The sequence below is a fragment of the Puma concolor genome, chromosome B2 (genome assembly GCF_028749965.1).
Source record: "Puma concolor isolate L17-30 chromosome B2, mPumCon1.1.hap2, whole genome shotgun sequence".
NCBI lineage: Eukaryota > Metazoa > Chordata > Mammalia > Carnivora > Felidae > Puma > Puma concolor.
This window is the reverse complement of record NC_141671.1, coordinates 102725341-103013698: the sequence shown is the minus strand read 5'-3', so window position 1 is coordinate 103013698 and position 288358 is coordinate 102725341. Positions and strand designations below refer to the sequence as shown.

Below are 288358 nucleotides of genomic sequence, written 5' to 3'. Positions count from 1 at the left end.
TTTCAGATTTTCAAATGATTTCTTTTTTCTTTTTTCTGTTTCTTATCTTTTTTCTCTTTTTCATTTCTTTTCTTTTTTCTTAAGTACAGAAAACGAAAAAATTCATATTTATTTTTAATTTTCTTTAAAAACATTTTTCTTTAATTTTTTCTACTATATTCTTTACTTTTGTGTATATTTTTTCAAACTCTATTTTACCCTCATTGTCTCATTTTAGTCTACTTCAATGTATTCATTTTTTCAAATTCTCAAATGATTTGCTTTTTATTTTCTCCCCACCTTTTTTTTCTCTAATCTGTCGAATCACTTTCAACACCCAGATCAAAACACACCTAGGATCTAGTATCATCTAGTCGATGATGTAACACATCTAGAATAGTATCATCTATTCGATTTGTGTGTGTGTGTGTGTGAGTTTTTAATTTTTAATTTAATATTTTATTTAATATTAATTTTTTTAATTTCAATTTTTCTACATCATTAATTCCTTTTCTCCCTTCAAAATGACAAAACGAAGGAATTCACCCCAAAAGAAAGAGCACGAAGAAACGACAGCCAGGGATTTAACCAACACAGATACAAGCAAGATGTCTGAACCACAATTTAGAATCACAATAATAAGAATACTAGCTGGAGTCAAAAATAGATTAGAATCCCTTTCTGCAGAGGTAAAAGAAGTAAAAAATAGCCAGAATGAAAATAAAAATGCTATAACTGAGCTGCATTCACGGATGGATACATCAGCGGCAAGGATGGATGAGGCAGAACAGAGAATCAGCGATATAGAAGACACACTTATTGAGAATAACGAAGCAGAAAAAAAAGAGGGAGATTAAGGCAAAAGAGCACAATTGAAGAATTAGAGAAATCAGTGCTTCATTAAAAAGGAACAACATCAGAATCATAGGGGTCCCAGAAGAGGAAGAGAGAGAAATAGGGATAGAAGGGTTATGTGAGTAAATCATAGCAGAAAACTTTCCTAACCTGAGGAAAGACACAGACATCAAAATCCAGGAAGCACAGAGCACCCTCATTAGATTCAACAAAAACTGACCATAAGCAAGGCATATCATAGTCGAATTCACAAAACACTCAGGCAAGGAGAGAATCATGAAAGCACCAAGGGAAAAAAAAAGTCCCTAATATACAAGGGAACAGATCAGGTTTGCAGCAGACCTATCCACAGAAACTTGGCAGGCCAGAAAGGAGTGGCAGGATATATTCAGTGTGCTGAATCTGAAAAATATGCAGCCAAGAATTCTTTATCCAGCAAGGCTGTCATTCAAAATATAAGGAGAGATATAAAGGTTCCCAGACAAACAAAAATTAAAGGAGTTTGTGACCACTAAACCAGACCTGCAAGAAATTTTAAGGGGGACTTTCTGAGGGGAGAAAAAGATGAAAATATATATATATATATATATATATATATATATATATATATATACCAAAAGCAACAAAAGATTAGAAAGAACTAGAAACTCCAACTCTACAAGCATCATAATGGCAATAAATTCATGTCTTTCAGTACTCACTCTAAATGTCAATGGACTCAGTGCTCCAATCAAAAGACATAGGGTAACAGAATGGATAAGAAAACAAGACCCATCTTTATGCTGTTTACAAGAGACCCACTTTAGACCTAAAGACACCTTCAGATTTAAAATAAGGGGATGGGGAACCATCTATCATGCTAATAGTCAACAAAATAAAGCCAGACTAGCCATACTTATATCAGACAATCTAGACTTTAAAATAAAGACTGTATCAAGCGATGCAGAAGGGCATTATATCATAATCAAGGGGTCTGTATACCAAGAAGACTTAACAATTGTAAACATTTATGCACCAAATGTGGCAGAAAACAAATATATAAATCAATTAGTCACAAACATAAAGAAACTCATCCATAGTAATACCATAATAGTAGGAGACTTCAACACCCACTCACAGAAATGGACAGATCATCTAATCAAAAAATCAACAAGGAAACAATGGCTTTGAAGGACACACTGGACCAGATGGATGGACTTAACAGATATATTCAGAACATTTCATCCTAAAGCAGCAGAATATACATTCTTCTCCAGTGGACATGGAACATTCTCCAGAATAGACCATATACTGGGACACAAATCAGCCCTAAGTAAGTACAAAAAGATCAAGATCATACCATGCATATTTTCAGACAACAATGCTATGAAACTCAAAATCAACCACAAGAAAAAATTTGGAAAGGTAACAAATACTTGGAGACTGAAGAACATCCTACTAAAGAATGAATGGGCTACCAAGCAGTTAAAGAGGAAATTAACAAGTATATGGAAGTCAATGAAAATGATAACACCACAACCCAAAACCCCTGGGGCGCAGCAAAGGCGGTCATAAGAGGAAAGTATATAGCAATCCAGGCCTTCCTAAAGAAGGAAAAAAGATCTCAGATACACAACCTAACCTTACACATTAAAGAGCTAGAAATAACAGCAAATAAAACCCAAAACCAGCAGAAGACAGGAAATAATAAAGATTAGAACAGATATTAATGCTATCGAAACCAAAAAAAAAAACAGTAGAACAGATCAATGAAACCAGAAGCTAGTTCTTTGAAAGAATTAACAAAATTGATAAACCGCTAGCCAGTTTGATCAAGACGGAAAAGGAAAGGACCCAAATAAGTAAAATCAAGAATGAAAGCGGAGAGATCACAACCAACACAACAGAAATAAACACAATAATAAGAGAATATTATGAGGAGTTATATGCCAATAAAATGGGTAATCTGGAAGAAATGCACAGATTCCTAGAAACATATACACTACCAAAACTGAAACAGGAAGAAATAGAAAATTTGAACAGACCCATAACCAGTAAGGAAATAGAATAAATAATCAAAAATCTGCCAAAAAACAAGAGTCCAGGGCCAGATGGCTTTCCAGGGGAATTCTACCAAGCATTTAAGGAAGAGTTAACACCTATTCTCTTGAAACTCTTCCAAAACATAGAAATGGAAGGAAAACTTCCAAACTCTTTCTATGAAGCCAACATTACCTTGATTCCAAAACCAGACAGAGACCCCACTAAAAAGGAGAACTATAGACCAATTTCCCTGATGAACATGGATGCAAAAATCCTCGATAAGATATTAGCCAACTGGATCCAACAATACATTAAAAAAATTATTCACCACGACCAAGTGGGATTTATAGCCAGGATGCAGGGCTTGTTCAATATCTGTAAAACAACAAACATGATTCATCACATCAATAAAAGAAAGGACAAGAACTATATGATCCTCTCAATAGATGCAGAGAAAGCATTTGACAAAATACAGCATCCTTTCTTGATAAAATCCCTCAAGAAAGTAGTGATAGAAGGAGCATACCTCGAGGTCATAAAAGCCATATGTGAACTACCCAAGGGTAATATCATCCTCAATGGGGAAAAACTGAGAACTTTCCCCCTAAGGTCAGGAACAAGACAAGGATGTCCACTCTCGCCACTGTTATTCAACATAGTATTGGAAGTCTTAGCCTCTGCAATCAGACAACACAAAGAAATAAAAGGCATCCAAATCGGCCAGGAGAAGGTCAAACTTTCACTCTTTGCAGATGACATGGTACTCTATATGGAAAACCCAAAAGATTCCACAAAAAAACTGCTAGAATTGATTCATGAATTCAGCAAAGTTGCAGGATATAAAATCAATGCACAGAAATTGGTTTCATTCCTACACACCAACAATGAAGTGACACAAAGAAAAATCAAAGAATCAAGCCCATTTACAGTTGCACCAAAAACCATAAAATACCTAGGAATAAATCCAACCAAAGAGGTGAAAAATCTATACACTGAAAACTATAGAAAGCTTATGAAAGAAATTGAAGAAGACACAAAAAAATGGAAAAAGATTCCATGCTCCTGGACAGGAAGAATAAATATTGTTAAAATGTCGATAATTACCCCAAAGCAATTTACATATGCAATGCAATTCCTATCAAAGTAACACCAGCATTCTTCACAGAGCTAGAACAAACAATCCTAAAATTTGTATGGAACCAGAAAAGACCCTGAATAGCCAAAGCAATCTTAAAAAAGAAAACCAAAGCAGGAGGCATCACAATCCCAGACTTCAAGCTATACTACAAAGCTGTAATCATCAAGACAGTATGGTACTGGCACAAGACCAGACACTCAGATCAATGGAACAGAATAGAAAACCCAGAAATGGACCCACAAACATATGGCCAACTAATCTTTGACAAAGCAGGAAAGAATATCCAATGGAATAAAGACAGTCTCTTCAGCAAGTGGTGCTGGGAAAACTGGACAGGGACATGCAGAAGAATGAACCTGGACCACTTTCTTACACCATACACAAAAATAAACTCAAAATGGATGAAAGACCTCAATGTAAGACAGGAAGCCATCAAAATTCTCAAGGAGAAATCAGGCAAAAACCTCTTTGATCTTGCCTGCAGCAACTTCTTGTTCTCAACACGTCTCTGGAGGCAAGGGAAACAAAAGCAAAAATGAACTACTGGGTCCTCATCAAAATAAAAAGCTTCTGCACAGCAAAGGAAATAATCAGCAAAACTAAAAGGCAACTGACAGAATGGGAGAAGATATTTGCAAAGGACATATCAGATAAAGGGTTAGTATCCGAAATCTGTAAAGAACTTACCAAACTCCACACCCAGAAAACAAATAATCCAGTGAAGAAATGAGCGAAAGACATGAATAGATAACTTCTCCAAGGAAGACATCCAGATGGCCAACCGACACATGAAAAAATGCTCAACATCACTCATCATCAGAGAAATACAAATCACAACCACAATGAGATACCACCTTACACCTGTCAGAATGGCTAACATTAACAACTCAGGCAACAACAAATGTTGGTGGGATGCGGAGAAAGAGGATCTCTTTTGCATTGTTGGTGGGAATGCAAGCTGGTGCAGCCACTCTGGAAAACAGTATGGAGGTTCCTCAAAAAACTAAAAATAGAACTACCCTACGACCCAGCAATTGCACTACTAGGCATTTATCCAAGGGATACAGGTGGTCTGTTTCAAAGGGACACATGCACCCCCATGTTTATAGCAGCACTATCAGCAATAGCCAAAGTATGGAAAGAGCCCAAATGTCCATCGATGGATGAATGGATAAAGAAGATGTGGTATGTATATACAATGGAGTATTACTCGGCAATCAAAAAGAATGAAATCTTGCCATTTGCAACTATGTGGATGCAACTGGAGGGTATTATGTTAAGTGAAATTAGTCAGAGAAAGACAAAAATCATATGACTTCACTCATATTAGGACTTTAAGAGACAAAACAGATGAACATAAGGGAAGGGAAACAAAAATAATATAAAAATAGGGAGGGGGACAAAACACAAGAGACTCATAAATGTGGAGAACAAACTGAGGGTTACTGGAGGGGTTGTAGGAGGGGGGATGGGCTAAATGGATAAGGGGCATTAAGGAATCTACTCCTGAAATCATTGTTTCACTGTATGCTAACTAATTTGGATGTAAATTTTAAAAAATAAAAAATAAAATTAAAAAAATAAGTAAAATTTAAAAAATAAAAATAAAAATACATAATTAAATGCTAATGGTTAAAATAAAAAAAAAAAAAAACATGTTACATACCAAAACAACAACAACAAAAAATATTCTCCAGTTCCATCCACATTGCTACAAACGGCCAGATTTCATTCTTTCTCATTGTCAAGTAGTATTCATTATATATATAAACCACATCTTCTTTATCCATTTGTCAGTTGATGGGCATTTAGGCTCTTTCCATAATTTGGCTATTGTGGAAAGTGCTGCTATAAACATTGGGGTACAAGTGCCCCTATGCATCAGCACTCCTGTATCCCTTGGGTAAATTCCTATCAGTGCTATTGCTGGGTCATACGGTAGATCTATTTTTAATTTTTTGAGGAACCTTTACACTCTTTCCAGAGTGGCTGCACCAGTTTGCATTCCCACCAACAGTGCAAGAGGGTTCCCATTTCTCCACATCCTTGCCAGCATCTACAGTCTACTGATTTATTTTAGCCACTCTGACCGGCGTGAGGTGGTATCTCAGCGTGGTTTTGATTTGTATTTCCCTGATAAGGAGCAACGTTGAGCATCTTTTCATGTACCTATTGGCCATCTGGATGTCTTCTTTAGAGAAGTGTCTATTCATGTCTTCTGCCCATTTCTTCACTGGATTATTTGTTGTTCAGGTGTGGAGTTTGGTGAGTTCTTTATAGATTTTGGATACTAGCCCTTTATCCAATATGTCATTTGCAAATATCTTTTCCCATTCCGTACGTTGCCTTTTAGTTGACTTTTAGTTTTGTTGGTTGTTTCCTTTGCAGTGCAGAAGCTTTTTATCTTGATGACGTCCCAATAGTTCACTTTCGCTTTTAATTCCCTTGCCTTTTGGAGATGTGTCGAGTAAGAAATTGCTGTGGCTGAGGTCAGAGAGGTTTTTCCCTGCTTTCTCCTCTAGGGTTTTGATGGTTTCCTATCTCACCTTCAGGCCCTTCACCCATTTTGAGTTTATTTTTGTGAATTGTGTAAGAAAGTAGTCTACTTTCATTCTTCTGCATGTTGCTGTCCAGTTCTCCCAGCACCATTTGTTAAAGAGACTGTCTTTTTTCCACTGGATATTCTTCCCTGCTTTGTCAAAGATTAGTTAGCCATACATTTATGGGTTCAATTCTGGAGTCTCTATTCTAGAGAATTTCTGAAATTTTGAAGTAGAGGAAATTATACCAGTAGTGGACAGTTCTGACTATTCTACACTGTTTTTATTTTTTATTTTATTTTAAAAATATTTTTAGAGAGAGAGCATGAGTGGAGGAGAACGGAGAGAGAGAGTGGGGAAGTATAGATATTTTAATTAAAACAACCTCTCACATGTAACGTGTGATTCTTATATTTTTAAACAACCAGAGTGTAAAAGTTACTGAGTGGCAGAAAAACTGATGGAAGATTTCATTTGAAAGACATCAGTAACAAGCTCTAGGACACTGTATGTGCTAAGCCAAAATGATGCCAATATCCCTGTTTGATTTATGCAATTTTATTAAACCAGATTGTCAAAAAGCATTTTACTGACTTATTTGATGGCTAGCTATCATATTTCAAAGTGATTCTAATTCCAGATTGGACATTTCACTACCACAATATCCAAAATATATATTGAGGTCTATTATGCTAAAGGTATCTTTCATTCCAACATTTTTGACTCTGCTCCTATTCAGGTCGTCAATACTGCAAGAGAGTTTTCTTATTGAAAGTGAAAGTCAATAAAGGGCTGTCAGAGTTTTGTTCTTAAACTGAGGTATCGATCTTGTCATAAGCTGGTTATTGCAGGGTGAAAAAAGGTTTGAAAATGACAATAGAAAAATGTGTTCCTTTTGCCTCTAATAGTTACACTTTAAGTTGATATGTATAAAGAACATAGTATGACATACGTTTTGAACTAAGAGAAAATTTTGCTCCAAAACTGAACGTTAGTTTGTGGTGAGTACCTAAGATACTATCTTGCCACACCATCTCTTACTTTTCCAAGGGTGTGTCGCTGTCCCCACAACTACTCCATCCAAATGGCTTCCTTGGGAGATGACATTCTTACCTGATCTCATCCAAGCAAGGCTCCAGTCGATTGGCTCAGATGTGGATATTTCATTCAAGCTGGGCCAACTGAAGCTCTTCTGGGGAATTTTTTTGGACTGATACTGAAAAAGTAGATCAGTCTTCAGTGAAAAATATAATATCAAAAACTCATGAGCTCATGGCTTGTATTCAACTCTCTGTGGAGCAAACAAAAATGATAATGGGGACATGCAGAATGTCCGAGATGTGAGAGGTTATGCTTCTGGGAGTATTCAAATCCCTGGTCACAGATGCTTGGGAGAGAGAACTAGCTGCTTCTCTGAGGCTTGGTTGCTCAGTTCTTCCATGTATTCTGGGAGGTGATTTTGAATTTGATTATGGTCATTTTTAACCCAGAGGGCCTCATTCCCACAAGGGTGGGAACCAAAATTTTTAAATGGCTGAATCCCTCTAAGGTAGTAGTGAGTATCATTTTGAAAGTCAGGGCTTTGGAATCCAGCAATTGAATATGTACACTTTTATTAACATGTATACTTTGAAGATGGTAAAGCAGTTGGTTAAACTATTACCTCTTGGATTCAGACCAAGGAATCACTAAGACCTGAGCCTAGAGAGGTTGGTAGGAAAATGCAATAATACCTATCATTGGATGTCGGCTTTTTCTTTTAGCATTCATAAAAGTGTGACACAGAGAGACAAGCTGACTTATCTGAAAGTGGACAGGGAACAAAAGGACAAGTGATGTAGCTTTTTCAAAGAAAGACTGCTCTCCGTGGACTCAGTAATCCGAGGCCTCTGAATACCAGATAAGAATACAGTTTGATGATTTGCCACAAACTCTATCTTTCCCTCATGTAGTGAATTGAATATGAGCTAGTGGTTCCCAGCAATTGGAATGGGCATATTCCAGAGGATCCAGAGTTATTAGCAAAACCTGATTCCTTGACACTTCCAATGTATCTACTATAAGAAAAAGATGATAAAGCTTCTCACTAAAAAATGCATTTGTGTTCTAGTTAAACATGGAAAATTAACCCTAGGCTCCTTTTTTCCTTGAACCCCACTTAAGGGGGGTTAGCTAAAGGGGATAAAATGATATAACCCCAAAGGCAAGAGGGATGGGAGGCAGAGCAATGGCAGAAAAAAGGTTTTAATAAAATTTTTGAGGATGGAAAGTGGATGGAGTAGCAGTAACTATTCTCAGTAAGTAACTGAGAACTGACTGATAATCTGTGCCCTTATGGAGAGAGAGCATACCAATAGGAAATGAGTCAACACACCCCAGAGCACCCACAAAAGCTCGCAGTTGGGTGAGATACCAGGTAAGCGTTAGGTGTGAAACTGAACACAGGTGGATTTTCTGATAGTCTAAACAGGGAGTAGCTGGACTTCCCAGCTCTCTTTCCTAATCAAACACAACAAGCAACTACCCCTTCAGTAATCTCCCAAAATAAATTGCAAGATTTATCGGAAGCCTAAGCAACGAGGGTCTAGACTTAAGGATGCCTAAGTATGGCCAAGCGTAAGATTGAAAAGGGGATTAATGAGAGCATACACATGGAACTGTTGGGTTCAAAGACCTTCTGTTGTGACCAGAATTCTTCTCTGGATAAACTAAACACCAGCAAAAAAAAAGGCAGCCACATAGTAAATTTTGGCACCTTCCAACAAAAAAGCAGTTTTAATATCTGGGAAGCTTACCGTGAGCTCCATGGGTCAAGTAGCCTAATGCACACATACACAACTTGCAACCACCTTTTTAGTGAGTCACTCTTTATGAACAAAGAGCCAAGTATCATGGGACATTTGAGAAAATCTTCAAGTATGTAAGATGAACATCAAATTAACAAAGAGAACTCAGAGAAAGTAAAGACAACAAAAACCAGGGAAAAAACTTTAACCATGTAACTGAAAACCTCAAACAGATAATGAGCACGGCCAATGCTTATGGAAGCTCTTGCTATGGGTCAAGCTTTGTTCTAAGCACTTTAAGTGTATTGAATCAGTGAATAAATACAACCATCCTTTGATGAAGTTTTATCCCACTTTACAGATGAGAGAATTTAGTAATTAGTCCAAGTTTACACAACCAGTAAATGGCAGAGCTGAGATTTGAGTGTAAATGGTCTGGCCACAGGTCAATCTCTTAACCATGTACTACAACACAATAAATTTTTTCTTCCATGCCAACAAAGTCAGTTATATCCATCTGAGAATAAAAGAAGCTCTTCAAAATGAAATATGATAATCATAATAAAGAATACAATAGAAGATTTAATAATTTCAAGAAATCTTCTGGAAAGTTGAATAAAAAAATTAATGTAAAGGTAGTAAAATCAGGGGCACCTGGGTGGCACAGATGGTGAAGTGTCCAGCTCTTGGTTTCAGCACAGGTCATGAGCTCATGGTTTAGTTCATGATTCGGTTCGTGAAATTGAGCCTCACGTCAGGCTCTGTGCTGACAGTGTGGAGCCTACTTGGGATTCTCTCTCTCCCTCCCTCTCTCTCTGCCCCCCCCCCAACCTCTCTTTCTCAAAATAAATAGTCATAAAATCAGCAGTTAAGTACATGTGATCCAGTACATGACTAATAGGAATTCCAAAAAGAGAGAATGGAAAGAATGCAAGCAAGGAAATTATCAAAAGTGATGATGATGATGATGATGATGATAACAATAATATCAGAGAATTTCCCAAAACTGATGGACAGAAGTTCCCACATGGAAAAATGTTCACGTGAGTGACAACCACACATAATTTAGAAAACACGAAGACACATCGTCATGATATTTCAGGATACCACAACAAGTGAGAAGATCCTAAAAGCATGGAGAGGCAAAAAAGAAGGCCGCATGCAGAAGAATGGGGATCCAAATAGCATCAGACCTTTTAAGAGCAACAATGGATACTAAAAGAGAGTCAAAGAATACCTTTCAGGTTCCAAGTGAAAATTATTTTCAACCTAGAATTCTATATAAGATCGAATTACCAATCATGAGCCAGGGTAGGATAAAAACATTTCAGATATCAGAGAACTCAAAAAATATACCTCCCATTCATTTTAGGAAAGTTACCAGTACATGTGTCCTAAGAAAACAAGGAAGTCCACTGAGAAGGAGCAACGTCATAGAATTAGGACACCCAACCAACACCCAACACAGAGACCTGGTAAAGAAAAGTTCGAAAATGAGAAACTGCATGCCAGGTGCAGAAACCATTTTGTTCAGATCAGAGCTGAGAGAGTGTACCAGGAACAAATGAATGAATGAATGAATGAATAAAGGAATTCATAGATGTTCAAGTGTTTTGAGCATATTACTAAAACAATACAGTAAAATGTTCTAGGATTTGCTAAAGAATTCATGTTCAGTACATACAGAGTTTAGAAAATAGAAAATTATTATTAAAATGTATATCAGAAATATAGTTAACTACTGGGCTCATCAGTAAACATGTTTATATATTGAGAAAAATGTAACAGTAAATGTTAAGTTAACCCAAGTTTGAGTTTTGACCCTATTGGTTGGGTAGAGACAGAAAGAGAAGCCCTTGTTAAAGAATTAATGGTTCAGAGAAAGACAAATCTCATAAGACTTCACTCATATGAGGACTTTAAGACACAGAACAGATGAACACAAGGGAAGGGAAGCAAAAATAATATAAAAACAGGGAGGGGGACAAAAACATAAGAGACTCTTAAATATGGAGAACAGAGAGTTACGGGAGGGGCTGTGGGAGGGGCGATGGGCTAAATGAGTAAGGGGCATCAAGGAATCTACCCCGGAAATCATTGTTGCACTATATGCTAACTAACTTGGATGTAAATTTAAAAAAAGAAAAAAAAAAGAAAAAAAAGAAAGCATTTGCACACAAAAAAAGAATTAATGGTTCAACTACCAAAACATCATGTTATAAATAAAGTCTAAATTTAAGAGTGAGCAACATAACTAATATTTGTAAAGATACAAACGTAAATTCCAGGAGAAACAGCTAAGAGTTGAAAGTAGCTCTAGAAGTGAGACTGAAGCTGGGGAGAGATGGGGAAGGGAAAGTTTAATGTGAGCTTTTTGGTAATTCTTCAATTTAAAAACTATGTGATATTACTTTGACAAGGCTAAACATTAAATTTTGTGAGTTGCGCTCAACTGAGTGGCAACATTCCAGGGGCACCCCATCTCCCCACTAGAGCCCCTGATCTCCCTCCCATGTTCTATGAATGGCAGAGCCCACAAGTTCAATTTTAAGAAACGGAAATTCTAAATTCAGAATCCAGACTCAAAGTGCTTGACTGGACATAATTTCTAGCCTTATTAATTATGCAACGCCCCAAAATTAAGTTAACAAGAGATCCACTAGAATATTAAGTTGTAATTGCCAAAAGGGGGAAACAATAACGAGTAAATGTGATTATTCAACCCCAGCAACGTCCAGCTGTATGGAGCCTGACCAATGGGAAGGGGCTGTCAAGGCAACACAGACTGAACAGAATTGCCTCTCATGTCCTTCACAGCAACACTGAGGATACTAGAAAAAGAATTCATGTTGATAAGTGGACCCTAGAGAGACCAAGAGACTGACCAAGGGCTCAAGTGATGCCCCTGAGATTCTCAGGTTCTGTAATGTATTCCATGGTCTTCAAATTATTTTACATTCTCAGAATTTTGGAAAACTATGGAGCCCTCACATATTGGCATTTAATAGCTTCCATTATAAATGTAAATTGTTGCAGTTAATATAATGCTTGGCATATTGTAAATATTGACACTTTAAAATAAAAAGACATCTTCTAATATTTTTCATCATAAATTTAAATGGTTGGAAATAATGTAATACTTGGCGTATTGCAAGTATTGATATTTTGATATTTTAAAAAATAAAATTATTATATCACTCTTCTAAATTAATCCAACGGACTGTAAAAACCATGGGATTTACATCTATTATCATCCATTTAAAAATAATACAAGAATATGTTCATCTTAAACAGCTGGAAATTTTATATTCCTTTTTTCCTTGAACTCATATTTATAATCTACTTTCTCACATAATTTTTTACTACCACAATATATTTTATGCTTTAATATTTTTCTTAATCACACATATTTTTCTGCAATAAAATTTTGTGCCTAGATTACAATATTTTAAAATTTAATATAATTATAACATTTGAAGCATTAAAATAAAATGAAATGAAATTATCATTAGCGCCCAATGGATGAAAAGAGTCTAATTGCACTATAATTCCAATGAACAATTATTAAACATAAAAATAACTTTAATGCATCTGTGTACTTATTGCTAGAATGAAATGGGTGATTCCAATTATCAGCCAGGACTGAGAACCAGTTGTCTGTGGGAGAATCTAAGAAGCCAACCTCCAGCTGTTAACAAATGTCCTGCCCAGCTGCAGCCATCTTCTCGAACTTTCATTGTTAAGATGCACATTCTGACTTGACTAAGCAAGTCTGGGCCCTAAGTTTCCATGGGCCCAACAAGCTTTCAGATGATGCTGATACCACAGGTCCAGGGGCTACACTTTGAGTAGCAAAAAGCTGGAGCTGTGGTTCTTTTTTGTTCGTTTAAGTTTTATTTTATTTTTTTAGAGAAAGAGAGCATGAGCAGGGGAGGGGCAGAGAAAGGGGAGCAGAGGATCCAAAGCAGGCTCCACACTGACAGGGGTGAGCCCAATCCGGGGTTTGAACCCACCAACCTGGAGATCATGACCTGAACAGAAGTCGGAGGCTCAACCAACTGAGCCACCCAGGCGCCCCTGGAGCAGTGGTTCTTAACCTCAGCTGCACTTTGGAATCACTTGGGCAGATATAAAGCATCCCACCCACATCCAGCCATTCTGAGGTAATTGGTCTGGACTGTGGCCTGGGTGTTGGAATCGTCTAAAATTCCTCAGGTAATGTTAATGTGCAAACTGTGAAAACCACTGAGATTGAGGATGAGAGAAACCATTCTAACCCGCCTTTCCACCAACATTGCTTAATCACATTGAGCACAAAATATCAAGACTTTTAAAAATAGGAGGCCTGATTCTGGGATAAAGTGGACAAGAAAGAAAGCGGCATCGGCCCTTCATTCCCTTTTCTTGCTCATCCCCGGCGGAGGGCAGATCATCCTATGGTCTAGGAATTCTCGCCATTGGAAAAAAGAAGCTAACGCGAAATGTGGTATTAATATTTCCTCCCAGGCTTCCTTCGACGGAGCCCATGCCCTGGAAGGCCTGCTACTCTAAGGGGAAACAGTATAAATCTCAGGGTATCATCTGAACAAATTGTCTGTTGTAGGCTGGTTTCATGAGTGTGTAACCAGTGCTGGCACTCAGAATACCATACTGAGAAGGGCCCTGCATTTGGTTTAATGCTCTGCTGTCACCATCTTTAAATTCTTAAAAATACTGCCTTCGAACTTCTGTTTTGTAAGTGAAGTCTGATAGGACGATGGAGCGTGAGCAGAGAAGACCGCGTCGTCTGCACATCAACCGTTTCTTGCAGCCCTTTTCACATACAGCATTCTCACTGCCCCATGAGTGAAAAATTCCGGTGGACCCACAATGGTGAGAGTCCAGCGAGACTCAAAAAATACAGGAGATGCATGTTATATTATGTCTGAATAAGTGGAGGCACAGACAGTCCCAAAACGCCACAGTGTGCATTCTATCAAGCAAAAGGCAATGGTGGTCTGAGAAACATTCAAGACTAATCATATTCTTAGTATTTGCATTACTCCCTCTAGTAACTAAACACTTACACTAAAAATGATGACACTAAAGGAAAGGGGAAAGAGAGAGTAAACTATATTTTGCATATATCAAGAAGTGAAGTAAAAACAGTCAAATCAGTTTCATGCAGCTTTTCAGGTCTTCCAGTAAGAACGAAATACGTGTACATGAACAAAATACAAATTATATAATTTCAGTGATTCTGCATACAAGCTGAGTGCTGTTACATTTATGTTTAGACTCTAAAGATGAATAAAATTCACACTAATAATTTAACATTGTACCTTTTTTGTTTTACTTTCAAAAACATTAAATAGCAAACTGAAAACCCCATGACAATTTGGGAGAGACTATGGAATATAGAGAAAAGCTTTCTATTTTAGTACGTTTAATGACACCTTCTTCCTGCTTTTTGAACAACGGACCCCACTTTTTTATTTTGCATGGGGCCACACAAATTTCACAGACAGCCCTGGTCGTAGGTTAAGGACAGCTTTGGTCCTTGTGACCAAGACTCCCTCCTGTGCAACCAGCCACGCCTGCCTCCCCTCGATATTCCACCAGCTAAGGTCCTTAGAGCTGGCATGGGGGTTACTTCTCCTTGGCATATTTACTCTTCCAAGAAGTAATGGTTTAATTATCAAAAGCCCAGTTCTTTATCTTAGAGAAACAGAGATTAAGTTCTACTTTAGTGCTAGAATTAAAAATATTTCAGTGGCTCAGTTACGCTGATCGATACAAAATTATCTTTATGTGCTCAAAACAGAAAGTCCTAAATCAAAATGTACTCAATATTCAAACCCAAACATTCATTTTCACTCTTATTTTGCTTTTACTTAAAATAAAAAATTATTTTGAAACTTCTCAGGGCTGCTGTTAATAGGGAAGTAGATAGAGCATTAGCAGAAATAGCAAAGGTTATTTTTGCTACTAAATAAGAATTTTTCAAAAACATGAGTTCATGCACATGTTTTCCATTTAACACTTATGGCTGTCACTATTCCCTTCCCCCTTTTTGGAATGAAAACAAAAAAGTACTCAATCTGACCAACCTGAATTTTCTTTTTTTTTCTAATAAAATAGATATAAATTATTTTCTTCAAATTTCTTTACATGTTTTTCTGCATTTTCCTATAAAATGTTACAGCAAATAATGAACATATATTAATTTATGCTTACATGTTTAAGGTTTTAAATGTAATATCTCTAATATACTCAACATATTAGCAACAGATTCGGGAAAATTTTAATGCCATTATCACCCAAGGTTCAGTTTCTTTCATAGGATTTGATAATATGAAAGCATATTAGAAAGAAATATTCATGGTATGAATATTAACATTAGCTACTTAAACTTACAGAATGATTGGAGATACAATCCATTCCACGTAACCATACCACCATTATTCAAATTAAACAGCATTAAATCTTTTTCTGAATTGTGCAACTAGGTTTGGCTCATTGGATATCCATATGGAAAATAAGATGTATGTTTCTCAAACCATAAAAAAAAAATCAGTTTGAGGTAGATTGCAGATCTAACTGTAAAAGTTAAAACAATAAAACTTAGAAGAAAACATAGGGGAAGGTCTTCATGACCTTGGATTAGGTAAAAATTTCCAAATAGCGTTAATAACAAAGAAAAGATTATAAATTAGACTATAGCAAAACGGAGGCTTTTGTTCATCAAAAGACACTAGTAAGAAAGTAAAAAAGCAGCCCATAGAATGGAAGATATTTGTAATACATTTACCCAATATATCAAATATATAAAGAAGTGTAAATCAATAAGAAAAAAGACAAGTCAAATCAAAAATGGAGGAAATGACTTAAACACTTAAAGCGGACAGCTTGATTAAACATCATGATTATTTCACTTAGCATAATAAGCCATACAGAGAAAGACAGATACCATATGGTTTCACTCTTATGTGGATCCTGAGAAACTTAACAGAAACCCATGGGGGAGGGGAAGGAAAAAAAAAAAAGAGGTTAGAGTGGGAGAGCGCCAAAGCATAAGAGACTCTTAAAAACTGAGAACAAACTGAGGGTTGATGGGGGGTGGGAGGGGGGGGAGGGGGGGTGATGGGTATTGAGGAGGGCACCTTTTGGGATGAGCACTGGGTGTTGTATGGAAACCAATTTGACAATAAACTTCATATATTGAAAAAAAATAAAAATAGAAAAAATAAACTTCATGATTAAACAAATTAAAAGCAAGTGTAATATCACTATGTACCCTCAAAGAAAATATCTAATGTTGGCAAGGATGTAGAGCAACCAAAACTCTCTTACACTGATAGCAGGAGTATAACTTGATACAAACATCTTGGAAAATTATCTGGTAGTATCAAATGTATAAAATATGCCTATTTTAAGATCCTATATACACAAAAGAGACATATATATATATTCACCAAAAAAAAAAAAAAAAAAAACACACAAAAAGAACATCCATAGCAACACTTTTCCTAACAACCAAAAATTGGGGATTACCCAAGTGTCCATCAAGAATGGAATGAAAAATAAATCATGGTCTATTCATATAATGGAACACTATTTAGTTATAGTCTTTATTAATAATATTCAGAAAAAAACACAACCACATACGACAATATAGAAAAATCTCAAATACAATTCCAAGTGAGGAAAGCCAGATACAAAAGAGCAAATACTGATTTCATTTATATCAAGTTCTTGATTGTTTCCTATCTGGATGTTAGTTTACATGAATGAGTTCATTTTGGAAAAAAAGTCATCAAACTTTGCATGTGTATGAGGCTCAACTTAACATTAAAAAAAAAATCTCTGTCATGTGTAGAAAGTCTATATTCTTAGCAGAATATTATAACACTTTGCTGAGTTGTATGACATCATCTCTAACAGAAAAGTTGAGTGTGTGTGTGTGTGTGTACCTCAGTGTATGTTTGAGTAGGGAGTTGCCTTTCTATGGGCCTCAGCATGACCAGAAAAGAGCCATTGTGCTCAGCAATGCTAATTCAGCTGAATCACATATTTAAAATATTTTAACCACTTTCCTGGTATCTGAAGAGTTGGAAGCCTAATTGTGTTGAGTATAAACTTTTTTTTTTTTTTTTTTTTTACTTTGTGTCACCTGTTCTTGACCGAAATTGAGTTAAACTGCAAATAAGAATTGGAAAGCCATTTTAGGATATGAGTTTATAAAAATCAAATACATTTTTTAAAGTTGATACAATTTTTAAATCTAGAAAACTTAACCTTTGTTTTTTCACATCCAAGAGTCTTAGCTATGACTTGGCTATTTCCTGTCCACAGGAGCAAAGCAATTAAGCTACTGTTCATTTTTCGCTGAGATATTCAAACCATTAGTCACCTCCATTCTACAAGCTTTCCTAAACCTTTCCCTAAAGTAAGTAAAACTAAGTTGTGAACCCTGATTATCACTAAGTTTCTGGAGCTTTCTGAAAAGCAAGAGAATCCTCTGAACCCCTAGCTTCCACTCCATACTCTCATGGGAATGCTGCCTTGAGTGCCTTGAGTTGAGTGTTTGACCCTGGCTGAGTGCAGCAACATGGGCTGTGGAGCAACGTGCCCTTGCCATTGGTCAGTGCAGGTGAACGACTGGCAAAAGAGAGAGAGAGAGACGTAGGGGGTGAGAAATTTGGCTCTGAGGAAAGCAGAGGCCCCTGAGGAAATAAGATTTAATGGTAGACCCGGGACCAGAGCTTAGCTGTGGCTTCTAATGTCTGAGCTGTCTTGATCTAGTTATCTAAACTATATGAGCTATACCATTTCCTTACCAGCATATTGGTGATAATAATACCCACTGCAGCATAACTATAAACCAAGTTGACAAACCATCTGGACTTGAATAGATGTTCCATAATTAGCGCCTGTTATTTATCCATTAAACTGCAAGCTCTTTAAGGTGGCGATCATGCATTGTTCAATTTTGTCTTCAATGACCAGCCAAGTCCTTGGCAACAGGAAGTGCTCAATACATAGTTGTTAAATAATTAAGTTAACGAATTAAATAATTACTTGGAAATATAGATTAATGGCTGAAAAATGTTCCACTTTGTATATAACTTGGTTTGTTTTGAAATACTAGGTGAACCTGTCCTATTTTCCTGGAATTCTATGCAGAGCACACAGATGAAAACCAAGGTATCCACATTCTCAGTTCAGAGAATCATCTGTCCAGAGACCAATGGCCATCCTATGGAGCTTTCTGAGAAAGACGATTCAGGAGAGCTACTTGGCACAAACTTTGTTTATGAATGAAACATATATATCTTCCTAACCCATCCATCCTCCAACACTACATGAAGACACTCAAAAAGCTTAGATCAAACTAATGGCAAACACACACACACACACACACACACACACTTCAGGGAATTCCATATTCATTCATTGCTCTTTAACCTAACTACAGATTTGAAAGACTATAAGAAACACTAGTACTCACTGCCCATTACCAACCTCATATTTTCAAAGGAAAAATGATAGCCATCAAGAATGCCAGAGATCAAATCGGGTGTCTCAGTCAGTAGGCCGAATGAGCCTTACACTGTGTTCCTCTGCTCACAGTTCAAAAGCAGACACTTTCAGGGAATCAGTGCATTCTTCCACACTGGGGTATAAATCCCTGGAATCACAGAGCCAGTCACGTTCGGACTGGAAACTGAATTTCTGAAGGCAGTTTCAAAGGGTCGATTTATTTATTGACTAACAAGTGGTAGGTGCTGGGAATACAGCTCTGAACAAAAGGAAAGCTCTTCCTTCCTGGAGCTTACAATCTCAAGGAAGAGTAAATAATAAATGTCACTTCGGCAAATTTTAAGTGCCATCAAGGAAAACAAAGCAAGGAAGGGGAGGTGACAAGGAGGGACGTTTGTTGTTGGCAGGTTGTCCCGGAAGACGCCTGAGCAAGGGCGTGAGGGTGGTTTGAAGGATGAAAGAGAAATGTAGGGAAGGGGCACCCCAGCACACAGAAGGGCAGGGAGGGCAGTCCCGCGTGAGGACACAGAGTGGGTTTGAGGGCTCCCACCCTGGCTCCCGCACGTGCCCTTGCAGAAGCTGCGCGTCTCAGTCCTTTCAGAGTTTCATAACAGGAGTGAGACATATTTCAGTCACCTTTGCTGCACCTCCCAGCAGCCTCACACCCACACACACTCCACAATTGAAAATGACCATTGCCCTGGGGCACCTGGGTGGCTCAGTCGATTAGGCGTCTGACTTCAGCTCAGGCCATGAGATCATGGCTCGTGAGTTCGAGCCCCGCGTCGGGCTCTGTGCTGATGGCTCAGAGCCTGGAGCCTGCTCCGGATTCTGTGTCTCCCTCTCTCTCTGCCCCTCCCCCACTCGCGCTCGCTCTCTCTTTCTCTCTCTCTCTCTCCCCAAAAAATAAATAAATAAACATTAAGAAAATGACCATGGCCTAATTTTTTTTTTTAATTTTTTTTTTCAACTAATTTTTCTCAGTGAACTCATTTACACATAGTCGCAAGCACCCACGTTACCTGCCTAAACTCAGATGGGCTTTCTCTGAGTGATAATCCCTGGGCTACTTGCTTCAGTCGCTCGGGGTTCTTATTTAAGATGTTACAGTCTCATCTTCTCCATCTCCCCATAGAATTACTGGTCAGAACCCCTGGAGTGTGTGTGTTGCCTTGTAATATTTGCACACACTAAGTCTAAGAATCACGAGGCTATACCTGCATGTCTGCATTCCTAATTTAGCATTCCAGCGACCATATTCAACTTCTCAGTAATATTCAAATTCACTTTCCCCTCCCCCCAAAAAACCCTATTTACATAAAAAGCAACAAATCAGTATGGAAATATCCAAAGAGAAACAAAATGCATGATTTACTTAAAAATTATGATTAAAAAGGGTCAATTTTTTTTTTAATCCCATTTGGGACTTTATCAACATTTTTAGCCACTCCTCAGTGTGTGTTTCTCCCTCTCAACCTAGGAGAGGATTTGAGGTGACTTTTTGTTTGTTTGTTTGTTTGTTTGTTTGTTTGTTTTGAAAGAGAGAAAGCACGCGTATGAGCACGAGAGGTACAGAGAGAGAGGGAGAGAGAGAGAATCCCAAGCAGGCTCCTCATTGTCAGTGCAGAGGCTGATGCAGGGCTCAGGCTCACAAACCATGAGATAATGACCTGAGCCAAAACCAACCAACTGAGCCATTCAGGCACCCCTTGAACCAACTTTTAATATAGATGAACAAGGTCTCCACTTCTTTCTATGTCTCTGGGGCTGCTAAGGAGCTTCTAAGAAGCTTTGATTACAAAGAAACTCAGGCTTTCTCATTGCCAAACAATATGCCATTTGCAGCAACATGGATAGAACTGGAGGGTATTATGCTAAGTGAAATAAGTCAGTCAGAGAAAGAGAGATATCATATGTTCTCACTCATGTGTGGATCTTGAGAAACTTATCGGAAGACCATGAGGGAAGGGAAGGGGAAAAAATCGTTACAGAGTGGGAGGGAGGCAGACCACAAGAGACTCTTAAATACAGAGAACAAATTGAGGGTGGGGGCGGGTGGTGGGAGAGAGGAGAAAATGGGTGATGGGCACTGAGGAGGGCACTTGTTGGGATGAGCTCTGGGTGTTGTATGTTAACCAATTTGACAATAAACTATATTGAAAATAAATAAATAAATAAATAAATAAATAAATAAATATGCAATTGTAACAAAAGAAGGAAGGAAGGAAGGAAGGAAGGAAAGAAAGAAAGAAAGAAAGAAAGAAAGAAAGAAAGAAAGAAAGAAAAGAAAGAAAAGAAAAGAAAGAAAAGAAAAAGAAAGGAAAAAAAGAAAAGAAAGAAAAGAAAGAAAAAAGAGAAAGGAAAAAAGAAAAGAAAGAGAAAGAAGGGAAAAAAAAGAAAAGAAAGAGAAAGAAAAGAAGAGAAAAGAAAAGAAAGGAAAGAAAGAAACTCAGGCTGGGGCGCCTGGGTGGCTCAGTCAGTTAAGTGACCGACTTCGGCGGCTCAGGTCATGATCTCAGAGTTCGTGAGTTCTAGCCCCGTGTCGGGCTCTGTGCTGACAGCTCAGAGCCTGGAACCTGCTTCAGAATCTGTGTCTCCTTCTCTCTCTGCCCCTCCCCTGCTCACACTCTGTCTCTCTCTCTCTCAAAAATAAACATTAAAAAAAATTAAAAAAAAAAAAAAAAAAAAGCAGCAGCTCAGGCTATCTCAATTCCTGGCATGCCACCCCTTCGGCACCTGACATTGCCTGTGCATACCCAGCAAAACCATAGAAAATCACCATAGAAAATCACTCTCAGACTAATGTTCCTTTAAAAATTATTACCTCTGATTTACATAAAGAACTTGGTAGTTTAGAAATACTGTCTAATTATAATATGTTTCATCTTAGAGCATAGAACTCTGTTTAATCTTGCATTTTTCTTTAAAAGCAAACCAGGGGCGCCTGGGTGGCGCAGTCGGTTGAGCGTCCGACTTCAGCCAGGTCACGATCTCGCGGTCCGTGAGTTCGAGCCCCGCGTCGGGCTCTGGGCTGATGGCTCGGAGCCTGGAGCCTGTTTCCGATTCTGTGTCTCCCTCTCTCTCTGCCCCTCCCCCGTTCATGCTCTGTCTCTCTCTGTCCCAAAAATAAATAAACGTTGAAAAAAAAAAAATAAAAAAAAAATAAATAAATAAAAGCAAACCAAATAAATTACAAATTGTACGTAGTTAAAATTTTTCCTACTAAACCGAATTCACACAGACCTTGGTTTAGAGGCTTGGAGTAAGTACGCATGTGTTTCGCGATTTCAAAAATAACAGAATTGCTTGCAGGTCAGTCAGAAATTTTATACAAGCATGAAGAAAAAAACGCCCCTCCTAATGTCAAAACATAATTGAATTTAAATGAAGCACTTTATTTTTTAAATGTTTTTATCTTATTTTTGAGAGAAAGAGAGAGAGAGAGGAAGCCAGTGTGAGCAGGGGAGGGGCAGAGAGAGAGGGGAACAAAAGATCTGAAGCGGGCTCCATACTGACAGCAGAGAGCCAGATGCGGGGCTCAAACTCACAACCTGCAAGATCCCAACCTGAGCTGAAGTTGCAGGCTCAACCAACTGAGCCACCCAGGCACCCCTAAATGAAGCAATTCAATTGTGTGTGTTGGTATTATTTCTAACAACTGATACTATTTTGGTGCCTTTGGAACACTTTTTTTTCCACTCAAGTAATTTTAATTAATACACATATACCACTTCTATCTGAAAAAAAAATGAAATTTGACACATGCACATTTTCAAGAGAAAAAGCATCAAAAATTCTTTTAAAGAAAGGAACCCATTTCTGATAGTGCTCTTTTTGTGCACATTTAGCCACACTGTCACTCTTATCTATTGGTCATACCTCCTATTACATTGCATGGAAATATTCTTTCATTCCACAGTACTCCAGAAGTTAATTGAGATTGGATCAATAGTGACAGAATCATAGTATTAAATAAAGAATTTCCGGCTTGTTTTTCAAAACCTGAGCAGTTCTCTATGCATCAAGTGATTTTAGTCTAATGAAAATTAGAATTTTTCTAACTTCGCAATCTGCTTTTCATTGTTATATTTCTTTCTTTTTAATGTTTATTTATTTTGAGAGAGAGACAGAGAGAGAGTGTGTGTGTGTGAGTGCAAGCAGGGGAGGGGCAGAGACAGAGGGAGAGAGAGAATCCCAAGCAGGCTCCCTGCTGTCAGCACAGAGCCCGATGTGAGCTTCAAACCCAGGAAACTCAAGGACCTGACCTGAGCGGAAACCAAGAATTGGATGCTCAACCAACTGAGCCACCCAGGCGCCCTCATTGTTATATTTCCATACTATGATATCAGACACCCCGACTCTCTTTTCTGTGAGGAGTGTCTCCCGAACTTTCTCCACTTCCCTAACATTTTACAAAGGACAGTAGAGTGAAGCTAAAAACAAGCACTGCACCACACCCTGTGCACACACACACACACACACACACACACACACCTTTACCAGCCATTGTCCTTTTCCAGTCCTATGTTTAACCTTTCAGATTCTTTGTGTTACCACAAAGGAGCAATCGCTAACCTACAGATTAAAGGGTGCCAAAAGTGAGTAATGTCACCACCCCTGAACTGACCCGATCCCAGCAGTCTGTTTTATACAAGTCTATACCAGTGCTTAAAATGCCCACTAGAGGGTGCACTATTTCTTTCTAACTTTTTGAGGGTGACCCAAATTAATAATTAATGGCAATCTATTCCAACCCTCTTAATCCACCCAAATATTCCACCTAAATAAAGCACTCAACTTCAGGGATATCAAAAGCCAAACAAAACAGAAGAGTCACATTTAATGGGTCGAGTGGCCAACTTGAAGTAGCAAGAACTACCTACCTTAGTCTAACGGCAGGATAATTTCTTAAGCCAACAATTCTTAACCTCAGGATGAACGCAGTGGGCACTACTGTATGCACTATGATCTATCTGTGCTGCCTACGTACCCACACACACACATACACAGTCCACACGTCCCGCAAGGTTCTCAAGGAAAAGATTAAGGAGTGAGATGAATCTCAGATCAGTAACCAGACAGGATAGATATAAGGGCAACAGCCCTGTTTGACCACAGAGCTCAGCACTTTTAATAGCAACCCTTGTCTCTCTGCTGCTATGTGTCAGAGCAAAGCAGTTTTTTCCGTTGTTTCATGAGTTTGTTAACTCAAAAGCAGGCTTACTTGTCAATGATGAGTCAATAGGGTAAGCTCTTAACTGTGTGTCCTGTGATTTAGACAGACAACATGGTCACCAGGAGTCAGGCATTAACATCAGGAGATCAGTGAGCCTAGTGCTCCGTAGGACCTTCCGTAAGAAGGGCTGGGGAGGGGCAAACTTCTCATCTCCACTGCCGAGATTATTGATATTATTAAGGAAATACAAATGGCCTTCTTTTCTCAATAGCAATTATAATGTAATGCTCACAATATCATTCATTCAGTATATTATCTCTTCTTCAACCTTGATTCATGTGTTTCATGCAATTGTCTTTCCACAGAGTGTGTCAGTGAGCACACACCGCGTCATCTGTTGTTTTAAATATTATTACGAGGGGCGCCTGGGTGGCTCAGTCGGTTAAGCCTCCGACTTCAGCCAGGTCACGATTTCGCGGTCCGTGAGTTTGAGCCCCACGTCGGGCTCTGGGCTGATGGCTCAGCACCTGGAGCCTGTTTCTGATTCTGTGTCTCCCTCTCTCTCTGCCCCTCCCCCATTCATGCTCTGTCTCTCTCTGTCCCAAAAATAAATAAACGTTAAAAAAAATTTTTTTTAAATAAATATTATTACGAAACTAAAATTCCTGTAAAAGCTCACAGTATTTAACTTTATGATAGTAATGGACTTTTGTTGGTCACCACCTGTTCACTGCTAGGGCTAGCCAATTTTCTTCTCTTGATACTACTCCAGAAACCTCTAAAGTTACCATTATTACCCATCAACTAAGATGTTCCAGACCGCTCTTATGCTCCCTGCCCTAAGTTTAGCAGTAGCTACACTCAACAGAGACATAGTTCATTTCAGAGAAAGATACTACAAAGTCCTGGAATCTGGCTCCTAGTCTGCATTCTATATTATTCATACCATCCCTTACATTATCCATACCACCATAAACCATCTAATGTTAGAAGCTGCGAAAGTGATTTCAGTAACATAAGAGTGGACTTTCAAAATCAGTTCTTCAGCTATATGGGTGAACTAACTGGCATTCATCAGGATTGTTACAACAGTGGGTATTTACTGCAATGCATGTTGATCTCCAGTGGGGGTACTCTCCTGGTGGTAGTGGAGTGAATTAAAATATAAAAACTAGTTCTCTAATATGGTAGAAACCCATAATGTGTCCAAACCTACACATAACAAAATACGGGTCCATTTCTGATTGATTTTTCCTGCATTACTGAGTAAAGTATGGAAAATTTTGTTAACACTCCTTGGCCAAGTGTCCCTTGACTCTCTCAGTCCCAGTTAAGAAAGAAGGGATATAATAAAAATGAAGTTCATTCATTTCACTGTTCTTACTAGTACTATGGTTTGGGATGTAATATCTAGTAGGTACTAGTCACCAATGTGTAGAAAAGTCCTGGGTTTCCTTTGACTTTGACTTTGTCCTAAATAGGACATGTTATTGTAGCTGTCTTAATTTTTTCTACCTATTGCATATCAGTTATGGGTGTAGTCATTAAATGTTTGTTATTTCAACCATAGGTTGCAGACAAAATCTTTATAAAGAATATCTTTTTTAAATTAAGCTTTTGAGTCCATTTCTGTTCCTTCCTACCAAAAGGTCTTAATTGTTAAAGGTGGTCTCAAGTCACTGGCTATTCTGGAATGGAACATCCTTAGCATTTTAATTAAAAAAGGTCACAATTGGAAAAGCTACTATTTTCTGACAAAAGTCTACAGGAGTCAGAATTCATTGGCACGTTTGTAGCAGAGTAAATTGAAAACTTTAATCAGGGACTGAAAGTGTGACCATTCCCAAACGGTAGAAAAGTCAAAGGTGAGAAGATATTCACCTCAGCTGCGCTCTTCATCGGGCTCTTAACTGAATTATTAATGATGGGAGAAGATACTACACTCATAAAAGTTTCCTTATGGGCTTTATTTAGAATCATTTCTCTATCTGGATCTTCTGAGGGATCCTGCCTAGGGTGAGTATCGACTCCAGGGCATGTAAAATCTTCTGAGCTGCTTTGTCTTTTGGGATTCTTAGCCCAAGTAGTTTATCAGCAAAGCAACCGCTTTTAGGATAGTTTATCTCACCCTGTTGGGTCTTTGAACCTGGCTCAAGCCCATAAAGTGTCTGCTCCTGAGGCCCCCTGCCCCCGCCACCTGGAAAAAATTCTGTAGAGCAGATGCCTTAATACAGATGCTGTATTGGAGATGGGCATCTCCATCTCCATTATAACAATCTCCATAATGCTATATCTCCATTATAACAATCTCCATAATGCTATATCTCCATTATAACAATATAAATGGGTAGTTCTGACTGCTGAAAGACAGCAGGGTGAGGTAAGTGGTGGGAGATTGGTCCACATCTACCCTCCTAGCACCCACTAAGCCAGACCTTAGGTTGTCAAATCTACCTAAGTCTCAAGAGAAACTGGGTTTTTATAAGTATGTTTATTGTAGAGATGTCAGATGAGCAGAATGGGACTGATCTTGCCGTCAGCTCAGGACACGTGATCTTCATTTGTTCTTTATTTTATTTGGAGTTTTATTCCCTTCATCCTATATAACCCAATGTCTCTCTCCCTCCATAGACTCCCAACCTCAAGTATTTAATAGTTGTACTTTCAAAGCAATATTTCTATCGGTTCTTATTTATATGTGTATTTGTGATAATGTCTTTAAAATATGGGGGCGCCTGGGTGGCGCAGTCGGTTGGGCGTCCGACTTCAGCCAGGTCACGATCTCGTGGTCCGTGAGTTCGAGCCCCGCGTCAGGCTCTGGGCTGATGGCTCAGAGCCTGGAGCCTGTTTCCGATTCTGTGTCTCCCTCTCTCTCTGCCCCTCCCCTGTTCATGCTCTGTCTCTCTCTGTCCCAAAAATAAATAAACGTTGAAAAAAAAAATTTTTTTAAATATGGATATTACTGTTTGTATATGTTTAATTTACATAAATAGTGTGGGAGCATAAAAATTACATTTTAAAGATCTATCCATGTCTACTTAGTTCATTCCCTGTGATTGCTGTAGAGTCTACATTTAACCTAATTATTCCCTGGTTCTTTGCTATCGCAAATAATGCTGTAATAAACATATTCGTAAATACCTCCTGGCACATCCTTGTGAGAATCTCTCTGTTGTTAATGGTCTATGTAGAAATTACTTAATTCCACTGAGTATTGCTTTATTGCCTTCCAAAGCGACCATAGCAGTCTACATCCCCACCAGCAGGGCATGAGGTTCCCACGTCTCCATACCCCACCAGCGTTTGATGTCCAACTTTATAAATTTTTGCTCTTCTAGAACCAATATCTCAGATTTTAATTTGTATTTCATTGATTATTGTAAGGTTGAACATCTCATTTCTGTATTTCTTAATCATTAGAATACCTCTTAATAACCTTTCTATTTTTCTATTGTTTCTTTTTCTTATTAGTCAGAATTTGTTTGTTATTCTAGATATTAATTCTCTCTTGGTCCAAAATACTCTATCATTCTTCTCCCAGACTATCACTTAGCCCTAAATTTTGTCTGTGATATCCTTTACTGTCCTTCATTAAGCACTGGCTGAAAACTGAAGTGCACACTTTCTCAGAAGCCACTGCAGCTGGGAATGTCCAGATAACAATTTTGATATAATAAATTATATTCACCTTTTCCTTTATACTTTATGTCTCAAAGGATTTATTTTAAAATAATTCTACATCCCAGGGCACCTGGGTGGCTCAGTCAGTTGAGCGTCCGACTTGAGTCAGGTCATGATCTCACAGCTCGTGAGTTCGAGACCCATGTCATTCTCTGTGCTGACAGCTCAGAGTCTGGAGCCTGCTTCGGATTCTGTGTCTCCCTCTCTCTCTGCCCCTAACCCACTCGCATTCTGTCTCTGTCTCTCTCAAAAATAAACAAACATTAAAAAAAATTTTTTTTTAATATTTCTACACCCCAATCACAAAGAAGCCTTCTCAGATTTTCTTCAACTAGCTTTACAGCTTTGCCTTCCATGCTTAATTTTGTAGTCTATCCATTGAAACAACTTAATTTTTGGACCTATTCTATATTCTACCTCTTCCACATTCTGTCCAGTTTTCCCAACATTATTTATTTAATAATTCATCTGTTTTCCAAAGATCAAATACCAAGTTTACTTATGTGTCTGTTGTAATTTCTACTCTTCTGAATAATGTCTTAATATCAAGTAAGATTTTTTGCCCCCTTACTATTCCTCATTTTCTAAAATAACATAGCTAATTATAGGTCTTTATTCATCTATATAAATTTGAGAATCAGCCTGTAGAGATGCACACACAAAATAAATTCCCTGAATATTTAAAATATTAAATTGTGTCATCTATGAATGTGACTTAGCTCTAAATTTTTTCAGGTTTCTCTTATATGCTTTACTCATAAAGGTATGATTCATTTAAGTTAATTCCCAGATATGTTATAGATTTTGTTACTGCAAATATTGAGATTAATACTCAAAAGGTCTCAAAACTACTTCTTCTCTTGTCTTTCCTATAAAGACTAGAAGCTAAAATACTTAATTTTCAGAACAGTGCAAAAAGGAGGCTCTACCCAGTTCTGTCCAAAGAGAGAAAAATCCCTGTAAATGGCTGTCTTTCTGAACCACCTTCCCAAAAAGCAAACCTGATGAGAAGGCACCAAAATGATATCTATCTTAGACATCAACGTCTTTTTATTTGTAACCTTTATAATTTTATTTAATATATTTGAGCTATAGTGATATGCTTAGCACACTCCTACCACTAAGATTTCTTCACCCCGGTTTCTTCAACAAAAGAAATCTCAAGGGAAAAAGGTAGAGGGGAACTTTAGAAATGTATCAACCAATAGTGATGTTTGGACCTTATTTGGATCGCAATTCAGAGAGACTGAAAAAATAATGGAAGAAAATATGAATATTGGATATTTGATATCAGTAAGGAATTTTTAGGTGTAATAATAGTATTGCACTTATTTTAAGGGTTCTTATATTTTAAAGATGATACAGTGAAATTTTTATATATGTAATAACAGTACCTCAGATGTGTTTCAAAATAATCTTGAGGCCACATATTTGTAATTACTGAACTTGGTTGGTAGGTGCACTGGGTTCATTTTATGTATGTTTGAAACTTTACATAATAAAAAGTTTATTTAAAAAAAAGAGTGCTGGGGTACCTGGGTGGCTCAGTCGGCTGAGTGTCGGGCTTTGGCTTTGTGCTGACAGCATGGAGCCTGCTTCAGATCCTCTGTCCCCCTCACTCTCTGCACACGCTCTCCCTCAAAAAAAAAAAAAAAAGTTGAAAAAAAAGAGAGCGTTCATTTTCATGTTATTCGTATTTTCTGAATTACTTCTATTATTTCAAGGGTCATTTTTTGTTTGATAATCATGTTTCTTCTTTTCCCATAGGTTAATCCTCCTCAAAAATGCCTGGTGACCTTTGGTTGTCCGCTCATATTATTAATTAACAACTAAGCTAATAACTATATATATCTGACACGAATTTCTTCTGCTGTTGGTAGATCTGTTTATCCCAAATCTTCTTTAATTAGAAAAGAGAGCTAAAGGGTCAGTGTCCATAGATAAAGTGAGTCAACACCCAGCCTTCAAATAAAAATAAGATTAAGCCAAGGGATGCTCCCTTTAGTGTATTACTCTCCTGGGAAGAAATGCTCACCCTTTAATCCCACCCCACCCACCCCCATAGCTCCTTTGTGGATGTCTGGAATTACCGTGAGATTTACTGCTCTCCCATCTGGCCCAAAGCCTGTTGCAGGAGCCCCAGCTAGCCACTTGCTTTAAGAAGCAATTGTTGAGTTCTAACCCAGCAGGATAACAGATGACCGCAATTTGCAGCCATCAAGTGAATACGTCTTGAATTAAGGACTCTAATTTACACCCAATCTCAACTCCCACGTTCCATACTGGCTTTCTCTAAACTTGAAGCATCTCTGAAGCTCTGGATTCCCAGCTCCAATGAACATTTTTTATGTGTTTTCTAGGTTGAGGTTTTTTTGTTGTGTTTTGTTTATAAAAAAAAAAAAAAAACAACCCAGATGTTTTATCAAAATTCCAGAAATCCATATAACATATTTCCAGCTTCCCATTCTCAAAATCCTAACAAATTCGACCTCTTGATACTTCTTTCTCATCATTCCAAGAGAAGTTAACCTGTGCTCTGGGCCCATGAACTTGAACCTTTGTACACACCTGAGATAGATTTAGATGCAGCATCAAAGTAGCTGATGGGTGGGAAGTGAGAATCCTTTGATGTCATAGATATGCCCTGATGGCAGGGAAGGAAGGAAGAAGTGTGGTGAGAGGGTGTGATTACCAATGAGGCAGTGAGAACCAAGAAGAAAGAATCTCAAAATTTTCAGCACAGTGCTAAAGAAAAGCAGTGATCAGCTAGCAGCCAACCACTAGCCAATCATTTATCATCATTCCAGAGATCCGTATTTTTAAAATCAGGTCCCTTTTTGTAACACCAAAGTATAGCTCTCCAACGTCACTGATTGCACTTAACGCCACAAAGCAATAACTTTCTGTGGCATTCAGATATACAAGGCCCGAAAACTTGGGAAAGTAAGCAGTTTGCAGTGAAGGTGTTACAAGAAGGGCACTGGCGATCCGAGAAAGATCAAGTCCCCTCATGCAACGCGTTAATGTCTCTGCAAGAGAGTGTCAGAGGCAGGAAGGAGGTTCGAGGTTTTCCTGTATAGATTCTATAAGGGAGAAATGCATGATTTTGTTCGGTATTCTAGCTTTGGTCGAATGAAAGAAATCCCAAATTGAACTGGCTTAGGCAAAAAAATGGAGTTTAGAGAAAGGACATGATGGTGTCTCATGGCAGAACCCAGGAGTGAGCAAAGTCCCAAAGCGTTTGTGTAACTGAGCTAACACGAGTTCGCTGCTTGGTGAGTCACAGAATCTATACCAGGTGAGTTGTCACACAAAGGAAACTGTTTGGCAGCCAATAAGGAGATCACAGGGAATAATTTCCAAAGCTGTGACTCCCAGAGCAAAGATGAGTGGGTTCCTTTTATTTAGGGTTGGGATGAATTTTTTTTTTTAATATATTTTTTTTAACGTTTATTTATTTTTGAGACAGAGAGAGACAGAGCATGAACAGGGGAGGAGCAGAGAGAGAGGGAGACACAGAATCGGAAGCAGGCTCCAGGAAACAAGTGCGTTCCTTAATGCCCATCACCCATTTAGCCCATTCCCCCACCCATCTCCCCTCCAGCAACCCTCAGCTTGTTCTCAGTCTTTAAGAGTCTCTTATGGTTTGCCTCCCTCTCTGTTTTTATCTTATTTTTCCTACCTTTCCCCAGTGTTCATCTGTTGAGTTTCTCAAATTCCACGTATGAATGAAATCATATATTTATCTTTCTCTGACTTATTTTGCTGAGCATAATACACTCTAGTTCAATCCACATTGTTGCAAATGGCAAGATTTCATTCTTTTTTATCGCAGAGTAATATTCCATTGAATATATCTACCACATCTTTCTTTATCCATTCATCATCCAATGGACATTTGGGCTCTTTCCATAATTTGGCTATTGTTGATCGTGAGGCTGTGAACATTGGGGTGCATCTGGCCCTTTGAATCAGCATTTGTGTATCCTTTAAATTTTTTTTTTTCAACGTTTATTTATTTTTGGGACAGAGAGAGAGACAGAGCATGAACGGGGGAGGGGCAGAGAGAGAGGGAGACACAGAATCGGAAACAGGCTCCAGGCTCTGAGCCATCAGCCCAGAGCCTGACGCGGGGCTCGAACTCACGGACCGCGAGATCGTGACCTGGCTGAAGTCGGACGCTTAACCGACTGCGCCACCCAGGCGCCCCTGTGTATCCTTTAGATAAATACTGAGAGGCCTGAGAAAATTGAAACTTAAAAGCTTAAGTTACGGGAAACTGAAACCTAACCAAGCTTAACCAGCTTGTTCCACTTCTGTACAATTGCTTGGCGCACCCATGTATTCCTGATCAATCATTGTCGCCTGGCACATCCGTGTATTCCTGATCAACCATTGTTACTTGGCACATCCGTGTATTCCTGATCAATCATTGTGATACCCGTACCCCCGGTTGTGGTCTGACCTAAAGGCAGGAACCAATCGAATACTGTTAAGTGTCCAACTTTAAACACCAACCAATCGCAGCTCTGTAACTGTGGAAAATTCCTGATTTCCCCATGACTTGTTTGTACCTGTCTATAAAAGGGGTGTAAAAACCTCTCTCAGGGCCTCTTGGCGTCACCGGCAACGAGGGCGCAGAGGTCCAGGTTCGAACCTGCAATAAATGACCCTTGCTGCTTAGCTTTGACTCTGGACTCTGGTGGTTCGTTTTGGGGGTCTCTTAGACTCTGGGCGTTTCAATACCTAGTAGTGCAATTGCTGGGTCGTAGGGTAGTTCTATTTTTAACTTTTTGAGGAACTTCCACACTGTTTCCCAGAGTGGCTGTACCAGTTTGCATTCCCACCAGCAGTGCAAAAGTGTTCCCCTTTTTCCACACCCCCACCGACATCTGTTGTTTCCTGAGTTAATTTTAACCACTCCGACCAGTGTGAGGTGACATCTCATTGTAGTTTTGATTTGTATTTCCCTGATGACGAGTGATGTTGAGCATCTTTTCCTCTGTTTGTTAGACATCTGGGTGTCTTCTTTGGAAAAGTGTCTGTTCATGTTTTCTGCCCATTTCTTCCCTGGATTATTTGGTTTTGGGGTATAAAGTTTGGTAAGCTCTTTATAGACTTTGGATACTAACACTTTATCAGGTAAAGGGATGAATATTTACATAGGGGAGCCCTGTCATCAGAAGTAGAAGCAGGCATAAGGTGGCATGTGAGCTTTAAGGAAACATGCCTGTACGTACATTGTAAGTTATGTAAATGAGGCTTGAGCTCCTCCTTGGGCAGAGAGCGTAGCATCATAGTGAGGCAAAGTTAACTGTCAGTCACTCCGTGGGTCACTCCATGGTCCATCTGCGCAGGCACGAGCCAGGGGTTACGCTCAAACTGGTCCGAGTGGTCTTTGCTGCTGGAGTTCTTCATCCGGGCAGACGTTATTGCTTGAGGGGTAGTTTCAGTTTCCATCACAGATGCTACACTCAGATCTTTTGCCTGAATTGAGAGACAAGCCAGAAAGAAGAGCTTAAGAAAAAAATGCGGGACAAAGGTCGTTGGATACAAGCAGGCGAATAGTAAAGGTCAGATCTTGGGGTCCAGGTGGTGACGTTTGGGCCCCGGGGACCTGTAAGAGCCTGGGCCTGGAACGGGGAGTATTACCACCTTCCACCTCTGGCTCCCACTAAATACTGACGTGGTTTATCTCTTGTTGCCGGCCAGTCTTCTCCACACGATGAAAATCACACATGCTTTCTGTTCCAAACTTTACTATTTGCAAATTGAATCAACACCAAAGGAGGCATGGTCTGTCTCCAAAGCCTCGATCAGCAGTGTGGTCTCGAGTTTTTAAACATCTCCTTAACTCCGAAAGGGTCGCCCCTTCCCCCTAAAGGTTTCAATGTATGAAATCATATTCTCTCGAGGCAACGACAGGGTTATCTTCCCTTTCCAGTAGTTAGCTTTATTACTAGCTTGTACATCAGTGCTTCGCTGATAGATGTTTAACAACCGATTTTCAAAAAAGAAAGGAAAAAGAAAGAAAGGGTAACTGTTGTAATATTTACCAGGTTGCCAGTATAAATACTGTCACCGTGGCCCATTTAAAGCTACCAATGTGACATCACCGAAGCCACAGTTAGGAACAGATACATATAATCTGCTCTCCAGAGCCCTCACAAGCAGCACTCAGCACAGCACTGCTTATAATTTATTTATGTGACCTCTATTTAGATAACAATGTAAAATGGCAGTCAGCAGCCTCTTCTTGATCCTGATGCTTTAGAATCCAGTGGCAAATAGCTAGCATCCCTAGTGCTACGTTTAATTAAATATGAGTGGGCCTGGGGAACTCCATGTCTAGACTTAGAGGGAGTGTCACCATCAGTTAGAGATGTGGCCACGGACTAGGGGGGAGGAAATGGCCATGCCTCACCTCTGTCAGTTAAGACTATGGTCTCTGAATCCAACCGTTTGGACCCAGAGTCTATCTTTCCCTTCTCTGACGATACGCACTTATGGAGAAAGGCAACTTAATAATTACATTACTTATTTAACCTCCTTTTGCCCCAGTTTCCTAATTTAAAAAAAAAAAAAACTTTTTTTTTTTTAATTTTTTTTTGTTTTCAATGTTTATTTATTTTTGGGAGAGAGACAGAGCATGAACGGGGGAGGGGCAGAGAGAGACGGAGACACAGAATCGGAAACAGGCTCCAGGCTCCGAGCCATCAGCCCAGAGCCCGACGGGGGGGCTCGAACTCCCGGACCGCGAGATCGTGACCTGGCTGAAGTCGGACGCCTAACCGACTGCGCCACCCAGGCGCCCCCCAAAAAAATTTTTTTAATGTTTATTTATTTTGAGACAATTCGAGAGACAGAGTGCAAAAAGCGGAGGGGTAGACAGAGGGAGACACAGAATCTGAAGCAGGCTCCAGGCTCTGCTCTGTCAGCCCAGAGCCCGACACGGGGCTCGAACTCACCAACTGTGAGATCATGACCTGAGCTTAAGTCAGACGTTTAACTGGCTGAGCCCCTCAGGCACCCCTGAGTTTCCTAATTATTAAAATAGGGGTATTAGAATACGCACTTCATATGACTTTTATAAGGATTAACTAAAATAATTCATGTGATACAAAGAGTTCAGTGCCTGGCACACAATAAGGGTGCACTAAATGTTTTAGCATCATTTTATTTTATTTTATTTTATTTTTTTTTAAATTTTTTTTTTCAAACGTTTATTTATTTTTGGGACAGAGAGAGACAGAGCATGAACGGGGGAGGGGCAGAGAGAGAGGGAGACACAGAATCGGAAACAGGCTCCAGGCTCTGAGCCATCAGCCCAGAGCCTGACGCGGGGCTCGAACTCACGGACCGCGAGATTGTGACCTGGCTGAAGTCGGACGCTTAACCGACTGCGCCACCCAGGCGCCCCAGTTTTAGCATCATTTTAATTACTTGTCTTTTTCTCCTTAATGCTATGTTAACCAGAGTATTGTTTAATATGGTTCACATTACATTTTTAAATAGTCTTTCTCGTCCTTGTTTTCTAAGTTCTTTTTGAAAAATAAAGAATGGGGGCGCCTGGGTGGCTCAGTCGGTTAAGCGTCCAACTTCGGCTCGGGTCACGATCTCGCGGTCCGTGCATTCAAGCCCCGCGTCGGGCTCTGGGCTGACCGCTCAGAGCCTGGAGCCTGTTTCAGATTCTGTGTCTCCCTCTCTCTCTGACCCTCCCCCGTTCCTGCTCTCTCTGTGTCTCAAAAATAAATAAACGTAAAAAAAAAAAAAAAATTAAAAAAAAAAAAAGAAAAAGAAAGAATGGCTGTTAAATTTTATCTTTTGTCTTTTCCGTGCCTCTTGTTTGGTTTTTCTTATGGATTACAGACAGGACTTTCAACGAATTAGCGTAAGCCAATAAATACCACCTTCCGCATCTACTTCAGGTTCCCTTTCTCCATAAAGCCTGGCCTTCCTCCAGCCCGGGCACACTCCCCTGGGTAAGGCCCACTACCCCTCAGCAGATCTCCACCTGGCCGCACCCCCACTAGGCTCCTGCACAGCCCCTGGCTCTAGCCCTCCTCAGAAGCACCCTTGCAGTCAACACAAAATGCCACCTTGATCAAAGCATTCTGCCTCAACTTATGATAGAGGAAAAAATGTAAGAAAACAAACAGAAAACAAAAACTTGAGCCCTTAGAATATTACTGAAGGTGGGGGTGGGGGGGTTGTTATTTGAAACCACAATTGGCTGAAGAATCTTCTCCTTCCCCCCGGAAAAAGGAGAGACAAAGACACCTAATTTGCTCAGCATAAAATGTAAGAATTTGAGTTTCCTGCACGTTGAGCTTTCTGAATTTCCTGAAAGCTGCCCAGGAAGCAAGGCCAGCTGTCTGTCTGGACGGGCGGGGAGGCGGCTGGGGCAAAAGCAATGGCTACAGGATGGGGATCGTGATCTGGAATCAAGGTCAGCTGGAATGGTTATGAGGGTTTTACAAAACCTATCTAATATCCAGGATTTGGGTGTATGAGTCACGAGGCACATCTCATCACCCTAAAAACTGAAGACCTGCCTTGCTCGTAACATTGCGTTCAGAGTACTTTAGAGAGAGAAGTGAACGTGCCCAATAGGGTTTCTAAGTTGACTTCTTCTGGATGATCAGGGCAGGATAGAAACACAGGCTCCAAGCAGAGGAACTTGCTTGGAGTACAGTGAAGAGACCATCATCAACCAGAAAACTCAGCATCTAGGAATGTTCCCACACACTGGAGGGGAGGGCTGGCAGAAATTCTGGTCTATAGAGAGGAGCCAGTGTTCTGAAGGATTCTGTGAACAGAGGTCCAGGAGAGCCCTGGAACCCATTCCTCTCTTCTACCTCCCAGCAAAAGCCAGAGGTGAGGCAGGGACCCCCAGGACACAGGACATGTGGGTGAATATTTTGAAGTCATTAGGTATGATAGATTTAGATCATTGGAGAGGAAAAGGAGGGAGGTAGAGGTGGGAACAGTGAAGGTCACATCACTGAGAACCACTGGAGTTAGTGAGACATATGCAGACTCCACTCTACGAGACAACTGTGCCATCTGATGAGAAATACCACCTTCCTAAATTTGTCACTCAACAGGAAAATTCCATCGCTTTCTGTTATCCCAACTACTCCATAGTGCACTTAAAACTAAATCATGGGAGCCTGGGTGGCTCAGCCGGTGAAGCAACCAACTTTGGCTCAGTTCATGATCTCACGATTTGTGAGTTTGAGCCCTACAATGGGCTCTGTGCTGGCAGCTTGGAGCCTGGAGCCTGCTTCAGATTCTGTGTCTCCCTCTCTCTCTGACCCTCCCCTGCTCACACTCTATCTGTCTCGGGAAAAAAAAAAAAAAAAAAAAAAAAAGTTTAAAAAAATTGCACTGGCATGAGAGAATATGGGTGCTTGTAAAATAACCTAAACACATGGGACAAGTCACTTTAGTTTTTAAAGTGCCATACTTTGTGAAGCTCAGGTGTCATTGGTCCATCATCTCTGCCATCTTTCACAAAACAAAACAAAGCAAAACAAAACAAAACAAAAAAGAACATAAGCTCAAATGGACCTCCAGTCATTATGAGAAGCGTAAGTAAATCTGTTTTAAAAATATATGGCAATCATTGGGCAGGGTTTAGGTACTTAGTCTTCCTCGATTTGTCACATTGAGATATAACTTACTTTGAATTTAAAAAGCCTTAACGAAGGGTGCCTGGGTGGTTCAGTCGGTTAAACGTCCGACTTCAGGGGCGCCTGGGTGGCGCAGTCGGTTAAGCGTCCGACTTCAGCCAGGTCACGATCTCGCGGTCCGGGAGTTCGAGCCCCGCGTCGGGCTCTGGGCTGATGGCTCAGAGCCTGGAGCCTGTTTCCGATTCTGTGTCTCCCTCTCTCTCTCTGCCCCTCCCCCGTTCATGCTCAGTCTCTCTCTGTCCCAAAAATAAGTAATCGTTGAAAATAAAAAAAAAAAAAAAAATTTAAACGTCCGACTTCAGCTCAGGTCATGATCTCACGGTTCGTGAGTTCGAGCCCCGTGTTGGGCTCTGTGCTGACAGCTCAGAACCTAGAGCCTGTTTGGGATTCTGTGTCTCCCTCTCTCTCTGACCCTCCCGCCCATTCACATTCTCTCTCTCTCTTTTTCTCTCAAAAATAAATAAACATTTAAAAAAAAAAATCTTCGTAAGACGTATTTGTACTCTTGAGTAGAATATATGTTTGGCAAAATCTATTTGTGATTTCTAAAACCTGTATTAAATTTTTTTCTCAAGAATAATTGGACTTATTAAGTGCTATTTCTGAAGAAAAAAAATTCTAATTTTCATGCACAATAAAATGTATGAATAAGTAAATAAACTGTTTTAGTAATAACAGTAAAGAGCTTCCAGAACAGCTTGTAGTAATCAGCTTTCCAGGACTCTGGTCCATTTTAATCGGGAGCAAGAAAGATCTCTGTTCTATTCTTTTGGTTCATCATCTTGATTAAATCTTTGCTGACAGAAACAGTGGGTAGACACGCCTTTCGAATGATCTGTATAAATCAGTTCAAAATTCCTCTTCTCAAGCTGTCTGGAGTATCCGTATGTGAGCCTAGCCTAACTATTAACAAGCCAAAAGCCCCACCTCTTCTGCCTTCTTTTGAGGATCCTCCAGTCAGGCCAGGATTTAAAAATATCAACATCTTGGGGCCCCTGGATGGCTTAGTCAGTTATGCATCTGACTCTTGATCTCAGCTCAGGTTGTGATCTCATGGTTTGTGAGTTCGAGTCCCACGTCATGCTCTGAGGCAATGACATGGAGCCTGCTCGGGGTTCTGTCTCTCTCTCTCTCTCTTTCTCTCTGTCCCTCTCCCACTTATGCACCTGCAGGCACGCACTCTCTCTCTCCAAAAATAAATAAATAAACTTAGAATACATACATAAATAAATACATAAAGAAATACACACATAAATACATACATAAATAAATAAAAACATCAACATCTTTTATGGTGGTTGCCAGAGGGGAGGCGGGTGGAGGGATGGGTGAAATAGATAAAGTGATACCCGTCACTTAATTGTGATGGATACTGAGAAATGTACAGAATTGATGAATCATTATATTAACCACCTGAAACTAATATAACACTGTGTGCTAATTATACTTGCGTAAAAACTTTTTTAAAATAAAAATATCAACATCTTTTATGATAAACCTGCACCCTGTTATGCTTACAAGCCTCGCTCAGGATCCTCAGTGCCATCTAGGCTTTCTGCTCTGACAACAGTTTGGATTTTCTGAGCCTGGTACAGGGAAGCATCTTTTTTCGCTAAGAAGCTATTACCACCTTCCTGCTTTGTTTACTATTCTCAGCAACCTCTACTTGAAAAATAAAATTATTTCTTACTTGAAAGATTCAGGGCACGAGGTCAGTCTGTTTTTGGCTTTTTTGTTGTTGTTGTTGTTTTGTTTTTTGGGGTTTTTTTTTGTGGTAGTTAGCCATTCTAGCAGTTCTTTGATGGCAGTCATAGTGTCATGCATTTTGGAGTGAGAAACTCCAACGATTTCCTGGAAAAGTGTAAAGACACGTTTTGCTTAGAAACCTGATTGAGAACTTTTTTCACAAAATTGACTGATTAAGTTGATCTGCACAGCACAGGAACTCCCACTATCTGAGTCCTGGGAAAAGACCATTTAAATAAATCTCCTTAAATATTCTCAAGGGAAAAAAAGCAAGGAACAAAACAAGGTACGTGCTAAATGAACATTTAGATAAAATATGTACATAACACATATAGAATACCTCTGGAGGAATCCCTAAGCAACTGGCAACATGAGTTGTTTTAGAGGAGAATGAGGTGAATGGGGACAAGAATGCCATGAGACAGTTTCACTATGTGCCTTTTTGAATATTGCACCATGTGCATTTATTTAAAAATACATACATATATATATAACACATACACATATGTTATATATACATATATACACGAATGTACATATATACATGTTATACATATATACATGTTATACATATATATAACATACATAGCATATATGATATATATAACATATATAACATATATCATATATATAACATATACAACATATATATAACATATATCATATATATATATATATATATATATATATATATATATATATAAAACAAGTAGCAGGATGGGAAAAATATCTCTGATGGATATAAATCTGGCAGTTGGAACTTTAAAATCATTGGTCCCCCTGAAAACAAGCCACATGTTAGTGACCGTGGCAGCTCGCAGGTGCCCCACACAGGCATTGGAGTGGTATAGTGGCTGGGGCTGGGGGGCTGGAGGGGAGGAAGGCCCTGCTTGCCTAAGCACCTAACAAAATGACTGGGAAAAAAAGTGCCTGCCTGTTTTGAGGTTGGAAATTCTGATACAGAAAGCACAGGGACTCCAAATGTAGGCAAATAAATCTTGGACCAGGATAACAGGGGCTACTTGAAGTGAAACTCTCATAGAGATATTTATTGAGCAATTATGGATGAAATGCTATGTGAGATTTGCTCTTAAATAATCCAGTGGAGGGGCACTTGGGTGGCTCAGTCGGTTGGGTGTCCGACTTCGGCTCAGGTCATGATCTCACGGCTCGTGAGTTCGAGCCCCACGTTGGGCTCTGTGCTGACAGCTTGAAGCCTGGAGCCTGCTTCTGATTCTGTGTCTCCCTCTCTCCCTGCTCCTCCCCCATTCACGCTCTGTCTCTCTCAAAAATAAACATTAAAAAATTAAAAAAATAATAATAGTCCAATGGGGAGGCCTGGCATTTGTTGACAACTGTTGAAACCCAATGAGGGTACATTATACTCTTCTCTGTTTTTGTGCATGTTTGGAATTTTCTATTAAATGGGAAAGCTGAGGCACACTTTGCACATCATCTTTTAGTTTTTGAAATCGGTCGTAGAAGGGAAGGAGAAGGAAGCTGAGGGCAGGCTGTGAGCATACAAAATCCTGGAAGATTCACCAAAGTTCTAATGGCTGGAGCCAGGGAACACAAGACAAAATAAAGGGAGACTGTGGGGCTGCTATATGGGTCTCCAGAAAGGCATGTGGGGAAGGGCGTCCTCTAGAAAACACCCAAGAATCAACCCCATGTCACAGCAATGTTGGCACGCTAGAAAATGAGTCAGGAATAAGTCCAACTGCAAGGAGAACACAGAAAAACAACAGTGGCTTAACACAGAAAGCTGTTTATGTTTGCATCACACCGATGATGTCGGGGTTACGTGTTCAAGGCCAGCAGACTGTCTCTGCAGCCTTCCGAGGTCCAGGCTTCACGGGCGCTGAAACTGCCCCTTAGTCTTGTGGTCCAGGAGAGTAGCCTCTGCACTTGAAGCAAGAGGATGGAGGAAGAGCCTGAAAAGTAGGCAGAGAGGCTGGCTCTTAGGGAAGGTTCTTAGAAGCTTGTCACAAGGAAGTCTGAAACCAGGCTGCATGCGGCAGCTATATGCATATTGTAGCACCACAGAAGAATCTGTCACCTAGGAAAAATAAGCCCAGCTTTTGCCAAACTCCAAGCCAGTATTTATAGGTTGTCCAAAGACAGTAACCTCATAAGAAGCAGAAGATTATACCATTTTTTTCTTGGGCGGGGCAGGGGGAGGGGCAGGGGAGGGAGGGGCTCGGGGAACTAGCCCAGAAAGGCTTTAATGAGAGCCTTTTCCTTACCAAGGGTTCCAAAACCAAATATTAAGAACACAGACTTAGGGGGCGCCTGGGTGGCTCAGTCAGTTAAACATCTGACTTGGGCTCAGGTCATAATCTCAAGGCTCGTGAGTTCAACCCCAAGTCGGGTTCTGTGCTGGTAGCTCAGAGCCTGGAGCCTGCTTCAGATTCTGGGTCTCCCTCTCTCCCCGCCCCTTCCCCACTCATGTTCTGTCTCTCTGTCTCTCAAAAATAAAAAATAAACATTTAAAAAAATTTTTTAAAAAAAGGAACACAGACTTAGGTCACTGTAGTGAGCAGTTATTTTTACATACAGTTTTGGGTATTGTCAGGGTATTAGAATTGATGACAGCAATCTTGTGGTAAAAAATGTGGGTGGGGAAGGGTGGGGGGTATTAGGCAAGAATGTCCATAGCACTGTAGGAGTTTTGTTAATACACTAATCTAATCCTTGCTAAAACCATCAACCTCCCTCTCTTCCCTTCATTGTTCTAGGGTTGTTTGTTTGTTTAAAGGCAGGAGTTAAAATTAAACTTAAATTTAAATGGAATGAATTTTAAACGAATTAATTAATTGAAAGGTAATTCGTCGGATGATTCATTTAACACAGAGATTAAAATCAAAATGCACTGTGTCCTCTCCACCACTGGTTTCAAAGATGGTCCCCACCAACATCACTTGGAAATGTATTACAAATGCAAATTCTTGGGCTCCACCCAGACCTTCTGAACTCATCTGAGAGATTCTGGTTCACGATAAAGTTTTGGAACTGATGCTCTAGCCCAGCGATCCCCCACCCTGACGGCACGTTACAATCACCGAGAAAACTTGGGAAAGTCCTGCTGAGCCCCGTCCCCAGAGACTCTGATTTGATTGGTTTGGGATGTGTTCTCGGGCATGGAGATTTTTGAACGTCCCTCTCCAGACTGTAAGGAGAACACAGGACTGAGGACCGTGGCTCTGGCCAGCTTCGGTCGTCTGGACCTTTGTGGCCAAATAAAGCCACGCAAAGCAACTACATTCTAGGAGTTGTGGGGGACAAATATCCCTCCCAAATAAAGACTTCAAGAGTAGTCGTTTTTCCTCTGTCTCCTCATAAGCTCCCTTTGACCCCAGGTCAGGAGGACCGAGCTGCCCAGACTCCATGAGCCGAGGGAGGAGCTCCCCCAGATCCCATCTACCTTCTCTCTTGCATCTCCACAATTTTTCTAGTTCTCCTTTCCTACTTAACCTGGAGTTCGGGTCAGTTATATCAAACGAGTCAGACCCAAACAAGTCGTACCCAAGATTTCGGTGGCGGAAAGAACATTGTATACGGATATTGTGGGAGAGGCAGAGGCAGATATGAACAAGAGCAGGGGTTATGATGCCAGTATAAGTTTCTGTGGGGAGGCTCTTTTTAAAGGAACCCTGTGGGGCGCCTGGGTGGCTCAGTCGGTTAAGCGGCCGACTTTGGCTCAGGTCATGATCTCGCGGTCAGTGAGTTCAAGCCCCGCGTTGGGCTCTGTGCTGACAGCTCAGAGCCTGGAGCCTGTTTCAGATTCTGTGTCTCCCTCTCTCTCTGACCCTCCCCCGTTCATGCTCTGTCTCTGTCTCAAAAATAAATAAATGTTAAAAAAAAAAAAAATTTGAAGGAATCCTAGATGGGGACAGGATGGGTTGAGGCCTGAGAAGGCCTGAAATTTGTGGAAAGCTCTTGGAGGAGAGGTGGGAAGGGTGGTCATAATTAATACTACCCTGTTATGCTAATTAGGATTTCTAATTATAATGTATTCCCATACTGCTATTGCTTTTTGGGGCAGCCAGAGTTCTTTTCCCCAAAGTGACACCACCTCTAACCCCAGCACCTTTAAAAACTGTCTACATGCATTTGTATCCATGCTACGGTTCTCAAGAGTTGGGGGGGGGGGGTTGGCTGAGGAGTGGGAAAAGGAGGAAAGTACCTGACACAGATGGGTGAGGGGGATGGGCACACCATGATGCTTTCTTGTATGGACCCCTAAGTAATAGCAAACAATCATTTTATTACTAAGACTAGTCAAAATGCAGGGTGCCTGGGTGGCTCAGTCGGTTAAGCATCTGACTTCATCTCAGGTCATGATCTCAGGGTCCGTGAGTTTGAACCCAGTGACAGGCTCTGTGCTGCCAGCTCAGAGCCTGGAGCCTGCTTTAGATTGTGTCTCCCTCTCTCTCTGCCCCTCCCCTGCTTGTGTTTTCTCGCACGCGCGCTCACTCTCAACCTCTCTCAAGAATAAATAAATAAACATTAAAAAAAAAAAGTTGGATATGTGAAATGTTTTGCAAAGGGTGAATACTGACTGACAACAGAATGAGCTTGTGACTCATTCCCCTCAAGGTTTCCCCCGGGCCACAATATTCCGTCAGACAGGAGAAAGGAACCAGGTCAATCATTGGCCACTGGCATTTTCCCCTAATGATTGATGAAGAAAAAAATCACTCAGGTCCATCAGCTGGGATGAAGGGAACTTGGAACTTAAACCTCTGTGAGGAAGAGACAGAAAGTCCCTCAAAACAAACAGTCTTTGAGAGAACCTGAAATAGGCAAATACAATACAAGCTGTCACCTCAGGTCTTAGGGAAACTGGGGCTGCCCTTTCTTTGGCATTCTGGGACACAGGAAGGGACTAGAAGCCTAGGGCCCATCCCGGGGTTTCAACCTACAGCTCTCAACCTGTTGACCAGTTGTGAAATCAAATGTGTGTGAGCCCAGCATTTTTTTTTTTCAAAGCAAATACAATAAAAGAGAAAATTATAGTGTATCGCTCATAAGTACCGTTTCAGGAAACTTTTGTTTCCATATTACCAGGACCTGTTAAGGTGGATCAAGGTGGATGCAGACCCTGAGTCAGAGAAGGGCAAGGAGACCCCTTAATAAAATCACAGGGATCAAAAGGAAATAAGGGGGGAAAATACCAAACCTGGACTGTCCTCCCACTCTGGTGGAGTTGGTAAGAGAAGGAAGCTGACTATCCTCAGTTTCTTTGGAAATGAGGTCAAAAGCAGATTCCTGAACATGTCCCAACACAACTCTTCCAAAGCAAATGTCACCTCAGAAGTGGCTGACTCAAGTAAATTAGAAAAAAAAAAAAACCAAAAAACCACAACCCTAAAGGACCTGAATGGTTTGAAAAGGAGCCATCACGAGCACTTGAGCGTCCGGTATGAGAAACCGCCATCTGAGACAGTGCGGGTGCGGTGTTGGGGAGAGGGGCACAAGTTTCAGACCGAACAGGAGAGGACCAAACACGACCAAACAGGAAAACATCAAACGTCTCAGAGAGTTAACTGCAAAACCTCTAAAATTCTAACATTAAAAAAATGAATTCAGAAGCAACCTGGAGAACAGTTTTTGGTGAATATCTGTCTGCAGTTTAATGTAGTTGATAAGAATTCCCACAGCAACAGCAGTGGCCTGAAGTTCAGGCGTGCGGGGAGGTGTCCTTTCCTCTCAGAAGGAAGGGTTTCCCATGCACAAATGCACCCGGTGGGTGGAAGGCCAGGGGTCTACTCTTCTCAAGGGCCGAAGTTTCCCTCATTACTCATTTCCCTCATTCCCCGTTCCTTCATTACTCCAGAAGGTTCGGGATCTTAACAGCTTGACATTGTCTGAGCCTGTTGGCACCTCTGTGCCTGCCGTAAGACCGTACCCCTTTGACAACCACATGGGAGGCCAATCCTTGAAATGGGCAAAGGACAATTCCCATTAGAACAAACGTGAATCACGATTAACTGGAGACACCTCAAAGTTTTGTCTTTCAGGAAAACTTCGGCAGCTGTGTTTGGGAGAAAACAAAAATGAGAAACGTAGTTCTTTCCCAGTACTTTTGTCTCTCACTGAAACTTCATGTCAAAATATCTCATGCTGGCTGTTTCCTTCTTCTTTCCCAGACAGCTATCATTATCAGGAATTGCAGAAAAGGCATAAAATAATGAAAAAGGCATTGTCTCTACCCACAAAATATTTTATTTAACTTCCAATCTGAAATGGCCCGTTTGTATTTAGTACAAAATAAATGCACAGCATCGTCTCTGATCATCACAGCTATTTGGCTGAGAGATATAATGATCCCCACTTGAAGACTAGGAAAACTGGGGCTTCGAGTGCTTACTAACACCCCCTAAGACCCCATAGTTCTTTAGCTACGAAGTCTACAAAATGCACCCCAAAAACTATTCAGCTGCAAAGTCTACAAAATCTATTTCAAAAATCGGCACAACCTTTCTACTACACACATGGTCTCTCTCTAGGTCATTCTGCCCTTTCTCGAGTCAAAGGTCTCATTCACCTCTGAGAAATCTTCTAGGAAGTGCTGAGTTTCTCATGAGCAGAGTTTCAGGGAGGCACCACTGTCACTTTCTCTAGGCAGCTCGGGACAGAAGAATGGACGCAAAGGCTCCACACGTGAGAGATGACTGTGTGTGTAGATGAGGGCATTACCTCTCACATCAAAAAACTTGATTTCTTCCATCTCGACATCTAAAAAAATTCCTACGTGGCTAAGTTCAGGGCTCGCAGGAATTCTGGTTTCTGGGAAGGAGCTGGTATAGATGGTCCCTGCTTTCATGCTGATAAACCAGAAGCCATGCTCGGAGGAGAAACCGGCCTTTCTCTTTCTGTCGACTGATTCCTGGCAGATCCCCAGGGTCCACTCCTCCGCCTGTCCCACTTCGACCTCCCAGTAATGGCAGCCGGAGGAGAAGCATGGGGTGCCCAGGACACAGGCCAGGTGGGTGAACCTCTGGGGATCTTCCACTGGGTTGCGGCAGATCTTCCCACACCGAACATTCTTGAGGTCATCAGAGAGGATGAGGAAGGAGTGGGCGGTGCTTGTATCCAGGGTCATATCCTCCCGGAACCTCAACAACTCATTGCTTACGTGCAGACTTTTCTCCAGTAGGGCACTGTGCTGTGTGAACAGAAGTGATAGTGCTCCAATCTGCCATTCCTCCAAAGGGGGGCTGTCACTTACCCCTCGACACACGGGGCAGGTCAATTTCAGATCCCTGTGTTCTAGCATCCATCTTTGCACGCAATGAAAGCAGAAAATGTGTGCACAGGGGAGTAAAATGGGGCTTAAGAAAATTTCCAGACAAACCGGACAGGTCACCTCCTCTTGCAGACTCTGGGCCATGGTCTCTGAAGGTCACTCCTTGGCAGTGAACTGAGCTGAAGTCGCCCTTTATTAGCTTCTGAAAGCGATTGGGAGCCTTCAGTACACAATCTGCTCTTCAATAATCAGGATGTACCTAAATCCAATACAAACATTAAATAGTATAAATCTTCCTGCAGCTTATACAGGAAAGCAGCACTAAATCACCAGAGAGTCATAGTAAAAGCACTATCTGTGAGAAAAACAGGGAACCATGTATCTTTGAGAGAAGCTAGGTGATCACAAAAGAGAGACAGGACAGCGGACATTATCTTTTCAGGTGGGGCAGCTGACCTTGCGTGGAGACGCCCAGACGAAGTCTTCTCTGCTCTGACCACAGCTTCTCTGTGGGAGCTGAGTGCAATGAGACCTTTAGCAAGATCTGGGAGCCCAGCTTCTGCCTCTAATCTCTGTAGGTCACCTGCAGTTCAAGAAAAATAATTTGCATATCCAAATCCAACTATAAAAATAAAGCCAATCCGACTTAAGCGGTCACAGAAAAGTGGCTCTAAGAAGCCCTCAGTATTTCAAAGAAAACTACCATATGTAAGTAAAAAACTAGAGAAAACCACTGCAAAATGGTTGAGATACCCATTACAGAATCAATTTTAAGGATGAAGTATCATTCAGATGAAATGCTTTGAAGCACTCTTAGAAAACTCATAAGGCTTGAGTATGAATAAAAACATAACCATTGTCACGAACTTCTCTAAAATAAATGTCTGAACACAAGCCAAAAAGGTGTTCCTGACAAGGAAGATGCCCTCCAGTTACAGCATCCTCTCGCTCCTCCCAGAGCTCACCCCTCCCAGAGCTCACTCCTAGAGACACCTCCTGGGCCTTCCTGCAAAGGTTGCGTACTTTGAGTGAGGGCTTGGAACAAGTTGGGCCCCTGACCCAAAGACAGCCCCGCTTAAGGCTAGTCAGTGCCGGTGAGACAGTGTGAACGGAGGACTCTTCTTGAAAAAGGGCCTATACTGAATAATAACTAACAGAACTTCTTCCTGAGAATTCACAAACCACACGGTCAGTCGTGGCTGAAGTAACAGAATCAGAGACAAAAACATGAGCCACGCCATTGTTACCACAGAGGGACAGAGTAGGAAGGAATGGGCACTCCTGAGGCTAGCTCAGAAAAACTCGGTTGCTAGAACATCCTGGAACACGTTTCCTCATCTTCATCCAACAAATACTTACTAGGAACTTTCCATGCTCCCACCCTTCACTAGACTTTGGGGATACAGACATACGTAACGATAGACAGGACATCTGCCCACAAGGAACTTGGAGTCTTTGGAAGTCTTCCAGTTCCCGGATGGCATTCCAGTCTGATTGGGCCTGGCTGAGTGACAAGAGATATGCTCCTTCCTGAGGCACCTGGGTAGCTCAGATGGTTAAGCATCTGACTCTTGACTTCAGCTCAGGTCATGATCTCACAGGTCATGATCTCACAGCTCAGGTCATGATCTCAAGCCCCATGACGGGCTCTGCAATAACAGAGCTAACAGAACCCTGCTTGGGATTCTCTCTCTCCCTCTCTCTCTTTGCCCCTCACCCACTCATGCGTTATCACGCTCACAGACACACATACACTCTCTCTCTCTCAAAATAAATAAATAAATGTTAAAAAGAGTGGGTGGGGCGGGGGGAACAGCTGGGTGGCTCAGCCGGTTGAGCATCCGACTTCAGATCAGGTCATGGTCTCGAAGTTTGAGAGTTCGAGCCTCGTGTCAGGCTCTCTGCTAACAAACAGCTCAGAGCCTGGAGCCTGCTTCAGATTCTGTGTCTCCCTCTCTCTCTCCCCCTGCCCTGCTCATGCTCTGCCTCTCTTTGTCTCTCAAAAATAAGTAATGTTAAAAAAAATTTTAATAAAAGAAAAGAGATACACCTCTTCTTTAAATCCCCATCACACTTTCCAAAAACCTGAATTTTTTTCCTTAATGTTTAGTTTTGAGAGACAGAGCACAAGTGGGAGAGGGGCAGAGAGAGACAGAGGCACAGAATCTGAAGCAGGCTCCAGGCTCTGAGCTGTCAGCACAGAGCCAGATGCGGGGCTCAAACTCACAGGCCGTGAGATCATGACCTGAGCCAAAGTGGGACGCTTGACCAACTGAGCCACCCAGGAACCCCCCAAAACCTGACTTTTTAAGGCAAATTGAATATGGTGCTTACAATCCAGAAGAGCTTGCCCGACCCACCTTGGAATACATGCAAGAAAAAAATTAACAAAAGAAAAAAAAAATACTGCATTTGTAAAAAGTCCTTATCCGTGTTATCTATGACTCCAAACAATCAGAAACAATCTAATCATATAAAGATAATGAAATAATTCTGTTAATTATAATACAGCTATTAAAAGTAGCAATTCTTAAACTCCACATTTGAAGGAAATCCTATGGTATTTGTCTGTCTCTGACTTATTTCCCTTAGTGTAATACTCTCTAGCTCCATCCACATCACGCCATTGCAAATGGCAACAAAACAAATGAACACAGGGGTAAAACAAGAGAGGGAGGAAAACCAGGAAACAGACCCTCAGTGACAGAGAACAAACTGAGGGTTGCTGGAGGGAAGGTGGATAGGGGAATGGGTTCAACAGGCGATAGGGATTAAGGAAGGCACTTGTGATAAGTACTGAGTGTTGTATGTAAGGGACGAATCACTAAACTCTAACCTGAAACTAAAACGACACTGTGTGTTAACTAACTGGAATTTAAGTAAACATTTGGAAAAAAAAAAAAAAATCGATAAATATATTTAAGTAAAAACCCAGAAACAGCTTTAAGAAATAATGCTAGAAAATAAAAAGGAACCCTTTTAAAACACCTACATTTGTCATTGAAAACACATAAAAATACATGTATGCGGGGGGGCACCTGGCTGGCTCGGTCGGTTAAGCATCTGACTGCAACTCCGGTCATGATCTCAAGGTTTGCAGGCCAAGCCCTGAATCGGGCTCCGTGCTGATAGGGCAGAGCCTGCTTGGGATTCTCTCTCTCCCTCTCTCTCTTCCCCTCCCCGGTTTGTGCTCTCTCTCTCTCTCAAAATAAATAAATTTTAAGAATATATATATATGTATTCAAATAATAATAATAAAAAACACTTCTATGCATAAAAAAAAAACCACCTGAAGTTAATAAGTAAAAATTTAACTGACAATATTAGAGTAGAAGGTGGAAAAAGTTCCCTGACACAGGATAAGACTGACTCCAGAAGTCTAAAGATAAAAGCATTTAAAAGATAACTCGTAGCGAAAGAGAGAGAAATAGGACAGTGGAAAGCACAGAGGGAAGAGACTACTTACACTGATTTAGACAATTGCAGCCATCTCGTAGGTCCAAAGTCTACACCTCCACGTCTCCTAGCCTTAGCTTCTCTCTAAAGTGAGTTTGAGCTCAAGAGATTCTGGCCTTATATAGTTCCTATGACATAGTCTCCACCCACACGCAGGGTCATTGTCTCCACCCCAAAGATTGGATTATCTCAACCTGACCAAGTAAACTCAAGCAACCCTCCTCCGCGCGCAAGATGTTGGTCTGAAGTCACATTCAAGATTTTCCAGCGGTTATCCTCCGAGTTAAACTAACAAACCTACTGCCATGCAAATGAGATTCTCTAATTTCAGAGCTCAACTTTAAAAAACAAAATATTTTGGAGATCAAATACAGAAGCGCACTGCTGAAATCTAATGAAGTCTTGGCTAATGTAATAATTGGTGTTATCATCTCTGAAACTGTTTTGAGTGAGAACAGGCTCTAGAACAGTTTCCCTATCCTTGGACTCGGTGATTCTGCTCTTCGGGGACGGTTATCGGACAGGATGAGAGAGATAGCAACCAGGTAAGCCTGTTACCCCACCATAATTATTAGTAACATCCCTTTTACTTTCCAATCTGTCCCAGTTTAAACAATAAATTATATAGCGTTTATGTAAGAAGTAGAAGAAGCGTGCGTGGGTGGCTCAGTTTGTTGAGCGTCTGACTGTCGATTTCAGCTCAGGTCATGATCCCAGGGCTGTAGGATGCATCCCCCTCCCCCCAACCCCCATTGAGTTCTGCGCTGAGCATGGAGTCTGCTTAAGACTCTTTCTCTGGGGCGCCTGGGTGGCTCAGTCAGTTAAGCGTCCCACTTTGGCTCAGGTCATGATTTGGGGGTCCCTGGGTTCGAGCCCTGCCCCCGCCCCCCCTCCACCCCCGCCGCAAGCTCTGTGCTGACAGCTCAGAGCCTGGAGCCTGCTTAGGATTCTGTGTCTCCTTCTCTCTCTGCCCCTCCCCCACTCACAAGCTCTCTTGCTCTGTCTCTCTCTCTCTCTTTCAAAATTAAATAAATAAATAAATAAATAAATAAACATTGAAAAAGAAAAAAATATTCTCTCTCCCTCTCTCCATCTGCCCATCTCTCCTACTCACACTCTCTAAAAGAAAAACTAAAGTAGAAGAAGCAGTAAAAGTCATAATGAAGGAGAACTATGACACAATAATCAAAAAAAAAGGGAGATGAAAGGTCAATGAATTCCGGTAGTTGAGGGAAAGTAAGAATAAACCCTCTCCCTGAGATACACACATTCTGAATAACCTCCCGTTCCTCAGCGTTCCTGCTCTTGCTGCAAAGCCAATTGACCAGATTTTTCTCTCTTTTTACCCAGTTTCTGTCTCCATTTCCATGAGTTAAATATCTATAGCGGGGGTCTGACATTTTTAAAAGTGTTTCATCATAAGCTCCTTTCCACTCTTAAACGTAACTGCAAATCCCCAAAAACTTCCTGTTTATACAAATTATACTTCTCCGTGTTTACAGTATTACACATGAAAACTGCAAACATTTCTAAAGATTTATTTAACACATTTAAAATAACAAAACTATTATATGGTAACATAAATGACATGGCTTTATAGACAATAAGTAGTTTCCAAAACAACCAAAAAAATACAATTAAGGTGGAAGAGTGTCACTATTTTGCGTGTTTGAAAACCTCTATAATTCCTAATCAACAAATACGGCTGCTTTCTCACATCTGCATCTGCTTGATCTGTCGCGATACGTTGTTTTGGTTGAACCCTGTAAAGAATATTTGGCTTCCCACAGATACTTAATTGGAAAAAAGAAGTCCACTGCTTCTCAACCAATTTCATAACTCCAAGCGGCAGCTCCAAATCTTAGTTTCTTGGCCACCAAAGACCCCAACGATGAACCCAACGGTCTTTTTCGTGTGGCTTCTGTAGTCTCAGAACTAATTCATATGATGTAGCTAAATATGAAATGTTTTTCTTCTTTCTTGCCCAATCATAGAAAGGTTCTTTTCATTTTTTTCTTCTTAAACTATTCAACTGCAATAACAATGCCAAACCAGGTTTTTTTTCTATCACTAACATCTATCAGGCCCTCAGCAGACCATTTGTCACAAAAAGCATCACTGCTCACTGAGTTTATATTTTTCAGCCCGCTCTAATTGTGGCTGTTGCTGAGACTTTATCTGCTGGGAGAAATATATCTTTCCCAGAAATACTTTAATTCCCAGATTCCTCATAACTACTGTAATGCTGAATTTAGTAAGAAATGTCATTTTTCATGTTCAAGTGCTGAAAATACTTGAAGTCACTTGTGTGTAATATCTTAGCATCCTCGTGACAACAGATCAAAAATGTGTGTATTTTTTTAAGCTTTAGCGTCATTTTTAATGATCATTAGTGCTTCCGTGAGTTAAGACTAAATCACAAAATAAGCTTGTTTCCATAGCTCCCTGATTAAAAAAGAAATCGACTTTCACACTTGCTAGTTAGATAAGATACAGCCATTGATGGGGGAGCCGGGCACAGTCAGCCCGATCAGGAGTCTAAGATCCCGGCAAGGAGATGATGTATTCGTTCCAAACACCGTTTGTATTTTTCAAAAGGCAGCAGCTACAGTGGGGCGGCTTTTCACAGAGAGCTTCCTTCCGCTGGCGCTGGGCTTTCTCTGGTTTGCAGCCTCCTCTTTTCGCCAAACCTCATCCTCCCTGGCTCTTGGCTGCCTGGTCACATTAAAGTGGACCCGTCTGTCTAAATGGGAGAAGGTGGAGGGCACATCTCTGAATTAGTAATGTCGCCAGAATTTGCTAATAGAGTTCCCACACTCTCCTCTTCAAAGGGAGCCTATATTACAAACCTGGCAAACCCCATAAAGAGAATATTTGTGGCACTTTAGAGAACAGGTTTCCCCCACCATCCAAAAGTAGAAGGTTCCTATGAAAACTTCCCTAAGCTGAAATGGTGTAAAAGCGAAGCAACAATCTCCATTGATTTAGATGGACATTTTTTTGAGTGTCCCCAGACTCAACATTTAATAACCTCTTAGGCATTTTGGATACCTTAGGATACATGTTGCCAATGGATGCAGAAAATAAAACAAGAAAAAGCCCAGATGCGACCACACTGTTTCAAAGCTCTGGCAGCTGGACGCTGAGATGCTGGGTGTAATTCCTGGGTGAGGCGCTTGGTGGCGCCACTCCGCTGCCCCAGCGCGCGCTGCCTGTATAATGGTTCCTGTCAAACAAACGCTGAATGCTATCTTCACTTCCACATTTTTTTTTTTTTTTTTTTTTTGGTCAAAGTGCAAATTCTCTTTGCATTGCTTTCAGTTAGCGAAGACAGGTACTAAGGTAGGTCTTTTATAAAAGCAAAATGGTGTAACATGAACCTTCCTAAAGCGGGGGGAGACCTGCGGGCAGAATGTCCCAGTTTCGCACTAATTTTCAGAAACAGACTACAAAAAGGGACCGTTGGACTCCATAGTTATATATTTGATATGTAACCTCTACTCTCATCCTATTAATGGGCCTCTTGTTTTTTGTTCCTTTGAAGGGTTTTCATTTATTGATTTATTTATTTGCCCAAAATTGGGAGGAAAAAAAGGGAATGTTCATGTGGTTTATTCACGACGTGTGTTCCTTTCTGTATAAGAACTGGCAACAGAGGTCTTTATCTGCCGCAAATTACCTGTGAAAAGAACAAGCTCTAACTTGGGTCTCTATGTGTCAATGACCTTAGGCCACCCACCCTCAAAAAAAAAAAAAAAAAAAAAAAAAGGAGTAGCGCTTAGTGACCCCAAATGGGCCCACCCTCCCCCCAGCTCGAAGGTCCCAGATGCTGAGCAAAGGCTGGAGGGAGACAGTGTGAATGTGAGTGAGCGGTGAGTGTGCCGGAGCGCACACACACATGTGACCCTGCCCCTCGAGCTGTTGCTCTCTCGGGGTTTCCAGAGCCAACTAGAAGTGTTTTCAGATTACCCATATGTTTTCTCCTCCGGATTCGGACTGTCAAAATATTTTTGTGGAGGTGAGGAAGTCGGAGTCAAAATAAATTTCCTCTCCACCTAATTAGCTGACGCTCGATGTATTATCAAATAGAGCCTGCAGATCTCTCACAACAAGTTGTGTTTCACCCCCCACCCCCCACCCCTGTCCTGGGAGTAGAGGTACATCAAGGCGAGCTGCCTGCAGTCCTGCCTGCAGCTGCTCAGCCTCACAGAGGTCAGAGACTACCAGTCCGGCCCAGGAAACAAGGCAGCGATCCAGACTTGGTAACGCCCTCCTCCACGGGTTCATCTTCTTTGGTGGCTGTCCATCTCTTCGGAGACACGCCAAAGCCCCTACCATGGCTTCCTGGCCTCTGCCCCTCTCTCCAGCCTCATCCTCTCGAATGTCGACATACATCCTTCTTTCATTCCTTCCCTGTGCTCCTCCACAATTCAGAACAGTCGGTTCCCTCTAACTGGAACCAGCCTCATCTAGCCACCCTGACAACGCCTATTCACCCATCATTCAGACACAGCTGGGGGGTCAGTTCTAGAGGGGAGTGTGGTCAAGGCCAGTGCAGAAGCCCCTGTTATATCCTCCTGTACTACCCTCCTGCATCCTTCCTTATGCATGACCCCAGTGCTGGTTCTCCATTTGTTCATGCGGTTGCTTGACTCATCTGCGGTTCCCTCACATTGAATAAATCACACCCTCTGAGCACTTGCTTTCTGGCAGGCATTTTTCTAAGGACTTCACCTGTTTTCCAGCGTGGAATTCTTGTAGCTCTATGGAAGGCACCTGCTGTCATCATCTTAAGCTCACAGACGATGACTTTAAGACTCTATCAAGCCAAGTGCCCTCACTGTTACGAAGCCTCCCTGGTGGCCTACCTCTAGTCATCTTTCACATGAGACCGAAATCAACATCTATCCTGCTCAGATCAGTATCTTGTGATGTCTCTATTTTATGCATACAATCCAATACAATTGAAGTCCGATTAAAATAGCCACTAATTTAATTCTTTTAGCTTCTGGAACTATAAATCTGTGCTGTCTTGATCGTCATAGTAACTCATCAGATCTGATCTAGGGATTGAAAATTCTGGATCCTGTCGATATTTTCTGCCATTTGTTTGCATGTTTTTGATAGTTTATCACCTAACTAAAGAGAGAGGTGTGACACATATTTCTAAATGACCTTATTATTACTTGAGTGCCTGGGCATTAACTTTTTAGGTTTTTGTTTGTCTGTCTGTTTGTTTGTTTGTTTGTCTTCTACAATTCTATTAGTGAATTCTTTAGCATGGTATCACTGCCAAACAAGAAATGGTAATGACTAATTAACAAAGTCAGCACAGTCCTGCGAACACAACATAGGATGAATTATGCAGTCCAATCGTTCAATTCGTTATCATTTAAACACAGCACGGTGTCTTAGCAGCATGATGCCCATCGTCATGAGGTAGGTCCAAATAAACTAAGCAAGACAACTGTCCTGCTTCAGAAGAGCCAGCAACACTTTAAGCCTTGCACACAAACATCCATTGAGTATCTACTAGCTTAAGATACTCTGTTAAATACTAAGGGGATCCAAAACACAGGAATGACCCAGCTGACAATTTATATGTTACAATATAAGGAAGGGAGGTAAGACAAATATATGAGAAGGTAAGTAAGGTCGAGAAGTAAACAAGGCACTCTGTGGTGTATAATGGGCTGTTAGTCACCCATATACTTTTTTAACCACGTCTACATATAGATGACAGAGGACAACAGATTTGGTCTGTTTTTGGACATCCTCTTTTCAGAACCCTCATGCCATTTAATGTTTATTTCTTAAAATCGAAGACCTTTGAAGTTTTATTTTATTTTTTAACGTTTACTTATGTTTGAGAGACAGAACATGAGCATGGGAGGGGCAGAGAGAGGGGGAGACGCAGAATCTGAAGCAGGCTCCAGGCCTTGAGCTGCCAGCACGGAGCCCGATGCGAGGCTTGAACCCACAAACCGTGAGATCATGACCTGAGCTGAAGTCTGACACTTAACCGACTGAGCCACTCAGGCACCCCAAAATCAAAGACCTTTGAAAGCAATGCCAACTCATCTATCCTATGTGAATCAAATGGAAGTGATTCGTGTAGCTTTACTTTTCTAACCAAGCCCTCCTCTCACCCTAAAAGAATTCCAATTATTTAGGACTCTCCACAATAAAGTGTCTAACAAGTATTGTGGACTGATAGTTCGTAGTGAATTTATTGATTGACTCATGTTGTCCTACCCCAAATAACGGACTAACTATTCTACCCCATGCGCCTACTATAGCAAGACATCTAAGTGTCTCTATAAATGTGAGACATCTACAGTTCTGAAGCTCAGGAGAAGGATCTGGGCTACAGACATGGGCGTGGAAGGGATTTGTGTTACGCGGTACGTGTAAATGGTAGCTGGGGCATTGCCCACGACAGCCGTACGGTATGGGGAAGGAGGGCCTAGGGCAGAACTCCGAGAAACACCAGCATCTAGAGGAAGGGGAAGAGCAATCCCCAAAAGAGATTATTTCGGAGCCACTGAGGAAAGGGACCCCTGCAATCAGCAACATAATCCCATAATCCAAAGGCCTTCGGTGCACTGGGGCAACTCTGAGAATACCTAGCATTTCAGCCTCACTGGGCCCTGTGTGCCGGCAGAGGAAGTCAAGCCAGGAAAAGCCAAAGCTAGGTGTTCCGGGAGACTGCGGAGGTCTGAAATCTAAATGGACAAAGAGATCTGGAAAAATAAATATGATGTAGCATATTTGTCCAGGTGGGAAAGGCCAGGCAGGCCACCCACGCTGCAAGACAGAGGTCGGAGCAAAGCCCCCAGTCCCAGGACACAAATCCAGACAGAAGGAAAGGTTAGGAAAGTATGAGCATGGGTGCATGTCTACTTAAATTATTAAATCTCAGTGTAATTAAGTGCTGCACACGATTTACATATAACATTTCTCCTTTCCTCTAGGAGCTCCTATTCTAGGGAAATGTCCTTTTTAAAAATACCTGTTACTGATGTCAACTAAGGTCTCCTTTGCTAGTGTTTAATAATGAGCAGCATATTAAAAAGGGTTTCTTTGCTTATGAACGAAGTAATCACAGTTTCTAAATCTTCAACAAAACTCGATGCCTATCTCTTCCGTAATCAGAAATTTTACTTGCCTTAAGTACCTTTCGGGACTACTGAAAAATGAGCATTCTATTGGGGGGAATATGCAAAAATATATAAATGCTTTAAAAATAACCAAAGAAAACACAGTCGACGCTGACTGCTCAAATTAGGCTCCTCATGATGCTGAAAAGTCAAACCACAAAGTCCTAGTGTACTCAGCACGTACTTATGAAATGTCCAGAGGGCTTATCTATAGCTTGCCCAGAATGATCTTGTTTTAGGGATTAATAAAATATGAAGCATGGGAAGGTCAGCACATCGTATAACCAAAAGATTACACCATGCATTGAAGAAGAGTTTTGAGGTTCAGATTCTTTGCAGACTTAAATTAAAGAAGCTTAACATTCTTGGGGGTCAGAGCAGTTCAAAAGAACTGCAGTTTACTGATTCAGCAAAACCAAGTTTATGCAGAGACATCATTTCCTAGGAGGACAACCTCTTCCTCTGGCTGGGCTGGAAAAAAACAACATTCAGGTCCAGAGATGCAATCTCTTCCCAGTCATCTGCCCGGCTATGGAGGTCACAAGCTCAGGAATCTGTGTTGCACACTGCCATCTACCGCGTCTCTGTGGGAACTGCAGCCCCAGCCTTCATTATTCATGATCCTAGCCTTGATGATGGCCAGCAGGAAACCAGTCAATGGGCATCACTTTCCTTGCGCTTGTGGGAAGTTTTATGAATATTAGCAATAAATGCAAATGAGATCTGCACCCTCACGCAGTTAGATTCATCGAGATTTGTAGCATGATGATTTTAGAAGCAGTGGAGTAAAATTAGCCAAGACATTGCCTCGCTGAGGGGAAATCAGTTTATAAAATTTATAATCACTTTTCTCAGCATCACAGAGAACTTAACAACAAGCATTCTGGTGTTTTTTATAATAAATCCCAAAGCATCAACCCTTATTGAGAGGACCGAATGATGTCTACGTAAAAGAAAATATTCACGCAGGTCTTGAGTTTCTTGCTCTTCCGATGTTGCCAGGCATCAATTTTTCGAAGATCAACAAGCCTATATTTGCTCCATCCTCTCTAATTTTTCTTCTTGGTATCTAACTTCTGCTCATTTCTCTGCAAGTGAGGCCAAAAGAAAGGAAATAATGCGTAACACCGATCTGTCACTAACGGGCTTGTTACTGGAGCTTGTTAGCGATTCCGATAGGTCAGTGGGGAAAGAGATTGCGAAATTCAAATAGGATTTCATTATGGATATAGTTCGCCAGACCACGGATATTACTACACATGAATACTGGTGGGCTTCATTTTAATAGGATTTACTAAGTAATTATAGTCTGTACTTAGTACGTGATGGACGCACGACTAGTGACCTGATAACTAGTGACCCGCGGTAGGACCAGCTTTGCAAGGATTTGGCAAACGGCTGAAGGCACTGCGCATTGGCAGAGAGCTTGAAATGCCACCATTCCAAATACATTTTTTCCTGCTATAACAAGCATGGGCTTGTAAAAATTACCCTGGGGAGAATAACGTTTTAGGATGATCCTTGGAGTAGGTGAGAATTCGGCCCCGGGAAAGGAGCATCTGAAAAGAAGTAGGAATCACAGCAGCTAAATCGGGAGGAGAGCAAAGGCATTGGAAAGAGGGGACTCCTGCTATGATGATGCTCACCCTCTTGTTCCTCAGCCCAAAAGACTGAGAGGGCTCCGCTATGATTTTTTAAATTAATTATATCAAAGAAATGGCTTGTTTTGCTCTGTGCCGGGTTTTGGCAGCCAGTTTTAATTAGAGAACTTTTACAAGAAAGACCTGCTTTCGGGGCTTCCTATCTCTACAGATCTTCCAGAAATGGCCAGACCTCCCTTCGCAAGGAGAGCTGAGAGTCGCGAAGGCACTGCTGTAGCGTCGGTAAAGGAAAATACAGCAAAAATTCTGCACTTCACCTCTTCAGGCCATCCATTCCCCCTCCGGACTAATCCAACAGTGCGGGACAAACCCGCTTCTGGAGACGTAGGGGAGGCTTCGGACCTCTAACTTCGACCACCCACTGCTCTCCCTACTCAAGAGACTAAACAGTCACCAATTTTTCTCTCCCCCACAGAGAGACGGGTTAGTAGAAGAGGGAAGTTTTTCATCCTTTCTCATGCTCCAAATATGTATTTATCCCATTTTTCTGAATAGTTTCTAGGAGGAGCAAGGCCAAGCAAAATGTCATTTGGGCCCCTAATTTTAAACATCTGCCGGTATCATGCTCCTGCAAGTTCAGCCGAAACCCTCCCTTCTGCACGTGCTTGCCCCAAGCCCTCATCTCTAAAGGCCAGCCACATCTCCCCACCACCTCGGCCCTTATCCCAGGCTAAGCTACCACTTGCTCTGGCCCCAACTACCACAACAGCCTAACTGCTTGCCCTGTATCTACCCTAGCCCCCTTCCAGTCTTTCTGTTACTCAGACCCACCACTGCCTGCTCCTTGGTTACAACTCTTCAGTGGATCCCCATTGTCCCTAAGATAAAGACCAAAATCCTTACACAGGCCTACAAGGCCAGGTACTGGCCAGCGTCTGGGAACTACCTCTGCGGTCTTAACTCCCACCACCCTTTCCCTTTCCCCCCCATATACAGGGTCCTTCATCCAATTCTAGGATGGGCTAAGCCCCTCCCCCTAGCCCCTGAGCAAGTACTGATGAAATATTTTTTCTGCCTGAGGGACTCCTCCTTCCCTTCATCCCTAGTTTATTTCTCTTGTCTTTTAAACATAACTTCTGTAAAGCTTTCCCAGAACCCAGGCCTAAGTCCCATTCCTTGGATAAACTATCTCATAGAATCTTCCCCCCCCCCACCCCTTTGGAGTACTTAATATGGAATTATTACTAATACTGTTTTTATTATTGCCAAATAATCAAAATATTTGATGTGATTGCTTCTAATCTGTCTGTCCTAGTAGACCATAAGTTCCATGAGGTCAAGAGCAGTTTCTACTCACCTTTATATCCTGAGCACCTAGCCAGGGTCAGCTTTAGAGATGCCCGATCTATGCAATTGTATGGAAGACTGAGAAGGGCTTTACGCCTGACTTAATGTTCTGCTGTTGCTATATTAAAATTCTTCGTTTTTGAACACTTTTTTTTATTTTGAACTAAGACCTGCAAATTATGTGGCCTATCCTGTAGCTGGTGTAACATTTGACATACAGAGGGTAATAAATACATCTCCAATGAATAATTATACAGCGAATAATTAATACACGAATGACCCTACATCCAACAAAAGATACAGCCTCGAGAATTTCACGTGCACTAGGAAGGATCTCCAAAATATATACGTCTCTTAGTAACGTCTATCGGAAATTCTTGTAACATGCCTAAAACATTTTACTAACAGTTAGAGGAAAGCTAAAACTTCCAGCGTTACTGAGATTAAAACAAAACAAAAAAGCAAACAAAACTTAAGTTCACTCCGGGACATAGATCTGATCTTGCGATTTGCATTAAGACAAGACTTGTTGAGGAAGAATGGGAAGAATGGGAAGAATGGAAAGACTTGTTGAGGAAGAATGGTGGCCCATTCTCATACTGAAGAACCATCCTGAAGCTGGAGATGCCGAAGTCAGACCTGGTTTAACGTGGAAGCTACACTACCATCTTTCAAGCTTGGTATACCGCTCAATGCTATCATTAGGTCAACGTCAGACATTCATTTTATTAACGAATTTCTTAAGTTCATGTAGATATTGTATTCATGGAGAGTGATAGATCTGGGTTTCATTTCTAGGTGTGTCTCCCTAAAGCCAGTTATTGAACCTTTCTGAGACTCAGTTTGTTTATCTGTAAGCTAGGGGAAATAGAGCTTCATGCACAGTCCTGTGGAGAATTATAGATAATGTGTGTAAAGCACCTTTAATTGCCACTCAAGCCATTTAAATGCCTACCAAGAAGAGGCAGAAGTCACCAGTGGCATTTATAGATTCGTTGCCATTTCCTTAACGTCTTCTCAAGGAAGAAAAAGTGTATTTTTCTTGCTTTCTTTACCACTCATTCATTGTTTTGAGCACCAAGATTTACAAGCCATTTAATAGCTTTGACTTCTTGATACTTAACTGAAGCCGTCTCTATATTACACATTATTCTCTATAACAACATTACTTTAAACTCAAGTAGTTTGAAAGTGAGTTAATCTTTCCCTCTCCTGTCCAAGTAATCAGATGGACCTAAAGGTCTTTATATTCAAAAAACCATTTCAATGTTTCTTTTGTAGCGCTGGAAACAGTATGTCCATTGAATCTAGACTTTATTTCTACTTCCTAATGGGTACTGAGGTACAATCTCCTTACAAATGACTAGAGATGAGTGAAGAACTCTGTGGTCCCGGAATTGAATTGCTGACCTAGGATAGGTTGTCCTACCGGGAATTGGTAAGAAAATTATAAAACTGGACCAGACACCGAACAAGTGCAGAGTAGAGGTATAGAAGTTAATTTCTAAAATCGTGATTGTAGAGTTGAAGACTTGTTGTAGTATTCAATTTGTTACAAATGAAGAAAAGTAGTAGTAAAAAATAGAGAGAGAGGAAACAATTGAATTCCTTTTCCTTGTCCTTACCATAGGGATTTTATCCCTGGGTTCACAGAGCAATATCAGAAACATATAGAAATCAAAAGCCTCCAAACCCTGAAGCTTGTATCGATCTGATCGTGGAAGAATTTATAGGCATCCAGGTTTTCTTGGTGATCGTCACTTATCCATCCATCCATTCACTTTATGCAACAATTTTCAAGGCCCTACTATATACCACAAAGCTTGATAGGTGCTAAAGTATTAAATGAAATGTCAGGAAACTCACATTTTACGCTGGTAACCCAACTAACCATCATACAACGTGCACCACTCTTGGTGAAGGGTGGACAGCATTTGAATCATGAGGAAGAAGCCTTTAATTATGCTGGAGTAATGAAAGAAACCAGGACGAGATTTCGTTTATCATTCGCATATGCAACATATCACACTACAGCTAAGGTAAGAATAGTGTGTACGTGTATCTTCCATTCCCTGATGGTCATGTTCTCCTTTGAAGCCAGGAGGGCACATCGTACTCCTTCATCTTTCCCCTACCTTGTGCAACACGATGCCCAGCATAGCAATGCCAAATTTCCAATTGAAGTTAACTGAATTACAGAATGGATTTTGAGAAAAGAATATTGGTGCTTCAAGCACAAGTGGTGAAAGACTGAGCAATGAAGAGGTGAGTCTTTCAAAGATATTAAAGAGTTGGAGCAAAGCTTTGAAATTGTCCACCTTGCCAATGAGCTGCTGAAAATCAGTCTTTATAGACCCATGTGCTGTCAGGTACTCAAAAACAATGAGTCAGAAAAAGAATAGAATGGTCAAATTTGGGACTGAGGGTCCTTTATTTTTTAGAAAGTGAATTTTTATCGAACTACTTTTGATATTTTTTTAAAGTAAGAAGCCCCAAAGGCTTGCTTTAACAGCCGTGTTGAAAAACTCCCACATGTGAACATGCCCCGTACCCTGGGCTATTTGACCTATTAAAACAAAGATTCTCCACGAGCTCACATCATCATGGAATTTTTCTTTCAAATTTATGAATCAGGCCCTTAGTGTGAATAGACAGTGAGGGAATATCTTCATGAATAGCCTCCCTATTATCATGGTTCATGACTTTTTACAATGCAATTGTGGCACGTCATATCATAACATAATTGAGATTCTAGAAATGGAAATGAGAGGTAATTGAAGGGACAAGGTTACTCAAGAAAATGCAAATGCCATTTTATTTGCAAATTAAATTAAAAATATGATGAGATGGGTGTAGAAATTGAAAAATCAATTGAGAGAAACGAATTTGGGATCTTTCTAGAAGGGACATCTGTAAGAAAATTCTTCTGCTCTGACATACCTTTTCAGAGAGTAAAGCTCTTCCTGCTAGCTTGAATGGAGCTTGAATGGAAGCCGGAGTCAAGGCAGATCTTTAGAACACACAGGAATAGTGGAGGCTCGGCAGCCAAATGGTGAGCTTATGGACGTGCCTGGCCTTGAACAATAAGCAATAGGGAGTTTTTCCAACGTGAACTCCAAATCAATCAAGCTGTAAGTGAAATCAACTAAAATGCGAATAATCTTCCCACAAGAAGTCAAGAGTTGTATCTACTCTCATATGACTGGTGGTCTTATACCACCAGAGGCAAAGATGCTTACAGTCTTTCATCAGAAGTCCAATTTCTGAGTGCTGGAGTTTCTTTGCTGGTTTAACATTCTCTCTCTCTCCTCTCTCTCTCTCTCCTTTTCCCTCTCTCTCTCTCTCGCTCTCTCCTTCTTTATCTCTGTCTTTACTGATTAAAAAAATAATAAGTTGGAGCTATCAAGACATTTTGCCTCTAAATACTTGAGCATGTGATTCTTAAGAGTGAAGGAATTCTTTATAATCACAATATCATTATCACAAGAAAAAAAACCGAGGTGCAGGAGTCTATATTCCATTTGCTTGTCATATCTCTTAAATCTCCTTTATTCCAGAACAGCCCACCGGCACCACTTTTTTTTTTTTTTTTCCCCAGGACATTGACATTTTGTTAAGTCCATGCCACTTGGTCCATCTGGATTTGTCTAACTGTGTCCTCAGAATTAGGTTCAGGGCAAACTGAGCCATTGTGTTTAAAAGCAGACCTCAACAGTATTTACCATTCACTCTATCTTTGAACAGTGGTCTTAAAAAGAACGAAAGAATACGAGTTGACCTTTTAAAATATTTAAAGTACTAAAGATAAGAAGTAAAGAATTGTTGACCTGTTTTGGTGCCAGAGTCTTTAGATCAGGTTAGGGCAGTATATTCATGAGGTGTTTGTGAATCTTGAAATTTCCAAGCATGTTTATAAAGGATCCGTCCGGCCTTTGGAGATTTACTCAAAACCTCCCGGTTTTTCCTCCACTGAGAGATTTTTGAACTTGAGAATTTAGAAAGTGATTGTTCATTATCCAAACTCTTTGAAAAAAGAAGAAGGAGTGGGCGGCACTGTAAAGGAAGAATCTTAGTTACCGGGATAAGAGACAAAATTTATGACTTTCCCACTGATTCCTCAGCCAATTCTGCCCCTCCCCAGTCCCCACTTCTCCAGAGATTAAAACATGCTTGAATTGGAGAAGTCGTTTCCTTCCTTCTGTTCAGTGCCAGTTCTCAGAGGAAAACATCCATTTTGCTCTTTGATTCTTGTAGCCCAGAGACGGCAATGAAAGACCCGCTGCTTCCTCGAGTATAAGGATTCCATCTGGGGGGCTGCTGGGCAGGAAGGAGAGTTGCAGGGTGTATGTTCATCAAGCGTGGGTGTGAGAATGATTTCCCCCCGGGGCCAGTTCGTTGGCCTGGAGCCCAGAGTGAACCATTCATCTACCTTAAATTGCACCGGGAAGCAGAGATGGCTGGGTGGGGGGGAGTCACTCCATGGCCCTGCCACTTTCTGCCAGCTTTCACTGGGCCTCCTCCATGTGGGATGTCCTAGAAACTGAGGCAGTTTTTGGTCTCCTCCAGGGGGAGTAAAAGACGCACCTTCCAGTGGTCAGTAAACTGTAAGTGAAATCAACAAAAATGTGAATACTCTTCCCACAAAAAGTCAGGAGTTGGACCTACTCTCATAATGACTGGTGGTCTTAGATCACCAGATGCAAGGATGCTTACAGTTTTAATCAGAAGTCCAATTTCTTTTTTTTTTTTTTAAATTTTTTTTTCAACGTTTTTTATTTATTTTTGGGACAGAGAGAGACAGAGCATGAACGGGGGAGGGGCAGAGAGAGAGGGAGACACAGAATCGGAAACAGGCTCCAGGCTCTGAGCCATCAGCCCAGAGCCCGACGCGGGGCTCGAACTCACGGACCGCGAGATCGTGACCTGGCTGAAGTCGGACGCTTTAACCGACTGCGCCACCCAGGCGCCCCCAGAAGTCCAATTTCTAAGTGCTGAGTGGATGTTAAAGACAAAAGTGCTGTTGATACAGACATAGAACCTGTTCAGACATCTGATGCTCAAAAACGGTAGGCCCAACTTGCTTCACTTTGATCTGAGAATGTTTACTTATAACATTCAGCTCCAGGTTGTAAGAAAAAGAAACACGAAATAAAGCACATAAATAAACCTGGCTGAGCTGTTTGCAACATGCAATCAATGTCTTTAGTTTCTAATTAGGGACAGTGAGTTGAAAGTACGAGGGGTTGTTTTTGTTTCGTCTTGTGGTGGTGGTTTTCGTTGTTGTTGTTGTTGTTGCTGTTGCTGCTGCTGTTGTTGTTGTTGTCTGAAACAAGGAGAAAATTTTGGTCTGTTCACATGGAGGATTTGGCTGAGCCTAGGGTGGCCGATTGGTCTGGTTTGCCCCGGGACCGGGGAATTTCTCAGCACAAGGGATTTTCACTGCCAAAACCAGGACTGCCCCGAGCAAATCAACATAATAGGTCATCCTAGTAAGGCCAAAATGGGCATAGCCTCTAAAACATGGAACGCTTGGCCTCGTCCCATTGATGTGATGTTCCAAGATCAAAGAATCCAGAGAACCAAAATGCTTGCAATTTAGGGAATTTAAAAAATTCACTAAACAATGTCTTAACATTCTAAATGGTTAATGCACCTTCAGGAGAATCTGTAAACTTTGACCACAGATAGTGAAGTTGAGATTTCGGGCAAAAATGTGCATCAGAAATCTGAAATGTTGATATAGGTTTTTAATTTTCTAAAACAGTCAAATAAGAAATAGAACAAATACCAGGTCAGAACTAACAGATTTTTCTGTTACTCATGTATCTCAATTTTTAGGAGCATTTTAGTGGTGGTGCTTTATGATGAGCTCCACACATAGGTTTGAAATCAACCATATTTGTATTTAAGAGCCAGTAAATCTCCGGAAATTATATTAATTTATTGGAAAGAAAGGTTGAATGTACCTATTTTTTCAAAGATTTAATAATGGCTTGCTTTTATTATGAAAACAAGTTAAACAAAATTTGTTTGTGATTCCAAACAAGGCTTTCGAGATTTTTTGTGGTTTTGAATCTTCTTTTTAGTAATAACAGCTTTGTTTAAAAGAAAAAAAAGCTTCAGATAATCACGCAAACTAGACATCCAGTTATTTTATAACAGTCTTAGATGCTCAGAAATCCTGCTAAATGTTTCTTTATAAGTAAAAAATTTGAACCGGCGCTGTCACAACAAATTCGTGGTCCAAATAGTTCTTAGGATACTTACAGTTGGAAAAATCTAAAGCATGATGGAATCTGGATGAGCTGCTATTGCAGATTGGAAAGTATAATATTTTATTTGAAATGCTTCTTGATATGATTGTGTTAGCTCTTAGCAATTAAATTTTCCTTTTGAAATGAAAAATCCATACAAAGTACTTTACAGGCATTTATCTGCGTCAATCCTCATAACAATGTGAAACGTTGTTAATTAATTTCGTTGTAAAAGATGAGGAAACTGGGATACAGAGGGGTTAAGAATCTATGGAAGCACACATGGTAAGAGACGATCTAATTCAGAAACTCTCACTCTTGTACCACCAAATGCTACCTTCAGTGAACTTTTAAGTGATGAAAGATGGAGGGAAGCACAACCAGGCTGGAATGGAGAAAACCAGAAGGGCAGAGTGTTGGAGAAACCAAGGAAATACACAGAATGTTTTTAAAGAGAGGGAGTGGTCAGCTGAGCCAAGTGCCACACACAGACCCAGGAGGACCAAAAAAGGTCAGTTGTATCTTGGCCATGAGGGGCTTTTGGTGACCATAGTGAGAGAAGTTAAGGAATGGTGGGGACAAAAGCCAGATACCTGTATGAAGTAAGAAAGCAAAGTTAGGGGTTAAACCCACTCCCTTGACCATTTGAATTCTCAAAGAAGAGAGAGCCTGGATGGTAGCTGAAAAGGAAATGACCAGTTTGTTTTTCTAGGAGCCTTGGGGAAGGCAAGGCTGGAGAGGCAGGAGAGTGGGACAATGACCTAGGAATGAGATGCCATAGAGTTCCGAGGGGCCTGGGGGCAGTTGACGTAGGTCCGTGTCCTAGTGGACTTGGACTTGAGAAAGGAGTGAGGCATTCTCTGAGACCAGAAGACAGATCTTGGGAACATGCATGGGTGTCAATAGAAGGAAGCATTAGGTACTCAACTGGTGGCTGATGATGGGCTTACCTAAGACCTAAATGTCCACGGTGTCTGTGCAGCAAGGTCATCTGCTGAGACAGAAGAAGAGGGCACTAAAGGGGGTCAGAAGGACTTCGGTGAGTGTGGGGAATCTTTGAGGGACCTGGACACTCTGAACAAGTATAAGCACTGACAAGAATTTCTGAGGACCCAGCCGAGACTGGAGACCAAGTGTCTGCAGTGTCCCTGATCTGCAGGTGGTGTGGCTTTTCATCCAGACTGTTTACTCTCCTGAGCATGGGAACAGAGAAGGCAGATACACTCCGGATTCAGCTTCGTGCAGAAGCAGTGAGAGGATGCAGTAATCAAGAAGTAAGATGACTGCCAAAAAGCTATTAAGATTCTTAATTATGCCATTCAGGCCAGATACAAAATGAGGTCCCTGCACCAGTGGTTGGAGGTCCCTTCTCCCTGTTTCATATTTTCCAATGTCCCCAGTCAAGACCTAGTCAGCCAAAAGTTAAATCATATGCCCAGGATATTTCCTAGAGAGTTCAAGTATTTCACACTTTGGGAGCTTGACCTACAAACACTGCTCCTGGTGTGTAAGGAAATGAACTTTTAAATCAGAACCTTACAGAAAAACATCAGAAACCAAGAAATGTGCACTAACCCCTGCACACCCTGCAGAGAAAATGGACGGCGATGACTCTAAATTCAAAACAATATTTGTAGTGTGGTCTCCAGAAGAATTTCTCCCCCTGACTGTCACCGCTAAGAATGTATCCAATTTTGACAATCGCTCTAACATAACAAGCCCTCCCTTGGTTCACGTCAGTGGCAGAAATGTCACATGCCTTTGCCTGAAAAAAAAAAATGGGGCGCCTGGGTGGCTCAGTCGGCTAAGTGTCCAACTTAGGCTCAGAAGTGTCCAACTTCTGTGCTGACAGCTCAGAGCCTGGAGCCTGCTTCACATGCTGTGTCTCCCTCTCTCTCTCTGCCCCTCCCCTTCTCTCTCTCTCTCTCTCTCTCTCAAGTAAATAAACATTAAAAATTTTTTTTAAAAACTTAAAAGTAAGCATTTTAAAGCATTTTAGAGACATTGTTCAGGAAGTATTTGCAGGCACTGATAAATTAGATTAAGATTATAATTTGCAGGTTTGATATAACTAAAAGCAGGGATTTCTAGAGGCAGTGCATCATGGACTAAAACCCTTGCTCCAAAACTATCTGAGCAACTAAATTACTAAGTTAACCTCTCTCTATTTCTGTTTTCTTTTCTGCCAAGTAGGTAAACTAATACTATTCTACAGGATTTCTATAAAAATCATATGCCAAGTACCTAACAGAATAGGAAATGCAGGGAGTATTTAAAAGAATAGCTATTGTTATTGCTCCGAAAAAGGCTTTGCTTGAATTCTCTGTGGTCACAGAGAAAACAAACAGTGATTACTCCCCACATCAAAAGGCTTCATGGGGCTCAAGTTGGCTTCCTTTGAATCAGCAGGGAAAGCTTCATCTGTGAGCACATATTCTTTACATTTGAGCCTCAAGGACATATCTCCAAATGCTAAAGTTTAAATTAAAGATGTTTGATTTGCATCTGAACCACCAGATGGTGGCGGGGGGGCGGGGGGGCCTTTTTGAATTTGCCTTTGACCCCGCTTTGAGTCTTGGGTCTCCGGGATCTGGAATGTGAGGTGCCTCCAGACCGCCCCTGCCCCCATTAGTGCTTAGGGCTTGCCTCTTTCATAGCACCTGGCACCCTCATTGATTTTTGTCTGTCTTTCCCAATACATCATGAATGACTTGAGGGCAAAAAATTCATCTCACTCTTATTGGTATTCCCAGTGCTTAGGCAGATAACAAATATTTGTTGAGTGACCAGGTCCTGCCCCAGCCATGCCTCATGTTTCCACTCTTTGGAACACTCAGCTTAAATTCTTGATTAGCTAATGGACACTTCAGCTAATGGAACCGAGGTATCTTCACTTACATCAGAGAATGAGGCAGACGGGCGGTTGCGCTCTGTTTCTCTTCCATCCAAACATGTCCTGATTTCCAGTTTGTTCCTGGAGCTTCCCTGCTCAGAGAGAAGCAGCTTTGAATAAGAAAGGAATGATCAAAGAATTGGGCTGCTTAGCATATATCCCAGGAAAATTTAGGCATTTTTAATGGAATAAAATGGAATAAAATAAGAAAGGAATGATCAAAGAATTAGGCTGCTTAGCATATATCCCAGGAAAATTTAGGCATTTATAATGGAATAAAATAAACTATAATGGAAACTCAAATTCCTCATTATGCCAAAAGGTAAATAAGTTACTACATCAGTAGGTACGATCGGACTCAGATGTGTTAGCGGAAAATGATACAATTTCCCTACCATCCATGAGTATGTACAGTGAGGAAAGAATCAGCCTATCAGGGTCTGCTCTGCAGATCCGGGAAGGAGACACTGGCCTTATCTGTAAATAGCTGGCCAGATAATACACGATGAAAGATAAAGGTTTACTCTTTCTGGAGGAGGGAAACTAAAGAGAAAGGAATCCTCACACATCATCCTGCAGTCTGAGGTGTGAAAATGAGGAGAGAGGCAGGGGTCAACGCCTGTGAACTGAGTTTCTTTACAAATTGCCCTTTTGTGCCTTTAGGATTTAACCCTTTTCAGTGGTCTTCTGTGGACCAAGTTTCACACTTTCCAGGTGGTGGTGGATTGGAGTTGACACAGCAGACAATGGCCCCGGGGCGTGTGACGCAGCTGGGTGAGCCCAAGTAAATGCAGTGACCCAAAGTGCCACAGTGACCCAAAGTGCCGGTGGCTTCTCCTGAGGCCCCAGCACACTGCCTCATAGCAACCTGCCCAGATAGTTTCCTCCTAATCCACTCAATTCTAGCACAATCCCAATTTTGTATTTACCCTCCATTAGCTATTCTTTCAATATTATTTTTGGCCGTATAGGTCATGGACATTTCTCAGGGGATGCTCCTGAAGGCCTTCCAGAATCTCCAAGATTCTGGAATACAACAAGTAATTATTTCCCCTCCCTTTCTCTGATGAGAAGCTAAGTAGATGCTTGCACACTAACTTTAAATGCCCTCGATGGGGGCCAGTTAGGCTCACTCACTCACTAAGAAATTGCTCCAACAATCCCACCTTTGTCAAAGCCTGTGAAGTTCAAACTGACTACAAATTTCTACTTTCCGTGGTCTGAAAAGCTAACTCGTGAATAACAAAACCCTCCATGTTCAGCCTGAGAGTATCACTTCCTGAGCAATATTCACCCAAATTGGCATGGCTGTCTTTGTGGCCCATGTGTCAGGTAAATGTCACTATTTCTGCTCACCTTGTTTTCTGCATTCATTTATTGATTCATCATTCAGTAAACCACTTGCTGAGCCCTGACTATGTCAAGCCCACGGAATACAAAATTAAATAAAACGGAACTTCTTATCCTTGCAGACCATGCAATGTACTGAGAGAAGATAAATAAAAGTGTATTAAAATCTACTGAACAAATTGCTGTGGGCCAGAGTTGTTTTTTGTGATTTTTGGGAGGATGACTTGGTTTCAATTAGAAGCCTACAAACAAAATAGTTTCTAAGAGCAAAATGCTGAACATAAAATAGATCGATTCCCCAGGAACCATGGTAAATTATCTTAGAGAAATGGAAAATCGGGAAGGGCTCACCTTGATGCTATTTTCTCCTGATTGAACCAATTCCATGCGATGATAATCGATGTGGACTAACCAGGTGAGAAGCTGACCTGGAACAGGTGTTCCTGGGACTTCTTGTAGTAAAGCTAAGCTGGTGGCATTCCTTTGTGAGCTACCATACCTGAGAAAACCTTCTGATATGAGAGTTCACAAGAAATGGAGAGTCTACTTTGTCTCTAGCTTAGAGCCAAAAGCTGAGAATGCCAGTCTATTATGGCTGTGATAAAGGACAAATATAAAAATAGAACAAATGGTAATATAGACTTATACAGTGCGGTACTTTTATAATAACAGCTTTATTCAGCTATAGCTCACATACCTAGGACGCATTTCGCCCATTTGAAACTTACAATAGTTGTTAGTATAGTCACAAAGTTGTACAACTATTACACAAATCAGTTTTAGAATATTTTCATCACCCTAACGAGGAAAACCCATATCCATGAGTTGTCACTTTTCATTTGCCCCCAACCCCTCAACCATAGGCAAACACCAACCTACTTCCTGTACCTACGGATTTGTCTACTCTGGGCATTTTATCTAAGTTGAATCATACAATATGTGATTCGCTGTGACTGGCTTCTTCCACTTAGCACGCTTTCAAAGTCCGTCCAAGTAATAGCACATACCAATACTTCATTTGTTTTGATTGCCAAGTAATATTCTATTCTATGAATATACCACATTTTATTTATCTATTCATCTGCTGCTAGATATTTGAGCTGTTTCCACCTTTGGATATATTAAGAATAATGCCCATGAACATTCATGTACAGGTTTTTTTTGTGTGTGTGGACATGTACTTTTATTTCTTTGGGGTATATAACCAGAAATAAAATTGCTGAATCATGTGGCAACTGTGTTAAACGAAAAGAAACTTCCAGGCTGTTCTACCAAGAATCTGTACCATTTTACATTCCCACCAGCAATGTATGAGGATCCCTATTTCTCCACATCCTCAATAACACTTATTCTCATCTGGCTTTTTTATTATAGCTATTTTATTCATAGGTGGTATCTATGGTATTCAAAGTGGTATTTCCTTGTGGGTTTGATGACTAATGATGTTGAGCGTCTTTTCATGTAGTTATTGGCCATTTGTAGGTATTCTTTAACGAAATGTCTATTCAGATCACTTGTCCATTTTTAAAGTGAGTTATTTATCTTTGTGTACGATACTTTTATTTTTTAAAGCTTATTTATTTATTGAGAGACAGAGTGTAGGGGAGGAGCAGAGAGAGAGGGAAAGAGAGGAGGATTCCAAGCAGGCTCCACACTGCCAGGAGAGAGACCAATGCGGGTCTTGAAATCACGAACCGCGAGATCATGACCTGAGACGAAAGAGTTAGATGCTTAACCAACTGAGCCACCCAGGCACCCCTGTGTACAGTAGTTTTAAAGTTTAAAAAAATGCTTTTATGTTTATTATTTTACATCTTGTACAACAATGCTATGGGTATTATTATTATTATACAAGATAAGAGAACTGAGGCTCAGAGATGTCAACTGACTTGCCAAGGTCACGTAGCTATCAAGTAGCAAAGCCAAAACTTGAACCCAGCAGAGGCATATCCCCTGCCATAACTGTGAGCTCTGAAAAAGGAAGAAAATTTTCCTTGTATTCTATCTGGTACTGATTAGGCAGCCCACCATGTCCAAACATCATTAAATCAAATAGTACTAGAATCTCTACACTAAAGATAACTCCCAAGGGAGAGTCAAGCCAGAGCATTCAAAATAAATTGCATGGATGGCCAGACAGGAATCTTCCTTAATAAGACTTCTGTCCAAGCCTGCCATAAATACCCCTGAGAACTCAGAAGATAAAAATAAATTTCATAACAGTGATCTTGCTGTGACCATAACCGGCCTAAAATCACTCTGCTTTCTGAGATGCTGCAGATGCTCAATTTTATTCTTCTTTTCAGAATGGGAGTTCTTCAACTTTTTCATGATTGATAAGAGCTTCTAGATGTTTCCAAATGCAGTAGGTAAATCATTTTATAGGGTCAGTGGAAACCATCAGAAAAGACCCCCACAATCTACAGAATTCCAAAGCACCTTAAACAGAACACCAATCAATTACCGCTGAGGATACATGATAAGCTTTGTGTTAATTTTAAGCTAAACATAGTATGAAAGTTCAGAATTGAAAAGAAACAGCAAAAAATGAGGTTAAGTAGAAAAATGTGGACTCTGGAGCCAGACAAACTTGAGCTCACCTGAGAGGAGGCGTCTCCGTAGCTTAAACTTTAAGTGATTTATTTTATCTGAGACATGGATTCTACATTGAATTTACATTTCTTCTGTGAAATGATAGATAGATAGATAGATAGATAGATAGATAGATAGATAGATAATTTTTTAAAAGGCAAAAACAAAAAAAAACCCAAAAACACCCTATTCTATCTAGCATTATCATAATATTAAATGAATTGTGTATATAAAATGTCTGGCACATTACACTCGATAATGGTGCCTAATTTATGAGAACAGAAGAGAATATTTGTAGGATCGTTGCAATGTCAGTTCCATTTGAAATTAGTAGCTCTAAAAAAAGGAATACTTTTCCAGACCCATGTCCCAAAGGGCATTTTTTAATATAGTAGGGGGAAAAAAAGAATGTTCAAGGCAATAAGAATGCTCTTGCAACATGGCCTAAGACTTTATATTTGACAGCTAATGTATCATTGGGAAGATCTGTAACCTTGAACCAAGGATACAAACCTACAGTGTAGACACAAAGCAGTGTTTAGATGGAAATGAAATTTCCTTTTTTGTTTTTTGCCTTCTTAAACAACCCATCACTCATTCTCTCAACAAGACCGGGCACGATTTTATCAGTCATTCTCAGATTTTATTCTTTATTGGAGGAGAGATGGCAGATACACTTTATTAAAGGCATAAGTTGATATAGACATGCCTTTGAAATAATGCTATTTTCAAGATTGGTGTTAGGACGCACATGCCCCATTACATTCTGGGAAAAAAGGAAAACTTGTGCCCAGCTGATTCTCTCAGGCAAGTACAATGCCAGACGAGGTCCACCATTCTGGGTCCAACATGAAGGACTCTGGGCAGGTTAATCAGAATTTTTTACAGAACCTGTTCAAAAGAAGTTTAATATACTTTGCAACATTTCAAAGAGGAAAAAAAAATGGGACCTAAAACTAGCCATTGACGTTATTAGTGAAGTTGAGCATTATACATGTGATATTTATATTTTCTCTTCTGTGATTTGTATGTTTGTAACATTTGCCCATTTTCCTATTACAGTGTTTATCTTTCCCCATGTTATTTAAGGTTTTAATCTGAGGATATTAATTAATAGGGTTGTCAAAGACAAAGCAAAGATTTTCCAAGTTTTTTGTTTGCCTTTTCATTTGTTTTTTTAAATTATTGATGTAGACATGTCTTCCACTCTAATACAGTCAAATCTGCCTTCTCCTTCATGATCTCTTGTATTGGAACATCTCCGTTTCTTCAAACCTTATTTTACAACTATACTTAATGGCATCTAATGTGACAGAAAGGCCTAGGAGGTAAGGATGAAGAGCAGCTATTCCATTAAATAATTAGGACGTCCTTGGTCACTTTTAGAAAGAAATTTCTGTATACTTGTGAGTTTTGACCCAAGATTGCTGGAGTATAAACAGTAAATGCAGACTAATATTACAAGAGCCTTGATGTGAATGTGAATAGACACTATCAACATCTATGGATGAGAAAAATGAAGACCTGAGTTGAAGATACTGACCTTGGTCTTTTACTCTGGCAGATCTGATGCGCCTTCAGAGAGACGGTGTCTGTTCCCATGATGGCTGTGACCCTTTTTGGTGGTTAACTCTATCCTCAGAAGGAAATTCCATGACCCTATAATAGGTGGTATTTCAGGGGGAAAAAGAGAGGTTATGCATCATGATAATTGTGGTAATACTTGAGTTTAAAGCTTTGAAGCCTTTGCCCACTTTATTTCATTTTAGCTTCAAGTGTCAAAAAGGGATAGGTGGAGAAGCATCATTATTTCCATTTTACAGAAGAAGGAAATGAATTGCCCAGCGTTTAAGCAATTGATAAAGCCCAGCATGGTACCGCTCTGTGAAATACCAGACTATATTCTTATCCTCATATGCACAGATATAGTCTTGTGAGTAAGACAAGATATAAAAGGAACAATTAAGAGCACCCAAGAGAATACACACTAGCATCAGATGAAATGCCACAAAATACTCTAATGCATGGAACTCATAATAAATGCTGAACAGGTAGCTGAGAAAAGATTACATCCATGTTGCCTGATTATTCGAGAAAAAGTTGATGGAAATATGAGTGTTTCAAATGGGAGTTGGATTTGGACAAGTACATTGAAAGAAAGCATTTTCGACAGGACTGAAAAGAGACCACACTAGCGTAAGAACGGAAGACCTGGACGGAGAATGCGGGAGGCAGGAAGCCGGCCTGCTGGAATAGCCTTGTTAGGAGCAAGATATTCGGCTGGAGAGGTAAAGTCAAAATTTAAAGGGCCTAGAATATCAGGGTGAAACATTTGAAACTGAACCTTTCAGCAACAGAGAAGCACGAAAGGTATGTTCAAAGGAGAGGGAAATGGTTAAAGACGCGTTTCTTAGGAAGACTCCTGTGATAAGAACATGCAGAGCAGATAGAAGGAAACAGTGCAAGAGGCTAGAAAAAAAGAAAAGCAGAGGGGCAAACTCAGAATCACAGGTGCTGAAGAAACGTGTTCCCAAGAGTTCAGTCCCAGAGAGTGGAGATTACCTGATGCCAGTGAAGGGAGACAGGCAAGGAGATATATTTTTCTATCTTTTTTATCCGTATTTTATGTGTACACACACACACACACACACACACACACACACACACCACTGTGCTCATGCACCAGGCACCCAAAGGCCCCTTGTTGCCTGCTTCTCTTCCAGGGCCCTGGAGAGGACAGAGATGAAGCAATTAGTTCAGACTGATAACTAGGCTTGTGGAAGTGGATGAGCCTTCAGACGCAACAGAGGAAGATATTTTTAAAAACCAAAGGCCCAAAGAGGGAGATTCGAGGAGCGCTGGTAGTTAATGGATAGGAGCAATGAACAAAGGCGATTAAGGGAGCAGAGCAGAACGGTAGCTTCCTCTGACAAGTGCACAGCACCTTCTAAAGCACTAGGTGTAAAGCCTCACATGCACTGTCAAGGGTGTGAGCGGTGAAGTTAATGGAGAAAGCAGAGTTATTCTGCCGGAGAGACCCATTTGAAAGTGAAATAGAGGTCAAAACCCCACTCTAACATGGAAATTGGAAACTGCCAGATGTTCCGATGCTGTGGTATAGTTCAAAAAGGGCAGAATTGACGGATTATTAACTGTGCCAGCTGGCATCGTGGAATTTATGTTTTCTTTGTTATGTGAAATGTACAATCATAACAGAAACATTAAAAACCTGAGTAGGTTCAAGGAAGGACATAAAACAATATAAATCAAAGTTTACTGTAATAAATATAGCTAACAGCAGAGGGCTCCCTTCAACGCCTGGCAAATTCTCAAGGCAGACAAACTCAAGGGAAGGAGTTTTTTTTATTTTCTGGTAACTTCTACCAGCATTGAACATTTTCATACATATGGGGGAAAAAACCCAACTAAATAAATGAACTAAACTAAACTAAATGTATTACAAGCATAATTTTTAGAACTTCAGGTCCTAAGATTCCTCTCTTTAAAATTTTTAACTGTATTTTTTTTGCTAATGAGAAACTATCTGAAGTTATTAATGCAATAATTCAGGGCGGTCTAGTTATAAAATGCCTCGAGATAATAGAGTAACAGCAGTTACAACCCAGAATAATAAAATATTTGGTAATTATGATAATGAATCAGTCAATAGGATTTCTTTTAAAATGAATGTAAAGATTTCTAGAATAGTGATACATGCTCCACATGGGAAATAAGTAAAAATAGAAGATAAAAAACAGTAAGCTTAGCCCTCAGATATATCCTTAGTTAACATTTTAGTTTATTTTTTTTCAGTCTCTTTTGTGTATAAGTTTGTTTCCATGTTAATATATACAGTCAGATTGATGACTGTATTATGTGTAGAATTTATCATTTTCATCTTGCTTAAATAATCCACATTTTAACAAAACATTTCATAGTCCATTATAAATTCATTTGTATACATAACTCTTAATAATTATGTCATACTCAGTAATATGAGTATATGTCCTAAGAGGTACTTAACCAATATAGGTACTTAACCAAATTTAAGCACATTCCAAGTGTTCTTTTTATGTAAGTGTAATATCTTTTCACTTAAAATCATTTTTTTGTATCGTGACTTAGCTCCTCAGGCTAGTAGTTTTCAAGATAAAAAAACTTTAAGAAAAACAAGGGAGTATGAAATAAGTAGCCTAGCCAATTTACACATAACTTCTATTTAAGTGGAAATGACACTGTTAAACTACAAGACCTTGGTGTGGCAACAAAAGGACCATTTTTAACCACATTGCTGCCCTTGAAGGACAACTGATAGTGACTCATGGGAAATAGCCCACGAATAGCACAGAAAACATGTAAGGAGACACAAGTAGGGTTTGATTAATGAACATCATAAGCACACTATAGTCATATCTATATCTGTGTGTTTTTATATTGCTTTTAAATTTGTTTATACGTATTTACATTTAACTGGGGAAATGGACATAGCACATTCTGAAGTATAAATATAATTATTCTTTTACTTCATCATATTTTTGTTTTACTATTCAGAATTAATAGAAACAGCCATTATGAAAAAGAGATATCAGATTATAAAAAATAAATAAATAATAAAAATAAAGAAATGGATGCATCGGGCCATTAAAGAGAGAGAGGGAGCACGCGTGCTCTATTTAAGCCAGTTAGTACCCCTGACACCAGTGAAAAATTCTGGTGCCTGGAGCGAACAGACCAGATGCACAACACCTTCTAACACATGGTGTCTGCAGGGCTCAGCTTTTCCTTTTGCAAAATATTGTGAAGTGTGAGTGGTGCAATGGACTAAGCATAAAAATCTGCAGTCTGAGTCAGATGATGTGGGTTCAAGTTTCTCCCTGATCATTACCAGATGTGTGACTTTGGAGGAGTTAAGTAATCCTTGAAATTCACTTAGGGGTAAAAAAAAAAAAGTGATTTTTATAACCCTCTAATGCATTTCAGACTATCTACCTAATGACACAGACAGCATTTCCATAAAATGGCAATTTTGACCTATAATCCCTACATCCAAACACACAGAATAGAAACCCAAGAGGGCTATACTCTGCAACCAGGGCTCTTTAGCAAATCAGGGCCTGGAAAGAGTGGACATTAGATTAAACACAAGCTGTTTTTAAGTCAAATTGAAATCCTATTTACATTTTTCATAAGATATTTTAGAAATAAAGTATTGGAATCATTTACAAAGCATATTATTGTATGCAGTAGACTATAGTGTAGCCATATTTTCAACCAGTTATTTTTAATTTATGATGATGAAAAATATGGATAAAGTAGACTTTGTCTCAAAATGTTGTCATTTGATTTGCACACTGTCCTCAGAAAGGATAATGATTTTCCAAAGGCTAGTTTTACTGCTAGTCAGGTACAGCACTCATTTCAATACTGATGTTTTTGTTTAAATACACATGTCTGAGGACTTCCTTGGGTTCATCAAGGTACATCGTTAACTATACCATGAGTCAGCAAATTTCAACCCTTCAACTCAGGGGCCAAATCCAGCCTGCTGCCTGTTTCTGTACAGCCCTCAAACTAAGAATAATTTTTTAAATTTTTAATGGTTAGAAAAATCAAAAGAACTATAATGGTTCATCACACATAGAAATTATATGAAATTCCAAGTTTAGCATCCGTAAAATTTTGAATTTCATCAGAAAATTTGTGGAAATCTGTTTTCTCTCTTGTTACATAAGCGCTTACATAATATCCTCAAATTTGCCTCTTGGCCTACAAAGCCTAAAACATTTTGTTTACTATCTGGCTCCATACGGAAAAAGTTTGCCAAACCCTGAACCATGCCAAAACCCAAAACCATTCTTCAGTGTTCCTTGGGCTCTTTATGAATAATTAAAGACTGTGCCCCTTTCATATTAGAAGCAAATAGTCAATAGCAGTGGTTCTCCAAAATTCTGTACTTTGCAATTACCTGGGTAGCTTCAGAAAATATTGATGTTTGTGTCCCAGCCCCAGAGACTGTGGTTTAACTGGTCTGGGGTATGCCCTCAGCTTTGAAAGCTTTAAAAAAACCATGCGTAGGTGATTCTAATATGGAGTTTAGCAACAACTGATTTGGTACTTTGGCAAATTCAATCCACTCAACTTCCCTCCTGCTGATTCCCCAGCACATGGCCCATTGCAGCTGCCCTCAACCCTTCAAACTCCCAAACCTCTTGTTCCTGCTGCCCCATACTCCATTTCTTGTAGCGCAGCAGTCCCTGACCAACTCAACTGAGAAGTTCAAGGCCAATCCACTACCAAGTTTGCCTGTCTTACTTTCTGAACAGAATTCCTTCCTGAAGTTAATTCTCTTCTGTCCTGACCCTTCTACAGGGAATACACCATGGTGATTTAAAAGAGGTTGCTTGGGGTGCCTGGGTGGCTCGGCCAGCTGAGCATCCGACTTTGGCTGGGGTCATGATCTCACGGTTTGTGGGTTTGAGCCCCATGTCAGGCTCCGTGCTGACAGCAGAGCCTCCTTGGGATTCTCTCTCTGCCCCTCTCATTCCCTCTCTCTCTCTGTCTCTCAGAAATAAATAAACAAAAAAGAGAGAGCTATTGCTTGAATCAGAACTGAATTTGAGTCCCTATTCCTTTATGTATAAGCTATGCAAGCTTGAACAAATTGTTTAATCAGTTCAACTATCAGTTTTGTCATTCATAAAGTAGGATTAAGAATAAAACCTACCTCAGTACATCTGTGTGGCTCAGTCAGTTGAGTGTCCAACGTCATGATCTCGCAGGTCATGATCTCGCTGTCTGTGAGCTCCAGCCCTACGTTGTTGCGCTCTGTGCTGACAGCTCAGAGCCTGGAGCCTGCTTCAGATTCTGTCTCTCTCTCTCTCTCTCTCTGCCCCTCTCCTGCTTGTTCTCTAAAGAAATAAATGCATACATAAATAAATACATAAACAAACTTTAAAAAAATTTTTTGAAAAGAATAAAACCTACCTCATAGGGATCTTTGTGAGAATTCAATGAAATTTGCTTGCTAAAGTGTGGTCCTCAGACTAGCATCATTAGCACCACGTAAGCACTTGTTAGAAATGCCGAATTTCACACTCCACCCAGATCGTCCAAAACAGAATCTGCCTTTTAATGAGATCTGATAGCGATTTGTGTACACATTAAAGTTCGAGAATCACGGTGCTAGGAAGATTTTATTTCACTGTATGTCCAGGCTGAGTCTCTGCTCAGCCCCTCTACAGAAACACCCAATATATGTGATGTTGCTGGTGCCCTTAAGGGTGTCTTTTTTTATGTACAAAAAGAAATTTCCCTCAGGTAAAAAAAAAGAAATTGATTTGTCAGCCATGTACAAAAGAATTTGAAATTAAGAGAGACCAGGGTGGGGGCAAGGGATAGTTAAAAAGTGCGGGGTCACCTTTATACAACTTAGGAAAAGATGCTCCTGCTGAGCATTGAGCATTCATCACCTCACAGGCACACACCTGGTGAGCTGACAGAGTCCTTGTGCAATTTAGAAACACATACTCCCATGGGCTGCTGTTGTCAAGTTTTAGACCGCATGGCTCGCCAAATGCGGCAATGGCTCAACCAGTTGTCCTTGGCAACATGTGGCAATACTTTGAAGGTGAGTTTACATGAAGTCCCGAAGTAGTGTGTGGTCCACTGGAATGAAAAGAATGAAAAACGCAAGGGTGGATCCAAAAGAAAATGCCAAAATGACAGAGGGCAATGGAGAAGAGGTAGGGTGGAAAATGGACCTGGGGTTATTAAGGAAGACTTCTGGAAAGAGGTAGGATTTGACACAAATCTCAAGGATCTATGTAACTGAGATGTGAGGGGGAGGTGGAATCACATATTAAATATGTTACAAACAGTACTGGACTGTGAGAGAGACTATATTTTGAGATTGGCAGGATGAACCGTGGACAAGAAGGCAAATAGGGGTATTGAAAAGTCTAAACTCATTAGACTATAAATATGAAACCATTTTATTTTCTTCCAATAACTGTCCCCATCTATGCTAGACCGACCCCTCCACCCCTGCCACACACACACACACACACACACACACACACACACACACACATCTTAACCCTAGTCCATGGGTTTATTTGGTTAAGTCTTAATGTTACATCTAATTCATCATGTTCTTCTCCCTTCCCCCAGCCAGGGGCACGGTCTTTATCAGTTTCCCTCTTTCTCCTCTTTCCAGAACTATCTCCTCTAGAGGTGGAGCAGGGCAGAGTAAGGCTGCATACCTCCCTGCTTACCTGTGGTTCCAATGTGCTTCATGCTCTCCAGTATGCCCCCTCCAACCCACAACTCTGGGCACTGGAAGTTCCTAATTAATTTTGTCCACATCTTTGGCTGACCCCAGCTAGCATTGTCATGTCACATGCTTTTGTCCTTTACTGTGGGATTCCTCTAGAGACAGTTATCCCCAAACTCAGTCTAACTTACTTGGTCAGTTCCCAGGCTTGCAACAAGTACATGTGGAACCATCTCAGTATATCTTGGAAAGGGGTGCGTGTCAACTGGGGGAGTGATGAGAAATCTTATGACATCTCCACCTGACATTCCCCTCCCCAACATGCAAGTGCACGTACATCACCTCTATAAACGCCCTACCTACACACCTGACAGCTCAGAGGTAGTTCATCAGCTCTGCTATATAAGCAGATATTCAACCAGGGAATAAAGAGTCAGTCTGCCTTTCCTTCGCCACTCCCAAGTCTATGAACGATTCTCTTGGACCTCCTTCTCTTTCCTTCAATGGAGGAGATGAAGAGAGAAAGTGAACACTTTGTTCCTTCAAAAGACTCCTCTTCTCAGTTGTTGTTGTTGTTGTTGTTTTTAAATATCAGGAGGAGGTGAAAGACAATGGAGTAGTAACCCCAGGTCTGCTGGATAATCCTTCTCAAGCCCTGCAAAGAGATAGCAGATCTCAGTAGCTGTGGTTCCTGGGGCTTAGAATTTGGGGTACATATTCCCAGCTTTGAGTCTTTGATGGTTCTGGGACAACATGAAAAATCTCACTCAGCCCCTGATGTTGCACTGTTATAAGATAAAGAAATTAATTCTCAGAGAAGGGCAGATGTTTCCCCAATATTAAATGAGAGATGAGATTTAAATACCAACATCATACTTCTTCCACTGGTTCTTGATAAACGCAACTTACCTATCCATAACCCAAAAGCTTTTGAGCTAGAAGACTCCAGGAAAATAGGAGGGAATAGGCACATTCTGTAAGCACAGTCAGCAGTCTCTCTCAGTAGCTACGATTATGCACCTTTTACAAATTTATATGATTAATCATAGTGCTGAAGGCTGAGCCTAACTCACTCATCAGTTACAAGCATCTCAGTGTATTATGTTGGTTTAAGAATTATCGACTGTATATATTACCCCACAGATTTTGACTTGTTGAAGACTGAGGTAAATACCAAAGGGTATTAACATACCCAGCTAGTAAATGAGGAAGGGCTTCCCTTGAGAACACTGTTCCACCTACACTGAGACATTCCAATCTATAGCCATGGACAGCTATGATCAAGCCAGCTTCCCGTGCCTTCAGAAAGGTCAAGCTGGAGATCATCTTAACTAAACATTTATTTTTAAGTTAGGCCACGTCTATACAAGCAGAGAGAATATTCCCCCCTTATCTAAAGTATTTGGTTCTTCTCCAGGGAGCAAACCAAGATCATCTGCAGACATGTTTAGAGGTAGGACACTGGGCATTTACTTAAAACTTCAAGTTACTGAATATTTATGTAATCTTTTCTTTTACTGGGGATTAGAAGGTTTGCCTGTATGGAAACACTACTCTGAGAAAGCTGATGTAAGACGGCACTTAGTCAGATGAAGGCATTTTAGAGTCCATTCAAATCAAACGTTACTTCAGCAAACAAGTATTTACTGAGCACCTGCTCTCTGCTGAGCACTGTTATAGTTCATTACTCAGTACAAGTTCTCTGCGAGCCAGATATTTTCTTTCCGTTTTTTTCTAAAGGCACAATGTAGAGATATTCTGTACAGAGAGATTCAATGTAGAGAAATTCTTGACTCCTTGTCCATGCCTGTGATTGCACTGATCCGTGCTGCCTACGATCAAGATCTTTGGTGCTTTCTGGTTAGAAAGACTGCTTTTTCTTTATGGACATAACTCCCTTTGAGTTGGCAACAGCTGGGAAATCTTTGCTCACTTCACTTAATTGAGCTGTCAGCTGAGATCCCAGTCCAGATTTTTTTTAAGAAGGAAGAGAGGGGGCGCCTGGGTGGCTCAGTCGGTTAAGCGTCCGACTTCAGCTCAGGTCACGATCTCACGGTCCGTGAGTTCGAGCCCCGCGTCGGGCTCTGGGCTGATGGCTCAGAGCCTGGAGCCTGCTTCCGATTCTGTGTCTCCCTCTCTCTCTGTCCCTCCCCCATTCATGCTCTGTCTCTCTCTGTCTCAAAAATAAATAAACGTTAAAAAAAAATTTAAAAAAAAGAAGGAAGAGAGGAAGGGAGAAGGAAAGAAGAGAAGAAGGGAGCAAGAGAGGAAGGGAGGCAGACAAGATAAAGTTAATTCTAGCCCCTAAGATTGTAGTCTTCATTCATGGCTTTTTGAAGGGGAATTAACATGCCATTCTCCCAATATTCAATTTTGTGGGGAAGGCATTCCAGGGACATGTTCAAGAATTACTGTTCAAGTGTCATTATTAATTATGTCACCATCGTTCGATGATGCATCCCCCATTTATATGTGTATCTTCTTCCCCTTGATAAGAGGTGATCAGCACATGGTCGAATTAAAGAAAAAAAATAAATGTCTGAAGGCACCCTGAGTGTTTAAATGCCTGCCCACAGGACTTAAATAATCCATGACACCTGGTGAAAGGACACAAGGCCACCAAGAAAAGACTCCACAGAGGGGTGGAGCCATCCAGACACAACGTTATGGGCAGGGATAAGCTGCAGATTCATAACATTTGAAACATGAAGCAGAAACTGTAGAAGTTACTGCACCTAGAAGAGCTTTCTTATGACGTGGAATAATGGAAATTTAACTAAGTTTCTTTTACAAGTCTCTCGGTCTTATTTAATACAAAGAACCAAGCAATCCATTATCTTATTAGAAAAGATCAAAATAACAATGCAGGAAATAGAAGTGAGAAGACAGCAAGAAAGGAGAAATAGAGGTGAGAGGAAGGGAGGGGAGGGAGGAAATGTGGGGAAGAGAGAGAGAGAGAGAGAGAGAGAGAGACTAATTTCTTCCTTTAGAGCTAACCTGGGAGTATAGAGCCATGAAATAAAGCACCTGCCTCTACTTGAAAGATGGCATTGTGTTCGCACTAATGCCCCATATAAGACATCAGTTTTCAGCTAATGCCACTGAGACAGGATGAAGAGCTTCCAATAGTTTGGAAGCAGCATGCAGTCTGCCCAGTTTATTTCAGAAATAAAAAAAAGAAGGAAGTAACACAGCAAAATGTATGTTCCCCCTTGGTCCACTGAAACATCAAACTCCAGGGTGAGATTAATGTAGTATCATTCCCTCAAGCATTTTGTTTTCAAATATGTGCTTGCCGGCTTCAGGAAAACTGATACTTAGGAGAAAATGGAATCGTACATAATCCAAGCAATGGACATTGTTCTGATATCTGTGTCTGGCTTTAAAATATTTCAAGTCCAAAGACAATGGGCTTCAAAGTGACCATTAGAGGGGTACACCCATCTTCCCTCCAGTGGAACACAGGAGAAATGGGAAGGAGAGGCCAGCAGCCTGATTTGGTGGCAAGATAAAGAGAAAGCTGAGTCTGGGTTGAGAGGAAATTGCGCTCCCTTCTGACAGTGGGTCAGAAGTCTGTAGAACTCAGCTCAGATGTAGAACATATAGCGGTAAGGCAGACACTACCGGAAGTGACCTCCAGTGAGTCACAATCTATACACCCACCTCCCATTGAATGTGGGCAGAACCTGTGATTTGCTTCTCGCTGACAGAATATGGCAAAAGGGATTAGATGGCAATTCTCCTGATGATGCGACTTTGTGTGGCAAAGTGTTGGAACGTCACTCCCTGGATTAAGGAAAGATGATGGGATAGTCCCGCCCCCATCATTACATTCATTACATCATGTAAGACTCTCTTTGCAAACTGGATAGAGAGAGTTAACTTATGTTTTTGTTGGGTTTTTTTTCTTGAGGCTTCAATTTTTTTTATTCAAGTTTTACTTGAAGCGATGATAATTACAGCACTTGGGTTTTTTTTTTTTTTTTTAGTTTTTTAATGTTTATGTATTTTTGAAGGAGAGATAGAACACAAGTGGGGGAGGGACAGAGAGAGAGAGGGAGACACAGAATCTGAAGCAGGCTGCAGGCTTTGAACTGTCAGCACAGAGCCCGACACGGGGCTTGAACCCATGAGCTGCGAGATCATGGCCTGAGCTGAAGTCGGATGCTTAACCAAGTGAACCACCCAGGAGCCCCTAACTACAGCATTTGAAGGGGAGGATCTAATTCTACACAAAACGGAAGACTCTAAAATGTACCCATTAAACTGCTAAAAATAAATAAATAAATAAACTGCCATGCTGTCAAAGGTCCTTTGAGAGGGACATAAAACAAAAAACTCAAGTAGTCTCTGGGAGCTAAAAGAAGACCCTGGCTGATGACCAGCCAGGAAACAGGGACCTCAGTCTTAACAACCACCGAATTCTGAATTCTGAATTCTGCCAACAATCGCATGAGCTTGGAAGAGGACCCCAAGCTTCAGGTCAGCCCACCTGACACCTTATCTGGAAACTTATGCGACCCTGAGCAGAGGACCCAGACCCCTGACCCAGGAGTCTGAGATAATGAAGGTGTGTTGTTTTAAGCCACCAAGTTTCTGGTGATTTTTAATGCAGCAATAGAAAACTAATATAATATCAGCAAGGATCCCGCCCAGGGTGCAAAGGGACCCCCAACAACAAGAGTCTGTGGGGTGAGCATCTAAAACCAGAAGCTGATTGATGGTCGGCAGTGGTCTGCCAAAGTACAAGGTCACCGTAGAGGTATCCGACGATGATGGGAGTCTCTGAGGAACTCACAGATCGTGAGAGGAGAGGTGAACAATCTGACAGGTCTAGAGAGCTCAAAGTCCCTGAGAGCCAGGGAGAACTCCCCATTCCCTAACCCAGTGGGGTGTTAGCAAAACAGCTACCCAGAGAGGGAAAGGCCTGATTTATAGCATTTGCCAATTTCTGTGGTGTAGAGACTCTCACCATGACCGAATTCAAGCTACCAACAGTTTAACAGCTTACTCACAATTTTCCTGATCTCTAATAATCAGCTGTTGGGAACCAGTGTCTAACACAGCAGGTCTCCTGTATTTCCTCCACCCTGGAGGGAGAATCAGCCAGCCTGGGGGGAAGTGGGGAGAGCAGAAGCCTGACCTTCAACAATAGGTTCCCAGTCAGTCGGGAGGGGGTGAAGAGATTTAACCCTGAATGGCGAAGGAAGTGTTGATTCATACCAGTTAGACTGGCTCCAAAAGTTGAGACCCAACCTAAGGTAATGTTGAATTGCGCATTATACGAGGGTGAGTAAAGGTCATGGTCTGCCCAGATTGTCAAACACACACTCACACAGGTGCATGCACACACACGCACACACACGTACACACATATTACTAACAAGATAAATTAATCTTCTCTGTAGGTTTAACTATCCAAGACAGAAATAAAAGTTGCAGAGTTACCATTTTCTTTCTTCTTCTTTTTAAAACAATTTCTTAACATTCCCCTCTTTTCTCGAAATGCCTTTATAAGTGAGGGGACTCTTAAATCCCAACATTAGACACATGAATGACTAAATGACTGAGGTCAATCTCATAATGTGTTTCTCTGTTTAGAAGTGCTAGGCCATCTCAGGAAGCCCCCTGCTAAAAGGCAGCTTGTCCGGCTAGGGTGTGCACACGGGTGTACCGCTGTGAGTCATCTCAGGAGACAGAAGCCGGGGGAAAGAACCCTCAGATTTTAAAGGCAGTGAGAATTAAGCGGCTTTGCCTACCTAAATGGAACTGACAGCCAAATGGGAAGAGACAATGGGGCTAAACATGAATACTTGCTTCAGGGTAGAAAGAGGAAAGACACTTTAACCTTGGGTGGAACCAGACCTCCGGGGTCAAGGTGAATCTGTCTGCACTGTTTCCATGGGATTTCCACTCGTAAGTTCTCTGGTGAGTCATCTGAGAGCAGGTTGAGCAGTTGCCATGGGTTACCTTCCTTTTAGAACATGTTCTAAGGGAGCAAAGCCTTGCAATTTTCATCCATGTATATCAAGTTCTGGAAGGATATCACTCTGAGTTCTACATCACACATGGAGACAAGGGCTGTCCGTGGCAACTGTTCTTTGTACACATTATTAGAGCACGTACCAAACCGAATTCTTGCCTCTGTTCATTCCATTCAGGTGAGACTCTGGCAAATCAACACGGCCTAATAGAAGGAGCTCAAAAGTAATGGGTCTCTTTGACATGTTTATATCTTCATAGAACTTTTGGACTATCCTTGCTCTCATCTCCTGACCTTAATTCTCACTTGACCGAGAAAAAAAAAAAAAAAAAGAAGCAATTAGAAGAAAATTTCCACGGGCTTCTACCAAAATATCTACCCACTTTCGCTGCACTCCCAACTCTTCCGTGGGTGACATTTCCATTCTAAGTGTCAGCCCCTGTCTGCTAGATCCCATCCCTCTTGCCTAACCAAAGTTAGGTGTCAGCCCACCAATTCTGCAATTTCCTACACCCTTAATTTTTCGCTGCCTGTTGGATCATGTCTTTCAGGATTCAAACTCTGCCATGATTTGTCCCATCTTAAGAAGAAGAAAAAAAAAAACACCTGTTTTGACCCCACTTTCCCTATCAACGCTCTTCTCTTCACTCCCCCGGCAGCAAAGTGCTTGGTTGGCTGTCTCGTTTCTTTCCTCCATTCTGTTTTGAATCCACTCAATTGGGTTTTTGCCCTCACTCCGCCACTGAGACGGTTCTTGACAAAGGTATCAGCCATTTCCATGTTATTAGACCCAATGGCCAGTTCTCACTGATCACCCCACTTGCCTGTCAGCTCATCATGTGACAAGGTAGGTCACTCACTCCTTAACACAGTTTCTTTATCCTGGTTTCCAAGATGGTACACTCCCAGTGCACCACTGGTCACTCCTTCCTAGTCTTCTTGGTTACTTCTGCCACTTCTCCCTGAAGACTTAGTGTTGAAGAGTCCCAAGCTCAGTCCTTGGCCTCTTTCCTTCTTCATCTGTCCCTACTCCCTTAGGACCTCCCCATGTCCTGTGACTACCTTACCACTTGTACGCTGATGGTTCCCAAATGTAGATCCCCAAAGCAGACCACTCTTCCAAATTCTAGACTCCAACAGTCAACTGCCTCCTGCATATCTTCACTAGGATGTCTGACCTCTCAAATGTAACAGATCCCAAACTGAAGTCCTGCCTGACCTTCTCCCCAAACCTTCTCCACCTACAGCCTCCTCCCTATTTGGAGGTAGAAACTCCATGCTTCTATTCGTTCAGGCCAAAAATCTTGGAGTCATCCTTGACTCTACTTGCCCTGACATCCCCCGTACAGCCAGTCAGAAGATCATGCTGGCTTTACCCTCAGAATATGTCAAGACTCTGATCACTTCTCTCTACCTGCACTGCTTCCAGAACAGCCCAGTCCCTGTTCTTGCTCATCTGAATCACAATAATGGCTTCCTAAACAGTCTCCTGGCATCCATTATTGCCAATTAGAGTCCTTTGCCACACAACGGCCAGAGTAATTAGTCTGAAACATAAGCTCTGCTATTCCTCTGCTTATAGCCGTGTGGTTCTTAGCATTTTCCTGCAAGAGAGTTGCTTCAGGGGAAGTCACAGGGCTGGTTCTTCAGCCTAAGGGAGACTAGCTTTCTCAATTAGAGAGGAAAAGCTCCTTTTACTGGCAAAGTAAGCAGAATTTAGAGCCCCAATTTCTTGGGGCGCCTGGGTGGCTCAGTCGGTTAAGCGTCCGACTTCAGCTCAGGTCATGATCTCACACTCCATGAGTTCAAGCCCCTCATCGGGCTCTGTGCTGACAGCTCAGAGCCTGGAGCCTGCTTCAGATTCTGTGTCTCCCTCTCTCTCTGCCGCTCCCCTGCTCATGCTCTGTCGCTCTGTGTCTCAAAAATAAATAAAAACATTAAAAAAAATTTAGAGCCCCAATTTCTTTGGTTAGATCAGATCCACCTGCATGCTCCCATCCCTGATTTGTCAGGGATTTTCCTCTACCTTCCCAGTCAATGCCAGAACCTCAATATAAGAGGTTGCAAGAGGATTTGAGTTCTGTTTACTATTTCTAGATAGCATATGGACTATGTCACACATGTTTCAATATACAGTGTTTTTCTTGTCATTAATTCTTCCCTAGTTTGTAATTGGGGTTGATATACTTGTTAGAGTTTTTTGAAAGGGTGCTTTTAAATTTGTAAATGCATATATACATTTTGAAAAACAGTCTTCTTGTTAATGCCTGCTTTTTTTTTTTTTTTGCACTGTTGTGAGATAATACGTTATGTATGGGTTTCTTCTTTCTTGAATGTATTAAGATTTAATTTGTGATCTAATGCATGAACATTGTTTATAACTGTTTCCTGTGTGTTTAAAAAGCAAATGCTTTTAGAACTGGTAATACATTAATTCGGCTTCGCAAATACCCTCTAGCCTTCCATATTCTGTGTTGACTTGATCTATCAACTTCTGATGAAGGTATACATGTTAAGGTTTATACTTATAAACCTGTAAAAACAAAACAAAGCAAAAGGGAGAGAAAACCCTGTAGTGGCTCGCATCTCCCACAGAGAGAAACTATGTCCTTACGTGGCTGCAAAGCCCCCACCGCCCCTTTGCCTGTCCTTCCCCTCGTGTCTGGCTGTTCATGTTATTTGTGCCAGAAGCCTCCTTGTGGCTCCCCAGACATGGCCTTTGCTCTATTTTCTCTACTTTGAAAGTTCTTTTTCAGGATCCACTTGGCTAATTCCCTCACTTCCTTCGAATCTTTGCTCAGATCTCACCTCTTTGATGAGAGCTTCCCTGTCACCTTATTTTTTCTTTTTTTTTTCTTTTTGAGAGAGAGAAAGTACAAGCAAGGGAGGGGCAGAGAGAGAGAGAGAGAGAGAGAGAGAGAGAGAGAGACAGAGTATCTGAAGCCGGCTCCGTGCTGATGGTAGCCAGCCCTATGTGGGCTCGAACTCACAAACCATGAGAATGGTCAGGACCTGAGCTGAAGTCTGAACCTTACTGACTGAGCCACCCAGGCACCGCCCCCCTCCACCACCATCACCCTATTTAATGGACAATTGTGCCCCACCCCCAGTTACCAGTTTCAACTCCCCTCACCCTGCTCAATTTTTTTTCCCATCACATTTATATCACTCTCTAACATACTATGTGACTTCTTATTTTGTTTATTCTTTGATGTCTATCTTCCCTGACTCTTAATTAAGTCTGACTCTTAATTAAGTCTGACTCTTAATTTTGGCCCAGGTCATGATCTCACAGTTCATGAGATTAAGCCCTGCGTCGGGCGTATTCCTACAACCGTGCCTGGCACATAGTAAACCTTTGCCAACATTTGACGAATGAACGACCTATCCTTAGACTGAGGCTGCCATTTTGATCATCTTTTTGGGGAATGTTCATTGCATTCTAAGACTTTTCTCAACTCTCTGTTGGGAAAAAGAAATATCTACATTAACAATAGCTCTTGTTATGAGATAAGATCACAGTGCATCTATTTTTTCACTATTTGATTTACAAGGGTAATTTAGTTAATATAAAAGTATGCTATTATTTCTCAAAAGAATACCCCCATGGTCAGTGTCTCTTCATTATTTTTGGCTCGCTCTCCTCATTCCCTCATTGAGAATCCCCAGGAAAATGTGTGTACATATATTTTCCTTCAATTTCAAAGAGTCCAAGGAACCCCCAACACTTCTTCATGAATCTCTGGGTATTCATGGACTTCAGTGAGAGGCTTCATGCACACACACTCTCACAAAGGCATGTACATACACTTGAAATTGAATTTACATGGCCTTTCTGGATTTAATCTTGTTTCAAACCTTTTTTTTTTTTTTGAACGAGTATTTTGTTTTTAACTTTCCCCTACATCTTACCAAGTCAGTTTGGTTTTGTCGTTCTTGTTGTTGTTTGGTTACGATTGTTTCTGTTTATTGAAATAACTTTATTTTTTATATTTTTTTAATGTTTATTTATTCTTGAGAGAGAGAGAGACCGACAGAGTGCAAGTGGGGAGAGACGGAGAGAGTGGGAGACACAGAATCCAAAGCAGGCTCCAGGCTCTGAGCTGTCAGCACAGAGCCCAACACGGGGCTCGAACTCACAAACTGCAAGATCATGACCTGAGCCGAAGTCAGAGGCTTAATCGACTGAGCCACCCAGGCGCCCCTACTGAAATAACTTTAAAGTGTTTCAGTTTCACAAAAAGCTTGTAAGTATAGGACAGCCATATGAAAATCCTGCTGGAAATCTATCACGTGTGAATTTTTACTTCAAAGTAAATGGAATGCAAAATGAAGATGTGAAAATAATTCCTGGGTCCATAAATATTTTTTAAGCTTATTTATTTATTTTGAGAGAAAGAGAGCATGGGGAAGGGGCAAAGAGAGAGAATCCCAAGCAGACCCCACACTACCAGCTGGAGGCCTGATGTGGGGCTTGAACCTATGAACCATGAGATCATGACCTAAGCTGAAGTCAGATGCTTAACCAACTGAGCCACCCAGGCACCCCCTGGGTCTGTAAATATTTAATAGGCTTTTGGGCCTATGGTTGTCAAGTGGCAAATTTATAATACACTGTATTTAAAAATAAAATACACAGATTTCATGGACTTCTCTGAGTGAAAAGTTACTCAGTTTACTAATTGTATTCCTTATACTCACAATCGTGTATATCTTATTAATTAGTATATTCTTTTTTTAGCTTTTTTAATGTTTATTCGTTTTTGAGAGAGAGATGGGGGAAGCGTGTGCGTGCAAGCAGGGAAGGGCAGAGAGAAAGGGAGAGAGAGAATCCCAAGCAGGATCCATTCTGTCATCACAGAGCCCAACACGGGGCTTGATGTCACAAACTATGAGATCCTGACCTGAGCCGAAATCCAGAGTCGGGTGCTCAACCAAGTGAAGCACCCAGGTGTCCCAGTATATTCTTAATTTTAATTGTAAAAAGCAATTCTGGCTATAGCCTCTGAGCAATTGTTTACTACAAAAAATTTTAAAGTCTTTGTAGGGGCCATGTCATTGGCCGCTCTGTCCTGCAGACAAGTGGTTTTGCAACCCCTGGAATGTATGAGAATCTCCTGTGCCACTTTACAATTATGGAGCTTTCCTGGTTCAAGGACAGTCCTATTGAATCAGAATCCCCCAGGTGGAGCCCAGGCATGTAAGTTTCAAAAACTTCCAAGGAGATTTTTTTAAGACAAGCCCTGCATAAGCAGTGGGAAGCCATGTTTTTTCTTTTCCTTTTTTTTTTTTTTTTTTTTTTTTTTAGGTTTTATTTTGGATTAATATTTGATTTATACAAAAGTTATTAAGTTAGTATACAGTTCCCATATACCTCTCACCCAAGTTCCCCTAATCTTAACAGTTTCCATATCCATGGAACATTTGTCCAAACTAGGAAATTAACATTGATTCATTAAACTACAGACTTCGTTCCAATTTCACGCGCTTTTTTCCACTCATGTCCTTTTTCTGTCCCAAGGCCCAATCCAGGGTGCCACACCATATTTAATTATTGCGTCCCCTAGTCTCCTCTAATCTGTGAAAGTTTCTTAGTCTTTCTTGTTTTTTATGACTTTGACACTTTCAAGGAGCACTGGTCAGGTATTTTGCAGAACGTACCCTCCCTCAATTTTGGCTTGCCTGATATTTTCTCACGATTTGGGGAAGAATTCTTCAGAGGTGACATTCCCCATTCATCACATCATATCAGGGGACATGATGTCAAAATTGCTTATCACTAGTGATGTGTCAAGCCTACTCACATGGTTAAGGGGCTGTCTGTCAGGGTTCTCCATGAAGCAGGGACAATTTTTCCCCTTTTCTAATAAACTGTCATGTTCCTGAAATAACTTTAGAGTATTCCCGTTTCACAAGAAGCTGGCAAGTCATGACAATTCATTAGAAGAGAGTTGCTAAGTCTAGCCTGCACGGAAGGAGAGGTGGATTACGCTCCAGCCCCCGAGACGGAAGCAGCATCTACATATATTATCTGGAATCCTTCTTTAAGAAAGATCTGCCTCTTCTCCCTTATTTATTTACTCAATCAGTTATTTATATTAGGATGGAGCCAAGTTTTGTTTTGTTTTGTTTTTCAGGTCATATGCAATTCTAATGTTTTTTATTTCTCAAATTGTTTCACCTCTGGCCATTTCAAGCTCTTTCAAGTTGGCTCCTATGTCCTTTGGACATGCTTCATCTTTTTTTAACAAATGCATTTCCTTTCATTGTGGCACCACAAGTGCCCCAGGCTCACCTTGGATTTTCCCTGACCCAGGACTGAAATCAGACATTTCTCCAAGGAGACTTGGCTCTTTTTGTTGGAAAATGACATCTGGAATCCAAACTCTAGGTGCTGGGTATGCTTGCTGTTATATGACAGTTTTACTGCTTCAGGTCCTAAGGACAGAGCAGGGAGATCTATACATGTATACACACATGCCTGTAATTATTTCTTTATCTATCGATCTGTCTAAATAGTAAATTAAATGTGAGTTTGAACCGATGTTTCCAATTCCAGGCCTGCACCACAGGGCTTATTCCTGCCTTCTCCACTTGCTTATGTGTCACTTCTATCCCTGACAGTGGGAAACCTGGATCCCATTGTCTATAGTTTATTTACATGTCCACTCAGCCCTTGTGTGTTTGTGGAGTTTCAGAATTGCTAACCCATAATCCTGTGAGAAATGAATTTACCAGCCAGAGTACAGTGTTTATGTATAGTCCTTTTGTTTTTAGCCTTATAATATCTAGTAAAAACGTTATTTTCCAAAGTTACTTAAGTCAGCTCCTTTTTTACCCCATCAGTTTATTTTTCAATAATATTCTTGCCTCATGACTTAAGTCACATATGGTCAGTACAGAAAATAAGAGCAAGCAAAAAAAAAAAAAAGAAAAAACAACTCATCCCGGTACCATGACTCAGCAATAACAGAGAAGCACTACCGACATTTTGATATAGTGTGTGTGCATTTATGTGCCTTTGTGTTATTTTTACTAATACTGGGATTATTCCTCATGTTCTGCTGTATGATTTTTTTTTTCACCTAACGCTATGGATCCTTAAGGAACTATAGGTTTGTAAACAGAGGCATCTCCTGATGAGATGCATATTTGGAAAGACCATCCTGGAGCCCTAAAGAGAATGCAATGGAGGTGAAGGGAAGGAGGGAGATACCGAAATCAGAAATACTCCTGGGCAGATAGAATTATCTAGACTGACAGGGGTGCCTGGGTAGCTCAGTCGGTTAAGCAACTGACTTCATGATCTCACTGTTTGCGAGTTCAAGCCCCGCACCAGGCTCTGTGCTGAAAGCTCAGAGCCTGGAGCCTGCTTCACATTCTGTGTCTCCCTCTCTCTCTCTCTCTCTCTCTCTCTCCGCCCCTCCCTTGCTTGTGTGCTCTTTCTCTCTCTCTCTTTCTCTCACTCAAAAATGAATAAACATTTAAAAATTAAAAAAAAAGAATTACCTAGACTGAGAGATTAATATTATTATTATGTGACATATTTAAAAGAATAACAAGTGGAATAGATGAGGGTAAATGAATTTGAGAGGCATTTCAAGATAGAATTGACAAGATTTTGGTGGATGCTTGGCTACTGGAGTGAGCTAGAGGAGGAGGTGAAGAACTCTGACATTTTAAGACAAGTGGATCCATCAACAGTGATAACATTAACCCACATCCATATAGAACACAAAGCAAAGGTTGGGTTTTACAGAGAAGATGATTGTCTGATTTTTGTACATGTTGAGTTTAAGGTGCTTCGTTCTTTCAGCTGGAGCAGTTCAAGGTCAATTGCATGTTTGTGTCTGGTTGTCAGATAAGAGGATCGACCAAGAGGCAGAACTTGTAGAAAAAATTGATAGACTCCCTGCCAAGAGATTGGGTAAAATCACTCCAGGAGATCTTTAAAGCTAAAGAAAGGCGCAAAAAATACAATTGGAAATTTAGATACCACTTAAGATTCGGGCAGGGGAGGAACAATCAGTAAAAGGGGACAAAGAAGGGGGAAATGGGCCAAGAGCTAAGAAGAGAAGCAAAAGCATGTAGTGTCTAAAAAGTAAAAAGTGGAGAAAGTTCAGAAAATGACCAAGCACATCAGTGCTCCCGTCACAGAGATGAGGAGGCTTCCAAGGACTGAAAGAGGTGAGGACATTGAGGTAACACATGTCAACTCTCTTTCCAAGAATGTGAAAGTGAAAAAAAACAGAAACAGTGTAGTCTCTTAAGGAGAAGTTAGAGTCTGTGAGAGGCATTGTTTTCTCTCTTTCTCTCCTTATTTAGAATTGGAGAGACTGACAGGCCCAGGGGTTGGAGGTGAGAGGTCTCAGATAGGTCTGACTGGGCAAGTTGGGTCTCCTGCCATTTCAGTTACCTTTCTAGCCCAAAGGCTTCGTGAGGAATTATTGCAAAATAAGAAGAGTGGAAATTCGTAGTATGGGTTAGGTGAGGGCAGAGAATATTGTGAGCCTTCACGTGTTACACACAGATCATTTAAATAATCATTATCTGAAATGATGTTTGAGAGAGCTGTTTAAACATTGAAAGCAAAGTTAAAAATTCTGGCATTACATGAAGTAGACCATAATAACACAACTTTGTGCTTTTTATCCAGTATATGGTTTTTTAACTCAGTCAATCTATAATGCTCAAGTGGTTCAAGAACAATAATACAATGTGTTTCCTGAGAGTTTCAGATATCTAGTGACCTTGAGTATGCATAAAACTCCAGTTAACTGCATAATACTGTGAGAAACATCTAAGCTTCAAAAGAAAATTCTCCATTTCATTCTTCATGTAAAAGTAAATGTTTGGGGCTCCTCTAAACAAACAAGTTCAACATATATTTATGCTAGATTTTATAGAAGAATGTATTGAAAACATAAACAACACTGAACTGAAATAGGAACTGTTTATTTATCGAATGGCTCTTTTTGAAAAGTAATGATAGTGTGAGTCACAGAAGTTAACTGCTTCCTTTTGTAATACGACCTGGAATTTCTTTTGATGTGAGCAAAGATACAATTATTTACAAGTAAAATAAAAAGAATTTTTTAAATTTTTGTTAATGTTTATTTCCTTTTTAGAGAGATTACATGAGCAAGGGAGGGACGGAGAGAGAGGGAGATGGAGAATCCCAAGCAGGCTTTGACCTGTCAGCACAGAACCCAACCTGACATGGGGCTCAAACTCATGAACCGTGAGACCGCGACCTCTCAGCCCTGGGACACTCAACCGAGTGAGCATCCAGGAGCCCCCCAAAAATTTTTTTTAATTTTTAAAATTAAGATCAAGGCACTGATTTAAGTCAAACTTTGAATACAGATAGAATTCTATTCTATATTCTGTACTTACAATATGTCTACACTATATTATGCTCTATACTTATTACAATGTAAGTATGTTCTGCAGAAGAGCCTTTACGATGAGGAATGAGAAATAGACAGTGACCGACAGCACAGGCTCTGGATGCGAACTTCCCAGGCTCAAGTACAATCTTTGTTACTAACCAGCTGGAACTCTGGGGTGAGTAACTTAATATCCCCATCCTAAAAAAAAAATGGGCGAATAATAGACCTTACTGCTTAGGCTTTTTGCAAGGATTGAAGAACTTAATATAAGAAAAATATTTAAAAGAGTGCCTAATACACGTAAAGACTCAAGAAATGTTAGTTGTTCATATTATTTGCACCAGCCTCTCCATATTTGACCTTCAAGGGTTTAAATTTCTTAGTCAAACATGATATGGATTGAACCGCTGCTCAAAAAGTCACCCAGCTGGGGGCAGATCTAGGTTTTAAGCGGCCTGCAAATTGTATAATTTGGGAGGCCCTCTAAGAAACAGAGCAGAGAACTATGAAGAAGGCGTGTGGAATCCAGGCATTTGAGGAGCCCGATGCTCCCCTCCTTCCCCCTCCGCCCTCCACTGTTATGTAGGTATAGGGTGCTGCTGTCACTTGGAAACTCTCTTGGTACCCTTGCTGTAAAATACCACAAATGAAAGGATGCTTCCACAAACCAGCCACAGCGTAGTCCTGACTCCGCTGAGAGGTTCTTGGATCCCCTAGGACCCAAGGCTGAGAGAGTCACCGAATGTTTGAAGTTGGACGAGCCCAACTCGATGTTTTTGTTATTAACGCATGCTTTACGTGCAGGCGCAGAGGCCGGCTCTGTAACCACTGGGTCCTGTGATCTAGCAGGAGCTGATGAGAGCAGTGAGGCTGCCAGAAAGCAGGGCCCCAAGCGGCTGCCTGCAGTGTGTGTGTGTGTGTGTGTGTGTGTGTGTGTGTTTAGAGCTAGAGTTCTCAGACTGTGCCCTGGGAGGTCTCATGTTACCCAACGCCTGGGTGAAGTTAGCCATTACTTATTTCAAAAGAACAGAGCTGAGGAAGGAAAAGGGAGAGGATAAGAGTAAGAGAAAGAAAGCGAAAGATGTTTCCTGTCTGTCCTCTTGAAAGGCAGTGAGGCATTTTCTCTAATGGCTTCATTCTGACAGCAATGTGGAGTCTCTTATGGACTCCAGCAGCAGGCAGTGAATGGAGAGCCAGCCCGCTGGAGAGCAGGAGCATACGAAGCCATACAACCAGGGAGAGAGTTTTCGTTTTCTTTCTTCAGTTCTTCTTGCAAACCGTCCAAAACTCCTGCAGTTGTCATTATTTATTTACGCTAAGTAATCACGAATATACTAATAGAATTTTCTTTCCCTTTGTTGGGTGGGGAGGGGCAGGAAGGGGCTGTATGGAAGAAGAAAAAGAGGAAGGTTGGAATTATCTTTATAGCTCAACTGTAAAACCCCCTGTCACGTGAAGGAGGCAGTATAGCTTAGTGGTCAACGTGGCCTGACTCCGTCACCTTTTCACCGCATTCTGGATGATGGGTTCACCTTTCTTAAGCTTAGTTTCCCTATACGTGAAATAGGGAGGAAGATGATGTCTACCCGTGGGAATGCTGGGAAGACTAGAAGAGACAGCCAGACAAGCTCCTAGTAAGGCACCAACACCTACTAAGTACTCTAAAAGGCAGCTATTATTGGGGTTCCTGGGTGGCTTAGTCAGGTAAGCACCTGACTTCAGCTCAGGTCATGATCTCACAGTGAGTTCAAGCCTCACGTCAGGCTCTGTGTTGACAGCTCAGAACCTGGAGCCTGCTTCAGATTCTGTGTCTACATTTGTCTCTGCCCCTGCCCTGCTCATGCTCTATCTCTGTCTCCCTCTCTCTCTAAAAAATAAATATTTTAAAAAAAATTTTAAAGGTAGCTCATTATTATGATGACCATTATGCATGCCTTGACATTTTCATAATCCAATGTGTCAATTGCTTCACTGATCAATGGAAATATGGAAAGTAACAAGTACTAAACTCTTTTTTTCCATTTGTCAATGATGACTTATTTCTCAAATTGTAGACTTGTTCTTTTAATTTTTCAAGTCAAAAGTCACCAACTGAAGGCCCCCAGTTTGAACATTTCTATAGAATGCTGGCTAATGCTGACATTTCTTTAAGAAATACTGCCTTAGATAAAAACACAATGTTTGGAAACTTGCCACTAACATCTCATTAAAGCAGTACTATATGCTTTAGTTTCAGCCTTCCTGAGATCTCTTCTTGGAAGGACACCCGGACCTGTTGCAAGAGCAGAAAATGTGGTCCTTGGCCCTGGGGAATTTATAATTTAATAGAGAAACTGGCTGTACACAGAATCACATAAATAAATATAACAGAAGCACATAAGCAAACATTTATACAGAGCTGAGCACAGCTGCATAGGTTTACACAGGTGCTAAAAAATATATCAGGGAAAGAAAAATTAAGAAACCAGTGGTTATTACAGTGCTTGGCAGCTAGAATACAGAGCAATGTAAGTTTTGCAATTGCACAGATCTACACAGGCATGGTCTTCCTGTTTGCTAAATGGTACATTGAGACTAAGGAAGCTCAGAGATTAGTGAAGAAAGAAATAATTGCAAATTATGGGAAGAGCAGGTAAAATAGATGAGAAATGAGTGGGGTTGAATTGTTCTTGTTGTTGGCAATTGTTTGTGACTAACATTTGAACACTTCCATTGTGCCAGGAAGGGGACTTTACGTGAATCATCTCATGTAATTCTCGCAGCCACCCCAAAATACTGTGTCACTGCTCACATTTTACAGACAAGAAAATTGAAGCCCAGAGACATTAAGGGACCTGACCAAACTGTGTGTCTAAGCATCAGCAAGTGCCTACCGTGGAATTTGAACCTGGGTCTGTAGGATTCCAAACCTGCCCTCTTCAGCTACTACTCTACTTCCTTGCTGGCACAAACTGAAAAGATAAGAGAGGTAGAGGGAATCATTTTAAAAACAGACAGTGGAATGACTGTTTACTAAACCCCTTAATGCCTCAGATGCCGATCATGATGGGACCAAACTGTGCAGAAGAGGTCAAAGAGATGTGCACAGGCTAAAGGAGCCTTGGATGAGGGGAAGCCAATCAGCAAGGAAGGTCACCAATCGCACACATCCGTCTGCCTCCGAAGCATTACTGACAAACTCTTCCTTTATTACCAAGCAAGTTGCTCTTACCTGCAAACCTCCACTCCCTGACAAACACTGCTTTATCACAATACCACACAGTAGAAAGCTGACCACCCCAAATATGCATGTAGATAGCCAGACAGAGTATTGGCTATCCACTTGGTGACTTGGCCTGTTGGTAACTAAACTGGAAAGGTGTCTACTGTCCTAATAACTTCTCTACCGGGCAACTTTCTCTCACTGAGTTCCCTGGATAACAGAGGGAATCTTGAGGAAGGATGGACCTGGACTTAAGTCCAGGCCCAAACAACTCCTGGCTTTGTAGCCTTGGAGAAGCTTCGCGGGTACTCTGGGCACCATCTCTAACATACACATAATAATTCTATCCTAGGGTTATGGAGAATATTAGCTGAGGTGATACCTATGAAATACTTCGTACAATGCCTGGCCCATAAAAATGCTCAAACACATTAGCTGTTGTTTTTAAAGATACTATGAGACAGGTAATGTACTCGATAAGCTCTTCAAAGTGGTCAGAGGCATCCTTTCTCTTTGGTCCTGAAATCAACAATGTTACTCTCAGGTTGGAGCTAGAAAACTCTGCCATTTAGCGTCAGGGTAACATCAAGCACATTTTTGCGTGGGTGGCCCCCCTTCTTCATGCAGGATAAAGATCGAGTTAAGCACAGTACTTTGGGACCCCAGAAGTCAAGGCCTATAGCTGCAGTGGTCCGGGAGTGGGGAGGGGGCCACCACTGCTAAACGGAGCATTTCCTCTCATGCTATCTGTTTCCCTCTGGCTTCCTGTGCTGCTCACGCAGATACAACCACAAGCCGGGTTTGCAGTGCAGTTTAATGATGTTCCCGTTGCATAAGGTTTTGTTTGGGTGCAGTTCGGTCAAAATGAGGTGGGGGCAGGGGGGAGTGCAATCTGTTGCAGCTGTTCATCATTACCCAGATAAGCTTCAGAAGCCTCCCAATTAACCTTCGTGTGTAATAAAGCCAATCAGCACATAAAAACAAGAATTTCTCATTTACTGAAATGATATTTGGCTTGTAATTGCTGTCTGAGAATGTTGAACCAAGTAGAAAACATTAAGAAAATTGCACTCCTCCCTACAAATTTAAGCTTAGTGATTATTAAAGAGAAAAAAAAAAAAAGACTAAGAATGTCATTTGGTAGCATAAGCTGTTTTGTCCTGATTTCAAGGTAAGAATAGAAATATAGAGTATGCCTTTGGATGTGAGACTAAGACATACTTGCAACTTAAAACCTAAAATAAATGTATGGATCATATAAATACTGTAATCAGTCCTTGTGGCTTAAAAATCTAAATAACAGAAATTAATATTAAGGGTGAGAAGACTAAAATATTAATTTTGTGTCCAGTAGGCCCTCAAATGTTTATTAGAATGATTTGAGTTTAACTGCATTGAATTATTATATTGACTTGAATTAGGACAATTATGACACACTGTCACTATACTTAAGTCTCCAATCTAGGGGCGCCTGGGTGGCTCAGTCGGTTAAGCGGCCGACTTCGGCTCAGGTCATGATCTCACGGTCCATGGGTTCGAGCCCCGCGTCGGGCTCTGTGCTGAAAGCTCGGAGCCTGGAGCCTGTTTCAGATTCTGTGTCTCCCTCTCTCTGACCCTCCCCCGTTCATGCTCTGTCTCTCTCTGTCTCAAAAATAAATAAATGTTAAAAAAAAAAATTAAAAAAAAAAGTCTCCAATCTATCTAAAGAATTAAAATATAAATGCATTAAATTTTAAATAACACCACCAATGAATAACAATACGTAGCTACAATTTTTTTTTTAAATAGTAGTAGACACACAGGAAGTTGCAGGAAGTTGCAAACATGTACATAGAGTCCCATGGACCCTTTTCCCAACTTCCATGATACCGTCTTATATGCGTGTAGTACAAATATCATAACCAAGGAATTGACACTGGAACCATACTAATACCTAGACTACAGACTTTGTTCAGTTTTCATCAGTTTTTACCGGTCACCCAACTGTGTGCTTGTGTGTGCATATAGTTCTATGCAATTTAATCCCCTGTATAGCTTTTTGTAACCACCACCACAATCAAGATACAGAACCATCCCGCCATCACAAAGGGACCCCTTAAAGATATCCCTTTGTAATGACATCCAGTCCTATCCCTGGCCTCTGGCCCAATTCACCTGTTCTCAATTTCTATTGTTTTCTCATTTCAAGAAAATGTTATAGAAGTAGAATCATATAGTATGTCATCTTTTGAGATTGGCTTTTTTCACTAAGCATAACGCCCTTGCGATCCATCCAAGTCGCTGCATGTGTAAATAGTTTATTCTTTTCTATTGCTGAGTAGTAGTCCATAGTATGGACATACCTGAATGTATTTAACTATTTAATCTATTTAATTCTCCCATCAAAGGGCATTTGGATTGTTTCCAATGTGGGGCTTTTATCATTAAAATCACTATTTACATTTATATACAGGTTTTTTGTTTTTGGTTTTTTGGGTTTTTTTTTTTTTTTTTTTTTTTTTTTGGTCAACCTATGTGTCCACTTCTCTGGGGTAAATGCCCAGGAGGATAAGTACTGGGCTGTATGGTAGCTGTATCATTAGCTTTGTAAGAAATCATCATAGAGCCCAGCACCTGTATCATATTCCCACCAGCTCTGTATGAGAGATCCAAATGCTCCCCAGAATTTAGTCTTACTACTGTTTTTTATTACAGCCATTCTGGCAAATGCATAGTGATATCTCACTGTGTTTTTTTTTTTGTTTTTTTTTTTTTTGCTTTTCCTCAACACACAGCTACAATTTAAGAGATGTTACAAGACAGTTGATTGCCAAATTGTATGGACAAATTTTCTCTTCTATTTTGGTAGTTCTCAGTTTTAACTTTATATTAGAATCAGTGGGGAAGCTTTAAAACCACCCAAAGCCCAGGCCACACCTCAGGCCAATTAAATTCAAATCTCTCAGGATAGACCCAGGCATTATTGCTTATTTGTTAACATTACCCAGATAATTCTAATACACAGCCAAGGTCAAGAACCAGTGTGGAATCTGATTTCTACAGATGACAAGAATCTAATCATACTAAAAGCCCTTCTCTGACTCCCTATAACCTGTACCGTAGATAAGACTCGAGTCCATTGACACGTCCTCCAAATCTTGCTCCCTGCCCATTCTTCCAGTCTCATCAACCTCAACTTCAGCCTCACATTTTATGCTCTAGCAGTAACGAATTCTTTGTAGCCTACCACATGTATTACATTTCATGCAAAATCCCTGAGAATGTGCTTTTTTATCAAATACTCCAAGCGATCCCGATGCACAATCACGTTGAAAAGACACTACGCTGAGGCACCCGGGTGGCTCAGTCAGTTAAGCGACATACTCTTGATTATGGCACAGGTCATGATCTCACGGTGAGTGGGATCAAGCCCTGCATGGGGCTCCATGCTGACAGCAAGGAGCCTGCTTGAGATTCTCTCCCTCCCTCCCTCACTCAAAATAAATAAATTTTTAGAAAACAACCAAATAAAAGACAATATACTTCCACTAATTGCAAAGCGCTTTATTTGTTTGTCCATTCCTCTAGCCTTCATTTATTCATTCAGCCAACCAATATTAATTGAGAACTTAGTATGTGCCAGGCACTAGAGAGAATAGCTTTTGGTGCAGAGGTGGAAGGTGCGAGCAGACGGGCTAAAGTGTGACATGTGGGTAGGTGGGTGGGTGGGTGAGCACGGGACACCCCACCCAGCTATAGAGATGCTGATAAATGCAGCTCAGGACTTGCAGGATGAGGAGGAATTAGCCAGGCAGAGAGGCAAAGGAAACGATAAGAGTTTCACTAAAAGAGAAAACAGCATGTTTAAAGACCGACATCAAATGATATGGCTTGTTCAGAAAATGTAAAAACCTTTGGTATGGCTAGTGCGGGAAGAGAAAGGAGGAAAGGTAAACATCGGATACGGTCGAATGTTTTGAGTATCTTATCTTAATGTTACAAATAAAGTGGAATCAATAAATAAGAATCAATGACTCTGAATGGGTCGAGTCATTTCTCTTAAGCAAACAGTAAATTCTAATTGCAGCCTGAAGGGCTTTTGAAGATTTGGTTGGAAAGAGCCCTCACCCCATTAAACTCTATTAACAACCTTTCTATTCCGCTTCTGACCCTGCCCAGGAGTGGTTGACCTCAACTTCAGGGTCAAGAGATTTGCTTCTGACACTTATTGCAGATGCTAACTTTCATGAGAACGAAGTACTCTCTCTTAATCCAAGTGTTCATCTTGGAGGGAGGAAATGCTCCCTACATGACAGTAACACTTCACTTTTCAACTACATGTCAGCTGTGTTGCTGAGTGTCCACAGCAGATGTCATCGTGCTCCTGGAGTCAGCGGCTCCCAGAAGCTGTTCTCCCAGCAGTGTGTACGTGTGTTTGGGGGGGGGGGGGGGGTGGGCACAGGGGAAGGTGGGGATTAAAACAGGGGATCCAAACTGAAGGACGTCCTAAACCTGCCATGGCACTCCACCAGAGCCAAAAGGAGGTGGATTCTGCACTTGGGCTGCTGAAAAAGTTACCAAGCGAAAGTGGAGGGGGAGAAAAATTCAGTAAAATTTCATTTTCACAGATTTAAAAAAAAAAAAGAAGAAAGAAAAAGGCAGGTCTCATTTCACAGGGGAGCTTTTCTGTTCCAGAAGAGGTTTTAAGTTCACTTAGGGATATTTTAGTTTTATTCATGTTTTGGCAAAATGTATGAGCCACAGATCATTTCCTGAAAATAGGACAGTCACACAGTCACTGCCAACACTGGAGTCAATTTCACTTTATCAAGCAAAACGGTTTAGGCTCACAATTTGAAATACAAATTCTCCCAGATGCCATGGAGAGACTTTTCTCCTTCCTCTGGATCTCCGAGCACAATAAAACTACGGGGTCCTCTCTTGGAAGCAGCTCTTGCGAGAAGAGACCCTGGCCTGGAGGTCACCGCACTCCAACCGTATGAATCAGGACTTGTCACCGCCTTCACCGCAAAGTTTAACTAACAACTTTTCTGAACATGAGGCCATGCAGACGGGGCAGACCTTCTGAAATATTTAAGGGTATTTCAGGGGACCGCACAACAGAACATCTGAAATCGGGGTTATCTTAGAAAATCTTAGGGCATATATGTTCACTGTCCCTACCCTCAACGGACTTACAACCTAAACTGTGTCGATATGGATGAAGAAGAGGCCAAAGGAATAATAATCCTTGGACACATAGGAAACATGGATGAAAATTTATATCCTCAGCCTTTTTTTTTTTTTTTAACCACCAGCAATTTGCAAATCCTTTGAAGGCTCAGAAGTCTGTAGTGAGTAGAAGGGGTTATGAAAAAGGCCCCACTGGCCAGCTTCTCAAGCTGCTCATCTTTGCCACTTTATATAACAAAACAAAAAACAATACTCTCTTAACCAGAAGTAAGGCTAGGGAGGGTGTTTTCATGCACACACACAAATTGAGAAGGGCCAGAGCTTGACTACAACACTACAGAGCTCATATCATGCCCTTATTAAATAGCTTAAGCCAATAATCATTGCATTCATGATTGCCTTCTTTGGAGGCTAACTCTGGGAGCAGCCAGCCTTTAGAATAACAGCAACCCTGGCTATTCCCTGAGGACAACTAGGGAGGAGCAGGACCTTTTCCTCCTGCCATCAGCCCATGTTCACCCAACTTTGGCCGTTTGGTTAACTGAGCATTCAAAATAAAAATAAACGAAAAGGGAGTCTGGGTGGCTCAGTCAGTTAAGCGTCCGACTCTTGGTTTCTTCTCAGGTCACGATCTCACAGGTCATGAGATCGGGCCCCATGTCGGGCTCTGAGCTGACAGTGCAGAGCCTGCTTGGGGTTCTCTCTCTTCCTCTCTCTCTTTGCCCCTCCCGTGCTCTCTCTCTCAAAAATAAATATATAAACTTTTTAAAATTAACTAAATAGATAAAAATATCCTTCAAACTACTGCCAGCCTTGAGGCAACTGGTCTTCCCCAAACTCTTATGTGTCTCTTCTCCACCCATCTCAAAAATTAAATAGGACAGACAGAGGAGACACAAGTTTCAAACTACCTTATTCCTCCCGTCCTCACTCCCCTTCCCCCAGTCCTTGAGTCTTTGTTCTTTGCCTTAAAAGTGTCTTGGTTTTTTTCCCCTTGTTGTCTGGCAGCCAAGAATATTGAATGTGGCTTGAAGAAATAACATCATATTATGGAAACATCCTTTTATTGAGACAGCTGACAACATATGTCACTACATGTACTCATTCCGTAGATTGCTATGCCATTTTTAGGGCAGAGAGGGTTTGGATACAGCCTTTGTGCTATTTTTCAAATTTCATGTGCTGCAGAGAAAAGACAAAGCAGGCCATTTTCCATTTTTGAAAGTTTATGAGGATCAGGGAGTATTTTCTCCATCCCATGATTTCATACGACTTCAAAAACTGGCTGTTAACTCCCAACAAGATTCTGATGTGGGAAAGCCCTAATAATCGCTAAAAAGAAACAACAAAACATAGCTAATTAACAAGGATCCCCTTCGGGAAATGACATGGTAGATTTCCAGGGTCTGGCTCAGCAGAGATGGGAACAGTGATCCTCAGCAAAGGCAGCCAGGTCAGACATTTAAGCACCATTGTCTCTCTGCGAGTGTGAGCTGTCTTTCAAGCTCACATATGAAAGCCTGGCAAGATTATAAGCTGCCTCTTCCTTCCTTGCCCTTTCCTCCCATCTCTTTCATCACCCTAACCCTTCTCTTCCACAAGAACTAAGTGGCAGGATGGTGAGAGGAAATGATTTCATCTGGGTGGAGAAGAGAAAAGATAGAACTTTGGTCCCAAATCCTGTAAATCGAATGTGCCATACAGGAAAGGACAGCTGCCAAGCCACAGGCTGAGTCTGCTTAAGTGACAGCGTCTTGCTCCAGCAGCCTCCCCAAGGGATGGAGCAGGACAGGGCGGGGACATGGAAGGACTTAACCAAGAGCTGCATCTTGGTTACATGGTCATAATTCTCTTTATCCTGTAGTCCTTTCTTTTTATTTTAGCAGGAACATTTCTCTCCCTAGGTCTAGAGGACTGCTCTGACTGTCATAACTTCCACGCATAACTCTCAAAAACTGTAGAAAGAGGTAAAAAGACAACTAATCGTCTCTACTTTGGCTTGTGCAAAATGTCTATTCCTTAGATCTTTGCATAACGTGCTGACTCTCAACACATATCCAGAAGTATATTCAGAAAGTAAAATGCTTTTCAAACTTGGATTTAAGAGTCTGTTCCAAACCAGAAAAGCACCGGAAATCCCCCCGGGGGTGGGGGGTGGGGAGGGGTGGGGAGGGGGGTGGATATTGCTAGGCGTGTGTTAATTAATTTTGCTGTTGTTTATCATGTCTTTCTTTATCTCTGGCATGTTTCACAGAAGAGGTTAATGTAGAATGCATTGAAATGGAATGGGTTTCAGGGTTATAATCACACCCAGAATGGACGTTGGTAGGCTTCCAATGTACAGTAGAGAAAATGGAGTCCACCTCTGGGCCCATCGAGCCAGTCTTCTGGGGAGCACAGCTGTGGGAATAGTTGTGAACTTACTACTTTAAATACCAGTTTTGTTTGTGTGTGCCGGTCAGTCTTTTTTGGATGGAGCTCTTTGAATATGTACATATATCTATGTCTTCATAAAAAGAGGACATTTGAATTACTTTAATTTTTGATGACCCGGGTCTTTATTAAAAAGTTCACCATCTGACCCACTTCCTTCCCTATGTTAGCTCATTTCCTTTCTAACTCTTTCTCAAGAATGAAGGCCCTTGTTAAACTGACACATCCAATCATAGACATTGAGTTGGTTGCCATGCACTAGGAGGCAGTCATTGTATGTTAACAGGCCACCACTCACTTGTACCTCTTATGAACTTTCTAGAGACCTGACCAAATGTATTTGCTCTCTTTGATATCTTTTGTCCATGCACCTATTAAGAGGGTGCATTAAAATCTACTCGCTGGGCTCTCCATATTCTACCCTACTGGATTTTATCATTAAACCTTCGTGGTAAGTTACGGGTATGTGCTATTATTATTTTCATTTTACTGATGGAAAATTCAGTCTCAAAGAATGTCAGTAGCATGCACAAGGTAAGTAGAGGGCCAGCATGTAAAAGAATGCACTCTTCCTCTAGCCCTTGCTCTTGACCTCTGAATTATACAGCATTTTATCTTAGCCCTGACTGTTTGACACTCCGCAAGACCTCTGATAATCTTGCCAAGAGTCTCATGCCCAGTGCTCCCAAAGTGAAGAGTCCTTCTACAGGCCATGGACAGATGTATTCTGAGCAGGTGCAGGAAGAAGGCCATTATCACCCACTCAGTTTTGTACTTTGTCAGGGGTGCTGAAGCAGTCATGCTCAAGTACTTGTTTTTTAAATTTCCTCATGAAAATGATCATTCAGTTCTGCAATAGCCATTCTTCCTGAGGTCAAGGTGCACATCTGTGAAGCCAACACAGGGACCAGTGTCTGAGAAAGGCTCCCTACCCTTCCCTTCCCACTGTCTCCATCAAGGCACACTGATCAACTCCCGGAGACCTCACCTGCGAGTTTACCAATGTCTTCCCTGACCCTCCATTGACCCTCAAGTACACAGAATTAGATTCATTGTAATCCTGTTTCATGACATAGTCTCATCATTCATAAATGCATGTCCTGGCTTTATTTACTGAATTATCTATTTGATTATTTTAAATAATTTAATAAGCACCTATGAAACTACCCCCCCAAAAGCTAGAACTTTGAAAATAACCTACATGGATCCATATGGCTCCTCCTCATCCCCTTAGCCATCCCCCTTAAAGTAGCATCATCTAGAACCCAGTGTTGACCATTCCCTTGCTTTCCTTTTTAAATAGTTTTATTACATCTATACACATTCTAAAATGTATATTTTACTTTTGCTTGTTACTAACTTCAGAAAAAAGGTATCATACTATAGGTAATCTTTGAGCCTTAATGTTTTTAACTTAATATTATGTTGCTGAAGTCAATCCATTCATTGACACCGTAATCTCCCTTTGTATAAACAGACCACAGATCATGCTCCCAGGCTCCCATTGGTGGGCATCTGGACTGTTTCGTGTTTTCCTTGTTGTGAACAGAGCTGCTATGAACATTCTTAAGCACATGACCTGTTGCATATATGTGGGAATTTCTCCTGTGAAGAGGAGAGGAATACTTGGGGAAAAAATTCTGTAATTATGTATGGTAATGGGTGTTGACTGGGCTTAATGTGGTGATCAAATCACTATGTCATACAACTGAAACTACTATAAGGTTATGTCAGTTATACCTCAATAAAAAAAATTAAAACTTGCTGCTGACACACATACACACAAAAGAAAAAAATAAATACCTATTTTCCAGAATTCCACATATTAGATTCTGGAAATATTCTTTGATGTGAAAAAAAAAAAAAAAACAATGCTATAAAAGCAGTGAATATAGGTTCTGGCCCATGTTTTCAGAGCTATACACAGGTGAGAGTAGAAATAACCAAAGTCAATTTCAGGATCTAAAGGAAAGTGTAATGTATTTGTTCATCTGAATCAATTAGCATTTTATAAAGGCTGAATTCATCAGTTAACTTGACTAGTCTTGGAACATAGTTTTCCCACTTGATGATACATAGAAATAATAGCTTTCAATGGAAATTAATAGATAGCATTTAAAAGATAACTCTTTGGTAAATCTAAGCAGGACCAAATGAGAGACAGAGTGAGATTACTGATGACTACTGAAAGGAATTTTTAGCCAAGGTAATACTGAGTAAGTATGGAACTGTTTTTACCTGGTTTTAAAATGCCTGTGCATATGTGATTACTTTCACATTGATTATGGAACTTGCCAGCAATAAACTACACAAATGTTTAGTTTTGGGACCAGGGACAATGTCAGGCAAGAAGCCCATCACTCGTGCTGCATAGATCTCACCAAACTTGGCCTTTTCACATTGCTCACTTCTGAATGAATTCAGTGAAATAATACATCAAAACACTTTTATTAGAGAATGACATTTTTTTCTATGCATGCATTTAGTAAAATGTATTCCTTTACCTCTAGAGAGACTTCAAGAGGTTTCTCCTGAAAAGAAGTGTACTTTGGTCTCATAAGTGGAGAAATGCATGGGACCTGGGATTCACAATATAAGACTCTGAGACGTGTTATGTTTGTTTGTTTTTAAACCTTTGTTTAATTCCGCAACATTGTGGCTTGTGAAATGCTGCTTTAGTAGACTCTACTTACTCGGCAGTGGATGGGAAATGAGATTCAAGAAAAAAAAACAGGGGCGCCTGGGTGGCGCAGTCGGTTAAGCGTCCGACTTCAGCCAGGTCACGATCTCGCGGTCCGTGAGTTTGAGCCCCGCGTCAGGCTCTGGGCTGATGGCTCAGAGCCTGGAGCCTGTTTCTGATTCTGTGTCTCCCTCTCTCTCTGACCCTCCCCCGTTCATGCTCTGTCTCTCTCTGTCCCAAAAATAAACGTTGAAAAAAAAATTTTTATAAAAAATAAAAAAAAGGAAAAAAAAACAGTAATAAAAAGTATGCTATCATTTGAGCCTGAATGACTGAAAGAATGGCAATTCTGTAAGATTTTATTTATTTATTTTTGAGAGAGAGATAGAGAGAGAGAACACATGCACATACACAGACGAGGGGCAGAGGGAGAGGGAGAGACAGAGAAGCCCAAGCTGAGAGAATCCCATGCTGAACATGGAGCCTGACGTGGGGCTCGATCTCACAAACCATGAGATCATGACCTGAGCTGAAATGATTCAGATGCTTAACTGACTGAACCACTCAGGCGCCCCAAGAATGGCAATTCTTATAGCAAGAAAGGAAGCATGCAGAAAGTTTTGTGTGGGGAGAGATGATAAATTCCATTCTGAGCATACTGAGTTTGGTACCAAGATACGTTTTGGGATATCAGTGTCCATTAGTTAGAATTTCAGGACTAGAGCTTACTAGAATGGTCCTGACCAGAGATGAAGATTTCACAGGCATATGCAGAAGCAATAATTAGGGGTGCCTGGGTGGTTCAGTCAGTTAAGTGTCTGATTCTTGGTTTCAGCTCAGGTCATGATCTCAGGGTCATGAAATCTGACAGCACAGAGACTGCTTAGGACTTTCCCTCTCTCCCTCCCCTTCCCCTGCTTGTGTGTACTCTCTCTCTCTCTCTCTCTCTCTTTCAAGATAAATAAATAAACTTTAAAAATTAAAAAAAAAAAAAAAGAAGGGGCCAGTCTGTTAAGCATCTGACTCTTGATTTCAGCTCAAGTCATGATCTCACAGTTCTTAAGTTCAAGCCCCGCCTCATGGAGCCTGCTTGAGATTCTCTCTCTCTGCCTCTCCCCTGTGTGCTCGTGCTCTCTAAATAAATAAATAAATAAATAAATAAATAAATAAATAAATGTTAAAATTTTTTAAAAAGTGAAAAAAAAATACAAGAAGAAGAAGCAATAATTAAAGCCAGGGCAGTAGATTAGATTGGGAAGAAACTGATAAAGAAAGAAGAAAGAATGTGAAAAGTAGAATGTCTCCCTGCATTTAAGGAGCCATCAGAAAATTGAGAGAACAGGAGACAGATGTTCCTATTGCAGCCAGAAGAGGAGAGAGTCTCCACAAGGAAGAAATGCTAGCCAAAGGTTATAAAGACAAAGACCTGAAATAAGGTCATTGAGTGTAGTGATTTGAGGTGACTGGGATCTTCCAGAGAAGACTGTCAGCATTGTGATGGGACCTAAGCCTTACAGAAAGTGTTAAGAATTGAAGGCATGCAGAGAGTGACGGCCAGAAGGACTGACTTAGTATGCCAGTGATGAAGGAGATGAGAAAGATAGGTTAATAAACTTAAGAAGCAGCAGAATAGACGGAATCCTCACACATCTAGGATGTAGGATTGCCTGAGCTTTCTTGTAGGCAAAGGAAGTGATTACGGTTACAAATAAGAGGGGGATAGTTGATAAAGCAAATTTTCAAAGAGCCTGGTAGGACTCTGATTGCTATTGGTAGAAGATAAGTTGATACAGGCTTTTTAGAGAGCAACGTGACAATATATCACAATATTAAATGTGTATACCTTTTGGCCCAGCAATTTCATAATACAATTCCATCCCAAAGAAAAGCTAATGAAAGTGTACAAGGATATTCATTATAATATTTGTCGTAATAGCAAAAAAAAAAAAAAAAAAAAAAGACCAGAAAACTTACAGGCACCTGGATGGCTCAGTTGGTTAAGCATCCGACTTTGGCTCAGGTCATGATCTCACAGTTCGTGGGATCGAGCCCCACATTGGGCTTTGTGCTGACAATTCAGAGTCTGGAGCCTGCTTTGGATTCTGTGTCTCCCTTGCTCTCTGCTCCTCCCCCCCCCAAAAAAAAATACATTAATTTTTTTTAATAATAATAATGGAAAACTTAAATGTTTTTCAATGAAAGAGTGTTTCAATAAATCATAATAGACCTCTTCTATAGAAAACCTTATACCTGTTAGAAATAATGAGAAAAATATGTATATACCGAAATGAAATGAAACTTAGAGTATCTTTCCACTGAACTGTAAGTTTTACTGGAGCAAGAACTATGTCTCTTTTCTCACTCTTGTATACCCACACCCTAGCATAGAGCTTGACCCACAGTAGGTGCTCAATAAATATGTGTTGAATGATATGTTAAGTTTTAAAAATATATTCCAGCATAACATGTAAATTGCTTGTAAAAAGATTCACATTTGTTTTATATATACATGTGTTTATATTTATATCTACATAGAAAAAATTCTGGACAAATACTCAGCAAATTAAAGTAGTTATCTTTGGAGAATAGGATTGGATGGGAAATAGAGGAAGAGAAGTAAGTATATTTGTATTGTAATTAATTCTTTTTAAAAAAATTTTTTTTGATGTTTATTTATTTTTGAGAGAGAGAGAGACAGAGCATGAGCAGGGGAGGGGCAGAGAGAGAGAGGGAGACACAGAATTACACAAGAGTTCGACGCGGGGCTCGAACTCACGGACCGTGAGACCATGACCTGAGCCAAAGTCGGACCGACTGAGCCACCCAGGTGCCCAGTATTGTAATTAATTCTATCTTCTTAAATTTTTACTATGATGAATTTGTTTTACAATGCCAATAATGTTTTATATATCAATAAAAGATCTAAAATCACTGGAGAAAAGGAAAGAAGAGTGCAATAACATGGTTCAGTCTTGGCATGGGTCAAGCCCCTTCTTCCTGAAAGACAGTAGTGGATGATAGTGAAGTTACAGAAAGGAAGAGAAACTAGGGGACCTGTCATGTGTGTCTCAGTAAAGTAGAATCCAGTGGCATCCATGAGAGGGAAGGCCATGGTGACAGACTGACATCTGAGGGAGGTTGAGAAGGTTCAAACATGAAATCAGTTTAGAGCTGGGGAGACCTTGGAGACCATTCAATACAACCACCCACTTTACGCAAGGCCTTGCCAAAGAACGCAGAGTTTGGTGCCAGTTCACTACAACAGCCTCTAAAAATATGCAAAAAGAATTCAAAACATATGAATAAATGGCTCATGAGGCATTTGTGAAGGACCCTGATAGGGTAAAGAGAAAGAACTTGTGGTATAGAGCCTGCGCTATACTATGACATTCTGTGTCACTGGCAGTCAGCCTGTGCCCTGGAGCAGAGGCAGGAAGTGGGTGGAGTATGGGAGTAAGTGAGGCAGCGATGAATCCCAGGAGACCATTGCATTGACGACTGATAGATTGGCCTTTAGAACTGACTGATTGACTCAAATGAGCAATAGTCCACTCGATTGCTCCATTTTCATCCAGGGAGTCCTAGCTATGCTGGTGTGACGATTAGGTAAGTGGGTAAAGGTGTTGCCCCAATTGTAAAGGTAGCACCCACTGGCTTAATAAAACATGAAGTCACATCAGTGAATCAGAGTGTCTAGAGGTTCCCAGAAGATCTGCGGTGGATTCTGACCTACCACTTTGAGCAGGTTTAGCTAGCAGCTCAACCTTTCATTAAGGCAGTGGCTGATTAAGGCTAAGCATCCTGGCAGTTGTTTCTGGAATAGAGGATCAGCCATTTAGTCAGCCTGTTGGACATGCTATTGATATTGTAACTTCTTCCCAGATGCAACTGACTTCTACCAGACTGATGTCCTGCCATGATGCCCAACCATGGTGCAGTAATGGAATTGCCAAGATGGAGGGTAGACCATGAGCATATGGTATGGTGTTGTCTACCATTCCAAGGAGGGGTCAGAGGCAATTGTGTAAGTTATTAAAAGGGATGGGTATGAGGAGATGGAAAGGCACAATGTTCTTCTGATCTCTCTGTGATTGCTTTGTATTTTAATGCTCCTGGCTTTTTGCTGTTTATTTTTAAATTTCTTCTCTTTTTAATGGTTTATCTTTTTATCTATGTCACACATGGACCAGAAGTGTTGAGTTTGTCTGTGTCTTACTTTGGCCATATGTGCTACTACAAGCTACTTAATGGTCTCAAATTTACTGCTGCTTTGTTGGGTTAAATAAGAACATCTTCCATGAAAGATTGAGTTCTCTTTATTCTAAGTAGTAGACTGTTTAAAATCTGTGAGTAAATAACAAATCTACACATCAAATTGCATAATACTAATTCCCCATGTTCCTCAGCATCCTGCACACCAGCAGATACTCCTTTCTCTTCTATATAGTCCAACCAAGCTTGTGTCTACACTTGGCCTTGGGTGTGTGTGTCGGGGGGGGGTGCTTATGAATTTCATATATACTGTGTTTATAGTTTACCCTTTTGCTTTTCACCAATTCTGATTACACATTTAACATCTTCACAAAGGGCAAGGATGAAATAATTCACAGCTAAGAAAAGACATGGATTAAAGGAAGGGAATGGAATTCAACTTCATTGAACACTATAACTCAATCAATGATTTTGGATCGCACTACAGGTGACCTAATGGCTGGAAGCAACCACCCTTTTCTGCCGGTAGTCATAATTTCCTGTTGCAGTATCCTGTGTGGTTTGCCTTGTCTTTTTCCATCTCCAGCACTACATGATTTGATGGCCTATTGTTCTAGAAAGTACATACCATAGGGCCAGTGAAGGGCTGTATAACAGAGGGGTGAATTGAGGACAGCAGACATATTTCTAAATTATTTTCCTTTTGTAGTCTCCAGCGGCATTATTTCTTTTCTAGCCTCTAGTTCTGAATCTGGCAGAGTTTAAGATAATAACTCCTATTTCTCTTCCCTTTGTTGCATTTGAGTTGTTACATTAACTGTCCACAGGCTTTCCTGAGGCACCTAAAATATAGCTTCAGGCATAGATTACCAGACCCTGGTCTTAATTATTCCAGCAGAGAAGGCTATGGGCCAGTCCTCTTAGTGTTACTTTCTAAACCATCAATCTGCTCCTGCCCATGACCAGAATAGTCAATGTCTAGGTATAGGTCCCTTCCTAGAACATAAGAGCCTTGAAGCTGAGTGGGATCCCAGGTGCATCTTATCTCAGTTTTCATCTTATAGAGAGAAAAAGTGGAGGCCAGGGAGCTTAGAAGTCTAGCTCAAGGCTGTGACTAGTGAGGTGCAGCCCTGGGATGGGAATACCCATAGTGTAGAGCCTTTTCTCTTCCCTGTGTTTTTTCTTTGGCCCTTCAGGAAGCTGCTGGTCATCACTCATTATAACACCAGGTTAAAAACACACTAGACTTTTCCTAAAGGCTATCCAGCTGAAATTAGCACAGAAATGTGATGGGCCCATCTTCAATAGCTAGCTGGAAGAAATAGCTATTTCAAGGTCTTTAGTACATAATCATATTCACCCAGAAGAAGAATACAAGTGTGAGCCATGGCAAACCCAGTCCTTAGGTAGTCTGTACTCACATAAAGAAGGGGAGACTAAGCCTTCAGTTTCATTCAGTCATTTAATGATGAAATGTGTCTCCTTCCAAAGATGTGCTCCCTCTCTCCTGCTACTGCATAATCAATTATTTTGTCATTGGTATTTTCATTTTTAATAAGTTTTAATTTAAGAATGATAATAAGTGATTTTCTTTTTCAAAATCTGATGGGCATAATCTTGAATGCTGCTTTTTATGTGCTTGCTGCTCAGCTATGACTTAATTTGGGTTGTACAAGTCAAAAATGTCAAAGACAGATGACTTGGGGAGCTAGATGGGATGGGAAAAAATTACACCAGGCTGAGGAGCTTGCAGATCAAGCTTCTCACTGATATTTCCATCTCTGTCAGTTTCAAGTTGGATGGATGATGTTGCTTACCCCACAGGGTTGTCAGAATTGCTTCAGATGCTGTAGGTGACAGCATTCTGCATGCTCTAAATGATGGAAAGTGAAAACCAGTGTAAAAATTCCATAATTCTAAAAACCTTCAGTAATTACAGTCTGAATTTAAATGCCTGAGAATATCAGACAGGAAACTGTCCCCTAAATTATGGTCTAATTCTCTAGAAAAGCCTGTTCACTTCTAGTCACCTAATCCTAGGGAGTTTAACCATGTCTGAGTCTACAAATGAAAATTCAAATAGAGAACTAAGTCCACTAAGGACATGATTTATATTGAAATCACTTTGGACTAAAAGAGTCAAGTAATTGAGGATGGAGTAGTTAGAGCCATGAATTATCTGGATGGGGCTAAGGATTAAGATGGGACTAGTAATGAAGGGCTAGATGTTGTCTTAGCTCAGCAATGAGACCAGAACCACTATTACCCTGAGTAGCAGCCTCCATGAGAAGGGTTAACAAATGTTAAGTACGACACTGATAACGAAGCATCTGTAATTAAGTTATAGCTTCCAGACATTAAAATTACTGAAAGTCAAAAATATTTATTGAATTATTCTGTAGATAACAAAGAATTCTATTCACTTTGTAATCATTAGCCTATTTCTGTCTTCTAGTTTTCTCCAGAACACATTAGTTCTATAATAACAGTAGTAATATTAGTACTATTAGTAACAATAATAGCAGCTAAAGTTTATTGAGTGCTCACTATGCGCCAAGCGCTTTTCTGGGAAATTTATGTACATTGTGTTATTTGACCCTCACAAAGACCTCATGAGACAGTTACACTTCACACTTTACAGATGTGGCCGCTGAGGCTTTGAGAATGAAATCGTTGGCCAAGATCACACAGCAGGTTAAGTAGGAAAATAGAGGGACACAAACAGACAATCTGAATCTATAGACAGGCTTCTTAACAACTGCATCTAATTTCTCTTTTAATAAATATCTACATACTAGAAAATTTATGGAAAAACAATATATCCATATATAAATTTTGCTTTTATGATGACTTCTTCCAGAAGACTAACATCCTTACTCTGCAAAACAGCATGTTTTACTTCTCACTGATATGGTCATCACAGTCTTTCAAAATCATATGCTTCTCGGGGAGCCTGGGTGGCTCAGTTGGTTAAGCGTCCAACTTCAGCTCAGGTCATGATCTCGCGGTCCGTGAGTTCAAGCCCCGCGACGGGCTCTGTGCTGACAGCTCAGGGCCTGGAGCCTGTTTCAGATTCTGTGTCTCCCTCTTTCTCTCTCTTCCCCCACTCATGCTCTGTCTCTCTCTTCTCAAAAATAAATAAAAGTTTAAAAATTTTTTAAAAAAAATCCTATGTTTCTCAAATTCCTACTGTTCTCATATCAGAATCCTTTTGGGAGTCACTAAGAGAAAATCTAACTCAAATTGGCAATAAAAGTATTTCTTGGCCCATGAAATTGAAAGTTCAGAGGTCAATTTGATTCACACCTAAACAACACCTTCTAAGACCCATTTTATTCCACTTTTCAATCTGCTTTCTGTGGCTTCTTTTGTTACAAGTGGCTTCCTTTGGGACTGCCAATGACTCCAGGGGAACAAAGTCTACCTGCCACATGCCAGAGAAAAAAGCTGCCCACCTCTAGAAGCTGTCTCCAAAAGAAGCGAGAAAACCTCTTTCCAGAAGACCCTAGCAAACCTCTCCTTCCATGCGATTGGCCTGTTGGTCATATGACCATCTCTGACCCTATAATTATGCTCCACTATGGGATAGGATCCCACTGTTAATTTTAATCTGATCCAAATACCCCACACCTAGAACAATGAGACACTAACACAAGTACTGTGTGGAAGAGGTGTGAATGCTCCATGGAAAACAAGAGTTGTTACCAAGAGTCTCTTAATGTCCGCTAGAGTTCCCATCATCATTTCTAGGGTCCCAGTGATGTCACGGTAAGAACTAGTCTAAAATCCTGATAGAGAAATTTGGCTATATTTAAAGGTGATAACCTATGTTCATGGGTTATTTTATTAGTAAAGAACTACATGGACTACAGTCCCAAATATCATAACTGTCTGTTTTTATATATGTATTATATATATTTCTTTTTAATTATTAAAAAGGAAAAAAAGGCCTTGAGAGCTGATTTAATAGAAAAGATTATCTTTTTTTTCTAGTTTATTTATTTTAGTAATCTCTATACCCAATGTGGGTCTCCAACTCACTACCCCGAGATCAAGAGTCCCAAGTTCTTTCAACTGAGCCAGCCAGATACCCTGGAAATACTATCTTTTTATTATTTTTAAACATATTTTCTTTTTTTAGTAATGTCTACACCCAGTGTGGGGCTCGAACTTACAATCCCAAGATCAAGAGCCGCGTGCTTTACTGACTGAGCCAGCCAGGCACCTCTATCTTTTTATTAAATAAAATAAGTTATTCACCTAGCCTGAGATAAATGTAATTAAAGTCAGTGTGGGACTTTTGAGAAAAGAAGTGAGGACAAAGAAGAAGAAGGGGGAAAAAAAAGGAAAGAAAGCAAGACTGAGAGAGAAAGGAAAGGAGAAAACCATTCATGAGTTATTTGGAAGTAGTCAAAATAGTCCAAGTAGACCCGGGCCAGTAATTAATGAACTTTACTAAAGGACGAAGCATATGATGAGTAGAAGTTCTCATAGGAATTACTGTCACTTGACATCTTCCACTGGCACAAGAGCCAATGTACTGTGGCTTCAGTGACAGTGTTGTGTTGGCTTGCAAACACGATGTCAAACATTGCTCTCTTTCCTGGCCTATCCTCTCCCTCCAGTAGGAGGGGCTGACTCCATTCAAGCTAAACTTCATCTCAGCTTCAAGGAAATATTGATTTTACAAATTGAGATGTCTGGGTTGCATGTGGATTGTCCCAGGAGTGAGGAGTTGTGTTCAGGGAACACAGTGACGGTTCATAAGATTTATTCTGGGCATCACCTGAGGCCTATACTGTTATCGCAACAGTCTTCAGCTTGTCCCCTGGGCTCCTGTCTCTCCACTCCAGTGCACCCTCCTCATGGCTATCAGATCAACCCTTCTTAGCTCCCCTGTGATCCTATCTCTCTCTTCTAGTAGTAAGCTAGTGATCAGATCCATACCTATCTACATTATCCACCCAAACAAATTTTGCACAGTTCTTTAGCTAATCTGCCCTTTCTCTTACCTAAATTTGCATGTGATTCCCCATTCCTATCCCTGCGTCTCTGCTGTTCCATTTGCCTGAAAGTCCCTTCTCCACACCCTTCCCCCACTCATCTTCCCACACCTAATTCTTATACTTGTGTGGAGATCCGGGTCCAAAATCTATAATGTTTTCTCTTCTCACTGAGCTCAAAGTATCCCTTCCTGCTTTGTTTGATCCCCAAGAGCAATAGATTTGTACCCATCTTGAACACCTACTGACTCGAATTATAGGCGCTGCTGTTACCTGCATGCTGTAACCCTCCCTCGTTAGACTATAAGGTTACTATATAGTGTTATTCACAGTGCCTTGTCCTAGTAGATCCCAAAAAGAAGACAGTGTGTGCTTTGTGTAGTATGTATTATGCACTGAGTGTATGTTTTAAAAACAATTCTTTAAGAAAAAGAATAGAGTGTTAAGAATCTGATCTAAGAGGCATCTAAAAAAAAATTTTATCCCACACCAATCTCTTCATCATCTCCATTCTTCCAAATGGTTCTTCCTTCCCATTTAATAATGACAAATCAATCACTCAAGTCTGCTCAGGCCAAAAAGATGGAGTCCTTTCTTACTTTCATTCCCCATATCCAGAAAATTTCACTGGTTGTACATTCAAAACAAATCCAGAATTTGATGACCTCTCACCTCTAATGCTAACATTATGGACCAAGTCCCCATTGTCCCTCACCTGAATTGTTGCAACAGCCTCTAAATGGTCTCCCTGGCTCCTCCTTCATCGTTTCCTTCTACCCTCACTCCCGTATGGCAGGCAAAATGTGTCCCGTGGTGTTGTTTCAATACACAGAACCCTCCAAATACTTTCCAAAGCACTCAGGGTAGAAGCCAAGGTCTTTACAACTATTTTGGTGGTCCTACATAATCCATCCCACACAGCCCCTTAAATTTCTGACCTTATTTCCAGCCACTCTGCCTATACCACTTTATTCTAGCCTCTTTCTCAACAAGGCAAGCACCTTCCACCTGCTGCCACCTGCACTCTCTACCCCCCCTTACCCTGCTTATTTTTCCCCATAGCACTTTCGATTTGACACACTGTATCCCATGCATCCGAGTTTCTCTTGCTTCATTGTTGATTCTCTCTCTCCTACTCTTGCCTCCATTAGAATGTAAACTTCCTGAAGGCAGAAATTTTTGCCTGATTTCTGCTTTGCCCTATCCTCAGAGCCAAGAAAAGGGCCAATTGCAAAGGAGACTTTTTCAAAATATTTGTTGAATGAATGAATGATGCATAAATCTCATTTAGAGTGTTAAATCTTATTTAGAGTGTTAAATATGCAGGCCACCTAACATATGTGGTCGACAATAATTTGAGAATCTTTCTCCTAAAGGTCTAAATCTGTACATTTGAAGTTTTAGAACCGGGTCAGTTTCTCACTTGTTAGAGAAGCAACAACTGTATTTCAATCCCAAACTGTAAAGCACAGTGCAAATTTGAGACGTTATTACAGTTATGCTCCAGTTCTGGCATTTTTTCCAACAACGGTTAAATTCCCAAAGTGAGCATGCCCAGCATGCATTTTCTAGAGGATAATGCAAGGGATACAGAGCTAGATTATATACAGCTTTCAGGTTAGACTCTTACAGACCGGTTTCTGCCACCACTCAAAGCAGGTTAGAACACGTTTTAACTACCCCCACCCTGCTTATACACTCACCATGGTGACAGCCATCCTCTCAAGGAAAGTTCTCTTCCCTTTGTGGCGCTTGGGTTGGGATGGGTGCAGGGACACAAAAACCCAGTTTCTTGGGTATCCTCTTTTGAATGGTGCTCAATTCTCCTTAACTGTCTCATTTCATTATCAAGTCCCAGGAGCTCCTATTTTACATTGATCTCATCACTGAGCAAATGGATGTTGACACCTCTGTTCTCAGTTGATTGCGTTACCGCTGAGCAGCAATCGTTTCCCTTTCACCTAATGAAGTAATTATCCCAGTGGACCTAAGTGATGACCACAGCCACGGTGGCCGATGATCCTTGTGAGGACCGTTCTCCCTCATCCGTTGGTTTCACCTGTTTCTCCATCAGGCCGAACCACTCGGATCAGGATGTCCTCATCACTGTTATCATTCCCCAGTGTAACCTGGTCCCTCCTCCCCCCTACAGGATCTAGGCACTTGGAGCATACAGAGCCAGTGCCAGTGGTCCTACTGGTCTCTCAGTGATGCCCTCTACTCATGATCCCATGCATACCTGAGAATCTTCCCCCAGTGCAAATCTGAACACAAGAAGTTCCTCACAGTAGCATATTAAGGTTACACTGACATGGAGGAAAAGCTTAAAAACACTATGTACAGGGGCGCCTGGGTGGCTCAGTCGGTTAAGCACCCAGCTTCAGCTCAGATCATGATCTTACAGTCCATGAGTTCGAGCCCCGCGTTGGGCTCTGTGCTGACAGTGTAGAGCCTGGAGCCTGCTTCAGATTCTGTGTCTCCCTCTCTCTCTCTGCCCCTCCCCTGCTCATGCTCTGTGTCTCTCTCTCTCTCTCAAAAATAAATAAAAACATTAAAAATTTTTTTAAAAAATACTATGTACATTTTGATTCATTTTTGTTCTTTTAAAAAAAATTTTTTTAACATTTATTCATTTTTGAGGGAAAGAGACAGAGCATGAGTGGAGGAGGGGCAGAGAGTGAGGGGGACACAGAATCCAAAGTAGGCTCCAGGCTCTGAGCTGTCAGCACAGAGCCCCACACGGGGCTCAAACCCACGAACCATGAGATCATGACCTGAGCCAAAGCCGGATGTTCAACCACGCGCCCCTTGATTCATTTTTGTATGAAAAAATAGGATATATAAAGTGGATATATAAAGTATATGTTATACACATGCAAAACATATATAAAATGGAATATGTAAATATTTAAAGGCACGGAATGTATCGGTATAGATGCAACAGAAGCCAGAAGGTATTTGCACCCAAACATTTCCAGTGTTTTAAGTCATTACCCCAGAGAGGTATGATTCCTGGTGACCACCTCTTCCTCTTTTTTTTTTTTTCCATACCTGTAATTTCCAATTTGACTATAATTATATCCGCTACATTTTAAATTCTTTAAATGCAACTGTGATTATGTCATTCCTGGGCTAAAGTTTCTTCACTTAAAATTTTAAAATTGACAACAATTTTGTGATGAGGTCGGTCAGAGAAGCACATGCCAGCTGTCACCTGCCACGAGGTCTCTGAGAGTGAGGTGGCAGGAAGGAAAGGTGGAGGATGAGGTCTCTTTTCTGCCAGCACCCCTCTCCTCTTGGGCTGGGCTTCCCTGTGGATGACTCAGGTGGGAGTCCAGCCACATGAGGAGAAGCCAGGGCAAGGGATCTGGGTGGGGGAGGGCGGGGCCTTCTAAGAGTCATTCTTCCCTCTGTGACATTGTACCATAAGGTTATTGTACATTGAAAACCAGTTAAGAGGGTACTTCTCCTATTAAGTTCTTACCACAATGAAATGCAAACCTTTTGTTAACTTATAAGAAGTTGTTCTTCCTCCCATTGGTTTCCTCAGGCTTTGGTTCAGGACACAAATGTGACTGTGAAAAGCCCCTCAGAGGGTTCAGATTTGCATTTGGGGAGGACCCCAGTGCAGCCTAGAGCCTGGGGCAAGCTGAGAGACCCGGAAGAGGCTGGGAAGTTTCTTCTCACTCAAGCTGGCCCAGGTCCTGCAGGTAATGACTGTGGCCATGAACAGGCACTCAGAGAGCCTCCAAGATGCCATGACTCTTTCACCCTTCCTGTGGCAGCATGTCTCCGATGTGTTTGTACCTCTGCAAATGCGGGTTTCCCCTCCTCTCATCACCGAGGACTCAGGACAGCTGCCCCCTTCTTCCGGCCAGCGAAGTCCCCGCAAAGGGCTTGTTCTACGTGGTTTCTTAGCAGCTTGTCTGGACTTTCCCTTGGAATTCCTGTTAACCACTTTGCATTCCCCGTGGGGTCTACTTAAGAATGCCTCAGCAGTCTCTTAATTCCTTCAGAGTCAGGACATGTTTTTATCATTTTACCCTCAGCATCTAACCTGCCATATTGAAGTGTTTGGCAAATGCTAAATAAATGACTACATGAATTAATGAATTACTAAATAAAGGATGGATGGATGGATGGATGGATGGATGAATAGATGGAAGGAAGGACAGATGGAAAGAATGCAGGAAGCATGCTAAAAGTCAAGTGAGGCTGTGACAAGTGTCATAGCCCAGAGAGGAAGCATAGATAACTCAGGCTGTCCACGTCCTGAACAAAAGTCTAAGAAAGTGAATGGGAGGGAGAATGGCTTTTGGAAGTCCCCACCCTCACCCAGCCCTCTTGCTCTTGCTCTCCTTCACATGGCTGGACTCCCCCAGGTCACCAGGTCGTCCACAGAGGACAAGGGCAGCCCCAGAGGAGAGGGGTGTCAGCAGAAAGGAGACACCACTCTTCACCTTTCCTTCCTGCCACTTGACTGTCAGAGACCTCATGGCAGGTGATAGCTCGCGCCTGCTTCTCTGACCAACCTCGTCGTAAAATCGTTGTCACTAGGACACAGTCCCACAACAATCCTGTGTAATTATGTCCAAGATTAGCGCCTAAAAATCCAAAATAGCATCTGACGTGAATTTCTATTTACAGAAGGGCATATGGGATGCATTAACAACACCCTCGCTAGATTCTTGGATGCTGTGGACAGGCCCAACAAGCAAGTGCTGAAGGGAGTGGGCAGCCCTGATATTTCTCTGCTGATAATCGCACCCACCAGGGGACTCAGAAGGGAATTCCAGAACCTTCTTTTGATAAAGCCTCCAGGCCTCCGGATCTGCTGCTGCCAGAACTAAAAATAGTTAGGTCTAGTTGGGGAAGCATTGATCTGGAAGTCGGAAGGTGCGGGACCCTAGTTCTGCATTAACTGTGCAGTGTCCTTCCCATTTAACCTCTTCGCCTCCCTCTGTGCTCCCTTCTGTGCATCAGGAATTATAGAGCAGCAATCCTTTGATCACGGGGCAGGTGGGAGTCCCAAGGGAGATAATGAACATGAAAGTATTTGGCAAATACCCAGCCTCAGTCTCAGGAGACAAGGAGGGAAGGTCATGATAAGAAAGCAGCCACACTGAAGAAGTTCCCCAGTTGTCTGTCATTGTAGCAGGAGTAAAATCCTCCCACCCCTAGGCCTTTGATGGTCTGAGGGTGGCCCTTTGGTGAGGAGATGATTCCCTTTGTTCTACTGGCTCCTAACTTGCTGTGAAACAGTCAGCCATGCTCCCTTCTTGCCTGCTCTGCCCTAATACTCTGTCATCCATGACTGTCTTATTCATGGTTAATATGGGGAAGACCCACGGAACAGCCAGAAATGTGAACAGCTATTCTCAGCAAATGGGAGGTTACCCGAGCCACAGGATAAATAAATGTGGTTATTTTTCCTCTTTAAAAATAGTTACTCTGTTCTTTTTTTAAGATTTTTAAATATGGTAGAGCTAAATAGTATATATTGGACACTGACTATATGCCAGGCTGTGTTAATGCTTTATTTGCATTATTTCATTTACTATTCATTCATAACTCAGTAGAAGAAGCACCATTATCCCATTTTACGGGTGAAGAAACTGACATTCAGAGAGACTATGTGTGTACCGAGCTCCCAGAATTGTAAACAGACCTACGGTTTGAACTTTATTTTGTTTCATACAGAGCCCAGGATCTTGTGTATTATGCAGTTTTGCCTCAAAAATAATATTATCTGCAAAAAATAAGATGAGGAGGAAGATTGGGAAGCACATATTCAACCAACAATAAAAATTCATGGGTCTTGAACAAATACACTCCCACCCCCACCATTCAGGCCTTTCATAGAACCTGAACATGGCCTATGTCATATAAAAGTGTGGGATTGATTGACAGTGAAGAACAGGACATAAAACAAACAAAGGTGAACAGTTTTTGTGTACTGAAGAGGTCTGTATTTGAAGTCAGAACATGATGCATATGTTATTACTGCTATTATTTTATTATCCCTTAAGGTTTTTTAAAGGGAGATTGGGACGGGATAATTTAGCATCATCTTTTCCTCTTGGACTCTAGCCATCTTGCCTCCCAACATAAGTTTCCAAGAACCAACCAAACATATTTTTAAGTTCTTTCACTTAATTTAGCGAGTTATCCAGTTTATGTGGAAGATGATTATAGTTTAGCTTACTGGTTCGGGACAATACTACTTTTGTATCCTAAAATGAAAACATTACAAACACTTGGGGATATATGAGAACTGTTCGCTTCTACCAGCTTTGTCCCCTGTTGTCTCTTATCACTTTATGGTCCAAAATCAATGACCTTAGCATCAGATAGTGGCACTTGTACCTCTCACCCATTACTAAATATATATAACAATTCCTGTCTCATGGGATTACAGTAAAGATGAAATTGAAGGAGATAATTTATGCAAACTTTTCAGCACAGAGGAAGTACTCAAAAACTGGGAATGCCATATCTCCTATTCTGAATGTATATCCTCTATTTTATGAGTTTCAGGGTGGTATAGCTGTGAAAGATCATTTTGGAATCAGTGATGGCCCAGTGCAAACCTTAGCTTAGCTTTCTACCAGCTGCGTGATATTGGGCAAACGTCTTAGTCCCTCAGAACCTCCTTTTCCTTTCTTTCCTCTTTTCTTTTTCTTTTCTTTCCTTTTTTTTTTTTTCTGTAAAAGGAAATAAAGTCCTATTTTCCAGGAATGCTGTGAGGCTTACTAATGCCATAATATGTAATTACTGATTACACAATATGTTATATGTAAGATATTACATATAGTTGGTGCAAAATAAATGGGTGTTTTGCTTTTGCTTAGATAAAATAGCTTTTGTCCTATAAAACAGAGCTAAGGACTAGGTTTTATGAAAATGCTTCACTCCACGATTGTGGATGATTTCAAGCATCTAGAGACCTACTTGGGTGTCGTTTTATGGTTGCTTCATCTAATCCTTTTAAAGCCATGGACATGTCTTGTGGGAATGCTTAGAGTTCCTTTCTGAAGCCAGTGTAAGCAAAGGTACCTAGCAGCTGCAGTGACCACTGACCCATCCGCAGGGCGCCTGGCACAACTTTGGCCCACTTCGCCCAAAGTCCTAGAAAGGTTACATGACTCACAGGGATGCAGCAGGCATGAGATTACAGGCCTAGAGGAAGAGGCCAGGGCTGTGGGCAGTATATTTGACAGGCTCATACACTGTAAGCCTTGTTCCAGACCCCTTACAAAGCACCTCTTGAGGATGAAAACAAGATGTTCTTTGTAAATAAAAGTTCATGCATTTGCGTAATAAAGTCATTTTCCAGCCCCGCAGTAAAAGATATTCTTCTCCCAAGCCCTCTGGGTGAGGACTGTCAGGAGGAGGATGGGTGGCCAGCAAGTCTCAATGAAGATAGCTCAAAGACTGCAGCCTTCCATCTTTAGAAAATGAGAAACCTTGCTCCAGAAAGTGGGTATCCTCCCCCTCTGCCGTCTGACAAGCCGCACCTCTCTGGCTCCTGCCCCTACCCCTGGAATCCCTTTCCCCCCTCACTTGCCTGCAAACTAGGGGGTCACATAAAAGATCTGCATAAATACAGATAAGACACCGAGCACCTTGGCTAAATAAATAAAAGATGTGAGGAAGCGATCACAAAGGCTGAATATTCATGGGGGTCCCTTGGAGGGGCTCCAAACTGAGAGCGCGCGGGGAGGGCAGGCCAGGGAAAGGCCCGAGCTCCCTGTGTGAAATGCCGTTTGGAGTGGGAGGGCCTGGAAGTGGAAGGTAAAAAGGGAGTGGTGAGAATGGATGTGGGGAGGAAGGCAGGGCAGCGCAGCCCGCAGACCCCACCCGCCCGGGACAGGAGGTGGCCGGCGGGGCTCGCCCTAACCCCGTCCGCCTTTTGGTGCTCAGCCTTAAGCTGCCTCCATCTGGACGCCCCTCAGCCAGAGCCTCTGGGGAGAGAGAAAGCGGGAGAGAAAGTGCGAGAGCCAACCGAGGGGGAAGAAGGAAAGAGGAGAGACAAGGAGGGAAGGAGGACTCCCGCTCACCCTCTCGCTGTGCCTTTTTCACTAAGTTGCGCGTCGGGCCGCCTTGACTTCCCACATCCGGACAAGGCGGGGGCCGAGAAGGTAATGCACGCGAGGCACCGCCGCCCCACGGGGGCACCGACGAGGACGCACAGCCGCCGAGCCCCACGCAGCGCCCTGCTGGATGGCAGCGGAGAGATGGCCGTGAGCTCAGCCTGGCGCCCCGTCCTGAGGCTCTGGCTCCTCTGGGGCGCTGCCTGCGCGGCCGCCGCGGCCGGGGACGACAGCGCTTTTCCTTTTGACATTGAAGGGAGCTCAGCGGTCGGCAGACTGGACCCGCCCGAGGCGAGCGAGCCCCGCGTGGCTCCCGGAAGGCTGCCGCCCGCTGCCGAGGTACGGTGTCCCTGCCCTTGTCACCCCGGCCCGGGGCACCTGAGCCCCGCGGGCTGTGGGTGCCACTGCTCCCGTCCGTCTCTCTTCCCCTCGCCCCCACACCTCCTCCCCTCCCCCATCCCTCAGAGTTTCACCTGCACCCGGTTGAGGAGTTTTACTTTGTCAGTGGGATTTGGGCGTCGCGAGTTGTGAGTTGAGGCTTTGGAACCCGGCACTGTTCCAACTAGCAAAAGTGCCATGTGCTCCGTGTACTGGGAGCCGGTCTGCTTGGATTCTCACCTGGAGCTGCAGTGGCGCTTCTGCGACTTTCTGCCACTTGTGTGTCCCAGGAGAGTTACTTAAAGTGTGTGCCCTGTCCCCGGCTTCCTGCTCTTCTGAGATGTTGGGACAGTGGGAACAATACTGCGGGGCCAATCTTTTTGTCACAAATCAAGCAGAAGGTCCTCTCCAACAGGGGAGAGGGACTGAGCGGCTGAGGGTGATGGGATACTAAACAATCTGTTGGGAAACTGCCGAGCAGATGCCTTAAATAGATAGGAGCCATTATGTTCCAGAAGCAAAAAGTTGTGATGGAAATCAAGCCCCATCCCCAAAGTTAAAATGATTGGGATGTGCTACTGGTGATATGTTTATGCAGAGAGCTGCTGTTTGAGTACCTTGCAATAGCTTTTATGTTGAAAGCATAACCAGAAAGTAGAAATTGGGTAAAGGAGGATGAATCCAGAGTAAGTGATTTAAGAGTCCCTTGAGCCAAGACGACAAGGGCATGTCCAGTGCGTGGGAGATGTTAAGTAGGAGGAAAATGAAGTCACCTAAGTTCATGGGAAAGGAAGGAGCAATTGACCTAACACCGCGCGCGCACACACGCGCACACACACATGTGCTACAGCTATGGTTACAGCAACTATAGAACCAAAGCATTTATATAGATTGACATCATTTCTAACAGCACCAAAGTCTGGGATTATTGCAATCCTAATTGTTAGTATAACTATAGTTATTATTACTACTAAAATAAGGTGCAGGGAGATGGTCCGTCTCCAGGAGTGAGCCCCACTCACACCCCCCAAAAAAGGAGGGGGGTGTGTGTGTAGGGCCAGAGCATACCAACCTCCCATTGTGGTTCAAAAAATAACCTCTATAGGAAAGAGTGGGGCACAGCTGGCTTCTGCTCAGCTTTGTGCTCCCCAGACCTGGGGAGAAGCCGGGCCAAGAGAGACACCGTGCAACGGGAAGGCATTGCGTCTCCACAGGCTTGGGATTAACCCCTGGGAAGCATTTCCACCTGTTGCTTTGAGCATGGAAAGTCTCAGAACAAAATGCTTAGGGGCAGAGTTGCCAGATAAAATACAAGACATTGAATTAAATTTGAGTTTCAGATAGCAACAAATAAATGTTTTTGTTTATGTCTCAAATGTTTCATGGAATGTATTTACAGTAAAAATTATTTGTTGTTTACCTGAAACTCAAATTTACCTAAACCTTCTGTATTTCTGTCTGCTAATTTTAAAGAGATGGGCACACATACCTTTTTGTAACTCTTACCCCACAAAAAGTAAGCAAATAATTATTTGATTTTTAGGGAACCTTAAATCTATTGCTGAGACTCTGAGCAATTTCTTATATACTCATGTGCTCAGTGAAATAATAGGAAGGCAGCACAGCAGAGTATTTTGGGATTGCAGGCTCTGCAGTCTGATGGTCCCAAGTTCAAATTTCAACTTACCTCCTCCTTACCTTAGGCAAATTCCAGATGCCCAATTACACAGAAAGACCAAGGCTTAAAGAAGTTATTGATGCCTACTTCATACTTCCTAGAGTTACTGTGATGGAATTAGATAAAATATACAGACAGAATGCTTAACACAGTACCTGATATGGTATTAATGCTGTATACATGCTAAGTCTTGTTATTAATAGTATAAAATATGCAGACGATTGAATTAAAAGAAACCCTTGTTTGGGAATATTTCTCAGAACATTATTTTTATGGCGCTATTTTACTTAATATTGCTGTATCTCTGTTTGTCTATATCTTTCCTACCAGAAAGAATATCCTATAGTGAGTTAAATGTATAATACTGTCAGAGTCCAATAGGTTCAGAATGCCAATTCAGGCTTTTGGTTTAGGGAAACAGAAAGAAGCTATTAGTCATTCCAGAAGTGTCAAAGTATATGATGTAGAAAGTGTGGGATTGGAGTAATTACATTCCCACTGCCTAGTTTCACATAATACCTCTAGTTCATTTCTGGTCCCGTGGCAATCCCAATGACCCACCATTCAGATTTCCCATGCTCTTTATAGCCAGTAAGGAGACCATAAAGCAAATACATTCTGGAAATTTAATAACATGGTGCAACCATTCTACTGACTGGTTCAGGAGATTGTATTTACATCTATAGATGGAGAGAGAAAGAGACCGTGGATATATGTGATACCTTATTTGTAGGAGGTTTGAGATGTAGATGGAGGGATATTCTAAAAATGCATTCATTTTACTTCACTTGGATTTATATGAATGGTTATTCCTCAATTTTCCTTCAAGGGGCGGAAGGAAAATATACTAAGGCAAGCTAGCATACAGCAGTGGGAGGGTTTGGCTGATGGCCCTCCAAAGGCTCTCCCAAGCTCTTCCATGGACAGCAAGGCTTGTGCCCTCTCCACCCCTGGGTCCTTGGCACTCAACAGAGGACTCCAGACTCTGGCACACTGGTGCCCAGTGTGAGTTAGGGGTTCAATGACATTAAATACACACTGAATAAAAGGATGAGGAGCACGGGCTGACCAAGAAAGAAAGTCCCTCCTTTCCTTCTCAAACAAGCCAAAGCTTCCCCCAGGATACAGGGTTTGAAAAGAGGAGCACCCATGGGTAAATCAGTGCTAATTTGGTAGGATTTTCCCACCTTCTGCTTTTTCACAAGCAATTTCCCACGTTCACCACTGCTGAGTTTATGGCGAAAGCAGTGTTTCTCAGTAGGATGGGCAAAAGGGTGATGGGCTGGTTTCAAAAAAGCATATTCAATGTTCTAATATTTTACATTTAAGAAGAGAAAGTCTTGATTCTATCATATACACTCTAGCAAGTAAAACCAGGCAGAAGCCTTCTTAACCAATATGGATCTGCAAAAGCACTGGAAGGGGTGTAGGGATGGGGATAGGAATGGTCCCCAAGAAGAGGGTGTCACAATGTCCTTGGCAGGAATGACAGTGTCGTCTGTCAAAAAGGAGCAGGAATTAAATAAGTTCAAGAACACTAGGTTAGAGGTTGATACTGTGGGAAGAAGCCACCGCACAGAGACTCTAAAGAGTGAAGTCTCCACTGGAAAGGCAAAATGAGAGGTATGGAGGGCAATGGTGCTGTTACTGCCCTTGGTAGATAATTGAGAAATTAAGGGCAATAAATGACAGTGTTGAGCAAACTTCTCTCAGCAAAGAAAACAGGAATTTATCTCCTGGTAACTTGACTGGGCTCTGTTGTTGTTGTTGTTGTTGTTGTTGTTGTTGTTGTTGTTGTTGTTATTGTTAGCTTCCCTCCAAGAAAATCAGTGGCCCGTGAACCACATGTGCACATGTACCCCACACTGGACAAACTTACTTGCTTTTAAAAAAGCACTATGAACTAGACTAATTCTGAGCAACTTTTCCTCTAGACTCTTTTATTGTGGATACATGATCCTATGCTCCAACATAACTGGTGCCCTGCCACTAAAGGATCGCAGTATGTTTATTAAAAGGCAGCTTAGATCTCTTTCGCTGTCTACTTTCCTTCTCCTTATCTTGGGCTCTTACTTTGAAAGAGGCCCTGTTGAATCACGTGAAGACCTCTAGTCACTGGCCTGGGCCATCATTCTATATTGCTGTCCAACAGTGCGTGAAGGTAATGTGAACTCCCACATGCAGTCATTATTTCATTCACTTTATATCATCCAGCAAGTATGTTTGGAGCCTTACTGTATACAGAGCAATGAAGTAGGTGCCAGGAAGGACAGAAGAAGGCAGAGTCACATCCCTCCCCTCAAGGAGTAAGCAATCTAAGAAAGAAAAATGTACATAGCCACCATACAAAGCTGAATGAATTAATGTTCTGTAAAAGTGGCTGGAAGCTAAGGGCCATGGGGGTAATGTGGAAAAAGTATTACTCCAGAGCCAGACCAGTAGGACACAATCAACCTACTCACCAAATACCAAAGAAGGTTCCTGGGAGACATTATTTTAGAAGGACTAAATATAGCGGCAGTAGTAATAATAATAGCATGGCTTATGGCTAATGCTCATTGAGTATTTACTGTGTGTCACACACTAATCTAAGCACTCTCCAAGAGCTATTTTTTTTCACCTTCAACAACTCAATGTAACTTGTATAGTTATTCTCTTACTTTGAAAACAGGGAAACTGAGAGCATTTGCCCAGGCACCTTACCCGGTAAGTGGCACAGCTAGGATGGAATTTATGAAAGTAATTCAACTATGCAAGAGTACCTAGGAAAAAGTTATTAGGTAAATAGAACTATCTGTAGGCATAAGTTTTAGTCAAAGTTTTAGAAATTTCTTAAAGATCTATAAAATGCCATTCAAAGACTATTTGTGCAATGCTTGCTGGATGAGTAGCATAAGTTGCATACAATGTTAGGATTATCAAAGAATCGAGATAACTTCCCTTTCCTGGCGAGTCTAATAACTACTTTTTAAACTACTCATATAGGAAAGACAGAAATTAATACTTATTGACTTCTACTATGTCCCGTGGAACTACATGTATTATCTTTTGTAGTAGTCAATAGTGAACATTATACCCATTTTATAGATAAGCAAATTGAGGTTTGGAGATGGTAAGTATTTTGCCCAAGGTTACCAAATCCCATTCTTTTTTCCCCAGCATATCACTGGGTCCCCCTGATAGATTTTTTTAACTCTAGGGTCTTTTTTGCATCCCATTTTCCTTTTTTAAACATATTCTAGGGGCGCCTGGGTGGCGCAGTCGGTTAAGCGTCCGACTTCAGTCAGGTCACGATCTCGCGGTCCGTGAGTTCGAGCCCCGCGTCAGGCTCTGGGCTGATGGCTCAGAGCCTGGAGCCTGTTTCCGATTCTGTGTCTCCCTCTCTCTCTGCCCCTCCCCCGTTCATGCTCTGTCTCTCTCTGTCCCAAAAATAAATAAACGTTGAAAAAAAAATTTTTTTTAAATAAAAAATAAAAAAATAAACATATTCTAGTATGTTTCCTCTACATGATGCTACAGTTTACATTAGAACCTCCATATTTAGGTTAATAGGTAAAGAATTCAGAACACCACCACCTATAGGAATACATGGCCTATCTTATAGAATGTATTATAAAATTGCTAGAAAATAAAGAATTCCATTTGCTATGGTTCCAGAGTTCTCTGATTTAACTATAAGTTTTTTTTATTGCAGTAAAATATGCATAACATAAAATTTTCCATTTGAATCATTTTTAAGTGGCATTAGGTACATTCACATTGTTCCACAACCGTTACCACCATCCATCTCCAAAATATTTTCATCTTCCCAAACTGAAACTCAATACCCATTAAACAACAACTCCCCAGTACCCCCTTCCCCGGGCCCTGGCAACTGTTTCTGTTTCCATGAATATTACTCTGATAGATACTTCATATCAGTGGAACCTACAGTATTTGTTCTTTTGTGTCTGGCTTATTTCATTCACCATAATGTCTTCAAGGTTCATCCATGTTTTAGTATGTGTTTAAATTTCATTCCTTTTTGAGGCTGAATAATATCCTAATGTATGTATATGTCACATTTTGCTTACCCCTTTATCTATCGATGGACGTTTGAGTTGTTTCTACCTCTTAGCTTCTGTGAATAGTGTTACTGTGTCCATTGGCTTACACATATCTGTTTTGAGTCTGCTTTCAGCAATTTGGGGTAGATATCCAAAAGTGGAATTGCTGATTGTGTGGTACAGAAAAAGTTTTAAAACTTGGATTCCTAGAGAGGCCAAGCAAAAACAAAAACAAAAACAAACAAACTAACGAGAAAAAAACTGGGCAGTGAAAGGAATACATCCTGTGAGTGACAGATGCAAAGTGACAGGAGAAGGGTTGCCTCTTCCAGAGGGACACGCACCTCTGTGTTGCCAGGTCTTTTGTTTTTTCAGGAGAAAACAGGGTCCGGAATCTTAAGTGAATTTGCTGACTCATTTTTTTTTAATACCCTGTGGGAAGTGCGTCTGATGGCCCAGTTTAGCCCGAGCGCTGTTTATTTCAGTCTCTGCTCAACAACATTTGAAATTCACCTTTCACCAAAGGTACAACTTGGGCGTCTAGCCAGACAGATGTGCTGCGAATTCAGCCCCACTACTTTCCAGCTGTTTGACTTTGAGCAAATTAGTTCATCCTTCAGAGGCTCAGTTTGTTTGATTGTAGCGTGAACAGAAAAGTGTTTGCCTTGCAAGATTATTGTGAAATAATGTCTAGGAGCTGCCTAACAAAGTCTGCCTTTAGTTCCCTCTCTTCTGTACCTCCCTTCTCTCCCTTTCTCTTCCACTGTTTTTATCTACTGCAAGTTAAGACTTGTTTTACCGGTTTAATTTTTTTCTAAACTTTTATTTATTCTGTAAATTTGGTTATTTCCAACTTTTCCGTACAAATGGACTGATCAGGCAACATTGGAGGAGACGGAGACTGGACTCTAATTTTTTTTTTTTAAACAATTTTTTTTTTTCAACGTTTATTTATTTTTGGGACAGAGAGAGACAGAGCATGAACGGGGGAGGGGCAGAGAGAGAGGGAGACACACAGAATCGGAAACAGGCTCCAGGCTCTGAGCCATCAGCCCAGAGCCCGACGCGGGGCTCGAACTCACGGACCGCGAGATCGTGACCTGGCTGAAGTCGGACGCTTAACCGACTGTGCCACCCAGGCGCCCCTGGACTTTAATTTTTATAATCACTGTATCCCTAATGGTTCTTTAAACATAGCCTTTCCCCAGTTGGGTGATCTGATCGGTGAAGAGAAATGAATGAATTTTTCTAAATTCCGGAAAAGTTAAACAAAAATACCAACATCTTTGATATGAAAAGGACCATAACTTTTTTTTTTCTTTCACAATTAAATTCTCAAATCCTGACTTTTTCATAATTTTTTGAAATATGTAACGTCAAAAACACTTCTCTCCTTTTGGGCTTTTCCTCACTCAGAGTAACCATATAAATATAAAGATGGCCAGACATAATTTTGAGACATTTGATTGATTAGAAACCATTAAAACCAGATTACCAGTACATCTTTGAGTTCCACACGTTGGTATTTCCAAACAGTTATTTATTTATTTTCTAAAACCAGGAAGCCTGCTGGTTCACTGAGATGTGGTGACCACATAGAAGAATATTTAAATATCTACTCCAGTATTTGCCAAAGAGCAGCATTCTTTTTCCAACTGTTTTCTTTTTTGCTCCTAGTGTGGTAAAGTTAAATTCTGGGAAATGGTTTACTGAAGGGAAGCTTAGCCACAGATGTTTGTAATTCCAACTTAAGTTTCCCATCAAAGTCTTAATGAAATTCAGCTGCCAGCAGTTAGGGTCTGAATCTGAGTCTTTTTATCATGAGAAACTTGGGGAAAACAGCATTCCGAGGCTGAATGGTAGTGGGAAAATGTCCATATTCAAGCTCAAATCCCCTGCATAAAGAAAAAAAATACAGAAACAAGTACTGTTTAAAAAAAAAAAGACGAGAGGGGGTGGTCTGACATACTTTGAGCAATATGCAATATGACCTTCTTTTCACTTCCAGCACTTTCTTGGTTTGTACGTTGTGTTTTGGAAGAAGCGAGACATCTAGTGTTTACCTAAATGGAGTGAAATATCTACATTTATGACTCCATGAGAACTGATGAGTTGGAGAAATCCCATACCACCAACAGCTGCGTGCGCGCACGTCTCTTGCAGACTAGACCAGTAATCCATGCTGTGCATACTACCGCTAAAGGGACCCTTGAGCACAGTGCAGACTTTGTGCATTCATATTTATTTTGAAATCATGCCCTCCATTAGATGAAGTGGCACGATTACTTCAAAGGAAATGAGGGAGTCTGAAGATTAGAGATGTCTTCACTAAAACTCGCCTCAGAGGTGACTGTTCCGTGCAATCATGTTGTCTGTTTACAGAGTAAATTGCAACATAGGACACTGCACTACACAGCTCTGTAAAGCCAAGTGTCAGCCCAAAGGAATGTATAATATAGACACCAGCAGAAGGCAAGAAAATGTTTAGTGGGCCTCATACGTTGGGATGCTAGGGCTGTAGAACCATCTAGTATTACAGCAAGAATGGGAGCACAAATTCGGGATCTGGGGCTTAAAATTGGGGCTGGCCTCTCCTTCCACAGGAGAGTTATTTTACAATGCCTTTCAAGTTTCATTGGCCAGGCAACGTGTGTTTCCCCCTTGAGGAACAGTGATACAATTTAACAAGCGAAGAGTGACCTAAAAGTAACCTCTCTACCTGCTGATACGCCTGTGAGTCCCGAGAGCAGGAGAGTGATTCTGTCGTCTGTGATTCTGTCAATCCCCAGGTCACAGGTGAGGTGCTAAATGCGTGTTATTTGGAGACCGAACAGTGCCTGAATGCCTGGCGATGAGCCAGTGTTTGTGGTGCATGAATAAATTGCCTCATTCTGTATTGTTCCCTTGGAATTGTTGTGTGTCATACTCACTGAAATTCCATCTATAAGGAACCAGCCCTGAAGCCCCTATTGCAGCACAGAATTCGGCGTAAAGGAGACGTGTTTGAATGCAGAGGCGGTGGGTGGTTATTATTGGATGTATGACTCTATTATATCTTGCGGTGTGAACCGTAAAATCAAAGGGATCACAGAATGTTAGATCTAGAAAGAGAGTTTAGAGATTCAACCTTCTCATTTTGTAGATAGGGAAACTGAGCCTCGGGGTGGGAGATGGTTAAGGTGCTTCACTCAAAGACACAAAGCTCATTCATTACCAGCAGTGCCAAAAACTGTGTCTTCTGACTTCCAGCCTTATACTCTTTCAAGCTATTTCTATGGGCTATCTATCTATCTATATAATTTTTCTCTTAAAGATATATATCTTTAAGGGAAAAGTTGCTTGCTTCTAACATACTGTTATTCACTTTGCTCTTTATTGCTTCTATTTATTCTTGAGTTGAACAATCAGTAAGAGAGGCTCACGGAATTCAGCAGAGTGGGACAAGCACTGGAATGTGACTTTGGAACCAACTCTTCTGGTTCTTGGCCATGCCACTAACGGCCCGATCACCTTTACCAGTTAAAGGAACCTGGGCACGTCCCTTCACCTCCTGGGCCCTCTATTTCTACAGTTTAAAAAGAAGAAAACAAAATAAGCAAACAAAAACAAGGTTACTTCTAGCAACGGAGTTCTGTGATTATCTAACGAATAGATAACAGTTTAAGCTACTTGAAGGGAAGCTGGCTTAAGGAAGAGAATCACTCAGCATCACAGCGGCCACCCCGGTTAGAACCCCAAGACCGACGAGCCTAGAGCCCAGAGGAAACACAGGGACTGATCTGGTGGGGTGGGGTGGGAGGTGGGGGCGTTAATGGGCCCTTCTCCCTGCTTCTTGGTGAGGGTGGTTGCAGGACAGAGCACTGGCCCAGCCTTAGACATGAGCCTTTCCAAGGTGACCACCAAGGAGGCTTCCCACACAGCTTCAGTTGCAGACACCTAAGTGTGTCCATGAAAGTCACTCTCCCACACCTGGGCTCCAGAGTGCTGCCACCTGCCCTATCCAGACCCTTCACAGTGACTGTAAATGTGAAGCTCCACATGGAGACACCGGAGGGATGACGTTAGAGGAAGTGAGGGACACAGAGAACTACTGAGGGGAGGCTCATGTCCTTGCATCTCTTAATAGTGAAAGGCACATAACAAGCTCTAGAAGGGAGAATGTATTTACACTCAGTGCAAAAGGAAGGGAAAGCCAGTGACAGATTATCGATTCATCAACTGAGTGTGCCTCTGAGGCACTCAGAGGGGTGCCTCTGAGTCAACTGAGGGGTGCCTAGGTGGCTCAGGTGGTTGAGCGTCCAGCTCTTGGTTTTGGCTCAGGTCATGATCTCATGATTCGTGAGTTCAAGCCCCGCATTGGGTTCCTACACTAACAGTGCTGAGCCTGCTTGCGATCCTCTCCTTCTCTCTCTGCCCCTCTCCCATTCAAATGCATGCGGGCGCTCTCTCTCTCTCTCTCTCTCTCTCTCTCTCTCTCTCTCTCAAAAATAAAGAAATAAACCTAAAAAAAAAATCAACTGAAATCACAGCATTACAGTATGCACAGTCTAGCCATCAACTGAGACTTCATGTTAAGGTAAAGAGGAAGCCTAATTTGATAACCTGCCCTAGATTGGGCAGGACACAGCACCCCAGCCTAGAAACGGTACCCCTGGAGACTCTGTGCCCTTGAGAGTAAGGGAGGCGAGGCGGGGGAAGAATTTACTTGTGGCACTGCTTGAAAATAGGGTGTTGCTCACGCCTTTCAGGAAATAGTGGAATCGTAATGTTTCTCTTGTGAATAAGGGATGCTTTCTAATTCAGGATCATGTGTCTCCCGGGAGTGAGAAGTGTGGTCTTTGTGCTAGGCTAGAAAGATAACGTGAAGAGATAGGAAGAGCTACGTCCACAAGATGAGAATTGCCGTGGCTCCTTCTCAAGCTGGAATTTCTCTAGACGGATTGAGATCTGTAGGAAAGTGCTCGTGAGTCAGGGTCTGTGCCTCTCGTGCATCAGAGGGGGCATCTGCATCTTGCTGGCAGACTCTAAATCTCCTCGATGCAGCCCCAGCCCTGAGAGGGGCTATTTTAGAACAGCCTTGAACGTCAGCTATCCTCGAACCCCTTTGAGACACCTAGTTGACTGATTTCAAAGATCCTTTTAGCTTTAACTCCTAAGCATGTGATTAGCACTTGCTGTGTCCCAGGCATTGTTTTAGGCACTTTGCGTTATTAATCCATTTATTCCTCATAACATAGTGAGGAAGGCACTACCATTAATACCATTGTATAGATGGGGAAACTGAGTCACATAAAAAAGCTGAGTAACTTATCCAAGATCACAGCTTAGAATCTGGCTCCAAGCTTGTAATCTTTATCCTATAATGATCCTTTAACATCTGTGTTTCTAAATCTCACAGTGCCTTACGTTAGCTCAACTAACAGGGATCCCCAGTATCCTCCAGGAATGCCAGAAAGGTCATAGTAGTTGACAAGTCTATAAAGAATATTCTAATTACTGGTATGTTTATATTTTTGCTTTTTTTTTTTTTTTTTTAAATTTAGAGCATAAACTGACCTTATCATCTCAGTAACAATGAAAGGTTCTTCTTTGGACATAATAGGAATAAAAATTGACGTAATTTCTGAAAGTGTATATTTTCACGTGTCTCCAGCTATGCTAAGCATTAATCATCTCAGTAGGCTCCTGAGTTTACTTTGTGGATCTATGACTTAAAAGAACTTGAGAGAAGGATAAAGAGAGAAACCAAAATGTGGTAAAAGCGGGTCCTTAGGGAAAATGGTTAGAAAAGGGCTAGAAGTCCAAGATCAGGGAGACTTCAGGCTTAGTTTATGGTGAGTGCTCTCTTCCTGGCTTGTAAATAGTCATCATTTCTCTGGGTCCTCACCTGTCCTTTATTCCATGCATGTGCAGAGAGAGAAAGGAGTCTCTAGTGTCTCTTCCTCTTGTATAAAGACACCGGTTCTATCAAGCTTTACCCTTATGACCTTGTTTAACCGTTATTACTTCCTTATAGGCCCTGTCTCCAAATACAGTCAGTCACATTGGGTATTAGAGCTTCAACGTAGGAATTTGTGAGACACATAGGAACCATAACACCTACCCAGTGAAGTATGTTAAGCAATAATTCATTTTTATTTTTTAATGTTTATTTATTTATTTATTTTTTGAGAGAGAGAGAGTGAGAGAGCATGCACAAGTGGGGAAGGGGCAGAGAGAGAGAGGGAGAGAGAGAGAAATCCCAACCAGGCTCCTCACTGTCAGCAGGGAGCCCAACGCAGGGCTCAAACTCACGAAGTGTGAGATCGTGACCTGAGTCGAAGTCAGATGCTTAACCAACTGAGCCACCCAGGCACCCCTGAGTTAAATCTTTAAGACTGAGGGAAATTCAAGGTGAAGGGACAGGATAAGGAAAGACAAAAGACAGAGGGTTTCTTCTAGAAAGAGATACAGTCTCAGCTGGTGAGACTAGACAACCAGGAGTCACTGAAGATTTCAGAGAAGAGAAGAAACTCAATGAGAGTTGTGCTTCCAGATCAACATTAATCTGGAAACAGGCTACTAGATGCATTGGGCAGGAAGCAGCAGAGAGCCTGGAATCAGAATCACCGATGTTGGGGCACCTGGGTGGCTCAGTCAGTTGAGTGCCCAACTCTTGATTTCACCTCAGGTCATGATCTCACAGTTTATGAGTTCGAGCCCTGCATTGAGCTCTCTTTGCTGTGAACACAGAGCCTGCTTTAGATCCTCTGTCCCCCCCGCCCTCTGCTCCTTCCCCCTTCTCTCTCTCTCTCTCTCTCTCTCTCTCTCTCTCTCTCTTTCAAAAATAAACACTAAAAAAAAAATAATAATAATCACCTATGTCATGCATTGGTAATTATCCAGAAGAGAGTAAGAAGGGCCTGGAAGCGAATGGTGGCTGTAGTCTGGAAAGGAGGGAAAAAGATGCTGTGGTCATTGCAGAGATTCTATTAAGACAACTTGTTGTATGTTTGGAGAGCAAGGGTGAGGGGTAGATTTGTCAAAGGCACTGCTGATGTTGATGTTTGTAGAAACATATTACATCATGGGGAAAAATCTCTTTGGAGACTTTTTAACACAAGACCTACTAAATCAGTGACTTCCAAGCTGAAGCCTTACAGAAATGCCTTGGCTATAATTTGGGGTGAGGGAGGCTGAGCAGCAGGAAGTTGGGGCTTTGCTTCCTTCAACCAGAACATCTTCTTGTTTTTTTTTTTTTTAAATCTGTTTTGTAGATGAATTCCACATGCTATTTCACTGGGGGGGGGGGGGGCGGGGGGCAGGGGCGGGGGGGAAGGAGATCTCTAAAATGTTTGAGTAACATTTGAGTAAACCGTTATGCTGGGAGCTCCCACGTTGATATTCTAAATCATGACCGGTCTCCAAAATGGTACCCCAAATGTCGTCCAAATCAGTGTCTCCTAGGCAGTTTCCCAGCGGTGCACACACCTGCTGATTTGCACAGAGCCTCTGACGTTCCGAGCACCTCTGCAGCTGTGCCAAACATGAGCTAGAAACCTCTAAACAATTGGTGCTCTCCTGAGAGATATTTTTATGCTTCCTCTTCCTTGTTTGATGATATTTTTGGCCCTTTCCTAGGAAATAAGGAAATTCCAGTTTTGTCTCAGTTATTACCTGGGGCTACTCAGGACACCTAACAATGGAGTTTTGGAAAGAGTATAGGGTGGCAGCGAGCAGACCAGATAACTGGTGTCTTTGATCCTCAGAGGAATGGTCAGATGTTTGCTTGGTTTTTATTTTTTAATCCAATTATTCCGTCGCCATAAACACCATCTTATTCCAACGCTTATCCAAAGCCTCATCTTGTTCTAAACTACAGCTTCTCACCCGCACTCTGAGCTAAAAAGATGGTTCTTGATCTTATTCTTCCCTCCCTCAATGCAGCATTGTACTGGTCTGTGGTCCTTTATCCCCAAAGGCGAAAATGCTTCCACATAAATGTTACATCTATGAAAAGGGAGAAAATAAATATTACAAACTGTAACTTATCTTTACTTTTTCACTTGAATAAGAACAGTGACACCTTAAGCATTTCACAGTGTCATCAAGGCAATTTTCACTTTGCTTTATTTTGCTTTGTGATTATATGCAGAACACCTAGGGAGAACCAATCTTCCAACGAATTAGGAAAACTTTCTACATCTTGAAAGATAAGCTATTGATATTAGGGGCACCTGGCTGGCCCAAAGAAGCACGTGACTCTTCATCTCGCAGTCGTGAGTTTGAGCCTCACACTGGGCATAGAAATTACTAAGAAAAATAAACATCAAAAAAAAAAAAAAAACGCTATTGACGTTGGACAAGCGTTATTCATAGCTGCCAGATATTGGAATCTCCAATGGCTACTAACTCAGTTGGAAAATAATGTGAATACTTACAAAGCCTCCATGGTCTTCTAGATGTATTCCTGCCTCTTCCCACCTTTATTCCTGGCAACCACCTTATAAAACAGGCAGCCCATGGGTTATTAATCTAATGGATGGGAACATGGAGATGTCAGATGATTTTCCCACAGTCTCGTAGCATGTGGCCTTATTGCGACCGCAAGACATTTTACAGAATTATAGACTGTTTAGATGGGAAGAGGAATCACTCTGCCACTAATGTCATTGAAAGAGAAGGAAATGAGCCAAAAGTTTATTCACTTCCTCAAGGTCCTGCAGCAGGTTTCTAGAGCTGGGGCCAGAAACCAAGTTTCCTGGCTTTTGGAGCAGTCCCCTCGCCCCGCATCACAGCATGAATACCATCACCGGAACAAGTAAGAGGGGTGAAGAACAGCTGAAGCCCTGTGTGTCGAGACATTAAACAAGCTGCATCAGACAAAAGCACATCCATGGGACTTTCGTGTTATGTCTTATGCCACCACCTATGCCTTAGTCCTGAGTAATTTAGGTACAGAAATACTGGAAATTCTCTTAGCCTTTGCGTCATTATATTTATCCCAGTTTTGAATTTAACTTATAACCACATCATTCATAACCTTTCTTTTATTTCAGAGATCTTTGCCTTGGCCCCCTATGGCTATTGACCCCTTAAATTATGCTTTCAGCACCAATACTTAGAAAGAAGACTTCCGAGTGCAATAAGATTCCAGAATTTCCAGCTACAGTTTTCTGATGGTCCTAAAAAGTAAACAACACATCCTGGATCTTAAAAAGAAGACAGAAAAAAAAAAAATCAATTTCAAAAGTGAACAATAATGCTTTTGTTTGAAAGCAATTTTAGAGCTAATTTGAAAAATTCCCAGGCCACATCGCGTCTGCCACTCCCCCTGCACACGAGCATCATTCAGGTTTCCACATGACTTTAACAAATTCCCCTACCATGCAGCAAAACAACTGTAACATGAGAAATTAATGAGGAAAATGAAATGTAGGAGAGCACCAAGCAGTCTACTCTGGCAGACACATCCCACCGTGACCTTCCCACCCTGCTTTGTGACAGTTCCGAGTTTCAGCTACTTTACTTTCATTAGTACTCGTGTCGCCAATAAAATCTGCCCCGTCCCAGCAGAACTATAGTTGGTGAAATCCAGGGACTGTGCCATGAGCAGCATCTGCTCAGACGTGTCCTGAATCCGATAACGACAATCTCAGGGGGTTGCTGACCTTTGTGGTCCGCAAGGTAGGAAGGTCTGTGGGAGGCAGAATAGCTCTTAACTGCTGCCCAGTCAGTGGTTTGTTTTCTAAATGGCAGGTACCGTCCTCCCTTGTCCTCCCTCCTGGTCCTCCCCCCTGGATGTGAGGAGGATCCTCAGCATGGTGACAGTAATACTGTATTTAAGGTGATACAAGTATCTTCGTAAGGTCAGAGTAATAATCTTTATGAGGGAAGTATAATGTTCTTTTTTTCGGTGCTTAAAATCTCTTGGTTTTGTTAAAGGACTGGATTCTTCCTACTCTCAGAGAGGATTTGTGATTATTTTGGCAGATGCACCACATTTTTCCTGTGACCCGTGTTTCTGGACCTGCAATATATCAAAATGTTCAGTGGAAATAAGCATGGAGTTGTTTTTTGTTTCTTTCCTGTAGACCATCTCTGTCTGCTCTTCCATTTTAATTATTTTGAAAGCTAACAAGTGTGGGACCCTTTTTTAGTTTTAAGACATATCTTCATCTCAGATTATCTAAACTGTCTTGATTTTCCTTTGATTACAATCTCTCTCCTTTTTTAATCTGCTAACATAAGCTCATATTCAACTAGAAAATGTGCTTTCTCCTCAAAGTCATGAGTCAGCATGGATTTCCTTCAAGCTTAGTTCAAATCATCTGAACTAAGAAATTTACAAACTTCAAAAAGGAAAAAAAAACTGAAATAGTAGTTGAAGTTTTAAATGAGGACAGTTTTCTGCTCTATTTCAGCTGCTCAGAGACTGGGCTGTTGACAATTATTGAAAACCAAGGGTACCAGGTTTTTGCTATAATTCTTGGTGGGTTCTAAGTAAATTAAGTCAATCTAATAGCTACTCAGAGGGCCAGAAAACCAAGCATTTCTACCACCATTCTTTTGTTCCCCTCACTTTGGGAAAATTTCACTAGACAGCAAAATGAAAAAAGGATAAAATAAAAAGATCCTCTTTTTATAATTGAATGACATTCTCCCCATGCATCAATTATAACTTGGAAGTTATTGCCACTTCCAAAATTCCTACATTCCTCTCCACATGAAAGTCACTCGTGGAGTTCTGAGGACCACAAAGAATTATTGAGGCTTCTAGGCATACTTAACACTTACTTCAGGGTTTAGGGGATGCCTCTAATATTATCTACAATGTTTGAACAGAGAGAGTCGTATCTCTGTGTGAGTACAGTGTAAGCAAGAAGGTTACGGAAGATGTCACATGAGTTTAATGGTGATATTAAACCAATCTTTCCAAAGAAGATCCCAGAAAGTAGAAAAATAGTAGGTCCAATTTATAGATTGAAGTGGATTATTGAAGTAGATTACCAGGAATGAAGAATGCCTGCTTTGAGAAAACAAAACAAAACAAACAAACAAACAAAACCAGAAGGAATAAAAGTTTGAGCCTTTGTACCTTATGGGGAGTGACTAAAAATTGACCTATGCTTTCCAGCATTTCAGCTCCAGCTTTCCTCAAAAAAAAAAACAAAGAAAAAAAACAAAAACAAAAAAACAAAAAACAAAAACAAAACAACAAAAAAAACCCTTGACACAATGGTCACCTCCTCTGAAGTATGTCCCGCCCCCCGCCCACTCCCAAGGTAAAAGTCCTCTTTCCTGCGACGCCTGGGTGGCTCAGTCGGTTAAAAGTCCGATTATTGGTTTCAGCTCAAGTCATGATCTCAGTTTCTGGGATCAAGCCCCATGTTGGGCTACTTGGGATTCTCTCTCTCTCTCTTTCTTTCTCTCTGTCTCAAAATAAATAAATAAACTTTAAAAAAAAGTAAGCTTTCCTTCTTCAGTCTCTCAGCATTTCTCTGTACCTCTCCTGTTACACTATGATCTTAGTACGTTCTACCCTACCTTTATGGCAAGTTACACAGGCCATCAGTGTCCGTGATTCATCTTCTGATTCCCTAAATTGCTTTGCCAAGTGCCTTCAATATGAAGTGCTCAAAAAAGGTAATAATTTATGCATCTCTCACTTATTCGTCAAATGCCTGCTTTGTGCTACACTCTAAACTAGGTCTCAGGTGAACGGTGGTACATAAACCAAAAAGAAAGACTAAATGACCAAGTAAATACCAAGTACTGAAAGCCAAAGCAGTGCTGGGTTTTTTGTTTGCGGCATATGTACATTCTGACATAACTCTGTAATTCTGGTGGCCCTATCAGCATTCAACTTGACATCAATGGTGAGCCATGGCGTCCCTACACTATGCATTCCAGGCGCTCTGCACTGCGGGTGAAAATGCCTTTTAAGCTAAAAGCTTTGTCTTTCCCACTGTATATGGAAAAATTGACGATGCAGTTTCATAGAGAAGGTCTAGCTAAGAAATGTTTATATTGGAACAAACCCCATCTCCAAATCTGGGTTTGTTGCTGAATGGTATTTTGTTTCCTTGGATCAGGGAAGGGGTCTGGAAACATCTGTAACTCAAGTATTGTTTTAAAATCAGCACAACTTTCCCCCCTCAAATGACAGATAACAGAGTTACTTTAAATCAAACACCCTCAGCCTTCCCCATCCATTTCCTTTCACAAATGTGTATTATTTTGTTGTCAGTAAAGTAGCTGTGCACAGAATAGATTTGTAGCATTCTGCACGCTGGCAGCTACTTTGTCCTCATTTTCCTTCCACGCTAGTTTGTATCTTTTCACTGGTGTGAGTATGCTCTACCCCAGTAACTATCATGATTACGGTAGTTATTTGGGGGCAAATTTTAAAAGCTACAGATACCATCAGATGGTAAAGTGATTCTGAAACTATCCTCAGAATCTTTACTAAAAAGAGAGGTACAGGTTATTTGTGTCATTTATAAATGTAAACCGGAACGAAGTAAAGTTTGAAATTAAGCAGCATTTTACCAAAATGACACAATTAAATTTTTAGGGGAGGGAAGCTGGGGACAAAAAAAAATCATAGGAAATAACCCCAAATGATAGGAAAAGGATGGCAATTCTGCACCAATTTTGAATATCATTCATGTTCTAAAAAGAACATGGTATTGGTATTTAGAACATGTCCTAAAAAGTAGCTTATGGATAGTTCATGATATAGTTAAAATTTTGTTTGCATAGATTTACCATTTATTGGAAAAGTTTTTCTTTCTTTCTTTTTTTCTTTCTTTCTTTCTTTCTTTCTTTCTTTCTTTCTTTCTTTCTTTCTTTCTTTCTTTCTTTCTTTCTCTTTCTTTCTTTCTTTCTTTCTTTCTTTCTTTCTTTCTTTCTTTCTTTCTTTCTTTCTTTCTTTCTTTCTTTCTTTCTTTTCTTAATTAGCTTCCCACATTGTGGAGCTAAATGTGCAGGATGGTAACTCTTTCCCCATACTTTCTGAAAGCACTTGGTGTTTGATATATTTGTTTATTTACGAACTGTTTGAAAATGGCCCTGTCATCAGAGTCCCTAAACAGACTCCGATCTTGCCCTGAAAATTCATTCTTCTGAGACTTTTGGGCACTTGACACAGAGCAGAGACGTAAAATGTTTGCTTAATAAGTTCTACTGCTCACATTTTACAAATAAGAACACTTGGGGGTTGAGTCTCATTGTCGTTTGTCTCATAAAATTTGCCTCATATCAATGGCAGGGTGCAGGGTTCAACAAACAACTCTAAATTTTGAGCCAATCACAAGCCCCTCTGTGGGATCTAGCCTCCTTCCGTGTTGCTGGTTTCATGGCTCGGTCAAAATTATAGTGATGGTATTTTATTAGTACAATTTATGGGTCATAGTCTTCCTGTTAGTTGGGGCCGGACATGTCAAGCTGCCATACATTCTGCCTAACCAGACATCTGCTTCTGATTCATAAGGGGAAACACCTGCTGATGTATACGACACAGAGGGGCATCCTTTCCCAAGGCCCGTTGTCAGATCCCTCACATGGAACAAGGGAGGTGTCAGGGACACAGCTGGATGTCATACAACCAGCTTCTAGCAAGGGTTGACTTCCCTAATGAGGAATCTACGTTATTTGCTTTGCAGTCCATTTCTATCTGCACTACCCAGAAAGTGTTACACATTGAAACGCCAGCTGTAACTTATTATATTTAAATTAATAATAATTGGCATATGCCAAATCAAGTAATTACAGAGGGCTGACAGGCAATGTTTCCTATCTTGAGTGCACCCCACACTCAAAGGCAACCTGAAAAAGGCTTAAAAGTGTTCTCTCTCATCACCTTCCCCCACTGTCCATCCCACCCCCACCCTCACACCTTCACCCATCCTGCCTGGGGAGTGGTGTTAAGACCTTTTGATGATGTTGGCAATTACCTGTGAAATAGGAAGATGGTACTAGCAGTATAACTTTAGTAAAATTCTCGTCAAATCTGATAACCATGAGCAGAGTTGATTTTTTTCTAAATGCTTATTTTTTTATTTGGGGGGGAGAGAGAAAAGGAGAGAGAGAGAGAGAGAGAGAGAGAGAGAATGAGCAGGGGAGGGACAGAGAGAGGGAGAGAGAGAATCCTAAGCAGGCTGAGCACTGTTAGCATAGAGCCCAATGTGGGGCTCCATCCCACAAACCATGAGATCATGACCTGAGCCGAAATCAAGAGTCTGACACTCAACTGACCTGGCCACCCAGGTGCCCAGAGCAGAGTTGATTTTTATCCCAGATATATACCTGTGGAAGGCAGAGGAGGACAGTGTGGGCCTGTCTGCAGCCCCGGAAGAGATGTGAGTTTCCACAATACCCTTGCAATTCTCAACGTCATTTTCTGCATCATCATCAAGAAGCGTGGCTTAGTGGAAAGAGTAGAAAGGGCTGCATTAACACACTCTATGGAAATGACTTCTGATAAGTCCCTTATTTCTCCAAGTCTCGGTTTTCCCACATTTAAAATGAGGGGCTGGACAAGGTAATCACTAAGATCCTCACCAGCTCTCAAGTCCTGTGATTCTGTAACACCAAGCTACATTCAGTATGTATTTATTAAACGCCTGCTATGCAAGGCTCCAAGGATACAGTGACAAATCAGGCAAATCCAGTTTCTGTTCTTGGGGAGTTAAGCCTTCTGGGGAGGAAAGACAATGAACCGGTAACTTCAGGTGTCATTGCTGAGCTGTGCGCCATAAAGAAAGAGTTACACCGCACTGCAGGGCCACCAGTTAAAACAGATGACTGTGACACAGACAGGTTGAAAAGGAAACGAGGAAACTAATAGCTATTGAACCCCTTGCATGTCCTTCTGTTGGACTTTGAAGGCACAATATTAGTAAATCCTCAGAGCCACCCTAGGAAGCAATATGGTGACCACTCCAATTTTTTTTTTTTTTTTTTTTTTTTTTTTTCAGAAAGGGAAACTGAGAGGCTAGCATTAAATAGCCTGGGTTGTAGAACTGGAACTGGAATCCAGGTGACCCCATGCCTTCCGCTGCTCTAAGTTGTCTCCAAAGGATGGGACTGTAGGGAATTATGGCTGCTGTAAGGAAAGATGGTATAGTGTATCACATCAATGCACATGGGAGATATATCAACGAGGTCTAAAGCTGGGGGTGTCCTAAATGCAAGCATATTTGGAGGAGAAATTGATGCACTCACTCAACAAATACTTCCTAAATGACTGCCAGATGCAGAGTTAACAAATGGAAACTTGAACATGGATACACATGTGTGCATTTCTTAAAATACCCAAGGGTAGATTTTCATCATATTCTGACAATTTGGGGGGGGGTGCAAAATCTAAAGGAAAATGACCTAAAGTTACGTATTTGTATGTAGAGAGGGAAAGAGAATTTGTAAGCTGTTAGAAGAAGAAAGAAAAGGGAACACGTTGGAAGGAAACTTTCCCCCTCCCTATGAAACGCTCTTTATTTCCTGATTTCACAATTGATTCACTGCAGTTATATTGAGAACCCCCAAACTTGATTACTTGAAAGGCATCCTATCTTTGAATACAAATTCTTATCTATTTGGATTTCCTAGATATGTGTTCCATCAACTGAACAGGGGGGAAATGTCGCCTTTTTCAGATTGTTATAAATTATTATAGAAGGGGTCCAAATATATGAAGTGCAATCTGTCTTTAGATAGTGCAATTTCGATCCCCAGATGGTTAGAATTCAATTTGTTATCTCTTTTCAGTCTGTTACCTGCTACTCCAAAATGCCTTGTAAGAGGTAGTTGTACCCATGCTTTGTCCTGACTACGGCCCCCTAGTGGGACCACTTAAACCTCTGTTGTCACTGCCACACTAATGTTCAGAATAATTATAGCTAAAAAGACCGTTCCCCTTCAACAACAAACAGCTCTCTCCTAAATGCTGAGCAAATTTGTATGAAATGTAAGGTTGAGCTTGGGATGTTGGAGGAGATAGTGGGGATCATCCTCTTTTTGCCTGTTTACAGAGGCTGTGCCTGAGGAAAACTGAGGAACAGGACCATCTGGGAAGGAGACAAACTGCCCCCACCAACAAAGACAGTGAGGAGGGGGCCGTGAAGCAGGTGTGATTAAAAGGCACCTGGATATAAATAATCCTAAACTTTCGGACTAACTTTAGCTCAGTGCACACAGCCGCAGCGATTTCTGGTATCACATTTACTAATTTTCTGACAAAAGCCAAGTTTGCTTCCGTTGCAGGGTTTTAAAACCACCCTCATTGGTAAAATAACATTATTTAATCAGCCTTCAAAGATTTGATTTAAAAAAAAAACAACTTGGTTATTTGAAAGAGGCGTTGGCCTAGGACCGTCTGAAAAAGAAAGTCAATCAGATGTCATTTCACACATCTGCTGGACCATTAAGCAGTCCCCAGATAAAGAGCTGGCATGACAATTATTTCCTACTGCTGCTTGAGTGCCTTCTCCTGCCACACTCTTGGGGGCGATGGCGTGCTGTTTACTCTTCTGCACCTGCTCTCCTCTGCTCCCCCCAGACCCTAGCTTGGCCCTCCTGCCTTGCTCTGCCTGCAGAGGCCCACCCTTGCAGACTGAAATACTCATATTGCCTTGCTGAACCAGAAAACAGGAGGGGGGGGGGGGGGCTGGTGTTCTGCCTGTTCCCTCTCTGCCTTAAGCACTGCCTCCTGGGCAGAAACTGTGGCCTCAGCAAGACTGCAGAGCCCATGGTGGCCTCTCCACAGCTCTGCCCCGAGCTGGGTTAGTGGAACAATGTTTCTTCACTCCTTGGGACCTAGGTGTGGTAGATTTTTGTTCCCATTGCCTCTACATGCCTTGCTGCCTTAACTTCCCCACGCTTCATTCGAACCCTGTCAAGTGAATTCTGTTTCGTGCTGGGCCCCTGATGACCAACTGTGTCGATGGACAGGCTCTCTTTGGAAATTCATGGCTTTTACCATTTCCTCTCAGGTGGGGGAATACTTTCCCAAGGCATCTGCTGCAATTAGCTGTCTTAATTCGTGAACTATTTACTTTCAGGTGAGGGAACAATGAGGAAGAGATCATACCAAAACAAATGAAGCAAAGACCATAATCTTGATTTCCACGTAACGCAAGAACATAACCTTAAATTCCACAATTCAACTCCATTTGGCTTGAATCATTGCTCAATCTTTCCCTATTCCCCTTTTCATTTCCATGCCAGCTGGAGAGGCCAAACTTTAGCCCAGCTTCTGGGTCACTCTGCCATGTTCTGCCAATCTAAAGCCAGAAGTGGGTGGGACTCCCACTTATCAGGTGTCTTTGTCCCTCAGGAAACAGGGCTGTCCGAATTGGGACCCCAACTCCCCTTTTAGAACAGAAAACTAGCCTGTGATTTCTCCTCCTTGAATTTTAAAATTTAGTTTCTCAGGCATTGGAAAATTGTGCACCATTTTGAGTATCTTTTACCTCTGCCTTAAATTACTACATCCCAACTAGAATAAATGAGCCCCCTAAAAGTACTCCAGATTGCACAGATAGCCCAGGACATGTAGCTTTACTGCTGGAATGAGTTAGTTAGTGGAACTCAAGTTAAATAGTCTTTTAAACATTTGAGAAAAACCTAAGAGCTGATGCATGCTTTAACTAAGACAGACATACAGACACATGCCAGGCTTTCCCATGGGCTGTTGTAGCTGCTAGCTGTAAGATGAAAAACAAAGGAAGGACAAATTAAGAAAGGAATGTTCTTATGCTTATTTTTTTAACTCTGTATAACGATCATGGTACATAAAGTGAATAACAAGGAAGTTAGGGAAATTATACACAAGCATCTAAATCTATTGTTAAGACCACATTAGTCACTTCCCAGAGATGATGTTTTAGAGACCTCACCAGGTCTAGACAAGGAAATCCAAAATCCAGCCAACCTAAGTGTCATCTTTTGTTTCTTTTTCATGTTTTCGTGCTTTTACTCTTTCATGAGCATTTGTGTGCCCTGTATGGAGCTTAAAAAATAAAACACTGCCGGGGCGCCTGGGTGGTGCAGTCGGTTAAGCGTCCGACTTCAGCCAGGTCACGATCTCACGGTCCGTGAGTTCGAGCCCCGCGTCGGGCTCTGGGAGGATGGCTCGGAGCCTGGAGCCTGTTTCCGATTCTGTGTCTCCCTCTCTCTCTGCCCCTCCCCCGTTCATGCTCTGTCTCTCTCTATCCCAAAAATAAATAAACGTTGAAAAAAAAATTAAAAAAAAAAATAAAACATTGCCGACATATATCCTTCCTCAATGCCCTTCCCCTCCTCTACCCTTAAATGGCCTGATTTCTTAGATTCTCATTCATATCTCATACTTTTATTTATATGTGTGTGTCCCTACACACTGTATAGTATAATATTATTTTACATGTTTCCAAATGCAGGATAAATGTAGTGTTTCTGTTCTGCAGCTGTTTTTTTTTTTTCTTCAGCATTATATTTTAAAAATTCAATCACAACTGAAGATCTTTACTTGTGAGATTTGCCAAAAGCTCTCCAAAGTTTCTACACAGTTTGCCCACACTTGGTTCCTTCGTTACATATTCAACTCCACTTTTTTCAACTAATGTATTTTCAAAACCTGCTTGTTATTCGCTAACGACTCTGATAGTTGCTGAGGATACAAAGATGAGCATGATACTATTCCTATTCTCCAAGGGCTCACAGTGATTCCAAAAAGGCAGAAGTGCAAATTTAAAATTGTAATAACATGTTCCATGTGTTCCGATGAGATGTGTGCAGAGAACCATGAGAACACAGAAGAAAAGGGACCGAGTCTGAGACTAAGGAAAAGGTTCACAAGTGATGAAGGGGAGAAAGACACCCCCAGCCTCTGGTGCAAAGTCACCATGGTCAAGAGAATGGTATATTTGGGGGATGGGGAAGAGTGGAAATATGTAGTTTAAGTATAGGGAGCACAGGTTGACCCTGAAGGACAAGTTAAGGTTGAATTGTGAAAGAGGAGCCTCATACATCATGCTAAAGAAGGTTATTTACTCATTTGAGCAGTGAATAAAGAGCCACTGGGAGTTTTGAAACAGAAAAGTAGTATTGTAAGATTTCTTAAAATTAATTCTGGTAATGAAGAATGAGCTGCAAGGGAGAAAGTCTGGTGACCAAGAAAGTAGGGTGGAGACTACCATAATAATCTAGGAAAGAAACGCCAAGATCCTGAACTAAACAGTGGTTTGGGGAACAAGGGGAAAACTCATGTTGGTAAACATTTCAGAGCTAGAGTATAAACTCTACGAGGTAGCAGCAGACGAAGGGTGGCAGGATGTGGGAACTGTCTAACCCAGGTGGAGGCAATGAGGGGCACATTGTGTATAGAGAATTTTAAAACAATAATAAAACTTGCTGAACCGCAGTCTGCTTTTCATTATCCCCATGTGCCAGCATTTCTAAACAATGTCAATGACAAAATTCTCCTCCCTCAAAAAAAAAAAAAAAATCTTTTGTTGTCTAAGTTCTACACCGTTACTGTGGTTACCGTGGAGTTTTAATATTATAACAAATATGTAAGCTTCAAATTAGCACATTCCGGTTAGTTAATCTTTAATAAACATTGCATTCTACACAGAAATTAATTCGGGGAACTTCCAGTCCTACAGTCCCCCTGATACAGATGGAGGTGTTAGTTTAGAGAATAAGTTTACAGCAGTTCAGAATTGTGTAAGGCCCTTTCTGACTTGGGATTCTAACCTCTGTGGCACTCCATCTGTCTCCAGTTAAGCCATGGATTTGAGATAAACAATGATAGCACAGTGGTTGTGAAAAGGAAGAGACAGAACTTGGGTACTTAACTGTTATCATTCTGTGTGCAAACCATTTTCTGATCCTTGCCAAGTTCATTCTTTTGGAAGCATTTCCAAAAATTACATTACTGCAAAATATATTGATAAAATTTAAAACTATCAGCCCATTACTTTTTCCTTTTCTGTTCTATAATCTTTATCTGAGATATAAGAAGAGACGTAGATCGGGGAGAGGATATAATAATGTTACTATGGGACACGTTCAAGTCCATGTGCCTATAGAACTACAGATGCACTTGGAAACAAGAGTGTGACATATAAGAGTGAGATCAGGGATATGTAGAGGGACCTGGGAGTCACTAGAATATAGATGGAGGATGAAACTGTGGGAGAGGTTGACATCACAAAGTGTGTAGATGGAAAAGAGGGATCCGGAGGCTATTCCTGGAGAACATCAACAGTGTGGAGGCAGCAGAGGAAGCGGGACAGCACTCCCTTCCTACCCCTCCACCCCCACCCCCCTCCAAAATACTAAGATAAGCAGCAGAAAAACCCAAAGACAGGATTGTCCTGGAAACCAAGAGAAGGGAGAACTTCATGGTGGGAATTTCAGCCAGGTCAAGTACTAGAAGGAGAACAAGTAAGACTGGAAAAGCAAAGCCACCAAGACATCAACTGACAGCTTTGACAGCTCTGCCCTGGCTCCTCTGACAGCTCTTTACTGGCACAATGCAGACAGAAGTCAGACAAATAGAGGCATGGGTGGGCACAAAGAAAGCAGAGCCAGTGTGATTGAATTCTCTCTCACACATGAAGTTTGGCTGAGCGAATGAGGAGGAAAATGAAAGGGAGGTAGGGCTGAGGGAAGGTGTTCTTAGAATATGAGCCACTGCTAGGAATTTACCCAAGGGATACAGGAGTAATGATGCATAGGGGCACTTGTACTCCAATGTTTATAGCAGCACTCTCAACAATAGCCAAATTATGGGAAGAGTCTAAATGTCCATCAACTGACAAATGGATAAAGAAATTGTGGTTTATATACACAATGGAGTACTATGTGGCAATGAGAAAGAATGAAAAATGGCCCTTTGTAGCAACATGGATGGAACTGGAGAGTGTTATGCTAAGTGAAATAAGCCATACAGAGAAAGACAGATACCATATGTTTTCACTCTTATGTGGATCCTGAGAAACTTAACAGAAGACCATGGGGGAGGGGAAGAAAAAAAAAAAAAAGAGGTTAGAGAGGGAGAGAGCCAAAGCATAAGAGACTCTTAAAAACTGAGAACAAACTGAGGGTTGATGGGGGGTGGGAGGGAGGGGAGGGTGGGTGATGGGTATTGAGGAGGGCACCTTTTGGGATGAGCACTGGGTGTTGTATGGAAACCAATTTGACAATAAATTTCATATTAAAAAAAAAGGCATATGAGCCACAAGGAAGAAACTGCTCATCCAACACAGAACCCAGCACCTAATGGTGCTCTGCCTCTCCTCACCCCTGTAGGTGCAAATTGATGGATGGTGTGCGAGAGAAGGAGGCCAGATGATAGCACAGGGTCAGGTGGATGGGTCCCAGAGCACAGGGAGAGGGCTAATCTATTCTACTATGAGGAGTGCTATCTCCACTGAGATGAGCAGAGGAAATTAGAATGAGTCAAGATAAAGATGAATTTCGAGAAGAAAAATAGATAGTATGAGATTTTCTGCCCAATGACCTCTATTTTGTCATTGAAAGAGGAGGTAAGATTATCTCCTGAGAATTAATGAGTACAGTAGAGGTTTGGGATATATTTCTCCTTTCCTACTAATCTGCAATAGCATTTTTTTCAGTGATGCATAAACCCATGAGGAGAAGCATAAGGAAAGAAAAACAGGACTCTATTCCCCTTCGGCTTTGCGTCTTGAGTGATCCAGGGTGAGGGTAGCACTGAAATACTAGGGGGTACCTCATGACAGAAGGGGTACATTTACTAGCAAAGGAAACTGATGGAACACCCCAACCAGTCAACTGCCCAAGGAAGCACGACTGCCTTCCCTGGGTGCACTGAGAGGAAGCCACCGCAAGTTTACAGACAATTAAGCCTCCCAACTCCTTGTGAAAAGAAAAGGCAATTTAGTCAGACATTTGCAGATGTCTGTGGGCCATTAAATGGTGATGACCAAATTGGAATGTCTATACAGAGCACTTAACTCAGTGCCTGGTGTTGGTCAATAAATATTAGCTGTTATTATTCAAAAAACCTAGTTGAGGATGACCGAAATGCCTGTCATCTCACAACATTGATTCCTGCCAAGTGGCGAAAGACTCACATAAAAATCCCCTAAATGCTTGTAACTCTAAAGTCATTTCTCTCTACTTGTTCTTATAGCCCTTGTATGCCACATCTCTTCCTTTCTTGGAAATGTGTCCACGGCATTTGCTCCAGTAAATTAAATAAAACTGAGTCATTTTTCAGATATAAAAAAAAAGTCTGGCAAAGGTTATGTTGTGTAACTGTAGCTTGGAAGGCGAGGAGTGAAAAGAACAAGCCAGTTACATGAGATGATGTGAGGAGAACCCAGAGCAGAAAGCCAGATGTTTAGCAGATTTTTTTTCAAGAAAATCAAAGGAAAAAAGGCAACACTAATGCCCCATTATGTTATATAAGTGCAATCTCTACTATAAATGAGCAACTTAAAAAGCATTTAAAGTAACTTTTCAAGGAGACAATTAAAGAAATTTTCATCAGTATTAATGAACATAATCATCCCCAAATCCAACACTTCAAAAAGAAAATCTTTAGGGCTTTAGGGCTCTAAACTTTCTTGTTTGATCCTTTTTAGTTATACAACTAAAGAGAGCCAAGTGTGATAAGTACTTCATCACAGCCTGAGTCTGTTGGTATCTACAGTCCTAACAACATTTGATCAAGTGTACAGTTTGGGAAAGTTATTTGAAATCTTTGGGTGGAGCACTGGTTTCCCTGCCCAAGAGAACGCTCACAAGGTCCATAAAAAGTGCTGAGAAATAGCCACACTAATGCGATGTAAATGCCATGCTAAATACCTCTCCACTTCACAGAATTAAAGGACCTGGCTTACCCGTGGTCAAGACGGCTCTGTGCTTTTCAGAATTCCTCAGACCCTAAATCCTTGTCTCTATTTCACTGGTGATTAAATGGAGAGCTGGAGTGTTTTGCAAGCCGGCTAATGCATGGCCGATACGGGTCCTGAGCAACAGGCATGAAGGTAGCTCTAAGAGCCAACTAGGAGACGCTAGCACCACAGTTTGTGTTTAGCGATGCCCTCGCTGTATTATGCCAATTATAAGAAGAAATGCCTTTCAACTGGATAAACCTCTGAAAAATGTTGAAACTGCTTTCCTAATCAAGCTATGGTGAAATCACTGTCAAAATCTAAAAATTAACTTCACCTATTAAAAATGTGGGGAATTTCAATTACGCAAACAAGCGCTTAAAGAGGCCCAAGGGAGGATACGTGGGTAATTCTGTCCACATTCGAGTAAAATCAATCAAGAAGTCAACTTCTTGCTAGCTGTAGCACATTGCATGATGCCTTTAACATATTTTGGCACTTTGATATAGTTTGGTGTATGAACAACCGGGACGTGTTAAGCCCTACCTGAAAAATCATAGAGCTAAAAGTTACCAATAGCTTACCCCAGGACTGCCTTCCATCCCAGATACTTTACCTTTTATTTTTATAGACACAGAAAAAAGGTACTGTGAGATGCCTACCTATGTAATAAATTCACGTGTTTTCAGAAGTGGCTCCTCCCCAGCAAAGGCTAAGTCGATGTTTTTGAATAGGTGTTGCCCATTTATTTTAATCATCCCCGTTAGAAGAGCTCTGAATACAGATTCTTAAGCCTGCCCAAGTTTTAAGCAGATGGAAGTCAGCATTTTGCAACATGCGTAGACTCAGAGTAAAGGCACAAAGTTTTAGCTCCTAAGTGAGCATAATATTCAATGTTAAGGTGACTTTTAATAATCGCTTTAAAAAAATGGAACTCACCAAAACTAAGACTAGAGCTAAAATCGTTGTTGCCTAGAAACAAGGAGAAAAGTGGATTCATTATATACATACAAAAACCCAAGCAGAAAGATAATTGAATGTGGGCTCTTAAATTTGAAGAATACTAATTTGGAAGGTAGCAATGACTCTGGGCACAAGTGAATGAATTCAGAGAGGTTTTTGGTTTGGGGTGTTTTTTTAAAATGCTTTCTACATTGGGCCTCAGTAAATTAAAGCAAAAGCTGATGAATCAAAATTCTAAAAGTCTAATTCAGAAGACAAAATGAGTCGATATTTGTAAAATGTTTGTAAATCCTTGATTGAAGACACAAAGACAATTTCTACAGTGCCCCCCTCCACCCCTGTCCATGGTTTAGCTTTCTGTGGTTTCAGTTACTTGAAGTCAACCTCCGTCCAGAGGCAGATGATCCCCCTTCTGATGTATTGTCAGGTTAATAGTAGCCTAATGCTAGGTCACAATACTTACGTCATTCTCCTCACTTCATCTCATCATGTACGCATGTTTTCATGTCACATCATCACAAAAGAAGACAGGTGAATACAGTACAATAAAATATTTTGAGAAAGAGAGAGAGATCACATTCACATAACTATTATTACAGTATGTTGTTATAATTGTTTTTTATTGTTATTGTGAAGTCTTACTGTACTTAATTTATAAATTAGATTTTATCACAGGTATGTATGTATCAGAAAAAACATAATGTGTACAGGGTTCATTCAGGACTATCTGTGATTTCAGGCATCCACTGAGGGTCTTGGAGTGTATCCCCCACAGATAAGGTGGGGACTACTGTATTATAGGTCAGATCTTACTAGAACAGGCACAGGGCTGTAGAGTATGCTCTTTGTAATGGAATTCTATTATAATTAATCCACGGTCATTTGTTAGAGCTGATTTCTCTCCAAGGGTGATCTCAAGATGTGTCTCACAGCAGATGACAACTTCAGACTCCTAAATTTGATCAATTTTTTGTCGTTTTAATGGGTGGTTGGGGACCTCAGATTGCTAGAGAATGCTATTTGAGCATTTAAATTATTTAGTCAATCAGGGTTTTCAACAGAAATTCTGAAGGTTCTAGAGATTCAATATCTATGCATATGTGACTTTGGGCCAATTAGCTCCTCTGTGACAATATTTAGAAAACACAGTGAGATTTTTGTGAACGTTTTTAACCTAAAATGGTATTACTTAGCTTGAGTTTGCTACACCCAAGGGATACAGACTGGACAATACCTCAAAAAAGCCTGATTTCAGAATCTTAAGAAAATTCAAAAAATGTTCTGTATGATGACAATATTGTCAGTTTAAGTCATTGCTCTCAAGGGACTTCTTCATAGGAGAATAAAAATTATCAAGCAGCTATATAAGTGTTACCTCTTTGTGAAGAAATAGTCTTACTTTGCTATAATATTAACTTATGAAATGATTAATATTATGATTGTACGATGGACCTGTGGAAATAATGCTTTCTGCAATGATATCAACATATACTGCCATTCCCAGTTCCTTTAAATATATGTGGCATGTGGTTATACTAATTTCTTCTTAAAGTTCCATCCAACTTCTATAAATGTAAAATTTGTCAAATATACGTACATTGATTTTTACTCAAAGCAAGACATCATACTAATGATAACAAAGTAAGTAAATGGTAATCTTCACTATTATTCTTTGAAGACAGAGGTAAATGTTATTGATTGATCTAATCAGTATTCAAGCGAGACAAGCTGTAATAATATAGTAGCTAATAATGGAGAGCTGTAAAAAGTCTCCAAGTGATTTAGTGGAAAGTAATTTGTCAAAATGACAACTGGGCTGAAGTAAATTGCTTAAAGAGCAGATATTCCCATTCAATAGTTTTCATATATTAATAACTATATATTTTAAGCATGTATCTATTTTGTAAGATTTTTTTTCTGGAGTTTAAAGAAAAGGTTTTACATTTTTATCCTTTTAAACCTGCTTTGAACTGTTTGTAGCAGCAAAAGTTTGGAAATAACCAAAATGTCCAACAAAAGGGGTTTGGTTAATATATATTAATGGTATACCAGATGATTAGGAGCTCAAACCCAGGAGTCAAACAAATGATCTAAATCCTAGGTCCACCATTTTTCATCTGTGTCACTTGGTCTGTATCACAAATCCCATAAGATACAGAGACTCATCTGTAAAATGTGGGTGACAGCTATTATCTTCATAGGGCTATTGTGGGGTAAAATGAGAGAAGTATACAACATGATCAATGCAGTAATATTTATGTTCAATTAATTAAAGATTCAATTAAATTTTTCTTTCTTTCTTTCTTTCTTTCTTTCTTTCTTTCTTTCTTTCTTTCTTCCTTTCTTTCATCTTTCTCTTTTGTTTTTATGAGAAGCAGCATGTTATAATAGAGAAAGAACAAGATTTGGATCAATCTGAACTCCTTATAAAGCCGTGTGACATTGGATACATTTTTCATCTTCTCTGACCCTCGGTTTGTTCATTTCTAAAATGCAGATACTTATACCTAATGCACAGAGTTGTTACAAAGAGCAAATATCATAATATGGATGAAGCTCTTATCATAATATTTGGTATATAGACCCTCAATGAATAACAGCTACACTACAATTATCTTCATTCTTATCATCATTATCCTTGTTATTATTATTAATTTTTTAAGGCCTTGGCACCATCCCAGGCAGTATAAATCCTCTGAATGCTCTCAGATCAGCCACCCATGTGTTCATATAGTTGTATGCTATCGGTCAGGTCTTCTCATGTGGGCAAAAGTGTTCAGTATGGCATCTAAAAATTGATTGTAAGACTTCTCTTGCCCAAACACACACATATATACATAAACACCATCTTTGTTTAACAAATTTTGGAGAACATTCCAAAAGAAATCAGGCAGACATTTGTTTTCTCTGTGGGAAGACCACTCAGCTTTCAAAGGTCTCAAAATAACACAGGTCTTACAATCACTAAGCCAAGAGATTGTTAACCAGAAACCAAACTAAAAATAACTCTACTTTCATTCCTAAAATTATCTACCTTTTAATATTATAACGAAGATCAATTTCGCCAGTTTTTACAGAATTTCAAGACAGTTAGTACAAATTAACAGAACTTTCTGGAGCCATGACAGAACATTTCTACATAAAAGGAACAACAGTTTACAGCTCTTCCTTGAGGACATTCAAACTTCTCTTGAACCACTTAAGAATTTACCATTCTAAGAAATCCTCTAAGATTCTACAACACAAAGGGTCCAAGGTAGCCAGTGCATGTGGTAGTGACATCAGAAGCTCCCAATGAATGCCCAGGGCTTCCATTAGCCTATATGGTGCCTTTACACAAATTTAAAATGGTGCCTCCCCTCAGGATAGACGAATTAGAAAATATAATCTTTCAGGTAAACAAGGCCCTACAGGAAAGAAGCTGGCTGGGTTTCTACCCAACCCCACCCTCCCGGCAGGGGGCCAAATGACTGCCCCACATGACCCTATCCCTGCCTCCCTTTTTCTTCCTATCTCCCACAGTTTAAGAGACTGGAGCCAAGTCAATTTCACACAAGGTCAGAGCCTTAGCCTGGGGAGTGGATAAGTGGATAATGACAGACTCTCTGGGTGAAGTCACCTCCTAAACTTGGCACAACATAAAGATTTCATTTGGCACGTCCAGTCTAGGCAGTGGCTGCCTGGACTGTGTTGAAAAAGACTGGAGACCAAATCCAGCCCTAGTTGGGAGCAGTGAGTCTATTAGCAGCATAAACCATTGGTTTCCAACAGCACATATGCTTCAGATTTCCTCTCTTGGGCCAAACAATTTAAGTCACAAATATTCACTGAGCAATTAACATGTACAAGGCACTATGAGGGACGTTGCAGAGCAATCCTTTCAAACCTGGTCACACTTTGGAATCTTCAGGGGAGTTTTTTTTTTTAATTTAAATCCAAGTTATTTAATATATAGTGTAATAATAATTTCAGGAATAGAATTTAGTGATTCATCATTTACATATAACACCCCGCGCTCATCCCAACAAGTGTCCTCCTTAATGCCCTTCACCCCTTCAGCCTTTCCCCCCACCCAACACCCTACCAGCAACCCTCAGTTTGTTCTCTGGATTTAAGAGTGTCTTATGGTTTGTCTCCCTCTCTGTTTTTATCTCATTTTTGCTCCCCTTCCCTTATGTTCATCTGTTTTGTATCTTACATTCCACATGTGAGTGAAGTCCTATGATGTTTGTCTTTCTCTGACTGACTTATTTCATTTAGCACAATACACTCTAGTCCCATCCACGTTGTTGCAAATGGCAAGATTTCATTCTTTTTGATGGCTGAGTAGTATTCCAGTTATATCTAGATAGATAGATAGATAGATAGATAGATAGATAGATAGATAGATAGATACCACATCTTCTTTATACATTCATCAGTTGATGGATTTTTGGACTCTTTCCATACTTTAGCTATTGTCAATAGTGCTTCTTACCCTAGAACACTAATTACCAGATTCTTGTAATTTTTCAATAAATCTAAAGCTATTCTGACTTTACCAGCAGAATTTACCAAAACTGTTTATTGCTATTGTTATTTGGGTTTTTTTTTTTATGTTGTGTAATTTTATTTTTGTTTTTTTTGTTTTGTTTTCTTTTATTGTTTTTTTTTATTCCAGAATAATTAACATAGAGTGTTATGTTAGTTTCAGGTGTATAATACAGTGATTCAACTATTTTTGTTTTTAAAACATGAGTGTCTTGATTTAGCTAGGGCCTCAAGGACATAAGGGATTAGCTACCATCATATACAAACTGATGCATTTATTCAGGGCAAGTCTTAATTTTCTTTGCCTTCTTCAGGAAAAAGAGCTGCAGAAGTGCCCAAAAGGCTTGAACTAATATCAGTTGAGAGCACCTTCACTGAAACTTGATGCTTTGGGCCAGAGGAAGGTCCTACTACAGTTGATGATACAAGTAGATCTTCTCATGTTCTGTTTCCAGGCATCACTACCAGACTCCCTACCATCATAACATGCTTTTCTCCTCCTAATGCACCTCTAGTCTCTGCCCCACTCACTGGGACTCATAGAAACTCATAAGGATCAGAATGGTGGTCACAGGGGCTGGGGAATAGGGGAAATGGGGAGAGGTTGGTCAAAGGGTGCAAATTTCCAGTTACAAGATTATCAAGTTCTGGATACCTAACGTGCTGCCCAATGAGTGTAGTTAATAATACCGTATCAGACGCTTGAAAGCTGCTGAGAGAGTAAATCTTAAATTTTCTCATCACAGAAAAAGAAATGATAATTAGGTGGCATGATGGCCGTGTTATCTAAAGCTATGGTGGTAATCGTTTTGCAATGGATACATGTATGAAATCGGATGGTCTAAATGAAACGCTTCTTGCCACAGTTTTAGCACCTTTCTCTCTCTATTGTTCCTTGTGGAATTGAGAAAAACCACAAACTCTCCATTATAAATTATAAATTGGCTCCCTCTCAGTCTTACTTTCTCTCACTTAGAAAAATGGAATTTCTGCTTTTCTTCATGGACAAATGTCATTATGCCCTATTAAACTTCCTCCCAATTGAAGATATTAGATTTTAGTTTTGGGATCCCAACTGGTGGTGTTTTTATACTGTGAACAGTGTCTAGTGGTTCTTTCTTTACAGACAAAAAAGCAAGAGGAAATGGGCTTGCATAGCAGTCAGAGGGACTTCAGCCAGATATAATGAAAAATTTCCTGGTGGCCAAGATAGTACAAACTACAATGAGTCAATGAAATGGGGCGTGGGGGGAAGGGTGATGTGAAATCTTCTACTCTGTAAGTTTGTGGAAACAACCCAGATGCTTATCTGTCTGGAATTCTTTAGAAGTAAATCTGTCTGATGGGCAGGGAGTGGACTTCCACGTCTACAATGCCATTGCTGCCTTGCATCATCAAGGCATCCTGAAGAAACATAAAAGACATAGTCACAATTCCAATCACATAAATAAGGAAAAAAATCTTGCAAAGCTTCTCAACTGGAGCATGAGTGACATTGGTGGGAGGGTAATTCATCCTTGTGCAGGTTGACTCGTGCAGCACAAGGTGGTTTAACGTCGCCACAACCCACTTAGCACCTCTGGGTCTAAGGATTTGGCCACTAGAATGAAGGAAAATAATGTGTTCCTCGCAGAGCTACTTGGATAAATGAAATCTCTGTCACCCACACAGGACCTGACAAGTGTAAGAACTCATTAATTTCCCTACTCCTCCCTTTAAAATTTTAGGATCTGAAGAGATAGATTTTTTTTTTAAAGAGCCCAGGCATAAAAGACACATCCCTAAGCTGTTATACTATAGCCAGTAATTTGTGATACTATAAGTCTTTATTTATAGGGAACCTAAAGCAACTTCTCACCTTGACTAATTGTCAGAGTTTTATTTTGTTTTGTTTCGTTTTGTTAGAAAACATTAGAAAATTTCTTTCTCCTTTACTGTTACCTAAAATCTCCTTATTCTTCCTTACAATATTAGGACAGTGTTAAAGGTGTTCCTATGCTTCCGAACAGTTTTTAAAAAGGAGGCGGAGGGAAGATAGCAAAGAAAATTGGACATACGTCACTGAATGGCAGTGTAAATAGTTTATTCTGGTACATTTTGTAAAGAAATACTTAGATAGCTGAATAATCATCTCCCCTATTCTTCACAGAAAGCATTGACCAAAATAGGTCTTTTCAATAAAGCACATGTTTTTTGTTGTGTCTGTTTCAGAAATGTGGTGCCGGATTCTTTCTCGCCCAGTCGGGAGCATGTATGCCCTGTGACTGCAACGGCAATTCCAACGAGTGCTTGGATGGCTCTGGATTCTGTATGGTAGGTCGGGGGCACCTATCACTTTTCAGACATTTCCTTGGCCTTCTGTGTCTTAAGTGGGGATAAAATATTCTTCCTGGACCTTTGAGCTACCTAGGAAAGAGCTAATCAAGCTCTCTTTTTATCCTTCACCTTTTCCTGTAAAACACTTCGTAGAAACTGCTTACGACTGTAAGTGGCCATCAAGGCATATGTGTGACTGTACATAGTCCTCCTGAAGGGTGACTGACTGACCACCCTTGGCAGCTGGTTTCTTCCCAGAGGCCAATGGTGAAGAGACTGAAAACAATACACGGCGGGGGAAACCATCCATCCAAATTCCTCTGTAATAGTATAGTTTGCCATATGTTTGGCTTCACTCCACCTAAACCAGGAGAATAAAACAGTTGTTTCATATAGCATAGTTCACAGCTTAAGATAGTCAGGTCTACAGATCAAAATTTGTTTAAAATAAAAAGGCCTGAACCAAATAGCTAATAAAAACGAAAGCTCTGGCCTTGTGGTCTTTGTAATTCTGTGTTTCAGCCCCGAGAGGGCTATTTTTCCCCTTAACTGGAGTGAATCCCTGAATTCCCCAGTTAACTCTTCTTCAGTGAAGTATCATAGAGACTCATGGAGGAGACAAGACAAGCCTTCTCGCAAAAAGTGCTTGCCACATCTTTTCTATTCTCACTGAATGGACTGGCAACTTCGTGAAAATGGCTACCGAAATATTTACCAGAAATGGCTTTAGTAGAAGTCCCAGGAGGCATTTTGAAAGTCTTATGCCCCAAGATCATGTTTTCCATCAGGAGCTGTACCACACGGCCGGAAAACCAGATTCTTCAGGATCCTCTGAGGCAGAAGAGAGTTTCCAAAATTGCAAGAGTATTTTTGCATAAGCTACAAGAATTCTTAATTAAGTACACCCTGTTTCCCTCAAAATTAGTATAATTATCCCTGTTAAGCAGATCATTTTGATTACAAGTGGCCTCCGAGGTATGCACATGGAGGTGTGATTTTACCCACTGTAAATGCATTACATTAAGATGCAAATTAGAACATTTCATCTACTTGGAACCTGGCAGTTGCCATTTTTCGAGAGACAGAGAGGATGTAGTGGCAAACACTGGGCACTGCCATCTCTCTGTAGTATTTGTTCAGTCCTGGTGTTTCTGTCTTCCCCTTCCCCCCATCTTTTTAATAACCGTTACATCCAGGATGTCCTCTGTAGCCATGTAGGCACACGCAGCTGCCAAAACCTGCCCCTTTCTAATGCTTCCATCTCCGGTTTCCTGTTATTTTAATCCCAGTGACATTTGAAAAGAAAATCCCATGGATGCACTTGAACCAATGATGTACATCTCTGATGATTTGACCCAGTAGAGGCTCTTTGCCATCTGGCTTATTAAAATAGAAGGCGATAGGGACGGGTAGGCCCCGTCAGCTGCTGTCCGGCAGCCAGTAAGATGGAACACTGAAGTAAAAAGACAAAAAAGACCATCCTGCTAGTGCCTGCGAAGAGCTATGACAAAGCCACTCTTCCTGACGATGACGTTGTCAGAAAAGGCACTGTCATGGCTTCATCTCTGACCTAGACATGAGCCTCCGAAAGGGACAGTCATCACGTGACTCCTTCAGGGCTTCTGGGCGTCCGAAGTTCCAAGAAAAGTTTGGGAATGGGATAGGGGGTAAGTTTTTATACGCCTGCTCAAGGAAACTGCCAATCTTCCCGCAGTTACTTTGCTCCAAGACAGAACATTTGAAAAAGAAAGAAAGAAATAGCCGTCCTACCCCACCCGGAAGGAAATAGCTTTCTTCCCTGAAGTAATATATGCTGGATGTAACAAACAAACAAAACAACAATAATACAGACCTGGACTACATGAAATTCAAAGTGAAAATCACCCACAGCCTTATCCCCCAGAGCTAAATGTATATATGTATATCTATACACATACATATTCTTATAAATTTCATTTAGAAAGACAGAAAAAAAAAGGAAGTAACTTGTATTTAATTAAACGTAAGTAGTGAGCAGAGAGGCTTGCCCATATAGTAACAATATGTTGTCATTTAGATGGCAAATATATTGTCAACGGTGTCCCACTGGAATCAAACTCAGATTTTTCTGTTTCCCTTAGCAGTCCCTTCTGGCCTCCTGGCCAAGCAGTGCCAGATTTTAGGCTCCTTCCCTGTAGCTCCTTCAGTTCACCCAGTTGTCAGGGCACCAGACAAGAAGCAGTGGCCTGGAGGAACACTTCCTCGCAGCTGACTGTGGGCCCGAGTTTCAATCAGTTCTCGCTGCTTAACAGCCTCACTCATTTCTCCCATCTTCCATACACAGCCAAAAATAAACGGCCTTCTTTTATTTCATCTTGTTTCATTTTGTTCTTAGTTCGAAGGCTTGTAATGCCTCTGCCTTGCCCTCCCCCCCCACCGTTGTTTCTGATTCTTCCCCCATTCCAACGTCCATTTTTAATTTGACCTCATCTTTTACAGACCAATCTTAAGGAACTAAGCCATTTGACAATAGAATATAGAGTAGACAAAGTTACGCTACCATTTTAGATATAGCAAAGGAGCTTAGAGATGTCTCCACAAGAGGGATGCTAACGTTTCAAATGCAGGAAAGTGGCTAAGTGAAAAGTGAAAAGTGAATGAAATCCAACATGTGTTGGATGTTTCCAAAAAGCCGCCTTGCATCTTATCAGAACTGGAATGCAATGGGAAGGGTTCTCAGCTGAGTCAGCCAGGCGAGGCCCCAAAGGCCAGGCAACTCCAGTGAACATGGCAGACTCTCTAGGAAGGCTCCAGAAGGAAGCATGAGAAAGGAATTAAGGAAAAGAAACATGTGGAAGCAGACAGATAGCTGGTGGTAGGAATGCTCAGTTTCTAATAACCCATATTTTATCCCAAGTCTATAAACTAGGCCCAGAGAACTAAGAAGAAACCATGGCTAAGGCCAGTTCCCATCCAATAAGTTGTCTCATCATTAGAGAAAGCCAGGCGCCCACTGACCAGAACTAAACGGAAGAAAATCTGACTTGAAGTTCACCACTGACACAGCGCTCCTTAGGTTCCTTTTGATTAAGGATCGGTTCGTCTATAGATTTCATCTATCCATTTAACAAAAAAAGCGTTTTACTTGAGCACCACCTATGTGGAGACACTGGGTTGGGTTGAAGGACTGTCCAGACAGAAGCACCCACTTGAAAATGCTGGTGGTGGGGCGCCTGGGTGGCGCAGTCGGTTAAGCGTCCGACTTCAGCCAGGTCACGATCTCGCGGTCCGTGAGTTCGAGCCCCGCGTCGGGCTCTGGGCTGATGGCTCAGAGCCTGGAGCCTGTTTCCGATTCTGTGTCTCCCTCTCTCTCTGCCCCTCCCCCGTTCATGCTCTGTCTCTCTCTGTCCCAAAAATAAATAAACGTTGAAAAAAAAAAAATTAAAAAAAAAAAAGAAAATGCTGGTGGACATGACCAATATAATAAAGCTCAAGGTATGAGGACCATGGGAGCTTTAGAAACACACGCAGAAACCCCTATCTGTTCAGTGGCAAACAAATGAAAAATTAAAAATAATACAGGGACTGTGCCAGCATTGCAAGAAAAACATTTTTTGTAAATCTGAATGAAAATATTCAGATTTCAAACCAGAGAACTGCACAAATATAATTGAAATCTAAAGAGACACCGTCAAGCTGTTAAGTATTTATATCTGGCTAGTGGAGACATGGATGGATTTTTATTTTCTTCTTTTCACTTTATAATATGCCTCCCGAAATTTTCTGCAACTGCCTATAGTAATTTTATAGTTAAAAAGATTGATATTCAAATGGACTTCTACCCCCCCCCAAGCATAATGGAGAAAGAGAAGTAATCCAATATATTGAAGGTTAATGAATTTTTTATTACTCTCAAAGCCTAATTAAAACTTCATTCAGGAAAGCAAAGATATTGCATCTCTAATTTCTGCAGATACTAGCATTTTTCTCATGCTTTTCAAACCCTCCTTTATTATGTGTGTAAGACAGAAATCAACCAATGTAAGTTCCTGTAAGACTAAATATGTGTGGTTAATAAACCAGCACATTCATTAGATGTCCCAGAGCAAGAAAAAATTCAGTTACAGAGACTTCTTTTTCCTGTCTTATTTCCAACTACAAAGTTGGTATCTAGATCGAGTGCATAATTCTTACAACAAAATTTTGACAATTTTCCAATATGTTGCAAACTTGGAAAACCCCCAAATTTTGCAATAGTGATGGATTTGGTACTATGCTAACTGAAGCTTAGCAGAGTCTACAGAATCTGAAAGAAAGTCAGAAAATTGCATGTCCAAAGAATTCAGAGTTCTCTGTTGCTTTGCGGCCAGTCATGTAAGAATATAATGGGAACTGACTGCAAATAAGTTCTCCATATATTGTTCGAGTTTCTTCTTCCAACCCTGAATGTGTTCCTCTTCTGATATTCCCCTTCTCAATTAACTACCGTATCATTCTGCCAGACCCTCATGCTAAGATGTTCCAGATGCTTCCTCGGCTTCCTTTTCCACTTCCCCAACATTCAACCTGGAAGAAAGCCTCTCTTCTTCTCTGCCATCCCACTGCCTTAATTCACGTCCACAGCATCGCTCCCTGACCGCTGCCATGGCTCCCCAACTACTCATCATGCCTTGCTCCAGACTTACCTTCCCCTAACCAGCAACGGAGACATCTTTCCACCTAGTCAAGGCATTCTCCTTTCTAAAATTTTTCAGGAATTTCTACTCCAGCCCCACTGAGCTTCTCACTACCACCAAAACTAACTCTGTACGAGCACCCCCTGAGTCTGAACTTGTGTTCGCCTGCTCTCTTCCTGGGATTTCTTGCTTATCCTTCGAGGCCTAGTTCAGGTGTTGTCACCTCCATTAGGTTTTCTCCAATTTTCTCGAGATGAGCTAGACCCTTTCCCTCCTCTTTGTCCCACAGTAGGTACGTACTTCACACATACCTCAGTCATAGCACCTAGCACTCTATATTATTGTTTGTTTACCTCTCTGTGAGTAGTTTGCCTCACAAGTGTGAGTTACTCAACTGCAAGAACCGGGTCTTTTTCATAAAATGTCACATAAGGACAAAACGACACATAAATGAACCTGGTCTTCATTTTAGTAGCAGTCACAGTTCCTTGTCATGACAGCAGCTTAATCCAGCCTTGTTAAGTGAATGAATGGATGAATGAGTTAGTAAAATAAGAAACCAGCAAATGTAAAAATCTTTAATTTTATATCATATGAGCCACTTGGGTCACTCTTCATTGCAGTAAAATGTACTGTCCTTTTATGCTAGATACTCAGGCTCAGGCCCAATGTTGAGCAACTAGCAAACAGTGTTACCTATAGTAGGTGTTTCTGTTTAGACCCTTGCTTCTCAAAGTATAGGCTAGACCGTAGCACTAGCAATAATTGGGAGCTTACTGGAAATGCAGACACTTAGGCATCCTGACACCCTAGACATTCTGAATCAGAATCTGCATTTTCACAAGATCCCCAGGGCATTGGTATGCACAGTGAAGTTTAAGAAGCACTGATCTAGGGGGGCCTGAGTGGCTCAGTTGGTTAAGCATCTGACTTTTGATTTTGGCTCAGGTGATGATCTCATGGTCTTGGGATTTAGCTCAGGCTCCAGGCTGTGAGCTTGGAGCCCACTTGGAATTCTCTTTCCCTCTCTCTTTGCCACTCCCCCACTTGAGTGCCCATAGTTGCTCGCTCTCTCTCTCTCTCAAAATAAATGAATAAACTTAAAAAAAAAAAAAAAAAGAAGAAGCACTGATCTAGATAGAGCAGAATTTCTCAAACTTTTTGGTCTCATGAGCTCTCTGCATTCATAAGAATTATTCAATTAACTAAAGGTCTTTTGTTTATGCAGATTGTATCTGTCCATAGTTACTGCATTTGACATTTAAAACTGAAAACTTTTCTCATATTTTCTTGTTAATTTATTTGAAAATTACAGTAATGAACCCATTGCAGGTTAACATAACTAATATGCTTTTATAGAATATAAACATATTTTACAAGTTAAAAATATGGTTCATGTTTTGCTTAAGAGAAGGCAGCTGGATCTCATATCCGTGGTGATATCTCCATGTCATGTAGCCCCAGGAAAATTCTACCTTACAGCATGAGAAAATGAGAGTCCAAAAGATAAATAAAATCTTAATATTATTATGAGGATAGATTCGACCTCCCTGGACGTACTTTGAGAACCACAGATCTATATAGACTATAATCTTGCATAATGCATGTGACAAACCACATGAAGGCCAACCTGATCCCCTTAGGCTTCTTCCAACATTATGTTCGTTCTGCGGCCAAGTTATTGAGACAGCATTTCTCATGTGAAGAGTCACAGCTGGTGCCCAAATGCCATTCCTAACAATTATCCACTTATCTACAATCAACTGTCTACATGCAGCTTTCTTAACAACTGGCCAAAGATTCAGAATGTTTTTTTTCATTTTTAAGTGGGGTCAATTTTATTTAAAAAAATAAATTCCACCCCCCCCACCCTCCACAACATATTTATTGTTGCCAGTTTTTCTTTTTGTTTTTTAAATGGCAGAGCTTTGAGGGTTAAAGGCATATTTGCAATCCCAGAGTAAAAGGCTTCAGAGCTAGAAGAAACTTTACAGGCCATCTCATCTGGATTCTCATTTTACAGATAGGGAATACAGACACCAAAAGGTCAAGTGACTCGTTCAAAGTCCACCAGCTAGAACATGGAAGCAGTAGAAATCTTTGTCCTTGCTCCCAGCATCATTTCCACCAGTCTTCCAGAATGTACATTAATGCCTTTCAGGGAATTCCCTGACAAACCCGTTAAAAGAAGGCAGATGAGGAAAATCCGTGTTTGCACTCTGAGCATGTCAAGGTCAGAGAGATTTGGTGAGTTAGCCCTTGAGGATAATTGCTCCTTGTGGCTGCCATGGCAGAATTAGAGCCCTGACAAGAAGTCCAAAGCATCCATCAAGCCATAAGGGGACAGAAGGGAATCAGCTCATTTTTTGCAGCTTAATAGGCATTTCAGGCAGGAAGAATGACCTAACATTTTACAACAAGCCTGTTTTCTTCTGCACAGATGGGCTTCATCTGTCCAACAAGGACTCAGACAAAGTTGACCTCAGCCTATGAACAGACATGCCAGATTGCTTGTGCCTTAGATTCCTGGTAGTTGGGCAAGGCTCATTGGTGTTCCCTGGGATGTGAGTTTGCCAATCTTGGGCTCATTTGGGTACATGTTAATTTCTTTTATGTGCTCCCGACACTAATTCATTAATTCATGCTTTCCCACTTTTTCCGTCATTTTTTTCCCCACAAATATTTACTAAAGGCTGACATAGTTCTGGAAACAGAATTAAGAAGTGGAGGACAAATATGTTAACAACAGTTGTCTTCACATCTTACTTTATTTTCCAGTTTCTCATTAATCTGTCAGGCAGTCTGAACTGGCCTCTAAATTCTGTTCTTCTAACATAATTCTATTTTTTTTTTCAACGTTTATTTATTTTTGGGACAGAGAGAGACAGAGCATGAACGGGGGAGGGGCAGAGAGAGAGGGAGACACAGAATCGGAAACAGGCTCCAGGCTCTGAGCCATCAGCCCAGAGCCCGACGCGGGGCTCGAACTCATGGACCGCGAGATCGTGACCTGGCTGAAGTCGGACGCTTAACCGACTGCGCCACCCAGGCGCCCCTCTTCTAACATAATTCTAATCAGGAGCCAAAGATTGCCCATTCCTAATGGCTGATCAAATGCCCAAAGAGTGTTCAACCGTGATAACCTGTTGCCTAAACTGGAACTCTGCCTTTTTGATTCAAAGTCCAAACTCTTAGTAAAATTCTATGATACCTACATAAAATGTAGTCATTTTATGACTCTTTTGGGAAAGGAGACTTTTGTCTAACATATTGGAGAAGTAGTATAATATGGGAATTAACAGCCTGGCCTCTGGAGCCAGATTGCCTGAGTCTGAATCTCGGACTTTGCCTCCTTCTGTGCGACAATTTATTGGGCCATTTATTTCACCTCTCTGTGCCTCCCATCTCTTCGTATGTAAAATGGGGAAAAAATAGTAACTTACTTACTTTAGAATTATTGTAAGAATTAAACTCATTAATCCATATGAAATGTTTAGAGCAGGACTTAACTTCACTATTATTAGTCCATTTTGAACTTCGACGTAGAACACAATGACAAAAATAAAGAGCTTAGAGTTCACCTTACTACCGCTACTCCATCCTGCCTCCCCAAGGTTCTTCCATTGAACATTATTTGAAAAAAGCTTTGTCGGGGCGCCTGGGTGGCGCAGTCGGTTGGGCGTCCGACTTCAGCCAGGTCACGATCTCGCGGTCCGGGAGTTCGAGCCCCGCGTCAGGCTCTGGGCTGATGGCTCGGAGCCTGGAGCCTGTTTCCGATTCTGTGTCTCCCTCTCTCTCTGCCCCTCCCCCGTTCATGCTCTGTCTCTCTCTGTCCCAAAAATAAATAAACGTTGAAAAAAAAAATTTTTAAAAAAAAAAAAAAGAAAAAGCTTTGTCTGTTGAAGATCTTGTGTACAGATGTTACCAAGGGAATGGACCAAACAGGAGGGTGCCTCTTTGATGACATTCTAATTCTAACAGCATAATTTTTCACTGAAAACGCTCTCCGACTTTTATACACTCTGGGGGATATAAAGCTGAAAATATCACAGGGCTAATGCCATTGCCTTGCACAACCCAGTTCAGTCCTGTTGGAGAAATCTGTGAGACCAGCATCACTGACTCTTTAGAGTACTAGACAGAAATTCATCCATGAACTTGTCACTGCTGAGTTGACTCCAGTCTACTGAGTACGTCCTTCATTTGAGTTAGTAGCAGTACGGTACTGAGAGGCACAACGTGGGGGAAGGGCTGCTGAGGTTGGGAGCAAAGAGTAACAGTACAGTGTGGGTAGTAGAAGGAGGGGAGGACCCAGGAGGGGACATCAGAAGGAATTCCTGGAGGTTTCAAGGCCATGTACAGATCTTGAAAGATGAACAGGCATTATAAGCAGAAAAATCAGCCCATCTGGTGCTTTTCCTTCCATTCTCCTCACCACAAATGGAAAAATCATACAAATAAGCCGGCCTAGTATTTCTTGTATGTCGCTATCCAAGTCACCAACCCATTAGCAGGACATTTTTTACCTACCTTCTATTCCATCTATGCTTCATTCTGACATATTTTGCCCATAAATCCTTAAATTGTTCCCATTGTCATGGGTAAACACCAGAGGGATTTTTTTTTTCATTTCATATTCAATCCAAGTCAATAAACTGATGTTTCTCGCACAGAGTTTGATCCTTCTGATTATCATTTTGAACTGAAATGAGAAGCTGATGAGTTTCCCCTCTGCACACAAAGTCTAAACTCCTCAGGCTGCTAGTGCACCCACAGAAGTTCAGGGTGAAGTCATCTGCCACTGTTCACACTTTCTAGCATTGACTGGAGCCAACATGCCTCCTTTGTCCTGACCATTTATTCAATCAGCCTGACATCCTCTTTGCTTTGAGTATTGTTTGGTTCCCACATATATTGTGTATAAAAATTTTTTTTTTTTGTCAATTTTCTTATCTTTTGCCTCACAGCACTGCCAGCGGAACACAACAGGAGAGCACTGTGAGAAATGTCTAGATGGTTATATCGGAGATTCCATCAGGGGAGCACCCCGGTTCTGCCAGCCATGTCCCTGTCCTTTGCCCCACATGGCCAAGTAAGTTCTGAGAGAAGATGTTCCCTTCTGCTGCTTATCCCCTTAATTATTTCTTTTTTATTTTTGCTCTATCCAAAGTTCTCAGGTTTTCCTGAGATCAACCATTTCTCTGATTCTCTGAAGCCAAGTGGGTGTCCTACAATCAGTTCACTTCTGACACTAACTACCTAGAGCTAATTAGCCCATAGATTAGGTCCCACTTCAGAAGCCAGCCACAAATAGGGTCCCTAGGCTACTTACATACCTACTCAGCTAACTATAAATTTAGGGGTTGCCTCAACAACTCCTCAGGCTCAATAATTCTCTACAGTGACTCACAGAACTCAGGGAAGTGCTGTACTTACGATTACAATTTTATTCCTAAAGGATATAACTGAAGCCAAATTGAAGAAATCCTTAGGACAAGGTGTGGAGGGGGAGATGGGAGGGAGCAGAGCTTCTGTGCATTTGCTGTCCAGGTACATCACCCTCCCAGAAAATCAATGTGTTCACCCAACCCAGGAGCTCCACAAACCTCATTTTTTGAAGAGCTTTATCAATGTTTCATTACATAGTCATGATTGATTAAATCATCAGTAATTAAAACTCAATCTTTATCCCCTCTCCCCTTCCCTGAGGTTGGGGGAAGTATGGGATTGAAAGTTCCAACCCTCTAATTAGTAGTTTTCTCCTCTGGTCAGATGCCCCCAGCCCCATCCTGAATCTACTTAGGGGCCCATCAAGTGTCACCTCGTTAGCATAAACTCAGGTAGGACTGAAAGGGGCTCATTCTGAATAACAAACAATAGTCTTATCACTCAGGAAATTCCAAGAGCTTTAGGAGCTCTGTGCCAGGAACAAGACAAAAACCAAATACGTATTTTTTTCTTATACCACAAGTGGAAAGAGTAATGAACCTAGGTTCATATCCCTCCTTTGGCACAAAATAGCTGTGGGATCTCAGGCAAGGTACTTTCTCCCTCTGTCTCACTTTCCATGGGATTTAGGGTCAAAGAGACTAGAGTCAGATCATGGCTCCATTCATTGATTCCTTTTATCTGCTCTGATCTCATTTATTTTTTCCTCAGTTGGTGTAAGGATCTGCCTCATAGAGTTGGACAAGGATAACACGTGTGGAGCATTTGAGTTGGTGTTTTACATACAGAAAGCTGTATGTTAGCTGTTGGCTTTATTGAACACATACTTTGTACTTTTTTTTAACACTAACATTTTGCTCACTCTGTGCCAGGCAATGTTCTAACTGTTTAGATATAATAGTTAGCTGATAGATGTTGTAAAGATTAAATTAAACAATGCCTATAAAATGACTCTTAAAAAGGCCTGAATGTCTCACACTCACACACACACACACACACACACACACACACACACACACACACACACTTTCTTATAAAGAGAAAAAAGACGACATTTTTTTCTTAATTTTTTTCTTAATTGAACACCAACACCAACTAACATTTCACCTAAAAGCTTGTGATTTGTTCAAATCCTCTGATGAGTCTGACAGTGAGTGAAGAAGTCAGATGTTTTACAGCCCCATTTTCCCTTAGAAACCACTAACCTACTTCAAGCCTTACTTTGTGATTTTTCATGTCCCATGGTATCACTAATGTGTGCAGAATGGATAATATTGAGAGGGAGAGTAGAAACCTCAAACGTTAAATGTTATGTTATTTTCACCCAAGTGTGTCCTGATTTATGAGCTCCCTTTGTCTCCTATTCCTTAATTGTTCATTAATATTCTGCTCCCAAACATTAGTCTTAACCATATCTGATGAGCTGTTTCAGCATCCTGCTCTCTTGCCAAGCTGCAGTTATTTCGTTAAACACACCGATCTCCAACTTTGCAATAACAGATTCCCCTCACTGTTCCATGTAAACAAAGATCTATGTAGCCTCACCTGCTGAAAACAGGTTTGTAAGCTCTGAGCTGCAGTTTCCTTAGAAACTAAAAGATTCATTAGAAAGGCAATCCCAAGTGGTTCCTCTAAATTGTATTATCTGACTTTTGCACTCTTTGTCCTATTCACATGACGAGACTTTCTTATCTAAATTACGACATTAACGGCTTGAGATAAGAGACTTTTGGAACTTCATCCCAAAGGACTGATGGACTGAGAAGTTTGTCTATATCCAATCAACAAATATTTATCACACATTTATTTATTACATGCCACTCATGTACTACTAGCCGCTGGTCACAACGGTACACAAAACAGTCAAAAAGTCCTGCCCTCATTAAAATAGATCAAAATACAGCAGCGTTTTGGGGCGCCTGGGTGGCTCAGTTGGTTGAGCGTCCAACTCTTGATTTCAGTTCCCATCATGATCTCACGATTGTGATCTCATGGGCAGGAGATAGAGCCCCGGGTCAGGGATCCTTGCTGAGCAGGGATCCTTGCTGAGCTGGGGCACTTTCTCCCCCTCTCTCTGCCCCTACCCCTCTCCTTCTCGTGCCCACTCTCTCTCTCTCTCTCTCTCTTCAAAATACATATTTAAAAAAAGGTACAGCAACATTTTGAAGCTCCTGAAGCAAATGACCATTTACCATTTGAGCCAGGTTATCTGCAGTTCAGCTGATCAAGAAGCTATCCCAAAGGCTCTTTCAAATAAACAAAGCAGAACGTGCCAATTGGGTGATGAGCTTCCTGTCTTGGAGGAGGAAACAGTTGCTATCGAATCACCATTTCCATACATGTTCTTTGGATGTGTGAGCAGAGCTGGGTTCAAAGAGCAATTGACTATCTTAGGGAATGTACCCAGCAGTTAGGTACACATTCACAGATATGAAAACTGAGGCCTCTAAAGCACACCGTTGAAGTTGAAAAGCCTGCTGAAAATCAGCCCAAAAGCAAAATTATATCCTCCCCCACCCCCATATAAGTAAAGACATTGTGTGAAGGTGTGGGGAAATTGTGGGAGACTTGCTTTCTCTGAGGTGGCAACAATTCAACTTCCTGGATCCCTTGTGCGGGAAAACTGACTACAAACAGGGAGGTGGGGATTGAGGGCTGGAGGGGGGTAATCTGTGGTCACAGGACAGGACAAATTTGCCTGGATCCTATATGGTTCTAGCCTTTGATATGGCCTTATTAGAGATTTAGTTAACTAATCTCAGATACTAATCAAACATCTCATCAAAAATTAAATATCCACTGCCCCTTTCAGCTTTTCAAAAAAAATGCATATTGCTACTTTCTATAAAAATTAAAGTGCCAGAACTTTTATTTGAGCTCAAAAAGTCACCTAATAGAATCCAAATTACACTTTGCAAGATCTTCTGATTGAGCCTCCAGACCAGGATTTGGATTTCCAGTTACAATAGCCACATCAGAAAGCAAAGAAATTATGCTCAGGGGAGGTAAGTAAGCAAATAGTGCTGAATCTATTTTTCTTTAGGGTTTCATAAAGGTTTCCAAGGACAAAGGCTCCCTTCCACTTGGAGAGGGCGCCATGGTTGTTAATGTGGGCTGAGAACGGCTCAGTGTTTTCATTTCCCTAGCCAGAAACAGACTTTACCCTAAGAAAAATATAAACAATTAATGCTGATAAAAAACAAAACAAAAAAAAAGGAACTTAGTGGCTGGTGACTGCCTCTGAGTCTCCCTCCACTGAGACCAATGGTCACGCAGCTATTCCCAGGGACCATTTGCACAGAGTTCATTTATTTATTTTGGAGTTGGCCAGACATCCCCCCCCACCACCCCTGCCGTCTACCAGTAGCCATGGTAATGGCTCCAATTAAGGAAAATGTCATCTGTTTGAAACAGCAGGACATTAGCTAAAGGCAGACGACTCCAGACACCGGCAGATGCTTCAGTCCTTCAAGCCATGGGCAAGCTGCTGGGGGCAGGGGGGTGGCGGGGAGGGGAAGGGTGATATCTTCAAAGAAACATGCATGAGGGTTTGTCCATGCTCTGGACTCTTGACTGACAGTGTTTTTTTGAAGTAGGCTGAAAAATAAGAACAAGCAAAATGAAGAATAAAAGCCAAAGAAATGTAATTTTGTTGAAATGTTTTTAGCCTAACTGACAGAAAAAATAAATTGTGGATGTTGCCTTTCACTGACAAGTGTATATTGTTTTCTGACTGATTTTATAAATCTCTTCAAACAAAGCAAACACACCCATTTGCTTTCCTCCAAAGACCATTAGGGTAAAATTGTTGATGCATGCAGGAATGTGAGAACAGCAGGTCACACGCCATGGATAGCACAGTACCTAAGCCAAAATTAATTTAGAAGTCTTTAAAATTTTTCACACCCCCCCTCAGATGGATGGATTCATGTGTCAATGTAAAATTTTCTAAACACGTGGTGAGTTATATTCTATTTCCCCTGCCTTAAGAGTTGAGCAATATTTTTATTGCTTTTCTGTCCTGTGTCCTAATTTGTATTATCTAAAAAACAAATAAACAAACAAGCAAAAAATAATAATAATTAAGAGAAGGATTTCTATGGACACGAATCCTTTTCCTGTGGGTCCTATTTATTACTTGTGTACTGGTTTTGTGACTTTGATCAAAAGAGCCGGTCCCTGCCCCCTTAATTCCCAATCTTTAAGGTATGCAATGAAGAAATGAAGGTTCAGTGGAGATTATAGAGTATAGTTTAGAAGTGGTTCATGACCTTGAAGAACGGAAGAGATCTCGTGCAGAAAAAAGGGAACAACTTTCAAATGTATACACAGAAAATGCTGAGAATAACAAGAAATTCTTGTAAATATCATAAAATAACTTGATTATTTTATTTTTGGCTTTAGAATATGCGTTTTAGACTTGCATTATATATATACATATATATGTGTATATATATGTACATATATATATACATATATATGTGTATATATATGTACATATATATACACATATATATGTATATATGTGTGTGTGTGTACTGTGTGTGTATATATATATATATATGTATATATATATATATATACACATATATATATATTCTGGAAATTCCCACTGCTTCAAGTAAAAATAATTAAGTGCTTCTATGGCAAAATAAGTAAGTGGATCTGGGAAATGGTCTCACCAATGGATGGGCATCTTGGCATTTTTCTGTCTGGACTGCTGGTCTAAATTTTCCTTAAAGGAAGATTTGACTTAAATAAAACAAATGATCACACCTATTAGAATTTGACTGGACCAAAGTAGAGATGACCTAATTAAAAGTTAAGACAATCTTTTCAGTGATGTATGGAATCGACTTCTAATATTCTCTTGTATTTCTAGTTTTGCAGAATCCTGCTATAGAAAAAATGGAGCCGTTAGGTGTATTTGTAAAGAAAACTATGCTGGACCTAACTGTGAAAGGTAGGCTAATAAAATTCACTGTTTTCTGTGTGGGTCAAAGGAAACTTTCTGTTTTTGGCGCTCATCAGCTCTGCCAGAGCGTCTTAAGAGGAGGGAGTGAGGGATCGCATTTCAGAACCCCTGGGGGATGCCCCAGATAGAGCTATAATAATATGCTCCCTAGGAGAGCCTGGGTGGCTCAGTCAGTTAAGTGTCTGACTCTTGATTTTGGCTCAGGTCATGATCTCACAGTTTGTGGATATGAGCCTGCGTCTGGCTCTGTGCTGACAGTGTGGAGCCTCCTTGGGATTCTTCCTTTCTCCCTCTCTCTCTGCCCCTCCTGCGCTCGTGCTCTCTCTGTCACCCTCAAAATAAATAAACTTAAAAAAAAATGCTCCCTAAGGGTCCAGGTCAGGACCACATCTCAGGATAAATGGTCAGGTGGAGAGGAAAATTAGTATCGATATTTTGAAAAGATTCTTTAGATGGTTTTGGTAACACTCCTCTCTCTTCATCATTGAGAATCAGCAGTGTTAATAGAGAGGCTTTTTCCTCAGTAGGAAAAAAAAAAGTGAATCCTCTGTCAGTAAAGCAATACACTGAAAAAGCATGAACTTATTATTTAGTCTATTCTTTACGCCGTCTCCTTCCCTGAAAAGTAAACAAATTTCGTGAGAGTTCGGATTTTCTGAATCCCTGTTGGTATTGACATCTAACACTCTTTTTTTTTTTTTTAATTTTTTTTTCAACGTTTTTTATTTATTTTTGGGACAGAGAGAGACAGAGCATGAATGGGGGAGGGGCAGAGAGAGAGGGAGACACAGAATCGGAAACAGGCTCCAGGCTCCGAGCCATCAGCCCAGAGCCTGACGCGGGGCTCGAACTCACGGACCGCGAGATCGTGACCTGGCTGAGGTCGGACGCTTAACCGACTGCGCCACCCAGGCGCCCCTAACACTCTTTTTTTTTAAGTTGCTCTTGGCTTTGCTTAAATACGAAGGACTTTGGTGACTAAAGTTGTGAGGCGTCCCGCTGCATGGTTTCCTGGCAAGACATTTCCCCTTCTCCCCACCTGGAGGCTACTCAGTTTTCTCAAATAAAATGATTTTTGCTAAAAGAGTGTTACAGAGAGGGCTTCTTATTTTTAAGAGAAATGCCAGGGGCGTCTGGGTGGTTCAGTCTGTTGAGCGTCCAACTCTTGATTTTGGCTCAGGTCATGATCCCAGGGTCGTGGGATTGAGCCCTGAGTCAGGCTCTGCACTGAGCATGAAGCCTGCTTAAGATTCTCTCTCTCTCTCTCTCTCTCTCTCTCTCTCTCCCTCCCTCCCTTTCTCTCTCTCTGCCCCTCTCCTGCTCTCTCTCAAAAAAAAAAAAAATGTTATTAATGTCAGCCTCCCCATTGTCTTTAGGCCGCAAAATGATGTGGGAGGGAAGGACAGGGTACCTCTCAAACCTCTGGTCCAACATCCACACATGCTCACCTCCCAGCAGCGTGCTCCCATTGCCCTGAGTACAGTTCACAAACCAGCCCAGGACTCAAAATGTAAACCTTACATGATAAACCATCTCACTTCCTAAGAAACCACCTTCTACATCTCAAAGAGTAGTTCCGGAATTCTTTTTAAAAAGCCACAGTGCCTACAGTGCAGAGAAAATCTCCATACTTGGAGGGCATTACTATTATGATTATTAAATGTACAAATCATAGATAATCCTCTTACTGAAGACTTTTTAAAGGTATTTTTTTCTCTTTTTTTGCTGCGAGGGAAGAGGGAAGGTCAAAGCTGATGGCGCACGTGGATTTTATACCTCGGGAGGAACAAATAGACATTTGGTTAGTTAATGTTTGTGACACACTCCGTATTTTCTTACTTAGGGGTTCGGGAATATGAGGCACCTGGTTTGCTCACTTTCTGGCTCAGAGAGGACTGTTAATCAGCCAGGGATGGAACTTTGTCCCCTCAGTGTCTGAGGTAAAACTCCGTTTAGTCTGACAGAGATCGAGCAGTATTACCAGCTAATGGGTGTTCACTGGCCCCTGGGATGGCCTTAAATAGAGCCATGCTGACCAAATGCAAGCCCTCCCAGAAGTGAAGAAATCTCTGTGCCTCAGGGCTCGGTCCTGCAAAGTTGCACAGGGGTGCAGATAGAGGTTCTGTTAGCCAGGGTAAGGGGCCTGCATGGACAGGACAGCATGCCCTCCTCAGAAGTAGGATTGTAGACGATAAGTCTCCTGATGCACATTGGAAGCTCCTGGACCTGTAAGTCTGGGTTAGATCCGGTGCCTCTCCTGGATCTGGAATGGTTGGATCAAGGAGAGAGCACTAGTTGTCAAATATTGAGGAGATGTAGCTTTGGCCTGGCTGAGTTTGTCTCTCAGCGTGAGCCCTTTGGGATCCTCCTGAGGGAGTTATTTGAGCTCTAAGTGTCCATTTCCACATCTCCAGAATGGAGAAAATGAAAATGTCCACCTCCTAGGACTGTTGTGAGGTGATACTGTGACGTTATTGGTATGGCACATGGCACTTAAGAGATGCTCAATAAAAACTACCTGGTGACTGTAGGAGTCACGGTGGCCATTGTCCAGTTTCCCCCACCAGCATAATGTGTGCCTGGGAACAAGCTAGCTCATTCTCCTGAATCTCAGTTTCCTTAGCCAGAAATGATAGATTTGAACTAGGTAGTGCCCTTTGTTGATTGTCCACTGTGTCCGTGCTTTACACTCTTCACCTCTTAGCCTCACAACCACCCTGAGAGCAGGTGCTATTTTGTCATTCTGCAGATGAGGAAACTGAGGCTAAGGGAGGTGATGGGCCCGGTCTGAAGTCACAACACTGCTAAGTGGGGGCACCAGGACCCGCACAGTTTGGCTTACAAATCTGGATTCTTTCTCTATGCCAATACTGTTTTTCCCAATTGTCTTTGTAAGGTCTTCCACTTTATTTTATTTTTTTTAGTTTATTTATTTATTTATTTTCAGAGAGACACTGAAAGCACATGTGAGAGGGGTAGGGGCAGAGAGAGAGAGAATCCCAAGCAGGCTGCAGAGCCCAACACAGAGCTCAATCGATCTCACAAATCATGAGGTCATGACCAGAGCTGAAATAAAGAGTCAAACGCTTAACCAACTGAGCCACACAGGTGCCCCAAAGGTCTCCTACATTAAACTTTGACAATTAATGAATTAGATGAGTCTCTGATAGTCAGGAGAAGCACAGTTAACCTGCTTCCCTTTAACAGGAGGCTGCAGCAACAAATGTGCTGGAAATAAGTGCCCCTTCAAAGGCCTTTCATCTGCATTGGGAGACAAACACTCTGAGCAACTTTCTCTGTTTTGTCTCCTCTCTCCCGTCCACCTTTCCTTACACCCTGCTGTTTTAAGGAGAGTGGATGCAGGCCTTTTACACCAAAATTGACTTTTTACACCAAAAATCCGGGGGACTCTTCCTCAAAATGGAAGCAACCACACAGCAGATTGGTGGATGGGACAGGGACGTGATAACAAGCAAGACATGGTCTCTTGTCCTCAGTGAAAATCAAGGCTAGAGCAGGAGACAAACCCAAACACCATTCATCACAAGGCAGAAGAAAGGAAATACCAAATAGAAGGACAAGCAAAGGCTCCTCAAGAGTGCAGTGGAAGGAGTGATCTCATTCCCACAGAGAGGGCTGGGTCATTGGGAAGGGAGAAGTCTTCACTGCTTTGGCTTTGTGTTTGACCCTGGGACTGAGGGGGGTGTTTTGTTTTGAGTTTAACAGTCAAGTTGTTAAATTGTCCCAGTTTAGCTTCATCTAATCTATATTTTCAATGTATTTATGAACTTGGACCTAACCACGAGGCGTTTTCAAAATATGCTGCTGACTTGTATGGATGTCTATCTATTGCAAACGCTAGGTGTTTCCGTACTTAGAGATCATTTAATCAAGGGATGGTTTTCAAATGTGACTGTATATAAGATCCCCTGGAAACCTTGGATTCCATCCCCAAATCCCATCCATGCCCCACAGAAAAAGAACCTGTATGGGTGAGGCCTGGATACCTATTTTTTGACTCTACTGGGTTCTCATGCCAATCCTCTCACTGCCTGCAAACTACTGCCCCACCTCTTATATCACACCTGCATGATATAAAACACTGTTTCTCAAACTATAGCTCAAGAACCCCTGGTGTCCTCAGAAATATTTGTGGGGCTCATGAGGACTCGGTGAATATTTTCTTAATTCGGTGTTTAATTTCCATGATAATCTCGAGGAAAAAGTTACTTGAAACACGTTCTGGACTTTCTGTAGAACCACTTTGTAATAAAGCGAAATCTGCCTCAGAGCTGAGGAGAAAATAACAGCCGGGGGTGTGTCAATGACACATGACAGACAATTGGAGGCCAAATGGCATGACCTCAAAACAAACTGAGCCGTCACATAACACATGGCAGGGCATAGATGTTGAGCTCACACAATCCTCTGTCACGCCATGTTGCAAGTAGCCATTCAGCTGCAACAAGACAACACCATCCATCGTTTTGGTTAATTGGTTTCATAGTTTGTGTTTTATCGTAAAATTTATTTTGGTTTTTAAGATGTATAAGAGCCATAGTTATAAGGAGTTTCTCTACCTTGTATTATGTTTGAACTATTTAAAGATTGAAACATAACTTAGATGAACACTAGCAGAGGTATTCTGGGAAAATCTTTTGCCTTCCACAGGGACCCACACTGCATTTAAGTTTGAGAAACATTGGTCCACAGCATAAAACACGAACCTCTTACTGTACCATGTAACACAGCTCTAATACACTTGTTTTTACAATGAGGTCCGTGTTTTAAGCCTGCCCTGGCCCCGGGCTGGCTCTTTCCCAACGTCTTCCTCCCACCTCACACTTTAACTTCCACCTGTGGGAGCCGCTGCTCCCCAAATCCGCCAGACCAACTGTAGAGCTCACCACATTGTGTTGCATTTAGATGACGACTGTGACAATAAAAATAATACATTTATTGAATGCTTACTGTGTGCCAGAAAGTGTTGTAAGCACTTTGCATACAATGACACACTTAAACCTAAAAAAAATCCTAGAAGATACCGTTTTCATCCTTATTTATAGAGGAGGAAAGTAAGACACAGAGAAGATAAGCCACATGCTCAAAACCACACATTTGGGTTTTCTTTTTCAGTCTCTACTATTAAACTATGAGCTTCTCAGCAGAAGTGGCATCTCATTCATTTCTCTACGACTCTTCCCCCATCACAGTATCTGGAACATTGTAGGCACTCAGTTATATTTGTTTAAGTAATACCTGTTTTTCTTCAATGAAAAAAACAATAACGGTCCTTTTAATGTTCCTTTAAAAAGGCACCTGTAGTGATGAGAGTGAGTCATTTCATGGCCTGTTTGATCTCCTACTCTTCCTCGTGCCAGGAAACTGGAAGAGGGTAACACAGAATTGAGTGAGTTAAGACACTGCCCTCTGGCTGAAGAGAGGTTGCAAATGGAAGTTACCATGTGATGCAAATAAGTATAAAATGTACAAGCCTCATAGCCAGCAATTTTGCAATTCTCATTTTCATCCCAGTGTGACTTTCCCTCTGCTCTATGTAGTACATTTGAAAAGATGAGAAGCCTGAGACACAGAGCCTTGAGACCGAGTCCGAGGTCACACAATTGGTTAGTGGTAAACCCAAAACAAAACCCAAGAGCCTTGATGTTCAATCCCAAGTTTTCAGGTATGGGCCACAATCCCAAGTTTTCAGTTATGGGCCACCTGGGTGGCTCACGTGATTAAGCGTCCGACTCTGGATTTTGGCTCAGGTTATGTGTGGTTCTCGAGATCAAACCCCAAGTCAGGTTTTGCGCTAAAACCTGCTCGGGATTCCCTTTCTCCCTCGCTCTCTCTGCCCCTCCCCTGCTCATGCACTTTCTGTCTCTAAAAATCAATAATAAACTTAAAAAAAATGTAGATGATCTCAATACCTCAGTATTCCGCATTGTCCCCCATGGCAGCTTTAATTGTATTCCTTCATCCATTCAATTTTGCAGTGGAGTGAGAGACATACTAAGATAGTATGAGGACTTATCATGTGGATCTTATTGCTTAAGGATCAGGAGAGAAGAATGGACCGAATTCAAGCAAATCCAAGGGGACCCTAAAGCCCTAACAGGAGAGGCTGAATATAGTATCAACAGATATAATAATGATGACAGTGATGATGCTGATAATGGCCTTGATGATAAAAAGGAAGAATAAGGGTGCCCGGATAGCTCATTCAATTAAGTGCCTGACTCTCGATCTCTGCTAAAGTCATGATCTCACTGTTCATGAGATTGAGTCTGGCACAGAGCCTGTCAGCATAGAGCCTGCTTGGGATTCTCTCTCTCCCTCTCTCCCCCTGCCCCCCAAAATAAATCAACTTATTTTTAAGTTGATTTATTTTGGAGAGAGAGAGACAGACAGACAAAGCATGACTAGGGGAGGGGCAGAGAGACAGGGAGACACAGAATCTGAAGCAGGCTCCAAGCTCTGAGCTGTCAGCACAGAGCCTGACACAGGGCTCAAACTCACGAACCTCGAGGTCATGACCTGAGCCAAAGTCGGACACTTAACCGATTGAGCCACCCAGGTGCCCCAATAAATAAACTTTAAAAAAAAAAAAAGAGAAGAAGAATAAAGAAGAGGAGAAAGAAAAGAAAGCCAACATTTATTGAGTTTGGGATTCCAGGGTTTAGTCTTATTCTTTCTGCAGGCACTATGTTTTTTCAAACTCACCCTCTGTTATCTACATAGAATTCTTCTATGACTCCCTCCTCTCTACCTTGCTCCACTTCTGGATTCTTATCCTGTGACCTTGAGTGGGTTACTTACATTTTCCTAGCCTTGTTTATCAGTGTTTCATAGAGAAGTAGAAAGCATTTATATGGCATCTACTATGTAACGGGCTCTTTTTTTTTTCCAGCATTTAATTTAATACCAATGACAGCTATAGAATGGCATCCCTCCCAGAAAGACTACTGTGCCACCTGGGAGTTTGGCACCCTTGGTAAAGGTATTCAGTGACAGTTGTATGGCCCTAGTAAGAGAAGCAAAGGAGAAAGAGGAGAGGAGAGAAAAAGAGCTCCAAAAATTCCCAACACAATAGCTCTTGGTCAAAGTCTTTTTTTTTTTTTCTCCTAAAACATATTTCTGTTTTCTATTTTGCCTAAATACTGTGATCACTAACTGAAATGACAATGTTCATATGCCACTATTCTCTCATTTACACTGTAAATGTATCAGCCCATTTTCCATGAGTGATTCAAGTCATTAATAAAGCTAGAAATGAGATTATGGGAGAAAAAAAAAATAGAACCAGACTACGGGGTACAAGGCTCCAGTGCTGACTCTAATTCCAACTGCTGATCCTTTTGAACCTTTGTTATTTGTTATTTGAGGGCAGGAATTGGATGCATTGATAGCATTTGATTATTCAATTATTATAATTGCTAATCAATTAGCTAATTCATTTAATATCAGACTTGTGGGGGGAAAGGGTATTACGCTTGGAGTCCCATCATAGGGTTGAGCCCTGCAGTAATGAACAAATTATTTAGCTTCTCCACACTCTAGTTTCCTTGTCTATGAAAGTAAGGGGTTGTAGAGTGCTATAGGAAGAAACCTTTGCACGTCTATTCTATAAAATCTGTAGGGTTAAAGTGTGGACTATGACTTCAGAATTGCATCTGAACCTACCACCAAACGATGTTCTTGAAACTCAAAGTAGGTTTCCACTGTGATTGAGCTTCTGACTTACAGAATAGAGAATTTGGTTTTTCTCTCGTGGAAGACCAAGAGACAACCTATGGAGATCAAATACAATGGAATTCAACAGAGAAAAGAAAGTCAGTGTCATCTGACTTCTGTGAGCTTGGGCAAGGTCCCACGCCCAGAGCTCAGGATTCCCTACGGCACATTGAGGTGCCAGGTCTGAGTCCCATTTCAATGGGACCAAGAGTCTAATACTCTCTGGTGAACTGCAGCAAAGGATAGAAATTCAATCCCGCCATGTGTTCCAAAGAGGAATGATTTGTGCTGGCTTGGGAACCAGAGAACCTGTAAATCAAAGGTGCAAAGGCATGAGTATGAATAACAAAACTCACTGAACATTTCCTCTTAGGGGGGTGTCTCTCTGTGGGTTGTGTGGCACTTGCATTCATTCTTATCTTTTTCGTAGACCTTGATTTCTAGAGTTTATGATTTTATGCATAATTATGCTCGATTTGTTTCCTGTTCTTTCAGGGCACGGGCTGTGTGTTTTTCCTCTTCCTGTCTCTCCACGCCTTACATAAAATAGACATGAATTGTCCCTCTGTTGGGTGAATTCATTCATCCACTTACAGCAGCAGCAGTGTGGTCCAGGGTGGAGTGAAGGAAAGAACATCAGGGTCAGAAGGTCTGGGTCTTGTGCTGTGAATTCCTTGCTATATGAGCCTGGAAAACCAAAGTAGCCTCTCAGCCTCAGAATGCCAGGCCTGTGTGGCCTACCTCCCGGGTGTGTGCGGTAACTAAACTCACCTCGGTGAAACCATGAGGTACGGTGCAAGCAAAGGGCATAAAGATTGAACGTACGCCATCATTACAACTACACCAAAAAACTGAGACATAAAGCTTGGAAGAATATGTGCAAAATATCGGACAGTGATTTTGTTAGGATTGTAGGATTACAGGTGATTTTTTTGTTTCCTTTCTCTGTTTTTCAAATGTTTTGAATCATGAAAGCCTTTTAAAAATGTAGTGTCTTGTTATTATTGGCCAGGTCTTCCTGATTTCCTTGGAAAGTCCTCCCCCGCTCTCCTCTCCAAGGCCAACGCCCAGCCCAGGCTCTCCACACCCCAGCCCCGTCTCCCCATTCCAGCCCGCAATCCACCCTGCATCTGGAGCCAACACCGGCTTCCCCCACCTCTGCTTTCATCACAGAAACCTCCATCTGCTCCTTTCTTTTTCTCGCTCACATCAGAACCCACTCCTGCACCTGACCTTCAGCTCCATGAAGGGGTGACCACACATTCTTTCCAGCCACTCCCAAAGCATCTTCAGCCCCAGTTAGCCAGTCTTGACACTAGTTTAGGGTCACAGCAAAGAGGAGCCTATGGCCAGCCAGAAAACGTGTAGTTTGGCTCATACAGTATTCTTACAGAGTTTGAGCCAAACTTTCAAAATTGTAAGTTCACATAAAAATCCACACTTCAGCTTTTCTCTCTAAAGATAGAAAGATCTAGCAACACAGTTCCCTCAAGGCTACAATCTAGAAACAGCTGACGGGAGCTGAGTAGCAGCTACCCCTTGGATCGGGCCTGCAGTCCCACTACTCACAAGCAGGGCCTCCTCTGCTGGCCCGTGAGGCACCTTTGGGAAAAGTAGAGAAGGCATTTCTTCTTCTGAGTAGAAGCAGCTCCACCCAGAGGGCACAGCTTGGCAAGGCCAGCAAAGGCTGGATGGATTTTGGTCTCTACTCTCTAACTGAGCTGGGGTCTGTCCTTAAGGGCCCCGCTGGCATGACCATAGGCACCAGCTCTGCCCTCACAACGAATGCAGTTAGGTGCCTGGTCTCTATAGGCTTACATACCTAAAATGCCCACAAAAATGGCCATCTGGGCTCCAATTTCATTTATGTGTGGTACTCTCAGCCCTGCTCTCTGCTTTATCTTCACACTGCCTTCCTGCCATCACAAGATGGCTGCCAGCTGAGTGCTACCTGCCTCTATTCACCTGTGGATAGAGAGAATGCCTTCCCACAACCCTCAGCTAAAAAAGCCCTGAGCTATAATACTCCTACTAGATCACTCCTGAGCCAACTTGTCTTGGCCAGGACAATGCCAGGCACTAACTGGCTCAGGTTTAGGTTATCCGAACAATTCGTTATGGCAAGGCAGATGGTGATTTATACCAGTGTTTCTCAATAAGGGTATTATTAACATTTCGGCCAGGATAATTCTTAGCTGTGCCCCAGTGGTACATCTCTTGCTGTACATTTAGCATATCTTGTACCATTCGGTCATATAGCAGCCATGCACCCCAATCATTAGGGTGACGAAAAATGCCCACACACTGATCATATCTGGACACTCCTGCATCTGGGGGTCTGATCATACTAAATGGGCTTCAATCCAATAGGGAAGAGAAGAATGGTTCCTTAAAAACAAAGTCTGGTCCTATTCAGAAGATGCGATAAAGGGAATGAATTCCAGGCGAGCAATCCACATATATTCACTACACTGTCTTCTAGGTAGGAAAGAAGATAAAAGACAAGAAAAACTATGGCTGCTAAATTTTTAACCTGTGATTTCTCCTCCAGATGTGCCCCGGGTTACTATGGAAACCCCTTGCTGATTGGAAGCACCTGTAAGAAATGTGACTGCAGTGGAAATTCAGATCCCAACCTGATCTTTGAAGATTGTGACGAGGTCACTGGCCAGTGTAGGAATTGCCTACGCAACACCACGGGATTCAAGTGTGAACGCTGTGCCCCTGGCTACTATGGGGATGCCAGGGTCGCCAAGAACTGCGCAGGTACAGCACATACACCGAATTCAGATGGATCGATGTTGGGAAAATATTGCAAGTGTCCCACTGTCACTTTTCCAGGACACTGTGCACTCTTAGGAATGTGCATCCCATACTCACCAGGGTAGATATTATCAAGGCTACTGGTGTACTTTAGCTCATGGGTAGATTAAACCATGAGACACTCACACAAGTGAACTTTTGCCTTATATTCTTCCAATTTTTTATCAAAGGAGTAAGCCAGACTTTCATGGATTACCTATCACTGACCAGAATTCTGAATGAAGACTTACAAGATTTACATCAGTTTTCTTATTCTGGAAGCTGGTCATAGCTTTAAGAAGTAAAACTGACTTCTTAGTGAAACAGATTAGCAAGCCAAGAGTACAGTTTAGTCATCCCCCAAGTTCCTCAAATTGTCAGAGTAAATATTGCAGATATAGTATAAGAAATCTTCCTGTTTAAACTGCAGTCAGACTGAAATGCACAAATTTCGTTCATGATTTCCCTAATCAATTTGCTGCATAGAGTGAAACTCTTCAGAAATAAAAGTGAATTGACTTCCTTTAAGAACAAAGGAAGGTTGAGAGTGAGTATTTCTTACTCTGTGACTTTGAGAGGAAAGAGGGCGAGGCAGAGGCCTTGTGCTCTTGTGGCATGCTTCTTCTGGAATCCCCTTACCGAAACAGATTCCCACCTGCAAAGATTTTAAGAAGAGTCTAAAGTTGAGAAGAAGACACATATGATCTGCAGCACTCACAGTAAAAGTAAACGTGTCTATAAGAAAGCGAGGTGCACAGAGGCATGAAACCAGAAATGACAGAAGCAAGAGAGGAGTTCTGTGTCCAGTCAGACTAAAGAGAGAAAGCAGGCATCAGAAAGGATGTTGGCAAAATCCAAGCCTTAGACATTGATGTTCTGATTCTCAAAAGATTTGTTTTAAACTCCTGTTAAACTACATAGATGCAGATCACCCTTAGAAAAGATAGTGATGTTAGAAGCAACAAAGCATGATCTTGCTGAATTGTTTAACAAATCTACATTTTGTGGAACATTAAACAGCTGAAATGTAATAAATGCATGTTCCCCCTTGAAGCTAATTTTTTATGATTATTCTGTAAAGACAGTTAAGAGGTGGGGGAGAATTTACAACACTATTCCAGCTTATTGCCAGCATAGATAGCTTAGGAAATCCTTTTTAAATATTACAAATTGATTCCTACTGAGCAACTCAGTGGAAAATGAACAGCCTGATGAGATTGGGGTTTTGCTTTTGTTTTTTTCCAAAAGGCGTTTTTGAAAATCATCAGTAGATTAATAGTGGGCTCTCAGGTCTTCTAAATTCATGTAAATATGCTCCTAATTCTTTCCACGACATTACTCCTAGCCATCCCACTGATGGAGGTTTGGAGTCAGACTTGCCAAGGGTCAAGCACTGTGGGAGCCAAGAATCGCTCTTGAGCCTCCTCCCTCTCTCCCTCTGGGCTGCTCCTCCCTCACACCTGGCAATGATCAACCCTGGAGTTGGATTAAACTGGAGAATCAGTCTGCGATGAAAGGAGGGCTCTCAGATTCCAGCTGAATGATGGGTTCCAGGATCGTTTTGTACTTTGTGAAATTTACCAGGATCTTTTTGGACTGAAGCAATTGCACAGTCATGTCAGCATCCCAGAAAGTGGGGAAAAGAGTCCTAGAAAATTCAGATTTACTTTTGCCCCAGGGCCACCTTTGAAAATCTCACCAGGCTGGGCTTTACTGGGTGAGGGGAATAATCTCTAGTTCATGGATTCTACATGGTGGTAAGGAAGAATATAATTACTTCCCTTTGGAAGAACTGTATACTGATAGCCAGTATTTCTAGAAACCAGGAAAACGTTGCCATATTTTAAGCATTTTAAGAAACGAAGCCCTAACCTCTTGTTTTTGTTTCCCACAGTGTGCAATTGTGGGGGAGGCCCATGTGACAGCGTAACCGGAGAGTGCTTGGAAGAAGGTTTTGAACCCCCTACAGGCATGGACTGCCCAACCATAAGTAAAAATAACAGTACATGATTGACTAACCCCACTCTCTCTAATGTGCTGCAGGTGTAGGATTAGGAAAAGCTATGCAATAGCCTCTCTAGAAACTGCCTAAGCCCCACTCCTGGCTTTAACCCTGTCTGTGCCTCCACCAAATAAACCCTGAGCGAAAGATATTCAACGCTCTGCTTGATTCCAATTGGCAAATGGGTGACTTACATTTAAGCAGCTCTGTTTTAGAAAACTTATTTTATGAAGCCCTTAAATTCAGCATCTTACCCAATGGGTAAAGGCAGACTCAGAAACACAATTCCCAGTGACCGAGTTCATTTTGGCTCCCTTTTCTATATTCTCTCTTCAAGTCCTCAGATAGTGAGGTAGACAATGCTTTACAACACTAGGGAAACCAAGACACTAAGAGATTCAAGTGGCTTTTCCCAAATCACTCCAAAACTGAAGTGAAATAAACTATTCCCACCTTATAGAATGGAACTGTCATCTTACTTTCCTGGATTTCTCTGTCATTACTTTCATTCAAATCAGCAGTCCTCATGGTGCAGGAACCTGCTGAAACACTTCGAAACAAATGCCCAGAGATGGTCTTAATGACTTCTCAACCATCCTTCAAGCGCTTAGTCTAGAAAAACTGATTCTTAGAATGATTTAAAGAAGCTTTGCCTTAGAAAGCCTTTTATCAAAATGGCTGCCCAGCTGCCTCATGGCTGGCTGGGGAGTTATTCCTGTAAGATAGCCTATCAGAAAGATCATGTTAAACTTCAAATAACAAATTAACACATTAACAACTATTAACCCTTTAGTCTTCATTTATTGGTTTCTTAGAAAAGGGGACAATCTGGGGGAAAGATAATTGGGAACAGAAAAGTTTCAAAATGAGGTCAAGACAGGTTTCCAAGCATGGTCGGCTGTCCTTCTGAGTGTGCCACAAGGGGGCGCTGGGCCTCCGGGGGTGACGACGCAGTGGGAGGAACTCCAATTCCAACTGCAAGGAGCAGAAACTGCAGCGTCTTCACCGGTCGGTCGGCACCAAGCAGAAGCCCAAAGCCTGATAGGAAGAGAGCCATCTCAGAGGGCTGTCCCACCACTAAGCAAAAGTGGAGGGAGTGCTTCTCCTTACCCACCCATCTTGCAAATGTCTTGCCCTTTTAAGCTTCCTTTCTTTCAGTTCAGCTAGCCTCCTTCCCTGTCGCATGTGTTGTTTTGTTGTTTTAAGTGGGGATCGTGCCTGATGCACAGTTTGAGTCATCTTGGACTCTCGTCTCCTTTGAGTGTAAGGACTGGTTCTGTGACCCGGAACAGCTCCTCGGGGCACAAAGATAAAAATAATATCTATTTATTTGTTTATTTTTTGAGACAGAGAGAGACAGAGCACAAGCGGGGGACGGGCACAGAGAGACGGAGACACAGAATCCAAAGCAGGCTCCAGGCTCCGAGCTGTCAGCACAGAGCCTGACGCGGGGCTTGAACCCACGGACCGTGAGATCATGGCCTGAGCCAAAGTCGGACGCCCAACCGACTGAGCCTCCCAGGCACCCCTAAGATAAAAATAATATTGGGTGTTGTATGGAAACCAATTTGACAATAAATTTCAGATTAAAATAATAATAATATTAACAGAGGAAGTACACATAATGATCTACTAGCGCACATGCTTCCTGGCTGACTTTCAGTTTTAAAGAAATAACACGTCCATTTTATCTCCAGGCTGTGATAAGTGCATCTGGGATCTGATCGATGACCTTCGGTTAGCGGCACTCTCTATTGAAGAAAGCAAATCGGGTCTGTTGAGCATATCATCCGGAGCCGCTGCTCATAGGCACGTGAATGAACTCAACTCCACCATCTACCTCCTCAAAGTATGCAGCCATGTTGTACCTTCAGCTGTATCTCATGCTGGCTTTGCACGATCTGTCCTAGAACTCCTATCTCCTCTATCATCTGAGTCCCATGGCTGTTATTACAGATGGATTGTTAGATTAGGAAATTATGAAACGTTGATTATAACCATGAACTTCAACCTAAACCAAAGACTGCCATCTATAAAAGAAGTTAAGGTGTTAAATAAAATAACTAAAACAAGGAGTATCTATCTACCAAACTATTGAGGGAAGGAAAACACTCTTACTTCTTTGGTAAGCTGTACATTGTTCGTTCAGGTCCTTCCCACAAACTTACCGTTACCTTAGCCTCAATTTGCCATGTTTTGGGGAGTTTCTCTAGAAACCTCTCTCCTGCTCTCTCCCTCCCACCCTTACCTTTCCTTCTTACAGACACACAGTCTCTCTCATTTTCCCACACTCACACACACACACTGGAGCACACAGACATACACGCCCTGGGTCTCCTCATAGGTCCAGTGGTTAATATCTGATAAACAGTTGAAGGCTGACAACAGTCAAAAACAGTAGATTATAACAGTGCTTATACAGCTAAACTTTAAGAGGTATTTTTCCCTTCGAAATCATCGGCTTCTATCACAACCAACAGACATTTTTTGAAACAATGATAATTAACTGAAAGAAGAATAGAATTAATGCCAGCACACATTTTTACTGTTTGTCAACTTAGCATAATGATTAAGAGCATAAACTTTGAAACCAGATCGGTTGCATTCAAATCCCAGCTCTCACCCTTACTAGTTACGTGACCTTGGGCAAGTTATTTTAACCTCTTAATTCTCCAGTTTTCTCAACTGAGGATAATTATCACGCCCATCTTATGGGTTGTTGCGAGAATTCAGCAAGCGATATACGTAGAGCTGTTGCAACAGTGCGCACCATAGAAAGTGCTCATCACTCTACTTTTTAGAGGTGCAAATAGATGGCATCCACAGCAATTGGCCAAATATGCAAACTGTAAAGCAAACCAAAAATCACAAGACTGTAGAGCTGGATGGACTCTTAGTGAGCATCCTATTCCAAACTTAGCAATCATTCCTGTCCAAACTCATCTGTTTGGACACATGCAGGCAGTACTTCTCCGAGGAGTCACCCAGACACAGGCCTCATGATACCGCCTGAACTCTCTCCTCAACAGCACATCAAGATAGGTATGATGATAACAGACAGGACAGGACGCCTGTGCCAGGATCGAAAGGCTTTCTCCAAAGTAGTCCAAGGAAAGCTACATTGGACCAAACTCCGCAAAAATGGGAGAGAAAGGGAAAATGGTCCAAAATAAAGAGAATCACTCTCCTTGCACTAAAAAGAAGAAAGAGAATTTCCAAACTCCATTTTACATTACATTGATCCTTATGGCTTGATCATTTCCTCCAAGGTCTGCCAAAATGGAAATTTTAAAGATCACACACGCTGGGCCTCCACCAGTCTATACGGTACTTTTGTGAAATTAGAAAAAGATGCCCTTTCTTCATGGCCGGCACAGCCTGGTTCAGGGTCTCCGGCCCAGTGAGCAGAGCTCGTAGAACTTCAGCTCTGAAGACCATGGGAACCCTTGTGCAGACCCCAACCTTCATAGGTGGCAGCAACCTTCAGACCCCACGATTTTGGTAACAGAAGCTCACATTCTACTCTGAGTCCCCTTACACTGAAAGCGTTGTATGTATATGTTTAAAAGCCTGGTATGCACATCTACTGATTTTTTTTTCAAAACATTTTTCTTTTCCACAGACAAAATTGTCAGAAAGAGAAAACCAGTATGTCCTAAGAAAGATACAAATCAACAATGCTGAGAACACAATGAAAAGCCTTCTGTCTGATGTGGAGGAATTAGCGGAAAGGGTAGGTATTCAGTGTCTGGGAGTGCCTTCAGAGAAAGGATTTAGCCGGCATGAGCCTGGCTAGTCACAAACGACTGAAGCTTAACACAATGAAGGAAAAATGCAGTGACCCATGTGCCTTAAAATAAATCAAGGCAAGATCTGTGGAGAAAGTTAATATACTTGGTCTCTACAGTCTCTTCTCGTTTTGATGACTTTCCTTGAAAAACTATGTTTATGGGGAACTTTCATTGTATTTGTTGCTGGTTAATATGGTTGATAGATGTTTCAATTAGGATGGTTGGTCAGCTGTTTGCCTTAACATTTTATGGCTAAGAGCTGTAGAGAGCCCAGAAATAAACTTTATTATATAGAATATGAAATTTAAATGTTTGCTAAAGGATCCATTAAATAATAAAAGGAAAGAAGAACCATGCTGAGAAAGCAATTTTGCAGTTAGACAGGAAAAATAATCACCTTCACCTTTCACTTTATAACATATACTAAAATAAATTCCAGACAGATTAAGAGTTGAGTTTAAATCTCAAATCCATAAGAAAGCAAAATGAAATCATTGTTAAACCTTGAAAGGAAATAACAGTACATTTAAATGTAGCATGAAGAATTATAATTTAAAAAAGGTAATAGAGTTGACAAGATAAAATTTCAAATACCCAGTGACGCAATAAATAAACTAAGAATTCAACCAGACTAAGAAAAATATTGAGGGAAATATGACTTGTAAAAGCTCTCACAAATTAACAAGAAAAACATGAAAACAGGAAGAACAGAGTTAACATGAAAGACTATTAAATACACTCCCCAGGAGCCTAATGGAAAAATATCCATCATCTGTACTAATAAGGAAAAATATAACTAAGCCACCAGGTGCCATATTTTACGTATTAAAATGTTTGACACATTTTTCCCCTGATTATGCTCTACCAAGGCTGTCCAATGTACTCGGATTTCAACTTTTAGACATGGGTGTTTGACATTGAAGATCTCTTTGAAAAATAATTCTTATTTTCTACAAAAATAAAGGTTAAAATTAACTCTGGCCATCTCTTTTGATGTTGGACCTCATAAACTTTTACGAGATTAGGCTTCTAAAAACATGAGTTGTTCTAATTGGATCTTTGGAAGATACAGCTACTTCGAAATGTATATGAAACTTGGGTCCCTCATTCCCATGCATTGTGCATATTAAAATCCAAGCATGAGCATATGTAGGAAGCAGTGAGATCTCTTAAGTTTCAAAGGAAATACTAGGAAAGAAATCTTTGTGAAAAACTCACTGCTTTTTCATTTCTGGTGTCATGGTTGGAATTTGCCCAGTGTCTCAATTCTTGAGAAAATATTTTCCCCAAGATTAGTTCCTCTCACAGCTCAGACATGGACTGACTGATCCTTTTGTTGTACAAATTTTCCACTTCCAATATAACCTAAATGCAGACATTCATGGGGAGAAAATAGCACGAGCCTTCAAGTGATACCACAGTAGTGGGGCGCCTGGGTGGCTCAGTTGGTTAAGTGTCTGACTTCAGCGCAGGTCATGATCTCACAGTTCATGAGTTCAAGCCCCACATCGGGCTCTGTGCTGACAGCTCAGAGCCTGGAGCCTGCTTCGAATTCTGTGTCTCCCTCTCTCTCTGCTCTTCCCCCACTCATGCTCTATCTCTCTCTCCTTCAAAAATAGATCAAAACATTAAAAAAAATTTTAAGTGATATCACAGTAGAAAAGGCTCCTGGGCACCAAGAAGAGACCACCAAAGCAAAAGGTTGATGAAAAAGCTACTGAAACTTTCAGGTATTTCCAAGAACTCTTATTGAAAATAAGGTCCTTCTAACTATGACAACAGTCCTGATGGTGTAAGAGACTGCTGAAACATTTCAAAACGAATGCCCAGAGCTGGTCTTAATGACTTCTCAAGCATCCTTCAATCCTTTAGTCCAGAAAAGCCCATGATTGATTCTTAGAAGGATTTAAGAAAAGGTTGCCTTAGAAAGACTTCTACCAAATAAGTAACTAATATTTACCTTTAAAGAGAGCGAAGGATAGGGACACCTGGGTGGCTCAGTCAGTTAAGCATTCGACTCTTGATTTGAGCTCAGGTGATGATCTCACTCACTCTTCATGGGTTTGAGCTTTGCATCAGACTCCGCAGCTTAAGGCACAGAGCCTGCTTGGGATTCTTTCTCTGTCTCTGTCTGCCCCTCCCCTGTTCACGCTGTCTCTGCCTCTCTCAAAATAAATAAATAAACTTTAAAATAAAATTAATTAATTAATTAATTAATTAATTGAAGGATTTCACTGTGGGTTCATTCCCACAATGATTTTTTTTTAATCACAGTAATGTTGCCTCTTGAACTTGAAAATACCTCTGTTTGCAAATTGTCACGTAAACCTCATGAGCCCCAAATCTCACAGTTTACATTAACCTAAGTTAACTGGTTTCGTCCTAGCCCTCTTTTGAAAAAGTCTACAGCCCTTTCCTACTCCCTTACTTCTGGGAATCCCCTAAAGGATGCCCAGGCATTTTGTATTCTCAAATAGTCGGTGCTCAAAACGACCTCCCTTCTACCACTGGCTTGTCATGTCTGTAAGAAAGTGCCAAAGACAAGTCAAGATTCTACTTTCCCATGTTCCCCAGGCACCATGCTCGAAGTCTGAGTGGTGCTAGGCTACACGCAGGAGAAGAGGCAGGGGCCCTCTCTCAGTTTCATTGCTGCCCCCTGACAACAGGGCCTTGAAGTTGCAATGCAGAGCCCCAAGTCGCAGAGCCCAGTCTCCAAGGGCTGGCTCCGGAAGGTGCTGCACCACCCCTCTACTTCCCCATCCCCTCCGTATCCTCCCTACTCCTTTGGCCACAACAAAAGCTCCCTCGCTTATCAAGTCATCGAAGAGGTCTTTAGGACTGGAAGGAAAGTAGGCCACCACCTCTGTACATCAAAAGCACCTGGGCTCATCTCTGATCCTGACAAAACGGTAGGGCAAAAAATAAGAATATGTTTCAATTCCAAAAGCATTACCTAACACCTGGTGTATAAGCTATTGTGCTAGTGCTATGGATACTGAAATGAACATGATAATGTAACATAAACCCTGCTCTCCAGGAGCTCACAGGAGCTCACAGCCAGCAGGGAAAACAATAAAAACAAAGTAATTATAACATAGCGTTCAATAAGAGAGGCATGGTACAAGCTAAAGAGATAACTCTAAGGAAGAAATAATTAACTTGTTCACTAGGCATACGCTAGGGAACACTTCTTAGAGAAGATGAGTATTGACCTATGTGTTTAAAAATTACTGGGAAAAAAAAATAAAATAAAATAAAAATTACTGGGAGTTTATCAAGTACCTCCTAAGCAGGAGAAAAGTACCAGGAAAGCAGGGAGATGTGAAACAACATAGTGTGTTCTACAACTAGAAAAACTTTGGCCTTGGCCTACTGAAAGGTTAGCTGTAAGGCAAGGCGCAGGAGACACTGCTGATGAAGTTCTCAGAGGCCAGGTCATGAGGAACCTTGCCCACCATGCTCAAGAACATGTAGGCTTCATCCTGTGGGCTTTGGAGAACATTGAAGTATTTACGTAGGACAATGAACTGATCAGATTTGAAATTTCAGAAACATTCTTCTGCAGTAGGGATGATAGATTGGCGAGTGAAGACACTGAAGATATGGGCACCAGGAATCTGGAAAATTGCCACAGAGGTCTAGACTAGAGTGGTTGGCGGGGCACCTGAGTGGCTCAGTCAGTTAAGCGTCGGACTCTTGATTTCAGCTCAGGTCATGATCTCATAGTCATGAGATCACAAGCCCCACGTCAGGCTCTGCACTGGACTGGGCATGAAGCCTGCTTAAAATTCTCTGTCTCTCCCTCTTCCTCTGTCTTTCCACCCCCACCCCTCTTTCTCTTTCTTTGTCTCTCAAAAAAAGAGTGGTTGATTGCTACCTTGCCTTTATTTGAACAGAATTTGCAGTGAACAGGTATCAACCGAGACTGTGGTAGTATGGAACAGGAGGAGAGGCCAGAATGGCAAGCGGAATAAGAATGATTTGGTGACCAATTGGACATGAGGGAAGTTCTGGCTTGGAGAAATGACTATTCTAAAATTACAGAAGGGGGGCACCTGGCTGACTTAGTAGGTAAAGCATGCATGCAACTCTTGCTCACTACCCCCAAGATTATAAAAATATGTAGAGATCTTTATGTAAAAATCAATCAATCAAAAAATTAAATTACAGAATGGATTACTCAGGACATTCCTCTGTGGATGCCCAGAGGGCAGTTAGAGAAAGATTTGAGTTTGTAGCTCGGAGGAACTCAAGTCTGGGAAGGTGTTTAGAAGCCGTTAATGTTCAGGAGGTAGGGAAACCCACAGAAGTAGATATCACTGTACAGGTTCTGAAATGGAGCATCATTTCAGAACCATTTTATTCCCACTACTGTTTTGTCCAGCACTGTCTTTATTTATGCTTGTCTCCCAGAGTGATTCCTAGAAGTTCCGCTTTCACTTTCAAAAGTGTCACAGTTTAAACAATGAAGTCTATTCTCACCCTAGATATTATCATCCTCACTTAGTCTGGTTGATTTTTAAAATATCAGTCATCTAGGTACACTACCCTTCATATGCACTGTATTATCAAAAAGATCTTGTCACTTAAAAAATTTTTTTTAATGTTTATTTATTTTTGAGAGAGAGAGCCCAAGCAGGGGAGGGGTAAAGAGAGGGAGACAGAGGATCTGAAGCGGGCTCTGTGGCTGATGGCACACAGCCCAAGGCAGAGTTTGAACTCACGAACTGTGAGATGATGACCTGATCCAAAGTCAGACACTTCACCAACTGAGCCATCCAGGTGCCCCTTTGCCACTTTTTATACCAAATATGTACAGGGAGAATTTGCTGTTGGGGTAAGTAAATGATTAATCTATTTGTAATGTAAACCATCAACTAGTTTATAGTTGTGAGTTAATTTTTTAATTTTGGCTTTTCTTAAAGCAAGGTACGCTGGTTTTACCATGTGCCCATACCGTTATTTTTATTTTTCATCCGTAAGCAAAGTTACAGAAAAACATAAATCTTTCCAATAAGGCATGACTTCTATTATAGCCAGTAAGTTTGCTGTGTAAAGTCACAGACATTGCTTAACCACTTTTCTTATATAGTGTTACTAAGCGCCCTCTAGTGTTTGTCAGAAAGAAATTTTTTTAGCAGTATTCACACCCCACCCCCCAGCTGCCTTTCATTGTTTCACTTCAAAGTTTCCATATCAAGAAATAAGTTAAATGAACACAGTAATTACAATAGGCCTTTTTCTTTGAAGGATGAAACCAAAGTAAAAGATATAAGTGTTGTGTTTTGCAAATATAATTTGAACTGGATCAAAAATCAACTAGATTTTTAAAAAATTTCTAGATGTTTTCAAGGTTTGTGTCCATACTTTTTAAAAGCAGGAAGCGTGACATCAAGAATAAGATTGATTTTATTTTCTGCATCATATAATTTTTTAATGTTTATTTATGTTTGAGAGAGACAGAGAGACAGAGTGCGAGTGGGGGAGGGCAGAGAGAGAGGGAGACACAGAATCCGAAACAGGCTCCATGCTCTGAACTGTTAGCACAGGGCCCCAAGCAGGGTTTGAACCCATGATCTGTGAGATCATGGCCTTAGCTGAAGTCGGGCGCTCAATGAGCTAAGCCCCCCAGGTGTCCCTGCATCACATGATTTTTAAATGACCACAGATGTTGTGTTTCTGGAAAGCATTAGAATGAGGCAAGAAGAAGACAGGCATTGGAGGAAGGTATGCAATGACTCAGAATGCAGTGTCCATTCAGAAAGCCCACTGTTTCGGGAAGGGTCTGATGGTTGCACTACTGCTCTATAGGGGGCTTTATGTGGAAGGGATTCCGGACTTGCTTGAAAAAAAACCTCCATCGCACGTGTTTGCTATGACACCACTTCTGCATTTCTCTTCCTTGACTAAGGGCCACTTATGTGGGTTGGTTATGCCTAGAAAGCCAAAGCATTTCAGGTCAAATCATGGCACAACCCTCTGGCTAGAACACTGGGTGAGAGGAAAAAAGTTTGAAACGGGCCCTTCCCTGTCCCGGGGAACCTGTGCAGTGGGACAGACCACGCAGTCCACTCAGACACGACGGCACTTTGTAATAGAACTGCGCCGAAAGACCACCAGATGAGGCCAATAGGCATCTGCCAAGTGTCAGATCAGAGAACTCCTTCCCCCCTTAAATATAACCCGTGAGTCAGTCTTCCTAATGCCAAAGGGATATACACAGTACACATCCCCAATGCTGTGCATACAGGCCAGTGTCCTGCCCTTAAACCATTTCTTAGATCAGCTTCTGTCCTGACACACACAGAAACATGCACATACACTTACACACCCACATGCGCTTTCAGAAGCCACATTTGAGTTCGAATTTCATTTGGACAACTACTACATGGGAGCTCTGAAACAGAAGCTCCCTGGCGGAGAGAATGGAGTCCGCTTCTCAGGAAAGAGTCTAATTCACTCTGAGCCAGATCTGCCTGAGTGGTTATTTGTACCCAAGTGGCATCAGTGTTGATGGGAATTTGGAATGCAGCACTGAAAACAGCATTGAGCCCAGTCAGCATAATCCTTTAAATCTCTGTGGTAAATCAGTGTCAGCTCTGGTGGGACCACCCAGGAGCCCCTAGACGCACGAAGCATTTCAAGGTCTGCCTACTTTCTCAACGATTTCCCCTTTGAAACTTTAAGCTCTTCCATCAGCACAATGTCAAATTGATCAGCAGACACGGGTAATTTCCTAGTCTGGAATCCTGAGATACAGTAAAAATTCAAAGAGTAAATTACATATGAAAGGTGATTGGTTTGGACCCAACTGTGACTGATGGCATAGGAATACGGCTGATTTTATAGCATTCTGCAGTTCTAAAGCTGGTCATCACATCACATTCATGCATGATTTCTGGGACCATTTTATATGTTATAGAAGCTCCACATGCCAAGGAAATTTATGTTTATGGAATGCATTATGCCCACCCACTGCTATGCGCACATACACAACATTCCCTTCTCATAAATTTAAGCTGGTGTTTATATGGATTCTTTGTAGGAAAGTCAAGCCTCAAGAAGGGGCGAACTGGCCCAGAAGGAAAGCATGGATACCATCAACCACGCCACTCAGCTTGTGGAGCAAGCTCATGATATGAGGGATAAAATTAAAGGTAAATATATTCTCTTCTGGTGCAGCTTAATGTCGAGGAATCATTCGTGTTGTTAAACTACAACAAAAACAATGGCTACTGATAGTGCTTACTATGTGCCAGTAACTTGTTAGAGAGCTCTATGTAAGGAAATATGTATGGATTTATAGTGTATGCATATGGTATGCATACTATAGTATATAGTATATTTATAGTGTGTGTGTGTGTGTGTGTATATATATATATATACACACACACACACCCCCACATATATAGTCATCCAGTTTGTTCGCTAGGATTTCTGAGTACTATCCCTACTTACTATCTGTTAGCTGTCAAGAATAAATGTATAGAATCATTCCCTTTCCAGGCATTTCACTAAAGTGGAATGCCAGAATACCTTTCCAGCACAAGAAACGGAATGCTATGGAGTCTTGAGTAGGAGTCATGTTTTTCTCAACTATCCGCAGCAAAAAACATCACCTTTAGAGTGGCAGGAAATTGCACTAATCCAAACTGTCCTAAACTGTCTCGATGATCCCATTTCCCAAGGACCAGGGAGGCAACATGCTCTGATCCCCAGTTCAGAAGAGAAGTCTGGAGGGGACGTGTGACATTTCTTCGGCCTAAAACGCAGTGGCAGATTTTACCTTCCCTCTTAGAGGATTCCTTATTTGTGCTAACTTCTGATAAGTGCGGGCAGTATTTTGAAAACCATCTTAATAGCCCATTGAAAGCCAGCCTTCAATTTATCAACAGAAAACAGGCGCTCTCACTTGTTCTAAAATAAAGAGACTTTCCTTGGGTTACAGTCTGCTAAGATACAGTATTTGTGTGCCTCCATAGCTTTTATCCTATGTATTAAGAGCTAGATGACAACACCAAGTGCAGTGGCAGAAAAGGAACCCACAGTGAGAGGGTCATATCTTTACCCTGAGGTATAGGGAACATACTCCAGGCAAAGGGATGAATGGAGCCAAGATTAGACATTTGCTGTATTTCCTACAATACATAATAAAAATGAATGGCACGCATTTCAAACAGCTCTCACTCCCATCCTCACTGACTCATGCTTTTGCACCTACCAATAAAATATTTTTTTCCTATAACATTTTAGAGCTACCATTGATTTTTTTCAAAAAGTCGGATTGAGCCTGGATTAGCTGACCTCATCTAATTAAGAAATAAATGCCCCTCTAGGCAGCAAGTAAAGCCAGCATTCTAGTAAGCCATTCAGAGAAAATAATTCACATTTGCTGTTATAAAATTTTTATTCTAACGTGTTTCATTTGGAAGGAATCTAAGCCCTCTATTTGACCCTGTAAGCACAAGAAAAGATGAAAAAAATACAAAAGTGTAAATGGGAAACAATAACTGCCATCAGTTCACCTTTTAAAAATAATGTATGAAGGGGCGCCTGGGTGGCTCAGTCGGTTGAGCGTCCAGCTTTGGCTCAGGTCATGATCTCGCGGTCTGTGAGTTCGAGCCCCGCATTGGGCTCTGTGCTGACAGCTCAGAGCCTGGAGCCTACTTCAGATTCTGTGTCTCCCTCTCTCTCTGCCCTTCCCTTTTCATGCTCTCTCTCTCTCAAAAATAAATAAACATTAAAATTTTTTTAAAATAATGTATGAATAGTCTCCAAAGACCAAGGCAAAAAATGTCATTGCCTGCATTTCCTTTTTCTAATCTATTCCAGACGTGGCTAAAATAAAACAGGCCAGAATTGTAAATGTAATATTTGGATCAAAATGCCAAATGAGTCAGCCCTGGAAGTGTTAGATCTGAGGGTGGGGAAAAAAAAAATCTATGTTTAGTTTATTTCCAGAGTTAATATTATAGATTTCACTTGAAAAGTAAATGTTTAATCCCTTCATAAGTTTCGTTTCTAGCATATCTTGGTTTTCCCTGTAACTTTCTCAGTAATATTTATAGTGTTAAAAAACCCCTTACCCCATTTATCTCCTTTCCTTTGGAATTCAGGAATGTGACACAGTATCAATAGCGTGTCATTCCTTATTCCCAACCATCTGTAAAAAAATTACTGGTGACCTTCAAGCTATTATCCATATAAAATAGAAGCCCGTATCTGGTATGATTTATGTGACACCAGTGTTTGTTTACCCGTCTTGTCTGGCCAGCCGCATACATCACAGTAAACCACAGACACACAATTTCACTTATGCCAGGAAGATAAAATGCTTCCTCCCAGACCTGTCATACGGACAAGGTGGCAATTACATAACTTTCATCTGATCATATGTAGTAGGAAGAGAAAATCAGAGAACAACTCAGCACTGCTGGGATTTAGACAACTTATCTAATCTCTCTGAGCGTCAGCAGTCTCTTCGGTTCTAAAATTCTCCATCCGATATCTTACTTATGTATGGAAGTGGAGTGAAAATGACACGGAATCAAAATGGCCCAATCTTGAAAAACAGTCATACTACAGAAGGCAAATAGCTATTGCAAAAATAGATAGATAGATAGATAGATAGATGATAGATAGATAGATTAATTATTAATATATATTAATAAACGAAAACTCACATCACACTAAAACAAACCTCTACTTTATATCTGGTCTGTAGAATAATCTGAAAGACCCATTTGAACAACTATCAATATGCTTTTATTTTGAGTTAGAGCTTTGGTCAGATCTTCGGCTGAAATATAATTAATACCTCTAACACATCCTACATATGACAGGAGATACCTCAGATAATTTTCTCCAAGTTATATATTTTATTCAAAAGGTTGATCAAAGACCCCAGGTTTGTGTGCCTTACATAGTAACGTTCAGGAATTACCATGGAAACCAGACACAGCTGCAGTCAGGAAAGGCTTTGTATTAATCCCATTCCCATTCTGAAGACACCAAATGGGGGGAGGCAGAATCGTTTCCTCAAGTTTTACTTCTCCTTGGAATATATGGCGAATTCCAATGCTGCCACCAGTGTTTGCAGCATGAACATCAGAACAGTCTTTGAATGATACCCTCTTTCCATTTGGGGGTCAGCCCTGCCCTTTGCCCTCCCTCCATGTTTTCAGTGGCATCACTGTAAAATGCCCAGACACCCCACCCTGCTTTCTTTTCTCACTGTGTCCTTCCTTTCAGAGATCAACAACAAGATGCTCTATTATGGGGAGGAACAGGAACTTAGCTCTGAGGAAATCTCTGAGAAGATGGTGTTGGCCCAGAAGATGCTTGAGGAGATCAGACGCCGTCAACCATTCCTCATGCAGCGGGAGCTAGTGGACGAGGAGGCAGATGAAGCCCAGGAACGTAGGTGTATTCAACTCCTGGCACACAGCACATGTTTGCTTCCTTTGTGGGTCCAAGAGAGGACATTGAGCCGCAAGGGAACATTTGGTCAAAGCAAGCAATTCCCAATATTTAGAGCTATTTAGAACTTGTACATGGCCTCAGGGAATCATTTAGGACAACTTAACTAAATGACCAAGAGTTTTAGACTCAAGCCCAACCTCGAGGTTTTGAAAAACAGTTGAGATCTCACACAGAATCTATAGACCTTTAACTCCTGAGAAGAAGAAATAGGGACTTAACAGTTGGTGGAAACATATAAAACAGGGGAAGAAAAGCTAAGGGGAACCAGTTTTCAGAACAACAATAAAAGGAATCTTATTGAGAAGGCAGTAAAGCTACAAGCCCAGCAACACTGACATTCTGAAGTCTGGTGAATGACTTTTAGGCTTTCAGCCTCCGAGTTTTCACATTTCCTTTAATGATGAATGTAGGCAACACACAACAGTAGTATTAGCGAACCTATGACTTGGTTACTCTATCAGTTATCAATGACTAACAACTCGTCCCAAACATATTCTTTTAAAACAATAACCATTTATTTGTTCATGACTTCATAGGCTTCCAGTATGAGCTTAATTCAACCTGGACAGCTCATCTCTGCTCGATGTAGCAGGAGCTGGGCTCACTCATATGTCCTGGCCCTTAGGGGCAGATGGCTGGGCCTCCCCCACTTATAGTGTCTTACCCTCAAGGAGACTAGCCCAGCCTCACTCATTTAGCAGGAGCCTTCCAGGAAGGCAAGAGTGGAACTCAAAGATGTCATATCTATCCTACTGGCCCAGACCAGTCCAGACTTAGGGTGTGAGGAAATAGACTCCACTCTCGATGGGGAGAGTTGCAAAGAATTTGTGTCCATTTTAATCTACACAATCAACAAGAGAAGCCGTGGATTTGGGTATCAGATACTAGCTGTTGTTCTTATCTCACAACATTAAGTTTAGCAGTAATTCAAAATAGAAGAGGCATATGTGTTCTTATAGTACCAATTTGTTTTTTAATATATCGGTCTTCTTTTTAAGTCTATGTATTTTACTTTATTCATTTTTAAATACATTATAAGAGGGGATCTGAAGCTTTCACTAGATTGCAAAGAGTCCCATGGCACAAAAAAAGGGTTAAGAACACCTGCACTGGGTTATTTTCCTATGATCATTACTAGCAACTTCTGCTGCAAATTATTACGAATATTTGAGAAGAGGAACATTCTTCACGTAAAGGCATATTACCATAGCAAACGTATTAAGTCTTAAACAGTAAGAACTCAAGATGAACCTCGAGCCCCATTTCTGAGTCAGGATGAAGGCAGCACTCAGGAAGGCTGGAGATCTAATGTCATAGACGGATGCTTCCACATTTCTTGCCTGTTTGGGAATTTTAACGAGTCTGCCCTGGGGAAATGAAACCAACCACATCCCCCACTTAGCCACCTTCCAACCTCGTGGATGCGTTTTTAACCACTCTCTTTGCTCAGCTATGAACTTGCATCTTGTGCTCACACAGATGACAGAAAATACAAGACCTCCAAGAGACAGACTGATACTCCCTGGAGGGAAAATCGCATTCAGGCACATAGTCAATGCATACTACCTTGATCAGAGAATTAAGACATATACAGAATTTAAGAATATATCCTTGTCATTCAACCTTCATACCACAAAGTCAACGGTAACTCTTCATTACCAAAGTGATGGTTTAGGTTTGACCTAAAGAAGCTAACTAAAAGCACTTGCCTGGAGAGAATACAGAAAATGAGCGGCTGTGAACATCACTTGTCGGTAACAGACAAGATAATTTGGGTTATTTTTAATAGTAAAACTATGGTACATTCAAACCCTTTTATATGGTAAAATTCCTAATAACCTGGGTAATAATAAACACAGTATAATAACAACACAGTTTCCACATAAATCATCATCTCGATGGGAAAACGAGCCAAACTCTTTTTTTTTTTTTTTGGCCGACTGCCATCCAGGGGCTCTCAATCCTACAAAATAGGATTTCTTTCTTCCAGTATAGGACATGGGGCTAGTTTTGCGAACAAGAGCTTCAGTCTCTATTGCTAAGGAAGGCATGGCCTGACAAGTTTGCGTCTTTGCTGAATGCTGGATGGGATGAGAGGAGACAGGAGAAGCCCAGACTGAGTTTCTGTGTCCATGTCTTGCCAGTGCTGAACCAAGCTGAGAACTGGCAGCGGCTGTACAATGATACTCGCTCCCTGTTTCCTGTTGTGCTGGAGCAGCTGGATGACCACAATGCTAAGTTGTCAGACCTCCAGGAATCACTTGACCAGGCTCTTGACCGCGTCAGGGACGCCGAAGACATGAACAGAGCCACAGCAGCCAGGCAGCGGGACCTCGAGGTACGGTGGACGTTCCACCCGTAAATGCATTTCAGACACATATGACACAAAGTTACAACAAGGAGGGACAGTTGGCTCGCGATTTTTGTAAAATATTGGTACATTCAGATATTCATAGCTTTAAAAGATTTGTCCGGTGTTTTGCCGCCTTAACTTGCTAATGTAAGCGTGTGCACCTAAAATCAAGTTGAAATCATTCTAATTGTTTCGCTTTCGCACCAGTAAGAATGTAGTTGTTCTTGGTGCCTGTGTCAATGTGTATGGGTACGTTGTTCTTGCAAGTGAGTAACCAATGTGCTAGTCCTATGCTTGCCTGTTTTTCCTTTTTTAAACTGAGAGCACTAGAACATCAAAGCAACTCAGAAACATGTGCCTAGGAGGGTATGTATAATTTCTGGAAAGGCGAGATAAGCAAATTGCACAGCCTGGCTGGTCAGTATGCACACAGATACGGAATCTAATTCAAGCCAAAGGTCATGCAGATACAAAGAGGTGAGAGAAATTCCCAGACGTAGCCACAGCTTGCAAAGGCCAGGATCCCTATGGGGGGCAGGATTTGTGCATGCCCACCTTAGGGGGCTTAGATCTGGTGGTGGTCACGGCTGTTGCAAGCAATGCAGGCACTCACAGCCACCACGATCGAGAGGGGCCATCCTCTGATAGGGAGATGTGTGTATCTTTGGACAGACTTATACAGATGAGAGTAAAATAACAATGTCAAAAAATAGGAAGCAACTGTGAGCAAATTCATTAATTCAGTTGTGTTTATTTTTATTGTCTTCGAAACCAACTTAACTGAGGCTCTCCGCCCTGATTTTCAGTCATCACCATCTCTCAGTAAGTCACTGAACATTTTCCTAAATAAAAGTGAATTTCCCTTGGGGCATCTCTGGCTGGCTCAGTCAGAAGAGCATGTGACTCTTGATCTTGGGGTCATGAGTTCGAGCCCCACAGTGGGTGTAGAGATTACTTAATAAATAAAAACTGAAAAAAAAACAAGTTAATTACACTTGTCACCACCATTTTCTAATAGGAGTAATCCCTGAGTCAATATCTTTTAGAACAATAATGGTCAAGATAGCAACCAAAATAGCCTCTCCCTTTCTCCCTCCCATTCTTTCTCCCTTCCCACCCACCCTCCCCACCCATACTGATCAGCCACCTCCATTACAGTCCTGGGGGTCACCACTTGCTCTTGTTAAAACCCTTCATTTTCTCCTCCTGACCCATAGCAGTGCCTTTGATGCTTCAGCTTGTAAACCACTGAGTGATCATAAAATGAGTTTGGAGGGCTGTAACCAGCTCTTTTTTAAAAGTTGAAGTATAGTTGAATAACAACTATAACAAATAACAAATAACAACAAGCATTTTTTAAAAAGACCAAAAAAAGAAAGGAGAATGGATGGAATGGAATGGAATGGAATGGAATGGAATGGAATGGAATGGAATGGAATAGAATGGAATGGAAAGAACAGAATAGAAAATATCAAAGCACCTCATGTATAGGGAAGTCTGGTTTCATCACATTTCTGCTTTAGTGTTGCAACAAAACATTCATTTTTTACTGTGGGTTATGGTTAAGAACATTTGAGACACTGTCCTATAGGACAGTCTATGGTCCTTCACATGCCATGAGGAACCATCTCTGATCGACCCTTGCCAGCCTCCTTGGCCTTGCCTTTTGTTGTGTCCCTGCCTGACGTGTTCAGTGCAGGCAACATCACACTCCCAGTAATCCCATCTGCCTGGAATGGATTTCTTTTTCCTTTCTCTTTTGCCTGGATAGTCCCAGGCACCTCCTCCAGGAGGCCTACTCCCTATCCCCAAGTTAACAGGTGCTTTCTTCAGCAATCCCATGACAAACCTTGTGACATTCCCGTTTCTGTACTGCGATCAGCCGTTAACAGATCTGTCTTCCCTACTATACTTAAGTATTGCAATTTCACATTTCACTGTCAGACCTACAGCACATCTTAGAAAAGAATCACACCAAATTTCTGATCTTTTTACAAAACCAAAAATAACCACACACTTTAACCGTTTTGATATGTGCAAACAGTAGCCACACAACTAGGAATAATAAAAATCTTCATCAGATGAATGTAAGATTCTATATTTTAAAAAGCACAATTAACTTAACCAAAGCTCTGCCCCCCCCCCGAACTCTTTCTATCATTTTTTAAGAATCAGGATTTTTTTTATTCTTTGCATATGTGAAATGGAGATTGAGCATGCCTAATAGTGCTAATTGTGTGTCATTTTCATAAGTATTAGTTTTCAAAACTCTCTTTTGTTCAAATTGACCTTCTTTCTGTGGGAGCATCTTTGTTTCAAAGCTAAGTTTATTCATTTCTGTCTAAGGCTGTATATGATGAGTACAGTATATGATAAGTGATAAACCCCTTAACTTGAAACATCATTTTCTAACTACTGCAAATGAACCTATCACTCAGTGCTGTTACCACAAGGCTTTAAAGTTTGGCTCTGACTTCGGGGTGTTACCTGCGTTCCCTTAAGGGGACCAGATACAAGATCTTCCAACAGGTGTCAGGTCTCAGAAGGAAAACCTCTCTGAATGAGCTAAATAATACCAACCTTTTCCACCTCCTTTCCTTACCTACCTTAATACCCTTATTTTATTTTTTTTCTTTTTCTTTTTTTTTGCATTAATCAATTTTTTAAATTTAATTATCAAATTGGCTTCCATACAACACCCAGTGCTCATCCCAACAAGTGCCCTCCTCAATGCCCATCACACATTTCCCCTCTCCCCCAAGCCCCTCCCCATCCACCTTCAGTTTGTTCTCTGTGTTTAAAAGTCTCTTGTGGCTTGCCTCCCTCCCTCTCTGTTTGTATTTTCCCCCTCCCTTCCCCCATGGTCTTCTGTTAAGTCTCTCAAGATCCACATATGAGTGAAAACATATGTTATCTGTCCTTCTCTGACTGACTTATTTCACTCAGCATATTTCATTTCCAGTTCCATCCACGTTGCTGCAAATGGCATGATTTCATTGCCAAGTAGATAATACTCTTATGTTAAGATACTGCTTTTGTATAGAGCTGTGTGACTCCCGCTGCTTGTGGAGACAAGAATAATTAACCCCAGATAGTCACACTGTATTAAGCTTGGTGGATTTCGAGGGGAAATTGATTTTGGAAGGTTCTTGCATTAAGATGTTCAAATGGGGTTCTTTTCTGTCCTTGGACCTATATCTTCCCCTGTTGCAACGTGTTTGGAGAAGATGCTTCCATCTTCCTTCCCTAAATTAGAAAAGACTGCAGGGAACACGAAAGACACTGAGATGAATTTAGGAAGTGTGTCCTTCTATACCTGGGCTTCTGTAATTATTCCCATGATATCTTGGATCATACCATAAGTCATATATTTCAACCTCCATTCAAATTACCACTTCTAAAGTAACTTTGACTCATTTTTTACTCAGATTGTAAAATGAATCTTTTACTTTTCCCTCTTAAAGTATCATTCTGTGTTGCTTTCAAACTCCAGACTCATTTGAGGCTATCTAATATTTCCTCAAAATCACAACATGCCTGTTTCTAGAACCCAACAGCGAAGGTAGAAATGAAAACATTCATCAAAAAATAGATTAACACTTGGGCCATTTTCCCTCCTCAAAAAGTCTGAGCATCTAACATTACGAGCTCAGAGTGCCAGGAAGCAAGATCACAATTTCATGCTTTCATAGTAGGGCCATTTAAAAAAATCTTTTTAAGGACTTTAAGATTGTTTTGTATATGCTGTATTACTATCCAAATGAGCTATCCGTGCCTGGCCCAAAGTCAGCACATGAAATGCCTTTCTGAATTAATTCATTTTCCACTTAGTGCGAATATAGAGCTTCTGTGCACTCCCGCATCCGGTGTCCCACTTTTTACATTTGTGGAGAAAAAGTCAAAGGCTCTCTCTGAAGTGGTCACTCCCCTTGAGATGATGGTGTTTTGAGCAATAATCATACCTAAGTGCTTCAGAGCTCCCAAAGTGCTTACATTTGTTACCTCCATATTATAAATGAAGAAACGGAGCATGACATGAGTAGAATTCCCCAAAGTTATACAGCAATTAAGTCTTGGGGCCGTGAGAGGAACCTAGATTTGTCTGAGCACAAAGACAGGAGGTGACATTGACCATTCTGCCTGATGCTTTCCCTACAGTGACCTTCTCTTCTGCTGTATCTTACGCTTTCTTCCCACAGAAACAACACGAGAGAGTGAGGGAACAGATGGAAGGGGTGAATGCTTCTCTGAAGACGTCTTTGGATTCTCTGACAACACCCCGTCTGACCCTTTCAGAACTTGATGATATAATAAAGGTAGGGATGCATGTGGTTTGTAGGTTTGTATTTATAACAGATCGGAACAGCGGCTCATTGTCACAGAACAACAGTGGAATCCAATTCAAATCTGTCAAGTTAACTGGAGTTACAGAAGTAGGATCAGGAGACTGAAGTTTTCAGTTTCCCTCACTGCATGGCGGCACTACCCACATATGACTGTTTAAATTTAAACGACTAAAAATGAAAGAAATTAAAATGGAATTCCTCCATTGAATTAGCCATATTTCAAGGGCTCAATAGTGCCACCTGTGGCTCCTAGCTACTGAAAGGAGATCATTTTAAAGTCATCTGATCACCATCTCATTCTTCTTCGACTGTTTCAGCGCCAAGCTCCCTGTCTTCCTCTCCATCCCTACTCCCATCACTATCCTTGGTGACACCAAAATCGAGATGGATGAGCCCACCAGCTCTCAGACCTCCGGCCCCCATAACTTCTCCTGCCCAACAAGCTTTTCCTCCAGCCCACCCTGCTTATCCCTCCTATAGCCTAATGCTACATCACAATACCTACCTCATTCACCTCAATTCATCTCATCACATAGACGTTTTATCATCTCACATCATCACAAGAAGGGTGAGTACAGTACAATAAGACATTTTTAGAGAGAGACCACATTCTCACAATTTTTATTAGAGTATATTGTTATAATTGTTCTATTTTATTATTACTCATTATTATTACACTCTTACTGAGCCTAACTGATAAACTAAACTTTATCATAGGCTTATACACATAGGAAAAACACAGTATATACAGGGTTTGGTACCATTCACAGATTTGGGTACCCACTGAGGATCTTGGAATATATTCTCTGTAGAGAAGGGGGGACTACTGTATAATCATTATTTGCAAACAGCCTTAACTTCTTTATCCACCTCTTCCCTTACTGTACGCACATGAGAATTCTATCCCCATAGCCCAGTAAACCCAAGTATCCCCAGCATCATGGCCATACCAGAGAAGCCAACATAGTGAAAAATTCACCTTCCCTTCTATCAGTCTGGCTGGTGAATTTGCTTCATGCTTCACTGAAAAACAGGAACAAAGAGAAGAGAATTTCCCTCATCTTTCTCCCCAGTTCTACCAGCCCACCTGCATTTCTATGCACACATCTACCTTCCTTAGTAGTACTATAATTAGTGAAGTATCCCTTCTCCTGTTGAAGTCTCATCTCCTCACCTGTGCTCTGAATCCCATCCTTCCCCACCTCAAAAACGGGGCTGCAGGTTTCCCCCTGAAAGTATGCCCTCTCTCTTCTCTTTGGGCCCATTCTTACTCTCTACTGAACCATTGCTGCCAACATGGAAACATGTGTAAGTATTTCCCATCCTTTAAAAGAAGAAAGCCCTTGCCTGCATGCCTCTAATCTCTGTCCCATTCATTACTCTACACTGCTCAACTTCACAGCAAAACACCTCGAGAGTCATTTATAGCTGGCGTATCCACCTTCCAGCCATCTGCTGCCTTCGGTACACAACCCACTCCAAATGGGATTTCACGCCCCTCCACCGAGACTGTTCTTGTCCACGTCATCAGTGAACTCAACATAACCAAAACCACGGTTACTTCTCCCTCCTCAGCATTCTTAGCCTCCTTGCTGACTAACATTTTCTCCCTATTTAAACACTCAGAGTTTTCATCCTGGCTCCTCCAGTACCCTCCCCCCTCACCTGGTCCTCCTCCCACCTCATTGGAGACTTTTTTCCAGCCTCCTCTGCTAGCTTCACCTCTGCACATCCTCTGTGTATTACCTATTTTAGGCTCTGCAGGCCACGTATAACCACACTCCCTTTTTTTCTGTGTGGTTTTTTTTTTTATTTTTTGTTTGTTTTTATTTTTTACAACTCTTCAAAAATTTAGATAATGTCCTTAGCTAGGAGCTGTGTAGAAACAGGCCTCGAGCTGTACGTGGCCCTGAGCTGTTGGTCCATCCCTGCTCTTGATACTGAATGGCTCCATTCTCAGTCCTGGGCCCTCTTTGTTACTTACCCTTTCTCCCTAGCTGATTGCATTGAATCCCGTGGCTTTAAAGAACAATTATATGCATGACCCCACAATTTATACCTCCAGCTTCCATACTTCCACTGAGTTCCAGACTCATATCCAAATGCTTACTTAAAGTTTTCTAGTAAGAACTCAGGGATTTTATCTACCACTTAGATGTGTAATAGTCATATCAAACTTAACACATTCTGAATAAACCCTGCTTCTTCCCCACCTCAGTAACCGGCACAACCCCATTTGCTCAAATCAAAACTCCAGAGTCATTGTTGATTTCTCCTCTCTCCTCCTTCCCGTTTCGATAAGACCCATTGACCCTATCTCCAAAAGGAGTCCTGGTTTCTGACCACTCCCTTCACTGCTTCTACTCTGCAGTCCAGGCTACCTCCTCTCCAGCATGAACTGCCAAAGGAGCCTCTACCTATTCATTTACCTCCACTCTTGCCCCTCAAGACTCAGTCTCCATTCAGTAGCAGAACAATCCCTTAAAAATATTATTTCTCCCACACAAAAACCTCCAGTGAAACTTAGAGTAAGAAACAAGGTCATTTTACCATGGTTCCTAAGTGACCTGACTCTGACCCATCACTCTACCTCAATCCACGTATCTCTTCCCCACTCACTACCTTCCAGTCCACTCCTCTCTGTCACCCTCCAACTCTGCTCTATTTTTCAAACACACCACACTTTTCCTCACCTCAGGACCTTTGCACCTGCTGTCTCCAGATCTTCAAATGGCTAGCATCCTTGTGACATTCAATGCAAATGGTGTTTTTACCTTCAATCACTCTCCAACCCATCCCACTCATACTATTTTATTCAAAATACTTTTTACTCTCTGAAATTAATTTGTTCAATTATTTGACCATTTATCTATAATCTATATATTCCCACTAGGTTGTAAATTCCCTGAAAGCAGAGACTATATTCATAGTTATGCATTCTATCTCCTAAAAGAGTGCCTGGCACACAGTGGGCATATGCTGAATATTTATTTAATTAATTAATAAGTAAAGGTGGAATGTCCATGGTATTCTTTCTGCTTATACAACTAAATATAATTTTCTTCAAAGTTGTTCCCCAGATGATCTACCAAATAGCTAGAGACTTAATACTGTCTCCACAGAAATAAACCCTTTGTGCTAAGAACTATGCTACATTCTGAGAATACAAAAATAAATTAGACACAAATCTTGCCTTCCACAATTATGTAGTCTGGTGGGTGGAATAATCATGCAAAATTATTATAGTAGTGTGATACATGAACAGTAGAAATATATAACAACACTGAACTCATCCTGGAGAAATTAAGGGTAGCTTCATAAAGGAAGTGATATTTCAGCTAAAACTCGAAGGATTCATAGAACTTTTCCAGGTGGGTCAGACAAAAAAGAGAGCAAAGTTATCCTGGATAGAGAAAATATTATGTGAAAAGGTAGAGTGGCCAGAAAAAAATCAGGGAGCATTAAAGCATCGGTTACTTAAGGTTTGACCGTGGTACATAATGGGGTGGGGACGGGTGAGAAATGATGAGATTGGAAAGAGGAGGGATCAGTTGATGAAGCCACCTGAGTAATCAAATGTGTTCCTGCAGAGCAATTGGCTGATTTTGAGAGGGAAAATAACATGAGCAGATTTGCTTAATAGAAAGATGGCCATTCCTGTAGGATGGTGCAGAGTGGGTTAGAAGACTTGAAAGACTAGGCTGGCAGAGCTAAGTTAGATTATTCATAGAGGAAAGGTCTGAGTCAAGCGTGAGCAACACCAGCTTTTGAAGTCTCCTTCCTGAACGGTGAAAAAGGAGACCCAAGAGAGAACAGTGTCACAGAAGCTAAGGAAAGAGAGAGTTTTGGGGGAACGACAATGACTAACACCGTCACAAACCAGAAATAAATCCAGTACATAAAGCAGGAAAGTGTCGAATGGATCTGGCAAGAGGGTGTCTGACACTGGGGACCTTGGCAAGAACCATTTCTGTGGAATGCACTCCATCAACAAAGAAAAGAAGCTGGAGGGGAAGCTAGAGTCAAGGAATAGGTTTTGTTTGTTTGTTTTTAATGGGAGAGGTTAACCGGGCATGTTTATACATGAGAGGAGCCACTAGTTAGGGAGCAAGAAGAAGAGAAAACAGGGCAGCATGCCTTAATACAGAAAAGGAACACTTTTCCTCTTAAAATATGAGAAAGATGTACATAAAAATGTAGCTATAATAGGGTTTTCTTTGAGAGGAAGGGACTGAAGGATGGTGGCAAAGAGTTGTTTGTGATTCTTCTTTGTTGGTATTGGAGTCTCCGAGGAGAATAGTACCCTCTATCAGCTCCCAAGTTCTAAACGAGTTGAAAAATAAATAAAATTGTAAATACGAGACCCAAGAACATCACCTTCATTTCTGATGCAGCTAAGATGAGGACATGGCTTTAGGTCTCTTAGCCAACTGGGGTGGCTAATACTCAATCCCAGAATTAGGCAGAACTGCCCGCTCAGACAGGCAACATTACAGGAAGGTTCACGTGGGGGCTCTGCCCAGAACAACTTTCATTATGGACAAACACAGGAAAACTCAGGCTTGCTACCAAGAGGCAGAGCGTAGAGTTGAACAGAGACTACACAGTTATTCCCCCCAAAATTTACCAATCAAATAAACCAGTCCCTTTCTTAGGAGCAGAATTAGGAAAGGGGTGGAGAGGTCTGAGGTTTCAGTGACTGAGCTCCCTTCATAGGGAGGAAACATCAGGAGTACAGAAAAAAAAAAAAAATTCCCTGCTACAGTTAGTTGATGTCTTCTAAATAAAAAAGAAAATAAAGTAATCTGCTTAGAATCAGTTGGAGATGGGAAAAGGAAAAGTTCATGGCTTAAGAATGGTGACAATGTCGAGAATCACTATTTGAGTGACTGGGAAAAATGAATGATGCTCATTAGATTTAGTAACATAGATATCATTAGTTTAATTTCTGTTTTTTTGGAGCAGTGAAGTAAAAACCAGACTAGAGTGGGTTAAAGAGTGAGTTAAAAAGTGATAAAATAGAGACAGCTAACATAAACACTTTTTTGACGATATTTTACTATATGGTGAATAGAAAAGTAAGGTAATAACATTGGGGAGATGTATGGGTAATGGAGGGTTTTTTTGGCTTATCTTCATTTTGTTTTGTTTTCAGGTGGGAGAAGGCAGAGCATGTCTGAAAGTGGGGGAAGCAATCCATAGAGAAAGAGTTAAAGATGCAAGAGAAAAAGATAAAAGTCTACTTGAAGTATTTTAGACGCGTATAGACCCGGCCTGAAATTTACTAAACCTCATGATAAGGAGGAATAGAGATTATCTTTTGGTGCTCCAAGGGAAAAAGATTTTAAGTCCTTCTATGTTCAACAATTCACTTTTTAAAACATTTTCTTTAGAATGCATCAGGGATTTATGCGGAAATAGACGGAGCCAAAAATGAACTACAAGGAAAGCTCTCCAACCTAAGTAACCTTAGTCATGATTTAGTCCAAGAAGCCGTCGACCATGCCCAGAACCTTCAACAAGAGGCTGATGAATTGAGCAGGTAATATCCTGGTTTTAGAAATGCAAATAACTACATAGGGTGAATAACTCATTTTTATTCAATTCCACATGTCAGAATTACTGGGATACAGATTAGCAAATTGGGCTTGGAGTTGTGTTTGTTTGTTCATTTGAAGGTTTGTTAGTTGGTCGGTCTAAGAGCCAGCCAACCATTGTTTATTGCAATTGCTTTAGGGAGAGTTTTTTATTAAAAAAAAAAAATCTGTTGGATTAGAGCCCTGTGTTGTGAGGGGTGGTTCTGCTCCACAGTTATTAATAGGGGAACTAAGGCATTTTTATTAGGGACATAACTGCTGCACAAAAAGTTATCAAGTCCCTTCACAAGGTCCCAATTAGATCCCTCTACAAGGTCTAATTCTGCCACCATCACATATTTATTTCACGGACAGCATTAGCTTTCACACCCAAGGGTCTTAAGTAAAGCTGGTTAGAAGTTGGCAATACAGCTGACTTCTGACATATACTCTGGACATTCTACAGTGCCCAGCAGGAACTGTTTGATTTCAACACCTGATTAAGAGAAAATCAATTGCCAATTTTCCTCACAGCATCTAGAAGAGAGCCCCACACCCTTTGGGCACTCAATTAGTGTTAATTGAAATGTACTGAAAGTCTGGAATTGAATTCATGACCTTGAAATGATAGGTAAATAATGAGATAATTATAGAGAAAGACTACAAATCTGGCAATTAGAAATAAGGATCAGTAAAGGTCATGGATAAAATAAGAACCAATTTAACTCTTGTTCAAAACTTAAACTACCTTTTTATTCCTGATTGTCAAAATTTTCAAATATCCCTCCAAATCTTCTGAGAATTGAAGGAAAAAGAGGAGAGAGAGAGAGAGAGAGGGAGAAATAGATGTTATGTAAAATCTTCATGTACAAAATGGCATTGTATCCACCTTAGCATCATGCTTCCAGTAAATGTGATTTTGATAAGCCAATAAAATGGAGCTTGGATACAATATTATTTGGATAATGTGCTGTATTGGAATAACATTGTTTTTGAGATTCCCTCCTATGGCTGTCTTCATTTTTCTTTTTTCTTTTTTTTTAATTTTTAATGTTTATTTTTGAGAGAGAGAGAGAGAGCACAAGCAGGGAAGGGGCACAGAGAGAGGGAGGCACAGAATAACAAAAGCAGACTCCAGGCTCTGAGCTGTCAGCACAGAGCCCAGTGCAGGGCTTGAACTCACAAACTGTGAGATCATGACCTGAGCCGAAGTCGGACACTTAACAACTGAGCCACCCAGGCGCTCCTGTCTTCACTTTTCTTTTACCCTTTATCTCAATGACTATGTCCTATTAATAGGGTTCCAACACATGCTTTCACTAAATGCCACCCTGAAACAGTGTTCTAGTATGATTCTAAGTAAGTTACCCATGCTTTACATGAAAACCTGATCAGAAATATCAATCACCCTGAAATCACTTTTGCATTTAAGATATTTCAGACTGAATATATTCAGTGAAACATCCAAATTTCTAGATGTCCTCCCCTCAAAATGTGAATATTCTTCATCATCTATCTGGTGACCCAATAATTTGCTTCTTGTGCCTCAAACAGAAATAAACATAATTCATCAAGAAATTTCCATTTCAAAAGCACATTTTTATTTTGTGTATTGATGCAGTACCTGTTTTGTGCCTAGTAATGAAAACAGAGTATTAAAGACTTTGTTTTTTTTTTTTAAGTTTATTTATTTTGAAAGAGAGACAGAGAGAGCAAGCGGGGGAGGGGCAGAGAGAGGGAGAGAGAGAATCCCAAGCTGTGCTGACAGCACAGAGCCCAATGCAGGGCTTGAGCCCATGAATCATAAGATCATGACCTGAGCAGAAATCAAGAGTCAGACACTTGGGGCGCCTGGGTGGCTCAGTTGGTTAAGCGTCCAACTTCGGCTCAGGTCACAATCTCACAGTTTGTGAGTTCAAATCCCGCATCAGGCTCTGTGCTGACAGCTCAGAGCCTGGAGCCTGCTTCAGATTCTGTGTCTCTCCATCTCTCGGCCCCTCCCCTGCTCATGCTCTGTGTCTCTCTGTCTCTCAATAGCAAATAAACGTTAAAAAAAAATTAAAAAAAAGAAAGAGTCAGACACTTAACCGACTGAGCCACCCACGCACCTCTAAAGGCTTTGTTTCAAGCTCTTTCTTATATCTTAATATTCTAGCCAGCACAATTTAAAAATATTAATGAATGCTTGTAACATTTTATTCTTTCTATCCCTTTCTTTTAAAACTTGCTGATTTTACTCTATGCCATTTCTTTTTTTTTTTTTTTTTTTTTTTTTTCAACGTTTATTTATTTTTGGGACAGAGAGAGACAGAGCATGAACGGGGGAGGGGCAGAGAGAGAGGGAGACACAGAATCGGAAACAGGTTCCAGGCTCTGAGCCATCAGCCCAGAGCCCGACGCGGGGCTCAAACTCACGGACCGCGAGATCGTGACCTGGCTGAAGTCGGACACTCAACCGACTGCGCCACCCAGGCGCCCCGTACTCTATGCCATTTCTAAGAACAAGGGCTTATGGGTAGGAACAAGTGCCAAGTATTTGGATTAGAACTACCTCCACAGAGCAGAGTTGCATTATGACTTTCATGGGCCCTAGGTACTTTTGCCTCTGTGGGCCCCTTCCTCCATAAAAATATTTAAAATTATATGTCATGATAACATTGTTATAAAAACTAATGTAATCATTTTAGTATCCTCATTGTTCTTCTGATTTAAAAAAAATTAAAATGAACATATCTTTGTGGGGCTCTATTATGCCTAACGGATAAGTCAGCCCTCCTGGAGAGGAAAGAGTGATGACGACCTTGGACAAAAGAGAGGAAAGTAGCCAAAGCAATACAGAAAAAGTCACTCTGAGCCCAAAACAGCACACAGCTTAATAGGTCAGGACAGTTGGAAGTGGTGAGCCAGTGTGGGATCTGCAATGTCACATACTGGGTCACAGAGAATCTTCCGGAAGTTACTGATACTAGCCATGAACTAAGCCATGAACTGAGAAAATTGGCACTGGTGGATTTAAAACTGAATAAAACTGAGGGGCGCCTGGGTGGCTCAAATCAGTTAAGCATCCAACTCTTCATTTCAGTTCAAGCCAGGATCTCAGTTTCATGAGTTCAAGCCCCACATCAGGCTCTGCACTGTCAGCACAGAGCTTGCTTGGGATTCTCTCTCTCCTTCTCTCTCTGCCCCTCCTCCACTCGTGCTGTCTCTCTCTCTCTCTCAAATAAACAAATAAAATCAAAAACTTAAAGTTCTTTTTAAAAAAAAATAAATAAAATGGAATAAAATAGAGACAAAGGATTCAGGATGAGCTGCAGAAGTAAAGCGGTGCTTATATTATGGAGGAAAAAGTGTCAATAAAGTGAATTATTCTATGAATATATTCAGAATTTGAAATTCCAGTTCAAGAAATAGTTCCGGTATAATAATAAACCCTGATGTTTGTTGGATGACAGGCATGGTACCAAGCATTTCACATATTTTGTCCCTGTTGTACCTCACATCAATCCTCTGCGACATGAAGCGTTATCAGCCACTATGTGAGAGCGCCCTCTGCATGATGGGTACCCAAGAAATATTAGATGAACCTTAAGGAGTCCAGAAAGGGGTAAAGGCAGAAAACATGGTGTATGGGGCGAGGGAGGAAACGGGCATGAGTAGGGCTTTGCACTTCAGAGAAGCAGCTGGGCCGTAGGAGTGAGACAAGTCATAACAACCTGTATCCTGGTTCCTTCTATAAAAAGGGAATAACGATGTCTACTTCATGGGTGTGATAAGAATTAAAGACGTACTATATAGAACAAGTCCAGCCCAGTATCTGCATATAGATGCTCAGTATGTGTCATTCCCCTTCTTAAAGGGAAAATATGATGTTTTATAAAGTGAACAAAAGGTTGAGTAAATAGAGTGCAACTAAGACCTAACCCCACGCTGTGGCTATGCACCCTCTCTGAGAGCCTTGGTTTTTTCTATGGGTAGAAAGTAACAACGCTGATTTGGGTAAGTAGGTGAGGGAGGACTGTGGGTTCATTCCTCTGCCTGACTGCCACAACATAAAGAAGCCGTTGCTTGAAGAGGTGCAGAGGGCTGATTTAAATCATCATTCTTTTTTCCTGTGGCCACTGCCAGGCAAACAGCTTCCATGAAGCCAAAATGGGGTAAAGTCTTATGGGCACCAAAGGCAGAGGAAAGCAAAGAAGATGTGCTCCTAGGAAAGGCAGCTCGGGAAAACCTTTCCAAGCCAAGTGACTTTAAATAACAGGAAGGACGTCCCTGTGGTCCCCTAAGTATTCCAATCAAGCCATAACAATGGTCCCATTTCCCAAAAAAGTAAGAAAGAGAAAAAGGACGAGTTTCTTCTTTTACAGGAATTTGCACAGTTCAGATATGAACGGGCTGGTACAGAAGGCTTTGGACGCTTCAAATGTCTATGAAAATATTGCCAATTATGTTAGCGAAGCCAATGACACAGCAGAATTGGCTTTGAACATCACTGACCGAATTTATGATGTGAGTGTTCCCTTATTTTTTTAAGATTTTGTTTTGAAGTAATCTCTACACCCAACATGGGGCTAGAACTCACAACTCCAAGACAGAGTCGCACGCTCCACCAACAGAGCCAGCCAGGTACACACACACACACACACACACACACACACACACACCCAGTATTCCCTTATTTTAAAGTTCATTTACATGCTGCCGTTTCCCAGCTTATGAGTTTTCTGTTTTCTAATGTCATCTCTTGAGCTTCCGGTGTAATACAAATGGCAGAAAGGGCAAGAAAACTAAGAAAACAGCATTTTATTTGTGTTATGAAGGTTTCAGTAGCTCAAGATGTGCCATACTCCTGTCAGCAAATGCCAGTGTCTTTTTGACAGCATTTTTAAACCACAGTCCCTGAATAAACCATATTTAAGATTACCCCATGCTGATAGAGAAGTTGCTTTATGCATACATTCACATTTTTTCAACTCAAAAACTATTTATTGAGTGGCTTCTATTTGACAAGTACTTCAGAGGGGACTTGACCAGGCACTGTTCTAGATTCACTGAATTCTCCTTGAAAAATGTTTACCATGAAAACGTCATGCACTTTATCTTTTCCTGTTCACATTTGACTTTGATTTTGAGCTATGGAAATGAAGTTGTACGAGTCTTGCTTGGTGTTTAGCAGAGAAACGGTGTCATTTAAATCTTCAATCCATGAGAAGTGGATTTCTTCTGCTGTCATTCTTATTCTTTCCATACAATTCCTTTGTAGGCTGTGAGTGGGATTGATACTCAAATTATTTACCATAAGGATGAGAGCGAGAACCTCCTCAATCAAGCCAGAGAACTACAAGCAAAGACAGACCCTAGTAAATATGTTTTCTACCTTCCTTCTGATTTATAGCTGCTTCTCTCCTTTCGTACAGTGCTTCTGCATGTGGATAAAGATTTCAAAATCCTAGGATTAAAAAACAAATGATCTTTTTTTTACATTATTTTCCCCATTTTATTTTTATTTTTTTAATTAATTTATTTCTTGTTTAATTTACATCCAGGTTAGTTAGGATATAATGTAACAGTGATTTCAGGAGTAGATTCCTTAATGCCCCTTACCCATTTAGCCCATTCCCCCTCCAGCAACCTTCTGTTCTCTATATTTAAGTTTCTAAAAACAAATCATCTTTCAACTGAATAGCACATTAGTAGTTCCTGCTGAAATTCAAGGTACAAAAGAAGCAAAGATGGGATATTTTAAAATAAATTGTGGTTTAAAAAAAAAAAAAACCTTCCATGTAGTGAAACATGTTGTAGATACTCTTGCTAATAAAGTAGGCTAATTAATAGAAATTTACCATAAATACCAATTTTCATGGAGATGATGCCATTAAATACACTTAACACTAAAACTATATTGGACATAAGTCAGTCTTCCTTGGACAATTCAGAAGACCCTTTAAATTTTTACATGAATTAATGAATAAGCATTGGGAGAGTTAGGAAGATAGGACACCACACGGCCATCTGGTTATTGGCTCTTTCCTGTATTTGTGTTCTACAAGTTTACGATATTTGGGACAAGCCTAATGGCCACATGGGAAGAAGCATTTCCAAAAGCTAGTGTTTGCGTGTGTGAAAGCAAGCCCATCCAAAATGGGAGAGGGAAGAAAAAATAAAAGTGAAATCATCTTTGTCAATTCTGAATCTTGGGAGCTACTCTTAAAAATGATTAGAGTGATTAAAAATTTCACTAAACACTGGGGCGCCTGGGTGGCGCAGTCGGTTAAGCGTCCGACTTCAGCCAGGTCACGATCTCGCGGTCCGTGAGTTTGAGCCCCGCGTCGGGCTGATGGCTCAGAGCCTGAAGCCTGTTTCCGATTCTGTGTCTCCCTCTCTCTCTGCCCCTCCCCCGTTCATGCTCTGTCTCTCTCTGTCCCAAAAATAAAATTAAAAAAAACGTTGAAAAAGAATTTCACTAAACATTAATCATCTCTGAGCCAATGACCTCATACCTAAGATTGGTGGCTCACTGACTAATGAGGATGGAAATCCATTATCCAGCTAACTTCTAACTACCACCTGAAAAAAAGACCAAGTTTGCAACAAAAAACGTCACATAATTTTATCAAAGCAATCAATCTCAATTCTAACCGTATGTTTTCTTTTTTTTTTTTTTTTTTTTTACAAAGAGCACTACCTAGAGAAAAAAATGCATTTGTTTTCTTATATGCTAAATATTTAAACAGCTATGATAAAGCAACTATTGTTTTATGCTTGCTGGGTAAAGAAAGGCAATAAAAATGTTCTAATTAATTATATAAGTCTGATCTTGAACTTACTTTTTAGAAAAGAATTAGAATATTACCTGCAAAAATTGAGAATATTAAAAGTAAAATATATTTTTTACTGAAGTATGATTAACATGCAGTGTCATATTAGTTTCGTGTGTACAATACAATGATTCAACAACTCTGTACATTGCTCTGTGCTCATCACATTAAGTGTGCTCTTAAAAAGGAAAATATTTTTAGGTAAATGTTGCCATGTCTATATACTGCTTTGTTTCTTGTGATGTGAAGACCAGAATATGTGGATCTTCATGACAGTGACTTAAATATTTTATCCTCCTTGATAATTTGCAATTTTCTTAATCTTGTCATTATTGAGTTATTGAACCTCATGAAAACAATTTTTCTTTTCTGGTAATGGTATCTCTTCAAAGTTCTATATTTTAAGTACAGAGAAAATCTCTCCGTATAGGTCTCTGAATATTTCGCAGTTCTGGTCACGTATTTCATGATCTCGTTTGCTTAAATTTCTTCACATATTTACTTGCAAAAGGGACACCAATGGGGAGTTAGGACTGCGTGGACCAGAACTTTGCCTCCCTTTAGATAACACACATTTGTGATGTAAATTCAGATTTCCAGATTAAACTATATTCATCTACTGAGTTTCATTACAATTTCAAATTACTGTTAATTCATTTCCAAATGACTTTCAACAATTAGTAATCTTTATATCCCAGACTTCCTTTTCTTCATTATCTCTATGAAATAGTTAGCAACCTATAATAAACTCAAAGGAGACTTCTACTGAATTCATTTGTAAAATGAAAAATGTTTATGTAAAACAATAAGTTTCAAATAGGACAGACTTTTTGTGAAACATTTTTTTCTTATCAACTTCCAGCCCAAAGTAGAATTTTTTTCACCTATTTTTATCAAGGGCTCCAAATATAGAGTGGAATATATATTCTTTCTTGGTGTATCAGCCAGTGTTTTTTGCAGCTATAAGACCCAAAAGGAAGAGCTGAAAAGATTGTTTGTATTAAAAATATTTAAAAAACAAAACTAAAAGGGGAGAGGGGGTATAATTCAAGTACAAAGTATGTTTAAGTCCCTCCTTAAATTCTGGAAAATTTTTGGCATTACCCAGAGGAAATGAGAAAGACGTGCTTGTACTTTGTTTACATTGTACTTGGTGACAGAATCAATTCAGGATCACTCATTGTATACCCACTATACACAAAGGGGGAAGATAACCAAATAACAAAGCAGCACGCAAAGACCGTATAATAGAAAGAGAAAGTACACCATGGGAGACAGTATATTTACAAGCCTATAGGAGAGAAAAAGAGTATAATAGGAGGTGAAGAAATTATTTCTCTGTCTGTCAAAAAGCATAAAGTTCCTGATGCTTTGGAAATAAACAAAGCATGAACCAAGAATTCTTGGGAAAGTTCATCCTTCAGTTCAGACAAGATACTACATCATGACTTGCTTGGATTTGCTCCAAAATAACCCATTATGATTCTATGCTATAAGCGCACTTTCAAGAATAGTTTTGTAAGAAAAAGACTAAGAAAATCTGATAGGCCTATGTGTAAATAATATGTATGCATTTAATCAGTCATTAAACCCTTCCCACAAAGAAATCTCAAGGCTCAGATAGATGGCTTTCCCCGTGAATTCTTCCAAACATTTAAATAACACCACTTGTGTATAAATTCTTCCAGGAAACAGAAAAAGAGGAAATATTCTCTAACTTGTTGTATTAAGCCAACAAAACTAAGATACAAAACCTGATAAGAACATTATAAAAAAGGAAAATTATAAGCCAGATTCTCTCACAGAGATGTGAAAATTCTAATCGAAATATTAGCAGATCAAATCTAACACACATAGAAGTGATAATACATGATCAAGTTAAGTTTATTCCAAGATTTCAGGGATAGTTTAACATTTAAAATGTCAATAGTAATTCACCACATTTTAGGAATATGGGAGAAAATTCATATGATCATGTCACCACATGCAGGAAGATCATTTACCAAAACTCAATACCCATTCGTGTTTTTAAAAAACTTGCAGCAAACTAAGAATACAAGGAAACCTCTGTAATCTAAGAAATAATAATAAAATAATGGTCATCAAGCATATTAATACTGAAGTATTTAAAGTTTGCCCACAAAGACTGGAAACGAGACAAAGATACCCCCCACATTACCAATTCAGTGTGTAAAAAATCTGGTTTAATTCTATGTACAACAAAATTAGAAATTAACTTTATAAAATAACACCATTTAGAATATCATAAAATACCTAGGAATAAAGCTGATGAAATATAAGATCTTTAATCTTATTAAAGATGATCTAAATAAATGGAGATCAAAATGAGAATTTAGATCTAAATAAAAATAAAAACTGTATTTATTAACTAGAAGACTTAATTTGTAAAAATGACAATTCTGCCAAATTTATCTGTAGAGTCAATATAATACCATCTGAAGTACCAGAACTGTATGCATATATAGAGGATGACTCTAGAATTTCTATGGAAATGAGGGGGGGGAGGAGCTAAGAAGCCAGCACAATCCTTGAAGAATAAAACAAAGCTGGAAGACTTAAACTACCAGATATTAAGACTTCTAACTCTACAGAAATTAAGACAGAGATACAAAAGATGTAGAAAATTACAATACTGTATCATTTCTTTTGAATAAAGCTTAAGAACAGACACAACTAACAGAGATAGCATTCAGAATAGTGGTCATCCTTGGGTAATCACAGAGATCCCAGGAAACTAGGAGGACCAATAATGTTCTACTTTCTTGACTTGATACTGCTTATATGCTGTGCTCAGTGTGTGAACATTCATCAAGCTGTGCATTTATAATGTGCCCCCTTTTCTAGACGTATGTTGTACATCAATTAAAATTTTATTAAAACCATAAAAAAGAATTCTTCTTATATAACAGTCATCACCGTAAATAGAGGTAGATCTTTTCTTTTCAGCTCTTTATCAACCATGCTGCTAGGAGTTATTAGTCACAGCAGTGCTATATTTTTCAAAGAAGTTAGCCATTATCTCTAGACCTTTCACAAGTCACTTTATGGCATCCTAAATCATTCCCAAGCAGTGTTACTACTTTTCTATAATCCTGTACCTCTTAACTGAGATGCCACTTTCCAGAACTGGTGTTCTCTGTTCATATCATATTGAGAATTTTACAGATGATTCCGTGATATAGATCAGAATTTTCCTTGTTGAAATGGAGATTTTTTTTTCCCCCTAGCATCTTGGCTTTACTGGTACCTTTTTTTGGCTTCTCCTCCATAGGTAATGATGAGGCAGTAGCTGATACCAACAGGCGTGTGGGTGGAGCTCTAGCAAGGAAGAGTGCTCTTAAAAACAGATTGAATGATGCCATTAAGCGACTGCAAGCCACGGAGAGAGGTAAGGATCACAGACAAGAACTTAAGCTTCATCTGTTTATTCACTGGGATTAAAATAAAGCTTTGAAGAAGGAATACATGATTCCTTATCAGTCTTTTTATAAATAAATATTGTTTTCTGGTGACAAAAGAAACTATGTTCATCACACACACACACACACACACACACACACACACACACTGAGAATTATAAAAGCTATAATCATACCATCTAGGGGTGACCATTAAATTTGAGAGCATTTTCCTCCTATCTTGTGTGTGTGCGCACACACGTGCACGTGTGTTTTAATGGGATCATGCTGCTTATACTGTTTGGTAACCTACTTTCTTGTGGACATCATTCTTCATTAATAAGCATGCCCTAATCTGATTACTGGGTTTCTCTGGCCCTAATTGTTATATGCCGTGTCATTCTTATGGTACAAGTAGGGAGACCAACAAGCCAAATAGAGACACAAGAGCACTCATTTTGCCCAGTCTGGGACTACAGTGGCATCTTAAGAAGATGGGCTTGGGACCAGATGTGCCTTCCCTGGCATAGTGAAAGTTAACAGATACTGCTGGATGAGAGTATTTTACTACATGGAGCAAATCCAACTATTGTACCAGAGTGCGCCAAAACCCCAGCCAGGGGGGTATCTTCCATCGAGAATCCCTGTCATCAGCACCATTAGAGCTATGACATACTAGCCACTGGGCTGTGTTTTATGTACATTCTGTCATGTGGGAAAATATCACCATTGCCTTCAGATGAATGTGAACCCTGAGGCTTGTCAAGGTTTGGGAACTTGCTCCAAAAGGCACAGCTCCAAAAGGAAGCAGACCCAGAATTCAAAGCTACATCCGTCAGAGTTCAGATCATGTGAGGTCGAATTAAATATTTCTCCACTTAAACAAAAAGAAAGCCTCAACCTCACCTGAGTGATTTTGATTACAAAAGTAATACACGATTATTATAGAAAAATGAGAAAATACAGATAAGAAAAAAAGCACAAAAGAAGAAAAACCTTTTATAATCTCGTTACCTAGGAAAAAACACTTTGCTGTAAACTTACATTATTTTTATTTTAAATATATAACTTTAATGAAAATAGAATGCCACTCTATATACTATTTGGAAACTTGCTTTTATTATTTAAAAATAAGTTTCCTTACTAATTTACTTCTGTACTAGAGCATCATTTTTATGGTAAAAGGTGCTCCACACAGAAGAAAGTGATATTTACAATGCATTTCAGACATAAACATACTATGACTTAAAATCTCATATGTGTTTTCTGTGGCTTTCTTGCAATGCCTCTAACCTGAAGAGATACTAATTACTTTTTTAAATCTACTTCTAATTTGAAAATGTTTTCAGTGAGCTACATGATTTTAATAAGACTCTAGAGTCTTTCAAGCTCATTTTTTAATGCTACTTAACAACTTTCTTCTGCATCTAACTTACACTATAATTAACAGACATTTAAAGGTCTTTGTGCAGCTTAAAAACCCAAAAGCTCAGGTCTGTTTTATCCCAGTGATTAAATGGATGGTAATGTTCCCAACCAATGTCCTGCTTCTCTGCAAAGTGAATGTCCCTGTGCTCTGTGTGAAGGTGATGCTCAGCAGCGCCTGGGTCAGTCAAGGCTGATCACGGAGGAAGCTAACAAGACCACAGTGGAAGTCCAACAGGCAGCCGCCCCGATGGCTCACAATCTGACCAGCTGGTCGCAAAATCTGCAGAATTTTGACTCTTCTGCTTACAACACTGCAGTGGCCTCTGCCAGAGATGCAGGTATCATGGTTTGCATCCAGTTGAGGAACTGGCCATTAAGTGCAACACATCCGTTCGTTAAGAAGGCAGTTTGCTTCATTTGGGTTTTAGATTGGAATATTGTAGAAGTTAGCTTAGGAAAAAAGAAAAACTTTTGCTCAGTTCATCTATCAATATATGTATGTGTGTGTGCATAGGAGATATATATATTTCACACAAATAGACACTAGATAGATGGGTTAAGAATCATTGTTTTTCCGAATGAAGTAACGGCAGCACTGATATTTATCAATGTAAGTTTGATCCTTTGGGGAAGAACGTCAATCACAAAATATTGGTTTGCATTTTAGAAAAATATTTACTAAACCGCCTTGGTTTTTCCTTACCTGAGTAAAGCAGGTTATCACCAACAAATACTGACTATGGCGAAACATAACGGAAGGTTCCCATTAAGAAGAACCATTTGGGGGCGCCTGGGTGGCTCAGTGGGTTGAGTGTCTCAGATTTCAGCTCAGGTCAACAGTTCTTGAGTTTGGAGCCCGAGGCGGGCTCTGTGCTGACAGCTCAGAGCCTGGAGCCTGCTTTGGATTCTGTGTCTCCCTCTCTCTGCCCCTTCCCCAGCGCTCTCTCTCTCTCTCTCTCTCTCTCTCTCCCTCTCTCTCAAAAATAAACATAGGGGCGCCCAGGTGGCTCAGTCGGTTGAGCATCTGACTTCAGCTCAGGTCATGATCTCGCAGTTCATGAGTTCGAGCCCTGCATTGGGCTCTGTGCTGACAGCTCAGAGCCTGGAGCCTGCTTCAGATTCTGTGTCTCCCTCTCTCTGCCCCTTCCCCACTCATGCACTGTCTCTCTCTGTCTCTCAAAAATGAATAAACGTTAAAAAAATTTTTTTAATAAATAAACATTAAGAAGAACCATCTGTTAGCCAGCTTGAATACAGATTTATAGCAATGATAATGAAATATTCTGATATCTCCCTAATTTGTTTAGTTACCCATAGATTAAAATCACATATTACTACATTTATTCTATCTCTTCTGCCTCTTAAATATCAATGTCTTTGTCATGACTAGAACTTTCGGTTCCCCAGCATGGCTTTGCAGAACATAATACCTTCACTTCCATCTGAGTTAAGAAACAACTTTACTAATCCACATATGAGCCGCCTGTCACTAGAAATTTTATTCCGGGTGACAAATATCCATTTCCATCACAGGAAGATAACTCTTTTATGTTCATCTTTTAAGTATATATCTGTGAATTTCTCCATGTAACCCCTCACTTAATTACTTTTAGAACTTGATCGCTAAAAGATTTGCCTACATGACATCCAACATTTGCATTTATAAAGATAGGGCCAAAGGAATATTTACTAAATCTGTGTTAAGTTTTTTTCCTCCTTCTTCAGTCCAATCCATGATTCCAGTAATCCAGAACTAGCATTAACTGAAATTGTTTCAGGCCTCCGTGTTTTCCTCAAACAGCATCTTGTGGTTCAAAGCAAAGTAAATGAAAGAGCATATCACAGTATAAGAGACCTTATAAAGACTCTAATAAAAGGTGACTCCCTTTCTCTGACAAAATTGAGGACAGGGAAACCCTGTTTTACATACATTTCCATACTCAAAATTTAATGTACTACAATAAATATACTTTATTACCTGTAATTTTTAAAGACTATTATACCACAAAATGGCTATTGTAGTCAGTAATCCAAACAACAAATATTTACCTCTGTATTAATCAATACGATAACGTAAGTAAATTGCTATTATTTTACTTAATATGATAAAGATATTAATTGATATCATATTAATTATTATCATATTAATTATTAATTAATTGATTAATTATTATCATACTGATAATATGATATATTATTTACTTAATATGATAGAGAAGCACCTTACTTCCCAAATAGAGAAAAGAAACACCCTTGGTCCTCACTGACATATTCTCCTGAATCTGAATGTAGTTTGGTTCTAGTAAGAAGCTCACTCTTTTCCAGCTCTTAATGCTCAATGACCATGGCCCTGCTCTTAGCTGGCAAACACCCAAAAGATGTTCATTCTCTAGTACAGTGGTTCTCAAACTTTCATATGCTTCAGAATCACCTGGTCCTCACTCCCAGGGTTTCTAATTCAGCAGGTTTGCGTTGGAGCCAAAGAATTTGCATTTCTAACAGGTTCCTTGATGATGCCGATGCTGGTCGTCTGGGGAGCACACACTGAGAACCACTGGTCGAGTTCATGAAACCTTAGGAAAAGTTGTGTTTTAGGCTTCTCTCATCAAGCTGTATGCATATAATTTGTTCTCTTTTCGATGTGTATGTCATTCCTTAAAAAATAAATAAATAAATAACCTACACAGTTAGTGTGATGTCCTTGTACCATCCCTCTTCTGGGCCCATAGACTCGGAAGACTCAATTTATCATTATTATTATTATTATTATTGATGATTAATTATTTTAACCGCTGTTTTAGCGAAATCACTATATAGAATAATCTTGCCCACCCTCACCTTGGCACGACTGCCACTTTTCTGGGTGCTACCTTGTTCCTTCCATCTAGCTCCACTTCCTCTTGGACCAGTGCAGCGGCAGTGTGATGTGTGAACAGGCATCCTGGGGGATAGCCTCTTCCACCTCCTTGTGCCCAGCATTCCTTGCGACCTGTTGTATCAGTTCAATTAGAAATGCAAGCAGAGGGGCGCCTGGGTGGCTCAGTCAGTTAAGTGTCCGACTCTTGATCTCATAGTTCATGGGTCCAACTCCTGCACTGGGCTCGGGCTGGTAGCGCAGAACCTGCTTGGGATTCTCTCTCTCCCTCTCTCTCTGCCCCTCCCCTGCTCAGGTGCACACACACTCTCTCTCTCTCAAATAAATAAGTGAACTTAAAAAAAGAAAAAGAAATACAAGCAGAACCTGTGCTGTATAGCGTGCTGTATAGTGAAAGGAACACCTGTATATTTGTCATGGATCCTGCCCTTTAGAAATGCACGTTATAGGGGCGCCCGGGTGGCTCAGTCAGTTAAGCATCCGACTTCGGCTCAGGTCATGATCTCGCAGTTTGTGAGTTCGAGCCCCGCATCGGGCTCTGTGCTGACAGCTTGCTCACAGCCTGGAGCCTGCTTCAGATTCTGTCTCCCTTTCTCTCTGTCCCTCCCCCGCTCACACTCTGTCTGTCTCTCCCAAAACTAAATAAGCATTAAAAAAAAAACTTAGAAATGTAAGTTATAAGTCAGCCTACTTTCCATATAATTTTTAGACCGATATATGTTATAAATGCCACAAAGTAGTAATCGCTTATGCGCTGGGCTTAATTATTCGTTTTGCAGGATTGCAAATAATTTCTTATAGTTCTAACAGAGGTAACCATGTGTTTGTTGTCTCTTCACCTGATACCTTAAATATAGTTAATATTGGTTGATATAGTTGAGCTATTTCCTCAAGTGGTTAATTTTTATTAACTGCAGTAAGAAATTTGACAGAGGTTGTCCCTCAGCTCCTGGATCAGCTTCGCACCGTAGAACAGAAGCGGCCTGCAAGCAACGTTTCTGCCAGCATCCAGAGGATCCGGGAGCTTATTGCTCAGACCAGAAGCGTCGCCAGCAAGGTAACAGTGAAAGGCATCTTTGTCAGTCAGTCGGGGATAGTGAGAACATGAAACTGAACTGCCAGTCTCAAGGCAGCTTCCAGAGCCCAGAAACTTCCTACTGTATTGCCCAGCTCAGTAGTTCTAAGCTGCATCTGGATCTGTTCATTTGAATTGCATGAGGAGCTTTAAAAACTAAACCAATTCCTGGTCCCAACCTCAGAGCAATGCATCAGGCTCTCTAGAGGATGGGCTCAGCACCTGTATTTTTCAAAAACTTCCCAGTGATTCTTATGTGTAGCCAAGATTAAGGGCCACAGAGTTAACTAGTCAACAAAGCTCATAGAGCAAAAGAAATCGAGTGAAACCAACCCCAATAGAAGACTCAATGTATTGTTGTTACTATTATTAATTATTTTAACAGCTGTCTTAGTGCAATCACTGTATAGAAAAATCTTGCCCATCTACCTCTGCAAGGAATTCTCAGGTAAAACACTGATGATATGAAGCCTTTACTGACCTCCCCCCACAGGCTTCCCTGGGGAATCACAGACCACATAAACTGGACAATCGCAACGAAGACCCTGCCCCGAGATGCTTGCACAGAGGCAAAGAGGCAGCATCCTAATTAGAGCTGGTGTGGGAAGGCACATGCCCTGACACGGCCGTCAGCATTTTCAGTGTGGCAAGCGGGGCTTTTTTTTTGGCCCTCTTTCTCATTTGTGTTTTATTAATGTATAGACCAGTATCATTTTTACAGCCAAATTATATGGTTTTATTTTCTCAATTGCGAATTGGCCTGATCAGACCATTGGCCCCTAAGTGCTGACAGAAAGGAGTACTGGAAATCAATTATTTTGTAATAGAGGAGATTAGTTTTGGTCAATATATCCAACTTTTGAATGATATATGATAATTGGTCCCACCCCACAAATCGCCTTTTTTAGGTTCCTTGGAGAACCTTTGAAGAAAAGGTGATGGTGAAGAAATGGCATTTCCAAAGCTAGGTTTCTGTGATGGCTTTCTGGTAATTTTGTTTAAATGGGGAAGAAGTTGGGGGCCTTAATCACCTAAAACCATTTTCTAAAGAGGCTTGGCAATGCCTTGGGGAGCCCAGTTGGCTCTTCAAAGTGAGACAATTTCTGTGCAGACGTATTTCCTTCTCAGACTCAATTTTGACAAAAAAAATTTTAATCCCATAAACTGATTGTTTATCAAGATGGTTGATTTGTATTCAACTAGCAACATAGGACAGCTGTACTGCAAGCACTTGGGAATATCATCTTGAACTTATTGAACATCACTATTAACCAAATCAATATTAAATAATGGATATAAATACATCTAATTATTCAGAAATATTTGTATGACATGGTTAAAAAAGGCCATCCACTTCTGAATACTCAGAAAATCACCCTGAACCAGTTCAGCTTTTCCTATTGGGCCTCTCCGTAGATTTCATCCACTGAATTATGCTTTGTTGTGATGCCTTTCTGAGGATCGTTATAAGAAATATCTTAACGAACTCATTATTACAGGAATGATAATGATAGAGCCGGGAGCTCAAAGTACTTTAGAGATATTATCTTATTTCATTCAGCAAAATTTTTGTCCTCACTTTACAGTTGAAGAGACTGCAGGTTAAGTGACTTGCTCGTGATTACATAGCTAGTAAGTGGCAGAGCCAGGTTTCAAGATCCCGTTTGAGACTTCAAATCTGGGGGCTCCTGGGTGGCTTAGTCAGTTAAGCGTCCGACTTCAGCTCAGGTCACAATCTCGCGGTCCGTGAGTTCAAGCCCCGCATTGGGCTCTGTGCTGACCGCTCAGAGCCTGGAGCCTGTTTCAGATTCTGTGTCTCCCTCTCTCTCTGACCCTCCCCCGTTCATGCTCTCTCTCTGTCTCAAAAATAAATAAACGTTAAAAAAAAAAATTAAAAAAAAAAAAAAGACTTCAAATCTGGGTGTAGACCCCTCCCAACTGTCCAGATGTGATCAAGTATGTTCCTCTTATGAAGCCCCTGAGGAGAAAGTCTTAGCCATGTTGGTACCCAAGATTAATTATACTTCTCCTGATCAATTAATTGTTAATGTTATGGGCCTTGCGAACAGCATAACTGACCAGGTATCCCATCAAGCTCTTTAGTTCACCCCAACCAAGTATGTAGTTCATTGTGGAAGTCGTATTTATTCTCGCCTTGGATCTGCTTTGTCACTTTCTTTGGCTCCCTTCCCTTCACCCCACTTTAAATTTAAACAACTATATTATAATCTGCCTCAACTCCTTTCTCCCACAAGGTGAGGACATAAGGGAACAAGGGCCAGGAGGGGAGTAGGGCTCAGAGAGCCCATAGGAGCTGAGGGAAGCCTGTTGGGAACCATGAGAGAGAGCTATGCCTATTTCTGCAGGGTATTTTTTTTTTTTCCTTCAACATTTTTATTTATTTTTGGGACAGAGAGAGACAGAGCATGAACGGGGGAGGGGCAGAGAGAGAGGGAGACACAGAATCGGAAACAGGCTCCAGGCTCCGAGCCACCAGCCCAGAGCCTGACGCGGGGCTCAAACTCACGGACCTCGAGATCGTGACCTGGCTGAAGTCGGACGCTCAACCGACTGCGCCACCCAGGCGCCCCTCTGCAGGGTATTTTTAACAGAATAATTGTGTAACTCCAGATCCAAGTCTCCATGATGTTCGATGGCCAGTCAGCAGTGGAGGTACACCCCAAAACCAGTATGGATGACTTAAAGACCTTCACGTCCCTGAGCCTGTACATGAAGCCTCCTCCCGTGAAGCAGCCAGAACTGGCGGGGGCTGCAGACCGGTTTATCCTGTACCTCGGAAGCAAACACGTAAGAGCACGACGTCTTAAAAGAGAGAACACAGTTAAAAGGAAAGATAGGTGCTCTTCTCTTGCCTTCAAACCAAAACTACCTATGCAAACAAATTGAATTCCCATTCTGGTGACTCACAAAATAGAGCTCACTCTAATGCCAAGACTAGAGTAGTGATTTAAAGACAAGGAATTCCTTCCCTCTGTGGGATAGTTCAGGGGCTGCTTCATTACCAGCTCCACACTGCTAACTGAACGCAGCATTTCAAAGACTTTCCCAACACAGAGGCCTGCCGTGTTTGATGCTGCACCTGCTCGAAGATGCACAGCAATAGGTATTGGCAGGCTGCGTTTTGTCCCTGGGTTAACCAGACACGATTAGCACACTCCCGGAAGGCATCAAATGTCCACAGGCCTGCAGTTGCCTGCTTGCCTGTCCAGGATGCCCTCGGACAAACACAGGGGGGCAGCAGACTCAAGTAGCCACAGGAGGCTGGAAAGGAAGAGGCACCGGCCAACCTAGCAGCAACCTTGTAATAACTCAGGCCAGACGTGCCTTGTATACAGCCAAGCATTTGAACTGCTGACTGTCCTTTAAAGAAATGAAAACAAAATATGATATTCCTTCATACGAATTTTACTTACGTGACTTCTTGATGTTGCAGGCCAAAAAAGAATACATGGGTCTTGCAATCAAAAATGATAACCTGGTGTACATTTACAATTTGGGAACTAAGGATGTGGAGATTCCCCTGGACTCCAAACCCGTCAGTTCCTGGCCTGCTTACTTCAGCATTGTCAAGATTGAAAGGTAAAGTGAAGCCACAGCCCAGGGCTTACATGCAAATTTCATTAAGAAATCTATCGAACGTGCACGAACACAACGTGTGTGGAAAACAAAAGATTAGGGAAACAATAGTCATTGTTTCTAAATAGCAATCAATATTAGAAGTTTTTGTCTTTTTTCCTCTTTCTATTGGTTGTTGACATTCTGTAAATGCATATGCATGTGACAAAATCAAATCACCAATTCTGCGATGAGGGAACATTAGCATTTTGATATTCAAAAAAACATATTTTCTACAAACGATCTGGCTAATAAAATGTGAAATTCTTTTACAGGGTAGGAAAACACGGAAAGGTGTTTTTAACAGTCCCAAGTCTAAGTAGCACTGCAGAGGAAAAGTTTATTAAAAAGGGAGAATTCGCAGGAGATGACTCCTTGCTGGATCTGGACCCCGAGGACACCGTGTTTTATGTTGGTGGAGTGCCTCCAAACTTCAAGGTAAGCTATCCAGCTATATTTGGAGTTATTAACAATCTATAATGATTGTTTTTAAAAATTCATAAAGTGGGGGTAGGCTGGAAATCTTGATACTTCTTTTTTTTTTTGATGTTTCAAGTTTTTGTTTAAATTCTAGTTAACATATAGTGTAATATTAGTCTCAGGAGTAGAAGTCAGTGATTTATCCCTTACGTATAACACCCAGTGCTCCTCCCAGCAAGTGCCCTCCTTAATACCCATCATCCGTCTAGCCCATCCCCCCACCTGGAAGTCTTGATATTTTAAGAAAGAACTTAGCTCAATGGGTGGTAAAATTCTGATCTAGAAATCTGTTATATAAATCTGGTCTCTACTACCCATATTTTCATAGCGTCAAATCCTTTCAAACTATAGATAGCTAACATTCATTTCATTCTGATAACAGGCGTATATGATTAATAATACCCCCACCCACTACTACAGAGTGTGTGTACCTTGTGGATTTGTACCTAGCCTTCAGGTTCACAGATCACAGGTTCAACTCAGTTATCTCAACAAATATAGACATGAAATAAAATGCTTGAGATGAGGGAAGGGATGGAACTAGGGGGGCGGGAGATATGAGATCTGGCGAAGGGAAGAAAAATCAAAGGCCCAGCCAGATAGGGAGTTGATGTAGGATTTCAATTCCAGGGCTATGACATACTGGTTATAGACACATTACCGAACATCTCTAAGAATTACTTTCCTTCTGTTTGTATCAGAACAGGAATATCTACCTCACAGAGCTGCTGTAAGAATTGATTTTGGTCATGAATTCACTGCTCAGTGTGTGACTGATACGTAGTATATACTCAGCAAATCCCATCCTCTCTGTTAAGATATGCACAGCTGAGGGGTGCCTGGGTGGCTCAGTCAGTTGAGCGTCCAACTTCAGCTTAGGTCGTGATCTCACGGTTCGTGGGTTCAAACCCCTTGTCAGGCTCTGTGCTGACAACTCAGAGCCTGGAGCCTGCTTCAGATTCCGTGTCTCCCTCTCTCTCTGTCCCTCCCCGCTCACTGTCTGTCTCTCTCTGTCTCTCAAAAATGAATAAACATTAAAAAAATTAAAATGAAAAAAATAAAAAAGATATGCACAACTGAAAAATCACTGTTTATCTAAATTATTGGCACAGAGTAGACACAGGTACGGAAAGATATTTTATCAATGGGTTGTTCCCCTTGACCTGCTGTTTCATTACCTGTTCTGTATCGTCTGCGTGACATATGATCACAGGGTAGTTGATTTGCTTTGTCTTGCACAGCTCCCTGCAAGCTTAAACCTGCCTGGCTTCGTCGGCTGCCTGGAATTGGCCACTTTGAATAATGATGTGATCAGCTTGTACAACTTCAAGCGCATCTACAACATGGATCCCTCCAAGTCAGTGCCCTGTGCCAGGTAAGAAAGTGTTAAGTGTACTGAAGCCTTTGATGGCCACATGAGGGCAGCAAGTGAGACAAACATGGAACAATATCCAGGTTCTCAATGTTTTCTTTGGGGAAACTAGTTTTGAAACTGCGTAATAGTCATGCCCACAAAAATCATTTCAGTTCTTCCCTACCACCGAGGAGCATGCGCAATTATGAAAAGTCGTAAACAATTTGTTTGCAGCTTTGATTTAGGACTCCAGAGACTGGAATTACACTAGAAACTTCTGTTGTCTTAGCACATAGGGTGGAAAAGAAATCCATTGAAAACAATTCATGTAGGATAAAGATGTGATATATATTCATCTATAGAAGTGTATATAATGGAATATGATCCAGCCATAAAAAAGAATGAGATCTTAACATTTGCCACAAAGTGGATGGAGCTAGAGTATATTATACTAAGCAAAATGAGGAGCACCTGGGTGGCTCAGTGGATTAAGCATCCAACTCTTGATTTAGGCGCAGGTCATGATCTCAGGGTTCATGAGACTGAGCCCTGCATCAGGCTCTGCACTGATAGGCTCTCTTCCTCTCTCTGCCCCTCCCCCACTCACACACTCTCTTTCTCTCTCTCTCTCTCTCTCAAAATAAATAAACTTAAAAAAGAAAGAAAGAAAACAGGTGAGCATAGGGGAATGGAAAGAAAAATAAAATAAGCTAAAAACGGAAAGGGAGGCAAACCAGAAAACAGACTCTTAACTATAGAGAACAAATTGAGGGTTGCTGGAGGATAGTGGGTGGGGGGATGGGCTAAATGGGTGTTGGGCATTAAGGAGGGTACTTGTGATGAGCACTGGGTGTTACGTGTAAGTGATGAATCACTAAATTCTACTCCTGAAGCTAAAAATATAAAAAAAATAAAATGATTCATTTAACTTACCTATAAATACTTCTCTATGTCTCCCATGCAAACGTCGGGACTTCATTTATTTTTTTCAAGTTTTTTACTTAAATTCCAGTTAGTTAACATACAGTGTAATATCAGTCTCAGGTGTAGAATTTAGTGATTCATCACTCACATACAACATCGAGCACTCATCACAATAAGTGCCCTCCTTAATCCCTCTCATGCCCCATTGAACCCATCCCCCTGCCCACCTCCCCTCCAGCAATGCTCAGTTTGTTCTCTATAGTTTTTTTTTTTAATTTTTTTTAACGTTTATTTATTTTTGAGACAGAGAGAGACAGAGCATGAACGGGGGAGGATCATAGAGAGAGGGAGACACAGAATCTGAAACAGGCTCCAGGCTCTGAGTGGTCAGCACAGAGCCCGACGCGGGGCTCGAGCTCACGGACCTCGAGATCATGACCTGAGCCAAAGTCGGCCGCTTAACCGACTGAGCCACCCAGGCGCCCCTGTTCTCTATAGTTAAGAGTCTCTTTTCTGGCTTGCTTCTCTCTTTCTCCCCTGCCCTCCTCCCCCCGCCCATGTTCATCTGTTTTATGTCTTAAATTCCACATTTTTAAATACTGTAAGGCCCATGGAAGATGTCATGACAATGGGTTCAAAGGGCCACACCTGAAAAGCGTAATACAAATGGTCGTGTTCCTCTGATCCTTGCGTTTTTATTTCAGAGACAAACTGGCCTTCACTCAGAGTCGGGCTGCCAGCTATTTCTTCGATGGCTCCAGTTATGCCGTGGTGAGGGATATCACAAGGAGAGGGAAGTTCGGTCAGGTGACTCGCTTTGACATAGAAGTTCGAACGCCAGCTGACAACGGCCTCGTGCTCCTGATGGTCAATGGGGTGAGAAAAATAAAAGTCCTTTATCTTCTCCTTCATTGCCTTTACTTTCTGCTCTGTATATTCCTAGGAACCTGCCCAGGTTGAGTGTGTCATGCCACCAAGCTGAAGGTTTAGTTTAGAAAGTAAAATTGGATTTCTTTTTCTTTAGGGAAGTGATGCCAGAAGTAGGTAAAAGCAGCCCTGAGATGCATTTCCATGCACTACATTTTGGGTTGTATATTAAATATAGCCCCCTTTAATAAACTGGGGGATTTTGCAGAAAGTCAGCACCAAGATCCAGGTGAATAGTGTGTCTGCAGAAGTTTAGCACTGGCTTTACATTATATGCCTTAATCAATAAAAGTAAATAAATAAAATTGCATGCTTACTATAAATATATAGCATTTCTTTATTAACGATATACATGAAAGTATGTAATGATGTATGTTATTAATGATTATTATTAATAATAATCCATATTATTGTGGATATATATTCAAAATGAGGAATAAAGACAGTTTCTATAAAGATAAAATAGTGAATGAAAATAAACACAATTTTAAAATAAAGATGAAATAAAATAAAATTGTGTTCTGTTTGTTAACGATACAAATATTATTGTTAATGGCAGTGTTAATAAAAACAATATAATTAGATATGCTTATGTATTTTTGAAAGTCTCATTAATTCTTTGAGATAGAGTGACTCAAAAGTCTTGTCCTAAGTCCAATTTATTTCAATACTAAGTTTAATTGGATGTCAAAACTGAACAAGATACCTCAAAAATAAAAATATAAGATGTGTGTCATTGGCTATGCTTACTAAATCATGACACCATTTTTGAATCTCCTTCACTAATTGGCAAAAGCTGTCTTTGAATTTGGCTGGTACATTTCCATCTTTCCTGATGCCAATTCTTGCTAGCTAATCAGATCTTGCATCATTTTGTAAACTCAAACCAAAGAGTTTAAGACTATTAAAATCTTTAATTGAAAGATTTGTACACAAGTTAGAAATTTCTTTTTAAAACTATTTCAATAGTGCAGATATGAGAGTTTTTATAGGTGGTACACATATTGTTTTCATCAACAAATTCACTTAACAACAGAAAACTTGGGGGGCACCTGGGTGGTTCAGTCAATTAAACATCCAGTTCTTGATTTTGGCTCAGTCATGATCTCACAGTTTATGAGATCAAGCTCCTCATCAGGCTCCGAGCTGACAGCATGGAGCCTGCTTGATATTCTCTCTTGCTCTCTCTCTCTCTGCCCCTTCCTCACTCGCACTCTCTCACTCTCTCTCAAAATAAACAAATAAACTTAAAAAAATAGAAAAATTTCCAAATATGTTTTTTAAAAATCATCTCTCCAGAGTGCAACTTTCTTCAAAAATGTTACTTTCTCTTCAGAAATCTGTTGCATTCCTATATACTAACAATGAAGCAGCAGAAAGAGAAATTAAGAAAACAATCTCATTTACAATTGAATCAAAAATAATAAAATATCTAGGAATAAACTTGACCAAAGAGGTGAACAACCTGTGCTCTAAAAACTGTAAAACATTTATGAAAGAAATTGAAGACAACACAATGAAATGGGAAGACGTTCCATGCTCCTGGATAGGAAGAACAAATATTGTTAAACTGTCTATACTGCTCAAAGCAATCTACATATTTAATGTAATCCCTAGCAAAATACCAACAGCATTTTTCACAGAACTAGAACAAACAATCCTAATATTTGTATGGAACCAGAAAATGCCCTGAATAGCCAAAGCAATCTTGAAAAGGAAAAGCGAACCTGGAGGCATCACAATTCCAGACTTCAAGTTATATTACAAAGCTGCATTGATCAAGATAGTATCCCACGATTATATGGTCAATCAATCTCAACAAAGGAGAAATGAATATACAATGGGAATAAGACAGTCTCTCCAACAAATGATGTTGGGGAAACTGGACAGCTACATGCAAAAGAATGAAACTGGACCACTTTCTTTCACCATACACAAAAATAAACTCAAATTGGATTAATGACCTAAATGTGAGACCTGAAACCATAAAAATTCGAGAAGATAGCGAAAGTGGTAATGTCTCTGACATCCTCCATAGCAACATTTTTCTAGATGTGTTTTGTTTCCTGAGGCAAGGGAAATAAAAGCAAAAATAAACATTGGGACTACATTAACATAAAAAGCTTCTGCACAACAAAGGAAAAAATCAATAAAACTAAAAGGCAACCTATGGAATGGGAGAAGATATTTGCAAACGACAGATCTTATAAAGGGTTAGTATCCAAAATATGTAAAGAACTGATACAACTCAACACCTGAAAAACAAGTAATCTAATTAAAAAACAGGCAGAAGACACGAATAGACATTTCTCCAAAGATGACATCCAGATGGCCAAAAACACATGAAAAGATGCTCAATGTCACTCATCATCAGGGAAGTGCAAACCAAAACTACAGTGAGAAAAAAAAAAACTACAAAATATCACCTCCCACCCATCAGAATGACTAAAATTAAAAACACAAGAAACAATAAGTGTTGGCAAAGATGTGGAGAAAAAGGAATCCTATTTGGTGGGAATGCAAGCTGGTGCAGCCACTGTGGAAAACAGTATGGAGGTTCCTCAAAAAAATTAAAAATAGAACTACCCTATGATCCAGTAATCACACTACTGGGTATTTACCCAAAAAATACAAAAACATGAATTCAAAGGGATATATGCACCCCTATGTTTATGGTAGCATTATTTACAATAGCCAGATTATGGAAGTGGCCCAAGTGTCCATCGAGAGGTGCATGGATAAAGATGTGGTTTATAGATACAATGGAATAAAATTCAACCTTAAAAAAGAATGAAGGCTTGTCATTTGCAGCGACATGGATGGAGCTAGAGAGTATAATGCTAAGCAAAATAAGTTAGAGAAAGACAGATACCATATGATCTCATTCTTATGTGGAATTCAAGAAATAAAACAAATGAGCAAAGGAAAAAAGAGAGAGACAGAGAGAGAGAGAGAGAAACCAGGAAACAGACTCTTAACTATAAAGAACAAACTGAGAGAGGAGGTGGGTGGCAGGATGGGTGATGAGGATCAAGGAGTGCGCTTGTGATGAGCACCGAGTGATGTATAGAATTGTTGAATCACTATATTGTATGCCTGAAACAATATAATAGTGTTTGTTAACTACCCTGGAATTAAAATTAAAACTTCATAAATAACAAACATTTCCAAAAGCCACATTCTCATGCATTGTTATAATATTCCTCCCTTGAAATTACAGATAAAGTATTTTTTAAGTAACTAGTAAATTTCATACCACTGAAAGACATTTGTCATCAGAAATGAAGGTCAACACATCTAGAATAATTCATTTTATAAAGAAAATGATTTGCAAGAAGTAATCTGCAAACATCTGTGTCTCAAAAATATTTTCACATCACTGCATCCCCATAAAAAACCATTGTGGTTATTCTATTATTTAAGTCTTCTCACATGTAAATCCATGTACCAAGGCACACATAACCTGCAATAAACTGCAATAGGCTAAAAGCAAAGAAATGGGTGAGGGGCCACCGCCAGCCTTCAAGTGTAAATCTCTACTCTCAAAGCCTCACATACCCTGTGAAGTCCATGAAAATCTGTCCAAAGGACAAAATGAAGGTCCAGATCGATCCATGTATTAAATACTAAAAGTTAATTTTTTCCCTCTATTTTAGAGTTTAAAATGAGCATAAACGGAATTTGAAATATTTTCTTTCTTTCCCCCAATGGATTGTTTCCCACATCCCAGAAGTATACAAACCCCACTCAGGAGATCACTTTCTGACAAATAGACACTTTACCATAATACCTTAATTTTCAAATCCATTCAATTCTTCTGTATATAAGCTTCCAAAACAAGAAAGCCTGACCAGTAAATTATATGAGTGATACAGAATTATTTTTAGGGCCCAAGTGCGTAATAATTTCATATTTGTTTACATAAATCCAGTGTTTCCAAATAATACAGAAATGTCCTTCTTTTTCTTATATCTGTATTTGCTGACAATTTTTTAAGATTTTTTACAGCAAACCTTGGGATTATTTTTCAGTATTACCAATTTTTCTCTTAAAATGCAATGCAATTACATTTGCTGGCCTGTTACAATTGCTGAAAGTTTCCAAGATTTTTAAAAAGTCAATAAGGTAAACTTAAATTTGCATTAATCTGTAAAGCGAGTAAGAAACAGGATATGGTTGTTTCAAATTATGTATAATATTAACTCTTTAGCATATTAACATGAGACATTACTGCTGATATGGATGGAGTTGCGATTTTAATTTCATGGTACGAATGTCATTAGACTTCCTTAGTTTTCAGTTTCAATGATAAATATTAGTGTTACTTCTCAAATTCAGCTAAATCTACACTTTTATAACAGCAGATGCCCACATCTTATTAACTTCTTTCTCTCCACAGAGTATGTTCTTCAGCTTGGAAATGCGCAACGGTTACCTACATGTGTTCTATGACTTTGGATTTAGCAACGGCCCTGTGCGTCTTGAGGACACGTTGAAGAAAGCTCAAATTAATGATGCCAAATACCATGAGGTACAATCATTGCAATCTGTGTTGTTTATTTTGTTTTGTTTTGTTTGTACTTAGACCTATTGATCTAATCAGAGGATCAAATGACATAGGTGGGAAAGTAATTAAACCGAGCACCTTCACATCTAAAGTTGTTTCGTCGAAGGGCCCCAACCACACAACTCCAGGGTGACATTTGCTTTAAAAGAGTGAATGTTTTAGTCATATCCATGTTTCTAATAAAAGAGTCACTGAAAGATTCATTTTAATTGCTTCATTGACCAAAAGGCTCTTCTTAACGTTCAGTGTCTTGATTACAATGGCACCCCCCATAGAATTCTTTTATACCTTTGTCGAAAATGCCAGAGTGTGGATGCAAAGGCCACTTTTAAATTTATCCTTTGAGCACTACTAAATGTAAAAAGAGTAGGTAGTAAGCAAATAGAGAATTTCCTTGTAAACCATTTATCCAGAACTTAGAAAACACTAACACGGATTTCCTTATAAAGAGAGCCCACAAGGAATACTTACTCCTTAGTCTTGAAACAGTTATACAGTGTACTGATAATATACTTCATCTATTTTCATTAGCAACTACTCTAAATCTACAATTGAGTAAAATGTATAAAGACATATCTTTTAAGTTGAACCAAAATGCAGAGAGTAGGAGGTGGTATTTCTCTTTTCAGTTCAAAGTCCATGGCTTTCATGAGGATGGTTTACGATAGAGGAATTTTTTTTTTTAATGTTTATTTATTTTTGAGACAGGGATTGACAGAGTATGAACGGGGGAGGGTCAGAGAGAGAGGGAGACACAGAATCTGAAACAGGCTCCAGGCTCTGAGCTGCCAGCACAGAGCCCGACGCGGGGCTCGAACTCACAGACTGCCAGATCATGCCCTGAGCCGAAGTCGGATGCTTAACCGACTGAACCACCCAGGCGCCCCATACGATAGAGGAATATTTAAACTATTTCTCTGGCTAGCATTTTTGCAGATTCATTAAATCTTTTCACAATGTCATACACAAAAAAAAAGGTACCCGGTAACATACACTTTAGGGTCCAAAAGGTAGCTGTTAATAGTTTTTTCCTGAATCCCCTCAAAGGAGCAAAAGACAACACCTGGTCTCATGACAAAAGTATTTTTTGATCTAGCTTCTTCTTCATATGGAAACCTTTCTCCAGAAAATGTGAATTTCTGGTTATTTAAGTAAGACTTCCATATCTGTAAGAAAGAAAAATCTATTCCCCGTTTTGTGAACAAACAAGCATGAGAACATGGAGTCCCAGCTGTTATAATCAGAATAATTAAAACATAGTAGTCTTCAAAAAGCTGATTATTTTTTAATGTTTTTATTTGTTTACTTAGAGAGAGCATACACATGAGCAGGGGGAGGGATGGAGAGAGGAGAGAGAGAGAATCCTAAGCAGGCCCCATGCCATCAGTGTGGAGCCCCAGCACAATCCCATGAACCATGAGATCACGACCTGACCGAAACCAAGAGTCAGACACTTGACCTACTGAGCCACCCAGGCACCCCCAAAAAGTTCCTTATTAAATAATGATCAGGACCTACTATATATTATTCCTCCTAGATCTCAATCATTTACCACAATGATAAGAAAATGATTTTGGTGGTTGACAGACGACATGTCAAGAGCATGGACAATGAAAAGATGAAAATACCTTTTACAGACATATACATTGGAGGGGCTCCCCCAGAAATTTTACAATCCAGGTAAGGTGGGGTTTTTTTGTTAAGTAGTTATTGTTTCTAACAATGTACTGGGCTGAGTATTCAACATCCAGAAGAGGTCTAGTAAAACTTTTAAAGCACTCCCACTTGCTACTTCTACACACATGCACAGGCACATGCACACACATTCATGCACCCTCATGACCTTCTTAAATTAACATCTTCTAGATGTGATCTACAGGTTTCTTTAATTATTGTATTACTCTTACAACATAGTCTAAAGCAATATGTCTCATCTGCAGGAAGAAAGGCAGAGCATCTGTCCCTTTACTTTTGTTTTAGTCTTAAACCTCTTTGAACTCTCAAATAGCATCTGAGGATATGGAAATTTTTAAGCTTATCCAAGAGGTTATGAATCATGTATCATTACAATTTTACTCTCATGTATTTAAAAATTTAACTATCTCTTATTACAACCAAGTCATAGCATCAGACGCCCTTGAGACTGAGTGGCAACTTTAGAATATTCCAGTCCAATCATTCTCAATGCTGGCTCTCATTAGAATAACCTGGAGAACTTTTATGAACACTCTAGCTTGTGACCACTCTCCAGAAATTCTAATTGGTGTGGGATAAGGCCCCAACCTCAAGCTTCCTTTACAAATTAAATACCCTCTTAGCCCCTTCAGCCATGCCACATGGGACTTTTAACCATTGTGGTTGCCATTATACATCCACTAATCTGTTAGTACGGTCCTCTATTCGTGATCTTGATGGAGCAAAATGTGTTAGGGCTATTACTCTTTAGTTTGGCCAGTGTTCATCTAAAATACATTGAAGCCATTGTAATTTGGTTAAAACTAGCTTCATAGTCATTCAATATTTAATAATATGTTAGGTATTAGGATTACAGTGTTGATCAAAATGCCATCCCTGATCTCAATGATAAAGGATTTCTTACTAGCCTATTAATCCAAAGCCTAACATTCACTAAGACATTTCTCTAGCCTTAGCTGATTGCATTGCAAAATAGCCAAGAAGATGAGTTCATGACCCAAGTGGATTAATGGAAGACTGAATACCTGGGTTCAAATCCTAACTTACCTCTTGTGACATTAAAAAAAACCAAAAACAAAAACAAAAACTTGATGTTTCTTGTGACATTAAAAAACAAAAACAAAAACTTGATGTTTCTTAGTTTCATTTAATAGGTTAAGCCATGTGAAGTTGCCAAGAGTTGACCATTTTTTACCTAAAATATGTCCATTTTTTACGGTTCAACCTATTAATCATCTACAAAAGGGATATAATAGCATTTCCTTCTATCTCAATGAATTTTTATAAATATGGAATGAGCTAATGTAAGTTAAAGGATCTTGAAAATTATAAAAAGGTAAACAAATTGGCTTGATGAAGAATAAAGCCATTCTATAAACAAAGATTAGATATTACTACGTGCTTATGGAAGAAGCCATGAGAATATGAACAATTAGAAAGCTATTAAAGTGAGTATAAATAAAATCAAATTTCATATCCCACATGTGCAGGGTAACATCACCATCATCATCATCATCATCATATCAGTGAAGACTAATTTTCTTTTTCAGGACCCTCAAAGCACACCTTCCCCTAGATATCAACTTCAGAGGATGCATGAAGGGTTTCCAGTTCCAAAAGAAAGATTTCAATTTATTAGAGCAGACGGAAACCCTGGGAGTTGGTTATGGATGCCCAGAAGACTCTCTCGTAAGTACCAAGCAAAAGCTTTTTATTAAATAGACACACACACACACACACACACACACACACACACACACACACACACATCTTTTTTAATAATGAAAAATAAACAGACACAAAACTTATCATTCTCAAAAGCTGAAAAAGCTCTTTTCAGCTTCTCTGTGATTGTAGGTACATCTTGGGCTCCTTTCTGCCACCAGCAAAAAGAAGAATCATTAAGCTAGAAAGGCTTGTGGGAATTCCTCTATGACTTGTCCATTTGCTTCAGTTTTCAATGGGCTTCCAAAGCCCAGAGAGGCTGTGTAGGCATCTTTTCTCACTCAGGGTGGAGGATGTGCAGAAGCTGAAACCCCATCACACAGAAGGATGGTTAACATGTCTAAATTCCAGTATAATCCAGAAGTTAAAACATAAAATATTAATACTTCTCTGTTCTTGGATTGACTACAGAACACTTGAGCTCACCTTCTAAAGGTATTTCAAAAATAAAATAGGCAGAGGTTTAGTGACCCCAAGACCCAACTTATTTATCTCTGAAAAGGTCATCACCAACATATACACTAATGGGCATGGACTTTGGTGTGTGGAAAATTGACATTTTAAGCACTTGATAATTATCTCAAACCCTATATTCACTTTTTTTGGCCACACAGATATCTCGCAGGGCATATTTCAGTGGACAGAGTTTCATTGCTTCCATTCAGAAAATATCTTTCTTCGATGGCTTTGAAGGAGGTTTCAATTTCCGAACGTTACAGCCAAATGGGTTACTATTTTATTATGCCTCAGGGGTACGTATTTGTTTTTCCCTACAGGAACTTCCTTCTGATACTTGTTTTGTCTGTTAACAGTACTATTTATGCACTTTAAAAGTGAATTGCAATTCAAATTAATTTTGACTGACATGAACACGCATAGAATGCTGCATTTCAGACACTTTATAATTATATATAGTGCATATCAGAAGTTCTGAACCTAGGATTTATAGAGCCACCCCTCAGGAGCTTATGGAGAAAGTTCAGTGCGTCTATCGACCTAGGTCAGAAAAACTTAAGATTTTTTTAAAATTTATTTTCTCAAACTAAAATTTAGCATTTTCTTCAATTACAAATGTTGGCAACAAACCACAGTAGTATTTGCAGAACCTGTTACTTTATCATTAATAGAAATAACAGGTATTTTTCATTTCACATTATAGTTCTCACAGATATCTCAAAATGTCATTTTTGGCCATTGCTACTTTTAAATTACGGTAGTTATTAGATCTGCTGATAGATTTTATAATTTAATGCTTTAATAAAGAAGTGCATGTATTACTATATCACAGATTTATTGTTTTAATATTTTGAAACTGTATCACAATGTAATTGGTTTCCTTTGTATTCCTAGATGTTTTGTTTGATGCATTTTAAAATGTTATTTTTGAAGGGGCCTGTGTGTATCACCAAGCTGTCAAAAGAGTCCATAGCACAAAAAAATGTTAAAAAAAAACAAACCTTTGTGTATATATACAATTATGCATGTGATTTAATTTGTAAAATTAAATTCTTAGACTGGCTATAGAACACTTGAGCTCACATTCTCAAGTTATTATTTCAAAAATAAGATAAGCAGAGGTTTAGTGGCCTCACGACCCAAGTGATTTATCTCTGAAAAGGTCATCACCAACATATACACTGATGGAGCAGGTCACAATATAATTTATAAAAGCAGCTTTTACTTTTCATACTTATTTTTTTATATTGAATTGAATTTAAATCCCAAAGCACTTTGTAGGACCTCCCCCACACAACCTGCTTCACATTACCATGACTAGTTAAATAACACTTTCTGTCCACAAAAAGTAGTTATGTTGAAGGCTGTCCCTTCAACTGTAGAGGCCAATGCCCACATAAGGGAAGAGAAACAAGATTATCAATTTGCCAATATTTTAAACAATCAATAAGCCCATTCAGAAAAAGAAATGGTAACTTCTGCTCTTTTTTATTTCTCTTCTGCCTCTGTAGAGGAAAAGTAAAACATTTAAAAAGCCAAACTGGCAAATTACCCCTTGCCTGGTCATCTAGCTACATCCCCAGGGAGACTCAAGTATTGCTTTTCCCAGAGGGAGACTGAAGACAGAATAGCAATGTCTGAGTTAGGGAGTTAACGAACACTGGGACAACTCTCAGCATGACAAAACACCAGAAATCTTCCATTCAGGATACAGGAGGCTCCTTTCTCCATTGAAATGCGCCTGATTTTATAGACGACACCAATATAAGCAACAGAGTGTTCTGTTGTTTTCATAGAAATTATTTGACAAACTTCCCACTCGTCGTGTGTTCCTTTAAGCAATACCACGAAGTAGAAGTTGAAAACGTGTCCGTCATCTGGATCTCTGGCCTCCCTGCTTAAAAACCTGTGCTTGAATTTCAGTCAGATGTGTTCTCCATTTCGTTGGACAACGGCACTGTGGTCATGGATGTAAAGGGGATCAAGGTGCAGTCGGCAGATAAGCAGTACCATGACGGGCTGTCCCACTTCGTCATTACCTCTGTCTCACCCACAAGGTACAGCCCCTCACTTTATACTCTTCCCACCAGATGGTTTTATTTATTTTATTTGCATGATTCTCTTGAATGACCACTATGAATAATAGCCTATTTTATTGCTTTTCTAGAAGAAAAATGGTAGAAGGAACAACATAATGTTATTTTAAAAGGAAGTTGCTGTTAATTTTCAAGAGATGCCAAATAAACCACTATATAATTACTTCACAAGAATATAAGGGTTTTTTTTCCACTGAAACCACAGGCTACAGACGTTCTTGGGGGAAGTACCTACACATAGTACTTCCTGAATGGATTTCAGTGTTTTGCACATAGAAGGAGATCAGAAAGCATTGATTTCATTTGGATTTTAATTAAACAATTGAGGGGAGCCTGGATGGCTCAGTCAGGGAAGCGTCAGACTCTTGATTTCAGCTCAGGTCACAATCTCATGGTTCATGAGTTCAAGCTCCACATTGGGCTCCACGCTGACAGTGCAGAGCTTGCTTGGGATTATCTCTGCCTCTCTCTGTCCATGCCTCTCTCTATCTCAATAATAAATAAATAAACATTAAAAAAATAATAGAAGCAAGAAAGCAAGAAAGGGAAAGAGAAAGAAAGAACTTTACATTTATGGCCATATTTTGAAAGCTCTAACTTTAGTTTTTAAATGTGTAATACTGGGGGCGCCTGGGTGGCGCAGTCGGTTAAGCGTCCGACTTCAGCCAGGTCACGATCTCGCGGTCCGTGAGTTCGAGCCCCGCGTCAGGCTCTGGGCTGATGGCTCAGAGCCTGGAGCCTGTTTCCGATTCTGTGTCTCCCTCTCTCTCTGCCCCTCCCCCGTTCATGCTCTGTCTCTCTCTGTCCCAAAAATAAATAAACGTTGAAAAAAAAAATTAAAAAAAAATAAATGTGTAATACTAATATCTTTTTTATAAGAAGAAAGCTTTCTAGAATAAGAAATAAATTTCTTGTCGTAGCAGCTGCGATTCTGTATCCATTTCCGTGGAGCCCACCCATTACAAAAAAAAAAAAAAATCATTAATAAGCCTTTCTAGAGTCCATTTCCAATCACAATCAAAACCATTCAATGTGCTTTTCAATGAAAACGGTCTCCCCAGATGTGATTAAATAATCACCATGAGTTATGTTTGTCTTTTCCACCTCCCACCCCCCCACACACAAAATGCTCATGACTAGTCATCTGAACTTCTTGTTTTTAGAGGTCTAGCTAGAGAGACTTTTCTGCATATCAAAATATTCATCTATTTTATCCTGGGCCTCATGACGAGTCTGGCAAATTGCTATCTTTTCACTGGCCAGAATGTTCTATTTCAATTTCACAAGAAAACCTGTAACCTGGAATGGAACTCAAGGTAAAATGGTAGCCAGGTAGTGTCTAAAGAAGCTTTTTCCTTTGCAGATATGAACTAATAGTAGATCAAAGCAGACTTGGGAGCAAGAACGCTCCCAAAGAGAAGGTGGAACAGACGCAAGCAAGTGAAAAGAAGTTTTACTTCGGTGGCTCACCCATCAGTCCCCAGTTTGCTAATTTCACTGGCTGTATAAGTAATGCCTACTTTACCAGGTATAACATTTTTATTATTCATTAATTCTGCATGATTGATTAAAAAGAGGTCAGGTCAATAATGAAAGTATTTACACTGTTAAAACTGAGAGCTATGAGGGCGCCTGGGTGGCTCAGTCAGTTAAGCGACCGACTTCGGCTCAGGTCATGATCTCACGGTTCATGGGTTCAAGCCCCACGTTGGGCTCTGTGCTGACAGCTCAGAGCCTGGAGCCTGCTTCAGATTCTGTGTCTCCCGCTCTCTCAGTTCCTCCCCTGCTCATGCTCTGTCTCTCTCTGCCTCTCAAAAAATAAATAAATGTTAAAAAAAAAAAAAAGACTGAGAGCTGTGAAATTTAGGAGAAGCAGTAGAGGGTAGTCATTACAAGCTCTCATGTGCTTGGGCAACTGACATACTTGTTTGTGTGTAGGTTTCTTGCCTTTAAACTTCTATATGACCTTGGCGGAGTCAGCCTTTGTTTCTTCTCCACCTGAATGCAGATAATAATAATGCCTGCCTCCTTGTTATGACAATTAAATGAGATAGTGTGCAGAAAACACCTGGCATACAGCAAGCTGTAAATATTAGATGCAATTAATGAGAAAGAATGAAATCTGGCCGTTGTAGCATCCTGGATGGAACTGGAGAGTATTATGCTGAGTGAAATAAGTCAGGCAGAGAAAGACAGATGCCATATGTTTTCACTCATATGTGGATCCTGAGAAACTTAACAGAAGACCGTGGGGGAGGGGAAGGGAGCAAAAAAAAGGTTACAGAGAGGGAAGGAGGCAAACCATAAGAGACTCTTAAATACTGAGAACAAACTGAGGGTCGTTGGGGGGTAGGGGAGAGGGGAAAGTAGGTGATGGGCATAGAGGAGGGCACCTGCTGGGATGAGCATAATATATATATATGTGTGTGTACATATACATATATATATACACATATACATATATATATATATGATGCAATTATGTCCATACTTATTATTAACGGTGTAGTACAGAGCAACATACCCAAATCCTTGTTAGAAGTTTCAGAAAGTCTCCTTAACTTTAAACAAAGACATTAATCTGGGTCCTTAACAAAGACAATAAGGGCTCCCTGACTACAAGAACAGGCAAGGGAGAAACTTAATACAGATCTAGGAACACAGAGGCAGTACCAATCACCCAGTGTGATGAGAGAAAAGGTGTTCATCTGTCAGAATGTGCTAGTGTCAGGCACAATCATCCATTCCTTGTTACATGGTTGGGTAAAGGTTTCTGATGAAGATTGTGGTTGATAAAGAAGGATCACACACACACACACACACGCACCCATTTTAATTGCCAAAGGACTTTCACTTCCATAATTTCCATCGCATAATTCTGAACAGTATTTTAAGGTTTTTTTTCCATCTGTTGTGTAGGTTGGATAGAGATGTGGAGGTAGAAGATTTTCAGCGGTACTCTGAAAAGGTCCACACTTCTCTGTATGCGTGTCCTATTGAGTCTTCGCCATTGTTCCTCCTTTACAAAAAAGGCAAAAATTCCTCAAAGCCCAAACCAAGTCAGAATAAAAAGGTAAAAGACAATGCCGTGCCAAATCCTCAGCTGCCCTCGTATTCCATGCACACAATGCTAGACACTGATGCTTTATAAAATTTCCTCCAGTTTGCAACTGTGCGCCTACGAAAGGTAGGATTCTTCTAGCACCCCGTATTATTGTTTACCAGCTTTGGTGTTTCAATCTTTGCTCCCAAAGAAACATTTTGAATCGGCTTTTACTGTGTACTTCCAACTGCTTCTCATTGCCGGGGTTAAAATTGCTCGTTACTTAATACCGTAATTCTCCTTACCATTTGCTTTGGTGTAGCAATCTTGGGCTTCTGCCACAGTCTTGGATCTCATTAAAGTTTCTGATCTTATCCTGTTTTCCTCCTTCCTTGACCTTCACTTCAACCACCCACAGGCACGGTCGATCTGTGCCATCGCCTGGTGCTGCTGCATCATCGAAATCTTTTGAGTTCTTAAACTGCATCCCCTGACTACTGTTCTTTCTCGTTCATTTACTTCCAGCACGTACATTAGGTGCCTTCATTGCAGATGAAACTCCTAAGTCCTTCCCATTCTTTCAAGCTAATCCTCCCCACCCATCTTCCTGGCCCAGTTTTAACAATGCACTCGGGTGCCACTCCTCCCCCACCCCAACCCGGTCCAGGCCACCATCATCTCCCATTTGAGCCTTGCCATAGGCTCCCAACAGGCCTCTCTGCTTCCATCCACTTCTCTGATGCTCTATCCTCTGCACAACAGCCGCATGCTTGTAAATATGTCATATCGTGTCACTCTCCTGCTCAAAGTCCCCCCCACCCCCGACTGCACTCAGAGCAAAAGCTCCAGGCCCTATGATGTCTGAAGAGGCTCTATACCATCCAGGCCCCTTTCCCTCACTCACTCTGCTGCCCGCACTAGAACGAGCCATGCGCACTGCTGCAGGAAAGTCTTTCTTTCCGCCTGGACACTCTTCCCCGAAATAGCTGCACGAACAACTCCCTCCAGGATTGCCCACTTTTCATGTGTTCAGGGAGGCCTGCCTTAACCCCCTATTTCATACCAGCTGCCTTTTGCCTTCCACTGGTACTACCTACCTCCTTTGCCTCTCCTAGTTGTCCTTTTTTCCACAGCACTTTTGTCATTTTAATTTATTTAGTGACCGAATCATGTTTACTATTTACTCTGCTTCCTCTGCTAGACTGCAAGCTTCCTTTTTTGTTGTTGTTCACTGATGTGTCTTAAGAGCCTAGAACAATTCGCATAATAGGTGTTCAAGAAATACTTAGCGATCTGCATCATAGGGTCGTTATAAAGATTAAATGAGTTGGTCCATGAAAAGCCCTGGCACAATGCCTGGCATAGAGCAAACACTCAGTGAATATTAGCTGTTATATCTCTACAGAGCCTTGTGAATGTGTCTGGAGGACCAGTTCCTAAAAGTGGGATTGCTTGGCTTAAGGGAATGTGCGTTCTCAATAATGAGATTATTTTACTCCCACAAACAGCACTTGAAAGAACCTATTGTCTTTCACAATAGCTAACACTGGATGTGATCAAATTTTTATAATTTTGCCAATCTAACGGACAGATATGGCATCTCATTGTGGTTTTAATCTGCATTTCCTTGAATGCTAGTGAGGCTGAGCATCTTTTAGAGGAAGAACTGATTTCTCCCCAAGACTGGCTTCTGAGCCATCAGCAAGAGGAAAGCATCGCCCCACCCTCCAGCTTCTCGCTTCTGATGGTTTTGCACTGGCCGTTATACCTTGAGCACTTCCCTATAGATTTCAGCTTGCATGGACCACTTTTTAGAACCCCCATGCAACTTCTCCTTGGTTCACACATGATTTATCAATGTAAATAGAATAAGTTCATTTATGTATAATCCAAAGTTAGTAATTTTTCAGGACCCTTTCCTGAATTTCACACAGAAGACTTTTTTAAGTGATTCAGGCAGAGAAATAATTTCATTGACTTTTATGAAGGCTTTTACTAGAAGATAATATAAAGGAGTCTTCAGAGGAGACTATGAGGCTCCGATGAAATATTTCTGTCACCTTGTCACAGTGATGCTAAAATGTTTATCCTGAAATAGTTCAGCTGGGACTTGAGCACGGGTCAGTGGATCCTATGCAATAGGTTAATACAGGCTGATGAGGAAAACCAACCTTCTATGGCATACACCCAACCCCTTTAAATGAATACAGTTTTCTATTTGAAGCTGTCCATCAAATGTAGTTTCCTAACAAATACTCATAGTCTCAAGGGTATAATAAACAGCCCTTGGAACTATTGACACAAACTTTTTAATAGTATAGGAAACCTCTTAGCCTTTCTTGTAAAAAGTCTTAGAAATTCAGCTTCAGAATAACAGATACAGAAGCACTTTAGATTCCACTTATATTAGAATGCCAAATGTTTGCTAATCTTCTCTCATATTTACCCTTGTATCAATAGCTTCTTAAATAACCTACCAAGGAAAGCTTGTGGCCTTCGGTTTAATTTTTTATCAAGGCCAATTCATAGCAATTTTGGCTTATAACAACTTATTTTCACAGTAACTTCCTAATAGTCCATTTTATGAATATGTTATAATTTATTTAACCATTAATAGACTTCATTGCTTTCTAGTTTTCTTCATTTATGGGTGAATACCATGGTACATTAATCTTTGATTTTATTGCTGAATAAACTTCTATGAAATATTCTTAGAGGTAAACTTATTGGGTCAAGTCAAACTACTTTCCAAAACAGGAACAGCGATTTATACTCCCCCATAAGTACGTAAGAATACCTGTCTTACTGCCTATGTTCTATCCTGAAAATTTTTCATAATCTCTATGTTTTTAAATTTAATTGGGAACATAGTTTCTCAGGTGGTGTTTAGTGTGATAATGAAGATTTTATATATTAGACATCAATTCTGGAGTATTGGCCAACATTCCAGAGAATTGATCCCTACACACAGGGCAACCCAGTATATTAGGTATGTGACCTCATCTACCTGGATGTAGGTGTTTGGACCAGGGTAGATTATGTGAACTAAGCTGGGCTGTCAGATTCCTTTCCTTAGAAACGTAGAACCCGGAGACACCTGTCTAGGCTGGTCATTGAATAGAAAACATGGAATAACTCTATATTAATCATGCACGAGAAAGAAAGCTGCTTTATAGAAAGAGGAAAGGCAGAAAACTGTCCTGCAGAGAAAGAAAAATGAAAGCAGACAGTCTGAGAAAAACAAAGCTGAGATACCAGAAACATTTGGAAAAGAAGTGCCTTGATTCTGCCTGGTTTTCCAGTTCCTGATTCTTGCCTGTGGTAGGACCCTGCTATACTGTACTATCTTCTCTGGGATTGTGTTAAGATACTTCTATATCCCTATAACACATTACCGTCCTTTTTCTTAAGTAGCTCGAATACTTTGGCTGTTATCTGAAACAAAAGAAACTTGGTGAATTGAAATAGACCCTCAGAGAAAAAAATTACAGTAGTGTAGTCAAAGTCTAGCGGGTTCAGGTTCCTCACACATACAGCTATTTTAGGATAATAAACTGAGACTCTGTATTATATGGTAATGAAGTAATTAAGTTATACTTGTTTTCTTTATTACTTATTATTATTATTATTCAGAGCATATATCCACAGAGGATTCAGAGTATTTGGTTGCAAGATTAATAACCAGAGTTTATTAATTTTTGCAGCTGACAAGAGACAGAGCCTAGTCTATGTGTTCCCACACTGGAGCAGAAAAAGGCAGGGCTGGTAACTTGAGACCGTCATAGTCCAATAGTCCATTGCTTTGCTGACCCCTGTAGTTGATTCACAGTTGTTCTCTTCCCATAGCTAAGTGGATGCACAGACTGAGACAGCGAGATCCTCTCCATAGGAATGGAAAGAAGGAGGAACCAGAGTGGAGGGTCCCCAAACCCCCACCGACCACTCACCCCCACCCTCCCGAAAAACAAAACCCCATCCTCCAGCCAGTCATCTAAAGTCCTTTCCATCTGGCAACAGCCTGTCTTCCACTTTGCTATCTAAGTGTCTGCTTTTTCAAATCAATTTTCAGTTCCTTAAAAAAAAAGGAGCCGTTTCCCACTCACCTTTCTCTTCCACACCACTCACTGCCTGTGGAGGGCATGCAGAATCACTCATTTCCTTCCAGGTCATTTCTACCTATTAGGTCTTCAATAAACATTGCTGGAGTAAATGAATAAATGTCTGATCAGATTTATTTTCATTTACTTTAATTTTGCTTCAGAAACTAAGACTAGACAACCGTTCCATATTAGCCTGTAGTCTCAAAGCTCTAAATTTTAAAATCAACAGCGCAATTTAAGAACACAAAGTAGGGGCGCCTGGGTGGCGCAGTCGGTTGAGCGTCCGACTTCAGCCAGGTCACGATCTCGCGGTCCGTGAGTTCGAGCCCCGCGTCGGGCTCTGGGCTGATGGCTCGGAGCCTGGAGCCTGTTTCCGATTCTGTGTCTCCCTCTCTCTCTGCCCCTCCCCCGTTCATGCTCTGTCTCTCTCTGTCCCAAAAATAAATAAATGTTGAAAAAAAAAATTAAAAAAAAAAAGAACACAAAGTAATTTTTAAGTATTGCTCTATACCTTGTCGCATAAACGTTTACTACCTATCTCATCACCAAAAATGCTCTTAGATATGTTGACGGTGTTACTGAGTATGTGAACTTTTTTTGCACAGCATGCATAAATAATAATCTGTGTGTTAAAGAAATATCGTTGTCTATGATTTGAGGCCTTTATTGATCGATTCTCTCAGCATTCTTTTATTGTCAATATTTCCCTTTTCCACCATTCGTTAAGATGTGCATTTAATTTAAATGCTGCAGCCAGTTACCTCTGTAGTTCTACTTTACCATCACAGACTAGAATTTTGGATTTGTTAATATGCTGCGTTGTTGTTGTTGGTTGTTTTTAATGCCACAGCTACCGCTATCATTTGCTTAAGGAAAGAGAGGGGCCTACTATTTGATGAATGGAAGATCCACAAATAGTACACATTTTCCTTCCTATTTTGTTATGATGATGATGATGATGATGATGATGAACAATAAAGAAATCACAAATGAACTTTTGCTGCTAGTGTATCACTTTTATCCCTTAATATGATTTATTTCCTATTCTTATAGGGAGAAAAAAGTAAAGATGCGCCTTCAGGGGATCCTGCCAGCCTGAAGTTCCCAGAGCTGAATGCTCCAAGAGATTCCTACTGCCACCTTTCCAACAGTCCTAGAGCAATAGAGCACGCCTATCAGTATGGAGGGACCGCCAACAGCCGCCAAGAGTTTGAACACTTAAAAGGAGATTTTGGGGAAAAGTAAAGTAACACACTGTCCCTTCCAGAAACTTAATGCTATGGCTGGACTTCATCCTTGTTTGCCATAGCCATCTTTTTCTTACGATCTTTCCTTTCTGTGCCACCTTAATCCTATTGTTTTATCATCAAAATAATGCCACATAGTACATGATTCATGCTGCCCAATAAATTACATTCTATGTGACTTTCTTCCCAAAAGTCAGATGCAAACGGCAGCATTCTCCTAGGAGTTGGCTGCGTTTTATCAAAAAAGAAAGATAATCAGAGAAAGAAACATGGGGCAAATTTCAAATGACTCATCTTCTAACCTTGATATTACCTTCCTTCCCCCATAGAAATCGCTTTCAGATTGAGAGTGGGGGTGTCTCTGAACTACTGGAAGGTTAATAAGGAAAGACACTGAAGACACAAAACCACTGTATCTCCACTAACCCTCACGCTATCTGTAAAGCCCAGCACCTCTTCCCAGTATTCTGCAAATCTCCAGGTTACTGAGTACTTTTAAAGACTTCTTTAGGGGCGCCTGGGTGGCTCAGTCGGTTAAGCGCCCGACTTCAGCTCAGGTCTCGATCTCGCGGTCCGTGAGTTCGAGCCCCGCGTTGGGCTCTGGGCTGATGGCTCAGAGCCTGGAGCCTGCTTCCGATTCTGAGTCTCCCTCTCTCTCTGCCCCTCCCCCGTTCATGCTCTGTCTCTCTCTGTCTCAAAAATAAATAAAACGTTAAAAAATAAATAAATAAAATAAATAAAGACTTCTTTAGTGTTAGTACCCAAATATCCTTATATAGGTCTTATATCCCTTTCAAACCTTCATAGAAGCAATGCATTCAAAAAGAAACCTCTACTGCCTTCTAACTTGCTGTCTCCCTAATAGGCAGTATCAGTATTTTATGTTCATTGGGAAGAATTTAGAGTTAAATCAAACTAGAAATTAGCCTAATAAATGTATCTTATCTATATGGCCTGGAGACAGATGTCTAGAAAGTTTTGTTTAATTCCTACACATTCTGGTGACTGGTTTTAACAGGTGATATCTATTGATTCATTGTTACTGGGAAATAGAAAATGAATCTGTATTTTAGATATTACACAAATGATATCGTTTCTGTGCAAATTTTTATATGCACATTAATTCCTGACTAGCATTTTTTGTCCATGTGAATGAACTCGATGCAACCACATTTTCAAAGCAAGACACATTCTGATCCATAAGTGAAACAATGCTTCCTTAAATGTAGAATGTAGCCCTGCCATATAAAGAAGCAGGGAAAGATTTACATTTTTTGAGTTAATCGCGCTTTCCCAATAGCCATTAATTAATACTCAGGTATAATTAGAAGGAATGCTGCTTAGGATTTGATAGAATGGCTACTCATTCTTCCTTACACTCTGTTTCTGTGGGAAACTAGAGATCACCCTCAGTCTCATTTTACAGATAGTAAGCTTTTTCTCTTTTCCTTTACCAGATCTCAGTTTTCCATTCGTCTGAAAACTCGTTCCTCCCATGGGATGATTTTCTATGTGTCGGATCAAGAAGAGAATGACTTCATGACTCTATTCTTAGCCCATGGCCGCTTGGTTTTCATGTTTAATGTTGGCCACAAGAAACTGAAGATTAGAAGCCAAGAGAAATACAATGATGGAGTGTGGCATGATGTGAGTTGAAGGTTGAGAGTATTATTATGAGCAAATATTCACCATTGTCAAATGGACTGACATTAATGCCCTAGTGGTCTCTCTAGAAATACCCATTTTAAAATTCTATTGCCATGTGCTCAGAGTTCAATTTTGAAAACTTTTTTAAATTCCTTATAAAAATCTTGAAGCTTATTATTAAAATGAGTGTAATTTTTTAGTGTAATTATTTTCACCAAAGGACCAATGGCAAACATAAACTGAAGTTTAATTTCTAATGAATTTTCACTTGTTTCTTTCCCACTGCCTGTAAGTTTCTCAATTTTAACAGCAATTGCTGAGTGTCTTTTATAGGCTAAGCTGTGGAAGATACAAAGCGAAGAGTAAATCGCTTAGTTAGGAAGATAGAATAACCACTGGGAGACTATCTAAATATTGAAGCAAATCAATGTTATGTAATGGAAAGAGTAAGAAATGTAAGATGCATGACAATTAATTGCAATAAGTTTAGGAGAGGGAGAAAGCAAGTGGGCTGGTCAGCGGGGAAGAGCTTCATTGAGAACTCTACTAAATATGTATAAGCTGTATTCAGAAATTCAGCCTGTCGCTTTAAATCAAGCTTTAAAGGAAAAAACTAAACTCTTGACCTTCAGAGAAAGGACCAGTATTTTATTTTTTTTCTCAATGGTATCATTTTTTTTTAATATGAACTTTATCGTCAAATTGGGTTCCATACAACACCCAGTGCTCATCCCAACAGGTGCCCTCCTCACTATTTTAAAGAACTTCTGCAGATTTCCCACAGTACTGTAACACCAAAGGTAGAAGAGGCAACCCAGCCTTCCCCCCCAATCTTGGGATATACTTGAGATGTGGTCTTTTCTTTCTCTCCATCAGGTGATATTTATTCGGGAAAAGAGCAGTGGCCGACTGATAATTGATGGCCTCCGAGTCCTAGAAGAGAGTCTTCCTCCTACTGCAGCTGCCTGGAAAATAAAGGGTCCTATTTATTTAGGAGGTGTGGCTCCTGGAAGGGCTGTGAAAAATGTCCAGGTAAGCTAGGCATGACCAGGTAGAGCCACTGACCTTTAGAGCTGGAAGATTATTTAATCTAGGCCCTCGTTTTACAATCAGCCAACTGGCAAGAGTGAAACTGGAGTTTCGCTGGATATAGGCTATCAAAGTGAGGACTGTCCCAGGGGGTGTCTTTCTTGCCTCTGGCATTACAAAGTCAGGAGTGATCTTTTGATTCTATGGTAGAGGAGAGATGAAAAAGTTTCAGAGGTATATAAGCTGTCATGAAAAGTTATGCCTCACGGAGATACTTGGTTGGTTGTTCAGCAAGTACCCATGCTTTTAGGAAGAGAGAAGAAAGAAAGAAAGAAAGAAAGAAAGAAAGAAAGAAAGAAAGAAAGAAAGAAAGAAAGAAAGAAAAAGAAAGGGAGAGAGAGGGAGGGAGGAAGGAAGGTCATTCCATTATATATTATTGAGTGACAAAAAACTTTTGGGCCATTGGGCCCTTATGTAAACTACGATTTCATTTTTGTTTCCTACACACACACATACACACAGACACGCATGCACACACAATTTGTAAATGTGCAAGGAAGTGTGGTTACTCCTGCAGAAAAGCAGGGGTATAGTAAAAAACATGTTATTTTTATATTTTAAAAGTTAAAATTGCACCTGTACAAAAATATTTAGCAATCAAGGGGATGTATCAAAGGGCTAATTTTTTTCTTAACAAATATAGATTTGACTTTCGCACAAAAGATTAATGCGTTTCTAAGATTCCGTAATATATGTGGATAAAGCAAAACAAGGGGGGAGCTTGTGTTATAATTAGATTTTAGGCAACTAGCCCCAATTTCATGACAATCCCTTTAAAAGTAAGGTTTCCAAAGCAGTATAAAATCAGCTGCCCAAAGTGGCCCAAGTTTCAGGTCATGAGGTGTGATAAATGCTCAACCACAAGATCAGGTAATGAAGCCAGAAATGCAAGCTTTCTGCTGCTTATTTAACCATGGTAGACTTAACAGTTAAGAACTTTGTTAGCTGTGGGGCGCCTGGGTGGCACAGTTGGTTAAGCATCTGACTTTGGCCCAGGTTATGAACTCATGATTTGTGGGTTCAAGCCCCACTTTGGGCTCCACGCTGACAGTTTGGAGCCCTGCTTGGGATTCTCGCTCTCCCCCGCCCCCCCCCCCCAACTCATTCTCTCTCTCTCTCAAAATAAATAAATAAACTTAAAAAGAAATAATTTTGCTTGCCCTCATCAGCATCAGGTGATCTTGGGCCAGCTGTCATCCTTGAAGGAAAACAAACTAGGATCCTTCCAATATTTAATTTGAAAGCCAAAGCTGCCATTTATTTTGTCATAGCGTATGTAAAAACTTTCATAGCTAATTACTGCAGGCTGACAGTCTCAAATACAAAATCCCGGCTTCAAAGAACCAGTTGAGAAGCTACTCCCTGGAAAACTACTGATCCTTCAGATAGCTAAGATAACACGACGAGGAACTGCTTCATTTCTCTCGGGACTCGAGTCCCTTCCTTTTGTTTCCCTTTGGTGCACCTGTGAGTGTTAAGAAACTAGATTTTAAGGAATGTCTTCTTCTCTCAGATAAACTCAGTCTACAGTTTCAGCGGCTGCCTCAGCAATCTTCAGCTCAACGGGGCCTCGATCACCTCTGCATCTCAGACCTTTAGCGTGACTCCTTGTTTTGAAGGTCCGATGGAAATGGGAACGTACTTTTCAACAGAAGGAGGATACGTGGTTCTAGGTAACAGTGACTTCCGCGCAGAACATGAATCATGAAACCCTTCTCTCCTGGAGGTGGCTGACAGGGATCTTGGGCTCAGAGTTAAAACTTCAGAATGCCAAACTCACTCAGCCCTAGGAAATGGCTTCTTTTCACAAGAATCGCCTTTCTCGCCTCCTGCCATGCCAGACCGGTCATGTACGTCCGTCCCTGTTTGCTTCCCCTGACCAGAGCTTCTCCACAGCTGCCGCAACTCTGATGTAGACCATCTGGGCTCTTTTAGAATTTCCTGTGCTGCTCTGTGGTCTAACCTGGGTCAACTCTTAGCCACCCTGCTCTCGTCCTTCTCTGCTGCCTCTTAGCATGACCCGTTGTCCCTACCAAAGGAAGTTCCACTTCCTCCCTTTGCCCTGCATCCCCACCCTTCAGAAATTTTATGTCTGGATTTTTAGTCTCCTCACCTATTACTCTGTCATTCACTGAACCAAGTTTTATTGTATACCTCCGGTATGTCGGTACCTGTGCCGAGGGATGGAACGTGATAGTTCTGAGAATAAATACATAAAGCCCTAACAGGCTACATGCAATCACCCTCCAAGCCACCCCAACAAATATTCCATAGAGCAAACATTAGGCATGGCAGTGCAGCCAAGTGCAGGTCTTGGAGTGAGCTCGGACGTGCTCAAAAAGAGTTCATTTTCTTGCATCACTGCAACAGCAGCTCCTAACTGCTTCTACTGCTGTCACGTTTCCTTTCCTCTGAAGTGCTCTGCGGTCCTGGTAGCAGTTACCTTTATTAAAACTTATTTTAAAATACAGACCCGATCAAGTCCACTCCCCTGAGCAAAATAAAGGCAACCTTCCCTGCGTGAGCTCTAGCGCCCTTCCGCCCCGCCCCCAGGGCTCCCCACTCGCCAGGCCTCCCTCTACCCTTGCAGGGGACAGCCCAGCCACCCTGGCCTCCACAGGGCTCCCCAAACGGCCCAGGCTCTGTACTCGTGTCCAGACCGCTTCCTCCGCCCAGGTTGCTCTTTTCTCCTCCTCACTTGGAAGAGTTAAGTGGTCCCACTGGCCGGAATCAGTTTCTCCTCCACTGAGTTCCCACAGCCATGGTGCCTTTTCCACATGCTGCCCCCAGCCACACACCCCATGCCGCCCAGCAGGAGTGGGGTGCTAGTTATCTCGGACCCCATGGGGCTTGCCACCGTGTGTCTGACATGGGAGAGACCACTTTCTGCTTTACCGATTGAAAAATCTGCCAAACTTTCAAAAACAGGTATAAAAATACATAACTACAAAATCACACCATGGTTGCAAAATTTAGGTGGCTGCTTTTGAGAGCTAACGTTTCTCTCCACAGATGAGTCTTTCAATATTGGGCTGAAGTTTGAGATTGCATTTGAAGTCCGTCCCAGAAGCAGTTCCGGAACCCTCGTTCATGGCCACAGTGTCAGCGGAGAGTACCTAAATGTTCACATGAAAAAGGGGCAGGTAGTGTGGGAAACGTTGTTTTAATAGACCATCTCCTTTGACCTTGGATTCTAGATCTGAAGCCGATTTATGTCACAGAATTAGTTCATCAATTTTTCCTAAGTGGAAAAAAAGAAAACCCAATAGGGAGGCTATACGTGGAATTTAAATGCAGGCAGTACTTAGATTCAGACTCATAGTTGGGAACTGATTTCATTAGAGCAAAGAGCCATGAAAATGTGACAAAGCTAAAAAAAAAATCACCAACAAAATGGAATTAAAAGATTGTAATAAAAGAAAGCATTTTTACAACAAACGAGAGAAGCAAACATATCCAGCTGTCAAAATGAACTCTAAAGCATCTTTCTCTCTACAATATATGTGCATACCAGATGTGTATATGTGCATATATGTACATAAACATATATATTCTTTTCAATTGCTAGAAATCAAAAAATTGTTATAGTCAAGCACCACTTTCATCCTTAAAAAGTATGACTAAAGAACATTCATGAAAGTGTTTGAATAAATATTAAAGAAAAAGCAGCATATTTTCATTTATGTCTCTAACTTAATAGAAATGATTTTTTTTTTAATTCTGGTACTAGTAAAACATATACTAGTTAATGTTAAACTAGTATACTAGTTTACTAGTTAAACTAGTATACTAGTTTAACTACTATAGATATGATAAAATCCTTATAATGGCACTTACTGTGTGTCAGGAACTGTTCTAAATGTTTCATATGGACTAACTCATTTAACCCCCCCCCCCCCCCCAGTGGCTCTGTGAGGTAGGTTTTACAAATGAGGAAACAGAGGCAGAGTGAGGTGACTGGGGCACCGGGTACGAACCCAGGCAGTCTGGCTCCACCAATACCTTAACCTGCTTTGCAGAACACATTCCGTCTTTTGAAATTAAAGGAATTTATGCTATTATCTTCTTGTCCCTCTCCTCCAGCTTCTCTCCTGTGTCATTATTTTGTCCTCTCCTAGGAACAGTTTACTCTCTATAGCCTACCAAAGAGTGACCCCTTGTGTTCACATTGCAAAGCTAATCGTTTGCATGTGGTGAATTTAAGAAATCTAGTTTTATCAGGAGAAGGAGAGATGAAATTATATAATAATGTTCCCTGTCTTTTGCAGGTCATAGTGAAAGTCAACAATGGCATCCGAGACTTTTCCACCTCAGTAACACCCAAGCAGAGTCTCTGTGATGGCAGATGGCACAGAATTACAGGTGAGGAAAACGGAGTGTCCTGGGCTTCCTTTGTAAAGAGAGCCTACACTCCCATGTGTGGAGTGATGGCTTGGGAGAACTTAGACTACAACTCATATGATAAGATAGGGAATGGATGACAGTCTAAACGTGGCCAAGAAAAAAAAAATCACATGTTACCGTATATATTGAATCCACACGTGATTTGAACATTTGAATACTGCCAAAACGGTCTTAAGGGGTTGTTTAAATAATGCACAATTTATGGAGCAAAAGAAAAGTAGGAGAAAAAGTATCCTAAATATTCTCCCTTTCACAGGAAAATGTTACAGTGATTGCTCGGTTGGACGTTGAAGTTTACAATGATATAGAAGAAAGTGTGAGGTTTATTCTGGAACAAATATAATCCATTGCTGTTGTAAATGAGTCCCTTTCGTGTGAAGATTAATCATTCCAGTGTCGTTTTTGACCGGTCTTTTCCTTGTATTTCAGTTATTAGAGATTCAAATGTGGTTCAGTTGGATGTAGACTCCGAAGTCAACCACGTGGTTGGACCCCTGAATCCAAAACCAGTTGATCACAGGGAGCCTGTATTTGTTGGAGGTGTTCCAGGTAAGAGTTATTTAAAAGGGACAAGTTTCCAAATCCAAAAAACAGTAAGTTCTCATTATTGTTATTATAGTATTAATTATTGAGCCATATGTTTTCCTAATTCACCTCCAAGGATTTTATATACAATGTCCTTTCATAGGAACAAGTATAGAACTATGCTCCAGACTCCTACCTTGTAGATATTACTCTCCCTTTGCTATATATGTTATTTTTTTTCTCTTTTCCGTTTCTCAGATCCACATAGTGAAACACACACCCTACTTTTTTCTCTAACACAAAGAAAACCCATTTACTAATACTGCTCTAAGATCTGAGAATCTTGGGGGACTAAAAGTTTGCTGGTAATTACTTCCCTTCCTTACTAAGAAAGGAGTTCTTTCTTACTGAGAAACACACAGTTCTCCTTGTCCAAGATTAGTCTGAATTGTGAAAACAGCTGCAGACCATAAGTTCTTTTGTCCCTATGTAGTGACAGTCCCGAAGAGAGGTTCCCAGCTGCCATCCTGCAAACATCATCAGTAACATTGCTGCTGGTACAATCCAGGATGGTCACAGAAGGACTCTCATGGACCCCCCACAATTGTTTTAAACCTCCGGTGCAGGGACCATGACCTATTGAAAGTGTTTGTTTCACACATTTAACTAACTTGGAAAAAAACTGAATGTTAAAGCTAAAGAGAGAGAGAGAGAGAAGGAGAAACCCCAGCTTTTACATCTGGAATTTGGTAGAGATTTTAAGGAAAAACTTAACATGGTTTTTCCTTGTGTGCTATCTAGATTATTTTAGACTGACCCATGTAAAGGCAAGCAATACTTTAATGCAGAGAGTGAGAGGGAAAAAAAAAGAGAGAGTGAGAAAACACAGATAAAATTAAGCACCTGACACTGGGTAGTCACAAAATCATACCATCAAAGCACTCCTCTGCTTTGTAACATGAATTTTTCAAATACTAGTATTGACAATAACAGTAACTCACTGATGAAAGAGTTGCGACCTTCCTCTTCTTTACGTCCACTATCCGCGCCCATCTCCATTCCCCAGCCCTCTCCTCTGGCTCCGGGCCGCGGTTCTCAAAGGGATTCTGGCAAAGGCCACCACTGAACTTCCTGCAGGCGGTACATAAGAAGTGTCAGTTCTTCTGTTTCTGTACATTGCCTTCTTCCTGGAAACCACAACGTGGTTTAACATATTTCACACGTTCCCAAGAGCATGCAACACCAAATTTTGCAAGGCCCTTGATCCTCTGGCCCCTCCTTACCCCTGCCTCTGGGGTCTCTCCACACCTTCTGAGACTTACAGTTTTCTGAATGCTCAGCGATGCTCTCCTTGCTCCGGGCCTTTAGTAGCACACGGGGAAATGTTCTTGCTTCCCTCCTCCCCATACGTTTGGAGGAACAACTTCTCCCACTCTTTTCCCAATTTAACCCCTTATTGACCTTTAGGACTCAGCTCAGACCTCTACTTACACACACATGCCCTGCTCTTCCTAGAATGTGCTACATTTACATATCCCTTTTGTAACACTTAACCACAGACTATTGTTGAACTTCAATAGTATACTCCCTGCTGCTAGGGACCGTGACTTCATCCAACACAAAACAAACATTTACGGTCTACTAAGCACCGTGCTGGGCTCCCAGAGAAGGACAAAACAAGCACGGCCCTCCTTCATGGAACTGACAGTATTTGTTCTTTCCTTTGCACCAAAGTGCTTTACTCTGTCATTCAAACAAGTATTTCTCCTTGATTTTTGTCTGTTTTCAGAGTGTGATCCCAGCATTACACACTGCCATCATCTCCCACTACAAGAGCTGCTAAGCTCCATAGGCTGGGTGGGAAAGGTGGACCTGAAGCCAGACTCAGCCTGCCTGAGTCATATAATGAACAGCAAATTTTAGCTAAGGAGCCCGCACACAGGAACTAGTGGGCCAGGAGGAGCTAACCACCAGCCCACTGCACCATTACAGCTTTTAATTCCATCTAGGAAACGTGCCAGCAAGGCTAGAACGAAAGCATTATAATTTAAGCTGAATGTCATTAATTACATCACATTGAGCTGTTCAACATTAATTCCACTAAAATCACATCAGAAACCGAGGCATGAAAAAGAATAACTAAAGGAAATTTAGGCATAAATAAACCTCTTATTTGGAATCCTATTGGAATTCCAACCAGTTCTCTTCTATCATGCAGAACCCTGATAACACTATTTCTATCAATAAAAAGTTAATGCATTTAATGAACTATATTCCCCAAAGTCAATTTTATTGTATAATTTAAAACTCAAAATTAGAAATTTAAAAAAATTATGGGAATGGAAGCTGGTACAGCCACTCTGGAAAACAGTATGGAGATTCCTCAAAAAACTAAAAATAGAACTACCCTACGACCCAGCAATTGCACTACTAGGCATTTATCCACGGGATACAGGTGTGCTGTTTCGAAGGGACATATGCACTCCCATGTTTATAGCAGCACTATCAACAGTAGCCAAAGTATGGAAAGAACCCACATGTCCATCGATGGATGAATGGATAAAGAAGATGTGGTATATGTATACAATGGAGTATTCCTCGGCAATCAAAAAGAATGAAATCTTGCCATTTGCAACTACATGGATGGAACTAGAGGGTATTACGCTAAGTGAAATTAGTCAGAGAAAGACAAAAATCGTATGACTTCACTCATATGAGGACTTTAAGAGACAAAACAGATGAACATAAGGGAAAGGAAAGAAAAATAATTTAAAAACAGGGAGGGGGACAAAACAGAAGAGACTCACAAATATGGAGAACAAATTGAGGGTTACGGGAGGGGTTGTTGGGAGGGGGAATGGCTAAATAGGTAAAGGGCATTAAGGAATCTACTCCTGAAATCATTGTTGCACTATATGCTAATTTGGATGTAAATTTTAAAAAATAAAAAATTAAATTAAAAAAATTTTTAATTAAAATAATGTAATCCACACATACACACAGATTTGACTGTTCCTCTACTGAAAAGCCTGCATTATTCTATCATAGTCAGGCTTTTAACCCAAGGAATGTTCTTAATACCGTGTTGATTTTATTAATCAGTTACTTAGGGTACTGGGACACTTTATTGTCACTACCTACCGTAAATTGTGTGAATTATGCAGACCATAATTTCTATATGAATTATTTTCTCTAGATGATGTTCCCCATAAACCAAGGGTGGTAAGCTTGAGCAGAATGAAAAGGCATGTTCTAAAACTAGTTTCCAAAATGGGCAGAAGAAATAGATGTTTCTGCCCCTTACACTCTTTCCTGTTCACTCATTTTTATTCTGGTGATGAAGTATGCTGAGCAGCCTTGAAGAATATATATAGTCATACTAATCTAGAGACAAAGGGAATTGATCTCAGCCCCCTTCCAAATCTAAAACTTGATAATTATTCTAAATATGAAATGCTATTTCCATGATTTATTTTCAGTACAAAGCTTCTGCACAGTCTTAATCTACACTGCTTAGAAAACTTATTACAGCTGCTTGATGGTATTTAATTTGCTGTCCTGTTTTATGTTCCTTCCTGAGTTAGTGATTTCGAAGTGTTTTCCGTCTCTTATCTGCTACTGCTCACATAGCTGTTTGTTCATAATAATAAGCTTTGACTAAATGGATTTTAATTCCATGAAATTTCTAAGTCTTCTCAATTGCTTTAAATTATATTGCTTCTATCATCCAACACATTTAATTTTATCTGTACAATTAATAAGCATAAGGCTTCTTCTAGATCTCTAATTAAGATAAGGGGAGAAGGTTCCCCTGGCATTCTACCGGGCACCTGTGCCCATACAAAGACTAGTCTAATTATCATTATCCCATTTATAGTTCTCAAACCCTGAGCTCAGAAAAATTAAAATTTAGTTTATATGAATTCATTATTTTCTCATTGTATTTTATGAACTTGGCAAAAATGTGGAGGCTTAAAGGCAAAGGGTGATGATACAAATTAAGCAGAAACATGAGCCAAGTCTAAAAACAGTGTGGAAGCTAAAATTCCTTTCCCTTTTCTCATTAAATCACACAAAAATAAGTATAGATCCTGAAAATTCGCTACTGAAGCTTTATCTGTAAGTGGTAGATTTCAGCCCTGGAAGACAAATGAAATCTACTCAGAAATTTGATCAGGGAAAACATGGCAAAACTTTAAAATTACCACATGTTCATATTTCTTCAAAGGCAGATAAAGTTCCTGAGAAAAGGAGTCAATTATAATTATATTCCATTTTTGACATGGAAATCATCTTGATGATGTGAGCAGTTACTATGTATATTTCTGCCCAAGTAATATTTGGACTTGGAATGCCTCACTTGCAATCTTGGTTTTCGTTTCTTTCTTTTTTTCAGAGTCTCTGCTGACCCCGCGCTTGGCCCCCAGCAGACCCTTCACAGGCTGCATCCGTCACTTTGTGATTGACGGGCGGCCCGTGAGCTTCAGTAAAGCAGCCCTGGTCAGCGGCGCCGTGAGCATCAACTCTTGTCCAGCAGCCTGACGCAGCAGAGCAAAACTGCCCCTACGAAGTTCTTGAGAGCACTGAAAGAAACACAAAGCCAGCTGGGAGGAACAGCGACTTTTCCTCCCGGTGGGAGCCTTCGTCTAGTTGAGCAGGACTTAAATGAATCGTCAGGGACTGGGTGTTTATTAATAATTTCTTACTTGGATTCTGACCTTGGATCCAAAAGGTCTCCAATGAACAACAATCAAAGGAGTGTTACACTTACTTGTATTATTTCCTGCTGGTGAAATTACTGTTCCTGTTTCTAATAAAATAGAAGGGATCCTAAATAAACACTGGCACACATTTTTTTTAAGTATGCCTAGATTCTCAGATTCATCTTTCTTTCAGGGATGATACTTTGAATTGGATTACACCAGAATATCTGAAGTATACTTTTCTTTATCCTGAAAACATTTACAAATTTATATAAAATCTAAAATTAGGGGACAAGTTTGCTTTTAGCATTTTCATTTGATCAGTATAACAAGGATATTTGGGATTTATAGCAGTTACAATGTTTAAGAAAATAAATTTCTTTTTTTTTTATTTTTTTACCATATATTTATTTTTAAGAGACAAAGACAGAGAACAAGTGGAGGAGGGGCAGAGAGAGGAGGAGACAGAATCTGAAGCAGGCTCCAGGCTCCAAGCTGTCAGCACAGAACCCAACACAGGGCTCGAACCCATGAACTGTGAGATCATGACCTGGGCCGAAGTCAAATGCTTAACTGACTGAGCCACCAGGCACCCCAAGTAAAGTAAATTTCTAACAAATTTTTAGAAAAATGGAAGTATAATTTTTTCTAGATAAGAAAAAAAGAGTTAAACCACTTTTGCCCCTTATTTCTGTATTTTTTAATGTTTATTTTGAGAGGGAGAGGGAGAGAGAGAGAGAGAGAGAGAGAACACATGCACATGAGCAGGGGAGGGGCAGAGAGAGGAGGAGAGAGAATCCCAAGCAGGCTCCATGATATCAGTGCGAGCCTGACACAGGGCTCTATCTCATGAACTCTGAGATCGTGACCTGGGCCGAGATCAAGAGTTGGACGCTTAACTGACTGAGCCACCCAGGCACTCCCCCCTTATTTCTTTAAAATAAAAATAAAATGGCATGAGGGGAAGCTTCTGTAAGATATTATTACTGTGTGTTCTATAAGAATCATGAAGGATATTACAGCAAAGAAAGTATGACACAATCATAAAATTCTATTTACAAGTATAGAAGTCCTTTTATTAAAAGTTTTTCCCCACATAACTACAACACAATTAGTATTATTTCTAAAATTTTATAATTTTGTAGGTGTCTATACTCATAAAATCTAGAAAAAATGGGCATGAACAGCTGGTGTAACATTAAAATGCAAAAACTAAAATAATTATACATGAAAAGATAGTCACCATTGAAGACTGAATGAGAAAAAATAGGCCCTTGTATCAATAGGATTAAAGATAGGTAAAAGGAATAATTTTGGGTGTGGGGGGGAGAAGGCATAAAATATTTTGAGGAATTACTCTGGGAATAAAATAATCTCTGACCTTGGGGAAAAATATATATGTAAATTATTATATAAGATAGGTATCTACACATATTCCCCTGTTACCCTCCTGTCTCACATACATTAGTAATAACATTGAGAATATCAATTAAAGTAGCTAACATCAACTCATAGAAGGATTACTGCATGCCAACCTCCATGATAAGCTAAAGTTTATTTCATTCGATCATTACATTAATCCTATGAAATGGCATTCACAGATAAGAAACCTGAGACTTAGAAAGGTTAGATATATAAATTGATGTTGGCTGTCACTCAGCTAGACCAAGGAGCCAAGATTCAAAACAAGAGACAGCATAATTATCCCCTTGCTTCCTACCTCCAGAGGACTGTGCTATCAGCTGTTCTCTAAAACTGTGGTCACAAACCCAAATGCCTATACAGCCAGAGAGTTACCATAAAGGAGTAAAGCTTATGGGGTCTGATTAACAAAATCAAGGGGGCACTTGCCAGGTTCATCTAGAAAGACAGTGGGTGCTCAATTCAGCTATCACCATGAAAGAACACAAGTATTGAAGGACCAGAATTTCCAACAGAAGCTGGAAATGTAAAATTTGGGGAGTTTTGGAATGGCCTGATTTTTCAGTTGGTAACTAATTAAATTACAGCAACAGCAACCACAATATCAGCCAAGCAAACAAAACCTTCTGAGAGCCATATGTTATATGTAGGCTAAAAACTCTGAATCCAAGAGTCTAGAACCTTAACAAGTACAGATTGAACCAGAGCTCAAAACACACAGTACCCTCATATGCCCCCCATCAGACCCAAGCAGGAAGAAGTGTTTCTGAAACACCCCATCATTTTCTTTTCCAAAACGTTCTCCCGAGGCATCCTAGAGGGTCACCTCTTTCCTCATCCTCAGAAGAAGCACAAAGTAGACAAAACCAGCCAAGCTGCAGATGCTGTCTGGACCTTCAGGAGCTCCAGTGGGCATGCACAGGGACTCACATATAGACACTAAAACCACAGAAATCCTACCTTCTCCACAATTTACAAGGCCACTTTGCAGCATTAGTATTCCACCTTCTGATGCTTGGCAAATGAGAATCTACTGAATATACTGACCCATATACCTCTTAACAAACCACACAGTAACCTGAAGTTTTGAACAGCAGGACTCCCATCTTCTCTCAGCTTATGTCTAGGGAGAAAAAAAAATCATATATACTTTTTCCTTTTAGTTAAACAGAGTATATCAGGACTTCATATAGAGAAATATGGGTTGGATGCTCATAATAATTTTGACCAATTGTTGTTTTGGCCCCTGACAGTTCAGAGCCCTTTCAAACTGCTCCAGTTTGAAGGAGCAGCCCTATTTAGGCCTATGTCTTACCTTCTCCTCTCATGACTACAGCTGATTGGACAAGAGTACCAAACTCTATAGCTTCCCAACGAAGCAACATCCCATTATCTGGTGGTGTGAAAGATTAATTCAAACAGACATTTTCTTTAAAAATTCTGAATTGGGAGGGGCGCCTAGGTGGTTCAATTGGTTGAGCGTCTAACTCTTGATTTTGGCTCAGGTCATGATCCCAGGGTCATGGGATCAAGCCCTGCATGGGGCTCCTCACTGAGTGGGGAGCCTGCTTGGGATTCTTTTTCTCTCTCTCTCTCTCTCTCTCTCTCTCTCTGAAAATAGACATTTAAAAAAGTAAAATGAAGGATGCCTGCATGGCTCAGTCAGTTAGCGTCCAACTTCGGCTCAGGTCATGATATCACAGTTCATGGGTTTGAAACCCGTACTGGGCTCTGTGCTGACAGCTCAGAGCCTGAAGCCTGCTTCAGATTCTGTGTCTCCCTCTGCCTCTGCCCTTCCCCCACTCACACTCTGTGTGTGTGTGTGTGTGTGTGTGTGTGTGTGTGTCTCAAAATAAATAAATATTTTAAAAGTAAGATGAAATGAAAAATAAAATTCTGAATGGGGAAGCATGAAAAGAATCAAGCATTTGGCAGAAGTTGAGGCCAAAATAAAACTATCTGAAATGATGGTTTTAAGTGTTTACCACACACATTTATAAACACACACTTTAAAGAAAAAAAAACGAAAGAAAAAAAAAGAATTTAGCATTTCTCATTCTACAGATGTAGGATAATACATCTATCTGCCCGTACAAACCACCTCAGGTCTCAGCCTGGAGTTTGTAGCGGGTAGTGTATATCCTAAGTTACTAGGATGTTTTTGTTCTCTGGGCCCCCATATCCTTGTATGCAACATGATAGTATAGGGTGTCAAATAGAATGCTTTCTGTTTCCCTAAATTTGTGACTACAGTCTATAGCTGGGACCATAAAACAGGAAATACATCACATTTGAAGTGTGGAGTCAATCTCTTCTCCTTTAGAACTGACTCGGAGAAGCCATTTCAGCATAACCAGCAATGTAACACCACACTCCCCCAATATCACACGCACACACACACACACACACACACAAAGTCTATATAAAGAGGCTAGAAAGGCAACAAAATGAAACACTATCCAGAATGGAAGCTCCATGAAATTATCTGTGTTATTCACTCATGTGCTGTAAGAGCAATGGAATAGCACCTGACACATAGGTTTATGCTCAATAAATATTTATTGAATGAATTTCAGGAAGGCAGAATTTCCATAAAAGTTACCCCTCACCTCACCTCTCAACACAATCACTAGTAATTTTCATGGAAGTCTGAGGGGGAAAAACAACTGGTATTGACTTCTCCACTTGGGATCCCCTGAGCCCCAGGGATCTCTGATTGCCTGAGATGTAGGGAGTAGATGAGGGAAAAAATGGTATGGCCCACCAGAGAGACAAGAAGCATTCCCTCAGGTCACTGGTAATCTTTCCGGAAGAAGGATGGCTACATGGGTGGATAAGGCCATTCAGTTTTTTACACTTCGCAACACCAGAAGACATCATTCCCAGAGGACACTGCTAGGGGGGCAGGATGGGGCAGGTGGAGGGTAGATGAGATTGAGGAATGAAAGCCTGTTCTCATGTGCCAAAGCATGGGACAGCGAAGCACACACATCAGAGGAAGTCAGCATGTGACCAGCCAGAATAAGCAATGGAATCCCTCAAGGAGCTCCTAAAGTACAGTAATGGTGGCGCCTCACCAGCCTAGCCAGACCATAGTGCAGGCAGCTAAGTCAGCCACCTCAACAAATGCTTTCAGGTGACCACACCTAAGACGAAGGGTTAATGAGCTGATGTTAACCTGAAAGAAGGTTGTGAAAGCCTGATGCCACATGGTTGCCCTAAGACCTATTTATATTCCCTTACAGAAAGCCCGTATCTAGCGATGTGAGCTATGTAGGAAGGCATTTACTCAAGGCAGAGGCTATAGAGGACTAAAGAATTCATACTGGTTGAAAACTTATTGGTTCATCTTTTTAATATGAATTAAGTCTTTATGATCTACAGTAATGTCTCCACTTTAATTCCTGATAACAGCAGTTTGTATTTCCTTTTTTCCCTGGTAATTCTGTTTAGAGGTTTATCAATTTTATTGATCTTTTCAAAATGCCAGCTTTTTTGGCTTCATTGATTTTTCTCCGTTATTTATTTTTATTTTATTGATGTCTGGTCTTCATTGTTTCTTTCTTACTGCTTATTTTTGGTTTAGTTTTCTCGTCTTTGCTGCTTTAAGATGAAAGCTTATCATTCGCTGACAATGTTTCCTCTTTTCTAATGAAAGAACTTACATTTTCTAAGTACTATTCATCTGAGACCCATCCATTTTGATACGTTCTGCTTCCATTTTCATTCAATTCAAAATACTCTTCTAATTTCTCCTGTCATTCCTTCTTTATTCGTGGGCTATTTGAAAATCTGTCACTTAGTAGCCTACTATTTGGGGTTCTCCAGATATTTTTCCATTGATTTCTAACTTAATCCTGCTGTGGAATATGCTTGCAAATTCTGCATATTTTGCCTACATCTCAATGTATTGAGACTTGTTTTGTTGCCTACGATGTGATATATTCTTGGTGAGTTTTCCATGTGTACGTGAAAAAAATGTAGTTTCTGCCACACTGTCATTCTACTATCAGATGTTGAAATCTCCAATTATGAATGAATGCAGTTGTTTCTTTTCCATTTCATCAGTTTTTGATTGGTGTACTTTGAAGTTCTGCATAAACACTAAAATTATTAAGACTTTTTTTTTTTTTTTTTAACGTTTATTTATTTTTGGGACAGAGAGAGACAGAGCGTGAACGGGGGAGGGGCAGAGAGAGAGGGAGACACAGAATCGGAAACAGGCTCCAGGCTCTGAGCCATCAGCCCAGAGCCCGACGCGGGGCTCGAACTCACGGACCGCGAGATCGTGACCTGGCTGAAGTCGGACGCCCAACCGACTGCGCCACCCAGGCGCCCCTAAGACTTTTTTAAAATTATGAAATGTCTCCCTTTATTCCTTGTGGTATTCTTTGCTCTAAAACTGTCTTATCTATTATTAACGTAAGCTATTCCAACTTCATTTTTATTGATGTTTACATGGTATATCTAGTTTTATACTTTATATTTTTAATTTATGTGTCTCTTAGTATTTAAATTGGGCTCAGATAATCTCCTTTTCTAGCCAACCTGAGATTCTCCACCTTTTCATTGAAGTATTTAGACCTTTTGTGATTCATGTAAATATCAATATAGTTTGGCTTAAATCATTCTTTGTTCCTTTTTCCCCTTTTTCCTGCCTTCTTTGGGAATGAGTGATATTTATTCCATTTTATCTCCACTATTGGGTATTAGCTCTGTCACCATTTGTTTTTAGAGATAACTCTAAAGTTTACAATTACATATTTACTGAACACAGTCTATCTTCAAATACCATTATGCCAGTTCATAAATAGTCTACAACATAAGACTAAACTTCCTGTCTTTTGGCTATTTTTATTATACATTATACTTTTATATAATCATTTTTATTGGGGTTCCTGGGTGGCTCAATCGGTTAAGCATCCAACTTCAGCTCAGGTCATGGTCTCACAGCTTGTGAGTTTGAGTCCCGCATCAGGCTCTGTGCTGACAGCTCAGAGCCTGAAGCCTGTTTCAGATTCTATGTTTCCCTCTCTCTATGCCCCTCCCCTGCTCATGCTTTATCTCCCTCTCTCTCAAAAATAAACATTAAAAATTTTTTTTAAATCATTGTTATTATTTTTCTTTAAACTGTTACCTGTTAAATGTTTAAAAATGAGAAAAAGGCTGTTATATTTATCTGCATAGTCTCCATTTCTGGTGCTCTTTATTTCTTTTGCAGATCCAAATTTCTATCTGATGTCATTTTCTTTCTGCCTAAAAAAACTTCCTTTAACATACCCTATAATACAGGTCTGCTGGAGTTGAATTCTCTCAGCACTTTGTTTTCTGGCTGAAAAGTCTTTTCTTCGTGGCTTTTGAAGGATGCTTTAAAAAAACTGTTCTATTGCCTTCCTGCCTGCATGATTTCTAATGACAAGTTTCTCTAATTCTTATTTTTGTTCCTCTGAATGAATTTCCTCTCACATTTTAAAATTGTCTCTTTATGCTTGGTTTTCAGATAATTTGATTATATTAAATTTCTCTAAATTTCTTTCATTCATTTCAGTTTCTTCATGTTTCTTCTTCTTGGGGTTGGTTAAACTACTTGGATCTGTGAGTTTATAGCTTTCATTAAATATGGAAAAAAATTTGGCCATTATTTCTTCTAATATTTTTCTTTCCCACCCCCACTTATGGGAAGTCACTTACATATATGTTAGACTGCTTGATATTGAAACACAAATTTTATTTTTTCAGTCCTTTTTTCTTTGTATTTCATTTTGGATAATTTGTATGTCTTCAAGTTCATTAATCTTTTCTTCTACAGTGTCTAATCTGTTCTTAATATCATTCCATGTATATTTTTATTTCAGAAACTGCATTTTTAGTCTCTAAAAGTTCAGTTTAGGTCCTTTTATACCTTCCATTTCTTTCATCATGATTATGCTTTCATCAACTACTTGTTTATAGTAACTTGTCCTCTAATGCTATCATCTGTCATTCTGATTCTGTTTCCATTGACATTTAATAATTCTCTTGACTATGGATTGTATATTCCTTTCTTGCATACCTGGTAATTTTTTATTGGATGGTGATCATTGTGAATTTAACATTTTTGGTGCTGGATTTTATTGTTGTTCTTTACATCTTTTTCTTTTTTTTTTTTTTTTTAAGATTTTATTTTTAAAGGTCACCTGGGTGGCTCAGTCAGTTAAGCCAGGTCATGATCTCACAGTTCATGGGTTGGAGCTCTGAGTTGGGCTCTGTGCTGACAGCTCAGAGCCTAGAGCCTGCTTTGGATTCTGTGTCTCCTTCTCTCTCTCTGCCCCTCCCCTGTGGGCTCTGTCTCTTGTCTCTGTCTCTCAAAAACAAATACATGTTAAAAAAAATATTTTATTTTTAATTAATCTCTACACCCAACATGGGGCTCAAATTTAGAATCTGGCCATCAAGAGGTGCATGCTGTACTGACTGAGCCAGGCAGGCACCCCTGTAGTTCTTTAAAGCTTATGGCTTTTTTCCCTCCTTGAATGTAGTTCAGTTACTTGGAATCAGTTTGATCCTTTCAAATCTTGCTCTTAAGCTTTCTCAGGGAAGGTCCAGGACAACTTGTAGTCTCAAATTATTCCTAACTCCCACCCCAAAGCCAACCCCACTAAGGCAATATCTTGCTGATGACTCTATTAAATGTTCCAATGCTCCATGTATTAAAAGATCTTTCCAGTATAATTTAAACACAAATTATTTCCAGCCTTGTATGGACTCTGAGGAAGTCATCACTCCTTTCTCCTTTTCTACTGTTCTTTCCCACCTTGGACAATTTCCTTCCTGGATTTTGTTATTTTATTTTAAGAAGTATTAAATTTTTATTTGTCAGGTAATTAAGTTACTTAAGAATCACTTTGAGGAGCGCCTGGGTGGCTCAGTCGGTTGAGCGTCCGACTTCAGCTCAGGTCACAATCTCATGGTCTGTGAGTTCGAGCCCTGTGTCAGGCTCTGGGCTGATGGCTCAGAGCCTGGAGCCTGCTTCCGATTCTGTGTCTCCCTCTCTCTCTGCCCCTCCCCCATTCATGCTCTGTCTCTCTCTGTCCCAAAAATAAATAAACGTTAAAAAAAAAATTTAATAAAAAAAAAAAAAAGAATCACTTTGACTCTCTCAAATCTTATTTTTAAGCTTTGTTAAAGGTGGTATGCATTAGCTTTCAATCTAGTGTTAATTTAGACCTCCTACTAAGGTGTGACCTTTCTGGGGTCTCCCTTCAATGCTCCATGTTTAACAAGGTCTTTCCACTCTGTCTGGTTGGAATTCAAACACCTCTGGGCACTGTGTGAATTTTTCCAGTTTATATTATATGCTATGTATTAATATATATTGTTATATATTACATTATAAAACTCAGTATTTTTCCATTTATACATCCCTGGAAATTTTTCTTTTTCACTTCATGTAGTACACATGTACATATATCCATGTAATTATAAGCTAATAAATCTTTCATTTAAAAAGGCCTATATGTATATCTACAGGTGCAGCAAGGGAGACAAGAAACTAAGGGAACTGTACTTGACCCTAGAGTTAGTCTTTTGGAGAAGACAATGTCATAGGATGGATGGTGGATGGTAACCATGAAAAGGAAAATAAAGCAGGATAAGTTTCTTGGGAGTAGTGCAAGGAAAAAAAAAAAATAGCAGCTGGCCTAGACCTAGCCCTCAAAACTTATTTGTAGGTCTGATCAAACAAAAATATCTACCTGAGGCTTCTCACTACCAATTGTAAACAATCTCAAGATGACTGGTTGTGACCTAAGGGACAGTGTAATGATGGGACGTAATTTTTTCATGGAAAATAGGGGATAGAGACATGGCCCTCACCCTCATTTACAACAAATTTAACCAATAACCTCAGCTCCCATATACAGTTTATATGATTTGCAGATGAACCATGACTAAGAACTTTCTTTGGTCTCGGTATTCTTCCCCAAATGCACAATCTACTGGGCTCCATTTCTTACCCAATATAATTATTCCTAAGCAAAACATTATCAAAAGATGTCAAGCCAGGTATTAAGGTATTCAAGTAAAAGGATTCAGGTAAGAGGCAACCCAAATATAAACAAAGGAAACCAGCCTAAAACACATTAAGTACTTAGAACAGGCCCTTCATGACTGATAATCAAGGTGAATTAACCTTCATCTTGAAACATTGATATTAATGATCCACTGTGAACAAGATGATCTCTAAAGGACCTTCTAATTGTGAAATATTATTCTGTCTTATCCATCAAACATAACTGATGGCTTAATACCACACATTTTGCAGATGACATTGTCTTTTCTTACTTAGAGGAAATATTTCAACTGTTGTCATCGTCCAAAGGTGCCACTGCTTTTATTTGTTTATCACATCATAAGATGATACTTGTCCATTACCCTTGACCTAGTCAAACCTCTACAAAAGACTTAATGATGCTATTTAGGATGCATTTCCTTGCTGCTTTGTGCAGGTGGCTTTCGCATTGTTGCATAGACAGTGATGGGAACGTCAGTTATTGTCAGGCAATGACTTCCAGGGCACCTTCGGAGTTGCCTGAATGAAAGAGCAAAGCACACGTGGTTAGATACTAAAAAGGAAATTTTTTCAAAGCAACAAAGTTTGAGTGCATATCAACTGCTTTAAATCATTTTGAAATCTTTGAATGTCACAATATAACACAGTGACATTGATGAGCCAGACATTTTAGACTTATGTTGCAAAGAAATTATGATTATTGACATACCCTTAATCACAGGAAATTCATAAATAATCCTCTAAATGACCATCTTGAAAGGTATACAGTGATTGCTAAATGGCAAAAAAAAAAAAAAAAAAAAAAAAAAAAACGCATGGGGAGTGCATAGTTGTAAACATAGTGGTACTACTATGGCAATTTATATATATATATATATATGCACCTTAAAATCACTTCAATTGAGTGATTTAAAAACTAGAATATGTGGGGGGTGCCTGGGTGACTCAGTCGGTTGGGCGTCCAACTTCGGCTCAGGTCACCATCTCGCAGTTTGGAGTTCGAGCCCCATGTCAAGCTCTGTGCTGACAGCTCAGAGCCTGGAGCCTGCTTCGGATTCTGTGTCTCCCTCTCTCTCTGCCCCTTTCCCGCTCACACTCTGTCTCTCCCTGTCTCAAAAATAAATAAATGTTAAGAAAAATTTTTAAAAAACTAGAATATGTGGAAAAATATAAAACCGAACATACTATTCCATGTACTATTCAAATGTTGATTGAATCCTTAAATGACATCTACTCCAAAACTACATCTAGTACTTAAATTTCTAGTCCATCATTCCCACCAGATAATCACCCAACCTCAAACATTTCTAAAGACAAGTGCTTAGTGCTTCCCAAAATAGCCCACTGCATCCTTAAATAACTCTGATTTTTAAAGTACCTACCTTATTAGGCTTAAATCTGTGTTCTAAAAGCTTCCAAGCCATGAGAAATCTAAGAGTGTAGTAATTAATGGTAAACAGCAGAAAAGTGGAACACATCCTATTTATTATAGTTTTCTTCAATTTTGCAAAAAATGATTTTGTTTTATAGAACATTCATACTCTATATCACTATCTTTCTGCTAAAGGTCAAATCAAAGCCAAAGTGACACTAAATCTGAGATAATAGTCTTCATATTTGCAGCCTTGTGCCTAGCATGTAAAAAGCACTAAAGATTTGCTTATTTAAATGAATGTTATCTTTCTTGTAACTATCAACACCAACAAACTAGCTAAAGATTTACCAGAAAATAATAACAATAAAATAAGAACTAGTCTATCATTGAGACTTACAGAGGTACCAAAAACAAACTGTGCTAAGAAAACCTGGAATCTGTTAATACTAATTTCATAACAGCAAAGTTTGTTAATACTAATTTAATGGTCCCAGGCTTTTTTCTTGCTAATACTGAACATCAACTAAAGCTTATATTGATGATAGCTATTACACATTTCCTCAGCCATCAGGATGAGAAGACCATACCTGGTTGGTGACATCTCTTTCCCATTACAGGCAGCACTGGAGCTCAGCCCAGATTCCAGCCCAACTGAAGAATCTCCTCCTTCCACTGGAAACTTCCTTGGCTGGGTCCCAAACCGAAAAGGCATAATTCACAGAACACCTAGATTAGAAAGTTAAAATAATGGAGTGGGGGTGAGTTGTCTTCAAAAAGTTCTTTGGAGTCTTTAGTGTTATTATTTTGTCACAGTTATATAGAAACATGCTGAAAATGACGTTTTAAAATATCTTTAAAAGTATATAAATGCCATATTACACAACTCCTCCTTACTATAATTTTAAGTCTAGCAACAAATATAAAAAAGCCATTAGCTGGTAGAAGTGAACTGTGCCCTATGGTTAAATTACGGAAGTCTATTTCTACTGTGTGGAAGGAAAAAAAAAAGTTTGCTTGAAATGGCTGTTACAATCAACAAGGTTGAGTCCCTACCACCTCTCTCCACTGCCTCTCTGTCTACCTAAGCCCTTCACTTCCTTTGAAGTATAGCCAAGCCTCCCATCCTCCATGACACCTTCCATCAACCCTCTTCCTGATGATCGTTCTTTCCCCTGCCTCTCTACATTTATAGCACCTTAGGTGAGAAAGTGCCTTGGAAGAGTTAGACTGACTATGTAACCCTAAGCAAGGGACTTGATCAAGTATGTTTCTCAAGGATAAATTGGGGATAATACTATCTACTTCCAGGGTAATCATGTGAATTAAATAAGGCAAAATGTAATTAAATGTAAAATGTAATTAAATTAGGCAAAATGTAAACCACATGTAAAATACAATGCCTAACACATAGTCAGTGTTCAATAAATGTTAACTATTATTACCCAGCAGATGCTACTGAGCATTAGTAAATATTGTACACACACACACACACACACACTCAATTTAACATAATGAATATGTGAGATATATGATAAATATGATACACGTACACACAAACACACATATACACACACACTGTTCCCACTCCTTACTTGCTAGGACCAACTCATTCGTTAAGTCTGAATTTGCATTTCACTTTCTCAGGGAAGCCTTCCATAACCACTACATTATATAAGTTTTCACAGCACTGTAATTTTGCTTTGTAATAGGTATCACTCTAATTCAGGATTTCTCAACTATGACACTATGGACATTTGAGGCCAGATAGTTTTTTTGTTGGGGAGGGAAGGAGTTGGCCTGTGCTTTGTAGGATATTTTTTGCAGCATCTAAGGCCTCCACCCACTACATGCCAATATCACCTTTCCCCAAAAGTTGTGACAATCAAAAATGTCTCCAGACATTACCAAATGTCCCCTGGTGAAGAAGGGGAAGAAATCACCCCATGTTGAGAACCAATGTCCTAATTTTTTGTCAATGTTTTTGCTTAATCATTGTCCACCGCCCCCGCATCCCTATTTCATGTCTGTCTTTGCCACCACTGACTGAATCCTTAATACCTAGAACAGTGGCTTGCACACAGTAGTTAGTAACTAACATAAATTTACATATGTTCAACAAAAGACAGGAAAAATTAAATATGTCTTATTATGGTTTCTTATGCCTAGAACAGTATTCTATGCCTAATAAGTATTTGTTATGGTAATAATAAAATTAAAGTTTAATAATTTGAATATTATATGTAATGGTTTTTATAGACTCTGTGTTTCCTTTATCAAGGAAAAAAGTGGTATGCTCAATGACAAGTTAGTAAAACCACAGTAAAATCTATGGGTTAGTATATCTATCTAACTAACGTAGGTATGAAGTTTTAGGTAACTTAATCAAGAATACATAGACTTACCAAAATAGTCTGAGTCTGATTCCTGCAGAGGTGAATAAATCAAATGCGTCTACTGACCTTCCATAGAAGACTGGAATTGCCAAAGGAATGATGATCAAATGTTCCAGTGACACCCAGAAATTATTACATCAGAAGATTCTTTCACATAGTTTCCTATCTGCTAAAGAATAGAAGGTCACAATTCATAGCTCCAGCAGCAAGCCGAAGCTTAGCTGAAGGTTGTCTCTCAAGTTTCACAGTCTTGTTCTTGTCACTGCCTTATTCTCCAACAATATGAAATATTTTAATCTATGAATGAGCTTATGTATATTCTAAACCTACAGTCTAATCTGTACAAAATCATGAGATTCTTCTCACTTTATATCCCTTTTCCTCATTATCTTTATCTTCCAGTTTTTTCCTTAACTATTAACACAAAGTAATCCAACCTGTGTCCTCATCCCACACAAGGGGCCTCAAACTGCACCTTTACACATTTCTCTTTGGCTCTTCCTATGTGGGATTCTTTACAGCCTCTCTCTCCCTAATGCCTAGACTCCCTCTTCTATTTCCTCAAGAGCCTTAAAACTCCCAGATGACAGAAATAATGGCTCAATTTTCTCCCAATTGAGAAAATAAGAATACATCCTATACTGTCCTGTTTTGTTCTCTGGACACTGAGGCTCTGTCCTCTGTTCATATCATCTTTGCCAAAGAAATGATGATCAAGTGTCCCAGTGCCACTCAGAAATGACAGAATTTTTTCACGTAGGTTCCTATCTGCTAAAGACTAAAGTGTCTCAATTCATAGCCTCAGCAACAAGATGCAACTCATCTTCTGGACTACCCTCCCTCTCCTAATTTCTGTATCAACAGCTTACCTCACTGAATATAATACTAAAGTATAACTCTTAAGCCACAACATTTCTCTTCAGCTAATCTTTTTTTGTTTTTCAGCGTTCATAGTTGATGGCAAACTACTAAATGACATTAAGCATTTAAATTTTCTTTTCTACCTACATTTTAGACTATTTCCCACTGCTCTGTTTTCATATGATTTGTGTTATAGAAATTGGCATTTTACATAACTAAGTTGATGTTAGACAAAATCTTACCTCTACTTCTTTTTCTTACCAGGGTGCTATCTGTGAATAGCTGATCACAATTTTCGCTTAGAGATCCCATTCAACTGACTGTGTCTTAGTCAGACAAACTGAAATAATTGCTGGCAATTGTTAGCTAATGTATCATGAGGACCTAAATATTGGATCCTTAGGATGGCAAAATTGTTTAATAGTTTACATTTTCTAGTAGAGGTGGCAGCAGAAAACCGATGGGTTTTGACATGATAATTAGGTTTGTATTTTAATACCATGTTAGCTCTGAGACTGTGAGCAAATCACTAAAAGTTTGCCTTAAAAAAATGGTATTAATTTCTATATCATGGAGTTATTTTGAGGAATAAAAAAAATCCAACATGTAATAAAGTTGATGTCTGGGATACAAAATTCCATCAGCACATAACCTCTTGGTGCATAATTCTTGAAATCAGAGTGTTGAAACATTGATTTCACGTTTAAGCCATTGATATATTTTTAAGCTACAAAGTATCTGCATGTGAAATAATCAAAAATCCTTTAATTTACCACTATTTTTAGCTATTTGGCACAAGTTGTACCAAGTTTCTTTTTTTAGTATGGGTGATACAATGAAACAAACCAAACAGTGCTCTTAATGATGACACTTTCTAGCACTAGGGTAATATTCATCAGAAGACAAAATGAACTTGACTTTCCAGCAGATCTTCATAGAGAAATGGATGAATATGTGAAGTACCAGGGGGTGGGGGTGGTGGGAGATGGTGAAATCTCTACATACTCCTATTCCTCATAAGCCCAAGAGTAATAATAATCTTCCAGTCCTCAGAATATTGATTCAAGAGATGCAGGAAAGGAGTAATGCTTGAACTTAGCATATCCTAAGAAAATAGATCCACTACTAGAAATAATTCATTCATACAACAAATATTTGCTACGAATCCACCACGAGCCAGGCATGTGCTAAGTGCTGAAGATAAAATATTGAGTCAAACAAACACAGTGCCTATCCTAGTAAAGTTTACAGGTTAGGTTAGTAGAGTTTACAGGTTAGGGTAGGGTATGTCCTAGACGAGGCTATCAAACAGAAATCTAAAGGATGAGAAGGCATTAACTAGCTGAAAATACAGTTGGAAATAAAGACATTGAGACAGTTGGGGTGGGGGCAAACAGAGGAAATAGCATGTACAAAAGTCATGGGCCAGTCGAGCGGACAACTGAAAATACGAAAGGCCAGCATAACCACAGCAGAGAAAATAAAAAAGAAATCATGTCAGAGAAATACGTAGAGGCTAAACCAACCAAGAACATGAACCCGCTTAAAGATTTTAGACTTTAACTTATGAGCAAGGGAGCTCACAAAAGAATTTTAATCTCTCGGGAAACAT

General features: G+C 40.6%; 3 protein-coding genes and 1 long non-coding RNA gene across 15 annotated transcripts; 1 reads left to right on the top strand and 3 right to left on the bottom strand.

The window, feature by feature from the left end:
• Nucleotides 1-45114: 45114 nt before the first annotated feature.
• On the bottom strand, nt 45115-127594 carry RFPL4B (ret finger protein like 4B). Of its 11 annotated transcripts, XM_086707629.1 has the most exons (9): nt 112154-120721; nt 81685-81972; nt 80530-80710; nt 79770-79953; nt 74589-74704; nt 70805-70952; nt 69109-69195; nt 46849-46975; nt 45115-46651 (listed from the first exon to the last, which is right to left on the bottom strand). In XM_086707629.1, exon 9 carries the CDS (start codon nt 46534-46536, stop codon nt 45724-45726), a length of 813 nt encoding a protein of 270 aa, XP_086563755.1. In that variant the 5' UTR covers nt 46537-46651; nt 46849-46975; nt 69109-69195; nt 70805-70952; nt 74589-74704; nt 79770-79953; nt 80530-80710; nt 81685-81972; nt 112154-120721; the 3' UTR covers nt 45115-45723. The 11 variants fall into 11 exon arrangements, with proteins under 11 accessions (XP_086563755.1, XP_086563753.1, XP_086563757.1 ...); XM_086707627.1 differs by lacking the exons at nt 70805-70952; nt 112154-120721 and adding an exon at nt 127455-127552; XM_086707631.1 differs by lacking the exon at nt 70805-70952 and having other exon boundaries at nt 69109-69190; nt 74585-74704.
• LAMA4 (laminin subunit alpha 4) lies at nt 127539-272800 on the top strand. 2 transcript variants are annotated; one of them, XM_025925625.2, is made up of 38 exons: nt 127539-127826; nt 164144-164245; nt 173871-173995; nt 179234-179314; nt 189615-189829; nt 191760-191834; nt 193565-193716; nt 195490-195600; nt 202704-202815; nt 205910-206077; nt 208285-208478; nt 212693-212809; nt 218233-218381; nt 222780-222921; nt 223676-223772; nt 228523-228639; nt 230236-230415; nt 233870-234009; nt 236659-236835; nt 237482-237627; nt 237939-238101; nt 239385-239518; nt 241126-241297; nt 245748-245879; nt 247453-247595; nt 249161-249299; nt 249950-250087; nt 251715-251848; nt 253251-253415; nt 254807-254960; nt 260084-260271; nt 261735-261924; nt 262801-262956; nt 264527-264686; nt 266026-266156; nt 267282-267375; nt 267847-267966; nt 272339-272800. In XM_025925625.2, the coding sequence occupies exons 1-38, from the start codon at nt 127539-127541 to the stop codon at nt 272482-272484; spliced, it is 5547 nt and encodes a 1848-aa protein (XP_025781410.1). In that variant the 3' UTR covers nt 272485-272800. The 2 variants fall into 2 exon arrangements, with proteins under 2 accessions (XP_025781410.1, XP_025781408.1); XM_025925623.2 differs by having other exon boundaries at nt 191760-191855.
• Nucleotides 262552-266070, bottom strand: LOC147581152 (uncharacterized). The gene is made up of 2 exons (XR_015251483.1): nt 265962-266070; nt 262552-263154 (listed from the first exon to the last, which is right to left on the bottom strand). It is a non-coding gene; the product is annotated as an uncharacterized LOC147581152 (long non-coding RNA).
• Nucleotides 272801-282410: 9610 nt separating the features above from the next.
• On the bottom strand, nt 282411-286049 carry FAM229B (family with sequence similarity 229 member B). The gene is made up of 3 exons (XM_086707637.1): nt 285895-286049; nt 284080-284218; nt 282411-282636 (listed from the first exon to the last, which is right to left on the bottom strand). Exons 2-3 carry the CDS (start codon nt 284202-284204, stop codon nt 282519-282521), a joined length of 243 nt encoding a protein of 80 aa, XP_086563763.1. The 5' UTR covers nt 284205-284218; nt 285895-286049; the 3' UTR covers nt 282411-282518.
• Between the last annotated feature and the right edge of the window lie 2309 nt (nt 286050-288358).

Bases quoted from the DNA above. Each gene is read 5' to 3' on its own strand.
- RFPL4B (XM_086707630.1), bottom strand. From the start codon at position 46,536: ATGGCCCAGAGTCTGCAAGAGGAGGTGACCTGTCCGGTTTGTCTGGAA.
- LAMA4 (XM_025925623.2), top strand. From the start codon at position 127,539: ATGCACGCGAGGCACCGCCGCCCCACGGGGGCACCGACGAGGACGCAC. The intron at 195,601-202,703 runs GTAGGTATTCAG...GATTCTTTGTAG, and splicing joins TGGAGGAATTAGCGGAAAGG to GAAAGTCAAGCCTCAAGAAG. The intron at 230,416-233,869 runs GTATCATGGTTT...TATTAACTGCAG, and splicing joins GGCCTCTGCCAGAGATGCAG to TAAGAAATTTGACAGAGGTT.
- FAM229B (XM_086707637.1), bottom strand. From the start codon at position 284,204: ATGCCTTTTCGGTTTGGGACCCAGCCAAGGAAGTTTCCAGTGGAAGGA. The intron at 282,637-284,079 runs GTATGGTCTTCT...TCTTTCATTCAG, and splicing joins AAAGAGATGTCACCAACCAG to GCAACTCCGAAGGTGCCCTG.